Source organism: Ctenopharyngodon idella, chromosome 21 (genome assembly GCF_019924925.1).
Source record: "Ctenopharyngodon idella isolate HZGC_01 chromosome 21, HZGC01, whole genome shotgun sequence".
Lineage (NCBI taxonomy): Eukaryota > Metazoa > Chordata > Actinopteri > Cypriniformes > Xenocyprididae > Ctenopharyngodon > Ctenopharyngodon idella.
In genome coordinates, this window is record NC_067240.1 from 27,815,818 (window position 1) to 28,065,763 (window position 249,946).

The 249,946-nt window shown below is 37.9% G+C and overlaps 10 protein-coding genes and 2 long non-coding RNA genes across 18 annotated transcripts; 4 read left to right on the top strand and 8 right to left on the bottom strand.

The window, feature by feature from the left end:
* Window positions 1-1,534: 1,534 nt before the first annotated feature.
* On the bottom strand, window positions 1,535-10,767 carry arsib (arylsulfatase family, member Ib). Of its 2 annotated transcripts, none has more exons than XM_051878320.1 (2): window positions 10,005-10,767; window positions 1,535-5,455 (listed from the first exon to the last, which is right to left on the bottom strand). In XM_051878320.1, exons 1-2 carry the CDS (start codon window positions 10,349-10,351, stop codon window positions 4,054-4,056), a joined length of 1,749 nt encoding a protein of 582 aa, XP_051734280.1. In that variant the 5' UTR covers window positions 10,352-10,767; the 3' UTR covers window positions 1,535-4,053. The 2 variants fall into 2 exon arrangements, with proteins under 2 accessions (XP_051734280.1, XP_051734281.1); XM_051878321.1 differs by lacking the exon at window positions 10,005-10,767 and having other exon boundaries at window positions 1,535-5,055; window positions 5,181-5,326.
* Window positions 10,768-13,396: 2,629 nt separating this feature from the next.
* ndufa2 (NADH:ubiquinone oxidoreductase subunit A2) lies at window positions 13,397-16,839 on the bottom strand. The gene is made up of 3 exons (XM_051877562.1): window positions 16,673-16,839; window positions 13,639-13,745; window positions 13,397-13,562 (listed from the first exon to the last, which is right to left on the bottom strand). The coding sequence occupies exons 1-3, from the start codon at window positions 16,777-16,779 to the stop codon at window positions 13,471-13,473; spliced, it is 306 nt and encodes a 101-aa protein (XP_051733522.1). The 5' UTR covers window positions 16,780-16,839; the 3' UTR covers window positions 13,397-13,470.
* Window positions 16,840-17,166: 327 nt separating this feature from the next.
* Window positions 17,167-31,708, top strand: ik (IK cytokine). Its single transcript, XM_051877561.1, has 20 exons — window positions 17,167-17,304; window positions 18,662-18,728; window positions 19,139-19,231; window positions 19,337-19,396; window positions 19,990-20,157; window positions 22,162-22,276; window positions 22,358-22,428; window positions 22,981-23,027; window positions 23,110-23,273; window positions 25,014-25,122; window positions 25,393-25,432; window positions 25,516-25,723; window positions 25,848-25,866; window positions 26,051-26,128; window positions 28,095-28,176; window positions 28,279-28,336; window positions 28,414-28,502; window positions 28,581-28,689; window positions 28,850-28,884; window positions 31,209-31,708. Exons 1-20 carry the CDS (start codon window positions 17,289-17,291, stop codon window positions 31,234-31,236), a joined length of 1,656 nt encoding a protein of 551 aa, XP_051733521.1. The 5' UTR covers window positions 17,167-17,288; the 3' UTR covers window positions 31,237-31,708.
* On the bottom strand, window positions 31,625-54,787 carry LOC127503580 (arf-GAP with Rho-GAP domain, ANK repeat and PH domain-containing protein 1). Of its 5 annotated transcripts, none has more exons than XM_051877557.1 (23): window positions 54,641-54,787; window positions 53,647-53,744; window positions 53,358-53,419; window positions 48,247-48,511; window positions 48,014-48,127; window positions 47,689-47,802; window positions 45,740-45,800; window positions 45,519-45,639; window positions 45,195-45,352; window positions 44,246-44,352; window positions 43,861-44,146; window positions 41,228-41,410; window positions 40,965-41,139; window positions 40,292-40,336; window positions 40,029-40,146; window positions 37,976-38,075; window positions 37,663-37,855; window positions 37,542-37,587; window positions 35,758-35,909; window positions 33,104-33,313; window positions 32,582-32,687; window positions 31,877-32,024; window positions 31,625-31,803 (listed from the first exon to the last, which is right to left on the bottom strand). In XM_051877557.1, the coding sequence occupies exons 1-23, from the start codon at window positions 54,656-54,658 to the stop codon at window positions 31,762-31,764; spliced, it is 2,922 nt and encodes a 973-aa protein (XP_051733517.1). In that variant the 5' UTR covers window positions 54,659-54,787; the 3' UTR covers window positions 31,625-31,761. The 5 variants fall into 5 exon arrangements, with proteins under 5 accessions (XP_051733517.1, XP_051733515.1, XP_051733518.1 ...); XM_051877555.1 differs by having other exon boundaries at window positions 48,247-48,514; XM_051877558.1 differs by having other exon boundaries at window positions 31,625-31,834; window positions 48,247-48,514.
* Window positions 54,788-59,982: 5,195 nt separating this feature from the next.
* oatx (organic anion transporter X) lies at window positions 59,983-81,294 on the bottom strand. The gene is made up of 10 exons (XM_051878769.1): window positions 80,700-81,294; window positions 78,403-78,506; window positions 77,857-78,011; window positions 74,462-74,630; window positions 69,699-69,822; window positions 69,084-69,199; window positions 68,742-68,956; window positions 64,432-64,540; window positions 60,806-61,012; window positions 59,983-60,703 (listed from the first exon to the last, which is right to left on the bottom strand). Exons 1-10 carry the CDS (start codon window positions 81,078-81,080, stop codon window positions 60,559-60,561), a joined length of 1,725 nt encoding a protein of 574 aa, XP_051734729.1. The 5' UTR covers window positions 81,081-81,294; the 3' UTR covers window positions 59,983-60,558.
* Window positions 81,295-93,499: 12,205 nt separating this feature from the next.
* LOC127504257 (uncharacterized) lies at window positions 93,500-101,938 on the bottom strand. 2 transcript variants are annotated; one of them, XR_007927319.1, is made up of 4 exons: window positions 101,552-101,938; window positions 95,415-95,455; window positions 95,022-95,336; window positions 93,500-94,869 (listed from the first exon to the last, which is right to left on the bottom strand). It is a non-coding gene; the product is annotated as an uncharacterized LOC127504257 (long non-coding RNA). The 2 variants fall into 2 exon arrangements; XR_007927320.1 differs by lacking the exon at window positions 101,552-101,938 and adding an exon at window positions 100,650-101,471.
* Window positions 101,939-103,944: 2,006 nt separating this feature from the next.
* LOC127504210 (uncharacterized) lies at window positions 103,945-142,064 on the bottom strand. Its single transcript, XM_051878748.1, has 23 exons — window positions 141,898-142,064; window positions 134,678-134,824; window positions 132,203-132,265; window positions 131,291-131,412; window positions 131,038-131,198; window positions 129,368-129,452; window positions 127,566-127,628; window positions 126,075-126,727; window positions 125,830-125,933; window positions 122,652-122,795; window positions 120,763-120,924; window positions 120,597-120,677; window positions 120,306-120,455; window positions 119,713-119,846; window positions 117,509-117,702; window positions 114,063-114,307; window positions 112,124-112,195; window positions 111,717-111,988; window positions 111,106-111,227; window positions 106,331-106,557; window positions 106,036-106,193; window positions 104,615-104,718; window positions 103,945-104,488 (listed from the first exon to the last, which is right to left on the bottom strand). Exons 1-23 carry the CDS (start codon window positions 141,964-141,966, stop codon window positions 104,196-104,198), a joined length of 3,825 nt encoding a protein of 1,274 aa, XP_051734708.1. The 5' UTR covers window positions 141,967-142,064; the 3' UTR covers window positions 103,945-104,195.
* Window positions 142,065-142,604: 540 nt separating this feature from the next.
* Window positions 142,605-145,550, bottom strand: LOC127504355 (cyclic nucleotide-gated cation channel subunit A-like). The gene is made up of 5 exons (XM_051878894.1): window positions 145,536-145,550; window positions 145,267-145,409; window positions 145,063-145,172; window positions 143,399-143,531; window positions 142,605-143,002 (listed from the first exon to the last, which is right to left on the bottom strand). Exons 1-5 carry the CDS (start codon window positions 145,548-145,550, stop codon window positions 142,816-142,818), a joined length of 588 nt encoding a protein of 195 aa, XP_051734854.1. The 3' UTR covers window positions 142,605-142,815.
* On the bottom strand, window positions 145,253-149,248 carry LOC127504211 (uncharacterized). Its single transcript, XM_051878749.1, has 9 exons — window positions 149,121-149,248; window positions 148,857-149,003; window positions 148,712-148,774; window positions 148,299-148,413; window positions 148,055-148,185; window positions 147,205-147,270; window positions 146,995-147,130; window positions 146,627-146,740; window positions 145,253-145,789 (listed from the first exon to the last, which is right to left on the bottom strand). The coding sequence occupies exons 2-9, from the start codon at window positions 148,995-148,997 to the stop codon at window positions 145,617-145,619; spliced, it is 939 nt and encodes a 312-aa protein (XP_051734709.1). The 5' UTR covers window positions 148,998-149,003; window positions 149,121-149,248; the 3' UTR covers window positions 145,253-145,616.
* An 18,432-nt stretch (window positions 149,249-167,680) lies between these two features.
* Window positions 167,681-188,260, top strand: p4ha2 (procollagen-proline, 2-oxoglutarate 4-dioxygenase (proline 4-hydroxylase), alpha polypeptide 2). The gene is given in 17 exon segments (XM_051876963.1): window positions 167,681-168,125; window positions 170,924-171,018; window positions 171,675-171,771; window positions 171,870-172,021; window positions 175,344-175,376; window positions 175,379-175,480; window positions 177,289-177,528; window positions 177,742-177,941; window positions 179,666-179,842; window positions 181,354-181,424; window positions 181,683-181,782; window positions 182,133-182,186; window positions 184,516-184,575; window positions 184,661-184,726; window positions 187,151-187,219; window positions 187,568-187,664; window positions 187,866-188,260. Coding segments are annotated over 17 exon segments (1,902 nt in total). The 5' UTR covers window positions 167,681-167,907; the 3' UTR covers window positions 187,937-188,260.
* Window positions 188,261-191,450: 3,190 nt separating this feature from the next.
* Window positions 191,451-194,390, top strand: LOC127503319 (uncharacterized). The gene is made up of 3 exons (XR_007927069.1): window positions 191,451-191,646; window positions 192,178-192,335; window positions 193,502-194,390. It is a non-coding gene; the product is annotated as an uncharacterized LOC127503319 (long non-coding RNA).
* Window positions 194,391-204,563: 10,173 nt separating this feature from the next.
* On the top strand, window positions 204,564-243,441 carry jakmip2 (janus kinase and microtubule interacting protein 2). The gene is made up of 22 exons (XM_051876962.1): window positions 204,564-204,742; window positions 218,025-218,259; window positions 218,749-219,246; window positions 219,427-219,636; window positions 222,783-222,881; window positions 223,117-223,263; window positions 223,937-224,077; window positions 224,170-224,223; window positions 224,359-224,481; window positions 224,603-224,731; window positions 225,919-226,002; window positions 226,190-226,252; window positions 230,842-230,940; window positions 231,248-231,346; window positions 231,433-231,486; window positions 231,606-231,671; window positions 233,440-233,508; window positions 233,883-233,960; window positions 235,004-235,207; window positions 237,264-237,329; window positions 237,536-237,609; window positions 239,535-243,441. The coding sequence occupies exons 2-21, from the start codon at window positions 218,131-218,133 to the stop codon at window positions 237,584-237,586; spliced, it is 2,463 nt and encodes an 820-aa protein (XP_051732922.1). The 5' UTR covers window positions 204,564-204,742; window positions 218,025-218,130; the 3' UTR covers window positions 237,587-237,609; window positions 239,535-243,441.
* The last annotated feature ends 6,505 nt before the right edge of the window (window positions 243,442-249,946 follow it).

The window sequence follows — 249,946 nt, forward strand, 5'->3', positions numbered from 1 at the left end:
AATGTAATTTGACTTGACTTTCTCCAATGTTTACCTAGGCCTACAGTATTGCGCCATTGCCAGCTCTTGCATCACAGAGGTAACATTTTAATGAAGAGAACCATTTGGTTTGATGGAAAAAAAAATGTCTTAATGCATCATCAATCCAGTCATGTTGATGACAATAATGTGGGCCGTTACCGTTAGTTATTACAAAGCATTTAACACTGCATTCATTTGAGCTTTTAATTTCTCAAAACAAAAGAAAATCCATCTGTAATTGGAGTAAGTTGCTTTAAATATCTAGAACTCTTGTAAACAGTATGTGTCTAAACAATTCTTGTATAATTATTATACATGCAGTTTTTATAAGCTCAAACAAATTGAAAAATATTTATATTTTTAGACTTGTTATACCACAGAACCACTGAAGCCAACTTGGGGGGAAAAAACAAGAAATGGTGACCAAGTGAAGAGCTGTTGAGCTATGTCTATTGCAGGAACTGAAAACTGCTCTGTCTCAACAGTAATAAACACATCTAAGAACAAAGCCAAAGTCATAATATCAACTTCCATGAGTGCAGTTGCTCACTGCTGCTCTCGTGCTCACCAGAGACAGTTCTCACACCGACAACTGGTTGGCTAGATTTATTATTACATTTATTATAACATCTGCAACAATACTCAGTCCATGAAAGGGCAACAAGCTTCTGTTTCTGTAATATGTAGGGTTGTCGTTATCGATTATCTTGGTAGCTGAGTAATCTGGCAGTTATTTTGACGATTAATTGAATAAACAAATGTTCGCAATAAAAATAGACTTATGCCCAAGTGTGAGAGATCACATAAATCTCATCTGTGTGTATTTGTGAGGTACTGTATGAATAAAACTGTGTGTATGTGTGTGTTTCTGTGCAGAAGGAGAAACAGATACTGTGACTGAAATGGCACTAAACTTGCAGAATAGACCCACTGTGTCTGTGAGAGAATAAAACTGTGTGAAGGAGAAAAGTGAGAACTTCTTTCTCTGAAAGAACTTAAAAACAACTACATTAGTCACGTCCAAATTCATGTACTTGTGCACTATTCTATGACATTTTTAAGTATAAATATTGCAAGTAGTGTGTTCACACTGAGAATTCCAAAAAGAAAAAATGCACTTTAAATACCTGGGTAATGCACTAAAGTAAAAACAAACAAATAAAAAACGTGTGGAATGTTGGACACTTCATGTACTCAACTGTCGCAGCTTTAAAGAGCAGATATTATGCCCCTTTCTACAAGATCTAAAATAAGTTTTTTTTAGTTTTTTTTTATAGCATGCTAAAATTGCCACTTTTTGGGTGTGAGCAAAAACACACCATTTTTGTGTGTGTCCCTTTAAATGCAAATGAGCTGCTGCTCCCCGCCCCCTTTCAAGAAGTGGGCGGAGTTTCAAGAGCACATGCGACAAACAAACAGGACATCTCATGTTGTCATCTTGCTTTATCCACTATTAGTACATACAAGCCTGTTGTAGTGGACCCCGTCTGAATGATGGCCAAAACTTTACTGATGAGTTTTATGAAGTTTATTGTGCATCACACAAAAGATGAAGTGTCTGTTTTCACTCCAGAATATCACAGTAAGAGCTGAATAAAACACAGTACAAGTTACATTAAAGTCTTTTATCTATAAACTCTCTCTCCCTTGCATTATCATCAACATACACAGAGAATTACACAAAAACACTCGTTACAACTAACAGTAAACAAATATATACAGACCTTATGCCTTTTCGGGGGGTGCTTAATAAACCGGTATACTTTTTATCTGTAAAACAACTCCGATGAAATGTTATAAAGTGTGTGCTCTCCCTTTCATTTACTGCCGTATCCAGTATCGCTCTGGTGCCGTATTCACAAAACATTTTATCCTACCACTAAGAGTTCTCCTAAATGGCAGAAAAAGTTCTAAGTTAAGAGTTTTCTCTTAAAACCTATTCACAAAGCTGCTGAGACAAACTTTTACTAAGGAATAGACAGAAGTCTTAACCTAAGAGAAAGGGCGGGGTTGACCTTGTTGCTCTGGATGATGTCAACACACTTACTAACTATGCCCTCAGTGATTGGCTGATGTCAGCGATTTAATCATAGAAATATTGTAGAATGAGGTATCATGTTGCCATATACAAATAAAGGTTTTAAAATACGAATGTTGCCATATTCAAATAAAAATGTAGGCTAAGCGTCACTAATAAAACTAGTATATGTTCAGCTGTCAGCATCTTACATGTATGTGTCTCGAGAGAATGCAGAATTCAAGCGACAAATTATATTTTATAAACCAAGTTTGGGAGGAGCGCGTTCAAGCGCTCTATCTAATCAGCTCGAGAGGAGGTATATATTAACAGCCGAGAGCCAAATCACCTATAGTTACCTCGACAGTTTTCTGCATCCCTCAGCCACCCTGCTCCTCACTCTCAGCTACGGGGGAGAACTCTGGGTTTGGCCTAAATTCCAAGCTTGGAGCCCTTGATCCCCTTGGACAGCACACCAAATACGCTTATTATATATTTTTTTTACTCTGTTCAATCATTTGTAAGTGTGAACTCGTGAAAACAACTGCCACAGGTAATCGGACATTGTTTATTTATGTATTAAAGATTTATTTTTTATGTTTTATTGTAGCTTCAAATCTATAAATCAAAATATTTATTGAATTTATAAAGAAAAGCTTCAGCACCCAAGGCTCTATCGCTATTGCCTCAATGATGTACAGTGTCTTTGGGCGGATTTCTGAGGCGGATTGGCAGCAATGGCCATTAGGATTGTTTGTGATTTGGTCTTAGTGACTTAGGAGTCCTCTTGACTACTTCTAACATTTCACAGATTTAGGAGCTAGTTTTAGTGCTAAAATGTGAAATCCGAAAATAGAGTCCTAAAATTACGACTGACACGCCCATTATTTTTAAGAGTTTCTCCTAAATCGGTAAGTTAGGAGCTACTTTTAGCCTTAAGATGTTTTGTGAATACGGCCCCTGGAGACTATAAGCTGGATCACAAACAGTTGGTACCGATCCATATTTGACTAACAATGTTTTAGCAAAACCTATTTTGTATTGTCCCTTTGTATTGACCCTCGTTCACAAAGCAGTCTGGTGTAAAATGATTCGTGCAGACATAAACAAATTTAAGTATATGGGGGCGCATTCTCTTCAAAAACAAAACTAATCCACTGCGTCTTCAGCGGCTCTGATGTCAGGAGCACATGGAGACTGTTATGTTCACTTTTACATCCAACAACAAAACACCTCAATCACTTTCGAGACACTGTTGTCGCTACAGCTGCTCCAGCCTGGAGAAAATGGCGGACTGTGTACAACTCGCTCAGGGCTGGGTCTATGCTAATATGGCAGAGTCTGTCAGCAGTCATGGGCGGGGCTTGTGCAAACTGATGTCACTTTGCCCAGAATCTGCAAACGGCTTGTTCTGAGACACTGCTTATGATTTATGGGGATTAAAAAAAAGAGGATATATCGTTATAGGGTGGTTGTGTACACACTCCCAACAATTTATGTTCAAATACCATGTACAAGTGAATTTTGCATAATTGGTGCCCTTTAATTACGTAGCAGAGGGGGAGGGGCTAACAAACTCTGATGTTGAATGACAAAATAACCTTATAAAATTCATACACTACACGGTTGAGTACACAAGTACATAGAGTATAAGTGCATACTGTATAGTGCGTCATTTGGGATGCAACTATTGTCTTGCCAATCTAAAGACAAGTTCTCCTATACAGCTGACTCTATTATTTTACCATGAAATTGAGCAATTTGCCTTCATTCTTCAATACAAAGTTGACATCTGGCAACAACTGGTCGACCATTCAAAAAAAAAAAAAAAAAAAGATTTCTCAGGCAAATTTAACACTCATGTCTTGATGACATAAGTTTGCTAATGAGCTTAGCTTATGTCTTAAACAAAAGCATGATCTACACATCTCGTTTAAAATAAGTGGGGTTTTATACACGGTCAACATTTAAGTTAGGTTAAATTATTGTAAGTGATGTTAAATAACAGAAGAATCTTATATCTGTTTTGACATGACCTTTAAATTAAACTTCTTGAAGAAAGATTGTAACTTGCAGAGCCTACATTTCCTTTTGCGATTCTTTCCTCTCTTATAATAAATTCCATCCCAGTTTTCCTCCTCTTCATCTTCACCTATCCAAGGTCTCCATGCACCTCCGTTCAAACTAGGGTTAGCACGGGCATCGTCTGGCGGGTAGCGAACAGGTATTGCTGTGCGATTGTATAATGCTAGCCGTGCGAGTAGCTCCTTGACAACGTCAGGCCTTTGCACTGCAAGGTCGTGGCGTTCACAAGGGTCACCTGTAATGTTGAAGAGCCAAACTGATTTCCTTTTTTCTCCAGTATATCGCTCCAGGTGCCACCAGCTGCTAGGGAAGTTTGTAAGAACCTGGGGCGGCACCCAATCCCCATGGCCAGGGTCGCCCGTCAACAGCTTCCAGTCACCCACTCTAATGGCCGCTTGCACGGCTGTGTCCCACAGTCCATGGCCCTCCTTGACTGAGCTCCGACTGCGCCGGTTTAGAGGGTCGATGTTGTGAAGAATTTCCATTCGTGGGGATTCTTTCCCTTCACTAATGGTAGGCCAAATATCAAACCCATCTAATCCCTGATGCTGTGACACATTCCCCCCAGCAAGTCCAACAAGGGTTGGATACCAGTCTGTAATGTGTATAAGGGCTCTGCTGACCCTTCTTCGTTGGCGTATCAAGGGACTGTGCACGAAACCCACTGCTCTAATACCACCTTCCCAATACGTTCCCTTGCACCCTCGTAGGGGCCAGTTGCTGCCCCCCGTGAGTGGCTGGGCTCCATTGTCAGTGGAGAAGATGACAACGCTATTGCGGTAGAAGCCATACTTGCGCAGCGCATAAGTTATGTTCCGGACTGCCTCGTCAACAATAGAAACCATGGCTGAGTATTTCCTGCGGGGAACGTTGCCCATGCGGCGGTATGGATAGATGTATTCTTTGGGTGGCTTTAGAGGTGTATGCACTGCCTGAAGGGAAAGCAAGATAAAAAGAGGCTGACTGCTTGAGTCGTGCGTTGCTAAGATTTTGCGCACTCTCTGGGTGTAGAGGTGAGTTAAGTACTTCCCCCCTCTCCCCCATGCCACTGACTCACCTTCGTGTAGGTCAAAGCCACACAATGACTTGCCGTCACATGAGCCATATGTATAATAGTCCACGCTGCCAGTCAATGAACCGAAGTAGGTGTGAAATCCACGACGTGTGGGCAAACAATCTTTCCGATAGAAGCCCAAATGCCACTTCCCCACCATGTGAGTGGAGTAGCCAGCTTCCTGTAAGCGTTGAGGGAGAGTGACCGCATCCAGAGGGAGGCAGTTGGGTTGACGGGGTCTGATGATGGAATGCTGGAGGCCAGTGTGAATTTGATATCTAAAGAAAAGCATAAATACATTCCTAATGCTCAGACAGAGATAAAAGAACAAGAATTGAAACAATAAGGCTTTTACAGTAAGGTATTAAAGTCGACATGAACTCAAAACTGACCCTATTTACTATCTTTATCAAATGTGTGTCACATAATCGTCCTCCCTTTTTGACCCATCCCCCCATTTTACAATGTCAAATAATGGAAGTTAAATGGGTTGTGAACACTGTGTCATGTTGACTTTAAAAAAATTTTGAGGTCAACGATAACAAACTTGTGGACTTCACTAAATATAATTGTAAACAGGTTAAATGTTTTGTGATCAGATCACTCATACCACATTCAAAAGTTATTTACGTTTAAAGATCCAATTAAATTTTGGGGTGTGTTCCAAAATGACTATGGTGCTTTCATACTAGCATTTTATATGAACTGTACAGCTTGATACTGATATGAATGCAGTCATACTGAATTGTGTAAGTAAAAATGCTATTGATGAATTAGTATGAGGTAAAACCAAGGTTCAAAAATCAAGGTATGAAAATAAGGTGAGCAACACTTGCATTTTGCAGCTTTCTCCTATGTCGTCATTACCCATCAATAGGGGTAAACAGCTCCTGCTTTAATGATGCAAATCTACCCGTTTCAAACCCAAAAAATACAGTGTGAACACAATCTAGCTGGGGCAGGGGGAGGGGTGGAATCGAAATCTGGTTCAGACCAAGCAACTGAAGTGTGAAAGCACCCTAACTGACCTCTATCCATTCATGCATTTTCCAAACCACCTGTCCTATGTAGATCACTGGGTAACTAGCCACTTTTCCATTATCAGGCCAGTGCAAGCCAGTGCTAATGACATGCTGGTTGGGGCCAATGGCCTCGGACCTTGAGCACAGAGACCATTGTCCATTGTCGGGCCAGTAGACCCATAGCGCTATGCTAAAACCAGGCTTTAACATGCCTTTGTAGAACAACTTTACACAACCCCACATCACCAGCTGACTTGAAAACTAGCTAGATTGTAAAATTAACACGACATTTGGTCTTTACTTAAAGACTTAATACTCTTGCATTGATATTTGACCAATGATTTATGCTATAAAATTTTTTTACAGTGGCAGTAATTTATTAATTTGTGTCAGGAGTACACATCAACCATGCTGAATCAAACCGTTATTTATCATTACTTCAAAATAACACTCATACTTGTTCAGTCAGTTTTTATTTCAGCCAAAGCAAAAGAGGAAGCTCACAGACAACAAACAGGAGTTATATGAGTTAACTTGAGTATATGTAATATGCAGAGCAGCGGATCTATAAACCAAATAAATAAATGATTATAATCATATATGATTTGTTTAAGCTCTTCAAACAGACCCTGGTATTTTCCATAACCATTTATTATGGCAATTGTTAGCATAAGTAGCCTTTAGCATCGCATGAATACATTTCTGTCTCATACGGTGACCAGAATTCCCATCGGATCCCAATTGGAAGTTATTTCAAACATTCACTGGTGTCTGAAAGTGAGTTTTGAGCTGAAAATTGTTTTAAATGTCTTAAATGTTGAAGTTAGCTGGTAGCCTGGTATGATAACATGAGATATTAGCAGCGATGTTGACCCTCTCCTGACTCAGATAAACTCTGCCTTTGTTCATGACCACTGCAGCAGGTCCCTTCATGCAGGTGATCGGGAACCCTAAGCATCTTTCTTCTGTTGTTTTTCAATCAGTAGAAAGGTCTCTTTATTGTCCTAAGTTATTGTAACCGTGACCTTAATTGTCTACCACCTGTAAACTGTTAGTGTCTTAAAGGGATAGTTCACCCAAAAATGAAAATTCTGTCATTAATTACTCATCCTTATGTCGATCCAAACCCGTAAGACTTTCATTCATCTTCGAAACACAAATGAAGATCTTTTGATGAAATCTGAGTGATTTCTGTCTCTCCATTAACAGTCCAGACAACTACCACTTTGATGGTTCAAAAAGTTCATAAAGAGATTATAAAACTAATCCATATGAATTGAGTGGTTTAGTCCAAATTTTCTGAAGAGACAATCGCTTTATATGATGAACAGATTTAAATTAGACTTTTATTTACATATAAACATTAATCAGCAAACATAAACAGCAAGCTCAAACGTGCTGCGTAACGTGAGAATGAACCTCATTGGTTCTTGAGGAAATTCAAACGTGCTGCATAACCCTCGAGAATGAATCTAATTGGTTCTTGCGTAAGCTCAAACGTGCTGCGTAACACGAGAATTAACCTCACTTGTTCTTGCGGAAGCTCGAACGTTCCGCGTAACATGAGAATGAACTTCATTGGTTCTTGTGGAAGCTCGTAACACACTAGAATGAACCTCATTGGTTCTTGCAAAAGTTCAAACGTGCTACGTAACATGCGAGAATGAACCTCATTGGTTCTTGCAGAGGCTCAAACGTGCTGCGTAACATGAGAATGAACCTCATTGGTTCTTGTGGAAGCTCAAACGTTCCGCGTAACATGAGAATGAACCTCATTGGTTCTTGCGGAAACTCGAACGTGCTGCGTAACATGAGAATGAATCTCATTGGTTCTTGCAGAAGCTCAAATGTGCTGTGTAACACGAGAATGAACCTTATTGGTTCTTGTGGAAGCTCAAACGTTCCGCGTAACATGAGAATGAACCTCATTGGTTCTTGCGGAAACTCGAACGTGCTGCGTAACATGAGAATGAATCTCATTGGTTCTTGCAGAAGCTCAAATGTGCTGTGTAACACGAGAATGAACCTCATTGGTTCTTGCAGAGGCTCAAACGTGCTGAGTAACACAAGAATGAACCTCATTGGTTCTTGCAGAAGCTCAAACGTGCTGTGTAACACGAGAATGAACCTCATTGGTTCTTGCAGAAGCTCGAACGTTCTGCGTAACATACTAGAATGAACCTCATTGGTTCTTGCTGAAGCTCAAATGTGCTGAGTAACACGAGAATGAACCTCATTGGTTCTTGTAGAGGCTCAAACGTGCTGCGTAACATGAGAATGAACCTCATTGGTTCTTGCAGAGGCTCAAACGTGCTGCGTAACATGAGAATGAACCTCATTGGTTCTTGCAGAGGCTCAAACGTGCTGCGTAACACACTAGAATGAACCTCACTTGTTCTTGCAGAAGCTCGAACGTTCCGCATAACATGAGAATGAACCTCATTGGTTCTTGCTGAAGCTCAAACGTGCTGCGTAACACACTAGAATAAACCTCATTGGTTCTTGTGGAAGCTCAAACGTTCCGCGTAACACGAGAATGAACCTCATTGGTTCTTGTAGAAGCTCAAACGTGCTGCGTAACATGCGGGAATGAACCTCATTGGTTCTTGCAGAGGCTCAAACGTGCTGCGTAACACACTAGAATGAACCTCACTGGTTCTTGCGGAAGCTCGAACGTTCCGCGTAACACGAGAATGAACCTCATTGGTTCTTGTGGAAGCTCAAACGTGCTGCGTAACACGAGAATGAACCTCATTGGTTCTTGCAGAAGTTCAAACGTGCCTCGTAACACACCAGAATGAACCTCATTGGTTCTTGCGGGAGCTCGAACGTTCCGCGTAACACGAGAATGAACCTCATTGGTTCTTGTGGAAGCTCAAACGTGCTGCGTAACATGAGAATGAACCTCATTGGTTCTTGCAGAAGTTCAAACGTGCTTCGTAACACACCAGAATGAACCTCATTGGTTCTTGCAGAAGCTCAAACGTGCTGCGTAACACTAGAATGAACCTCACTGGTTCTTGCGGAAGCTCGAACGTTCCGCGTAACATGAGAATGACCCTCATTGGTTCTTGTGGAAGCTCAAATGTGCTGCGTAACACGAGAATGAACCTCATTGGTTCTTGTGGAAGCTCAAACGTGCTGCGTAACACACTAGAATGAACCGCATTGGTTCTCACACATCAAGTGAACATGCTTGAACTTCCTTTTACCATAACTGATGTGTGAGTTGATGAGGGTTTATATGTGAATAACAGCCTAAATTCAATCTGTTCATCATATAAAGCATTCGTGTCTCTTCAGAAAATTTGGACTAAACCGCTCAATCATATGGATTAGTTTTACGATCTCTTTATGAACTTTCTGAAGCGTCAAATTGGCAGTTGAATAGACTGTCAAAAGAGGAACAAAAAGATCTTAATTTTTGTTCCAAATAATGAATGAAAGTCTGACGGTTTTGGAACGACATAATGGTGAATAATTATTGACAGAATTTTCATTTTTGGGTAAACTATTCCTGAGGGTGAAGGACTGGTCCACATGTGCATGTGCAATAATTGTTCAAGGCTCTTTAAACAAGCATTACAAAAAAATCGTTGTTCAAACCCTTTCCAAAAAGATCCTTAAAGCTTATTTGGATTTTACAAAACTATCTTTAAAAAAAGGGACGTTTCTTTTTGCTGAGTTATTATCCTAACCGTTTTATATTCCCATTTCAGTGAACCTCTTTCATTTTAAGAAAAAGTGTAATTTCTTCAGACTGACGTAGTGAATACAGTGTGAATAAGGTGATGAGGTGAATGACCTGCCTGTGATGAGCTGGCTGCGGGACGGGGTGCACAGCGGCTGGACATAATAATTCTCCAACCGCACTCCCTCTGAAGCCAGCTTATCCAGCGTTGGGCTGCGGATCTCCCTACTGTGATAACCGATGTCATTGAAACCCTGGTCATCTGTCAGTATGAAGATGATATGTGGAGGTTTCTTCGGTCTGAAAGCTGCGGCTTGTTCAACCCGAAAGCGCTCGTCGTCCTCTCGACTCGATCTCGAGCCACTGCAAGACGCAGAAATTTGTAGACTGAGGAAGAGTCCGAAGAGCACGAATAATGCCATCCACCTCAAAAAGAGTCGCAACCCGATCAGCGTGCTCATCAGTTTTTTTTTTTTTTTTTGCAAGTTCAATGAGAAGGCGAACTAAACCTTTAATGACAGCAGAATCTTCGGGCTTTGCTCAGAGCCTGGCTGATATCAACGCGACGTGGCGTTAGAGATCTGAGTGGATTCCTCCATAACAGCGTGCGGTGAGAACTCAGTGCCAAAGCCCAGCAAACCGACTGACCAGCAAACAGACCTACAGTCCAATCGACCGTCTCACCTATGGAACGGCAAATAGGTCACATTGTGCTATACGGACACAATAATTTGGCTAAATGCGGCGCTTTTGATTCAATCCAAAAGTCGTTTACAGCGTACCGTAATACGCACACCGCGATTTAAAGCGTCTTAAACTAACAAAGAGCAAAAAAGTGGAGTTGATATTAAAATCAGCCCCTCCTTTTTCTTACACAGTCCAACCCCACCATGACGAAGGCGGTAAGAACTAAATAGTCGATTGTCTATCTGTTATTGCCTCATGGGCTGTGAAAGTGTTCAGACTGAGATTTCATTTTTGGGTTGTATTTACGCCTTTTATATATATATATATATATATCCACAAAAAATGACAGTTAAGCAATGGGGTAGGCCTATGAGACGATGCTCATGAACCCTGCCCACGAATAATGTGTTTAACATTTCAAACTATCACATTATTAGGAGAAGAACTGGTTTAATGCTTGCAAAAGCTAAATAATGTTCTATTCGTTCCATGTCAGTCTCCCCTCCATCAGTTCTGTGCATGCACCAGCCCGTTTCATTCCAAAATAGCAGATAATTCAGCAATAAACAGATAAAAACCTGCTGTTGCAAGGCCATCCAGCATACATTTGGTTGTGCCTCATAAACAGAAATATAAAACTTCTATTTGTTTTATAAAACAGTATTATCTATATCAGTGGTTCTCAACATTTTGTCATTCATTCAGCTTAAAGTCATAAAACTAATCTAAAAAGTGGAAGATGTTCAAAGTTTAATGACTATTATAAAAATGCCCCTCAAATTAAACTACATAGAGACCGTAAATTACATAATTTTAGCTATTGCAGTGGCTAAAATAGCAAAATACGAAAATTGGGCAGCCAAAAAAACAAACCAAAACAGACTATATGGATTCAAATTCTACTCCTGTTGAAGTATTATGTCAGAATGAAACTTAAAGGGATAGTTCACCCAAAAATGAAAATTATTCCATGATTTACTCACCGTCAAGGCATCCTAAGTGTATGTGACTATCTTCTTTCAGATGAACACAATCAGAGATATTTAAAAATATCCTGGCTCTTCCAAGCTTTATAATGGGAGTGATTGGTGCTTACGATTTTGAAGCCCAAGAAAGCACATCTATCCATCATAAAATATATCCATCCATCTCCAGGGGGTTAATAAAGGCTTTCTGAAGTGAAGTGTTAGAGTAAGAAAAATATCTATATTTAAAACCTTATAAACTATAATAGCCTACCTGGCATCCAGCAACGGCTGTATGCGAGTCGAGTTCCAGCAGAAGAGTGACTTCTGACATGAAACATGATGAACGTGTAGAGGATAGAGCAAAACAAAACACCAGTCACGAATTAGAAGTCTAAAACGAGAATTTTTAAAGACAAATGTTGGAGGATTTCGCTATAAAAGGAGCTTGAGTTTGTTGCTCAGACTTATTTGTTTGAACCACAAGAAGCGTCTACTCTCATCTAAGTTTACGCTACTCCTCCATACGTCAGGTCAGAGGTCACTCTTCCGCCAGGACTAGACTCATGTACTGCCATTACCGGAAGCTAGTGATTGTAGTTTATAAAGTTTTAAATATGGATATTTTTCTTACAAAAACCCATCGCTTCACTTCATAAGGCCTTTTTTAACCCCCTGGAGTCGTATGGATTACTTTTATGATGGATGGATGTGCTTTCTTGGGCTTCAAAATCTCAAACCCCATTCACTCCCATTATAAAGCTTGGAAGAGCCAGGATATTTTTTAATATAACTCTAATTGTGTTCGTCTGAAAGAAGTCATATACACCTAGGATGGCTTGAGGGTGAGTAAATCATGGGATAATTTTCATTTTTGGGTGAGCTAATCGCTTTAAAGGGTTAGTTCACCCAAAAATAAGAATTCTGTCATTGATTACTCACCCTCATGCCGTTCCACACCCGTAAGACCTTCATTAATCTTCGGAACACAAATTAAGATATTTTAGTTGAAATCCAATGGCTCAGTGAGGCCTCCATAGCCAGCAATGACATTTCCTCTCTCAAGATCCATAAAGGTACTAAAAACATATTTAAATCAGTTCATGTGAGTACAGTGGCTCAATATTAACATTATAAAGTGACGAGAATATTTTTGGTGCACCAAAAAACCCAAAATAATGACTTATTTAGTGATGGCCGATTTCAAAACACTGCTTTACATAACTAACCCTTTAATATCACAAATACTGCTCATAGAGTACAGTCAACAAGTTATATGAGGATGGAAGTACTTTCAAATATGGAGTTGTATAATGTCTAATTTTTAAAATGCACTTCATCATAGATTGTCCCGCACACAGGAGGCCTCAAACAATGGCTAATTCTCTTGGGAGCAGCGATTCTGGAAATGTAAGACTGATATGACAGAGGTGCCTTGGTGAAGAACTTGATTCTGATAAATGAACAGTAAATATGGGTGCAGGAAATATGTAAAAGAAACAAAGGGGACGTTCATACAATATATCGCACTCCATCAAGACTGTTTTAGGATGAAACCAATGATAATTTATGTTGAATATGCTAGGTGCATATAGGTACTACTTTCCTACACTGTATTTGGGAATGTAGTCACAATCAACCGTTCAGAGTACAGGATATTAAAATATCCTTATGCATATGGTTGTATTGTTGTATACATGCCTGATACCAGGCTAGCATGAACAATGAATTCTCATTTATGATTACTGGAAATATCTGTATTGGGTATATAAGAAAATCTACACATTTATCTGCAGCAGAGTCATATGGTGGAAGCATCAATATGATTGTCCATCGGAAAAAGAAAAATTAAAGGACTTTAGAATATACATTTATTTTCCATTTGTGACACAAATAACATTTACAACATTTTACATTTGGAGGCTTATTTAGGGTTTTGCATTTACTACTGTTTCAAGAGCTTTGGCCACTTGGTCGACGTTCATGTTGTCCAGTGAAACACTGTGTTCTTTACCAAAACCTAAAGGCAGAGAGATGTATTGTTACGTATATATGGCCATTTGTATGAATATGATTTAGTTATGTTGTTTTCTTACCATATCGTCCCCACAGCATGGGCTGAACTCCAGAGCACTCTCGGATCAGGATGGGAAACTCAGGGTTTGCCTTCTTTAATGTCACATAATGCTGCTCAATAAAATCCCTAAAATAACAACAACAACAAATAATAATAATTAGCAAAACATTAGAATGAGACTGGGAACTAGGTCCAATGTTGAAAGGGGACCTATTATTGTTATTTCAAGATGTGCCTGCGAATGTGGTTCGGGTCAATCAGCTTGTTCTTCTTGACTGTCATGATTGGACATACAGCAAAACTGACCTAACCTCCTTACAGTAATATTTACAGTAGGGCTGTTTAACAATTAATCACATCCAGAATAAAAGTTTGTGTTTACATAATGTATGTGTGTGTGCTATGTATATTTATTTTGTATTTCTAAAAAAAAAAATAGAAAAATCAAATATTTGTAAATAATTTAAATTATATATAAATATAAACATATGCATGTAAATATTTCTTAAATATATACATGTATGTAATTGTGTATATAAATACAAAAATAAATATGTAAAGATATATTATTAAAAGATATATATACACACACATATTATGTGTAAAAAAAAAAAAAAAAAAAAAACTAAAATAAATTACAGTGCCTCAATGAAGCCTTGTGAGCTGATATTCACCAGGTATGGTAAGGGGAATTACTTTTCCCACACGCAGTAAGTGGTAGACCAATCACAAGAGAGGGCCATCTGACCAATCAGAGCAGACTAACTTACACTTTTCAGAAGGCAGGTTTTAAAGAAAACTGAAACTAAAACAGCATTCAGACAGAAGAGGTGCTGCAACAATGTGAGTTATAAGAAAAATTTTTTTAACATTTTTAATCTTGTAAACTTATGCTAGTAAACCCCCTAAACAAAATTATAACCCTGTAAATGAGCATACAGTATAACAGGGTCCCTTTAAACAGAGCTGTAAGATCCAGTGAGAAGTGCTTGAATTTCTCTGTGATTAAACTTGTTTTGAGACTGTAAAAGGCTTTGATCAGTTGTAGAGTTCAGGAGATGTTTCCCTCCAGCAGCAGAGAGTCGACACTACAGGGGAAAATGTTAAAAAAGTAGAACTGATTGGACCTTTGTGAATTATGAGCTGAGATATCGGTTTACCTTGTTTGTAAAATCTGTTCTTTTTAATGGCTTTTGTAGGAAAACTATTTTTCAGAATATCATAGATGAAGAATCTGAGTTAAGAGAATATTTTCATTAAAAATGAGGTGTTATTTGTGGAATACAAAATGTATGTCCTTAATTTTTTGCAACCAATTCAGGTGCTGCCAGTCTGGAGCCCTGACACACCACATAAAATAATGTGCAAAAGTCATTTACTCTTGGTGCAGAAGGAACATTTTTCAGCAATTCGTTTAGATTTTCCTCATCATCTTTGTTGTGTAAGAGCTTTTTAAAACATTATTATGCTCTAAATAGGGTTGCAAAGGGGCGGAAAGTTTCTGGTAAATTTCCGGAAACTTTCCACGGGAACTTAACCTGGGGAATTTTGGAAATATTCCAATTTGGAAACTTAACAGGAATTTATGGGAATTAATTGGAATATTTATATAAAATGTATCATATACAAACATAAATATAAACATTTTGTTTGGTCATAACATAAAATAAGTTATTTTTCGCATTCATTTCATTCTAATTTAGTAAATACATAAAATAAATATATTTTTATTGCAGCAATTATGTGTTATTTATTTCAGTGTCATATGATCCTTCAGAAATCATTCTAATATGCTGATTTGATACTCAGTTATTGTCAATGTTGATGACAGTTGAGCTGCTTAATATTTTTTTGGAACCTGTGATACTTTTTCCAGGATTCATTGATGAATAAAAAGTTAAAAAGAACAGCATTTATTTAAAATATAAATATTTTCTAACAATATCACTTTAATATCACTTTTTAATCAATTTCACACATCCTTTCCGAATAAAAGTATTAATTTCTTTCAAAAAAAATACTGACCCCAAAATTTTGATCGCTAGTGTATATTGTTACAAAAGATTTCTATTTTAAATAAATGCTGTTCTTTAAATTTTTATTCATCAAAGAATCCTGAAAAAAATTATCACAGGTTATAAAAAAACATTAAGCAGCACAACTGTTTCCAACAATGATAATTGAGTATCAGTTTAGCATATTAGAATGACTTCTGAAGGATCATGTGACACTGAAGACTGGAGTAATGATGCTGAAAATTCAGCTTTGCATCACAGGAATAAATTATATTTTAACGTATATTAAAATAGAAATGGTTATATTTCACAATATTACTGTTTTTTCTGTATTTTTGATCAAATGTGCATGTTATGGACTGGGGGAATGCACAGTGCATGCAGGAGGTGTGGCTTCAACAGCCCTGCAGTATGTAGTGTGCTGTGTGAATGTGACTGAGGAATTTGCAGGGTAAAAGTTTAACTGAAAATGCATTAAAACTGGTTGTTTTAATCAAAATTATGCTGCAAGATGTTTTTTTTTTTTTTTTTTTTTCAACTACATTTAAGTACCCTGTTATAGGCTAACCTGTAATTTTGCAAATTCCCTGTTTATTCCCATTAATTCCCATATATTCCAATTAATTCCCATGGAAAATTTCCAGCTTTGAAAATTTCTGGAATTTTGCAACCCTAGCTCTAAATGTTTTACAATTGTTTTATTTCTTTAACTTCGTAAATCTACCAGTGTTATATATATATGTTAGTACACAATACTTTTTTCTCTCTCTCTTTTGCACTTGGATCAAATGGGAACAAGCACAATGCAGGAAAAGTGCTTGAATTTCACTCTGAAAAATATGTACGACCCCTGTATAATTTAACTGTGACTACTAACAGTGGATGACTAAAAGCTAATCGGTTTGACATGTAACTACCAATCATTTCAGACAGTATTTATAATGTACATGAATACTACTGTGCAAGTGATACACGCTGCTTTTAAGAGGGCAGTCACTCTCTAAACAAATCAAATAGTAAAATCCGGCAGTACTGCACCTGGTTCCCTGACTGGCAGCTGATATCTGGCATAACTGCAGGCGAACCTCACGCAGATTCTTCGACAAATTTGAGCCGATTCCACGAACTACCGCAGCCGCCGCCATGACAGTCACCTTCAATGACAGGAAGTGTTCTTCTTCTGTTGTTTATCGGCTGCAAACAGGCTTCATCTGTGTTACCGCCACCTACAGAACTGGATGGTGTCAGTTCCTTTTGATTTTCATTTAAATAATAATTTTCTATTTTAATATTTTGTGTCGTAGTAGATTTTCCAGTCATATTCTTTATCTGATTTTCTCGCACTTTTACAGTATTTGTCTTTCTCTGTCATATGCCCTGCCTACAATAACCTATTTCTTCCTTTATACCATAAAGCCCTATAATCCAAACAGTGATGTTGTCTTTTCATGAAGTCATGATTTCATTATGAAGTCTTTTCATATCCTATTTTATTTCATTTTATTCTATCACAGTTTTCATTTCAGCTCTCCTCCGGTTCACCAGGCGGCGCTGCTGCGACTGGAGGCAAATAAGCGGAAGTGACGTCAGTAGACCTACTATCAACATTGAAGTACGTCGAGTCGCGGTTTAGGGTGATTCGTTTAATATCATCATGCCTGAACGCGAAAGTAAGTATTACATACCATTTAATAAACGTTTATGTTGTGTACGGATGAAAAATCATATATATATTCTTAGTGTATGAAAACATATACGCTGTTATATTCTCTGAACATGCCTGTGCCGTTTGCACAACGCGATGTAGTGATTCTGTGTAGACTTCAAAGATAATGTGTAGATTTTGTAAGTTATAGAAATACGTGAGCTATACAAGAAGATTGTGTATGTGCAAATAGAAAACGTATTAACACAAAAACAGCAAAGCTCCTGCAGCCAAACCCTTATTATTTACAACACTGCACAGTCGAGTAACGTTAGTAGTAATGGGAAAGCTGCTTCATGTTTCAGTGGCTTTGACACAAATTTCATGATCTGATTTCGATTCACAAGCTTGCGGTTCAATTCGATATCGATTTGGATATAGATGTGATACAGTTACAGTACATGCCAGTTTATCTTATGGAAAAAAACCTCTCAACTAATGCTGTAAACTATACAGGGAATACTGTCAGTTGGTATATTACTATAATATTAAAGGTTACAATTAACAGCTGATTTGTATACAAACATTTAAATTTAAAAAAATAAAATATTTTTTATAATAATAATATTTTAAAGACATAATTATGTTTGAACTCCAATTAGTTCATTTGAAATGCAAACGTTTAAACGTTGGCTATAACTTGTTTTTATGACAGAATTATTCAAACATGAAATACATTGAAGAACAGATTAAGTAAAAATATAATGAAAATGTAATACAGTGTTTAGCAAAATGATTTTTCTAGGTAACTCGAGCTGGTCATTGAATGGCTTTTCTGAGGTAAATGTAACGTTACGTAACTTTGTTCTCAAGCTGTTTTATTGGCGTCTTTCTGCGGTTGAAAAACTGAATGATCGATTACATGAGACATGATACATTTCAGTAAGTTGTACTGTATCTGTCAACATACCTTCTGATGTTCATTCATGCTTATTTGGTGCTATAACTAGTAGTAAAGAGAAAAATATGACCATTTTACATGCCATTTAATGATTACTAGGGCTCTACAAATAAAGTTTAGTGTAGTTTTGTTCACGCATCAACTGAAAACAGCATAGTGTAAAAGATCAATTCTTGGGATTTAAGAATCAGTATCAGTTCATCACAATGAGAATCGATTAAAATGGAGAAATCAATAGTTTCTACCCAAGCCTTGTTCACATGTATCTTTGCGGCGATGAATGAATCTCCCATCACATCTAATACTCACTACAGTGTGATGATGACATGACATTTGTCTTTTTGATTTTACTCGTCGTAATTGTTTTTTACTTTCTTCTCTCTGATGTGTAAACTAACCCTCAGGTGTTTGTCTCTTTCAGCTGATGTGTACTCCAATCCTCTGGCTCCTGATGGCCATGAGGTGGAAGATCATCGGTCGGCGCTACAGTAAGTGCCCTTCACCATCACTTAGTTCATGTAAATAATCTGCTGATGTCCATCATATATGTGTTTGGTGGGTAAATACAGTGACTTGTTTTCTGCAGTGAACATTCTTTTGTTAAATCTTTAGCGTTCCCTCTGTATATTTGTAAATAACTTCGTGTTTTTTTGTCCTCTAATGTGATTAAATGAGTGAAGCATCAGCAGTGATCATATTCCAATCACATTTACACCATTTACACTATATCAAATGCATAGCATCTTGTTTCTCTAATTATAATTATAATAATGATTATTATTATGGTTTTTGTGGCAGTCCATGAAATATATGTTCTTGAAGGTTCAGTGATGATCCTATCTTCACTCTTGGTCTCACCTGTTCTTGTGGCTCAGTGAAATTTGTTTGTGATACTCAGATCCAAGCTGACCAATGATGACTTCAGGAAGCTTCTGATGACCCCGAGAGCCACCCCGTCCTCAGCTCCACCCTCCAAAACACGGCACCATGAGTACTTTGACTTTGATATCTGTCTTTGCTCATATGTATGCTGCATGTCTCCATGATAACAGTCTTATTAAATCAGTTGATATTTTTGTTGCAATGATTTTCCCAGGATGCCACGAGAATATAACGAGGATGAGGATCCTGCAGCTCGCAGGCGTAAGAAAAAAAGGTAAGTTGGCGAACAGTGAATGAATCATCCTACATTACTACTGCTTCAGAAACTAATTTTACTGTTGCTTCTGTCTCTTCTGCACACTGTCTTACGTTTCACTCTGCATCAGTGACTAAAATAAAAAAATGTCAAAAGAGTAGAAAATGAAATTAGTGGCTCCACTTGTGAAGCTGTTTCATGGGAATCCAGAGAGGACTTATTCACTGCAGATCAAATGACATTTAACTTTTTATAAGGTCAGAAAATTAAATGAACTATGCTATGATTTCAGTCAGTTTACTGTATAACGCAGAATGTCACAGAATTGATCACATTTTTGATGAATAAATAAAAAGTAGGTCAGTACACTTAAATCATGATATAGACTTTTCTGTGAATATTAAACTGTTCACATACCAGGCAGAATTGGGACTGTTTTTCAACACTGAATTTTTAAATATTTCCTATTTAATATACATTTTCCCCCCATTCATTATTGCTTAAATTAAGTACTAAAATGCTTGTAAAATGTGTCTTGTAAAAATTCAACAGTGTTCTGAGGTTATGAGATTATTTTTCCCTGTTCTTGCGCTTCTCGGTTCTGTTTGAAGTTACTACGCTAAACTGCGGCAGCAGGAGATGGAGAGAGAGCGTGAGCTGGCGGAGAAGTACCGTGACCGTGCTCGAGAACGACGTGATGGTGTTAATAAAGACTACGAGGAGACTGAGCTCATCAGCACCACAGCCAACTATCGAGCCGTGGGACCCACCGCAGAGGCGTGAGTTTCCTCTGTCATTTGTGCCTTTTATTTCATTTTTACTGTATGTTATAATAATCAGAATTATATTTCTTTAGCTGTATTTTGTTATAGGACCATCTTCTGAAGATGTGTAGGCACCTGTTGTTCCTGTTGGTTTTTCTTATTAGGGGTTCTTTCTTTTTGTTCTTTTATTTGCATAATTTGTACCAGATTTGGCATGTATGTTGTAGTGCATTTGTGAAATAATCATCATTTTGAAGTTTGTATAACATGGCTGCCAGAGACTAGAAATGCTGGCCATTTTAGTAAAATGACTATTATTCCCTAAAGGAACAACAGGGCTTGACATTAGGATTTTTTGAAGAGGCAAGTGAAAATATTTTACTTGCCCGACCAGACAATAGCCTGATTGAAACGTCAAATAACAAAAAATAACTAGGGAATCGTCAAAACACGAGAATGACTCTGATTTTATTACATTTAGTGTAAATGGCTATCGATAGTAGATAATATATAATGTAAAATGTACTGACGGTAACAAGGTTGCACGAACCTGTCGAGGAGACAAATAAGCGCAGCACAAACAAAGAAACTTAACACTGCAGAAAAAATTCAAAATGTGGAGTTTTTATATTCATAACACATGATACAGTTAAGCAACATCACACGACCAAGAGTGCTGTTTTCCTGAATACCATCACGATTGAAAATGTGACACTGATTTCAACAGTTCATTAAACAAGTAGTTAAAAATAAAGTCACTTACATTTTAGACACAATATTGACCGTTTTTGTTCCATTTCAGCAGTAAAAATAGTTCCAAACAAAGATCACAGCAGAACCATAGTGCATCTCACAGCAACACTCTGCCGTGTTTTCATTACTGAATGATTCAGCATTTTGAACGAATCGGTTGAGTCAAAGATTCAATGACTCATTCATAAACAACTGCCTCATACTTGAATGAATCAGCCGTTAAAAACGAATCGTTTGAATGAATGACTCACTCATTAAGATGCCGCCACCTACTGGCGGTTTAGTTTCATGTTTAAAAGTATCATTTTTTTCCCCCAACATTTCTTATTTGTATTTTAAAAAGAAAATTTAAAACAATCTCATAACATTATTTAATGCAGTTATAATTTGTGTAAGTGATTTAATTTGACTGGTAACAGCCCTATAGTGTCTTATTCTATTATTCTAATAGAATTTATTGATCAAATTTAAGAATTTGAAATGAAAGATGGAGCATACATTTAATAAGATTAGGGGAAAAAAGCCCTTTATAAATGTAAAAAAAAAAAAAAAAAAAGCCCTTGGGGTAAAGTCACATGTATGCAGAATTAGATAGGTCAAAGCTGATAGGACACTGAGAATATTGCTTCAGAATAAATTATTTTTGCAACACAAAATTCCTATTTTTTTCTGGACAAGCAGCTTTTTTACTCAGACAAGTGAATGACCGATTTACTTGTCTGAAGGACAAGCACATGACAAGACTTAATGTTGAGCCCTGAAACGAGATATTTTGAAATTTGGTGAATGTTTGTAGACCACTGCGCTAAATGCACTTGAACATTGCTGTTATTTAGATTTAACCCAGCAGTCCATTTAACAGAAGTTCCTTTGCCGCCCACACAGGCTGTACTCCACTCCAAAAATCACCTGCCCCATGACCAGAATAATGCTGATTTATTTAAGCTTAACTTACCTGACATGCAGTTACTTCTACTTCTGTCTTTAGATTTGTGCCTTTGCAAATGAAGTAATTTATTTGTTCATTTTTTTTATTTGCATTACTCCCAAAATCGCACAACATAGTGGACATAGTGACACTGTTGTGTCTAGCAGCTGTAAACAAGAATGCCAACAGTTTAACCTGTATGCTATTTTGACAACAGTAATATTAGCAATTGAATACTTATAGGACTTATTATTACTTATAAATTATTAGTAAGAAGTGCTTTGTGTTATTTGTTTGGATTTAAATGTGCATTTTTTGCCTGCACTGTTGTTGAACAGGGACAAATCAGCAGCAGAGAAAAGGCGTCAGCTGATCCAGGAGTCCAAGTTCTTGGGTGGTGATATGGAGCACACTCACTTGGTGAAGGGTTTGGATTTTGCCCTGCTACAGAAGGTACAACCGCTTATTCCCCTGTATGATAATCATACCACTGCCACAGATTTGCTTTTGCTTATGGTGCTGTTTTAATTTCAGGTCAGAGCTGAGATCACTAGTAAGGAGCGGGAAGAGGAGGACATGATTGAGAAAGTGCAAAAGGAAGTCAAGTACGTTTCATAATTCCTTTTTTGTGACCCTGAAGTCAAATATAAATATACCTGTCATAAGTCGCACAGGTATATTTGTAGCAATAGCCAACAATACATTGTATGGGTCAAAATTATCGATCTTTCTTTTATGCCAAAAATCATTAGGATATTAAGTAAAGATCATGTTCCATGAAGATGTTTTGTAAATTTCCTACTGTAAATATATCAAGTTTTTAATTTTTTAAAAAAAAATTTTGTAAGTAATATGCATTGCTAAGGACTTCATTTGGACAATTTTAAAGGTGACTTTCTCAATATTTTTATTTTTTTATTTATTTTTTTTTTTTTTACACCCTCAGATTTCAGATTTTCAAATAGTTGTATCTCGGCCAAATATTGTCCTATCCTAACAAACCATACGTCAGTGGAAAGATTATTTATTCAACTTGCAGATGATGTATAAATCTCAATTTCAAAAAATTGACCCTTATGACTGGTTTTGTGGTCCAGGGTAACATTTGTTCACTTAACCCAGTTGCGATTGTCTTTTAACATGTTTGTGTTTGACAGGAGAGATGAAGATCCAGAGCAGAAGATTGAGTTCAAGACTCGTCTGGGTGAGTTCAGTCTGTGTTTAATCTCATGGTCGGTAATAAGACTGTACTACATGTGAGTTCTGTGTATTCTTCTGCTCTTTAGGACGGAACATCTATCGTATCCTGTTCAAGGGCCGTCAGATGGAGCGTAACGAGCTTTTCCTGCCAGGCCGTATGGCTTATGTGGTGGACCTGGAAGACGAGTATGCAGACACCGACATCCCAACCACCCTCATCCGCAGCAAAGCCGACTGCCCCACCATGGAGGTACAGACCCCAAACACATGATTACACACCTTGACATTACTTAAAGGGATAGCTCACCCAAAAATAAAAATTATCCCATGATTCCCTCATACTCAAGCCATCCTAGGTGTATATGACTATCCTCTTTCAGACGAACACAATCTGAGTTATATTAAAAAATATCCTGGCTCCTCCAAGCTTTATAATAGGAGTGAATGGCACTCTAAATTTTGAAACCGTTATTTTGAAACCATACGGCACCGGTTACATCACTTCCCAACCACTGCCCCCCACTGTTGTTTAGATTTTTTTTTTATAATAATAAAAATCATGGAGTTCAGTTAGAGAACAGACACTACAATTAAAAACTGAATGCATCTGCTCACTGCAGCATGAGCCGAATGAGAGCCGCAGCACAGATCAGCAGCAGGAGTCAGATCTCATTTATCATGAGAGTGAGGAGCTGACTGACAAGATGATGGCGGAAGATTTGGTTTCAAAGCAAAATGTAAAAGTGCTTATTTGGCAATATTTTGGATTTAAACCCAATGCTAATTAGGGAACCTGCAAAGGATTAGTTGTGTTTTTCTAGTAGTTGTGTTTTTCATTAAGAATAATAATGAACCCACAATTTAAGCAATTGCCGCCCCCCAAATTGGCGCTAATTCAAATGCGCACAGGCATTCATAACAGTGCATGTTCACTGGCACGGAGCAGAGCGAGTGTTTTCAGTTCATTAATTGAAAATGCTCGCTCTGCTCCGCACCGTTATGAATGGCTGTGCGGCCGAATTAGCATTTAAAAGCGAGGTGCAAAAGAGGGAAAATCCAACGTCGTTCCACCTGGTATTAAGAAGTGATTTGGTCAGTCGTATCACAAGTGGATGACGCTAAATACTGGTGTAAACGGGGTCTAAAACGTTTTGAGCTTGTCCACTTTCGACCACTTCCAGAGGTAGTTGAAAATGCATTCGACCGGTTTGCGTTCATGGTGTACATGCTCAAATGGTCGAAAGTGTTCGAACAGCTGCTAAAGACCGCCTACTCTCCGCCTACTGACACAAACATTATGGAAAGCATGTTAGTCAGACTAGATTTAAAGTTTGGTTTGAAGATGAAAAACGTACTAAGCACAATGTTCTCTAAACATTTCTGTTTTCTTACATGAACTTATCGTGTTCAGTGTGGTTTCACGGGTGTCAGAGCAGAAAAAAACAAAAGCTGATGCTCTCTGTATGTTTTCCTGTTGTATCCGGTCACGTTTGGTTGCCAAATCAAGTGTCAGTACTGCTATTGCTAATAATAAAGTAGTAGAGTTGCGAATAGCTGAACCTACACTGCTACTCCAGTGTTGAATGACAAAATAAACTTATAAAAGTCATACACTACATGGCTGATTGCATAGTGCGTCATTTGGGACGCAACTAAGGCCTGTCAACTATAGTTACATGTTATTCAAGTTTGCAACCTGGAAAAAAAGGGGCTTGAATTGAAAAGATGCCCTCCCTCCCTGGAACCTGTTGTGTGAGCAGGACAATTTGTGAATCACGCCTGTTAGTAAATATGGTTGTCGGTTCCAAACAGAGTTGAAGATCGGCTCCTTTGACCTCCCAGAGCGCTAAAAAGACTCACAAAGCCTTAGCTACCACATGGCAACACCTTAGCATTGTGGCAGTCGGTTAGGATTGCACAGGCAGACTCCACTCCTGTTTTCTTCAGCTTGTTTTAAATGTGTAGTCAAACTGCTGTTTTTGTTCCTCAGGCTCAGACGACACTCACCACCAATGACATAGTCATCAGCAAACTGACGCAGATCCTGTCGTACCTGAGGCAGGGCACACGCAACAAGAAAATCAAGAAGAAGGACAAAGGTAGTTTCCTGCACGGCTGATGTCCAGTGCTGTATGTTCATTAGAGATCAGTTTTTTTGAGTCTGTTTTGTACTCAAGTACTCTAACACAGTGGTTCTCAAAGTTTATTAAGTCACAATCCCTGGCAAGTTATTACCTGCAGCCCTAGACATCACTGAAAGAATCTGAGGCATAAAAGAGTGAAAAGTATCGAGCGATTGATTATGGTGTTCAGATGACCTCAAATTTGCTTGTGTATGTGTAAAAGTTGAGTGTTTTCTCTGTTTTCAGGGCGTCTGGATGAGAAGAAACCACCTGAGGCTGACTTGAGGTGAGTTTACATGCAGTCGAATGTTTTAGGTTTATGATCTGATCGTTAGCTTCTTAACCGTCTGTGTGTGTTTGTGTGTGCAGCATCTTTGACGATATCGGTGACTACATACCCTCCACCTCCAAGAGCATCAGAGACAAAGAGAAAGAACGCTACCGTGAGAGGGAGAGGGAGAGGGAGAAAGATCGAGAGCGCGAGAGGGAGAGAGAGAGAGAGAGGGAGAGAGAGAGAGATCGGGACGAGGAGAAAAGACGACACAGTTACTTTGAGAAGCCTCGAGCTGACGAGGAGGTCAGCTGATCATTGTCGTTTGAAGAAAATGACCTCAATGCATCAGAATATTTGTGCAGACCTTATATCACTATCATAAGTAAGCAATCACTGTAATAATTGTGTAATATTTCTCTCTCTTCAGGTCATAGACATCGATAAAGGTAAACTTTCACAATCTTCATATTCCTCATACACTTTATGGAACCGTGGAGTTTACATATAAAAGTAGTTAAATGAAGGAATAGTTCACTGGAAAAATGATCAAAGTTAAAAAAAATGCATTTGAATGATAAAGTCCAGTGCTGTTGAGTACTTCAATGCTGTAGTTGTGATGTTCTCTTGCAGGTCCAGCCTCTGTGAAGGACCAGATCAAGCTAATCAATGAGAAGTTTGCTGGAGCTGCTCATTTGCAGGGCCCGGAAGCATATCCTTCATGTGACTGCTGATGTGAACAGAATGAATGAAATTCAGACGCAGCTGTTGCACTTTGTATCAAAGATACTAGACGTAAATGATGAAACACCTACTTGAAATCCGGTCTGAAATAAACAGGATTTTTTGAGACATAAAGCCAAAAAAAATTAATTTCATAAAGAATAGGATGCCTTACAGACATCACTCATTACGGTACCTTATTACATTAGTTAGTCAAACTGCAGCAGTTGCTGTAAGGATGGCCAGTGTCAGTTACATGGTTCTAATGAGATAAACTCTTCTTGCATCAAAAGTTTCAACTCACAACTGTTGCGTCTCAGTTCGCGTCGTATTCTAAATTAGAATTAGTGTGTCCCAAATCATAGTATGTTGAAATGAGTGTTCCAAAAGATACCCGGATGGTCCACTGTTTCTGGTTAGAATCTGAAGTGCAGATCCATGCAACGTCTAACGGCTAATATTGCCCACAAACCATTGCGTGTTGGACGAGAATTCGATTAGAACTACAAACACGAATAAAAAGTGTTAAAATACTACAAACATGGTGGGTGTGCGAGTGCGACGGTTAAAGGCGGGTGCACACTGTGCGATTTTGGCCATGATTTGGTCGTCTGAGACAAATTTTGAGAATCCTAAAGATTCCTATAATCCCAGGCTAAAATCTGTAGTCTTTGATCGCTAGTTTGACGTGTTCACTGACAGCTGATTAATGACCGTTGGGATCAGATTTTACCTCTGATGAAATTCTGGCAGTGTCAGAAGATTTGGCGCACAGTCCTGCAATGTGACTTCTCCTACAACGAATGTCAAATTTTCTTTGTTTGTCAAGACAAGCCATGATCAAAATTAATGCTAGAGATGTCTTTGTTAGCCACCATTTCAGTCCCGCGTGTAATGCAGCTCACAGTCACCGAATGTGTGTTGGTTAATGTAAAACTCCGAACAAGTGTTTATGCGCGCATCCGTTTTTAACGCGTTTTGACTGTCGTACAGTCTGACATAAATGACAGCTGAGATCCCACGTGTGACATGAACGTACAGTCTGACAAGCAACAATCGTAAAGGACTATTATAAATCGCACAGTGTGCACCCGGCTTTAGTCTAACTTTTAACTTTTTTTGCTCATCAGTCACTGTGGCTAGTGGTTTTCCAAAGTTTCAAGCCACTCAGCATTTTCATTGGCCACAATTTTGACATTGATACCATGGAAGCAAACTGCTATATTGATATTTCTAATATTATCTCATAATTTGGCAGCAGGTTTATTAGGCTGACCTGACACACAGATCCATTATACTGTTACACATGCGTTTTCTTTCTCAACTGTTTACGTTCACTTAAAACATAACTGACTGTGTTTATGTGAATACTCACCAAGACCGGCATTATGACATTATTTTGTGTGTATTTGACTGTTTAAGTGCAATATGCAGCGAAAAAGAACTCAATTTAGAAGTGAGCGGCTTTATGTGGCACACTTTGGGTGTGAGCACAAAATCTGCGGGAAAGAGTAAAATTATGCGCAATACGTGCAATCCTACGCCGAAATTCAAGCCCTGTAACACTGGAGCAGATGAAACGAGTATTGGAGGGGAGTAGGGTTTGTGTGTCGACTCGCTGTCAGAGAGATGTATCAAAATGTATATTTTTGACAGCACTACTTTGCACTTAGTTTATTATTTCAGATGCTTTTTTTAAAGGACTACAATTGAAAATTGTATATATTACATATAAAATTCAACCTGCAAAAGTGGCTAGTAGGAATGACTGCGTCACACGCCACTGCTGAAATACACCCCCATTTGGTGGGTCGGCGGGTGTAAATGTCAAGCACTGGCTGCAGACATTAAAATCGTATATAATTTCTGTATTAATGTGTATGATTTTAAAGCGTTCTCCTGTAACATGATGCATCACACTGCAGTGTTGAGTTTGTTTCTTTAACTGTGAGCACTGGAAGCAGACGTGAAGAGAAGAAGCATCTGGGAGATTTCTTTGGGATGTCAAACAGTTACGCTGAATGCTACCCTGCCACGTGAGTTATCTCTTCTCTCATGTACAGTTAAAGATGATGATGTTGAGATTTTGAAGTAAAATTAAGAGCAAAAAAGCTAATATTTGCTCCTTTGTCTCGTAGAATGGATGATCTGGCTGTGGACAGCGATGAAGAAGTGGACTACAGCAAGATGGACCAGGCATGAATGAGTTTGATGAGTTGTAATTTCTCCAAGTGTCTCTGGTCAGGCATATTCATGAGTGTGTCTGTTTGTAGGGTAATAAGAAGGGTCCTTTGGGCCGCTGGGACTTTGACACTCAAGAAGAGTACAGCGACTACATGAACAACAAGGAGGCGCTGCCAAAGTAACACAGGCTCTATTTTCTGAGTTTGTCAGTGTGATGTTGTGTTCACTTTAATGATGATGATGCTGGTGTTTATAGGGCCGCCTTCCAGTACGGCATCAAAATGTCAGAGGGCCGAAAGACTCGTCGCTTTAAAGAAACCAACGAGAAGGCCGAGTTAGACCGACAGTGGAAGAAAATCAGTGCTGTGAGTTTACCCGGTTCATCAACAACATTCTGTGTAATGTATAAGAAATTGGAATTAAACGCTGTGTAAGAAATGACCACAAGCTGCAAACAGGTGTTAAGTGATGTTCAGTGTGTCACATTCAGTCCTGCAGCATGCTCATACTGTCTGGTTATTTCAGATAATTGAGAAGAGAAAGAAAATGGAGGCAGATGGGTGAGTGTCGTTGTTTCTTTTCTCTTTTCTTTTTTTTCAGTTACTCCTGAGTATCTAAAAATGAAATGTGAACTGCAAAAATATTGACATTTTCATAATCTGGGCCACTCATATGTGAAATGAAAGCAGATATGTATATATTTGCAACATTAGCCATGTTTTGTTTCCATCCACCTATTTTTGTGAATTTTGGGATATAACATAAAAAAGTGCTAGACGGAAATGCAGTGAATTCTAAAAATGCACTCGATTGAGTCATTTTTTTTTTTCATCCGATAAGACGTGCATTAACTACGATGGAAATGCATTTACCGAATAAAGCCCAAAGTATACTTCACTTTTTACGTGTACACGAGGGTCAGCGTACAGCGCGCAATGCAAATTTCGTCATCAGAAGAGTACGCGCACTGCCGTTTTTTTTTTTTTTTTTTTTGTAACCGTATGTACTTGTACGCACAGGTCACAAATGCGTATTTTTTTTTTTGGCAGTAATTAGTTTATCCACAAGGTGGCAGTCGTGCCCTGGGGGCGTAAATTCACAAGGTAGTCGAAAAAAAAAAATGCATAAACAGAACAGACCGGAACGCATGCAAGCTACAGCGACAATGGAGGCCTACATAGACGAGAGATTGTGTGAAGAGGTTAGAAAGTACCCTCTTTTGTACAACTCTAGCATGAAACAATACAGTTTTCACAGATTCGCGTTTTTCCAGTTTACAAGATGACAATGGTATCGTTTTCAAAAACGTACACTTTGAAAAACGTTTTCAAAAGTTTGTGTTTTCAGGCCACCAAAACGCCATTGTCATGTAAATGAACCGCTAAAAACGGAAAACTTTTCATGCATTTTGGCCGTGTTGTGTAAACAGCCCCTTACATGGGTTATAACTCGTGGCGAGAGATCAAAACTGCACATGCGTTGAACACCCGTGTACGCGTACCAGTCAACTGAAGTATACTTTGCAAGGCTGTGTGTTCAACTGTGCGTGTAAAAAAAAAAAAAAAAGAAAAAAAAAAAAAAAATTAAGTATACCCAGGGCTTAAATCCCTCAATGCGCAACAAAAATCTCACATGACTGCCTCAACAGAGAATGTGATTGGATAATTGGACTAACCAGTGGACCAATCACATCGCAGCATCTCAAATGTTGGTTTGGTGGTTCTTGAAACGCCAGAGTCAAAGTCTGTCATCGGAATGATATGATTTAGTTTAATTCCCTCCAGAGGCGTCTCACAAGATTGCATTCCCAAACACCAGCTTCCGAATGCAAGAGAACATGACAGCGTTTGAGTTTCATCTGCCGCTCTTATGATGGATGAAAAAAGAGCCACAATTTCATCACTGATTGCAGAAATTTCCATTTTTATTAGATATTTTGTGCCAGTTTTCCGGTTTTGTTCTTTTGAACACATAGGATGGAAATTTATAGCAAAAACACTGGCATTAATTCTATCTCAACAGATTAATTAAAAAAGTTATTACTCCACCACTTGCGTGACGTCATTCACCAATGTTTTTGAACAACAAATTTGCGACAATATGCTTTTTCGTGACTAGCTAGTTGATTTCTTCAATGATTTATCATACTATGGTAGTTAAGTATCGAGTTATGTCGCTGTACGGGAAACGCACCCCTGGATCATGTCAAATCGCCAACAGTAAAATCCAGATAACTGAGTAATCCATGTATGAAGAACAGGCTGAACTGCATCTGATCAGTAAGAATGCATTTAGTGTAAATAACCCCGAGACGGGGCATATGTGAGCACACCTTTTTAAGAAGTATTGCTCTGCGTTAGGGCTTTCCTATTCATTTTCCATGTTCGGTTAAATTATTATATATATATAATATATATATATATATATATATAACCACTTAGATTCATCAAATGAAGTCTATATTTTTTATTCAGATTGATCTAAAAAAAAAAAAAACTAGGTTTTGAACCACTTATATTGAGAGAACCATATTTCTATAAAAAAAAAAAAAAAAAAAATGAAATCAGTCCAAACACGGTTGGTTAAATTAACTCCTGATGTTTTAAGCTTGTGACCATTCTTTGGGGTGGTGGGGAAAAAAACCCTGACACTGTGTTTAACATAGGCAGGTCTGTTTCAGAAGTGTCATTAGAGTTTGATATGGGCTGCTTTGAAAAGCTCTTGTAAATGACCTCAAAAAAGAAATGAGATTTGGGCAGATAATTGGAGTTGGGCAGTTTGTCGTCTAGTGTGATGTAGCCATTTTATGATCAGATTAAAATGTTATTTTGCAGTGAAATGCCTGTAGTCATGCTCATGATCCGTTTCCTCTTCTCTCGTACAGGGTGGACGTAAAACGGCCCAAATATTAAAGCTTCAACAGTGTGAAGAAATCTTTCCAGCTGCATGTATTTGATGCACATGTATAAACCGTAAATGAGTTGTCCATTTGTGTTGTTTTTGTTTATTTTCACTATACAATTACATTGGTAGAGAAATGATGTTAAAATATTTCAAATTTTTACTGTTTTACTGTTCATTCCAAGTGTTGTTTTGTTAAAGTTTTAAGGAAGAGTGTTTAAGAAGTAGATGCAGTGTTAAAAATTGTGACGCAAGAGCTTATAGAAACTAAATGCTTATCCTTATCCCATCATATGAGACTTGAATGTTGACAGTTTTATTCCCAACATTCATGTGGACAAATCTGTGTATATCTAAAGGTTCTGTTTTGCCCCTATGGAAACAAACACACCTTGTGACTTTTTTTGTTGAGCGCATTTATTTACTAATACAAATGCATTGTCATCTAATGCTGAATTACAATAAATCATAAAACACTCTCTAGATCAGACTCCTATACTGAGTTGAACTCCATCCATCCAAGGAGAACCGGCTCTTCAAAACACAGTGATGTATTCTCCATCTGTCTCCATGTGGTCCTGCACACAATGTCAGATGACACACTCATTTCTAATGACACAATGAGATGCTCTATCGTGTGTGCGTGCTCACCGTGAAGATCTCCTTGTGGCGCATGATCAGCTCTCTGGTGAGTTGTACGATGCTTGTGTTCATGGCGAGCTCCTGGAACAGCGTGACCACAAATATCACTGCCAGATTATGAGCCGTCATGCGGTTCACCTGACTGTGCATCTGCACCCTGAGAGCAGATAGAGACGTATGATTCATGAGAATGCTATACAGTCAAAAAAAATACACTTACAATGTATGAAAGTCACTGATACTTCATCCTCTCTAAGGTCCACTCTAATCAAATGGTGTTAAATCTTTCCATCAACCTCATGTGATTTTTAGCAAATATGATATCAGTTCCTCTTAAGTGGACACAGGTGTAGATAATCATATTATTAAAAGTTAAGATCTCTCCTAGGTTTTGCTTTACATTAATGACAAAGTTATCAAACCAGGTTTTTGCTTTTCACAAAAAAAGTTGAAAGCATTTTAGCAAAATGAAACATGAAAATTATATAAAAATGAATATATAAATGAAGCATAATTAATGTTTTAATGAGAAATAGAAAACAAGTCTGTTAATCAAAATGCCCAAGCTGAGCGCACAGTAAGTTTTGGACATTCAAGCTTATGTTCATATATTCAGATTTATAAATGTTTACATTTACAAATACATATTCAGTATTGATAACTCTATATCAATTTATAGTTATAAATCCAAATATATAGAGTTTGATATCATACATGTGTAGGTGTCCAAACAGAGCTGCCAGTGTTGCATGGTTGTCAGGAGGAAGCTGTTTAAGCAGTTTGCGGTACGTCTGCAGTCTGCGTACTTCATCTGACAGAGCTGTGGATCAATACATAACACATACCGTATTTATTTACATACTATTAACAGTGGGCTCCACAAATATGAGCAAAACTGACTGAAAATTTGTGTTTGCAATTTCGCCTCAGTCTTTCATTTAAAATATTCACAAAAATCTAACCTTAATTAAAGTCCAATAGTTGAAAGAAAAAAAATCTTACAAGATTATAAAACAAATACGAATACACACACACACACACACATATATATATATATATCTCTCTTCTGTGGAGCTGAATCAAATTCATTTCATAATTGACCAACTGAATTGAATCAACACTGACTCGAGCTGAATAATGACATTATTGCTTCCTGTAGAGCTGCTTTACATTGATGTCCGTGATGAAAGCTGTGTTTGTTAGGATTAGGATAATGACAGCTGAGAACCGACGTACCTGCAGCTTTCAGCCAGTGCGGTTTTTGTGTTTGTGGTATGAGCTCAACATCCTGCCGTAGGATCTGTTTTAGTGCTCCTGAAACATCTAGGATAGAGAGCTCATCTGTTTCCAGAACAGTTCCTTTTGGAGAAACACGCAGGGCATCGACCAGTTTACTGATCTGAGGAGCGATACCACAGCGCCGATACAAACCCTCGACCTTCAACCCTGAAACAAACAAAACATCTCTTTTTTTACAATTGGTTAAAAAACTCGTTTTGAAAGATACTTTCATTTGATGTTTTTTTTTTTAAATGAAACCTTTTAGGATATATTTCAAGTTTTAAAATGTGGTCCTGGATGCTGATTGGTCAATCCAGCATACCAGCCAGGCTAAAACACAATACAGTACCACCTATATTCATCAGCTTCCATATATTCTGACCTTCTATCTAGAGGAAAGATTTAATTAATGAATTTACTTAATGTTTTAATGAAATGAGTCATAAATATTTTTGTTATGCAATCCCTTGTTGAAGAAGTACATTTTAGAACACTTTTACAAAGAGTGCTTATTAAGTGTATATATATATATATATATATACACAGTGCCACTTGAAAGTTTGTGAACCCCTTGCAGAAAATGTGAAAAATTTTAACAAAATAAGAGAGATCATACAAAATGCATGTTATTTTTTATTTAGTACTGTCCTGAGTAAGATATTTTACATAAATGATGTTTACATATAATTCACAAGACAAAAAAAAAAATGAATTTATTAAAATGACCCCATTCATAAGAATGTGAACCATTGATTCTTAATACTGTGTGTGGTTACCTGTTTTTTTGTTGTGTGATGGTTGTTCATAAGTCCCTTGTTTATTCTGAGCAGTTAAATTTCCCAGCGTTCTTCAGAAAAAACACGATGCATTAAGAGTCGGGGGGTGAAAACTTTTTGAATTTGAAGATCAAGGTAAATTGTACTTAATTTGTCTCCGGGAAACATGTAGGTATCTTCTGTTGCTTCCAAAGGGCAGTACTAAATGAAAAAAACTGATCCTGTTCAAAAGCTTTCACCCCTGACTCTTAATGCATCGTGTTTCCATCTGGAGCATCAGTGAATGTTTGAACCTTTTTTAATAGTTGTGTTTGAGTCCCTCAGTTGTCCTCAGTGTGAAAAGACGGATCTCAAAATCATACAGTCACTGCTGGAAAGGGTTCAAATATGCAAAAGATGCTGGAAATCTGAAGAATCTGCAGGACCTGGAGATTTTTCTGAAGAACAGAGCTCAGTTTAACTGCTCAGAACAAACAAGAGACTCATGAACAACCATCACACAACAAAAAAACAGTCGTAGATCATCCAGGTAACCACACACAGTATTAAGAATTAGTGGTTCACATACTTATGAATGGGGTTATTTTAATAAATTCAGCTATTTTTTGTCTTGTGAATTGTATGTAAACATCTTTTATGTAAAATATCTTACTCAGGACAGTACTAAATAAAAAATAACATGCATTTTGTATGATCTCTCTTATTTTGTTAATTTTTCACAGATTCTGCAAGGGGTTCACAAACTTTCAAGTGGCACTGTATATATATATATATATATATATATATATATATATATAATAAAGGGCTTGCTCATCAGCCACTGTGACTAGTGGTTTTCCAAAGTTACTAGCCACTCAGCATTTCCACAATTTTGACATCAATACCATGGGGAAAAAATGCCATATAGATATTTTTAATATTATCTCATAATTTGGCAGCATGTTTATTAGGCTGCTGTCACTTTAAGACCTGACGCACAGATCCATTATACTGTTACACATGCGTTTTCTTTCTTAACTGTTTATGTTCACTTAAAACATGACTGTTTATGTGAATACTCACCAAGACCGGCATTTTGACATTATTTTGTGTGTATTTGACTTTTTAAGTGCAATAAGCAGTAAAAAAAAAAAACTTAATTTAGTGCTGAGAGACGGCTTTATGTGGCACACTTTGGGTGTGAGCACAAAATCTGCAGGAATGAGTAAAATTATGCGCAATACGTGCAATCCCACACCAAAATTCAAGCCCTGTAACACCAACAATATTCATCCAGAGCAAATGAAGTGAGCGAGTGAGGGTTTGTGTGTCACTCGCTGTCAAAGAAATGAGAGAGAGAGAAAGAGCAGATGGTATTGTGTATCTATTCTGCAGAAAATGAGTAATGGAAGCTTTTTAGATATTTCAGTATCGGTATCGAAAAATTTATATTTTTGACAACACTACACTGCACTTAGTTTATTAATTCATGCCTTTTTAAAATACTACAATTTAAAAATGTATATATTACATACATTTAATTATTAATGTGTTAATGTCAAGCCTTATATATGTAATATATAAATATACATATATATATATATATATATATATATATTTATTTATTTACATTTATTTATAAGAATTTAAGTACACTAAAAGTACATATTCAATACAATTAAGCACACTTATTTTTCACAAGAGCTAACCAATAAAGCACCTGAGGTTTTACTATATTGTTAAATTAGCTAAACTGAAGCTGCATGCATTCCATGCTGTTCTAGCACCTTCATTTACATTTGCATCTTTTCATCTTGAAACTCATAACCTGTATAACTCCAGGCAGCCACTCACCGTACTGTGTGATGTGAGATATACACCTGTCTATAGAACACGGCACAGAGCCTGCCCGCTGCGGTCCGTCCGTCGTCGAGCACACCGCCCTCTGCACGAGCTCATACCACTTCAGACAGCTGTGCTCCAGCTCAAACTGCATATGTAATGTCCTGCAGGAAACAGACTGAGGTATACTGATATACATCAAACCCAAAAATCCTGTACACAGTATAATGGCCAAATGTTCAGCTGTTCATTGTAGAATTGTTATGCATTAAACACTGCCGGTGTCATAATGGTCACACGAAGATGTACTTTTAATTTCATCAAGCTCTCTAAAAACTGCCTCACTTACAGATCCTCAATGATCAAAATAACGATCAAGTCCTTTCAGGTTAATTTCGGTTCTGCCACAAAAGAATGCAGGGCTTCATGAACGGGTGAGTTGTTTACTTTGTATTTACCCTCACAAAAGTTTGTTTTATTAAGTAAACTAATGTATATATCAAGTTCATGTATATTTTCCAAGTATAGGCTACTAAGTAGTATTTATTATGTAATAAGTATAATAAAATCAATTTACAAGTATAGTATACTTATGTGTCAGTATATCTTGATACAAAACTGCACAATTTCTAGTTTATTAAAGTGTAAGTGTAACAGTAGTAGACGCTTTTTCTATTGCAACTATAAGTAGACTATAATATAAACTATAACTTTTAGGTATACTGTTAGTTTACTAGCCATACTTCTAGCCCACTTTCTAATTTATGAAAGTACATTTTGAAGAATATACTATGTACTAGCAGTTTTTATTCTGAAGTATACTAAGTTTTCTTTAAGTGAACTTATCATATTTATAGTTTACTCGCATTGTGAATGAAATCCCAAAGCTGACTTGTTACATTAAAAGATTTTCCTCCATTGATTGAAAACAACTGAAGTCATTTTCTCAGTTATTCTTTTTTTTTTTTTTTGGTAATATTGTAGTGCACATTAATAATTTGAATTTATTTTCCCTTTTTTGCAAACTCAAGTTTGAATTTTATTTACCAAAAACTGTTTTTTTTTTTCACTATTAGTTTTCATGTTCATAATCTTCATAAGGTTATCATAAAACTTTTTGTGTAGAATAATAACACTGATTCACACGCCTATTATGATCAAAAATTTAAATCTGGGTTGCATTTTATTTTACAGTACGTGGACTTGCGTGTACTTACCTAAGAAATAAATATAAGGTAACTACATGAGTTAAGGTTAGGTTTAGGGGTAGGTTCAGGTTTAGTACCTAGTTATTACCCAGTTATTGTAATTACTATAATAAATACATAGTATGAACATGGGGAACAGGACTGTAAAATAAAATGCTACCAAAATTTGCATGTGCCTTCCAGGATTCTCATCCATGGTACACAAACAACAAGAACAACAAAAAAGGTATTTGTTTACATTTAGCCACCTTAATTAAAACTTTGTCCTAATGTAAACTGGACAAAGTAATAAAGTACGGAAGATAGACATAACTTCTCATCAGGTCTTTGCTGAAACCTGCAGACTAGCAGACACCTAGAGGCCGGAACAGGTACTGTTCAACAGAAGGCTATATGTGTTTAGGTTTTGTTCTTGCATTAAGTTGCTAGACTATCATCTTTGATAATTTCTTTTTTTTAGCCGAAATGCTGGTGATGTCAGGGTACGCAGTGTGTGTACTTAGTGTACAGGCAGGGGTGCTACTGGTGTCTACAACAGGTCTTAAGACCCAGTCCATGAGTGCACAAATGCCTGTCAGAGACACTGACCTTTCAGCAAACTCCAGCAGGATGCAGTTATCTGAGTGCTGCAGATCTACAAAGAAGAAACATTTTTTAATGACATTATTATGACAGTAGTTGATAAACTGATGGGAGGTGTGATACTTACGGCAACGTGTTTGAGCGTCCAGAAACACTGTGTCTCTGGAGCCATGCTGCTTTGTGTGTATGGTCATCTCTCCTTCCTGAAGGGTGCACCACACTTCAGCACACTGCAGAGCAGCACCCTCCCGTATAGACGCTCTGGACACGGCACAAACTCCCAACAGATCATCATCCACCACTGCACCCGCAAGCACAACCTACACACAGGACATTCTCTTCAGTCACTGCTGTACTGGTATTTACACATTTACTAGCAAAAAGTGCTAATATGTATCTACTAGGAAAGAAATGTTGTTTGAGGTTGTTAACCACATTACCTTCATGATATGCAACATGTGACCAAGGAGGGTGTTTCGTTCATCTGCGGAGCAAGTCAGTCTGTCTGTCAAAGTTAACACCTCAAACACATGGGTTTGCCTATAAACGGAATGGTAAATGTTAATAAATTTGTATTTCACAAATTACTCTTCTCCATGGAATAAAAAAAAATGTTTTGCACAACAAAATATATGTAAGAGAAACTCCAAAGAATGATTCTGGATTATTAACAATTCATTATCAGCAAAATATAACACAGTATATTTAAGCAATATAATCCATGGAAGTGGGCTGTTGTTCTGAATATCAGAACAGCTGTGAATCAGCATTTAAATAGTTTAAAGTACAGCTAGCCATGGACGATCTCTTAATTATTATATGGTCTTTTGCTATTCCAGCCTCTACTATATGAGTATACGAGTACTATACGAGTGATCCAAGGCATGCCTGCCCAGTGATGGTCATCGGGGGAATTTTGCCACATTTGTGGAGTGGGTGTTGGTGAACTGCAGGTCTCCGTTCACCATCTTCCCCGCTGAGGAGGACATCACCAGCCCAACTCCAGACCCAGAGCCCAGCCAGCAGCCTCCAATGCCTTTATACAGATGAATTATGAGGAAGTGGAAGAGGATATTTCCCTGAGTCTCCCATCGCCCTGGTCCTGCCCAGCTCCAAGTCTCCTGCATCTCTGCTGGTCCCGTCCAGCTCCAAGTCTCCTGCATCTCCGCTGGTCCTGTCCAGCTCCAAGTTTCCTTCGTCTCCGATGGTCCCACCCAGCCTCCCTCTCCCACCTCCTCTACCCAAAAAGCTAGCCCTTTGGCCCCACCTCTGCTGGTTCCCTATAGTCCCTCGGCCCCCCATTCTGTTGACTCCACTCTGCTGCGTGGTTCTGCCTCGGGTCTTCCGGTCTCCATCTCCACCTTGGCAAGGGGATCCCCTGGCTCTGCTTCCAGCTGCCGAGCCCGTCACTCCACCTTGGCTCGTCGACCAGCCAGCTCAACCTTGGCTTCTCCCTCCCTCAGCTCCACCTAGGGGCGTCGTCCTTATGGCTCCGCCGGGCTCCCTCATCCCTCCAGCTCTGCCTTGGTCAGTCATCGCTCTTCCTGGGCCACAGACTTCCGGGCCTTCAGTTGCGCTTCGTCACTCCACCCCTTCAGCTCCATCAGGCTCTACCTTCCCTCTGGCTCGGCCTTGGTCCTCAGTCCCACTGGCTCCACCTCAGTCCTCTGGCACCCTGGCTTCACCTTTGACACTCGTCATTGCTGCTCCTCGGCCTCCAGATCCATCGGTATCGCTTGGTCTCATTGACTCTTCGGCTCTCCCTGGGTCTCCACCTCCATCGGCTCAGTCTCAGTCTGTCGTCTCCCTGGTTCCGCCTGCCAAGTCTCCACCATGGCTCGTCCCTCCCTCGACTCCGCCATGGGCCTTTGTCCTGGCTGTGCTCTGGGGTCCCACCTGGCTCCTCCCACCACCGCCCTGGTTTCTCCCACAGTCATATCCGTCTGTGTCTTACCCTTCTCTAGCCCCTCATAAGCCCCCTCCCTCCCTCCTTAGTTGGCACGAGGACGTGCCTTCAAGTAGAGGGGACTAATGTCAGGAGTATGTTTAGTTTCATTGTGTTTTGGTTTTGTTTTCCCTGTTCCTGATTTACTTGTGTTTCGTGGTCATTATTAGTTTCCACGGTTTCTAATTTATCACGGACCCGTTTCTGTTCCAGTTGATCATCTCAATCTGTGTATTTAAGCCCTTAGTTCCTTTCAGTTCTTTGAGTCATGTTTATGTTAATGTGTAGTTTCCTTGTTGGTTTTCTTATGTGTATTCTCCTTGTTTATTAAAAGACCTTTAACTCTATTCAGATTTGTGCTTGTTTATCTACATGTCACATCCACACAAATTAAAAGCCCTAAAATACACAATGTGTCTAAACACAGGTTTATTCATATGATGATATCTGTAATGCACGGCTATCAAGCACACCTGAATTAATGCTGTCCTAACTTGCAGATAGTAAATATTTGTTAAACACTAACAAATATTGTGGCATGAGCTTACCCTGCAGAGCAGTCAAACACTGAGATGACCTCTGTTAAATCCAGCACATCACAGGCAGCAGACTCATTCCCCTGAGAGAATAAGAAACGTTCCTCATCCAGCTTTCCGTGGAGTTCTTCTACACATGTGGAAATGAGAGAAAAACCACAAATTATGTAGAAACGTCATTATTTTAATCAAAGTAGCTTGATAAAACTAATTCTGCATTGGTAAAATGTATTTCACTCTCAATACAATAATCTAAAAGTGTACTGCATCCTTACCCATCTGTTCCTCTGAATGTCTTGTTTGCTCAAAGTCTGGTGCCTCTGTAAAACAGAGCAACAGGAATTAAAAACATCTTCAATTCATAGAAAAACAAATATGAGAATATTACACTTATGTTAGATAATGAACAAAAGAGTTAGTTGACTAAAACATGTCCAGGTTACACTTCAAGATCAAGACAAAAATGTATATTTTGCAAAGACATTCATTCTAAGGATCAGTTTTGTATTGTGACATTATTTTTAAGGAACAGCACCATTATTAGCACCCCTAGAGATTCTTAACAGTAACAATCCAACTAAAGTAATACCCATTAATTTAAGCTGAGCGAATAGAAACATTTAAGTGCTAAATCATGACTCCCTGTTTCACGGTATATAAATGAGTTGACATATACAATAACTTTTTTTCTTTCAATTATTTGAATTTTATGAAAGGTAAATTTTTTATTAAAATTTTTGAATTCCACAGCCTGTTTTGCTCCTGTTTATCAAGGGTACATAGATATTGTACTTAATTGTCATGAAATAATGTCACAATGCAAATTGTCTGAATGGTTTTAAAATAGACTTAAAAAGGGGTTAAAATGTGCCATGGAAAACTGTTAGATGGTAAATAAACACTTGATACACTAGGAATTAAATTTGCCCTCATCAGGACTCAACTAACCCACAAACTCATTATGTCGGAGTAGTTCTGTCTGTAGTGCCTGTCCATAACTCTCTGCCACGCTGATGGCGGAGTGAAGCTCTGGATCTGTGGTGCTGAACGAAACTTTTGCCCCAGAACACAGCAGAGAAAGAGTCTCTTCCACATTGGGACCACACACCACCTCACGCAACCTCTGAAGAGCACCAGAACATAATGCAGTGATCAACATGGGATAGGTCTGAAACCAAAAAGATGGCAGGGTGCTTTGATCACTTCCAGACCTGGTCAAGCAGTTTTTGGCTTGCGGCGAGCGGGTGAGCTTTGTGGTAAAGTCCTTTGCGGTACTTGGCTAGAATAAATTCCGTCCTCTGATCTGGTGAGACATCAGGTCTGATCTGCTCTGCTGGAGGGATGTTGTGACCCCACACACTCTTGGCAGCTTTATTGCCATACAGCACAAACAACTGAAAAACAAAAACATCTGTTGTTAAAAGACTATTAAACACCCATGACACCCTAAAACACTTTTTTTATGTCACTGTTAAACAAAATATAAAAATAAAAAACAATATCATACATTATTTTGAACATTTGCAAAAAAAAATAATTACTTGGGCATAAATTCAGGTTGATTGGGACACTTTTTGCCACTGAGACGACTATGGAAAAAGTATACCACTCAATCTGAATTTACAGATTTTTAAAAACAGCATAGAAACCTTGCTAGGCAGACCTACTACGAGCTTCAAGATTGTTAAATTAATTATATATGCTAGAATTAGAAGTGCAAATTAGTAGAAGGTCATTAAAGAAAACGGCCACACCTTCTATAAACCTCAATCATCCATAATGTCAAAAATCAAAAGAGCTGCCAAATCTACTGAGAAAAGAAGGTTTGACAGTCTGCTCTAATTGAGCTATCCCACCAAATTCAACCCAAGAGCAGAGCACAAGATGCCTTAAGGGTTATTCACAAACAGACCAAAGCTAACAACCATCAGATTATAGCATGTCATTTCTCAGACATAACCTGACAAATTCCTATTGAAGATGTTCAAACAGTGAAAACAATAGCCAACCAAAGGCAACCCATGTTGACGGGGTATCGCACTGTTCTGACAAAACATATTGGATACATATGAAAGATTTAATCCCTGAATAGGGAACGAGAAACTGGTGTGGCGCACCTTTTGATGTGACAATTGTCTGAAGTCATGCCATCTCAATGGCAGATGGCGTAAGCACCGCTGAGTCACTGATGCTTCATAAAGGAGCGATCATGCCATCACAATTCAGAGTTTCCCACAAAGGAAGCATAGAGGAACTGAGGAGTATGGCTGGCCACACAGTGTCTTGTTCCCTATGCAGGGAACCAAGGTAGCCGATACATTCCCTTTCATAGGCTTACTTAATGCTGTGTCAGTATCTGATGCCGTACTACGAAGAGGCCATTCATTTACCAGCCTGTGAAACAGACAGCACAGACTGACAAGGATAAAATTTGATTGAAACAGTTAAAACCTGGGAACATCAACATTATAAAACTTTATAGAAGTGTGAGGAGAGGCCCAGTGTGCGACAACACACATATCCTCCAGAGACATCCCTCTAGTCAAAGCCATAGAGGAAGCAACACCTCTAGTTGAAAGCGGCCGAAGTCAAAGAGGGGAAGTAAGCCTACGTGCCTTACAGGCCTTCAAGATTGATTACATTATTCAATGTGACATCCTTTGCTTTGTAGCCACAGAACCCCTGCTGTGACCACCAAAACAAACAAACAGTTAATCATATTTTCAGATTTATGCAGTCAGCATAAATCTTCAACACCCTTACAGGGAAAAGACTTTCCTGCAACACACTGCAGCACAATAACCTAAGATCGAAATGAAGTCGAAGCACACTTGGGTAGATAACCAAACCTTGACCTAAGCAAGGCTTTGACCATGCCGGGATCGAAGTCCAGACAAGCAGGACTGTCTGACGGTGCCTGCAAATCTTCAATCCTTTTAAGGGAAGACAAGTCCAAAGCAAGACCAACTTAAGAGTCAGAATCTCATCTAAGGCACCAACGAGGACCTGTCAAAGCCTTCAAAACCACGGACAAGTCCCAAGAAGAAATGCGTTTCACATCTCTGGCCAGGGATGCCAAATCCTTTCCCAAGCCAGAAAAAGCAGGTCCCTTCTGAGACAGAACTTCCCAAAGAGGTTCCTCCAGAAGTGACATGAGAGCCGAGATCCAAACTTGATATTGCGAAATGGAGCCATCAGCAGAAGGTGCACTCTATCCTGCTGAAGTAGAACTTCCAGAAGCAGGTGCACCGGCAGAAAGGCATAAAACTTGGCCCTGGACCAGTACTCCTTTTGAAACTCCACAAACTGGATGCCCTTCATACACTAGCCCCAGCCTATTAACAACATGTCACATGTTGTTGTTTCTAAATCCCGATATCAGACCAACAACTCTTCCAACTGTGCTAGAGTCAGCCAATCGTTGAAAGGAAATAGGAACCTCGACAGAGCCAGCACTACTTAAAATACCTTTTAAAAATTCGAGGAGCCAAAGCCAGACCAAGACAGAATGTTTCTGGGTGGACACATTACGAGTGGCCCAACATGCACTATGAGGGGCAGAGTCTGTTATAACCAAAACGTAGTAGGGTAAAGGAAGCAAAACAACACAGGGGTTTGGAGTCAAAATCCAGATCCTAATCCAACTGAAATACTGAAGCGAGAATTGAAGTGGGTTGCAAGAAACCCACCCAATATCACAGTTTAAAGGATTTCTGCATGGAGGTATGGGAAAAAACACAACTTTTCAGAGCATTGTAAAATGAGTAGAAAACAAAACTGGTCATTTAACATCATAAAGACATGCTGACAGGATGACACGTTTTGTTGTCATGACAAAACTCACCTGAATTAAAGGCTCTGTCCAAACCTTATTATCTAGTTTCAGACCTCGTACTTTGGACCTGTTACTGCTCATGGATCGATGTGCACCTGCACAGGCCTCACAGATGACCACCAGCAGATTCACTGATGCCCACTCTGGGTTAGCAGCACCACAGTCAGCGCAAACTTTATTACTCGGATTTGACCACAGTCGATGTGCCACCTCACTGTAGGACAGCGCACTGCGAATCACGTCATTCAGATTCTCCAGCCACATGGTCGCCTCCTTAGCAGAGTCTGCAGAGAAACTGAACAAGCCACCCAACAGTAAACAAAGAATGTAGAGCATAGAAAAGTGGTAATATAAAATTCTTCTTGCTTGCTAAAGGTGAGAATAGAAGACTCACTTAAAGGTCCTGTACGGAGTGATGAGACTGAAGCTGTGACGTCCTGTCGACTTCACAGATGCTATATTCATGGACACAAACATCATGCCGAGACCTATATTGAAGTCCTGTTAATTCAAACAAGTTCAATTTGTAAACTTTACTTGTCAACAACTATAAGTTACAGTCTGGCTGAAAAAACAGTCATTTGTTTAGGTTTGACATACAGTATGGAGGTAAGTTTTAAAGTCTTTACTTTGCTCATAGTCTCAACACACTTTTAACCAGGCAGTTGTTGCTCCATGCTATTAAACAAACAATGTAGACATTTTTTGAAATGATATCCAATCATTATTTCATCAGTTTATGATGAATGGTTTGTCTTACTTTTGTTATCCGGATTCAGCTACACAGTAATATGTAATGAGGTTACGCTATAAATAAACATAAATGTTATTTTAAAAGACTGAGCCTGTATATTATGTGCTCAGCCAATTAATTTAACAATATCCAATATTTTCTCAAATTATTTAATGAGATTACATCTTGTTTTTCGAAATCTGTATTATTACGCTCCATTTACTAGTCTCAAAACTAAAAGAAAACACAAGAAATGACAAAAAGCATTTTTGAATGATCTGCCAATTCTTTTATAATTTGTAAATGACAGAAATTTTTAGTTTATGCAAACTCTCAAGTAATATGTAAGTGGTGATTTGCATTTTATAAGTGTGATCGGCTGTCTTTCCCACGGCAATGGAGACGCGTTGGAATGAAGGTGTAAACACTATCCGGCTAAACAATATCTGGTTTCATATCTGGATTATACTATCCAGATATGGAACGCATGTTGATGCCAGGTGTAAAGATGTAAACACTCTGGCTAACTAGCAGCTGTAAAACCAAGTTTTCAACTCTAATCTCTTGAATTCTTCTGGAAAGTTTCACATTAGTAAGCAATTATCCACACCTCTTTGCTGCTGTAAATCCAAAGGGAGTATCCATAGATAGCAGTGTACACCTTTTTCCTTGGGTCTTTCATGACCAGCGGCCCGTGTAGTTTGGGTGCAGTGACCGGTTCCTTCCCACGAGTGGCGTAGAGAGACACTAACCACCCTTCCTGCACAGCTACGACAAAACACATTCACAGGATAGAGCTGAAAGTAATGACCTTCAGAAACTACAGAGTGCTAATATTAACACAGTGAACCAAACACTGACTCTCAGATTTAAGAAATGACATGGTTTCACTGCACTATGTCCAGAGTTTCCAGTTCCCCATTATACAGCTTACCCTCACTATGAGCCATGAATTCAAGGTGCTTCTTATGTAAAGAGATGGAGAAATGCCCGTGATCCTGCTTCCTTATGTTGGTGATGCTTGTTACATGAAACACATATTCTGTGAACTTGTCCTGGAGCACATTGAACATGTGGTTAAATTGACAAATGGGTAGTGGCATTAAATTATTTATTCAGTATCAAAATATCATGCAATTATGAAACACAACTCACTGTGCGTTTTTTCCACAATGACATGAGATTCCCATCTAGAGTGGTCCACAGAACATTGTGCCTGCAAAACAAAGTTGCCATTTGGTAAATTTACCACAAATCAAAATTCATTTCATTTCTTTGCGCTTCTTTAGGGTTGTCTTACTGTTTCTTAACTGCAGCCTTATAATCAGTGGGTGTCCAAAAAGCACTTTCACAACAAATGCGAATGTTGAGCACTAAGATTTTAAATAGAAACAATGAATTCCTATAGAACTATTCACACCAGGTTCAAACATTGGCCCAGTGATACCCCATGATTAGCAAGTCGTTTGTATAATACACACTTTTTCACAAAGTGTTTGGTGTGAAAGGTACGGTGGCCGAGAGAGTTTAACACGCTGCAACTGAAGAAAACACATGCGAATAGAAAAAACACCAGCAATTTAAGAAAACATTTTCATCAGTTTGACAACACATCTGCTGCAAATACTCACAACACAACCAAATACAGAAACGCACTACAAATACTCACAATGCAACCAAACACAAAAACACTCTGCAAATAGCACAGACCACAATGGAAATGTTTCAAAGGGACCCCAACAAGTGAAGAACCTGGGTATTGTTCTATGTCTACTCATCAGTGGTGTTGTCGTTGACCTGAAAGCTGAGTTTTTTTGTGTATTTTGGTCGTAACATTTCTGTATTTAGTTTCCATTGTGAGTATTTGCAGTGCGTTTCTGTATTTAGTTTGTGTTGTGAGTATTTGCAGTGTGTTTCTGTATTTAATTTGGGTTGTGAGTATTTGCACTGTTTCTGTAATTAGTTTGCATTGTGAGTATTTGGAGTGCATTTCTGTATTTGGTTGTGTTGTGAGTATTTGCAGTCCACTTCTGTACTTAGTTTGCATTGTGAGTATTTGCAATGTTTCTGTACTTAGTTTGCATTGTGAGTATTTGCAATGCGTTTCTGTATTTACTTTGCATTGTGAGTATTTGGAGTGTGTTTCTGTATTTGGTTGCATTGTGAGTATTTGGAGTGTGTTTCTGTATTTAGTTTGTGTTGTGAGTATTTGCAGTGTGTTTCTGTATTTGGTTGCATTGTGAGTATTTGGTTGCGTTGTGAGTATTTGCTGTACGTTTCTGTATTTACTTTGCGTTGTGAGTATTTGCAGTGCGTTTCTGTATTTGGTTGTGTTGTGAGTATTTGCAGTGCGTTTCTGTATTTAATTTGGGTTGTGAGTATTTGCAGTGCGTTTCTGTATTTGGTTGCGTTGTGAGTATTTGCAGTGCGTTTCTGTATTTGGTTGTGTTGGGAGTATTTGCAATGCATTTTTGTATTTACTTTGCATTGTGAGTATTTGCAGTGTGTTTCTGTATTTAGTTTGCATTGTGAGACTTTGCAATGCATTTTTGTATTTACTTTGCATTGTGAGTATTTGCAGTGTGTTTCTGTATTTAGTTTGCATTGTGAGTATTTGCAGTGCGTTTCTGTATTTAGTTGTGTTGGGAGTATTTGCAATGCATTTTTGTATTTACTTTGCGTTGTGAGTATTTGCAGTGTGTTTCTGTATTTAGTTTGCATTGTGAGTGTTTGCAGTGTGTTTCTGTGTTTAGTTGTGCTGTGAGTATTTGCAGCACATGTGTTGTCAAACTGATGAATGTGTTTTCTTAATTTGCTGGTATTTTTTTTTTATTTGCATGTGTTTTTTTTTTTTTTTTCCATTTGCAGTGAGTTGAGCTCTCTCAGCCACTGTAGAAAAGGCACTTTTTTGTTTTGAGTTTTTGTTTTGCAAAGATGTTTGATTATTTAGTATTAATATTTTTAAATGAATTATTTAATTTAGCTGTTGAATAGCTGGATATTTTGAAATGTTTAAAATGGATAAAGATTACCTAGATTACAGGAAGTTCACTTTTCTTTCTTATCTTTTCATGTGATTTCAGAGATTGTATAGAGCTAGTTACCTGCGTCCCTTCCATACGTCGAGCCAGCTGGATTGTGCCACCGCACACTCACTGGTTCTCTGCTGTGGCCTTGTTAAACTCTGTGTCTTCCTGCTCACACGAATGGTTGCAGCCCTGCAGACCAAGAATTCAAGATATTTTAAGATCTTGCAAATTAATAACATGTCAAGTTTGTTTTTACATTGGAGTTGGAAATTTGCTTAATGTCACAATGTCAAAATGTAATTTCTTATTTGATTAGGGGTTAAATATGACCTTGGCACATGACATTCAGTCATGAGACATAATCAGGAAACTTATTTTCTGAGGAGTAATCATACTGTACCTTGGTTTCTTGGGATTGTCAAGTTTGATATGAATGTTCTGTGATTTGGGAACTTGATGGATCACTTCAGTGGTGACAAGTCCCGTTTCAGCATCCATCAACTCATCAGTGAGGCTACAAGAAAGAATATAAAAACAGAACTAATCAAAGACAAATAGGTTTTGTCAAGAAACATGCCATTTTATAAACAAAATAAAAACACAGTTGAGGGGGAAACAGTAATGATACATTACCTTGGCTTGTCTGAATTGTGGTGATCCTTATTGAGGTCATCATGTGATTTTGAGGAGTTTAGAGTCACAGTGGAATCATCAGAAGAAGTAGAGTCAGCGGTTCTCTCTGCATCCGGAACTGAACTGGGACTGATGTCGTGTGATGCTGACCATAGAAACGTTTCATTGCAGTTGGTTTCAACAGCTTGAAGATCAGAGGGTTCAGTGGTGGAATCCAACTGACTAGATGAATCATCCACATTATCCTCATTTTTGATACATGTTTCTACTGAGAGAAAAAAATCATCAGCCCATCACCTTTTGCACACTTTGTCTTGTTTGTGGCTGTGAGCAGTAGATGTAATTTTAAGCCATGGTGTCAAAGACCCAAAATATTATAAATATGAAAATTCTGTCATCTCACACATTTATATCATTCTAAAGCCAAAAGAAGTAATGTTCAACCATTTTCACACAGCTCTTTTCTATACAACAGTTCACAGTAACCATGTCTGTCACGTTGCAAAAAGAAAAAAATGAAAGTAGAAAAATCACCACGAATCTAATCATATGAATCATGCTCTATATTCCAAGTCTTCTCAAGTCAATACAACAGATTTGTGTGACGTCATTATTCACTGATATTAATGCTCTGAAATTTCTACTTCTACATATTCAAACTAGCCGTGTTGGCTAACAAGACATGCAAGAACTGACAAGATTTTGTAACGTTTGGTCCGGGTTTGTGTTTTGCTTGAGTAGGGCTTTGTGTTTATTGCAATGTTTCCTGTGTTTAGTCATGTTTCATTTGTCCCAGTTCATCTGTTGCAATGGTTTTTGATTTGCCCTCATGTGTTGCACCTGTGTCTATTTAATTATCTTGTTTAGTCCCTAGTGTTTGCATGTATTTATAGCCCTCAGTTTCAGTTGTTCCTTGTCAGTTATTGCCTACATTTGTTGGTTGTTTTGTTCTTTTGATATCTGACATTTATTAGAATCCTGAGTATTTTGGTTATTTTTGAATTTTGGATTAATAGAAGACTGCTGCTCATAGATCCTGCTGCTTTTTCATTCCTGCTGCAACCAGTGCTGATAGATGCATCTCGAAGCACAATGATGACTTCATAATGACATTTCTGTCTGTTCCTCACATAAAGCTACTGCATGAGATGAGTCAAATTACAAACCCGATTCCAAAAAAGTTGGGACACTGTACAAATTGTGAATAAAAAAGGAATGCAATAGTTTACAAATCTCATAAACTTATATTTTATTCACAATAGAATATAGATAACATATCAAATGTTGAAAGTGAGACATTTTGAAATGTCATGCCAAATATTGGCTCATTTTGGATTTCATGAGAGCTACACATTCCAAATAAGTTGGGACAGGTAGCAATAAGAGGCCGGAAAGGTTAATTATACATATAAGGAACAGCTGGAGGACCAATTTGCAACTTATTAGGTCATTTGGCAACATGATTGGGTATAAAAAGAGCCTCTCAGAGTGGCAGTGTCTCTCAGAAGTCAAGATGGACAGAGGATCACCAATTCCCCCAATGCTGCGGCGAAAAATAGTGGAGCAATATCAGAAAGGAGTTTCTCAGAGAAAAATTGCAAAGAGTTTGAAGTTATCATCATCTACAGTGCATATCATCCAAAGATTCAGAGAATCTGGAACAATCTCTGTGCGTAAGGGTCAAGGCCAGAAAACCATACTGGATGCCCGTGATCTTCGGGCCCTTAGACGGCACTGCATCACATTACAGGAATGCTACTGTAATGGAAATCACAACATGGGCTCAGGAATACTTCCAGAAAACATTGTCGGTGAACACAATCCACCGTGCCATTCGCCGTTGCCGGCTAAAGCTCTATAGGTCAAAAAAGAAGCCATATCTAAACATGATCCAGAAGCGCAGGCGTTTTCTCTGGGCCAAGGCTCATTTAAAATGGACTGTGACAAAGTGGAAAACTGTTCTGTGGTCAGACGAATCAAAATTTGAAGTTCTTTTTGGAAAACTGGGACGCCATGTCATCCGGACTAAAGAGGACAAGGACAACCCAAGTTGTTATCAGCGCTCAGTTCAGAAGCCTGCATCTCTGATGGTATGGGGTTGCATGAGTGCGTGTGGCATGGGCAGCTTACACATCTGGAAAGGCACCATCAATGCTGAAAGGTATATCCAAGTTCTAGAACAACATATGCTCCCATCCAGACGTCGTCTCTTTCAGGGAAGACCTTGCATTTTCCAACATGACAATGCCAGACCACATACTGCATCAATTACAACATCATGGCTGCGTAGAAGAAGGATCCGGGTACTGAAATGGCCAGCCTGCAGTCCAGATCTTTCACCCATAGAAAACATTTGGCGCATCATAAAGAGGAAGATGCGACAAAGAAGACCTAAGACAGTTGAGCAACTAGAAGCCTGTATTAGACAAGAATGGGACAACATTCCTATTCCTAAACTTGAGCAACTTGTCTCCTCAGTCCCCAGACGTTTGCAGACTGTTATAAAAAGAAGAGGGGATGCCACACAGTGGTAAACATGGCCTTGTCCCAACTTTTTTGAGATGTGTTGATGCCATGAAATTTAAAATCAACTTATTTTTCCCTTAAAATGATACATTTTCTCAGTTTAAACATTTGATATGTCATCTATGTTGTATTCTGAATGAAATATTGAAATTCGAAGCTTCCACATCATTGCATTCCTTTTTTATTCACAATTTGTACAGTGTCCCAACTTTTTTGGAATCGGGTTTGTAATGACTTTCACACATTTCAAAGGTATTTTCATTTCTTTATATTTTTTCGTCCTTTTTGGAGCTTCACAGCAGCTGGTCAACTACACTGAATGTAATCAATAGAGTATTGTCAACATTTGTCTTTATTGGTGTTCCAAAAAAGTAATATGGGTTTCAAACAAAGTGACCCATGTGAAAAAGTGTGTTTAATTGTATTGAATGTGCATGTGTAATGTACTTAATACATATACGTGCATATAATAGAATACCAATTAAAAGGCACTTAAGTGTATAAACAGAGTACGATTTCATGACTATGCATCTTAACACACTTAAGTACATTTAAAAAAAAACAAAAAAAAAAACAATAATATAAAAATTACATTGTATATTAATGTTTTAAGATTAACATACTAAAGCACTACTTTAACTGTTTTGTGGTATTTGATATTACATTTAAAGTTAGCGTTTTAAACTAAAGTGCAATTTCATCATTACAAATGTGTAATTAAAACAACATTTTATTAAATACATGACATACAAGTTTCAATAGAAATGACATAAGTATATTTTAGTTTACCATTAATAATTGTCAGTACTCCCGACTGTGTGGCTGTAGTAAGAACACGACGCAGGAGATTTAGAGAAATAATAAATCCAGAAAGAATTCAGGAAAACACAACCACGTTAAACCATAGACAATACCAGACAAAGAACTAAGGATACTAAAGACTTAAATACACAGGGAGACTTAATTAACCAGAACAAAAACAGGTGCGGGATTAATCAGAAACTAATGACCAAGTTACACAGGCAAAACGGCAGCAGGGAAAACAAAACCAGACAGAATGCAATGGTTTGACCAAAAATTTTTTGTCCTGAGTCTTCCACAGAGGATATATGTACCTTTTTCTTTTTTTTTTTTAATATTTAGACCACTTCTATTATTGATTGCTATCAGGATGTAAATAGAATTTCAACAAGTATTTATGAAAAATATTGCCTACCTTACCTTTAAAATGGTTGACTCCCTGATCAGTGCCCTGACTACTGAACACGGCAGCTGACTGATACGCACCCATGATGTAGCCATTTGAAACACAATTGTCAAAGCAGTGGTTTTCAGTCCTGGGGACCCACCGCTCTGAGCTTTTTGTCTATCTCTCTTATTTAACACATCTGATTCAGATCATCAGCTCGTTAGCAGAGAGCTTCATGAATTACTAATTACGTGTGTTACTAAATCAGGTGTTCCCTATGTTTTTGGTGCCCATGAGAAAAACAGCTTATAAATCATACTAAATAATGTTTTTTTTTTTTGAAAATGTAAAAACGCAGAAAGTTTTCTGTGATGGGTAGGTTTAAGAGTAAGGTTAGGATGGAAAATACAATTTGTACAGTATAAAAAATCATTATGTCTAAATCTTTGCATTATGTGTATTCTCCAGCCGTTGAGCGTAGGGGAGAGCGGGGCACAACCTAACGCTTTTTGACTTTCTCATTTTGTGTAAATCTGCTTTGGGTTATCTTTTGTTCCACATTAATTTCACACATGTCTGCTACAAATATGTGGCTTTGTTTCATTAATACAGTGTATACTTTTTTCTTTATTTCCCCCAAAAATCGAAGTGGGGCACATTGTAACATGACCATATGACAGCTAAAAATGTTATCTGATTTAATTAAAAAAAAAATATACATGACAAACTAAAATATTTTGTCAATAAAAGACAATAATTATTTTTTTAATTATTATTTATAAAATGGTAGCATTTTTTTTAGAAATTCACATTTAAATAATTTTGTAGTTTGACAATGAGCACTCTGCAGCTATACAGCACTGGTCAAAACAATACACCAAAACAGATGAAGAAACATATCCAGACATTCAGAAAAACAGATCCACTCACAGCTCTCACAGAACACGAGACAAATAGACGAGACAGTACAAATGCTGAACATTTCTCAAAAAATATTTTCTGGATTTTCAGGTTCTTCCTCTCAGTCTTTATTCCCCTTTTTTTCCATGGTTTCTCAACAGAAATTCATTAAAGTTGATTATGCCATTTGTATCGTAACTGTATAGAATAGTATAGTTCTGATAGCGGGGCACACTGTAACGCAGTGTTACAACGAACCCTATCTGAGCAACTGGATTTTAAACCTGGTTAGTGTCTTCTGCTAGTTAGCGAAGCATTAAAGAACTACCCTTTCTGTACCCACTTTACATAATAAATTATGTTTTCATTTTCAATTTAAGGAATAATTGATATTTTAAGTATAATGTATTCTGGGTCTACACGGAGGACGATTAACACTAGGATAAACATATTACTGATATCTTGTTGCAAAAAAGCAAAATAAAAAGTAGCCTACCTTCAGAGTTTATCTGTGTATCAACCTGAACATCTGGACAAGGCAACGGATCAACACCATTTCTGTAAGATATTCAAGTATAGTAAGTGTATTGACTTGTATTGACTTGTATTGTATATGAAGTGTATTGAGTGAAATTGACAAAAATTTCAAGTCCTTCGTTTCTTTAAAATGCCTTTCTTTATAGTATCAAAAAAGGCATAGATCTGCTTCCTACAGTAAGCTTGTTTTATGATAAAGTCAATACTTTACAGACAATAACTGAACACCATATATTCCATCTGCTCACCTGTCACTAGATGGTGCCTGTTTTACACTTGTGCCAATGAAATATCTGGATCGTGGCTTTGGCACAGGTATGAAATCAGGTGGATCAGACACAGACATCTGCAGAACATAAGTACAATGCATAACTTATGTAACTATGTTATACATGTCAAGAATGTAAACATCAAGATGAACAAGAATTCACTGTCTTTGAACTGTTAAGAAACATGACGCATTTAGCAGAGAATTATTTCCACTCATCAACAGAAAGTACCCTTTTAGGTCAAAGGGGAAAATCATCCAGACATATTCATTAAAAGTTCATAGCCGAATCGTTTGGGAACAATTTAGCTGATAATCTCAAAAATTACCACTCATAACTGGTAAATGTCCCCCATCAGTGGACAAATCCAAGCACAAATCATCCATTTAGTCTTTAAGTTCATAAGTTTATCATTTATGAAACAATAACTGTTCTCTTTTTACCAGTATTTCTTGTACCTTCCAAGGACAAAAATGAGATTGTCGTTTGTCTCTGTTATAGCGCCCCCATCTGTTTAAACGACAATTTTCCTCGTAAATACAGTATAAATCCCTAAGCGGAAATAACATCGTGGTGATATTACGGGATCTCTAGAGCATAAATTAAGGAATTTAGGGATATAAAACACTTGTTTATACACGACACCTAAAACGAGTTTATAGAATATAACCTAAATACATTTTATTAGCGCCACCAATAGTCTAATTCAACTGGACTTTTTCATGTCGAAATTTCATATTTTATTATTGTTCTACTACCACGACGACGACTAGTACTAAAATCTGCTGTATTTCCAGCACATTTGATGCTTATTGGATCCTAATAATCCTTACAAATCCTGTAGGCTTTGTTATGAATCTTGGCAGCTAATTTTACTGTTTGTAAACATTCTTCAGTGTATGAAAAACAGTTCTAATGAAATAAAACATCGGCTAACATATATAGCATATCTATATGAGAGACTGTAACTTACCGTCGTGATGTGCTTCATGAAGAATGCAGACGTAAGACACCGTGCTTGTAACTTGACGTTTTGAGTCTTACCGGTTTCTCCACTCGCGCGCTCAGTGGGTTGGGTTATAATCAGGTGAACTTAAACCTACCAGACATGAAGTGAATGAATGACAGATGACGCGATGGCCAGCTGTAAAATAAAAGCTGAACTGCTCGTATGGGAAAAAAAAATGGTCATTTTTTACCTCATTTAAAGGCCGCATTAAGAAGAAAGTGTGTTTTTGACTTTCAGTCCATAGTCTCTCAATTAAATTATGCAAGCTTTTTTATAACTATTGTTTTTTTTTTGTTTTGTTTTTCTTGCGCTATATTACTATATATTGAAATCTACAACGTATACAAAATATGTCATGTCATGTGCAAAGAGTGAGTGGTATTACAACTTAAAACATGGACATCAGTTTGATTTTTTTTTTTTTTTTTTTTTTTTTTTTTTTGAAACTTGAATGCAATGTGCTCGTATCGTAATCACGATTTATCAAATTTCCGATAGCACGTGAAGGCAGCATAAATCCTTCTACATGACGTAACCAATTTGGAAGACCAGCTTTATTTAATTCAAACTGGCAAATCATGCGTCAACTATTTTCCACAACACCCATTGCTTTACGTGCACGCACAGATAAGAGTGTTTAATAAGATCGTAAAGATAGGAAACAAGATCACTTTGTCTCACTTTCTCCCATCATAGTTGCACTGATTCAAAGTGAAGACTGATTCAAGAAATATTAATATTTCTTGTAAATAAAGTCTCTGATTCATAAGGGACAAAAATATGTTTAAGATAAAAAAGCATGATATCTAAGCAGTCATCAATTATGTAACAATAGTGTTCAGTAAAGGAGCTAAGTGAAAGAAAAAAAAATGTCTTGGGTTAGGGTTATTATGAACAATCCTAAATTCCTCAATTCCCTAACCTCCTTTTTAATATTAAACATACATAACTAATGTTCTTAGGTAAATCTGATATGATATTATGTAGTTCAGTTGATATTTTAACACAATAAATTGAAAAAAAGAACAAGATATTTCTTCCAAAATTAACAAAAACATTCACCTTATGTTGTTAAATACTGACAGAGTTGACAAAAACTGACAAAAAACTGATGGAGTTGACAAGAACTGATGGAGTTGACGAATACTGACGGAGTTGACGAATACTGATAGAGTTGACATACTGATGGAGCTGAAGAATACTGATGGAGTTGAGAAATACTGATGGTGTTGACATACTGACGGAGTTGACAAATACTGACGGAGTTGACAAAAACTGATGGAATTGACAAGAACTGATGGAGTTGACATACTGATGGAGTTGACGAATACTGACGGACTTGACAAATACTGACGGAGTTGACGAAACCTGATGGAGTTGATAAAAACTGATGGAGCTTGACAAATACTGATGGAGTTGACGAAACCTGATAGAGTTGACGAAAACTGATGGAGTTGACGAAAACTGATGGAGTTCACAAAAACTGATGGAGTTCACAAAAACTGATAAAGTTGACAAATACTGATGGAGGTGACAAATACTGACGGAGCTGATGAAAACTGATGGAGTTGATAAGAACTGATGGAGTTGACATACTGACGGAGTTGACGAATACTGATGGAGTTGACAAAAACTGACGGAGTTGACAAAAACTGACAAAAACTGATGGAGTTGACAAATACTGATGGAGTTGACATACTGACGGAGCTGACAAAAACTGATGGAGTTGACAAGAACTGATGGAATTGACATACTGATGGAGTTGACAAATACTGACGGACTTGACGAATACTGATGGAGTTGACAAATACTGATAAAGTTGACAAATACGGATGGAGGTGACAAATACTGACGGAGCTGATGAAAACTGACGGAGTTGACAAATATTGATGGAGTTGACGAAAACTGATGTTGACAAAGGTCCAGTTAAAAGAATTTCCCATATGCAAAAAATATATTAAATCACATTTTATGACTTTTTGAGAGCACTTGTCAACCATCAGACATAAAACCTGACGGAGTTGATGTCTGACGGAGTTGACAAAATTGAATATTTTTCCACCTTAACCACGTGTTGTACAATGGAGCAATTTTGTTTTCTTTCTCAGTTGTATCTGCCTTAATAAACATATCAAAAATGCCAAGATTTATCCCACAACTATTTACAGAAACTATTACACCGGGATGACGGAGTTGACATGTTAAAGCTGTGACCACAGAGACTTCAACATTGTTTGTATAAAATATAAAACAATATAAAACTTCTAGGACTATGTGTCCTACTGTGAGATCATAAATGAGCAGGAAAAAGGAAAGGGGTCCTCATAGTTGATGATGACCATGACATTTCCTGATTTATTCAGAATTATAAAAAAAAAAAAAAAATAAATAAAATCCAACAGAGTTGATGCAAAGTGAGGCACAACTTTGATAGGCATTTTTTGTGGAAAATATAATTCAAGACTTACTTTTTTATTGTTTGATACATTACACATCCCTGCCTTTCAATTTAAATGTATATTTTTGAGTTTGTTGCATTTTTAAACACTTTGTTTGGCAATTTTACATCGTGACCTCATGCTCAGGACAGGTTAAATTACATGTTTCCAAGTAAAGAGCATGTACTGTATTTAAAATAATACTAACACAATTATTTAAAAATAAAAGCAATGAATGTCCAGATTTCCTTTAGATGTAACTTTTTAAGTATTTTTTTTTTGATTAGTTTATTTATTTTTAACATAAAGAGGACTTTTGTGTGTAGGACATGCTTTGTCCCTTATCTCAAGAATCTTTACTTAACGGAACACTGCTAAATGAGTTGTGATTTAATGCTCTGAATGTTGAGTAACTAGAAAACCTTAACAACGAGCAATACTTCTTGCATCATATTTACATTATATTTACTAATACATTTTAACATAAATTAATACTAGTTAATGTATTATGAATGAACATAAATTAATAATAAACAATGGTATAAATTAGCAATAAGCTGTAGGGGGCAGTGTTGTAACACAGTTGTAAAACTGTCAAGTTTAACAAATCAGAGAAGAGCTATGGTGATGATGTCATCAATATCATACACCCGCATCACCTTTTTGAGCTGACAGGAGAAATGACATGTGACTGTGAGCAACATCGTTGATTTTATGACAAAAAAAAAAAAAAAAAGATTTTCAGTAGTCAATTTTTTTATATAAAAGTTATTTTTGCCAGTGTATTGGAGACACAATTATTTGACTTACAACCTAAAGTAGCAGTTTCTCTAGTTTAATTTGATGCTTTACGTTACTTCAAACCCACATGCTAAAAGAGTTAGCTATGTTATGGCTGTTTGGGGTGGGTATAGTTGTAACAGGTCAAAAATGTTACAAACAACCCCTTATGATGATTCCAATGAGTCCAGTTATCAATCACATCCTCTGTTAAGGTAGTCATCTTTTTTTTTTTTTTTTTTTTTTTTGCAGATCAAGGGATTTATGTGTTAAATGTGTTTTCATCGTAGTTTTCTTATCAGATATATATTTTTTTTCCTCCAGGTAGTTTGTAACGAAACTCTTTGTATTTGACATTAACTCACGTAATCTGTGATTGTGTAGTACACGTCCATGCAGTGGTGCAACTTTTTTAAAAGTAAAAGTTGCTCAAAATAAAAATACTCGAGTAAAGTAGTAAAGTACAGATACTTGAAAAATGTACTTAAGTAGGCTACGAACGCGGGTGTATGAATATAATGGACAGTAACGAAGTATTATTTACTTAAGTACATTTTTCAAGTATCTGTACTTTACTACTTTACTCGAGTATTTTTATTTTGAGCAACTTTTACTTTTACTTTACTACATTCCAAAGCATAAGATCGTAGGCCTACTTTTTACTCCACTACATTTCATAAAACATATCCTTATTTTAAATGAAGAAATCGTCACATGCTCAGAGACGCAAAAGCGGTGTCCGATTCGTGCACGAACTGATTCTTTTCAATCATATCCTGTTAAATCGGTTCACAAATCACATCAACTGATCGTATTGCAGCTGTTCTCGAGTCAACAAATCACTGATTCAATGATTCGTTCAGAGCGACTCTCCAGTGAATGAATTTCACTGTCTGACTGAAAATTAGCCAAGAACTGGCGGATCCTCGAGTGCGCGCGCGACTGATGGCGAAAAGTAAGTCAGCCTACTAATGTTGAATTTTAGGATGAATTATTGTAACTGAAAATCACATTTAGGTGAGTTGTTTTTAACTAAATCTGCTGTAAAGAGCGATCTGTTTAAGCCCACTGAAATGCTTTAATGCGACACGTCCACATCAATGTGTCTACAGATCGCGATCTCGATTCAATCAGATCAAATCACATTTTAAAACTTGCCGCTTCAAATAACGGTTGTATCGATTACATCGTTACGTCACTAGTAGGCGACAAGTGACTGTTAAAATGTATTTGTTCAAAAACATTGATTCATCCAGTAATGAAACAAGTGAAATAGTTATGAGTGAGTCATTGAATCATTCATTCAAACCCATTTTATTAAATTAATTAATTAAATATTTTTAAATAGACTGCTGCAATTAATATTTTGTCCTGTAGTAATTAATTATACGCAATTTTGTTTAGTTGTCTATTCAGAATCATGGGAGAATCATGATTTCTATTTGAAAGAAACAAATAAAAATCTTGATTCTCATTTTATCCAGAATTAAAACACAAATTAAAATAACACATGCACGTTCATCTTCCCCGCTGCTGCAGCAATTTTTTTAAAATGTTATGTATTTAGCCCTATATGTTTTGTCTGTTTTTGTATTGTTTGTCAACACACATTGCATATTATGTATCTGCATCCACTAATCTTCCATCCATACTGACTAGTGCTGGATATTTGACAATTCATAATCATTCATAATTATTTTGAGCAATAGGATTATATAAAATATATAATATAAAATTAAATTATATAAGTGGCCTATATAAAATTACAAAACATTCATCAATCAGTACTTACTTAAGTACATTAAAAATCAAGTACTTTTGTACTTTCACTCAAGTAAAATTGAAAAGGAGCACTAAATACTTTCACTTGAGTAATATTTTATGATACGTATCTGTACTTTTACTCAAGTTCTTGATTTCTGTACTTCGTCCACCACTGCGTCCATGTGAGTTTTATTTGTAGTAGACTAATGTGGCTACTGTGTATCAAAGTTTGAGAGATCTATATAGCTTAAACAAGCGCTGAGTTACTGATGCTCAAACAAAATCCCGGGTCTCCCCTACTTTAGCTCATGAAAAGGCATTAGCTAATGAATTGAGCTTTATTGTAAACAGTTACCAACATTTATTTATTACAATAAAAGCAGAATCATTCTGCGTTATAAGTTTTACATGATGAAATGCCGGCAGATTCTTCATTACTTGCATTTTAAATAACCGTCCACAAGGTTTTACTGAGCATAACTGCCGTACTGTATAATAACATAAAAGACATCTCACTTAGCTGTGCCTTTAAAAATCAATCCCTGCAATCTCGCATTAATTTAAACGTCTCATGCCTAGTGATTTTTCAACAATGTCATGAAAGGAAAAAAAGAAAACAATTCAAGATTATCAGGTGAATAATGACTCAAATTTCAGTCTGTTTGTCACGCAATATACAGCTTGTGTCATATAAACTACTTATACACTTTTGGAGATTAACAATGAGTGCATTATGTATACATCACTTCACTTTTAAAGCAATCAGCTGCTTGAAATCAGAAATCCTGTCTTATTTTACTTCACGAATAAAAAAAAAAAATGATGTCCAGTTTTATTTGTCTAGATTGAGACAGCCAGCATCAACAGTCTCTGAATGTTTGTCTCAGTGTGTAATAACTATTACTTTATTTCAGCTGGACTCTCCGACAGTGGACGGAGGTGAGCAGACTTGTTCTCTTCATATGTTCCTCCACCTTGTTTGATATCCTGTAAGACCAGCGATTCACTCTGCGTCTGTTCCTGAAGACTTTGTTTTTTCATTTTCCTGTACAAGTGAAATGTAGAGTACAGTGTTATATGAAATTGTGAAACCAATGCTGAGCGGAAAGCTAGTAATCACGTGGCGTGATTTATTATCAAGAATTACCATTTCTCCTCTACATCCTCAATGGTATCAGGCAGAGGAACGTTGAGGGTTTCTGGAAGCAAAAAGGCTATTAAACCAGCAACTACAGCGGATCCTCCATATACAATGCTAGGCAGAGCTGGCAGGATCTCATCCAAGATCAGGACTGCAGGGGCGGCCATGGAACCTATTCTGGCCATGGTAGAGACAAAGCCCATGCCAGTCTGCCTGTGGAACAAACACGAAAACTATGAAAACTAATAATGAAGAGGCTGCATGAGCTTTGGTGGTTGGTTGCTCAACTTACACTATGGAGTAAAATTCATGTAAAAGTGAGCATCACTATTCTCCACTTACTCTGCAGGTGCAAAGTACAAGCTCTCTAATGGATGGTGCCCCTTGGTGACTTGTGATTTTTGTATTATTTTTTTTTTATCATGTCTTGCTTTCTCTCATTCAGCTTGTACCTGAGTTTATGTTCTCCTTCTGGTACCACTTTAAGTGATATAAGCGGTTGCATAGTGCCCCCATGGCCACCAGAGGGCCCCATACCAGGGGTTCAGACAGTAATGCTTGGTAATAATAACTTTGATAAAGTTTGCTTGTGTCAGTCGTGTGTTAATGTTTGAAAATGAAGAGGCAGCACTATAAATCTGGTGAAGAGAAGAAGAAAAATAGAAAGTGAGCAAGATAAGGGTAAGTGATGCATTTTAAAAAGATACTGTAGAAATGGCGGTTGCTGCATTGTGTCTTATCAATTTAATTCAGAAGACGCTGTGCCAAACAACAGTGTCAGTGTCGTGCACGGTGTTATCGTAGGCAATCCAAAATACGTGAATAATTCTAAATACCTTATTATCAGAATTGTTTTGATTTTTAGAATGCACATTAGGTTCTTTTCCATTTACCAGTTAAATCTGACAACACTGCGTGTTTCCTGCGTAAAAATTCGGTCTGATTTTCACATTGATCTGAACAAAAGTAGCAGATGGGCTGAATAAAAATGCAAGTTCACTCTCTGACTGTAGGTGGCGCTTTTGGAACAGCAGAAATACAGCAGTTACCATGGTTACACCATACACAAAGCAATGCTGTGCAAGCTCAACTTTGTTTTTTTGTTTTTTTCTTACTTTTTTTTGCAATTTGCAATTTTATTACAGTTTGGTGCATTTCTCAGATCACAACTGAAATTCTCAAAACTACTTGCTCAACCTCCACATCATCTAATCTCTTGTGCATAAAAGCAAATGACCAGGAACACAGTTTACAAGCCCTCGTCCAGACACAACAGGAGGACCCAAAGCTGTTCCAGAGCTGGGTAAACTGGGAAGTTTGGGTCACAGGAACTCCATACAACCCCGCCACCCCCACCTATGACCAAGATGGGTCCACAAAATGATCTGGAGGCTTTTGTGGATTTTTTTTAAAAGACTGCCGAGGCATGTGAGTGTCCTACGAGCCCACTGGCCGGTGCGCCTCACCCCACTGCTCTCAGGGGAAGTGCAAGTGGCAGCCCAACAACTTCCAGTACAGAACCATCTGGTCTACGATGACCTGAAATGAGCCATCCTGCAACGGGTCGGCCTCAGTCGAGAGTTGCTGGATCTTCATTATTTGCTCAGCAGCTCCAGGACACCTTCCACAGCTGTTGGCCAGGGGAAGCGGCGTAGAGCAGATCGTTGACCTGGTGGGGCAATTCATTACACGACTCCCAAAGAAAACAGCGGAGTGGGTCCAGTACTACCATCCGACTTCTCTGGACCGGGGCCATTCAAATGGCGAGAGGACCAGATGGTGGCATGCCTACCTGCTATCTCTTTCTCACCCCTCCCCTTCAGTATGTCTCTCTCTCGAACTGTCCCTTTCCCTAGGTCTTGGGTGAACATTCCTCACTGAGCCGCACCACGGGGGCGGGGTGGCCTGACACCAGAACTTCCAGCGGCCCAGAGACTCCGCTCTCTCCACATCAATTCCTTGACCCACTTCCTCCTACTAGGCGGCCGGGAAGTATGGGCCGGCCTGTTGCCGTTGCGGGGAGCCGGGGCATTTTGTTGACAAGTGTCCAATAATGGAGGTGGGGACCCTGATTCGGGTCCCGGACTCTCCACATGCTGCCCCTGATCAAGCTAGTTTCTACTAGATACCTGTCAGTATTAAGGGGGGTACTTATCAGGCTTTGGTGGATTCAGGATGTAACCAAACCTCGAACTATTAAAGCCTGATTTAGCCAAAAAAGCTGTTTCATAAATTCTCCCAAGTAGGAATCCCAAAAGAGATTCTCACTCATCAGGGCATGGCGTTCATGTCACATACATTAAATGAACTTTAAGAATCATTGGGCATTAAATCGGTTTGCACCAGCATTTATCACCCACAAACAGATGGTCTGGTGGAATGATTTAATCGCACATTGAAAACCATGATTCGGAAGTTCTTTCACAAAGACAGAAATTGGGATAAATGGCTGGAGACCCTCTTGTTTACTGTGTCCCGCAAGCCTCCATGGGGTTTTTCCCCTTTGAGCTTCTCTATAGACGTCGGCCCCGTGGGGTCCTGGATGTGCTGAAAGTAGCTTTGCGAGGACCGACCTTTGAGGTCACACAGCGAGTCAGGGATGTTGATTATGAGGTTAATCGGACAGACAGGAGAGGGGCACGTCAGGTAGGGTGAAATGAGATAACTGGGAAAAGGTGTCCCAATCAACCTGAATTCACCCTATACCACCTCTACCTCCTTAAAAATGGAGTGTGGTGGAGTCAGTGAAGCACCACATCGAGACCAGGGGCTGATTCTGGTGAGGGGGACGTGGTTCAGCGGAGTCAGCAGAGGGAGAGAGAGACAAGCAGGCTGTAAGTAGGTCAAGTGCAGCTTGAGAAACACCTGTGTTTCGTTGCAGTAATTGGTGTGGAGAGACCGGATAAAGCCGCTGGGAAACTGGAAGAGAATGTGAGAGAGTGGACAGAGGACTCGTGTGCTGTGTGCCTGTTTCCAGCTGTGAAGCTGAGCTGCTGTTATTTTGACCAACGCAAAGAGAATGTTTATAGAAGTGCTGAAAGCGCGAGTTTGAGTTATTGACTTGGGAAAAATTAATAAACGCACAAGCCTTAGTCAGCCAACCCTGTCTTCTTCCTTCCTTATCACAAAACTTGCTACAGCTATGTACAATCATACCTAGCTGCACCATAGAGCCTGTCCACCATTTTTAATTTTTTGCTCCTAAATCATTCATGTGTGCCTCAATACTGTATCAATTGATCAAAAGTAGAAAGATATTTTATAACATTAGAAATGATTTTTAAACCACCTCGCCTAAATCATCATCAGAATGCTATATTTAGTCAAACATTTTGCCAATAGTGTGCTTGGCACTGTAATTGATGCTTGCAGTTATATATTTTACTATACTGTGGCACTTATATTTAGTACTATAAAATCCATGTACTGTACAGTCCATTGTACACTGATGGTAAAAGATAACAATACCATGATCCTGAATGAATAGCCCACTATGTTCATATACAATGGTATTATGGTGCAAGATTTCATGGTACTATATTGTACATAATTGCCTAATAGCTTAATGGTTTAAACAGAACTATAACATTTGGCTGCTTTAGACAGATTCTATAGTTTATGTTTATTCTTACCTGATTACAGTAGGGTAAAGCTCTCCAGTAAATAGGTAGACACAAGTAAAGGACGCTGACGTGAAGCCCTTCCCAATTACGGCAAGCGCTGTCCTTGTGAACTGCATATCTGCAATGACAAACAGCTTCATTCGTCAGTATAAATTATTAAGACAAGACACACCTTTGTGCGATATTGTAGTGAGGCTTGTGTTGTCATATGACATAAAACTTTGTCAAATCTTGTTACTTGGGAAAGAATAAAAAGACTTGATTTTATCTGGATTTGCTCATTCTGAATATTTGCATAGATTCAACATAGATTTTTGTGAGGGCATATTTGCTCTATTGCCTGATCAGCTTAATTTTTGTAATTAATCGGGTGCTAAACCAGAACAGACAGCATGTGTACTGTACATTCAAAGGTACTCAACAACCAGTTACGCCTCTGATAAATTTCAGAACCAAATAGTATAAATAAAGACTGAATTTGTCTATTGTTTAAAAAAATAGTGTATTTCTTTACTATAGGTTGACAATACACTGATTAGCCACAACATTAAATAACCTAATAACCTGTACCCCTCGTGCTGCCAAAACAGCTCTGATGTGTTGAGGCATGGACTCTACAAGACCTCTGAAGGTGTTCTGTGGTATCTGATACCAAGACATTAGCAGCAGATCCTATCATTCTTGGAAGCTGTGAAGTGGGCACTTCATGGATCAGATTTGTTAGTCTAGCACATCCCATAGATGCTCAATAAGATCTGGGGGATTTGGAGGCCAAGACAACACCTTTATCTCTCTGTCATGTTCTTCAAACCATTCCTGAACACTTTTTGCAGAGTTAGCAGCAGAATGGAATTTAATACCTGCTCATATTAGAGAATTTACAACATTTAGTATTTTTAAAACTACACTTAACTCTGGCACAACAACCATGTTGCGCATGGACCCTGTTAAAGAAAAAAAAAAAAAGTGTGGCAGGGTGCATTTGCCTGCTGAAAGTGGCCACTGCCATCAGGGAACACCATTGCCATAAAGAGGTGTACACGGTCTGCAACAATAGGTGGTATGTGTCAAAGTAACATCCACATGAATGCCAGGACCCAACAGAACATTGTCCAGAACATTTTTCCATAGTCCATCCTGCTGCCATCTCTTCACTATGCACACAAACAGCCATCTGCCTGATCTAAAAGAAAACGTGGTTCAGACCAGGAAAACTTTTTATGCACTGTGTGTTGTAACACTTTTATATCATAGGCAACATTATGTTTTTCAGCAATTTGAGCTACAGTAACTCTTCTGTGTGATCAGATGAGACGAGTCTTCATGCATCAATGAGCCTTGGGCACCCATAACCCTGATGCCGTTACACCGGTTGTCCTTGCACCAGTTTTGGTAAGTACTAACCACTGCATACTGGGTACATCCCACAAGACTTCTTGGAGTTGCTCTGACCCAGTTGACTTAGCATCACTATTGCCTCTTTTCCACCAAAGCAGTGTGAGCGCTGGTTTAGAGCCAGAGCCTAGTTTCAAATCAGTTCTTTGTCTTTCTACACCCAAAGTGTCAGCTCTGAACCAGGAAAAGTGGTTCGTAAGTAGCATCAAAACTTTGCTGGTCTAAACCACTTGCGTCAGGGGCTGGGGCTGGGGTTACTGTGACCATCAAGACGAATAGAAATTCGTGACTGCCATTTTTGAAATAGCAGCTAAAAAGGATGCATGCGATTAAGCCAAAACAACAGTGATCTGTGGAGGGTTAGTGTTATTCTCAATTGTAATCTCTGTCTATACAAATTACAGCGAGCTGTGCGAACACATTGGATTCGGCGTGTTTGGATGCTGATGTAGGTTTGCAAAGCATTGAGCATCAGTAGTAATGCTACGTCCGCTATTGTTGATGGTGGGTTTTTGTCTGGCGCTGCCACACTAGTATCGCTGGAAAAGATGAGACGTATACAGTGACGTAAGACCTGGCTCTGTGGTGGCTCTCTAGCCCATGGAAAGGCAAACCAGTTCTTAGAAGAACCAACTCCGAACCGGCAATAGCACTAACTTTGAACTAGCACCCGGTTCATGCTGGTGGAAAAGGGGTATATTTGGTCCTTGTCAAAGCTACTCAGATCTTTTTGCTTGGCCATTTTTCCTGCTTCCAACACAAATTCAAGACAGGTGCCACTGTAATGATATGTTATTCACTTCACTGGTCAGTGGTTGTAATGTTGTGGCTGACAAGTGTAGGTATCACTGTATAATAACTTTTATTAATAATTAGGAAACATTACATTAAAAATCCATTATAAACATCCATCCTGCAGAGTTTAGCTCCAACCATAATCAGACACAATTGAACCACCTAATTAACCCTCTGGTGCTCCTCGCATGGCGGTCAAAAATTACAGATTTTTTAAAATCTTTTTACAGAAGGCACTTGGCAGATTATTGCTGAAATAAAAAGTTAAAGTTTATTGTTATGAAAAATGCACAAAAATACTATTTTCAATTTTTATATGAAATATATTTTCCAAAACACAATAAATCTAAACAAGTTGTGTTCCAAATTTGAGGTTGATATCTTAAAGGGAACCCCTGGTATTAAGACTTGTATGGCTTAATATAATGTAAATGATGTCTCTTACTGAAATACGTAGTAGAAAACCCATGAAAGATTTACGTTATTTAAAAAATCCACATCGTTTTATACATATTTTGGACAATGGGCGGCACCATTTTGTTTAGGTGCACAGTGCGTTCTATGTCGATGACGTCAAATGGTTGCTCTCGGTGAGCTACTGACACTACCCTGCTGTTATTTTTACCGCAACACAGCTCAGAATATAATATATGATGCCACATTGTGCAGCTTTTTGTTGTAATTTTCAGTCGAAGGGCAACAAGAGAAGCGATGTAAGTCTTCACTGCTTTACTAGCGATAAGAGGAAAAAAGAATAGGAAGTTGTGAAGAATGTGGACAAGAATAAAACTTCCTAAAGAACCACGTCTTTGTAGCCCTGATGCCTGATACTTTTTCATCTGTATGTTTTGGTGCAACGGTAATCTAGTAACGCATACAAGTCTTAATACCCGCGGGGTTCCTTTTAAAACACAGTCAGCCTTTTCAATTTGAGCCAGAGCGCAACATTAGTGAGGATGAAAACGTCGAAGCTGTGCAATGTCTCTGTGGCTATTCGAAAGACTGATGTATGATTGACGTATTAAAATCGTCTGATCGCCTGAATGCATTACACACAGTTAAACGTGCTGAGAAGATGCTACTGTTTTATGCGATCACATATATTCCGTGCATCACGGCACACACAAGCTTTGAGGCAGTCTGTCTCAATTGAGATGTGTTATATAGACTGCCCTCGTCAGTCTCCACGACAGGGGCGGCAATTGGTTGAAGCACACACTTATATCCATCAGCAACTGTAAGCTCTTTCAGCTGTGGTCTACTAAAAGCCTCAGTCATCAGGTCTAAAGTGAAGAGAACAAAGACACGGGTCTTTAGGAAGATTTATTCTTGTCCACATTCTTCACAACGTACCATTCTTTTCTCCTCTTCTTGTCGCTAGTAAAGCAGTGAAGACTTGCATCACTTCTCTTGTTGCCCTTCGACTGAAAATTACAACCAAAAGCCGCACAATGTGGCATCATATATTATATTTCGAGTTGTGTTGGGGTAAAAATAGCAGCAGAATAGTGTCAGTAGCTCACCAAGAGCAACCATTTGACGTCATTGAAGTAGAACGCACTGTGCACCTAAACAAAATGGTGCCGCCCATTGTCCAAAATATGTATAAAATGATGTGCATTTTTTAAATAACGTAAATCTTTCATGGGTTTTCTACTACATATTTCAGTAAGAGACATCATTTACATTATATTAAGCCATACAAGTCTTAATACCAGGGGTTCCCTTTAAAAAATTAGCTTTCAGTAAGATTTTGTTTGGGTACAGTACCAAACACTTCCACTAGATGAAATTCGCTTCCCATTCATTTCCAATGTGGTCATTTTTGACCACGAGGAGGACAAGTGTGACTATTTTTTTTTTCAGGATGATTTAATCTTTTCGAATCATGTTGAATTGAAAAATTCTAAAAAAACAAAACTTAAATTTTTTATTCAAAAATGACGAGGGTTGAGGTGCTTAGGATTACTTCATAACCACAGGTTGGAACTAAAGCCTTTAGGAAGGTAGCCCTCCAGGTGCAGGGTTATTACATTTTTATAATTATCATTTATAAAATCCGTGTCATCACATTAGATGATTAGCTGTTGCATTAGGTGAATAATAGAGAGACAGAGTTATTGTCTTACCTTTAGGAACAAAAATGTTGGCAAATATTACAGATGCTGACATAAGGAGACACATGCCTTGGGTCAAACGTCGGCCTAGAAAGCTCAACATCAGAAGAGCAACCAATTTAGCGGGAAAATCTACCGCCCCAAAGATGACCTGCATAAGATAGATGTTCACTCCAAACTTCTGCAGGTCCATGGCCAGTCCATAATATGCAAAACTAGTGGAAAACCTGTTAGGAAGAACAGCAGACATTTTATTTATTGATTGATTTTTTTATATAATTAATGTATATTTATGTATACATATTTATACATAATAGAAGAGAACCACCATCCAGATTTCAAATTGATTCTTACCAGACGACCATAAGGCACATGGATATCTTCCTCATGGTTGGTGTTCTCAGGAGATCAAGCGCAGTATGAGTGCTCTTACTAGACTGAACTTCTTTTTGCATGTGTGACTCCAGCACCTAAACATAAGCGCATACGTGAAGCACATACACTACTGTTAAAAAGTCTGGGTTCAGTTTTTATTTATTTATTTATTTTTATTTATTTATTTAACATAATTAAACATCTTTAGCAAGGATACATTAAACTGATCAAAAGTGACAGTAAATACTTATATTATAACAAATATATTATTTTAAGTAAATTTGAACTTTATATTCATCAGACTTTTGAAGTTTATATTTATCGTAGAATTCTGAAAATAAAATGTATCACGATTTCCACAGAAATTCTAAGCAGCACAACCTTTTTCAACTGTAATAATGATAATATAATTATAATAAAATAATAAAAGCACCATGATAGAATGATTTCTGAAAGATTATGTGACACTTAAGACTGGTAATGATGCTGAAAAATTAACTTTGCCATCACATTAAATGTCAATTAATGAAATAATGACCCCAAACTTTCGAAAAGTAGTGTATATGACACAGATATGAAAGGCTGATATGAAACCTCTAATGTGATCTTCTCTGTCATCTCGGGCTTGCCGTTGATTTTAGCTACATGGTGGAGATGCTTCAGTGCCTCCTCAGAACGGCCATTCAGCACCAGCCAGCGAGCAGATTCAGAGAACCACCTTTGAAGAGTTAGAGGAAGATATGTCTATGGCACTGTCACAGGGGAAAGACGTCACTAAGCTGTGGATGGAAATCCACACAGTAACGGATCATATTCTGCGTTCTTCACACTGTCTGGCTCAATCCACAGGCAGAACACTGGGGCTGGCAGTGGTGGGCCAGAGAGGTCTTGAATTTGCCCACAATGGTTGAAAGAGATAAAGCACACTTTCTTGTCCAGCCAGTGGACTCTAAGGACCTATTGCTGTGATGTAACATTGGTTCGAGGCAAAAAGGAAAGATAATGAATGACTGGGAATAAGGCATTTAAATATAACGCTTTACTATGTACTACTGTACACCCAAAGCACTTTTTAATCATATCAGTGGGTCTCTCCTCAACCACCACCAATGTGCAGCATCCACTTGGATGATGCAATGGCAGCTACAGTGCACACCAACTATAGGTGGAGATGAGAGAGAGTGAAAGAGCCAATTCAGTGGATGGGGATTGTTAGGAGGCCATGATTAATAATAGCCAATGGAGTGAATTTGGCTAGGACACCGGGGTTACACCCCTACTCTTTCATGAGTAGTACCATGGGATTTTTAATGACCACAGAGAGTCAAGACCTCAGTTTAGTCTCATCTGAAGGAAGGTGCTTGTTATAGTATAGTGTCCATGTCTCTATACTGGGGCATTAAGACCCACACAGACCACAGGGTGAGCACCCCCTGCTGATCTCACTAAAACCACTTCCAACAGCAACCTAGTTTTCCCAGGAGGTCTCCCATCCAGGTACTGACCAGGCTCAAACCTGCTTAGCTTCAGTGGGCAAGCAGTCTTGGGCTACACGGTGATATGGCTGTGGCATGAGCGAGAGGCTTTTAGTATGTTTGTGCCCCATAGATCTCCTGTGCTGACACAACAGCAATAACACGCCATCCAGTTTTTACAGAAGCAGGAGAGATGTCACTATGAGCAAGAGAAACATCTTTCTTTGTTTCACCCTGGTCTTCGCCCTGGTCTTCGCCACGTCATCTTACCCGGCTTTCCAGTCTGTCATCTTCTTGGGGCTGGGACTTAGCTCTCACTGTATCATGTGCCCTTTCCGTATTGTTGGGGATTATTTAGAGTCATGACTACCTACCTGTGTCCTATCAGTTGTGTCATTAATAAAATCCACCCTATCTTGGACCTCAGATCTTTGAGCAAATATACAGTAGTATATGAGTAAATACAGGTTCAGAATGTTGACACACAAATCCCTGCTTCATTCTGTACAGAGGGTTCACTTCAATCAGCCTAAAGGATGTTTATTTTTAACATCCAGATCTATCCCCAACACAGACAATTTCTAAGGATTGCATTCGAGGACACAACTCACAAATTCAAAGGTATTTGGTCTTTCTCTAGCACCCCACGTTTACAAAACATGTAGAGGCAGCATTAATACCACTAAGGCAACAGGGCATGAGAATAATAATCTTTATGACTGTTTGATTTGTGCCAGGACAAGGGAGATGGGGGAGGAACAGTGACAGTAGTAGCACATTTGAAAACTCTGGGGTTTGTAGGGAATCAGAGGAAGAGCCTGCTAACCTCAACACAAGCTGTGGTATTTCTAGGGTTGATTCTGAACTAATCAATTTGTGGAATTGTGTGAACCAGTATCAGCTGAAAAAAACAACATCTTTAGAGCCCTGCCTAAGACTACTTGTCACAGTACTTGTCATGTGTTCATGGACTTTTAGTTTGTATTTCATTGTTTGCCTGTTTCCTTCCTGTTTGTCTGTGTACTAGTTTGTTGCCATAGCAACTGATTATTTTGTTCACCTGTGTCTCTTTTAGTTCTTCATTATCTTGTGTATTTATTGCCCTCTGTTTCCTGAGTTTGCAGTCCATTATTGTCTTTGCTGTTGTGTGAAGTTGTCATGTTGATACTCTTCAGTTGGATTGCCTTCTTTGTTTTGTTTAATATAGTAAAAGGCTGCGCTTAGATTCTCTGTTCCTCTCCTTGTGTTTTCCTGCCAAGCTGTGACACTTTTAGGTCTCATGATATCAGTCATAGCGGTCATGTTAAAGGAATTATGCTCTGGCAAAGAGACTGATGCTACGGAGCAGGAAACACCTGCTGTCCCTCAGAGTGACACATATTCCAGGATTTTTGAATACTGGGGCAGATCTGTCAAAGAGAAACCCTCACCCAGGGGAATGGAGGCTCCACCCAGAGGTGGTTCATCAGATATGGGACAGGTATGGCTAGGCAGATGTGGATCTGTTTGCCTCAAAGGAGAATGCACATTGCATGTGCCAATGCATCTCCTACCCAAAGGGCAGGTTAGTATGTGGGGAAAACATCACATAGACACCTGTGGAGTACCACACATGATAAAAAAAAGTCCCTGCAATAGTTCGAACCCGAAAAGGGGGGAACTACTACAAACACAGCAACTGGGAGATGGGGCTCTGCCTAGGGGTATACATGGGTTTACCGTCAGGGAAACCGTATCGTGAACAACAGATCATATGGGATTACCATCAGGGAATCACTACACATGAGCACCTAGCTCCAGTATATAGGCTGACCAAAAGGGCATGCATCACAAGTACTGGGCCTGGCGTCAAATTCCTCCACTGAATTCGACTGCTGCAGGGTGCTGAAAAGTAAGATGCATCCAGAGTTCGCCGGACTCAGGGACAAAAAGCACATGTTATCACCTCAGGGGAGGAGAAAGGCGCTGTGTGCAAGCAGGGCACCCAGCAGGTTGCCCACAGTTTACCTGCTCATACCTGCCAACACACGGGATAAAACTGGCTCAACCCGGAGATGTTGCCTAGCCCGCCACTCTGCAGATGTCTGTTAGAGAGGTGCCATTGGCTAGTGCCCAGGAGGATGCAACACTCCTTGCGGAGTTTGCTTGGGCACGTTTCCCTGTGCCTGATATGCCAAGGAAATAGCATCCATGATCCTGTTGGTCAACCTCTGTTTGAAGACAGCCTTCCCCTTCTGTCGTCCCCCAAAACAGATAAAGAGCTGCTCAGAGTCTCTGAAGCTTTGTGTGCGTCCAAGTAAATATGCAGGCCACGTACAGGACCAGGCATCAGAGGCATCACGATTAAGAGTGGTAAATGATATTAACGAATATTAATCATGATGCCTCTGACATGATAGCCATGATAGCCAATGAGAGCAAGCAAGCTTCACCAACCGGATTTTTGGGATTGTGCAGGTTCTGACGCAATCGGGATCATAATAATCGTAATGACACCAACACCCGCCAGATTGTTGTGGGTTGCAAATCGGGCCCAAGATCAGTCTTAAAAACTTCAAGTGTGTGGCCAGCCTTAAATAACAGGGAGAACTGATGAGTTAACTAATAGAACCACAGGTGAACTAAATCAGTAATTAAGGGAACAAACTGGCATACAGTAGAAAACTAGGCCAGGGACAGGGAGACAGAACAGAACAAAAACAAAACATAATCCTGACAGATACCTATTTACCTATATTTTTGCAAAACTCCAAAAATGTACCAATACATATAATTCACTGCAGTTTGTATTTTTTTTCCTCAAGTTTGCATTTGTTAACCCCTTAACTGTTTTGAGCATAGATGTGAAAATGCACTATCCAAACTTGTTGTAATACAAGAATGCTTTGGTCTTGTTTTAAAGAAGACACTCAGCAGATTTTTGCTGAAGTGAAAGCACTTAAAAAACTGAATTTAATTTACTCAATTTACTCTAAAATTTATATAAAATCAAAGCCATATGTCTAACCAAGTTCCACATGTGTTCCAAATGCGAAGCTGACATCACAAAAATTGAAGTTCCCATAAGATTTTGTTTAGGCGTTGTACCAAAAAAAAAAGCCACCAGGTGTCACCCACATTCCATTGATTTTTTTTTTTTGATGCATTCTCCTGTAACAAATTAATACATTTATGTCCAAATATCCTTTCTATCACAAAACAGACGCCAAATATGGTAGATTGAGATTCAGACCTTTCCGACGATATGTGTTTTGTCAAGATTAGAAAAGTTTTGACTCTAAAGTACTTTAAAAAAATTTTGAAATATGAAACATGACAACGCCCACTCAGGGGAGGAGCCTGCTAAAAGGAATTAAAGTACCATTTCCATGGTAACGCAATGTCCAATTTTAAAATGCTTTTCACAGGATCAATTCTGAGTTTTTAAGGCAATAAATAAAAACAGCGCCAAGTGTCCCACTGGCGGGATGGTGATAGTTAAAGAGGTCATGACATGGATTTTCAAAAAAATTTTCCTTAAGGTTCATTTATAATGTTAAAGGGGTCATGACATGGGAAATCAAATTTTCCTTTATCATTTGACATCTTGCAAGTTATATGTTGGTGGTACTTCATTTTCAAACGCGATAGAGCATTATCCTTTTAGTGCCACTCACTGGACATAACATTTCCAAACTGCTGCAATACATGAAACAACCAGTATAATAAAATATGCCAAAAGCAACTTATCATTTTGCAGAAATATCACCACAGGCAGGTTTTTTCAATGAGCATGGGTTGTTCTAATAATTCCAGTTAGTCACAAACTGTACATCAGTAATATAGAATGGCATGATTAATCAAGTTATTCAGAACCAAAAAGTCATTTGAATAATCTCTCACCAGCTGTATAAAAAGAAGATTAAGAAAGGGAGACAGACGGCCACGTGTATTTTACGCCAGTCCTTCAAACTGTATGCCACTCCAGCTAGAATCATCTGACCAAACGTGAAGAAGAAAGATGATATGGTGCCCACCAGAGTCCGAGTCTTAGTGGGAATCCACTCCACCTCTGAGAACACAAACATTTCAAGTCAAGTCACTTTTATTTGTATAGAGCTTTATACAATGTATACAGTTTTCAATACTAATCTTGAGGACCCACCGCTCTGTGCGTTTTCTATTTCTCTCTTGCCTGACACACTCATTTCAGTTCATGGATCTCTCACCTAATGAGCTGATGATCTGAATCAGGTATGTTAAATAAGTGAGATATGCACAGTGTACAGAGCGGTGGGTTCCCAGGACCAGGACTGAAAACAAACGTATGTTAACACGGTTCCCTGAGAAGAGAATGAGATGCTGCATCAAGGTGTTGACACTATGGGAACACCTCCATCATGACTGATGTCTGAGGCACATGTGAAAACACCAATTCTATTGGATAACGGAGATCATGTGATGTAGACATGCCCGAAGTATGGCAATGTGACAGCATCTAGTTCCCTTCTCTGGGAACCGGGTTACACCGCTATACTGACTAAAGGCAATCATATCATATCTTTGGCCGGGGGTGGCGGGTTTTTTTTTTTTTCTAAAAAGAGAGATAGTGGTTGCAAAAACATCATGGGCCTTGAAGAAAAGACATGTGATGGTTTTGCAATGACTTGGCCCTTCGCTTGCATTACTTATAACTACCTGTCCCAACTAAGCTGTGAAAGGCGATGACAGACTTAGTGAGCAAGAGTTATTAACCCAGAAGGCAAAAGCATAAGTATTTAGAAGCATGCAGACAGGTCTACTTGGTCACAACACTAAAAAGAGCTGAATGACCTAATGACCTCAGTCAATTAAGGAGACCATGGCTGAAAGGCTCTTAAAAAGCCCATTTAACCAAGCTGTGAAAAGCAATCACAAATTTGGCGAGCAAAAGTTATTAACCCAAATGTATCTAATACTAGGGTTAATACCATGCCTGAGCATGGGATTTTGGAAGTGTGCAGAAAGGCCTAGGCCTGACACAGCACTGAATAGAACAGAACAATCTATTGGCCTTAGGGTGTACTCACACTAGGCGCTCTGAACCGTGCCTGAGTGCGTTTGACCCCCAAAGCCTGGTTCGTTTGACAAGTGTGATCGCTCCGTTCCGTGCCCGGGCGCGGTTCGTTTAGCCAGCCCTGGCCCGCTTGGAAGAGGTGGGCCAGAGCGCGGTTCGGTTGGGCTCGAGCGCGGTTCGCATGCAGTGTGAGTGCTAACCGTGCCAGAGCACGGAACAGTTACTACTTTTGTGTGCACTACTGTCATCATTATGACGGCATTATGACAGACAATCGCGTTCGGGCTCGTTCAAGGCAACTGTGCCTAGTGTGAGTACACCCTTAGTCAGTATACCAGGTTCTAGCGGAAGGCTCCTTAAAGCCTACCCAACCAAGCTGTGAGAAGCAATCACAGACTTTGTTAGCATAATTATTAACTCAAATAAGATCTAAGCCTAGGGTTAACACCATGCCTAAGCATGTGCAGAAAAGTCTAGCCCGCCACAGCACTGAATCACTGACAGGGAGAGCTCTAGTAAGCTGAGTGTCTAATCACGTGAGTCACTAGACCAGGTACCAATTGAAAGCTCTTTAAAGTGCTTCCAATAAACCAGACCCATAAGATGGATTTGCACCCCGAGCCGGGGTGGCAGAACCCAGCCCTGTGCCTATAGATTTTTTTCAAAATTAGAGAGATTAAGTCACACCATCTTGGGGCTTAAGGAAAGTAGGGCCATAGGCTTCCCACTTTGTATATAAAAATGTCTGCCCGACTAAGCTGTAAAATGCAATCACAGACAAAGTTATAAACCCAAAGGGACCTAAGCCTGGGGTTAATACCATGCCTAAGCATGGGATTTTAGAAGTGTGTGGAAAGGTCTAGCCCACCACAGCACTGAACAGAGCAGAGTAATCTAATGACTCTAATCTAATGACAGTCAATAGAGCCAGGTTTAATTTGAAAGGTCCTAAAATGCCTACCCAAGCAGGCTGTGAAAAATCAAACACAGACTTGGTGAACAAAAGTTATTCACCTAAAGGGTCTAAGCCTAGAGTTAAGCATAGAGCGGACATTGGGCGGAAGCACCAAAGGTTGTTGCCGGCTTAAAGCCTTGAGCCCTCAGACACCTTTATACTTTCATTTTCCCCAGTCCGTATGACCCAGTCATCTAGGACTGCTATGGAGGAAGTCTCCATCGCAACAATGATGGCAATACATCACAAGTGTGGGACCCAAGGATGAAGCCAGGGTCAGTCCACATAGTTTGGGAAGTAATGCAACTGTGTGTAACCATGTGACTCATAAGGGGTAGCCCCTTAGGGCTAGACAGTTCTAATTAGATGGTCAACTAGGACTGCTATGAGGGAGGTGTCCATCGCAACAATGATGGCAACACACCTCACGTGTGGGACCCTAGGACTCAGACGGGATCTATCCATAGTTAGGGGAGTGTTAAGACTGACAGAAGAACCAACATGTGAAGCAGCCTGGGGAACTTTCCCATGTTCGGGCAGATAAATGTATCTTCTAGTCTTGATCAATTGTGACACACCAGTCCTCAAACTGGGACACAATATTCAGCTAGAATTGGACATGTCCCTCAACACAAGGAGCAGGACCTGCTCAGTACTCATTACTGCAAGTAACACACCATTGAGATGAGGTGGATGAGAAATAAACTGATCCTATAACCTCTATCTGTGGTCCATAGGACCTAGGTAGACATTATGCTTCGCTGCAAACGGATGCCTCAACCACATATTGAGGGGGTTTGGTCCCCTCCACTTTGAAAATGTCTCCTGCGCGCATGCATACAAGAACACTTAGAAAGGGGTCGTATATCTTTTTCAGGAGAGCGGTTTGGTACACTTGCACTTTGGTACACATAACGTTTGTAATGCGGCGTAGCTATACACCCAACACTTAGGCAATAGACTGAGTGTGTGGAAACAATTAACATATCATATACTGAACGTCTAACTCAGAGCCAGATGCCTATTCAACATTTAACGCTGGAGGTGTTCCCATAGCGTCAAAACCATGACGCAGCACCAAGTTCCCTCAAAAGAGAACCACTGTTTTAAACATTTACCTTTATAGTTTTTTTTGCTTTAAAATAAATAAAGTAAAATACCATATGCAAACACATTTAAATAAGTAAATGACATTTCATTTATAGAGAGATTATTTTTATTGTATTTTTACTTTGTAAATCATTTTTGTATATTGTATGTTGGATGACAGTGAAGAGAGACACTCACTGAGTGAGACGCCATTGAGAATGACTCCGGACACAGACATTCCTGTCAGGAATCTGAAGATGCAGTACACCACGTACGACGGAGAGAGAGCTGTGAATGCACCTAAGACAGCGAGCTGAAAATATGACCAAATCAGAATGGCCTTTCGCCCAAACCTACACGAGAATATAAAACAATGAGAATATAAACAATTTTGGAATGGGGTGCAGATAAGCATAGGTAGAAATCCAGAGGATTTCATGCTGTAATAACAGTAAATGTGTTTTGTGTGTGTGTGTGTGTGTGTGTGTGTGTGTGTGTGTTTTCTATCAGCTGTTTAATCGGAACTATCGAGTTGCGAATGAATCACTCTTTTGAATCAGTTCTTTTCTATCTAATTGGTCAAATGAGTTTAAATGCACTTGCACATCATTGATTAGTAACCTTACGTGCATACTATAATGTGTATTATTTACTGAATCATGTTACTTTCCAAAAAGGCATCATATGTGAATATGTTTTGTCCAAAGGTGTGACCGTGTAAACAGGAAGTCACAGATGCTTTACCTGTCTGATAACCCTCCAAATATAATGGCACCTGTCAGTACTCCTCCCATGTAAATGGTCTGGCTCATCTGTTTGAGTGGACGTAGGGTACAAACTAAATCCCACTGTGACAAATGAGAGAAAAGAGTTACTGCAAAACATTACAAGTGCCTTTTACTCTTTGTGCTTGACAAAAATGGTGGTCCTGTCTCACTCACTTGATTCCTATGGGGCATCAAGTGTAACCTGACTAATTTTGTTGCCTAAATGAATTACATGACATGAAAAGCAGTATTGTTGTTATTGCAGAAAATGAAAAATATTGTACAAGAATACTGTAGAGAATAAAAAATGTTGGTCATTAACTATACTTCTACACATTTTTTAAGTGTACATTTGCAGTTTTTCTCCTGCATATTTGAGTTGTGCACAAATAGAAAACCCATGTGTGATTATAGCTTGTGGTCAGTCACTACAGATAACTGTGCGAACACCACAACCAGCTTGTTTGGCAGTATAAGACTTGAGCTGCGTTTAACTCCACTTTTAGACATACGCTCGTGAACTTCCCAAAGCACTTCCCCTCGGGGGAATCCCAACCACCATTTTGAAGTGCGCTCAACTTCGTCAAGTGAGCAAGGGAAGTTTATTTGGACAGACCCTCGACCCCTCGATTTTGACAGAGGGAGCAAGTCAACTTGATATGTACACTTCAGGCAGATCCATAGACCAAAATGCACCATGATTCTGACGTCTCAGCAGATCACGCTTAATTTATCCCCACCCCATGCAACTGTAGTGTAGCTACCTTAAGCTGTTTTTACGCAGTTATAGTTTATTGTATTGTTAGAATTTTCGTTTGGTATGTTTTAATATTTTATATTTAATATAAATATATTAATATTTAATAATTGTTTATATTTAATTTGTTAACACCCCAAGCATACATATGAAAAACACCTCAATGGCAGTCAATGTGCTGTATCAATGTAGGGAGAGATTGGGTGTGTGTATTAAATCCTATCGCTAATTTCCCCTTTTGGAATTAATAAAGTTTCTAAACTAAAATAAACTAAACTAAAATGCACAAACTAAAATTTTGTGGAGGACATGTTTATAGAAAGGATGTGTGTCTTCCACATAATGAACATTTTGTGAATTAAATGCATATTGTGAATTGCTGAATCACAAAATCGAATGTACAAAAAACATTTGGTAACACTTTACAATAAGGTTAATTTGTTAACATTAGTTAATGTATTAACTAACATGAACTAACCATGAACAGTACATTTGCTACTGTATTTGTTAGTCTTTGTTAATGTTAGTTAATAAAAATACAGCTGTTCATTGTTTGTTCATGTTAGTTTACAGTGCATTAACTAATGTTAACAAATACAACTCATGATTTTAATAATGTATTATTAAATGTTGAAATTAACATTAATAAATATTAAAAAATGCTGTAGAAGTGCAGTTCATTAGTTCATGTTAACTAACGTAGTTAAATACACTTTTCTTATACACTGTGGGATCCCAAAAATTGAGACTACTAGTAATACTTCTATTTTTCTAATTTAATATTATTTTATTAATATATTTATTAAAATTTCAAAATCGATTATCAAAAAGTTGGTAACACTTTAGTATGGGGAACACATATTCACTATTAACTATGACTTTTGCCTTAATAAACTCTAATTTATTGCTTATTAAAAGTTAGTAAGGTAATTGTTGTAGCATTTAAGTTTAGATATTGGGTAGGATTAAGAATGTAGAATAAGGTCATGCAGAATAAGGCATTAATATGTGCTTTATAAGTACTAATAAACAGCCAATATTCTAGTAATATGCAAGCTAATAAGCAACTAGTCAAAAGTGAGAATTGTTCCCCATACTAAAGTGTTACCAAAAAGTTTAACTGTAAATTCTTGTGTATTTGAGAATGTTTTGGTATTTGATCTGTTTTACTTTTGCTTTAAGCGTGGATTAAACCTAGTGATCCATGTTAACCAGCATGTTTTGAAAAGAGTGTCCAAAAGAGCATCTTCTGCTGCAATAGAAAAGACTTAAATCTGACCTTGCTCAAATTTGTTAACGTATCTCAATGCCACTAATTTGTATATAAATGCAGAATCTGCAATATTTAGCCTCTCACTCCATTCTCCATTCACTCTCATGTCATAACTTTGTTTTGTTTTTTTATTATGCTAAAACATGTGGACACTACTATACAAGTTTTGAGCTAAAATGTTCAGAAAGAGGCATATTTTGCTACATACTACATATTTTGTGTCAAAGCTGATGACGTGACTTACTTCTGATACTATAGATGAGATGAATTCAGTCTTGTCATATGTCCAGCCATCTGCACAACCCTCTGTCTGCAGTTCAGTTGCATTTCTGTAACTCAGTTGTTCTGTGATTAAATGCCACTGAGTATCAGTGTACCGAGAGCATTTGGACAGTGTCAGTGATGAATCCAGTGGGATAAACGCACGCAGGAGTGCCGCTGTGCTCTCATTCAGTGCAGCCGTTATATTTGGTATGCGACAGTGATGTTCCGGTACACCAGCAGTAAAGTTATTTAGTAAATTCTGGCTAGCCATCAGAAGGCCCGGGATGGACAGAAGAGCGACATGAATCAGCTGAAAGCGTCCAAACCCGCCAACTTCATTCAGAAGATCCGCAAAGCCCATACTGATCCGAGACTCCCGTAATATTTCTAGATCTGAGGAGTTTTCCTCAGCAGATTGACACAACTCACCACGACTAAACTCTTAATCTTAGATGAAAAACAAGCAAAAAAGCTATTTAAAACTTTGAATGATTAATTTTGGGGTTAATGGTTGCCAAAGGACTTTCTGATTCTGAAAACTAAGCATTCTTCTAAACACAATCACACAAACACAGAGCTGAACTGAATTAAAAGTCACCCCCTCCATGACACACACACACACACACACACACACACACACACGGATAATGAATAGTGCAATAATGAAGTTTTAATCTGATTAAAATGCACTGGAATTTTCATAAAGAGCTTGTGCAGGACAAGTGACCTTGTAGAAACCCATTGACAAAAGAAGCAAAGTCTCTTTCTTTACTTTTGTGTCTTTTTTTTTTTTATAAGAATAAGAAAATAATGTTTTTGTAAAGTGCACTTTAAAAAATATTTGTTAAACTTAAACGAGCTTCAGGTGATAACTAACCAAAAATACTATAAATAAAGTAAGCTAACAGGGAATGTTCTCAGAACTTTGGCCAATTGATTGGCAATGTTCTCTCAAAGTAATGAACAAACATTATTCCAGTAATGAATGTTCATTCGACTTAAAATAATGTTCTCAAAACGTTAGTACAAAAACATTATTTATACATCGTTCATGGATTTTTTTTTTTTTTTTTCTGAAACGTTTTAGTTGGATGTTCGCTTAACATTTTTTAAATGTTACCTCTTGTTTCAGAATGTTTAGAACATTCAACAGTAACATTCTCATAATGTTTTCAAAATTATAAAATGGAATGTTCCCTTAACATTCAGTCTTTAAAGTCTTCAATCCCTGGTTTCACAGACAAGGCTTAAAGGGATAGTTCACCCAAAAATAAAAATTCTGTCATAATTTACTTACACTCATGTTGTTCCAAACCTTCTTTGTTCTGTTGAACACAAAGGAAGATTTTTTGAAGAATGTGTTTGTGACAGTTCTGGAGCACCATTGACTTCCATAGTATTTTTTTCCCCTACTATGTAGGTCAACAGTGCCCCAAAGCAGCCTGGTTACAAACTTTCTTCAAAATATCTTCCATTTTGTTCAACACAACAAAGAAATGTATACAGGTTTGGAACAACTTGAGGGTGAGTAAATGACAGAATTTTCATTTTTGGGTGAACTATCCCTTTAAGCCTAATCCCAGACTAAAATGCATGTTTAAGCTGTTTTAACTGAAAGCAACCTGTACTGACATATCTTAAAATATGTCAGGGCCATTGTTTTGTCTCAAGATGCACATTTTCATAACTTAATGGGAACGTAAGCAAAATTTAAACAGTTTTGTTAGCTAGGAATCTAACTACATAAAGATACACCAGTTAAAGGTGCAATATGTAAGAATTTTGCAGTAAAATATCCAAAAACCACTAGACCAGTGTTATATATTTTGTTCACGTGAGTACTTACAATATCCCAAATGTTTACAGCTATTTGTAAATTATGAGAAAATTGCTATTTTAACCAAGGCTCCGGGACGTGTGAGGAGTCGCCTGTCAATTGCGTCATACCCGCGTTACACTCGGTTTTATTTTGTAGAAACCATAGAAACACCAAAGATGCTTTAATATTTACATGTTTTAATAGACAATGGAACAACTGTTTTGATATATTTGTAGACAGAAAACTAATTATTGTTATATAGCTCAACACATTTAGTCTTATTGTTTAGATCTAATTTTCTTGATTTTTTGCAAGTACCATGCTTTACCATGCCTCAGAGAAAAACACTATTTTGTGAAGTAGCTAACACAGCATAATCAGATGCAGCTTTATTTTTAGTAACAGTAATACAGCATTTTCTCCATCATACAATATGTTTTAAAATTAATTGCATGTCATTTATCAACACAAGCCATCCAGCATTTAATATGACAATCTAAAATCGATCTATCTTACTGCAGTGTGCAACAGTGTCTCACAGCAGCCGCCGAGCGAACGCACAGAGTATCGTTATAACATTTTCAACACACTCAGATGTACCTAATATGATAAACAGAGCTGCGTTACCTCATACTCATGACCGGAAAAGCGGAAGCAGCGCCGGCGACTGTGGCATAATAAAAGTTCCGCTGCTCGCGGCATGTGTTGTGCAATTGCTCCAGCGTCCTCGTTCAGCTCCACAACACTCAACCTGCTCTGCTTCATACTACAGTAACGTTAATAATCGCATCCATGAACATGATTTCTTCCCGACTCCTATCCTGATTATTTCCACCAGCTGTGATGTGAAGACTACATGTCCCAAGATTCCGCGCTCAAACTTGCCGTCATCAAGCTACGCCTTTGTTTTGAATAGGCCTCTAGTGACCTCTAGCGGACAGAAAATATACATATTGCACCTTTACTAGAATGTTCATTCAACTTAAAATAATGTTCTCAAAACGTTAGTACAAAAACATTATTTATACATCGTTCATGGAATTTTTTTTTTTTTCTGAAACATTTTAGTTGGATGTTCGCTTAACAAGATTCTTCGCTCAAACTTGGCGTCATCAAGCTATGCCTTTGTTTTGAATAGTCCTATAGCGGACAGAAAATATTACATATTGCACCTTTAATGTCATTTCTATGAGTTAGATTAGGCAGATATACTGTAGCTCTTAATAGGTAACAACTGTGTTTTCATATTTTACAAAATATGAAAGGACCATGTACATCTTAAACTGGACCTGCAATAACAAACATTTTAAATGGGTCATGAATTGAGAAATCTCCTTGATCTTTTCACATAAGAGGTCATTGTACTATAAAAATATCCTATAAGTTTCAGAATTCAAAACTTCATTGTTAGTCTAAGTTTCAAGCTCGTATTCTGCATTTAGGTGGTCTGGTCTACTGTCGCAAACAGAAGAGGACAGATGAGATGAGTTATAACACAGTGGGAATTCAGCAGGTAAGAATAATGGCAGATGGATAGTTTGTCAGTTGACTTAGCTAGTGGTAACTCAAGTGTCTCTTGTGCAGGTGACAAAGTGACGATGCAGGCAGATGAACAGGAGATCCAGGACAAAAACAAAGGGGAACAGAAGACAGAAGACTTGGATACAGGTTCGGGAACAGCAGGTAAGCACTCAGGTGAGTGATAGGAGTCTGTTGTCATGCAACGAGACCAGACAGTGAAGTGAGGGGAACGGTGGCTTAAGAAGGGTGTGTTGATGAGGGTGCACAGGTGCAGGTGATTCGAATTCTGGCGGTTGTGAACAAGTGGGCGGATCTGGTGCTGATGGCTGGAGAGATGTTGTTGTTGAATCTGTGACAATTACATGATCTATTGCAGTGTTAAGTTATGGAAAAACACAGTCTTTGCATTGCCATCCTTGTGATCCTAACATTAAGAAAGCGTAGACGAACTTTATAGCAAGTGATAATTGGTCGGGAAGCAAAATGTAGTCTGACATGTTTTTTATTCGTGACACGACAAGAATTTAGGTGTCAAAATCGCATAATCTGACACAGAGTATATTGTAACAGACAAAAATATTGTGTAGTCTGAAACCGGCATTAGTGAACGCTTCTCATATTGTAAATTGTTTAATGGATTATTTCAAAAAGGTAATGAAGTTTCACATTTTCAAAACAATGCATAGTCTGAGCTGTTTTACCTGATTGATTACAGGCATTCCAATAAATACCCTAGGTAAAGACACAGCAGAGCAAACAATGAGTGGGTAACCTATGCTTGTAATGATGGGTCGGCAGAGCGGGGATCCATTTGCAAGCTTTATTAAGAACAGTATTTACACAGGTAGACAGGGGCAAAGGCAGGAACAAAAACAAGGACAGGCAATGGTCGAGGCAGGCGGCAGACGAACAGTATCGGGTCACAGGCAGAGATCAGGGCAGGCGGCAAACAAACACAGTCCAGTACACAGGCAAGGTTCAGGGCAGGCAGCAGAGAATCACAAAGAATAAACAATCCGAACGGAAACCAGGAAACAGTCCACAAGAAAACGCTTAGTAATGATCACCACAGCAAATCAAGACTTCGCCAAGGGTGTGTGTGTGTGTCTTAAATAGTCCAGGTAATGATCTGCAGGTGTGTGTGTTTGATGTGTTTAGCCTTTTTATTTAATTTGTAAGGCTTTAAATTTTATTTGAATAGTTTGATTAGTAGCCTATAGTTGTCATACGATGACTAGCACTGCAGTGTGTTGACAACAATGCCTGAAATAAACCTCTACAAATGTATCTGTGCCCTAATAAAATATATGCTAGCCTGGTGTAAGTATTCTGACATCCTTAATTTCTTGTTTATTTTGTTTATAGCCAGTGATTCTCAGTAAGGCTCATGTTCCTTTTATCAACACCAAATTACACTATATTGCCAAAAGTTTTGGGACGCCTGCCTTTACGTGCACATGAACTTTAATGACATCCCATTCTTAATCTGTAGGGTTTAATATGGAGTTGGCCCACCCTTTGCAGCTATAACAGCCTCAACTCTTCTGGGAGGGCTTTCCACAAGGTTTAGGAGTGTGTTTATGGGAATTTTTGACCATTCTTCTAGAAGTGCATTTGTGAGGTCAGGCAGTGATGTTGGCGATAAGGCCTGGCTCACAGTCTCCGCTCTAATTCATCCCAAAGGTGATCTGTCGGGTTGAGGTCAGGACTCTGTGCAGGCCAGTCAAGTTCCTCCACACCAAACTCGCTCATCCATGTCTTTATGGATCTTGCTTTGTGCACTGGTGTGCAGTCATGTTGGAACAGGAAGGGGCAATCCCCAAACTGTTCCCACAAAGTTGGAAGCATGAAATTGTCCAAAATGTCTTGGTATGCTGAAGCATTAAGAGTTCCTTTCACTGGAACTAAGGGTCCAAGCCCAACCCCTGAAAAACAACCCCACACCATAATCCCCCTCCACCAAACTTTACACTTGGCACAATGCAGTCAGGCAAGTACCTTCTCCTGGCAACTGCCAAACCCAGACTCGTCCATCGGATTGCCAGACAGAGAAGCGTGATTGGTCACTCCAGAGAACACGTCCAGTGGCGGCGTGCTTTACACCACTGCATCCAACGCTTTGCATTGCACTTGGTGATGTAAGGCTTGGATGCAGCTGCTCGGCCATGGAAACCCATTCATGAAGCTCTCTACGCACTGTTCTTGAGCTAATCTGAAGGCCACACGAAGTTTGGAGGTCTGTAGCTATTGACTCTGCAGAAAGTTGGCGACTTCTGCGCACTATGCGCCTCAGGATGCGCTGACCCCGCTCTGTGCCTAGGTGCTTGATTTTATACACCTGTGGCCATGAAAGTGATTGGAACACCTGAATTCAGTGATTTGGAGGGGTGTCCCAATACTTTTGGCAATATAGTGTATATTCTTATATTATAAAGAATATTGTGTAGAATTATCATTAAAATCACGCAAGTAAATGCACATTTACTTGTATCTATCACATATTTTTGTTTATTTTTAAAGCTTTAACAAAGCAGCATCAAAATCTTTCCACATACACCTGTTTGGGAATAACTTGCCTCCAAGTATTAATAGATTATAATAGATTAAAAGTAAAGTCCATCCAAAACTGAAAACTCTGTCATTTACTCACCCCTTTCAAAACGACTTTTTTCTTCTGTCGAGCACAAAAGAAGATATTCTGAAGAATGCTGCGAACCATTAGAACCAATATTGGTGCCCACTGACTTCCACTGTATGTAAAAACAAACAAACAAACAAAAAAACATTGATACATTTTTCAAAATATCTTACACAGTCATACAACTGACTGTGAAACAACAAGAGGGTGACAGAATCTTTTTAAAATGGACCCACACAAGCATACATCATGTTCTTCTTTATTCTCCATACTCATGGCCTTGCAGAGAGAGTGAATGGGACAATCCAGAAGGTATCATCTAGCTATGTCACATTGTTCATAGTTGCATTTATTAATTCATTACATTTATATAGTGATTTTCTTGCCCCCCAAAACGTTTTACATATAGAAGGGGGGAATCAACCATCACCAATGTGCATCATACACCCGCATGATACGACGGCAGCCATAGTGCGCCAGAACGCTCACCACACATCAGATTATCTGTGGAGAGGAGACAGAGTAATCAAGCCAATTAGAATATATGGGGATGATTAGGAGGTCATGATGATGAACAGAGGCCAATGGGCAAGTTTGGCCAGGATGGAGTGGTTACACCCCTACACTTTTCGAAGGACATCCTGGGAATTTTTAATGACCACAGAGAGTCAGGACCTCGGTTTAAAATCTCATCCCATAAGGACGGTGCTTTTTGACAGTATAGTGTCCCCATCACTAGAAACCACAGGTTGAGCTCCCCCTGTTGGCCTCACTAGCACCTCTTACAGCAACAACCATCCAGGTGTAAATGTAAAGCATCAAATACGCTGAAGATTTTGGTTTTGTTTTCTACATTTTCTTTTTGGTGTTTAGTTTAGAGGGTTTGGGTTATCAGTCATGGGAATCTCTTGTTTTTTTTAATTTTTGTATTCTATTTTATTTATTGTTTTGTAATTTGTTCACACTGCGTTTTTTCTAATAAATTGTACACAGTACTACACGTTATTCCATTTCATTGGTTGTTTCTGTCATTTTCACATGCTGTAACAATTATATCTCACTTAAATGTAACACAATCATCCCTCTATAACATCAAGCACATAATAAAGAGGAAGACTCAAAGGGGGTAAGAGAGCAAGTTTGAAGTGAAGGACAAGGTACACCAATATCCACGAAAGGGGGAAAAAATGGAAAATGGAAACTTTCACCATTGTAAAGATTGAAGGAAAAACTTGCTGACAAAAGAACAGTTCATACAAAAGGTAAACCTGGACCGCTTAACACTACACATACACTCTGGGGGAAAAAAGGGCAAAAATAGCAAAACATTAAGCTTTTAGTCTTAACCACAAATCATTGGCTTCAAACAGTTAATGAGTAGTTTAAAAAAAAAAAGTATTCCGGTTAGTTTGAGTTTAATGTGAGACCATGGGCCTGTCCCAATACACACACCTGTGGTACCTCTTGAAATCATGTGCATGTGACAGGAAGTAGCTGCACAATACTGTCCCAGATCTTAAATGCCAAAACTCAATGCTCTTAATCTCACTTCAGAATGGTATCTGAGGCTGAGTGTATCCCATCATTCATTTCCAGCAACTCATGTGCCCTGAAAATGTGAGTATTTGAGAAAATCTTTCCAGTGTTAGTAAAATTTATGAGATATTACATAGAATTTGGTAGTAAAACATTAAGTGCTGCACATATCATTGTTGTAGAGATTGTGTATTTTGTAAAACATTTGCAACGCTTTTTACAGTATCACAATTGTAAAACTGAGAAATCAAAAAGAGACCTAATAATGTTTTTAATCTTCTTATTATCTGGAAAATAAATATTTTAAGAGATTAAACCTGGAAGGGCTACAACTGATGTCTGTTTTTCACCATTGTAGTTATTCTGCAGCATTAATGAGCAAAAGTCATTAATGAACAAAGTCATCAAACATGTCTTCTAGCTAAAGGTGCTCCAATCAGGATTTTTGGGGTCAAACACCGATTACGATCAGTAGTATTGCTCGATACCGATACAAGTGTATACTTGTTTGTGTTCAACACAGTTGCCAAAAGCAGTTTTTTGGCTGTGGATTTCGGAAACATTTGGACAATAGTCATGTTCCTAGTTCAGTTTTTGAAAAGTTTCCATCATCACCCATGATAACTTTCTAAATGCATGTTTACTTGCTTCCAATTAAAGAGACTTTTGTGTATATCCCCATTTTGTGTATATCCCATCAGTCTGAACATGGAAGCCCAATCTGCAGCCTCTTCCAATCTGGCTAATGGTTAATGGCATGATGTTGGCCAGATGTAGCTCTGAAGAGATAGATATGGGGGGAGTTAAGGGGGATGTTGCATCTACTGCCTCCTCCCGTGGCCCTGTTTATCAGGAATTATTGAAAGTGATGACCTGGGCCATATGGCTAGACTCCATCTTGACTTGTTGCTGGATGAGATCAGGCGTGCTGAGAGAGGGATGGCCGTAAGACTGTTTGGGTGGATTGGGCCACATAATAACACCGGAACCAGACTAACTCCCTAATGAACGGACTCCCCCCTCAGGGTTTGGGAGAGGTTTTAAAGGAGACCATGTAATGAGCAGCTCTCCCCGGGAGGGTAAGAGAGTGAACCGCAAACCAAATCCAAATACATACTAGTCTCAGTCTTTGTCACATCCTTGCATTAATATCTTTTTTTTCTCCAAGTCTTTCTCTTTTACTTTCACTTTCCTAGTCTTTTCCTATTGGCCCACGCCGCCCACCTGGTCCCTGTGTTCCTGTGATGTCATTGACCAACTCTCCAATCCGATTGGTGCCCCCGTGGCATAGAAGTGGAGAGTAGATGCCATTTGTGTTTAGTGATTGCATGTACCCGGCTTGTATACCGTCTCATCTCCATTCATTCTACCTCTGTTATTGCACACTGGTCATATCCGAGGTTGGAGAAAGGGACAGGTAAGAAAGTTGTGCGATGCACACATAGGCATTTCACTTTGTATTAGATGCACTAGTTTAGGGGTGAGCTCCACCTGCTGTAATTTTGCGTTTGGGTAGTTAGCGTAGGTCAGGTAGTGCATCAGGGAAGAGAAGATTCTTTTCATTTCATTCATTGCTTTTGGCAGTTAGGTTAGAGATTTGGGCCGCAATTTTGTTTTTTGTTTTTATTTATTTCTTTGATTTGGAAGCCGTTCACGTCCCTTCTCCAATTCTCCCCCATTTTTCTCACTTTTTTGGTTCCCATTTGCCATCTGTTTTTTTACCCATACTTTGTATATAGCTGTATATAGTACATATTTTCTTGTTTTCTTGTTCTGTTTCCTCATTGTAAATATTTTTCCTTTATCCATTAATACAGTTTATTCACTATAGTTTAAAATAATGATAAAATATGAGTTAAACTGTGTCAGAAAAAATTAATCTTAATTATGTCAGAATACATGTAAGCAAAACACGGTCAGGTCAAAGTGTCTGAATAATTTTTGGATCCAAATTTTTATCGATTTTACTGTTAGTCCACTGTATGGAGAATTTTGGCATCAAGGCTAAAGTGAAGAGAACAAAGACGCAGTTCTTTAGGAAGTTTTATTCATCCACAGACATCTTCCCATTCTTTTCTCCTCTTATCCCTTTGAGGGATAAATTTATTGACTACAGGCGGACTTTATTTTCAGAAACTCCTCAGTGAATGTTTCAGTTCTGTTCTTGTATTCTGGGTGCTGTTTTATATCACTGGTGGGAATTACAGTATATCACACAGTCCCGCTGAAATTGTGTCTCCAATTCACATCAATGTGTTGAAGTTTAAGATCATCTTCAGTGGAAGAACATGGTAGGACAACAGAACCACCAATAACAGCTTTTACTGTGACCTGCAGAGACACTGAAATGACAGAAACTAGTCATTACAGTGCCCCAAAACATGAATTCCACTTCATCAGATTTCATTTATTTATCATAGAGAAGAACAAATGTCCACACATTTCAGGGTAATCACATCCTGATCAAATATAGAATGGGCAGCTCAAAGAATGAGAGCATCTCAGAGAATGGACTACCTGAGCTTCATTAACATTACGGGCAGTAAACTGTTTTACAAACTGCATAAAATAGAGTTTAGGATGTTCTGGGTTCAGTCCAACATTGAACCCAATGTGCTTTATATGAACTGTGTGTCACTGCAACCCAGCAGTAAACTTTTCACTTAGACCTCCATCCTGTTTTTTACCTACATTGGCAAACCACCCAGCTAGGGATTCCCGAAGGGAAAAAAAGCTGGGGAAATTCAGAAAGATGGAGGAAAGAAAGTTTAAGTGTAACGTACGTAGGCCAGTAAGAGCTGTGCGTGTAAACCTCACTCCCCTGATCTCAAGAGGTGCCCTAGCGGCTGGTGCTAGAGACTGCAGTCTTTAGCCTCCGAGCGCCCGACTCCCATGTCGGCAGACCGGAGTTCAAGTCCCGCTTAGAGCAGGCGGTTTGAACAGGAGGGGTTACATAAGAATAGGAAGAACCTTATTTATTTGAGGAAGAAGGAAGAACCTCATTTATTCAGAATTAGCAGGATATAAAGTTATAAAGTTTAAGCCTAATATTACAACTCTGTGAGAATTCTGAAGGAAATGAATCCGGCAGAGTCGGCAGATGCAGTTGTGGCTTTGTTGTTTCTGTAACCTAAACAAAGTGCTTAAGTTTCAAACATAACTGAAACCGGCCGTAGAGTTGCTAAAATTCTCTTAAGATTCTCAGTTAACCAAATATACTTTACAATATACCAAATATACCAAAAATAACTATGAACTTTTGGCGTTTGGTGGCAGAATTATATTGGAACTGTTGTTTCTACAGTAATTGAAACTTGTTAGTGTAGTAAGTTGTTCTGTTAAGTTGAAAACTGAAGCAAAGTGGTTTTAGTCCAACGTCTGTGACAGATGTTTTAACCTGAATAAATATAGTTTGAAGCCTGTGCTTAACTGTCTTAAAGTATAACAAAAACTGATGTGCACTGTTAAAAAAGAAAAAAATAGGCTAATATAATATATAGGCTAATATAGTGCATAATTATATTTAGCGAAAGAGTTCATTTCTCTGGCGAACGAACACACTGGACTCGCCTGAGGTAAATGTCACGTGACAGTGTTTACAAGCTGTTTTATTGACTTCTTTCCACCGTTGAAACACTGATTGAGCGATTACAGTGTTTCATATGATACATTTCAGTAAGTTTTACTGCATCTTTCAACATACCTTCAGATGTTTATTCATGCTTATTCTGTAACTAGTAGTAAATGATCGCGTTCACTCACACTCCGCGCTCCGTCACGCCACATCAAAGAGAATCAAAATGGCATTTCCTGTTTGAATTTCGTAGTGAAATGGACAGAATTTGAAATATGACACTTTGTTTCTTATCGAAAGTAACAAAAACTGGAGCTTACCGTGGTTTGTACCGTGGGCAGTGTATCGCGTTTTTTTGGTTTGGTTTGTATATCGTTGCACCCCTACATTTTACCTTTTACTACCAAATTATATGTAATATCAAATTTATTGAACTTACACTGGAAAGTTTTCCTGGACATATCGTGATTTCAGGTCACATGAGTTCCTGAACGTGATGAATGATGGGATACGCTTAGGGCCCTCATATACTTGAAGTGAAATCGAAGAAAGAACTAGCGACTCCGTTGAATCAAATTGTATAACTTGTTGTTTGATCCAATTAATTTTAAATGTATAATTAATAGGAGACATTTGAGAAAATTAAGACAGCTTTTTTCATAATTACAGATTTTGTAATGTAAGGTGTCTTATTTTTAAAACAAAAAACAAAAAAACATAACCATAAAACACTGGCCAATAGCTTTGAAAGCCTGAACATCAACATAAAGAGAAGTAGAACAAGCCAGACAAGAGTCTGAGCTTTTGAAAGCAAATTCTGCCCTTGAGAGAATTTTCTATACGACCACTGAATTAGTTCCTGTTCTTTCCATAACAGCAGGAAAGTTGTCAAAACATCTCATATTCTTAGAAAAGACAATATCCAGATAAGTGACTTTATCCTTTACTTGGAATCCAAAAAAGAAAGAAAGAAAGAAAGAAAGAAAGCCTCAAAAGAATCAAATGTTTTATAAATATTTAAAACCAAAATAAATCTCTCATCTGAAATCAAATCTGACAAAGTAAAAATGTCTATCAATATTGTTATTAGAAATGCAGACAGACTGGGATCGATTATAGTGTCTCATACATTATCAAGACACTAAAAACTTATAAGGGTTAAATTGTATAATTATTAAGAAGACATGCTGGGTTTGAAAGCACTGTAACGAGGCCTTGAGCAAGTGCAGGGGAAGAGAAGCTTTCATGGTGACACTTCAGTAGAGGAGAAACACTCACTATTAACTACAACTTTTGCCTCAATAAACCCCCAATTACTGCTTATTAATAGTTAGTAAGGTAGTTTAGGTAAGTTAAGTTTAGGTATTGGGTAGGATTAAGAGATGTAGAATGTTAAAAGTTAGAATTTAACCCTAAAATAAAGTGTTACCACTTTCATAATACTTTAACTTGCAAAAGAAAAGGATTTCGTTGTTCAGCAAAGTTGTCACGGTTATGGATTTTTATATTCTGTTTTGTTTAGTTCCTATTTCTCGGTTTCAGTTTTGGTTTCTCTTTGTTACTGATTATCTCTTTGTTTGTTTCTATTATCACAATATCAGCAATATATTAACGTAACTGACAGAAAAAAAAGTTCCTGTTTCAGTGTTTCAAGATCTCATTCTGTTATACAATAAGAACAAGCAGTGCACATTATTTTCTGTCAATTTATTATAGAACAGCAATATAACACTAAACTGTGTAATGCTTGGTTCACTGTAACGACTCAGAAGTGTGTTGATCCATTTGCAGTTTATTCAACAACAAGGGCAATACAGGAATCATGAACCAGGTAACAGGCAGTGGGTCGAGGCAGGCGGCAAACAGGGATAAATAATGGCAGGCAGTAAAGAGGCAGGCAGCAAGAATCACAGTCCAGAATAACAGTCCAGTCGATAACAGGCAAACAATCAGAAATAATCGCTCAGAAATGATAACCGTGGCTGATCAATACTTCGCAAAGTGCGGAGTGTGAGCGTGTGCTTTATAGTGCATGGATAATGAGAAGATAGCCGTCAGGTGTGCGCGCGATCAGTCCCAGGTATGTCAGTGTGGGAAATGTAGTCCAGATGGAAACTAGTACTCGGGGGAGGGCTCCCTCTGGCGGCCCGGGAGATCCGGTGCAGGAGCTTGTATCGTAACATTCACACTGCAAGCAAGAGTGAGGCATGATCAGCGGCAGAAAATGCGATTAATCATGACGTTCTGCTTGTGATTCCGATGTGAACACTCTCACTTGTTAAAGGGAGGATAGTTCACCCAAAAATGAAAATTATCCCATGATTTACTCACCCTCAAGCCATCCTAGGCAGTTTTTGAAGCCCCAAAAAATTCATCCATCCATTATAAAAATAATCCTTAATGCGTTTTTGTAAGAAAAATAACCATATTTAAAACATTATAAATTCAAATAACTAGCTTCCGCCCGACGACCGTACGTATACTGCGCAAATCGACTTGCACCAAATGAGTAACCCGTGACGAGATGTATGACGCAGGATGTAGGAGTATCGTAAGCTTAGAAATGGCTCTTATATCGAAATCACATTTTAGACTTCTAATTCGTGACTGGTGTTTTGTTTTTCTCTATCCTCTGCGCTTCCGCGTTCGTCATTGCGTCATGGGCTAGGTCAGAGGTCACTCTTCCACTGCAAATCGATGCATATGGGCGTCTGCTGAAAGCTAATTATTACAGTTAATAGTTTTAAATATGGATATTTTTCTTACAAAAACCCATCGCTTCACTTCAGAAGGCCTTTATTAACCCCCTGGAGCCGTGTGGATTAATTTTTATGATGGATGGATGCATTTTTTTTTTTGCTTTAAAATGAAATAAATCATTGGATCATCATGGGATGAATTTTTTATCTTTCATATTGCCACTCTTTGTTACATAAAGGAAACGATCCAGCGACATATGAAACAGATTATTATAAGCATGACGATTAATACAGGTACAAAGAGCAGTATATGGTGTCTTCCTTGGTTTTCTTGTTCAGTGGGTTTGATTTCTTCTGTTGATTCTGCAACAAAACAAGTTCAGAAAAAAATATTACAGCACTGTGATAAAGAAAACAGATCTATCTTTTATAATCTATTTTCCAGTTCAGACTGGAAATCAGGCTTTTTTTATTTTATTTAAAACATCAAACATGAATGAACTATTTTTACACACCCTTAATGCTCAGCTGTACTTTGTGAACTTCATCTGAGGGTGTGATGTGGCAGTCGAACTTTCCTGCATCAGTGTATTGGAGATTGACGAGTTTGATGGAGAAGTTTCCTCTCAGATGCTCATCAGGGAAGCTTTCAGCTCTGTTCTTGTACCGAGGGCCCTGTGACTCATTACCATTGACTATATCATACACAATCTCACTGTTGTGTCTCCAGTGCACATTAATATCTTGAAGTTTATGATCAGGTTCAGTGGAAGAACATGGCAGGACAACTGAACCACCAATAACAGCTTCTACTGTGACCTGCAGACACACTGAAATCACAGAAACATTAACTGTAAACGCAATGCGTTGCATGAATTTATATTTCAAAATACAATTCAGATGCTCACCTTTGTTTGTCAGCACTGCAAATACACAGATGAAACAGAAACTGCAGAGACACAGAAAACAGGTTAATTTAACTTTTTTTAATCTCACAGTACAGCATGACATTGGTAACAGGCTGGTTTGAGATGAGCAGATAAGTGCAGTTTATGTTTACCAGCTGCACAAACAAAGCAAGAAGTTTGGTTTTGTCAAACATGTTAGTCTTTTAACTCCAATTTTCCTGCTTGTCCACATTCAAGGCAAGTGTTTGGGAATTCAAGAGAGCTGAATGCAATGTCATGGGTTTGATTCTCACGTAATATAATTAAGATGCCTCCACCCACCCTCCAGTGTGATTGTTTGATTGTTGTGACTCTTTTTATATTCAGTGTGGACACATTGTTTGTCAAAGAAATTACATTCTTATTTTAAAGTAACGGCTCCCTGCATAGACTTCAATAAATCTAGAAACATTTATCAAATGATTATCCCCTTATTAATCTTGACTTTAGGCCAATATAGATATATGAATCCCACAGATGCTCCATTGGATTGAGATCTGGGGAATTCGGAGGCCAAGTCAACACCTCAAACTCCTTGTTGTGCTCCTTAAACCATTCCTGAACCATTTTTGCTTCGTGGCAGGAGCATTATCCTGCTGAAAGAGGCCACAGCCACCAGGGAATACCGTTTCCATGAAAGGGTGTACATGGTCTGCAGCAATGCTTAGGTAGGTGGTACGTGTCAAAGTAACATCCACATGGATGGCAGGACCCAAGGTTTCCCAGCAGAACATTGCCCAAAGCATCACACTGCCTCCGCCGGCTTGCTTTCTTCCCATAGTGCATCCTGGTGCCATGTGTTCCCCAGGTAAGCGACGCACACGCACCCGGCCATCCACGTGATGTAAAAGAAAACATGATTCATCAGACCAGGCCACCTTCTTCCATTGCTCCGTGGTCCAGTTCTGATACTCACGTGCCCACTGTTGGCTCTTTCGGCGGTGGACAGGGGTCAGCATGGGCACCCTGACTGGTCTGTGTCTATGCAGCTGACTGTGTCTGTGTCTATGTGTGTGTGTATATATTATATATATATATATATATATATATATATATATACAACCCGAATTACAGAAAAGTTGGGACATTTTTTAAATTTGAATAAAATGAAAACTAAAAGACTTTCAAATCATATACATAAGCCAATATTTAATTCACAATAAAACACAAATGTTTAAACTGAGAAATTTTATAATTTTATGCACAAAATGAGCTCATTTCAAATTTGATGCCTGCTACAGGTAATGAGCCTTGGCCCACAGGACACGACGGCGCTTCTGAACCATGTTCACATATGGCTTCCTTTTTGCATGATAGAGCTTTAGTTGGCATCTGCAGATGGCACGGTGGATTGTGTTTCCCGAAAATGGTTTCTGGAAGTATTCCTGGGCCCATTTAGTAATGTCATTGACACAATCATGCCGATGAGTGATGCAGTGTCGTCTGAGGGCCTGAAGACCACGGGCATCCGATAAAGGTCTTCAGCCTTGTCCCTTACACACAGAGATTTCTCCAGTTTCTCTGAATCTTTTCATTATGTTATGCACTGTAGATGATGAGATTTGCAAAGCCTTTGCAATTTCACGTTGAGGAACATTGTTTTCCAATCTTTTTATTGACTCTTTCACAGCTCTGCCCATCTTTACTTCTGAGAGACTCTGCCTCTCTAAGACATCCCTTTTATAGCTAATCATGTTACAGACCTGATATAAAATTTGTTGCCCCCGTGCCAACTATTTTGAGACCTGTAGCAGGCATCAAACTTGAAACGAGCTCATTTTGTGCATACAATTATAAAATTTCTCAGTTTAAACATTTGTTATGTTATCTATGTTCTATTGTGAATAAAATATTGGATCATGTGATTGGAAAGTCTTTTAGTTTTCATTTTATTCAAATTTCATTTGCTTCAAAACATCCCAACTTTTCCAGAATTCAATCCATCAATGCATCCCTATTCTCTCTCCAACAATTCAAATTTCAGAAATTGATTCTGAGCTTATTTTTTAACCGAACACCAGTATTTTGCTTACTTCCAATGCCTCACACACATACACCACTCGAACCTTCCATAAATAATCTTTTAGAAAGTACGGAAAGGTTGAAGCGGGCTTCATTGCACAGGATGCGCTGAGAGATGCACACTTTTTCTGATGTAACACATTCAGTACGCGATCTCGCCCGTCAGTAATTTCCTTACAAATGCTCTACGAAGTCATCATTTATGTCCTTTGGAATGCATTGGACTTATATATTTAAAATGTAAAACTCATTAACAGAAGGCTGCTTTCAATTTCAAAAGCTGACACGTGCTTTGTTTGTGAAGAGTGCTCGCGCATGCGGCTGTCCTCCGTGTAGTGCCCAAAGAACACTTCGGCTGTCTGGGTTCGTGCCCTGTCTGCATGATGTAATTTTTGTCATCCGGAGGGCTCGCAGACGTGCGCACACCCCGTCCCCAAATTCGAGATGGTGCGGACGGTGCGCATGCAACAGAAGATTCCTCTAGGTGGCAATATGCACAGTACTGAGGGCAGTGTGTAGTCGTCGAAGAAGAGTGTGGAAAGATGTCTTCAGGGATTAAACAGACAGGACAAACCACATCACTTCTTATATTTCAAAAGAGATCTGTGTGTGAATGCAGCTTATTAGAGCTCCCGCCGTCTGTGATGTCATTGTAACAATCAAACGACAGTAAAGATGAAGAAAAATCACTCACAGTTCTTGAATGGAAAATGTTCAGATAATCTTAAAAACTGAAAGCACTCTTTTGTTTATTGCTTGTAATATGTTTCTTTGCTCCTCTTTATTATTTGCTGCTTGTTTGTATGTTTTGAAGTTATATTAGTTTAAAATTCTTAACATACAATTGTTTTAATTCCATTTTTTCAATTTGTAATTACTTTAAAAAGTACTTATAATTACTTATGTAAGGAAATGTAAATGTAAGGATTTTAAGATTTTCAAGTCGGTAAACTAATTAATTAATAAGAAAAAAAGTAGATCAAGAATCGTTTTGGTATCAGATCGTGAGGTGACTAAAGATTCCCACTCCTAATATATATATATAATTTTTTATTTTGATGTGGAAAGTTTTAAAATGAGATCGTTGGGGAAAGATGTTCTCCTCACAATTGTGGCATGACGTTGCCGGTATTTTTGTATACTTTAGTAATTATTAAAATTCATGGAGTTATTATTTAATAACATATTAATTATCCATCATAACATAAAGACCAATTAAGTGAAATCATTCAGAAATACAAATATATTTATAAAGTAAACTTTAAATGGGATTCAGGTAGGGCTGCACCATTTGGAGAAAAAATCTAATTGCGATTTTTCTGGTTAAAATTGTGATTTAAAATGCGATTTTATAAAACAAATGAAAAAAAGATAAACAATACCAGGCTTGTTTTACTTGTTTTTAGGGCTGCAGAATTTGGCCCGAAATTTTGTGCTAATACATTATTTTGACTAATTATTTTTATTATTATCATTATTGCTAAATAAAAATATTAAACCAAATAAGAAATATTACTGTTGTAATAACTTTCATTATTAAAGTATTTAGCATTAGTATTTAATTATAAATATAACTATAATAATTAGAAAATAATATTTAAAACTTACCTGTTACCTGTTAACATGCAAGCAGTATGTCTATAAATCATTAGAAAGGTCTAAGGATTTATTATCAAATATTATATTATGATAAAAATCTGTCTCAGTAATTTCTTTATTTTTGTCAGGAGGTATGCAAAATCAAAAATGGAGTCCATGTATTTAATATGAACTACGTGCCTCTTATGCATCCACTGTGGAAAAAAACCCTGTACACTTATGCACGCTGGAGAAAAACATATTGATTATATGTTCCCCTCGAGAGAGGAATTATTTTTCCTATTTTTACCCTGAATAGGATTGAGTGAGCTTTACTTGGCGCTAAACATGTCAGTTTCACACTGGACGCCGGAGGGCGCCCTTGAGCAGATACTCCAAATATACGCAATGTAACAAACGCTGTTCCAGGAAATCCCCAATGGGCATCATGCTGTCGCTGTGACTGAATAAAAAGAAGGTAGAAACGCTTTGATTGATTAAACATGAATAAAATAAACACACGACTACAACAATACATGGTTTATATGTTTTCTTCAAGCCTTCTCAGGTATTTCCGTAATAATAAAGTATATTCATAATCCAATGCTAATCAAAATGCTATTTCAAACACTTAACTGACGTTATGAAGTGAGTTTGGAGTAAAAACACATTAAATGTTGTCTTTTGTTAGAAAAGAAGTTCATAAAGGCTTCTCATGTTTGGAAAGTTTGTATATTTGACGTCTTTTGCTTTTTCTAATGCAGTGCTCTCAGATGGAGCGTCATTTACTACTGATCACAGATCAGCTCTTCACTAACACGCTGTGTACATATAAAAATCGCAGCCTTTGCGATGTCATAATCGCACTAAGCCAAATCGCGATTCGATTCGATTACGATTAATCGTGCAGCCCTAGATTCAGGTCAACTGGATTTAATTTGCTAGTTGTCAACTATCAACTAAACTGTCAAAATGCATCAGTTGACATCTAAATGAACAAATGTTTCAATCAAATCAAATTACTATCAAATAAAAATAACAGCACATGCACCTGGACACAAAAAGGCAATACAACATGCTAATGGCTGAATCAAAATAATAGTTACAACTATTAACCTGTAACTCGTTAATTAATCAAACCACTTTTTCAACATGTCAAATTAATCAAAATGATTAATGCATTAATGAAAGGTTATGTCTGGTTTAATTCAGGACCAAAACAAACCAGGCCAAATACAAATGCGAGTCGTGCAAACTTCATCCCTTTTTGCACGTGTCACAGCACATGCGGCCCTATCTTGAATACATTATAAGACTAGGCCAAATTACTCTCAAATAAAAATTATGCACACGCACTGGGTCACAAAAAGGCAACACAGCTATTGTTAGTGTTAACCTGAAACTCGTTAATTAATGACGTTGAAATGGTTTTTGTTAATTTTAGTTTAAATTAGGATCAAAACAAACCAGGCCAAATACATATGTGATCACGCAAACATCATCACTTTTTGCACGTGTCATGGCAGATCTTAAGTGAAACGTGTGGGAAGTAAGTTTTGTGAAAACAGAATTTCATTAAAAAAATCATAAACATACCCGATGATCATGGTGCACCAAAATAAATAATGTATATAGCACAAAAAAATCCTGAGATAGCCGCCTTCTTTGTCAGAAATCCGAAAGTATCATGGCTCGGAACTTCTTCCACGTTTCAGGGTTCTCAAGCGGAAGTCGTCACATAACCTTCTTCTTCTTCTTCTGTGTTTATTATTGACTGATCGCAAACTATTTAGCGCATTACCACAGAACCATGGTGAACGGGAGAATTTGCTTCAAACAACAGCAGAAAAAAATCACGATTGTATTTTCACAATTTTCCAAAAGAGGTACAAAGATAAATTTACATAGAAAAAATATAGAGATTTCTATATCTGAGTGAAACGGCTTCTCGAACAATGCCAAGTGAGAAGTACGACACACGTTTGTCCAAATAGCATTTGATTCAGAATTCATCAAACGTACCTGATCATCATAGTGGCCCAATATTATCTATTAATGTTTGCATATAAATATTTCTGAAATGCAACTTTTCCAAACAGATTTTTTCATAACCAGGTGAACTGATCAGAAATACTCACAAGATGTTAATACATTCAAGACTCCTGAGCGACAAGTTGACTTTTCGCATGTACTCTCGACTTGAATTTCTAATGAATTTTCCTAACATCATAATGTTTCTGATCTCATTGGATCTCTAATCATCTGTTTATCTTTATTTCATCACTAAAAGACATGACCAAAAGCTCAGCTTTATTTCTCATCTTCCTTGGTTAGAATACAAAATATTTTGCTAGTTTCACTCAAAAATAATTATGTTTATATTATAGTAAAAATATGCTGGTCTTTTCAGCAGTTAGTTATAGTGGTCCTCCTGTCTGATGTGACATTTGATCTTATTATAAGCTATAAATTAAATGAGTAAATGTACTCAGACTTACATGAATATGAGATTGAAGCTCCCCTTTGTAAACTCCTCTGGGAAAACGCTGTTTTCTGGATCCTGATTCTCAGTGAAACATTTCTGTGAATGTCTTAATATCGTGAATATATTCCCGCTGTGAGTCTGTAATACACTGTCAAATCTTGACTTCAGTTCAACATTGTAAAAGCAGGACAAGATAGCAGAATTTCCAGTCCTCATTCTGACCTACAGAGAAAAATGAGAGAAAGAATTATATACAACAGGGAAACAAAGCCTGGTATTTTCATGAATTTGCCTTTCAAATGGGTTTTAAAAATTAATTAACACTTGACATTTTTCTACAATAAGTAACTTCCTTTTTTTTATACGGGCTCAATCCAGAAAGATCTTCCTCATAGTTCCTCTCTCTCGTTTTCATCCTGACAGACTACTGTACTGAGAGACTCGGTTTATATTCTGGTGGGAGGAGTAACTCAGATGTTTTAGTGGTTTTGTTTATTCTGACTTACAGTGAAACTGAAAGATAAAGATAAAGGTAAAGTCTCAAACACACATCCTTGTCATGAATTTGCCTTTCAAACTTTGCTTGTTAATAGGCATATAGTATCAGCATGTAGGTTTCATTGTGTGTTGCTTGTTTTAATTCAGTTAAACATTTTGAATTAATTGGAGGATATACATTGTTTTTCTTTTAATGTCTATTCTTTTTCAATGTTATAATGTTAATTCAAGATTCAATTAGATTCCATTAAAGCCCCCATGGACCCTCAAAGAGCCCCAGTGCACACCTCCATGTCTGGCTTTATTGTTCTCCACCAACCAAACCAGTTGAACATCTCAGAGGCTGTTCAAAATGAACTTTTAAATAAACGGTAGTGGGAGTTGATTATGATGAAGGGACACTTATTTGGAGTTCAAACACTGATTCTTTTCAAAGAATCTTTTCCATGTGTGCAGACCAATTAAAACTTGTATTACTAGAGGATTGTTGTTGGTGGTGCTGGTGTTTTTTTTAGTAGAAAAATGTAAGAGGATGTGTTCCTAATGGGTTTGTTGTTGTTGGTTGTGAGAAAACATTTAGTTTTAGCAAAATTTATAACAGAAATATCAAAAAAAAAAAAAAAAAACACTTCAACAGATGAACTATTTTTCGCAGTTTTTTATTTAAACTGAAAACTTGACACACAAATAGTTCAATTTCACACATCATTGATGATCAGTTGTACAGTCTAAAGCTCAGATGAGTTTGTGATGAAGCAGATGTATTTTCCTGCGTTAGCTTATTAAAGTTTTTGAGTTTGATGGAGTTTCCTCTTAGATAATCACCAGGGAATCTTTCAGTTCTCTTCTCATACGCTGGATCCTGTTTCTCTAGTAAATGACTGCTGGGAAATATATCATGCATGCTCTCTTCATCCTTATTGTTAACCTTTGTGGTTGGTCACAAACATCAAACTCAAAAACCTAACTTTCACAACTGTTGCTTAGTCATATTATCTTATAACAAACAAAGGAAGTATTGCAGTTACTTAATTTCATAATCATTCAAGCTTTCAAGCATATATTGCCTTAACTTAAAAGCAAGCAAATAATAACATTGAAACAGGTAAATAGCAATATCAATATCAATTTCCAAAACACCCCCTTCTTGCTATTTTATGGTTTAATCGATAACATTTATCAGTCTTTTATTTTGATCCTAAAGTTTTCCCTTTTTTGGCTTAAACACATCTTTTTATCACTTTATCCCTTAACATTTCATTTTGGGACCAATTTTCTGTACTCTGCTTGACAAAGTACTGTAAAAAAAAAAAAAGAAAGAAAAAGTGCCGCAGTAGCGATGCATCAATTTCATACTGGCATGCTCCTATGTGCTCTCTCTAAATGATAACTTCATTTTCATTTTTGGGTGAGCGTTCAGTGCGTCACGTTATCAACTTGTAAAATGAAATCTGCGTTCGTGCTTTGGCTGGCACTGAACCAGAGACGGACGTGCCTAGTGCTCGTCATTTATCACAACTGTTCAGTGTTTTCAACCATATAATAACCATGTTTATTTTATGTTTTTGACATTTAAATACAGATAAGCACTAGAAAAAAAACAATTATATTTTGTAAAATACACGAATTCTTTTAATTCTTAGTTGATGACGTTTTACTGATATCCGATATTATACACATTTCGTAGGTAACTAAAGTTTACTTTAATCTTAGAATGAATAGTGCCCCAAAGTTGTCATCTTTTGGTAAATTTCTTAGTTTTGAGGCTAACATATGTCAGACAGCCTATAGGTGATTCATGCAGAACCATCGATTTTCATGTGCGAGAGGTTGAATCCAAATAATTAAATATTTGTATTTCCCTGGAGTAATACTGTTGAGGATAAATTGTCAGCACAAAGTAATATGTAATTTTGAAGATTTTTATTTTATGTGGAAATTTTGTTATTTAGTCAAATAGAACATGACAAATTAACAACTATTGCTTTTATCAGCAGCATCACTCTATACATTAACATTACATTACAAAATCTACCATAGCAGATAAACAAAATATCCTAAAATAATATGAACTTGCAGTCGCACTTATACCTACCACACAGCTATCTATTTGATCAACTAACTACTATCAGTCACAGTAAAGAAGCGTTACAAGTATACTACAGCTGTAGAATATCAGATGCTTTCTTTAGCACATGGCTCACAGCAGCTGGATATAAGAGACGCAGCTTGTCCAAAGAGTCTTTGGAGAGTATGGCAATATCCACATAGTTTGCGGCTACAGCAGTCTCACGGTGTGTAGATTCCAGTACAGCGTGATCACCAAAAGCTGCTCCAGCAGAGAGACGCTGAAAAGCATTTTTACCCTTTGTGTCCAGGCACAGATTAACCTTGCCAATTATTATCACATACATTCCAGTGCAAATGTCTCCCTTTCTGTAAATATATTCCCCTTAAAAACAAAGAAAATTTTTTTTATATGCAACAATAGTTCTTCAGTAATGCTGTAAAGTTGTAAGCTTGAGACCCAGTTGTAAGCTTCCAGTTATACACAATCAAAGATTTATCAAATGCTCACCAGCAGGGAAACATCGGAAGTGAATTTTCGTGGAAAGTTCCCTCAGGACAGGTTCAGTAAAGTGGGAGAAAAACTGATGCCTCTTGAAATGCTGTATGCAGATTCTAAATCAGAAACAAAATAGTATTAATAACCAAATTCAAAAACATTTTAATGAAACTTTGAATAGAGTATGTTATTAAAGGGTTAGTTCACCCAAAAATTAAAATTCTGTCATTAATTACTTACCCTCATGTTGTTCCACCTTCGTTCATCTTAGGAACACAAATTAAGATATTTTTGAAAAAATCCAATGGCTCTGAATTTATTCAACAATATCTAGTGATGGGCGATTTCAAAACACTGCTTCATGAAGCTTCGAAGCTTTACAAATCTTTTGTTTCGAATCAGTGGTTCAGAGCATTTATCAAACTGCCAAAGTCATGTGATTTCAGTAAACGAGGCTTTGTTACGCCATAAGTGTTTCAAAATTTCAATGGTTCACCACTGGGGGGCGTGACTTTGGCAGTTTGATACACGCTCCGAACCACTGATTCGAAACAAAAGATTTGTAAAACTTCGAAGCTTCATGAAGCAGTGTTCTGAAATTGCCCATCACTAGATATTGTTGAATAAAGTCGTTATTTTGTTTGGGATTTTATCAAATATATCTTAATATGTTTTCCGAAGATGAACGAAGGTCTTACGGGTGTGGAACGACACAAGGGTGAGTAATTAATGACAGAATTTTCATTTTTGGGTGAACTAACCCTTTAAATTGGAAGAAAAAGTCAGATACGATCATAACCGTTGATACATTGTGCAGCCCTATTATTTTCAATCTTAATGTCTGTTAGCAATGGTATTCTGTTGATCACCTCAGACAATAATTTTTACTCATCTCGCACTCTGTAAAACAAATGCTGCCCAAAAAACTAGTTAGACAATGTGTCCCACTTTTTTTCCCCCTGAGGCTAGCATATTTTTCCAATTGAGTGCCATTTTAAAATGCCAGCAGCTTGGCGTTTTTTACTGGTTGCCGAGAGTTGAAGAATGTTCGACTTTGGGTAAAATGCAGCGCTCATCACCGTCACTTTTTACCCAGCCATCCAATCACAGTGGATCAGAGGCAGGACAAATACAACACCGACCAACTGCCAAATTCTGCTTGTACAACAGCAACAGATGACAACAACATAACAAGCGTAACAACAGAACAAAATATTTTAAAACAAGAGCCAGAGCAAATACTTTACATTGTATCGACATTTTCATATAGAAACAATACAGAAATAAACTATCTTCCAGTTGTGCAAAGTGTCTCAACTGGAAAAAATAAAATAAATTGCTGCCCTGCAGAAGCGCTCTTAAGCTCCCACAGCAAGGCGTTTTCAGGTGGTTAAAATGCTTTGGTGGACACACTGCCTTATAGGCTTGTTTACCTTGACACAATCTCAATTTTCAAAGAGCGAGGGATGCCTTTGAATAAAACCTCTGCGCATGTCCCTCTGGTGCGATTCCACTGATAACTGTAGAACCTCGTCACCCGATTTTGTAATGTAGATGGGATTCTCTCATGCATCATGTACCCCTGAATAGTCTGGAACAGATTGCAAGGTTATTCGGAAATAAATCATAACTAGAGTTAAAATGACTTGCAAATGACCAAACACTTTACAATGTCATACACACTTTAAATAAGACTGTTGTTCTCCAAGATGCAATGTTTACAATTACCTGCAGTTTTTCCTCAAAGGCTTCCTGCTGTGTTATCTTGTTTGTTTGTGTAGCGATGAGAAGTCCAATTTTATAAATCACTTGAATTTTAGACAGAATCATTAGCAAAACACATGCCATCACTTCTCCAAGGTTTGTTGCCTTTATATCACCATATCCTGTTGTTGTGTAAATTTGTAATAACCAGTACGTAGCATATCTATACATTTCAGTGAAGTCATAGATCTCTGCAAAGGAGAAAACAGAATGAAAAATCCTGCATAAACCAGCATGAATTCCATGTTGGTCCAGGCTGGTTTGAGCTAGTTAAGAGGAGATATATTGCTTTTTCCTGAATTAAAAATATTTTGGCATCCACCAAAATGAATCTTTGTCCCGCCAAAGATTTACTTGATCATTTAATGTGACGATATCTGCCATTCTGCTGTTAGCCGGCTGCTTTAAAACACTCCTGTGAGTGTTTGTGTAAGCGCTCTGTGAAGAGAGGTTTCTATTCACGTTTTTTCAGCGTTGAGCTTTGTAGCCAATCACAGACAAATCTGTTGCGCACGTAAACACAATGGCCAATCAGATGTGTTTAAGTTAGTCAGAATACGCTCCACACCACTGAGTTTGTTCAGCGTGAGTTCTGTATAACCAACAAAGTATAAACAAAATGTAAATAAGAGATGTAGATGGCTTCATTGATTATAACAGGAGTTTTCGCAAGAGTGCAGCTTTGTGTGCCTTGTGTTGTAATTGACAGCTTCTAATTTTAAAAATTCACATTTTTTTAAATATAAAATAGCTCTAAACACTGTTTTTGTCACGTTTAGTCTGTTTTGGTTTAGTTTTCAAAGACTTTTATGTTGTTGTTCTTTGTGTCCTGGGTTCCCGCTCATCATTTGTTGTCATGTTTATCATTACGTTATTAATTAGTGCACACCTGTTTTCATTTGAGTTTGTTACCTGGTGTTTTTAAGACCTTCAGTTTTCTGTGTTCATTGTCTTGTGCTGGTTGTGTTACATGGACATCTCTTTTGTTCTGAGTAATTAAAGCTTCACTATTATTTGAACTGCCGTCCTTTTCCTCGTCTTCTTCAAGGACCCAAATTGTGACAGTTTTATGATCTGTCCTGACAGTGATTGTTTTTTATTTCATAAATAAATAGGATAAGTTAATATTACAAACAGTTTCTTTGCATTTATTCTGTATTTATTGTCAGTAGTACGGGGCTCGCCGTTCACATGGGTAGGGTACTTTGTACCTTGTGTGGATGACCGTGTTTGTCCGCCACCACCGGAGACCATTTTTGACCCAGGAAAAACCATATGCACCCAATAACAACTTTAAAGGGTGACACCGAATCTCTATCTTACTGTGTGTGAAACGTCCTACAGTTGTGATATAGGTATAATTTGACGAAAATAAAACACTTAAAATAAAAATACACACCTGTATTCAAACATTGTAGACAAAAAAGCACCCAGTAATGATGTGAAATGTGGATGTTTTACATGTGTAGAGCATATAAAGTGAATAAACTAGTCTTAATCAACTCACCTTTTTAAATAAACCATTAGAAACTATAAAGAAATTTACATTTCACCCCCTCATTCAAGTCAACTGCTCAGTTTGTTCCATCAGTGCAGTGTACTGGTGACTCAACACCTGTTGTAACCATTAACCAACTCTTTTTAGTTGTGACTGTCAGGCATGTCCGAAAGTGAGTTTTGATTAAGTAACTTGCAGATCTCTGCTGACTTGAGTCACAGTGCAGTCCGATTTGGTGAACTGGTTCATCCAGTTCACTGAAAAGAATTTGCGAACCGGACATCACTAGTGGACCAGGATAGTAGTGCAAAACTGAGCAGGTGCAGCTGGCCCACAAGAACATTCACTGCAGACACTTAAAGGGTGAAATGAAAAGGGTGAAATGTTGTCCCAAACTCGTAAGACCTTTGTTCATCTTCAGAACACAAATTAAAATATTTTTTGATGAAATCCGAAGGTATCTGAACCACACATAATCAGCGACGTCACTGCACCTTTTGAGGTCCAGAAAGGTTTTAAAGACATCTTTAAAATAGTCAACGTGACTACAGTGGTTCACCCTTAATGTTATGAATAGTAATCGACCGATATTGATTTTTTAGAACCGATACCGGTAATTTGTGCATTTATGTGCCCAATAACTGATATGCAGAACCGATATTTATTTACTGTTATGCTTCTGTTTTTGACACGATTACAACATCACTGAACTGAACAAACCATTTTATTTATAACAATCACTTCCTCCTGCATAGAAAACAAAACAAATCTTATTCATACACCAATAAATAGAGGGGTCTGAAAGCTAAAAATAAAAATAAAAAAGTGCACTGTTACTAAACTGTTTTTGTTGAAAAAAAAAAACTGTTTTTGTTGTTTTTTGTTAGTAGTCTTTCATGTCAATTTTAATCTTCATATTACAAAAATAATTTTATTTATAAAAAGCATCAGCAGCAACACTAATGTTAACAATAAGCAAAATAAATGTAGAATGTCTGTTTTCAAATGGAGAAAATAAATTAAAGACAGGAGTCATTATCAAATGTAATACTTCATTTTAAACTACAGTTTTAGTAGATTTATAAGCTGTTTAATAGGCTAAAGAGTGAAGAATAATGTTAAATAACTGAATAATATTCTCTGGAATATTGGAATATAACAAACAAAACATCGTATTTTATTGCATTTCTCAACTGGTATGTTATATCAGAATAATTAATAATGTTTTTGTCATTCTAGATTATGAAATATCTGCTGACAAAGCGCTGTTTATCTACGCATTTACACAGAACTATACTCAAACTGCAATCTCTCGTGGAGATAATAAATAATTAATTTCCGTAGAGTTGTGTTTACTTGGATGTTTATTAGCGAATTAATGGTTATATGGTCATATAAATGTTTATATAATTACGGTGTTTTAAACAAGTGAATCTTGTTAAAAGTTACATGTGGTGGCGGTGGAGCATTTCCTGAGCATCAACCCACTGAGTGAACAGCAAAATGCAGACGACTTCACGAGACTAATGATGAGCACAGACAACAGAGAAAGAATTCAATTCAGCGCTTTTATTTCCAACATGTGCTCATTCATGGCTGTATTATTTAATTCATGCAAAGTTACATCTTTATTGGGACAGGACTTGACGGCAACGAGAATACAGCATCTTCCAATACGTTGACTCAGTAAACTGAGGACATATGGACATAAACATGGAAGCCTGCACTGCGTTCACTATGTCAACTGTGTATGACAACAGTTCAAATTGTTAAATCCAGCGTTAGCGTCAGTTCTGGCAGGTCACATCAGTCAAGCTCGCATCAGCTGACTCCCATGTGACTTACATCTACCTATAGGAATACGACGCCTATCACGGCATCCATATATAAGCTCCTCAGTATTATCAGCAGCTATCGCATTTCTCAGGAGCTAATTATCCTCCTCCATCCCCAGCTCCTCCTCTCGTCAGTCAGGATTTGGCCTTATGATTCCCCTGAATCAGACTAATTCTTGAAATATGTGTACATTAAATTATTGACATTAATGATATCTGCATATGTTGGTTCTGTTCTGTTTACCCTAGGGGGGTTATTGCTGCTCTCCCTGCTCTTATCCATTCTAGGCTGCATGGATGCACAGAGAGTTCTTGCCCAGAACAGAACCATACCGCCAATACAAACTCTATGCATTATCAATCATATTTGACGATATAGGTCCTGACAGAATTAAAGTCATTATTTTTGTTTTGGCACACAAAATGTATTCTCGTCACTTCATAAAATTAGGGTTGAACCACTGTAGTCACACAGACTATTTTAACGATACTGGGCCTTTTTCTGGACCTCAAAAAGGTGCAATGACGTTGCTGCCTATGTGTGGTTCAGATACTCTCGGATTTCATAAAAAAATATCTTAATTTGTGCTCCGAAGATGAACGAAGGTCTTACTAATTTTGGGACGTCATGAGGGTGAGTATGTATGAAAGTCCATGTTAAACTGTGAATATACTGAAAACTAAAAGGACAACAAATCATTCTCACTACCAAGGCGTCCATGTTCTGCTACTTGCTCACACATTTTAGAAATTGCAAAAAGCCAGAAGTGCCTTTAGCGTCTTATAGTATAGTGATTTAGAGACATATGCCGACACCATAAATATGGAAATCCAGAGCCGTTACATGTACAGACAAGATACATCTGCACAAGTAACACATTATGTACAGACATCGATATTTAAGCCATTAAGCAAACTAGTTTGAATGCAATGCAAGTTGCATGTGCATCTGCCAAATGCATAAATCTAAATTGATCCACATTTTATCTTGCTGACATTTTGTCTTTCAGTGCACAAAAAAAACAACAAAAAAACAAGGCATATGATAATAAAAAAATTAAATATAAGTGGGAAGAACTTAGGGACTGTTTATGTTTATGATGTTGATACCAGCTGCCTCAGTTCACATGGTACATTTTTTCATCCTTTTATTTATTTATTTATTTATCTGACTGGTGTCTGCTTATGATGTTAGTCAATGTTTTAATAATTAAATGCCGTAATTTAGTTTTTTTTTAATGCTTCACAAACTAGTAAGATAAGACTGAAATAAAATAAACAGACTTTCTGAAAGTTACAGTATATTCTTATAACATTATTTCAAATATCATTTTAAAAGATCAAGGGGATTTTGATGTCTCATGCTCTGACTCCTTTAAATTGTCCTACAATTTTAATTTCCTTACCTGTTTTGGTAATCCATGACATTACTCCATGACTTTCAACAAATGAAATGCAGAGCACTGTCGCACAGTGGACAAAAAGGATTGAGTGTACGAAGTACTTGATCATCCTAATGTACAGAACACTGAAAACAAAAACAAGGGGGGGGAAAAAATGCTAATGTGACTTTGTTTTGCAAATGAAAATCTAGACATACAATAATAAAATAAGTTAAATACATAGACTGGTCACACTTTATATTAGTTGTCTTTAAATACTATGTACTTGCATCAAATAAATAATAGGTGCACTGTACTTATTGTGTCATGTTGTTTGTGAAACACTTGTGCTGCTATTGAGGTGGATACGAGTGAGGTTTGGGACAGGTTTGGTGGTACAGTATGGTTAGGTTTAAGGGTGGGTGAAGTTGTAAGTGAAAGGACCTGTACTTACATGCAGGTATTTTTTTAAATATAAGTACAACATAAAAACATGTATGTACACAATAAGTGCATTGTATCAAATTAATAATTTAAAAGTTACACAGTAGTAAAAGACACAATATAAAGTAGGACCAATGGATTTTAGGGAAATGCAAGTAATATTAAATGTAAATCAAGTTTAAAAGACATACTTGGATGTTATTGATTGTTCTTCTTTCCACATAAACACTAATAGTGAAATAATGCGTGGCAAGTGACCAATCCGGACATAAATAATCATAGGCAGGAAATCTGCGGGCTCCTTTTTCATATGGTGCATAACTAGAAGGCCATATGGAAATGAACAGACCATATCAAAGACATATCCCAATTTTCTCTTCATGTAGTTACGGGACGCTGATCTGTAATCTGAAATACATGTTCCTTTGTTATCATAATAAGAAAAGTGAAACTTCAGGAAGACCTGGAAAAAAAGGTGGGAAGAATTACACTTAATAAGTTCTACATCTTTATAGTATATCAGCTATAATGTAGTTTTGTGTTATGTTTTGGGAATAATCTTGAGTTGAATGTAAATCCGTGATAATCTTTCGCTCACCTCACATATCTGAAGGAACTCAACAATTCGTGTGAGCAATAACAGATACCAGTTAACATCAAACACAGCAGGCTGAGAGAGAGAGAGAACAGAGGAGAGCCTTTTTAGATTTAGTTTTTGTGCCAATATTTGATGTTTAAAGGTGCTCTAAGCGATGTCACGCGTTTTTAGGCCAAAACATTTTTTGTCACATACAGCAAACATCTCCTCACTATCCGCTAGCTGCCTGTCCCCTGAACACACTGTAAAAAAAACGTGGTCTCTGTAGTCGCCACAAGCTCCAAAAACGGCAACAAAAACAAACTGGTGCAGTCTGAACCATGAAATATAATAAACAGTGCTCCAGCCAATAACTGACAAGAATGATTTGGGGGTGGAGTTTTGGGGTTAAAGAATGCGTTACTATCAACAAACTATTTTATCATTTATCTAGACTTCTAATTAAAACATACTTTTTTATTTAAAAGTACATCAATTTACTCACAATGAGCGTGAAGCTAGCCTCTGTTTTGTTTGACAACACTTCGAACGTCAACAGGAAGTTACTCCACCCAGGATCGCTTAGAGCACCTTTAACTAAAAGAATCCTTTGCAGTAAGGGATAGTGCGACAGACAGCATGTCTTTAAATAATATATTTGAAATAAACACAAATTCAAAAATATCTTAAGAGTTTTGAATAAGGTTTCCTCTTTTAGTTTAAAGGTTTAGTTCACCCCAAAATGAAAATTCTGTCATTAATTACTCACACTCATGTAGTTCCAAACCTATAAGACTTTCATTCATCTTCGGAACACAAATAAAGATCTTTTTGATCAAATCTGAGAGCTTTTTTTAAAATATTAATCTCCACGAGAGCACCATGATGCATGCATGTTGTGTTGACGCGAGAACAGATGTTGTTGCGTGAACGCGAATTGGAGATTAATATCTCCAAAAATAAAGTGGTAAATTATGTTTTTTTTTTTATTTATTTTTTTGGCGCAAACAAAACACTTGCGTCACTTCATAAAAATTGAGGTTAAACCACTGGAGTAACATGGATTACTTTAATTTAGTCTTTACTACTATTCTGCGGCTTGAAAGTGTCAGTTGCATAGGCTGTCAATGAAGGGACAGAAAGCCCTCAAATTTGATCAAAAAGATCTTTATTTGTGTTCCGAAGATGAACGAAAGTTTTACAGGTTTGGAACAACATGAGTTTGAGTAATTAATGACAGAATCGTCATTTTTGGGTGAACTAACCCTTTAAGTCTATAGGATTTATTGCAGCAATTTCAGCCACCAGGTGAACATTTACAGTCAAAAGTCTATTCAGACTACCACAACAAACCATGGAAAACCATCAATGAACCATTAAAACTCAAGTAGGTATGATTACTTCTTAGTATTGAATGAAATACTTCTTAGTAAAGTTTTAGTCAAAATAGTGTCGACTTGTATTGTTCTCGCGTGCAAGAATTCAAAGAGTAAATGTTTAGCGGGATTGAGATACTTTTGGTTTCCAGTGAAGGATCCAGCGAGTTGTAGGCAGTGTGGTTAAAAGCTGCAAAGAATCAAATAAATACGGAGAGAACGCCGCAACGGAAAATCTGAAAAACCTCTGTGTCTGTAGTCAACATTTCAAACTTGACCACAAACACAGTGTTTTAGGCCAAACGGAGGGGAAAAACTAAAAGAAACTGACGTTCTGTCAGTTCCGCTCAACCTCCCCGAAGCAAAATGTTGTCATGTAGAGGTAAGAAAGCTGTTTTGCTGACAAATAAACATGAATATTTTGGCCCAGGTGATGCAGAGAATAAGTGAACATTGTTCATTTACATATTCTACTGACATTGTAACAATCCAAAGCGGGTTGAAAACTGCAAAGTTACACATTTTTTTAAAATGTATTAATTTCATTGCAAGAGAACTGCTAAATTGCACAAAAAGATACACACCATGAATGTTATTGCCCAGAAAAGAATTGTGATCAGCAGACAGGATGTGTACTGATAGACCACTCGAAAACTGCTCTCAGGAACAATGGTTTTGTTGTGAACACTTCTCATGTTGTTGAAAATCTTCAGGAAAAATCGGATGAGCATTGATGAGATTGATGTGCACAGTCTTATGACCAAAGGATGTGAACGGAGTTTAGCTCTGTGCTCCTCTTCAGCCATTTTATCCCTATAGAGTTTTGCACCTGTAAGAGATACAAACATCATATTACATATTGTGTTCATAAGATGAAAATGCATTTAAGAGAAACGTGGCAGATGAATAAGAATTATAGGTGTGTTAACAGTACACTGTACAATTTTTTTGCTATGATTTTGCCATCTGAGACCAATTTCAGGAATTGTTAATATTTTATCTTAAATTCACCATAAAATCAAAATTGATAATTCTTATTTTTTACGGAATGTTGCTGTTTATTATAAATGATTTATCTGTGCACAAAATAATCATATATCCTTGTAATTTTAAGTTAAATACGTTAACCTCCCCTCTAAACAAAATTTGTTCCCTTCATCACATATGTCCCAGCGGAGGGTAGGACTAAATATTCTCCACAACTGACTACAAACTGGCATTGAGATCTGCCTCTGTTTAGTTAGCAATGGCCAACTTACTACAATAATTCCCAAGGATGAAATCCAGTCTTGCCATACATTTTTCTCATTCCAGAAGCTGTTTCACTTGGATATATGTCACAATAGGGAAGAAAAGTCTCAAATCTCAACTTCTGTTTCATGCTCTTTTTACAGCAATTGATAACGTGGTGTGTTTATGTAAGAGACAGACAGGGCCAGATAAACCATATGTACAATTTGACAACACGATGCGTTCCTTGGATTTTGTTAATACTATTCTGCAATGATTAGAGCAAAGAGATCGACCTCCTTCTTGTGTTTACTCAGAAATTTTTACCATGGCACCATAGAGAGTATTCTCTCCTACTGCGCCACAGTGTGGTACACCAGCTGCACTGCTGCTGACCAGAGAGGTTTACAGCATGTGGTAAAAGCAGCTTAATGGTTCATCAGATCTCGAATCTGCAAAGAGCTAAAAGCATCACCAGTGATGTAACTCAGCCTGGACACTTCCTGTTCAACCCTCTCCCATCCTGTACAAACAGATTGAGAAACAGCTTCTTTCCAAGAGCCTCCATTATTGCTATACAGGATCATTAAATCTAGACTGTTGGAGCATCCCCTTATTGGATATCACATACACACAATGATTTGGTAGTATTTTTGTGTGTGTGTGTGTGTGTGTGTTTCCATATTTATGGGTTTATATTATTGGATTTAAATTACTGAAATTTGTTGCTTTTATTCTTTATAACCTGCAGACTAGATTAAGCCATACTATCTACAGCGCTCAGGCCGTATGTTTGACACCCCTGGGGCCGGATTCATGAAAATCTTCAGAAAGAAGTTAAGAAAATTCTTAAGATAAATTCTAAGAAGTTCATAAGAATTTTCCTAAGTGCAATTCTTGCAAAATTCATAAGTTCTCAAATATTTTCTTAAGAAGAAAATGACAGGCTTTGGTGTAATTTGATTGGAAGGCGGTGTAAGATTCTAAGAACACCCTGTGCCTGTTTTTCTCTCTCTGTGTCTCTGTCTAGGCATTGCGTCATGCTTAGAGAACATGTTTCTTTTCTTAGAGTAGCATACAGCCCCTACTTAATGTATTAATGCTGAGTTGTCATTTTCACTTCCTATATTTTCAATATATATTGACCCTCTGGACAAATAAACTTTGTATCTTGGTTGAACTGCACTTTCTGTGTCTGAGTCTTCCATTTGATACCCGGGTACCTGCTTTTCTGTGCTAGATCGCTCAACTTGAACAGATCTTCTTGAATTGTATTATTAAGTTGAATTATTAGATTCTAACAGGCGTGTATTGCTGAAGACTCGCTGCATGAAAAACACCTCAAAGCTTGTCTTTTTGCACTGCCTGCATCATAATAAGACCTCAGACTATTTTCGTCACGACTGGCTTAACGGGAGTTAATCAGTCAGCGGCATGTTTTTAATGAGACGTGTCAAGTTAAAATAGTTATTTTATAAAAAAACTGTCTCAAGATAGAAGATGCCGCAGATTTTTCCTATTCATTTGCGCCCCGTCTTTTTGCACGCTCTCTAGAGTGAATGTATCCTGTATCTGTAGCTAGAGAGAGCACATCATACGGGTAAATGATCGATCGGTGTCACTTCAGAGTACTCGTCCACATTCATGTTACTAGTAGTAATATTATGCGGATGCACAACCCACATAAAGATGATAATTCTGCAAATAACTGCATTTGCAGGTTTCAAACAGAGATGGCGACATAGAGGCAAAACTTACAGACTGCAGCTTTAAGATTTTTCTTAAGATACAATTTAAGAAGTATTCATATTCCCAAAAAGAATGTTCTTAAAAATATTAATAATAATAATAGCTGTATATTTATTACAGAAATTTCCACAACTTTTCCAGTCTTTCAGGTTTACAGGAGAAATTCTTTGATATTTTCAAGTTTTCAATGTATATAATGTATTCAATGTATATGTTACCGGCAATGTGTGAAAAGCAGGTATTGTATAGAATGCCTAGGGAATATATAGAATGCGTGAAGTTTGTAGGCAAAGTATGAAATGTCTGTTTTTTGTGATTACGTTGCATACTTTTCCTAGCCATTCTATACATTACCTAGGTATTATACAGAATGACAAGCCGGCTGGCCCTTTGGCATTGTACAGAATGCCTAGGAAATGTGTGAAATATAAACCATTTCATACTTTGCCTACAAACTTCACGCATTCTATATATTCCCTAGGCATTCTATACAATGCCGGATTTCACACATTGCTGGTAACATATAACGTGAAGTACACCTCTGCTCTCTTTTATTGTGCATATCAAGATCGTAGTATTTAATTGTTTTTTTAACTAAATATATGTTTTTATCTTGGCATATTTTCTTTTTCTACAAAAATGAGTACACAAACAACTTGGGAAGCCAGTTGCTTGTGAAGCTCCATTTCTTTATTTCACATGTATAAGAGTTTAACTGTTGGTTTGTCTAAGACAAATGATCCTAAAAATGAGATGAAGAAAGGTGAACACTGTGTTATTTCATGTGAGCAGTAAACATTTTTTGGTAGTTTGAAAGTCATGTATTGTGTTTCTGTGACCAGTTGCATAAACTGCTCAGACTAGTCTTACAAGTTACTGATCTAAATTTTTTCTTCAAAACGGGTCATAATTTTTTAAAAAGTCAGACTAACTAGTAGTCAGACTAGTTCTGAAGACAATCTTAACTTAGCAGCTATGTTTATGCAACTGGCCCATCGTACATAGATTATACCCGATAGTTCAACATTAAAAGGGATTTCAAATAACTTACATCCAGCTCGAAGTAAAGTCTCTGCTGCAGAATCAGGCTTTGTAAATTTCTTTCTCGGATGATCTTCTTTTGGTAACAGTTGTTTTATCGTTTCAGCTGTGCTTTTCACTTCCTCGTAAATGTTAGGATAATGCTTCAATATCTCATCAAGGCTTGCCTTTGATAACACATACAAGTCACAGTTTGTCTCAGCCCTGAAAAACAAATAGGGAAAATCAATAAGCTACACATACAGCAAATTGGTAAAGTATTTTATTACATTTCTATTATATATGTCACCGCTGAATTTATGGAGCAGATAAAATGTTTATAATTTACTATTTTGACATCCTTTTCATAAAAATAATTTAAAGGCTGAAATGTGAAGTTCATCATTTTATAAAACTTTCTTTGTGTCAAAACTTTTTTTAAACATGTAATACATTTTAGTAGATAACATGTTATGTTGTAAGACACCTGTTTAAAAATCCAGCTATTGTTTTTATAAAAGGGTTATTATTTTAATGTTTATGCAAACAAAAACTGCATAATTCTACTAATTTTATTTGATGTTTTCATACCATTTCATCTCTAGTTCTGATGCACTATAAAAACAACTATAGTTATGTATAGACAACCACAGTACAATATGCAAAGTACTGTTTTCCATAAAATCTGTATTTTCTGATTCTGTTCTTTTCACTGAAATTAAAGGGTGATGTGTATACAAAAACGCTTTCAGGTGTATATTAATTTGGATTATTGATTTGAGAGGTATGATACATTATTTACTAGATTTAAGAATTGTATAACATGAGTAGCTCTCAGCCACTTTCATTGTTAAAAAGTAGCTCTTAAATTCAATAAGGTTGGAGACCCCTGTATTACATGTATCTATTATACTGTAGTAATTGAAAGCAAGTAACGTTAAACCAAACCCTATAACCATAACCCTACAGTATGTACATGTAGATAATTAATATTACTCAGTACTTATTAGTGTAATTACACTGTTACAAAGTCAATAAAGTGTAACCTAAGTGACTAATAAAGAGCAGAGGCTAAACTGTCTGTTAATTGCATGTAAACTATTCATTTGTTTATTCTGTAACCCTTTTACCATTTTATCCGGTGAGAAGGACAGACCTAAGACAGAAGAGGATGATATTTCGACAAAACCGATTACAGGGTGTTTTTGTGTTGGCTAATGGGATGCTGCTTTAACACAAGCAATACATATAATGTATTCAGTTTAACTATGAATAATGGCATTAACCAGATCTACAGTCATGTTAGAAATACATAGCCTATTGTTAAAGATATTAACAAGTTATTTTACCTGACGATGCTAATCAAGTGCTTTCCACCATCGGGCTGAACGGTTCTGCAGCACGGTAAGTAACGGTACTAGCTAGTGGAACAGCTTTAGTGACTCAATGTGTTACATTATGTACATTCTAATCCTGATTTTGCAGCATCACAATTGAAAAAGAAACCTCAACCATAATAAAGGCCCAAACGGTACAGAACAAGATATATCAGCAACCAGCGTTGGGGGTAACGCATTACAAGTAACTTGAGTTACGTAATCAGATTACTTTTTCAAGTAACTAGTAAAGTAATGCATTACGTTTTCAATTTACAACGAAATATCTAAGTTACTTTTTTTTAGCTCTCCTGTCCCCATGTTGAGAGAAATAAAGGTCAGAGGTGTTGTGTCGCTGTGTGAACATGATGCTTATTGTAGTTCTAGACTAAATATGAACATGCATTTACTCATCTCATTTGCACAAAAACATTCAGTATTCCTCAAAATGAATAAAAAAATAGTAAAATGCAATCTCACAATTTTATGCAAACCAGTAACAATTAACTATATTAAATTACACAAATATACTTTATCTCACTTTATTAACCAATGTCTTTGCTGCTGACCTTCAATGATCTAATTCAACCATTCTAATAAGCAGAATTTTTAAAAGTAACTTTCACCAACAGTCAGCAACTAGCTGTTTATAAAAAAAAAATTATAAAAAAGCAGTAAAATTTAGAGAAATGTGTCTAACTGCATGTAAATCTGGCCAAAATCGATTTTTAGAATACATCATTGTTCATATGTCAAATATATGGGAGGACACTATAAACCCACCTCATTAATCCTAACATACAAGCATACTCAATGTACCACTAACTAGCTAAATAAATAAAATAAAAGCAATACTAACCTTACTGTGGTAGGTCTTGGTTCTCCCAACAGGAAACTTCTCTCACCAAAATACTGTCCAGGGTTTAGTTTGAAAAGAACTGCTGATTCATTATTTGATAAAACCGCCACCTCTCCCTTATCGATGAAATACATCTAGGAAAACAAAGTGCAATTTTTAAACAATCATAAGCATGCTCTTCAGGCTCATATTATGGACGTTCAAAATTTGCAGATGCACAACATGTTTCCAATGCTCTTGATCTTAATGAGTTCAGCTTGACACTATGAATATGACAGCAATCAGAGGTAAACGTCTAACAGTGTTCTTCACCTTGGTGTAATGGTGAGAGTCACCCACAGAAAATATCAAAAGTCTAATTCCAATTCCAGTCCTTAAATTTCCTTAATCTTTTCATAATGCTTGCAAAAAAGTAATTAAAAAAGACCTACTGTAACATTTCTAATGATATTAAAACATTAGGAAAAAAGTTAATAATTTAAATTTATATTTATACATAAAAATCAAAGTTTTGTGGCTCTATACATCTAACTACCAACCTATCTGCATTCACGCCCTTCATAAATAGTAATATTAATAATAATAATAATAACCTCTGATGCAATGTCATCTTTCATAAATATGAGATCACCGGCTCTGTACAGGCATTGCGAAATACTTCTGGCTAATAAGCGAATGAAGCATCCATCATTTTTTAATTGCTCCAGAGACTCCTTTGTTAAGATCTTCTCAAAAAATGGCCCCTGCAAACAATACCTTGTAAGTCAGAGTGTTTTAGCTTATTGAAATCAGCCATTTTAACATGTATTTAATTCTAAACAAAAAGTAAAAATAGCGAAACATGCACAAGATCAAACAAATTAAGTTGTCATTCATGTTATTACATTGAGTTTCCCTGCTTTGGTGATCGCCACAGGAGACAAATGACATGTCTCAGACTTCCTATGGATATTAAGACCAAACACCTAGAAAAAGAGATCATGCATTTACATAATTAATGTGTCATTCTTCAGTCATTGTTACATTAGTAATTGCCATGAAAATAATTACCTTTGCTATAAAATCAGAATAAAGAACTGTTGAAATATCACTGACTAGTGAAGAGGGCAAATACTCAGACAGTTTATCCTGATCAAATCCTTTTGTGCGCATCCATCGGAATGTATAAAATCCAATTACTCTGTCATATAAAGGCCCAGTTATTTTGTGGCTCTTAAAAAAAGGGGGAAAAATAAGTTAATACAACACATATAGTACACTAACATTCAAATATGTCGTTTTTAAGAATTTTATTCACCTACAATAAATTACATTGATCAAAAGTTACTGCAAAGACATTTACACCGACCAGGCATTATGACCTAATATTGTTTTGGTCCCCCTTTTGCTGCCAAAACAGCCCTGACCCTTCAAGGCATGGACTCCACTAGACCCCTGAAGGTGTGCTGTGGTATCTGCACCAAGATGTTAGCAGCAGATCCTTTAAGTCCTGTAAGTTGTGAGGTGGAGCCTCCATGGGTCAGACTGGCATCACACTGCCGCCACCGGCTTGCCTTCTTCCCATAGTGCATCCTGGTGCCATGTGTTCCCCAGGTAAGCAACGCACACGCACCCGGCCATCCACGTGATGTGAAAAAAAACGTTATTCATCAGTCCAGGACACCTTCTTCCATTGCTCCGTGGTCCAGTTCTGATGCACACTGTTGGCTCTTTCAGCGGTGGACAGGGGTCAGCATGGGCACCCTGACTGGTCTGCGGCTGTGCAGCTCCATATGCAACAAACTGTGATGCACTGTGTATTCTGACACCTTTCTATCAGAACCAGCATTAACTTCTTGAGCAATTTGAGCTACAGTAGCTCGTCTGTTGGATCGGACCACACAGGCCAGCCTTCGTTCCCCATGTGCATCAATGAGCCTTGGCTGCCCATGACCCTGTCGCTGGTTCACCACTGTTCCTTCCTTGGACCACTTTTGATAGATACTGACCACTGCAGACCGGGAACACCCCGCAAGAGCTGCAGTTTTGGAGATGCTCTGACCCAGTCGTCTAGCCATCACAATTTGGCTCTTGTCAAACTCACTCAAATCCTTACGCTTGCCCATTTTTCCTGCTTCTAACACGTCAACTTTGAGGATAAAATGATCACTTGCTGCCTAATATATCCACCCACTAACAGGTGCCGTGATGAAGAGATAATCAGTGTTATTCACTTCAGCCATTAGTGTTCATAATGTTATGCCTGATCGGTGTATAATTTATACTATTTAAACTATTTCCATTTCAAATTAGTTGTCAAAAGTAACAACTTCAAAACCAAGTCGATACTGAAATTTTAAAAATGTGACGCTTTGAGCGCTGTATTCTGCGTTTGAAAGCAGCCATCTATCAGCGGATGGTCTGCGATAGAGGCCTGCTTTCAAATGCTACCTAGTGTGTAAGCGCTTGGTGAAGAGCGTCATTGATGTCTATTTACAACGTGTTTTTGAAGCATTGATCATTGTAGCCAATCACAGACATATCTTATGAGCGTGTGAACACAATGGCTAATCAGAGGTGTTTACAATTCTGCTTACAGCACTCAAAGCATCACATTTTTAAAATTTCAGTACCGACTTGGTATCGAAGTTGGTACTTTTGACAACACTATTTCAAATAAATACAGAATCTCTGTTCATCAAAGAATCCCATGCAGCATGGATGTGTTTCTGTTTAGCCATTTTAGAACCATTACAACCACTATTTTGCCATTACAGCTAAAAAACAGAAAAAAGACTTCCAAACAGTATTTATTATAACGTTAATTTACAGTATTATTTTATTTGATTGTATTTTAATTAAATGATACATGTTATTAATAAAAGGAATTTCTTTTATACATATTTCAAAACATTTTAATGTGTATCTCTAATAAACAGACTCTGAGTGAAAATGAATACCTTCAAGAATAGTTTCATGCTCTCAGTTCTCTCTGTATAAGCAGCTCTCATAGCATCTGTGTTCGCCAGCAAAGCAGTAATAGTGCCTGATAGCCAGCCACAAAACAGTGTCCCAGAAATCATGATGAAAACCATGATAACTTTCTGAAAATTTTGTTTATGCACAAAGAAAAGTCAGTAGTTTGAGATGCATAAAGTCTCTAAACATGCATATGACATAAAAACATTGTGTGAAATATGAAAAAAAATGGGGCTTTGATTTGTTGGTTAAAAATAAAGAGGTTTAAAGGTGCAATGTGTACATTTTAAGAGGATCTATTGACAGAAATGCAATACAATATACATAACTATGTTTTCAGTGGTGTATAAAGACCTTAAATAATGAACCGTTATGTTTTTATTACTTTAGATAGGGTTTCTACAGGTTTCATCAAATCTAATTTAATGCTTTTTAATGCTAATTTTTTCATTTTTAATGCCATATATATGTCGCTAAATGTTGATAGATGATGTGATACGGCAATTAGAATATTCATCATGTCATTGTTGCATTCGCATTCTGCCAAGTGTCAGCCCTTTACCTTTGTTTGCTTCTCTGGTGCTACTCTTTGTGCTCACATAATTTTAGCATAAAGGTCTTCAACCCTGATCCTGGGGACCCACAGCCCTGTTTAGATCAGTTCCATCCCTAATCAAACACACCTGAAGCAGCTGATCAAGCTCTTCAGCATGTTTGAAAATACCCAAGCAAGTGAGCTGAAGCAGGTTGGAAATAAACTTTGCAGGACAGTGGGTCCCCAGGAACAGGGTTGAAGACCTCTGGTTCTACTGTGATCCTTGTTTGAAAATATTTGCACTGCTAAAATTGACAACATAAGTGACTTATACAGCCTATTATTATCCACTATCGATCACCACTTACACTAAATGTAATAAAATCAGTCATTCTCACGTTTTGGTGATTCCCAAGGTTTTTTTTTTTTTTTTTTTGGTATTGACATTTTAATCAGGCTCCTTGTCCGGCCGGGCAAGTAAAATTCTCTTTCACTTGCCCCTTCAAAAAAGCCACTTATCCCGGACTAATTGAGTGTTAATGTCGAGCCCTGACATGTTAAAGCAGCACTATAATCCTGAATTATAATTGAGACGTTATCTGACAAAATCACCATACACATAAGATAAATACATTTGCTGTGATTTTGGCTAATGTTATATCAGACCTGCAAACTCACAAGAGGTGACACACTAAATAGTTTTAGGGGGGTGTGGGGGCATTAGATTTGGATTAGATTTCGATTCAGGAGCTTGCGACTTGATTTTAATTTGATTAACTTCAATTCAATTCTGATTAATTTGGGGCCTATCAGGTACAGTACATGGCAAATTTCCTCAAAGAAAAAAATATCTCTCAAATAATGCTGTAAACTATACAGGGAACCACAGCTGGTACATCATTATAATATTAAAGGTTAAAATTAATCGATTTGTATGCTACTTACATATAAATTACCCATAAAGAAGTTTTTATAATAACGTTATAATAAATTTTTTTATGACATAATTATGTTTCTACTCGTTTTTTAGGCTATATAAACACTTAAATGCTGTCATAAAATGGATTTATTCAAACATGCATTCAATACTGAAGCACATGTTAAGTACAATTACAAGGGATATGCAACAGCCTATAGTGCATATATGTAGCAAAATGCTCCTCTCTAAGTTCATTTTTGTAGCTAACTAACAAGTTTCTGAGGTAAATGGGACGGTAAATGTGACATTTTTTTACAATCTGTTTTATTGACGTCTTTCCGAGGTTGAAACACTCATTGAGTTAAGTTGTACTGTGTCTTTCAACATACCTTCAGAGGTTGTTGTAACTAGTAAAGTGGAAGAGATTATCGGTTCACGTGCGAATGCCAAGAAAGATCGCGACAGAGACGTGATGTCTATGATCTCACTCCAGTCTATGTGAAAGTAGCCCATTTGTTGATAAAATGATCACTCAATAGTATCTATTTTATTTGTTCTCTGACAGAGCGCACAGCCTCAACTGAATGCGCTGCGCCTCTTAGCCGCTCACTGAACAGAACAGACACAGAGAGAGGTGCGCCGGCGGCAGGAAAGCAAGATCTCGTGCGGCAGCTAGATAAGGTTTCAACAAGTTGCTAGATTTGTGACAATGCGCTTTCTTGGAAAAAAGTCGCTAAGCTGGCCCTTCCGTCTGAGAAGCACCCGATTTTACTCATCCAGGTCCAAGCCCGCTGCTGTCCAAAACGGAGATACGGCATTTTGCACCGGACGGAGACAATTACAAAACTGGTTCCGTGTGTGTATCACGCGAGTATACATATTTTGCGACAGCAAATCAATTATTAATTATGAAGCCTATATTCAAAATAAGCTGGTATTATTATTTTTTTATTCAAAACTATCTAAAAAATTTAATGCCTGTAGGAATAAAATTTAATGATTTTTAATGCCATTTAACGCCTTAATTTTCGCAAAATCCATTTAATGGCTTTTAATGCTTTTTAATGCCCCGCGGAAACCCTGCTTAGAATGAGCCATTTCTATCTACATACACTGCAGGCCCCCTTACAACAAAGTCGCCATTTTGAGGCGGCATGTTTCTACAGTAGCCCTAAACAGACTGTCTACTCTCTGCTGTCTCAGATGACGACATCTTTGTCCGGTGTTGGCCACCTTAGCTTCTCTATATTGCAATTCACAACCTCATGCTGCTAAAATTTACACACGGCATCTTTAAATTTCAAAAAGAGTGAATTCAAGTCTGACAGTTTACTTTTAGCATATTATCTAAATCTCTTATTTCAATCTACTATAAGGCAGAAAATTACAAAACCTGGCTCTATTTCATCTCAAAATGAAAAATAGCAAAACAAAGCTTATGATTGTTTTTAAACATCTCTCATTCCAATTATCATTACGTAAAAAAGAAAGAAAGAAAAAGTTCCGGGGGAGGGATTTATTTTTCATTAAAAAAAAAAAAAAAAAAAAACTATAAATGTATTTCTTTTTAAAGCAAAATTATTATTTATTTACTATTTATCTATACATGTATTGATTGATTGATTGAATGATTGCTTTTACTTTTGGGGTGAAATGTCACCTACATGTTTTTATTCATCTAATATTTGACTGCTATGATACTTACCGATGAAGTTATGTATGGATGGATGTCCCCAAATCCAACACTACATACTGTTGCAGTGACAAAGTACAAGCTCATTAAATACAGCTGCTGGAAAGTAACAGTATCTGAAAGAACAAAAATCAAAAAAATTTTTGAACACATGATTAAATAAACAGATTTATTTTAATTTACTAGACATATGAAAAACATGATGAATAAAATATGTATTAGTTTCAATTGTTAAAGGTCTGAAGAACAACACTTACCAAAATCAACATCAAATGAGGTGTCCAAGTGTGTCACCCAGGACAATGGTGTACAGTTGTGCTTTATCACTGGTAATAAATAATCACTCGTGTTTCCATAAAAGTCTGCTAAAGGGCATGCACTTGCAAAGACAATACAAGTGCTGAAGTGCACAAAAAGAGTAAAATATAAGAACAACTTCAAAAAACAAATGATGTTTGTTTCTGACGCAATGTTAGCCTGCAAGAATGAAAATACAAAGAGAATGCGATATAACTGAAAAATATGTGGAATCCTTAAGCATGCATAAAGATGCAGTGCTTCATTACTGCCATAAAATCCATTCTCACTAAATGGTGAAATCATAATCCAACCCACAAGTTCCCAAGGAAAGCAGGTTATGAAATCCATAAGGAACCCGGTTTTGATATAATGATATGCTGTTTCCACAGTGTCAACTTTGAGATCATTGCCTTCATAGAAAGCAAAATGCATGCGGAGATAGATGTCCACCCAACAAAACAATCCAAGTATGTAACAAACAATCCACAGCTCCATTCTGAAGTGTAGAAATGTAAAAAGCAACGAGGAAATGATGCTGACGGTGACAGCTAACATGCTCCGGAAAAACTCCCATCTGACATAAAATTCGCTGCTGGGCAGAATGGATCTCCTGCAACAAAATGAATGAAGACGGGAAATACTGTGATGCTTACTAAATTAGGCTACGTTCACACTTGAAAGCCTTCCGCTTTTTGCTTAGATCAGATTTTTTTTGTATAGCTGTTCACATTGTTGTTTTAAATGTGGCCAATATCAGATTTCCAGTGTGAACAGATCATGGTTCTGAACTGACCTGCATGCGCAAAAGAACGCTACAAATGGGGTTGCCAGGTTTTTACCACAAAATCCACTCAATTACTTCTCAAAACTAGTCCAAAACTAGCCTAATCACATTCCGTGGGGTATCCCAGTAAAAATCGTGTTCCGGGGGTTAGATATCACAGTAACGTGGTCGCTTCAACCCACGGAGTTGCAAAACAACCTGCGGCAACAGTGAAACAGTGAAAACTTGGCAACACACACAGCGCACTGTCATACAGAAGTAAACACGGAGGGCATTTATTTATAGTGTGATCTACCGCGGAAGCCAGCGAAATTATGTTCAGGCAATATGTAAAATAAAGACAATAACGTGACATTACAAAACATTTGACCTGTATCGGATTTAGTATCACATATGGAAATGGCACTAATTGGAAATGAAAAAATCAGATTCCAGATTTGGGCCACATTTACCTGCAGTGTGAACATAGCCTTAGGGTGCTCAAAATCACTGTAGTCGTTGAGTTAAAATAAAGTAACAAAAATGTTTTACATTTTCAATCATTTTAAGAAAAATACTAAAGCTTCCAAGTTTGAGGTTTCTTCCTGATGTGAGGTCATTATTTTTTAGAGAACATTTTAACTGTATCAGTATAATTAAAACATCACAGTAGCACTGCATTTACCTCATTAAGAAAATGGATGGGCATGTCCTCAAGAAGAAATATATAATGTGTTCCATTAAAGTGCTGTAGAGACAAAAACAAGAATAGTTCGCCCACACCATTTACTCACACTCATGACAGAATTTTCATTTTCATGTTCAATGCAATGAAATATATATATGTGTGTGTGTGTGTGTGTGTGTTTGTGGACTTCCTGTCATGTGTTTTGCTTTGTAATTCATGTTGATTAAGTTTCCCCGGTGTTTCCCATTTTACCACGCCCCCTTGTCCCTTTCGTCCTTAACCCCTTGACTAAGGGTGGGTTGCACCAATAAAGATTAAATTAAGCAAAGTTTAGAGCTAATCCAGGATTTGTTGATCTGGGTTTTATTATAAATCAAGTTGTGTTGCAAAACAACAAATTAACAAATCAGGGATTAGAATTCTAACCTGTGATTAAGGCCCTGTTTACACTAGTGCGTTTTTGTTTTAAAATGAAAACGATCCTCGTCTACACTGGAGTTTCCACAGCATTTAGGAAATATAGGAAATATACTGTCTTTATAAACTGCTACGTAGAGAGACCATTAGAATAAAGGGCTGATCAAGCAGGCAATGAAAACATTGTGGCAATGCGTATGGATTTCATAAGACTGTAAATATATTTATAGTATCAATTAATGGAGTAATATGGCAGCATAACATGATAAAACAACTGAGATAAGAAAAAACAACTGGCATGATTTGTGGAGTGACTATCTCCGCTCTTGACAGTGCTGCACTATCCGTTTGATCGCCGCCCAGCAGCCACGCGTGGAGTGGGCATAAGAATTTTAATTGTAGGTGCACTTTATTTTATTTAAACCTTCTCACCTGTAAATTTAAAGTTAATCCCTAATTGAGATTTAGATCTGAGTTTAAAGTTATGGAGCAACAGGATTAAAGTTAATCTGTCTTAAATATAAATTAAATCCAGGATGAAAATAGTGGTTTAAATGTAAACATGCTTATTTTTAAACAAGTTTTAAGTTTGGTGCAACAGAATTATTAGATAAACCTTGATTTAATCTAGATTAAATCTTAATCCTTACAGCTTTTAGCTGTTGCGGTGCGATGTGACAACGGTCGCGTCTGGTGTAGACATGGTCTAGAGATTAGGTCGTAACAGGTGAAAGAATGTGAGATAAAAACTATTTAATATTTGACTTCTGTTATGTCAATAGAAATGTTAAATGGCCAACAACAGTGATGCAAACTATTCCTTTTTTTTTTTTTTTTTTCATTTTAAAATGAAAATAGCTTATATTTAAGTGATTCGTGTAATATAATTAAAATGGACGAAACAAGAAACAGAGCCATTTTCAGCATGTTACACATACGATTAAGCATGAATGTGCTTATTTTAACATAAAAACATTATCCACAAGTAGTTAAAATGCATTCATGTAAATTCTAGTTCTGTCATGACAACTCTCAGAGTGTTTGGCATGGTAATGGATATGACAATGTTAATATGTTCCATCCTGGCGGAATAGATCTACTACGCTGCTGCTGCTGCAGAGCAAGTACGGGACTTGATACTGCCAATACATACACAACACACTGCTGTGAAACTATCAGCTTTTGCCATTTGGAGTTCCATGATAGAACTTTGTTTTTCTTTCTTCCCTTTAAATACCTTAATTCTTTAGTTCCTTTAAATGAAAAGGATAGTTACATTACATTTTATGAACTATATCATTTACATAAAAAGCAAGTTATTAACAGTTGTACATGATGGCACTGTATACATTTTCACATCACCAAAATAACTTTCTGCTTACTTTGGCCTCTCTTTGAATTGTTTCATTTCAATGGTCTCCACCTCTGATCCAGCATACATTGGAATGTTTCCAAAGTCCTCCACATCTAAAATATATATATATGTAAATTCTCAGTAGGTAAAATAAGATAAGGGTTCGGCATTGGCTGGTTCCAAATCCTTACAGCCTTTTCACACCAAAATTTTTTTTTTTTTTTTAATAACCATGGGTTATGTCACGATCGTGGATTATGTCACGATTGCCCTGGTTGTCCACTAGAGGGCACTCCACCCCAGACTACTGCTACTCAGCAATGGACTTCATTTCCCATCATCCTCTGCCTGGATTCATTATCACTGATTGTCCACAGCTGTTTCACATTAGCTCATTAGCTCTGTCTATAAAAGCCTGGTTCACTCAGGGTGCGTTCACAGTTGTCATGTTTGGTTCGATTAAAACTAACCCTGGTGCGATTGCTCTGTTAGTGCGGTTCATTTGAGCATGTGTGAACGCTGCCATCCGAACCCTGGTGCGCACCAAACAAGCGGACCGAGACCGCTGAAAAGATGGGTCTCGGTCCGCTTCCAAACGAACTCTGGTGCGGTTCGAATGATATATGAACGCAACACGGACCAAAGACATGTAAACGAACCAAAAACAGGAAGATGATACCCTAAAAAAGACAGAATCCTCACGCATATGGGATTTTCGTCATAGTCGCGAGTTTGCCCATCACAGGCATCAGACGCGCGTCTCCTCACAGCAGATCGTTTGTGTGTGACGGATGGATTCCCGCCGCTGTTTTGACTCCTTTACACATTTTATAAGCTCTTCACATGTTCCCAGCTGGCCAAAATACCATCATGTGCAGGCTACACACAAACAACAAGCTCATCTACCTCAGCACACAGCTTGTTTTGGATGTTCGGTAAGTTCCGTCTCAGAATTGGCAATACGTCATAAGATCCGACCAATCAGGTTGTTAACGTATCCCTATGCCTTTAGGTTCGGTATCTTTTGGTTTGGTAATAAAATTGCCAATCTGAACGCTAATCGGACCAGGACTAAATTTTTTTTTTCTTCTTTGGTCTGGACCAAACGAACCGAACTACAAGTGTGAACGCACCAAGTCTTGTTTTTGATTCTCTGCCTGGTCTTTACATCTGCCCTTATCTCAGTTATTGTTTGGATTGCTCTCCTGTGTTTGACCTTTGCCTGTTTTGACTCTGTTTTTAGATTACCCTCTAAATAAAGACTGAAATTGGTTCCTCAACTATTAGTGTATCGGCGCAGTGTATGACAGGTTATTTTTTCCATGGTTGGGTAGTTTTTGTGTTACCCAGCTTTTGGATTAGTGGCTGGGGCAATCTCACTGACAGTTTAAAAACAATATACCCTTTCCCCACCCACCATCCGACACAACAACCCAGCGGCGACATTACTACAACTTGACAGCTTTTGGTCAGCTGTGTTTGCAAGCATTAGTCAGAAATCAAAAAGTATCTAAATCCATTAGCTACAGTGAAGCCCAAATGAATATTATGAAGATTAGTTTAGTCAGATTCACTGATTCATAACAATAGGAAAGAGTTCAGATTCAGAAGATATATACTTTATGGTAATTAGTTACTGAAGTAAAATAATAAAGCAAAAAAGCAAAACATAAGAGTTATGTCTCTCAAAATACTCACAGCATTTTGACTTCTTGGAATATCTACGGCCATGAAATGTCAATGGGTCTTTTTGATTCTCTACAGCATCAGATTCTTGGTCTTTGAATTGCCTTTTCTGTACTTTCGCTACAGTCTCCGTTAATGTCTTGCAGCATTTTGACTGGAATTCTTCAATTTGCCTAAAGGATTGACAATTTCCTCATAAAATATTCTTTAATGTAAACAGAGATTTTACTCTAATATTTCAATTGTTTGAGTTTATAAAACATACCTTTTAAAAAGGGGATGTTTCTCAAGAAGTACTCTGACCTTGTCAAAATCAATTACTACAATTTCACAGCATGTCATAGCCTGTACTGTCAATGTGGATTGTTTTCCAAACAAAAAACCTGCCTGCAGAAAAAAAGTAAAGAAAATTTGATAATAACCAAGGTTCTCTAAGCAAGAGAACAAGACACTCTTAAGGCCCCTTCACACCATGAACGATAACTATAATGATAACTATATTTGCGTCCACACCAAGGAACAATAACGGTCTGTTTATTCTAAGCTAATGCGCTGCAGTTTCAAAGTGTGTACAACATGTTTTTGCTGTTCTTGTTGCATTTACACGGCTTTAACCAGCAGATATCCTCAGCATGCTATGTTTCGAGTGAATAGCTAGTGTAATCGATCTAATCTAACAGTGAATTTAGCTGACAAAGTCAATATAGTGGAATAAAAACAACGCCTAGTCTTTTTCGCTGCAACTTCAAAGGAAGCAAGACAATGTTGTCGAAACTAGCGATGGATACCTGAGGTAATTTTATGTTACACTGTTTGCTAGCCTGGCATAATGATCTCGTCATTAATACTTCTCACCATTTATTCCTAGGGTATGACCAATTGTTTTCCATATATCCAATTGCTTATTGGATATATGAAAAATTTCTTAAACCAAGCTTATGCCAGTTCCCTTTCATATCAGACACTTTTTACTGCATCAGCTGTGGGAATATCACACAAATGTATACAGTATACTGTATGTATGTTGAGACACACCTCAAAAAGCAGGACATAAGAGTTATTTGCCAATAAACTGGCATGATTTTATCTAGGATTTTATTCAGTTCACATTGCATCAGAAACTGATGCAGTGTCAAAAAGACTGATATTAAACTAAACCAAAATTTTTAAGTATTACCTCTCCAAAATACATTCCTTTGTGATAATGTCCAACAACTTCTGAAAGGTCATCATTTAAACACTATAAAATACATATAAAAATGTAAATTATTACTCAACAACGATTAAATCAAATTATGAGCTGTATTTTAAAACAAAGTTATTTTTTCTTATGAGTGTTACAGAGTTTTACTGTCTATTGCAGTAGTCAACCAAAATGCCTATTACCGCCACGGGTACCGCTGCTGCAATGCCACACCGTTAAATAAAACCCTGTCACATGTGACATTTGTTTATGAGGGACAGTTTGCAACATTGCTCAGTAAGGCTGTAATTCTTACATTTTTACTTGTAAAAGAATATAAAATTAAATAATTTACTGGTAGTAATAATAATACCAATAATAATATAGCATTGCAATATTTAATCTTGGATAATTATTTATCATATAAATGCTTAATGTTCCAGCTATTTGACTTCTGTTGCAGTGAAATATTACAGTGACAGCAGTGCATGAAGTGTGCTTACTTTTAAGTCTGCTTACTGTATAGTACCAGCCAGATAAGGTGTGCATTATAAATTAAACGATAGAAAAGGTGGATTACTCTGAATGGGAGTAATATAGCCAAGTTTTCTAACACATGATTTACTTTGTCAATATTGTGACCAAATTACTGTGACCAAATAATTTGAAAATAAAATGTTTGAAACTACATTTAAAAATTCACTCAGGTCACGCATATTCATTATCTGTCCTTTTTGACACGTTGATTCCCATACAACACAGAGCTAACATGCAGAAAATTATAGTGTTCATGAATTAAGAAATTGTTGATCACATTTTATTAAATTGTTCCTTTGTAAATGAATTAAGAAATTGTTGATCTTTTTTTTTTTTTAAATCATTCCTATAGCCTATTAGTTAAAACGTAAGAACATAGTACCAATTAATTCGTTCTTATGATTTGAAAAATTAAGAAACAAATAAGTAGGCTAAAAGGCAGCCACAATTTAACTAAAGCAATGAAATTAAAACTCAGGAATAATTAGTCCAATAAAATGTCCTCATGTTTCAACAAAAGTGAATGATTAAAAGAGTGGTGCAGGTATGACGTCAGAACCTGAAAGACTAATTCGCTGCAGGTTTCTTTGAGATTTTCTTATGAGGTTTATAATGGGGTTTTCAAGTTAAAATTTAGGTCTGTGGTAAACACACACCCATACCGAAGACATGAATTTCGAAGCAGTTGTGTTTATTTTTGGAAACGTATGTTTCTAATAAGTAACTGGATAAGAACATTTGGGGTGTGAGTCAAGTTATATTTCCCCCAGACCTCCAAGGCTCCCTTGGGGTTTAGAGTCGGAGTGATGAGAGTTACTGGGCACACTGAGTTATACCCTGCTCTCATTTTACTCCCTTTGGAGCGGCAACATCGAAAGTTGTAGCCTGAAGGGCTAATTACTGAGGTTTTAATGCCTTGCATGCTCCCTTTGGTAAGCTGCTCTTTAGGATACCCCTTTGGGTTTAGTAAAGTGAACTGAAGGCACTAGTCCTGGGCATGAGCTGTTTTTGATTTTCTGATCTCAATGTCTGAAAGGGTTATATGAAGTCAGTAAATTTGCAAAATGAGGGGCAGCCTGATTATTTAAAGACATGTATACAAGTCAAATTTGTCATTTTAATTCTAAAATGGACTGGCAGCCAAGAGCAGAAAAGCATTTCCCTCCCATGGTACCCGTGATGTAGAAATAATTTGACACATTTCATCCCAAGCCTCTGTTGCTATTTCCAAAGTGTAATTTTAGAGCTAGTTAACGTCATATAAGAGCTAGAGCTAGAGAGATTAAGAGTAATTGGCAGAATCTCTACTACTAGCGAAACTATGTTTAACTGAATCAAAAACAGCAATATTACCTCCTCACTAGTAAGAAATGTCACATAGCTTTTTTTCATGTAGCTAATACCAATGTATTATTTTGCTTGTCAAAAGAGCAACCAGTGTTTCTCAAACCTGTCCAGGGAACCTCCCACCACTGCACATTTAGATGTTTACCTCATCTAACACAACCTCAACTCATAAGCTCATTAGTAGAGAGTACAAGACATAAACTGGGTGTGACCAATGAGGGAGACATCCAGAATGTGTAGTGGTGGGCGGTTCCCTGAACAGGTTTCAGAAGAACTCATAATGGATGCTATTGTTGCACAGATTATAATAATAGATTAGTTTTGTACTTCTTAAATAACATTTTACATTACATTTACATACACCTGATATATTGTTATTCTTATCAATTATCAGCACAAATCAATGGTTTATGAAATTTAGTGTTCAAAACTGTTGATTTCTCAGCCAGATATGATGCCAACTTTACCAAAATGTGTGTTTTGGTAAAACAAAGAGGTTTAGTTTGTGTTAGATTTAATTTCAAAACCTACCAACATAAAACTAAGATATACATTTTTATAAAGAAATCAACTTTAAATGCTCACCTGACATGATCCTCTCAGAATGCAAAATAGTTCTCTTGTGAGAGTATTAGTGTACTGGATGATTTCCCCTTTAGGAAAAAAGTACAAAACTGAAGTTAAAGCAAGGTCCAGCATAAATGACTGTCCAGCTTCTGCGAAGTAAGGAATCTGTAAAGAGGAAAAAAATGGAATTAATGAACCAACCCTTCCTGATCAAATATTCTTTGGCAAAAGAGTAAAATAATTCTTGCCCCTCAATTATCCAGATTGAAATTCAAGGCTGTTTCTATACTTGTGTTTAAATTAGGGTATGATCACTATTATAATTAAAACGTCTCGGTTACGTATGTAACCCTCGTTCCCTGAAGGAGGGAACGGAGACGTACGTCAGTAGTGACCGACGAATTGGGATATCGCTAGAGAGCCCTATCAGCTTCGAGTGAACTACAACAGGCCAATGAAGTTGGCGTGCGATATTTGCATAATGCGCACCGCCCCCGCCAGGTGGTATAAATAGGGGAGCAGATGCAATCGCACTCTGTTTTTCGCTGAGGAGACAACCTAGTCTGCACTACAGCGAGGGTACAGCAACTGTGGCGACGGGACGTACGTCTCCGTTCCCTCCTTCAGGGAACGAGGGTTACATACGTAACCGAGACGTTCCCTTTCAGTCGGTCACGTTCGACGTACGTCAGTAGTGACCGACGAATTGGGATCCCAAATAAAGCGCCACAGTATGAACCCCTTCCAGTGCCCAGCGCAAGCTCTAGCCACCCGGCGCACCAGTGGGACGGGGAAGGGGGCGAGCTTACGCCGAGAGAGTCTACTGCTGTTCCGATATACCCACTAAGTAAACTAGACTACACTGGGGAAGCAAACCCGTAGGGGACGCTGCGGAGACCACTACCCACCTGTAGGGGAGGAATTTACGTGGAGAGTACACATATGGACTGGCCGTGGGCAGTACGCATATGGAGTCCCTGGGATGGCTCCACCTGGGTAGGGGGGAGACTCATCTGACAGGTGACAGCAGAGCTGGCTCTGCTAGGGAAAGACACGGGCTCGCCATAGGGAGTTGACCGTGGACAAATACACACATGGGACCGCTCACGTGGAGGGGTCACGACATGTGGAACCCAGCCAAACGTCAACGTCGGTGACGGAGGTTTGGCCTGGCATCAGACACTCCGCAATGTCCGAGCCGAAGGGGGAGGCGGAGGAACTCGACAGGGTTCGCCAAGCGGGGAACTCGACTGGAGTAAAAAGGATGCACGTATCCGGCCCAGGGGGCGGGAGTGGCATTGCAAGCCGACACTAGAACGGGCTCTTCGCGTCTACCGGCTGGTGGAAGCGAGTACACGGGAAGATACCGGTTCTACACGAAGGCTATAGAATCTAGCGAACGTGTTAGGTGTCGCCCAGCCCGCAGCTCTACAGATATCTGTCAGCGAGGAGCCGTGCGCCAGCGCCCAGGAAGAGGCCACTCCTCTGGTGTAGTGGGCTCTCAACCTGAGCGGGCAAGGCACGCCCTGGGACTCACACGCCAGGGCGATGGCGTCCACTATCCAGTGGGCCATCCTCTGCTTGGAGACAGCCTTTCCCTTCTGCTGGCCTCCGTAACAGACAAAGAGCTGATCTGAGGTCCTAAAGCTTCGCGTTCTGTCCACGTACAGGCGCAGAGCGTGGACGGGAGAGAGCAAAGCTAGGGCTGGGTCTGCCTCCTCCGAAGGCAGCGCTTGCAGGTTCACAACCTGATCTCGAAAGGGAGTGGTAGGAACCTTGGGCACATATCCAGGCCGGGGTCACAGGATAACGTGAGAGTCACCGGGCCCGAATTCCAGGCACGATTCGTCAACCGAAAATGCGTGCAGGTCCCCTACCCTCTTGAGCGAGGCCAATGCAACCAGGAGGACGGTCTTTAGGACAGTACTTTTAACTCGACTGATTGCAAAGGCTCGAAGGGACGACCCCGGAGAGATGTAAGAACCAGGGTCAGATCCCAAGAGGGTACAGAGGGGGGCCGGGGAGGATTAGTCTCCTCGCCCCCCTCAAGAACCTGACGATCAGATCGTGCTTCCCTAGCGATTTACCATCAACTGCATAGTGATGTGCGGCGACAGCGGCAACATACACCTTGAGGGTGGAGGGAGACAGCCTTCGCTCCAGGCCCTCTTGCAGAAAGGAAAGCACGGTTCTGACCGAACATGATCGGGGGTCCTCTCGCTCTGGTTGAGAGGAACACCATTCGACGAATAGGTTCCACTTCAGCGCATAGAGGTTCCTCGTAGAAGGAGCTCTAGCGGAAGTGATGGTGTCTGCGACCGCTTGCGGGAGATCACTCAGAACCTCCGCGTCCCGTCCAGGGACCACACATGGAGTTTCCACAGGTGGGGACGCGGGTGCCAGAGGGTGCCCCGTCTCTGAGTCAGGAGGTCCTTCCTCAGAGGAATGGGCCAGGGAGGTGCTGTCGCGAGGAGCGTGAGGTCCGAGAACCAGGTCCGAGTGGGCCAGTATGGAGCCACTAACAAGACCTGCTCCTCGTCCTCCCTGACTTTGCACAGGAGCTGTGCGAGAAGGCTCACTGGGGGAAAACGCATATTTGCGTAGGCCCCGGGGCCAGCTGATTGCCAGGGCATCCATGCCGAGCGTGCCGCCGGTCAGGGAATAGAACTGGCAGTGGGCAGTCTCCGGGAGGCGAACAGATCTATCTGTGCCTCGCCAAAGCGCTGCCAGATCAGCTGGACCACCTGGGGATGGAGTCGCCATTCGCCCGGAAGCGGAGGCTGCCGTGAGAGCTCGTCGGCTGCACGGTTGAGCACGCCTGGGGCGTGAATGGCACGAAGCGACCTCAGATGCTTCTGACTCCATAGCAAGAGATGGCGGGCGAGTTGCGACATACGGCGGGAGCGTAGACCACCCTGATGGTTGGTGTACGCAACGGCCGCAGTGTTGTCCGAGCGGACCAGTACGTGCTTGTCTGTCAACAGCTCCTGGAAGCGGCCCAGTGCAAGACGTACTGCTAGCAACTCGAGGCAATTGATATGCCAATGCAGTTGGGGCCCCGTCCACAGACCCGATGCTGCATGCCCGTTGTACGTGGCCCCCCACACCGTGGCAGAGGCATCTGTGTGGACCACAGCATGCCTGGACACTTGTTCGAGGGGAACTCCAGCCCGCAGGAACGAAGAGTCTGACCACTTGGTGAGGGTGCGACGGCAGTTCGGTGTCACGGGGACACGGAACGTACCGCGCTGCCACGCCCATCTCGGGACCCGGCCGCGGAGCCAGTGTTGAAGCGGCCTCATATGAAGCAATCCGAGCGGCATGACTGCGGCTGCGGATGCCATATGCCCCAGGAGCCTCTGAAAGAGTTTCAGTGGGGCCGCCGTCCTGCGCTTGAGCGTACTCAGGCAGGTCAACACTGACTGGACGCGCTCCTCAGAGAGGCGCGCGGTCCAGGCGACCGAATCCAGTTCCCTACTGAGATAAGAGATCCTCTGCCCGGGGGAGAGTTTGCTCTTGTCCCAGTTGACCCGAAGACCCAACCGACTGAGGTGAGCTAACACCATGTCCCTGTGTTCGCACAACTGCTCCCACGAGCTGGCCAGGATGAGCCAGTCGTCGAGGTAGTTGAGATGCGAACGCCCTGTTCCTTGAGCGGAACAATGGCCGCCTCCGCAACCTTCGTAAAGACGCGGGGCGACAGGGCCAGCCCGAAGGGTAGGACTTTGTACTGATATGCCCGACCCTCGAACGCAAACCGTAGGAGTCTGTGACGAGGCAGAATCGAGACATGAAAGTACGCGTCCTTCAGGTCGATCGCTGCAAACCAATCCTGGGGACGGATGCATTTGAAAATGCACTTCTGCATAAGCATCTTGAACGGCAGCCTGAGAAGGGACCAATTCAGGACACGCAGATCCAGGATTGGCCGTAGCCCACCGCCCTTCTTGGGTACAATGAAGTAGGGGCTGGAGAACCCTGACTTCAAATCGGCTGGAGGGACCGGCTCGACTGCATCCTTCGCCAGGAGGACAGCAATCTCCGCCCAGAGAACAGGTGCATTGTCCAGGGACACACGAGTGTAATGGACACCCCTGAACACCGGGGGACGCCGGGCGAACTGAATCGCATAGCCGAGTCTGATGGTACAAATGAGCCAGCGGGACGGGCTGGAAAGCGCTAGCCAGGCTTCCAGACACCGAACCAGCGGGACCAAATGGACCAGACGTACCGGGCGTGGGGCAGCGAGGTAGAGTGCTGGACCCGACTCGGACGGCATAGCGGCCCGTAGTGTGGTCAGACTCTGCAAGGTGGCAGTGTGAATGGGAGACGGCACATGGGAGGCGGCCTCGACCAACACACTGGAACCTGCTGGCGAAGTGAGAGGGGGCTGAGAGTGGCGAGGTGGGGCCTCGCGCACTGCCAGCCGCGCCCTCTTGGGACCTGGAGGGTCAGAAAACAGTTCTACTCCGTGGGCACCGCTGGTCTCCGGAGAGCCAGCGGCGGAACAAACCAAAATTCTCCACCCGGCCCTCCTCCGGGGAGGGAGCGATGCGGGCATCGTCTCCCGAAGAACTGTTTACCTCAGCTCCAGGTCACCAGTTTCTCCAGGACCGCTTCTCGCTAGCCAAGTGGCTTGGCTGCGGGCTGAGCGGGCTGGATTTTAGGCCAGCTTGTGAGATGAGAGCATTGAGAAAGCGTACTTAGACGATGACACACCTCTGCAAGGCTAGCCAGGGGTGTTTCCGGACCACCATGGTAGACATTGTCTGGCCAGGGGCCTGCGCTATGACTTGCATCATGCGTAGCTCAACCCCGACTCAGAACTACCCATATGCAATGAGTGCTTTGGCCTTCCACAGACTTGCCGGGGGCCAAGACCCATGCAGGGCAGAGGTGGTGTGCCCGTAGCACTGCCACCCCACCACAGAGGGTAGTGAGAGAGAAAAAACTTTTAATGCAGATATGACCCTTTTGGTGTTCCATATTTGGCACCAAAAAAGGCTTCCAAACTGCCAAGTTTTTCATGCACGTCCAGGCTAAGACAGGGGGCGGGGCAAGGCGAGTACGCGTCACACCACGCCCCCAGGGGCCCGGGAAAGCATGGTCGTTAACTCTGAATCTGATTCAGCATGAGCACATCACAACCGTGGGACGCTCAGCCTCATCTTCATGTCCAGAGCCCAACAACCCTCTCTCCAATGTAGCAGTCGACATCTGATCCTCTGCTGGAGCCCTGACTAAGATGCTAGGTCCCCCATGAGAAGGACCAGCAATCCACCCAGAAGCTACCAGCCATGTGAGAGAGTGAACGTGGTCGTCTAACTGAACGACACACGGCGCTGAGCGCCGACGTGGCCATGTTTTTACCAAACATAAACCACCCACGAACACAGTCACAGCATGTTTGCGATGCGCTAGAGGAGTGGGGGGCCCACGGAGATTGGCTCGGCAGGTAATGCCCCACTGTGATCCTCTGGTCACCCTGGCTTATTCACCAAAAGTAGTACTTTTCTGATTCAGAAAGAGAAACTAGATCGGGGAATAGGTGAGGGGACTCCACCTCGTTTGAGGCACTCGAGTCTCGACCACGCATCTAGAGCGCCGAACAACGCGCTGGGTTGCCATGGCAACGCGCGCTGTCAGCCGGCAGCTCGACGGCACACGGCGCGCTGAGCGCTCAAGCCCTTACGAGAAAGGCAAGACGAACAACGCGCCGACGTGGGCATGCTCTCTTTTTTTACAAGAGAATATGAACCACCCACAAACACAGTCTCAGCACGCTAAGCAGACATGAGAGAAAGTGATTGTGGCCGTCAGTGAGGATAGGAAACGACCGCCTCCAGAAACGCACAGACAGAATGACGTCTTGAAAAAGACGCAGTGTCTGTCTGTGAAGCTCTTTTAGAAGCTCTTGTTCTTTGTGCCGAAGCACACAGGGAACAGCCGCGATGTGACTGCAGGTACACTTTTCACTCCCTGAGTCACACACACAGAGGAACCGGCCCAAATCGCAAACCAACGGGGCAAATAATGCTGTGAAAACAGCAGTTGAGAGCTGTATAACAGCTCGAGAAGCTCACTCTGGGAAAGCTCGCGGCCTCGCTGTAAGGTGCCATAAAGCCAGCACTGTAGAACAAAAGCTCTTCAAAGGCTTGCGAAGTCACTCTCAGACTAACAGCAGGAACACACAGGTTGGCTCCGAAGCGAAAGACAGAGTGCGATTGCATCTGCTCCCCTATTTATACCACCTGGCGGGGGCGGTGCGCATTATGCAAATATCGCACGCCAACTTCATTGGCCTGTTGTAGTTCACTCGAAGCTGATAGGGCTCTCTAGCGATATCCCAATTCGTCGGTCACTACTGACGTACGTCGAACGTGACCGACTGAAAGGGAACACACAACATCTTGTGGTTAAAAGGTGGAAAGCTGCCTTTGCGTCCCATGCGACCCAGCCATTTTTTGATTGTTTCATATAATAAATAATTTTGTGCTATGAAACACATAAAGGCAATAAAAAAATAATTAGGATACATAAATACTCCATACGTGTCACGGTTAAGCAGTGTATGAATAAATGAGTCTGTGAATGAATTTCACAAATCAACTTGTGTGCTGTAGTGTTGTACTGTAGCAATTTTTATGAATCTGCTTTGATCAACACATGCAGCCTTATTCACAAAAGCCTTAGTACTAAACCTGAGTTCACAGGCAAGCTAGGCATGTATGATCAAAATAAATGAAGATTATAGTGGAATGGTCAGTTGAAGTGCTTGTGAACTGAGGATTATTACAAATTGAATAAGCCCAAAAACTACACATGTAAATATTTATTCGAATTATGATTTATTCTTATCAAAGAAGTGAATGACACTTAAAACCTGTGCAAGGGGTTACAAAGCAGTCACGTGGTTGTGTGTGAAAATGGAGCTTCGGATGTCACAGATCACGTGGTTATGGCAAAACAAATCAAGTTCCAGTACAGTGCTTCACTGTGAGATGTTTTTTTTTTTTTTATACAAGCTTCAAAGCCTCGGTGTCAAACGTAACATCACTACATTAAAGGACATACAGTACATTTCATATATTTCATCAACTATGTTTGTTTGACGTGCTATGCATATATATAACCCATACAATGTTTTTTTATATATATTATTTTTAAAAATAGAGACAGTTAATGGTTTTAAAAAACAAAAACAGGGTACTTTTTGAAATCATTTAAAAAATACCGACCTGTGAAAGAAGCTCCCCTCTCTCTGCCATTACGATACTCTGTTTAAGTTCATCTGGCAAGTCATACATTAAAAATTTTCCTCCTGGGAAAGCTTCACCTCTGAAGAAAAATAAATAAACAAGGCTTTAAAAAAAAAAAAATCTAGTCATATCCAGGCATAAGACAATTGTTTGTAAGTAGCAATGACCTTTGACACAGCACACACTGAAAGTCACTTATTTGTCAAAGTTGTGTTCCTAAAATCATCTACTTAAATTAAAAGTACAGATATTCTATTAAAATATCACTTCAGTAAAAGTGATAAGTACTCTAATGTAGGGCTGCACGATTTGGAGAAAAAAATCTAATTGCGATTTTTCTGGTTAAAATTGCGATTTAAAATGCGATTTTATAAAACAAATGAAAAAAAAAAAAGATAAACAATACCAGGCTTGTTTTGCTTGTTTGTAGGGCTGCACAACTTGGCTCGAAATTTTGTGCTAATATATCATTTTGACTAATTATTTTTATTATTATTATCATTATTGCTAAATAAAAATATTAAACCAAATAAGAAATATTACTGTTGTAATAACTTTCATTATTAAAGTATTTAGCATTAGTATTTAATTATAAATATAACTATAATAATTAGAAAATAATATTTAAAACTTACCTGTTACCTGTTAACATGCAAGCAGTATGTCTATAAATCATTAGAAAGGTCTAAGGATTTATTATCAAATATTATATTATTATGATAAAAATCTGTCTCAATAATTTCTTTATTTTTGTCAGGAGGTATGCAAAATCAAAAATGGAGTCCATGTATTTAATATGAACTACGTGCCTCTTATGCATCCACTGTGGAAAAAAACCCTGTACACTTATGTACGCTGGAGAAAAACATATTGATTATATGTTCCCCTCAAAGTTCTTTAGAGAGAGTTTTTGCTCAAGTTGCTCACAGTTTTAATGTTTGTGTTATAAAACAAATTAGAGGCATACTGATATTTGGACCACAGGAGATTCATATAATTCATGACTCTGATCTGTAGGGAAGCTTTGAGTTTATGTCGCTCCATGAAGTGACGCATTTCTGAAAAAAGATTCTGGAAATTCACCCTAAGCAAAAAGAAGAAAAAGAAAAAAAGCATCAATATGTGCATAAATTGAGCTATATTACTGAATCTTGTTATCAGAAAATGTATCTGTAAAAATTAAACATTTTGCAGTGAGACCCGGTGAAGAATATTATTGCTGTACAAAGGCAAAATGCAACTGTGGTACTGAAGGTTCAAAGTTTTGAGTGATTTAAATATTTCATTTTCTCAGAATTTCAGCATAGTGATCCAAACTGTCTGTCACAGGACAGACCATAGTCCAATTTCAGTCATTCAATAAATTTCAATAAATTGCCCTTGTACTACAGTATACTTTACTATGCTAAATGAACTTTTGCTCCACAAAAAAGCATTTTGAACTAGATTAAAAATAGCATATGTAATCAAAAACATTTACCTGTTAGCATTTTCACCAGATAATGTTGCAGACATTTGGCTAACAATATAGTTAAGAATCAGCAAGCCAAAAAGACCAACAGCTGCTGCCAGACATTGTTCAACCAAAGAGCCAGGAACGATGTCTCCATATCCTGAAAAATAAAAATTGTGTCTTAATGCTTTTGTTAACTTTGGTTTCATATTTACTGGTTCATAACAATGTAAGCATCATTTGTCTTGGTGACAAGAACTTAAAAGTACTTGGAAATTCAAATTGTGGCTATTTCATATATGTTATGAATATGATGTGTTATCTGCTTAAATCAAAACATTAATTGGGATATAATAATACGCTAAATATATTCAAAATCATAATTTATAGAGTACCTGTTATTTCTTTCAGGAAGTCACTGTCATAAAGTTTTTAAGTTTTTAACTTTAATATAATTTTCTCAGTGCAAATAGTGATAGATGCTATCCCCACTATAGGGCATTTCACACTGTTTAACCCTGTTTTATCATGGATCTAAACTCCGCTTTTATTCCCAGGTAAAAGAACATTTCACACGTGTAATTTAGAAGCAGGGTTAGCACCGCTTTTAAGATGTTAACCCCGCATTGTGATGCCAAGCATGTACAGCGTGAAATGATGCAGTGTTAGAAAGTTACAGCTATATGCTTAGCAACAAACACCTAATCGCGTGCCTCATTTTCACAGTCATAGAAATACTGTGTGTTGTATAAACAGTAGGCTGTTTGAGCATTTGAGGGGAAATGCTTATGAATAGCCAGGATTAATTGTTGAACCCAGGTAAATTATGAGAAATGTAAAGCAAGATAACCGGATTTCGTTTACTGAGTGTGAAAAGCCCTTACGTGTACATGGCAAATAAAAAGTATTTTCCTTGCAATAAATCCATCCATTAATCCATCCTTTATACCACTTGACCACTGTTACTGCTACGAGAACATGCAAACTCCATACAATAATGTTACTAGATATGTGTACCTAAAATGTAGTCAAAAATGTTCCTAACTTTGAGTTTGAAGCAATTCAAAAGAATGGCACATTTATACACACAAAGGGCCAGATTTGCTAAACGGGGCAATTTAGCGTGAGAGCGCAATTCCACAAATACGCCGATGGGAGTGGCAAGTTTTGCACATGATCTACTGCTGACGCGCTAATTAAACAACACAGACACAGTCAAATCATTTACATAATGACCAACGCAATCTAACAAGAGCAGCGCAAATTAGCGTTGGGCCGAGTGGAAAATATTTTTTTCTCTTCTACCATGCGCTTTCTGTTCTCTGCGGTTTCTCCTCCTAGCAGCAACAAATGCAGTCATGTCGCAAAATGGGTTAAGACTTTTTTGGGGGGCGTTAAATAATGGCCAAATACCAATAAATTGACGAGCACAAACATTACTAACATTACTAAATCGCATTGCGTGATTAATTTCTATACTCTCCTCCCATAAATTTTGCGCCTGAAAGGGAAACTCCTACAAGTGCATATGCAAAAAATAAATAACTCAGTCCACACCTTTTGAGCACTAATTTTGCACTGTGTGTCTTTAGTAAATCCTGACAGTAGATTTTTAACACCAAATGAGGGTTTGCGCTGGTGCAAGCTGTTAGTAAATCTGGCCCAAAGACACATAGATATATGGTACTTACCAACACTTGTGATAGTTGTAGTTGTCCAATATGCTGCATATATATACTGATCAAATTTGGACTGAGTAGATTTAAGTCCAGCATTCCATGCCCATGATTCCTCATTACAACTTAAAAGTAAATAAAAAGCTTTATTAAAACTGTTCTTTAAAATAATTCTATCACTTTTTTTTCTAGGTTAGCGCTTTAATAAAACACACTTACCTTTCTTCATGGCATGCTGACAGGTACAATAAGCCAGCACAAAAATGCACATAGAAAATCAAGATGAAGAGGCATTTTGCTATTCTTTGTTCAAATATGTTCTTATAGATGTCACATTCATTTTGAGAGAAATGCTTATAAATCTGAAACCACAATAACAATGATGAAGTATCAGGGTATCAACTCAACTACCTAACTGAACCCCAATTAATCCATACACTGGTTTTACTATCCCCACCACAAAGATAAAGTCAACTTCAAGGCTCTGCAATTATACTTTTCATTATTAGTATTACAACATATTACCAAAAAAAGAAAGAAAGAAAAAAAATTACTGTGCATAAAAATATTTAAAATACCTTGTGAATCAGAATCAGCTTGACTAGGCCAAAAATTCTCAAGTGTTCTGTACCGCCGAAAGCAAAATATATAAATTCCAAGGGTAAAACTGCAAGGACATCATAATACAAGTCCCAAGACCTTCGATACGCTTGAAATATTACTGCAAAATCTGTTACAAGTCCTGGAGAACAAAAAAGAACAAAAAAGTTTTAGGCATCAAACAATAACACTGCAACTAATTAGTATAGTAAATTTGGTAACGCTTTGGTATGGGGAACACTTAATTCACTATTAACTGTGACTTTTGCCTCAATAAATTCCTAATTTACTGCTTATTAATAGTTAGTAAGGTAGTTGTTGTAGCGTTTAAGTTTAGGTGTGCAGTAGGATTTAGGGATGTAGAATAAGGTCATGCAGAATAAGGGATTAATATGTGCTTTATAAGTACTAATAAACAGCCAATATGCAAGCTAATAAGCAACTAGTTAAAAGTGAGAATTGTTCCCCATACTAAAGTCTTACACCGTCTACACTGGACGCGAGCGGCGCGACATGTCAAAGACAACAGAATCCATTATAATCAGTGATATTATCTACACTGGATGCGGAGCGACGCAACACAACAAATTCCCGAATAATAATAAACTGTTGTTTTTATGAATTCAATTAATTTGACATGCTTTTTGATTATTAAAATTTAATGAAACAGAATCTCTTTAAAAATGGTATGAATCCAAAAAAACGAATTTGGTAAAATAAAACAGAATTTGAGAAAAAAAAAAATCATAAGGTCCTAACAATGTCATTTTTGTCAAAAAAATAAAACAAAATTTGGGGGAAAATAAAACAGATTTCATAGGGCCCTAAATATGCAATGGGTCCAGTTGAGATCAATTGATAGTCTTGATGTAGTATTTACAGAACACATGTTATTAAACAACATTTTTAAATAAATAATTTACCAAGATATTTTAAATTTGCCTTCATTACGAAAATGAACATGTAAATTAAACAGTACCATCTTCTGTAAACACACTAGTGCGGAGATTCACCAGGATGTCAAATACAGCAGCAATGTTAACCAGGCCATCAACTGAAAGGTAATAGACAGACCAGCCTCCACTGAAGAGCCCTTAACAAGCAACAACAACATTTGGTATCTGATATTAGACAAAACATTTCAAACCTTAAAAAGCCATTAAATGTACCACAGTATTTATTGAAATATTTTGATTTTACCATCTCTACTGAAACAAATTAAGTTTGTTCTACATTTCTACAATTTTGTTTTTATAAATAATGTTTTGTTATTTTTTTTCAACATGAAATATAATTATGTAAACCTCTCAACGAAAAATCAGTGCTCTAAATCAAACAGAAACATACCCTTTAGGTCTGCACTGTTGGTGAAAAAAAACACCCAAGTCTTCAGGAAAACTGAAACAGTGATGCACCAGAAAAAAAAGACCTTCCAGGACTTTACAAAAGCACTGTCAGGCTGGAAAGTTCTCTTCCAAAATATCTAGAGAAATGGACATGGCAATTAAATATTAAACGGCATAACAATTCAAATACATTTAAATCCACCAAACTCACCTCAACTTGAGGAGGCTGGTTTGAAACATGTTCCAAGGACGCGGCAAAAATCCTCCTATCCCTTGTCTATAACAAAAGTTTTGCATTCATTTAGGACATCTGTACAAATATTGGGATAATACCCTTTTACCCTAAAACAAAACTTAAATCCATTTCAAAAATAGCCAAAAGCAGTCATTGACAATGTCTGCATGCACCCTTATAATGTGATTATAATGAGATTTAGGCAATATAGTGATTAAATTTCACCTTATGTACACAATACCTTGATCAAATTGATGCGATTAAGCTCATAATCGTAGTAAAATATGTGACGTATTCTGATTTTAAATCACACCAAACATGCATGTAAACACTTACAAACACATTGCATCTCACTCCACTCTAATCAATGTGTGCATGTGCAACCGACGTACACGGATGACATTGTCATGCGCAGATTCGTAAAGATAGCGGTAAAGAAAGGCATCACATTTTTGGAGTTCATGTTGACAACGTTGTGCGACATTAATATAATGCAGTATACTGATGGTTGAAAACATTGAAAAGAAGACATTTAAGGAGCGTCACTGGGGAAAAAAAGTCCAAGACGTCCATAGAAATGTGTTTTGCATTTGATGAAGTAGATTAAAAAAGTGGCCAGTATGTGAATTCATCATTTATGCTGTGCATATGTGAATACTAGCAGTAAAAATAACCACAATTCTTAGCTAATAATCAGAATAATGAAAATTGCCTGTAAACTGGAATGAAGAGGTTTGCGTGTGTCATGTAAACATCTTACTGTGATTGCTTATGATAATAATCACATTATTGGTGCACATATAAACGTAGTCCTTCAGTCACTAACCTTAAGTTTCATGCCCTCCTTCTTTTCAAATGCAACATTTTTGGGGAGGCAGGCAACTCCACATGCTTCTCGTAGAGGACGCTTGAAATTTTGAATACGTGTCTTGGGAGTTCTGACAATCTTAGCACCAGCTTTAGAAAAAGATATGAAACTCTATTAGTGTGCCATCATTGAGAATTCTTATAGTAAAAACAAACCATCATAAATCAGCAAAAAAAAAAAAAAAAATGCTAAATGTTATTACCTTCAGGGTAGTCAGCAAAGAGTGAAAGCAATTCCTTATGTTTCAAAACGGTAATTTCACACAATGTTAGTGTTCGCACTGTAACATTTCTAGGGATATTGTACACCAAATGGGTCTGGGGGAAAAAAAACAGATAAAAAACAAATGTGTTTACAGAATATACAACTGAATTAGGTTTTCTAAAATCCTCAAAAAAAAAACAAAAAAAAAAACATACTACTTTTAATGAAAAGTGTTCACCATCTTAACAAAAAGAGATTATTATTTTTCAAATTATATATTTTCAGTTTGAAAACAAGCATTTTAGACTAAAATATTTTTAGGATATAATAATTTAGGATAGTTTTACCTATTATATTTTAGCAAATCATTTATAGATGTTAATATTGAGAACATAGATCTGAGCATTATACCTCTCCAAACAATGTGCCTGGTAGTAATTTTGCAATCTCATTCCCAGAATCCATACAAAGAACCTGAAAAATAGAGCAAATGAGTTCTTCAAAACTTACTAAATCATTGTCCTCAGATGTCCTCACAGACTTATGTTAGGCGTACCTGTAGAAGTCCATGCTTAATGTAATACAGATTTTGATTAATTTCTCCAGTTTTAGCCAGAACTTGTCCAGGACTGTACATGTAGGTTTTAAATCTCAGCGACAAAGCCCTTTTAAAGCCATGTTCTGTGTCTCTGAACATCTTGGCCTAGAAAGATGGATAACTTTAAAATAAACATAAAAAGTCTTTGCAATTGTATCAACAGTTAATCAAAAACGCTATTATGCGTTATTATGGCCTCAGATAATTTATTAGATGACTCACTTTTTTAAACAGAGATTTGTGACAACAACTTGAAACATCTGAATGCAGGACAAACGGGAGATCATCCAAGAGTCCTTGAATGACGCGACCCTTGTGGTGGTACCAAAGATAGTAATAATAGTCGTGCACCCACGACTGGATTTCCTCTGGCAATTCCATATGCCTCTTTGATTAAAAGGGGGGAAACAAAGATGAAATTACTAGTAGAAATGACAGACGGTAAACTAAAATCTTCTTATTACAAACCATGTAATGATGAACAGACTCCATTCTATGGTAAAATCTTCCTCTTTGAGCCATCATGTTGCTTATAACTGAGCTCAAACTAGACATGCTGATTCCAAAGGCAAGAAATCCAACCACCATCACAAGCGATGCAACTGTGGCCTCTTCCAGATTTGTGGCATGTAAATCTCCATAGCTGTTCAATATATTTAATGAGACAATATGATGAAATAATGTCTTTTGAAGAGTAAAGAATATATAAGGTACAGTATTTAAAAGGGATCCTTGATTTTGATTTCACTTTTTTAACTTTAGTTAGTGTGTAATCTTACTGTTTGAGCATAAACAACATCTGCAAAGTTACAACACTCAAAGTTCAATGCAAATTGAGATATTTTCTTTTACAGAAATCGCTTTTCTTTTACAGAAGGACTACGTACTGGTAACGACTGGTAGGGACTACAACGAGCTTCTTCCTGGGTTGGTGACATCACAAACCCTAAAGTTTAGTAGCCCCAGCCACTGATTCGAGCATGACAAGTAGTAGTAGGTAAATAACAGATGCTAGCTAACACTGGATCGAGCAACTAAGCAATAAACATGCCTTTGAAGAGTGCAAAATGATGTGCAGTGCCAGGTTGTGGAAAAACACAATAGCATCATTTGATTTGCAGAGAGTCAGAAATGTAAAAAAAAAATGATGCTGTGCCTTCTATATTGGCTCCGACAGGAACGGCGCAACACACTTGTGTGAGTAAAAACGTTTTTTACTCTGTCACTATTACTTTGTTACAGATCGTTTGATATGTACAAATTATGTGTACATGTCTAACCAAAATCACCAGTGACCAGTGATTTCTGACATGTAATGATTCATGTAGGCCTACAGTCAGATGTTTTTGTCTCAAAATTGTTTATTTTCAGTAAATCAAACCATTGAATAAACAGTCAACTTCACATTGTTTCTCTTAGTACGATGAAAATAATCTGTTATTTAAACTGTGATTAAATTTTATATATAGAAAGCGATCAAAGAACGCTTCCTTTACAATCACTAGAACTGTCAATCAAACAGCGTGAGTGTTCTGGACTCTCCCCAAAACTCCCGTTAGAATCAATGAATCTCTTATTTACATTGTGTTTGCACTGTTAGTTATGATGAAAGCAATTGTTAGTTTGCAGAAATCGAGTTACAATGACGAGATCACTGCATTCATGCACTCAACAACATGTCTGTGATCAGCTACATGCTCATCACTGCAACCTTTCATGGCACAATCTAAATATAATGCTATAATCAACACTTTTTACGAACAGTAAACAATGAGAACTGTAATAGTAAAAACGTGCTAAAAGTCTTTTAGGAGCAAATGTCCTTAATTGTCAATAATGTCACAAATGGATCAATTAAAAAAAGCTGCTGCATAAATCTTGCATATAATACTTGCATCTGAGTTTTATATCACTGTTTTGGATTTAAAGTTCATAAAGATATATAGTTTATAAAGATATATAGTTTAATTCCTTTTAAAGAGCCAAGGAAAAACAAAACAATTTTTTTAATATATACAGTATCTCACAGAAGTGGGTACACCCCTCACATTTTTGTAATTATTTTATTATATCTTTTCATGTGACAACACTGAAGAAATGACACTTTGCTACAATGTAAAGTAGTGAGTGTACAGCTTGTATAACAGTGTAAATTTGCTGTCCCTTCAAAATAACTAACACACAGCCATTAATGTCTAAACCGTTGGCCACAAAAGTGAGTACACCACTAAGTGAAAATGTCCAAATTGGGCCCAATTAGCCATTTTCTCTCCTCGGTGTCATGTGACTCGTTAGTGTCACGAGGTCTCAGGTGTGAATGGGGAGCAGGTGTGTTAAATTTGGTGTTATTGCTCTCACTCTCTCATACTGGTCACTGGAAGTTCAACATGGCACCTCATGGCAAAGAACTCTCTGAGGATCTGAAAAAAAAGAATTGTTGCTCTACATAAAGATGGCGTAGGCTATAAGAAGATTGCCAAGACCCTGAAACTGAGCTGCAGCACGGTGGCCAAGACCATACAGCGGTTTAACAGGACAGGTTCCACTCAGAACAGGCCTCGCCATGGTCGACCAAAGAAGTTGAGTGCACGTGCTCAGCGTCATATCCAGAGGTTGTGTTTGGGAAATAGATGTATGAGTGCTGCCAGCATTGCTGCAGAGGTTGAAGGGGTGGGGGGTCAGCCTGTCAGTGCTCAGACCATACGCCGCACACTGCATCAAATTGGTCTGCATGGCTGTCGTCCCAGAAGGAAGCCTCTTCTAAAGATGATGCACAAGAAAGCCCACAAACAGTTTGCTGAAGACAAACAGACTAAGGAACCATGTCCTGTGGTCTGATGAGACCAAGATAAACTTGGTTCAGATGGTGTCAAGCGTGTGTGGTGGCAACCAGGTGAGGAGTACAAAGACAAGTGTGTCTTGCCTATAGTCAAGTATGGTGGTGGGAGTGTCATGGTCTGGGGCTGCATGAGTGCTGCCGGCACTGGAGAGCTACAGTTCATTGAGGGAACCACGAATGCCAACAGAGCATGATCCCCTCCCTTCTGAGACTGGGCTGCAGGGCAGTATTTCAACATGATAATGACCCCAAACACACCTCCAAGATGACCACTGCCTTGCTAAAGAAGCTAAGGGTAAAGGTGATGGACTGGCCAAGCATGTCTCCAGACCTAAACCCTATTGAGCATCTGTGGGGCATCCTCAAACGGAAGGTGGAGGAGCGCAAGGTCTCTAACACCCACCAGCTCCGTGATGTCGTCATGGAGGAGTGGAAGAGGACTCCAGTGGCAACCTGTGAAGCTCTGGTGAACTCCATTCCCAAGAGGGTTAAGGCAGTTCTGGAAAATAATGGCCACACAAAATATTGACACTTTGGGCCCAATTTGGACATTTTCACTTAGTGGTGTACTCACTTTTGTGGCCAGCGGTTTAGACATTAATGGCTGTGTGTTAGTTATTTTGAGGGGACAGCAAATTTACACTGTTGTACAAGCTGTACACTCACTACTTTACATTTTAGCAAAGTGTCATTTCTTTAGTGTTGTCACATGAAAAGATATAATAAAATAATTACAAAAATGTGAGGGGTGTACTCACTTCTGTGAGATACTGTAAGATAATTTAAAAAAAAAACACTCATGTAACATACTGTGCATAGCATATAACAATGACAGTTCTCACCCTATGGAGCATAGTGTGATGGTTGACCAGTAAAGCGAGGTAGCATAGAACTCCATGTCTTTTACTCCTGTCGAATTAGTTGAAACTGTAGAAGAAAAAAAAAACATGGCATATAAATATCACCATGCATGTATCTTTAAATGCAATTAGCATAGACCCCGCCCTGAGTGAGCTGTGCACAATCCGCCATGTTTATCTCCTCACCAGAGCAATTAACAGCAGCATTCAAATAATTTATTCTTATTAAAGCTACAAAAGTTATTCAATCAAGAGCAGTGAGTGATTTTCTGTTTTTCTTTTGTTTGATTCATATTACTGGGCTCAACGCTAAGCATTTGTTCAAATTTTTACTTGCCCTGCCAAACTTTTCACTGGCCCCACCACAAAAAAGTAATAAATAAAAAAATAAAATAGGCCTAGTTATTCTTTTAATAATCAATTACGAGCAATAGCACAAATAAATACAACACAACAATCATATACAAATTAAATAAACTTTTTTTTTTTTTGAGGTTTTTTTAATGTAGGTCTAAACTAGATTTTCAGGATCAGAAATAGTCATCAAAAATGTAAAATATCATAGTCTTCACTGTATAAAACCAAATAAAAGGTCAAATGTTCCACAGTGCTCTTTGTATTGTTATAAAATAGATTGATGAATAACAAATATTTATATGTACTAGGCTATAAAACGAAAAGACATTTATTTTAAATGCAGTAAATTTTTAATGAGGCAACAACATATCATAGATAGGACAGAACAAGATAGGCTGTTAATAATCTTTTATTGCGCTAAAGTAATATGAAAGCCTCAAATATAGAGCGGCAAAACGCTTATGCGCATTCTTTTACAGGCTCCACCCTCTTAAGAAAAGGGGGTGGGGAGAAGCAGCTTATTTGCATTTAAAGACACATGCACGAAAACAGCATGTTTTTGCTTCCACTCAAAAATGGGCATTAACAACATGGTATAATTAATGATCTGTGGGGTATTTTGAACTAAAACTTCACAGACACATACGGGGACACCTAAGACTTCTTGTATTTTTACAATATATTATTATATTATTACAAGATATTCTTGTAAAAAGGGGCATTATAGGTAATTCTGATTATGCTATGTTAGCACCTTGACAAAATAGCGTCGTCTCTGAGGCATGGTACAAACATGTTACTCGCTGTAAATACACAAATATGCTGTTCACACAATGGCATTCTGGCTTTTTACCAGTGAGATGTGATGCAACGGTCAAAGCATATATATCTAGCACATATTTACAAAGAAAAAAGCAGTGGAGCTTACTGTAAACAGCGAGGAGTGATGACGTCCTCTCCATAAGAACTTTATGATTGTCCCAAAGCAGACTTCTTACGTCAGCATGTTCTAACTTCGTATGTGTTCATATTGGTAATCTTTATTCCTCATTCACACACAGCATCATACCAGTAATTTACCGGTAATGTTACAACTTCCCTTACTGTTAAATTGCCAGAACCGATTTACCAGTATTTTTGAAAAGGTCCTGTTCACAAATGATCTCTTACCAGTAATTTAATGGTAATTTACCAGCAAATACTCTGTGTGTGAAAGGGGCTAATGATTCGTTTTCTGTTGATAAAGGTATCCAAAGAGTTGCTCACTTGTCTTGAGGGTAACGCGGATTTGATGTCATTAGCTATGTTTCCATCCACCTATTTTTATGCGTGTTAATGAATGGAATTAATTTTTTCAGTTTAACACGTTAAAATATTTAATGCAATTAAAGCAGCATCTGTTTTTCCATCATAATTTGGCTAGCGTTACATTATATGATCACGGTCTTATTCACGCAAATGCTTTTAAACCATTCACACCACAAGACAAACGAGCACCACAAGACAAACAAGAACGCCCTGCCTGTGAATGTCATGTCTGTGTGACGCTTAAAGACGCGTGCCAGTATCGAGTTCTCTTTTGCACTTAAACAAACAATTACACACAGAATTATGCCAAAATGCGAGTTTGTTGAGTATCCTCATAAGAGCGGTCTTAAATGAGTTAAATTACATTTTAAATTAACTTAAAGAGTTGTGAGAAAATGAGATGTGCATCAGATCGTCATCTTAAAGAAGCCTTCCAGTCCGCTCCGATCCTGGTACACCATAATCCTGATCTCCCCTTTGTCGTCGAGGTGGATGCCTCCACCACCAGGTTCGGAGCGGTCTTATCACAACAGCAGGATGATCCTCCACGCCCCCATCCACGTGCCTTCTTCTCTAAAAAGGTATCCTCTGCGGAGCAGAACTATGACATTGGTAATTGTGAGCTCCTGGCCATCAAGCTAGCCCTGGAAGAATGAAGAGACATTGGCTGGAAGGAGCAAATCACCGCTTCGAAGTTATCATGGATCATTGGAACCTCAAAACATCTGCGTGAAGCCAAACGCCTTAACCCACGTCAAGCTAGATGGGCCCTATTCTTCACCAAATTTGACTTCACTGTCACTTATCATCCTGGCAATAAGAATGGCAGCGCTGTCACAACTTTATCAGCCCAATCCTGAATCCAGCTCTCCAGAACCCATTCTCCCTCCAGCCATGATCATCAGTCCCATCCAGTGGTCCATCGACGATCAGATCGTACGGGCTGCACGCTCAGAACATGCTCCGCCAGGAGGTCCTCACTACAAAATCTCATCTTCATTTCACGTATAACTCCTAAAACCAAACACTGAACCTTGTCTTCTCCTCTCACAGGATCTGGTGGCGATGAGGTACCTCATCCTCTCGAATTGGTTGATGAGGAGGTCATCTACCAGGTCCGCTCTATCATCGACTCGTGGTGGCAGGGCAATCGTATTGAATACCTCATTGACTGGGAGGGTTACGACCCTGGGTTGCTTGCTTGCTCGCTTCTCACCCAGTTCCACTCTGACCATCCAAATCGTCCAACACCTAGAGGTCGAGGAAGGCCTCATCGTCACACCATCTGGACGTCAGGAGCCCATCATCACCACATAAGCACGCTCTGCCTACTCGTTCTCTCTCCACGGAATTCTGATTCACTACACCTGCACCTCCTCAACGCACCCCATAAACACCATCTCAATCTGTACTCCTTTGTCTGGTCTCGTCATTTCCACACAAACAGACTCCTTACCTGCTACTCACCTGTCTACTTACCTGCCACCAAGGATCCAGTCTTCTGTCATCTGTCACCTGCCCATTGTGTGTTCCGTCCAGCTCTCAGCCTGCATCTGCCAAAGATACATTCTATTACCATTCAGCTAAATCTTCATATGATTCATTGAACTGCCATACTCACCGTTGCTGCATCACGTTCCTGTTTTGTACGCAGTCGTTCAAAAAACTCTGTTTATATTTCGCTCACCTGCCTGTCCTCTTCTGTTGTGTGACACGGCCCTGATCATTGGCTGTTTTTAAACAATTGGCCAATGGCGATAGTGATAATAACAAGTGGCAACCTCCTCAAGTTTCTCTTGAACCCAATACGGAAGTGACTTAAACTGCAATTCATTGACTGGCCGCTAGGGACAGGCTCCAAAAGAGAGCAGAATCTCATTGACCCCCATGTTAAAATGCCCAACTTTACAGCAGAAAAAAAAAACATTTTTACAGCTGTCACTTTACCTCAGCTAATTCCAGCCGCTGAATTTGACATCTCTGCCGTGTTTGTGCTTTTTTTCAGGATTATTTTATACAGTTATAAAATAATATGGCTTGCTGCGTTAATGGTTGAGACTCGAAACAGATTTGCATCTGTGTAGATGTGCACGCATGCGGAAGACACGTACACGTACACACGATATAACTTTTTCATCTTTATTAATATTTAAGATAGTATCTAAGATAGATAAATAGCTCCTTTGCCTACTAACATGATCACGTCGAGCTAGGCAGTCGTGGTTTCAGCAACCAGGCACTTCACCACGTCCCGCCTCTTTGCCCATTTTCAGTTATCCGGGAGTGACGCGAGGTGATGCAGTGCTAAGATGGCAGCGGCCTCATTTTCACTTCAAAAATACTCCTCCGAAATCTACGGGCGACGTCACGGACACTACGTCCATATTTTTTTACAGTCTATGGATAATAATAGCTTTTACTGGCCGATACCGATTGTTGGTCGATACATCTGTGCATCTCTAAAATATACTGTCTTTAAGTTGTTTGTACATTAACTTTTTATATGTTACTGGGAATGGAATGGAAAAAAAAAAACTTACAATCTGGTAGCAGCTGCAACCAGTTCTCCTCTTTGGGGCAATACCTGTCATGACCATCATAAGTTGCATCACATGCCTGATGAAACCTGAAGGAACAAGCCATTACTTTTTTACCATTGCCATTGTTCTGTTCTAACATTAAAAAAAAGAGAGAGAATGCTGCATTACTGTTAAAGAAAAGTAATACAGTTCTATGTCAATTTCTTTTGAAAAATCAAATAACGATGAAAAGGACCCTTTCAAGAGTAGAATATTTGATCATTTATCAGGCTTACCAAATGCATGCTGAGGTGTGTATACACAGAACCATAATGGAAAACGCATTGAAAACCGCCAGATGAAGTTTGTTAGTGTCTGGTTCCTTACTGAACGTGGCTAGAAACAAACAAAAACATTAACAGGTGAATATATCTGAATTGTATAATAAATTGTATAAAGTATATAAATAAATAACTTACATATTATGCCAAACAGTCTGAACACTCTCAGACATCTATTTGCAAGCATAAACCTCAGCTCCGAGATAGACGTTTTTATTGTTTCAAGGGGTAAAACAGACAAGAGATCCAATAAAAACCAAGTCCTGAGGTATTTTTTCCGGGCACTTTTAGGGTCTGTTATAACCACTCCATGGGTTTCATATCCAATGTAAAAGCGTGAAATGATGTTCAAGATGAAGATCAAATCAAGAGAGTATCTCACGAAGATGAGTGCTGGGACAGTAGAGTTGAAAAACAGCTGAAAAATAGAATTAGTTGTGTTATTTCATATACATTGGAAATGGCTGTCGCGCCAAAAGCTCGTTATTTTACTTTATAAAGTTTTAAAATAGGATATTTGTCTTACACAAACGCATTGATTCGCTTCAGAAGGCCTTTATTAACCCCCTGGAGCCGTAATTTATTCATTTTTTTATGGATGGATGCATTTGTTTTGTTTTCAAAATCTGTGCAGTCATTCACAACCATTATAAACCTTGGAGGACTAAGGATATTTTTAAATATATCTCTGATTGTGTTTGTCTAAAAGAAGATTATATACACCTATGATTGTTTGAGGCTGAGTAAATCATGGGATAATTTTCATTTTTGGGCGAACTATCCCTTTAATATCAAAAATAAAATAAAATTGCCTGTCTTGCTTAATTACAGAAGACTGCCAGTCATGTGTGTAAAGCCGAGCTCAGACTACAAGAGTTTTTAAATCCTAACCGATTATGAAATCTGGTTCCAGCACACACATAAGGAGACACACACAAATTCACTGACAGGATATTATTAAGATCATCATACCCAGAGGAGCACCTCACGTGATCTCAAGGGGAAGCGGATGTAAACATATATACGTAGCAGATCATCGCTGACATCTAAACAGGTAATGTTTACATTTGCTAGCAGCTTTCTACACTCACCCAGTATGTTCAAAACCATAGCGATTTCTCCCCAGCTTTTCTCTTTATCTGTACGGTTGTCATGTTTTTGAAGACACGTTATTCAAGTAGTCGTATTGTTGCAACACTTTCACACACCGTTCCGCCATCTCCGCTGTCCAACGGACCCATACAGCAGCTGGTTTCGTGGCTCATTCACTCCTCTTATTGGCTGTTGTTAAAGAACTGACATAATCTTCCCAATTTATAGGGATAGTTCACCCGAAAAATTAAAATTCTGTCATCATTTACTCACCCTCAAGTTGTTCCAAATCTGTATAAATTTCTTTATTCTGCTGAACACAAAGGAAGATATTTGGAAGAATGTTTGTAACCAAGCAGATCTCGCCCCCCCCATTGACTACCATAGTAGGAAAAAAAATTAGGGATGTCAAAATAACGCGTTAATTTCGATGAATTAATCTGAGAAAAAATAACGCCGATTAATCCATTCTATTGACCTTTGAACCTGGAGCCGTTCTAGCCACCATTCGACTGTAAAATGAAGGAGGGAGACGAGAACGCGCTGGCGCTGCCTAGATCATTGATTGGAACATTTACTTATAAAAAGCGGCCTGATGGAAGTGTTGATAAAAATAAAGTCATCTGCAATGTCTGCAGCAAGGAATTTGCATATTACCGGAGTTCGTCCACTCTAAAGTACCACATCAATGCAAAGCATCCAGGAGTTAACGTTAATCCGGAGGTACGACCTAGCACGTCCCGTGATACCAACTCTAGCAGTCAACGTCATCTTCAAACCACACTGGAGCAAACACTGAAACACAAACTTAGCAAATCTGTATGTGACCGACTGACCAATTCCCTTGCTAAGTGGATCGCAAAGTCCTGCAGACCAGTTTCGGTGATAGAAGACAGAGGGTTAGCAGAGGTTTTGCAAATAGCCTCTTCAGACATAACATATAAACCGTCATCGCGAAACACCATTATGTTAAAAATCCAGCAGCTGTACGACACTGAAAAAAAAAAAAAAGATGTATTGGTGGGAGCGGAATACATCGCACTGACAGGGGCTCACTGGACGTCAGTTAGCAATCACAATTACCTTGGTGTTACGGCACACATCATTGACTGTGAGTGGAAACTCCAGTCATTTGCGTTAGCAATGCTAAAAACGGACACCAGGCATTACGCCGATGCCTGCGCCCAGCAGTTTTTGTCTGTGGCGGAGGCATGGGGAGTTCAACAAAAGATCACCACAGTCGGCACAGACAGCGCCCGAAACATGATTGCTGCGGCGAGAAAGCTTCCATATGAGCACATGCCGTGTGTTGCTCATATGATGCAGAGAAGCATCACTGTTTGTCTCGCAGACAGTGGGTTTTGTGACACGTTGGCAAAGTGTCGTAAGATAGTGAGACATTTTAAACATAGCCCTGCCAATACAGAGGAGCTCCACCAGCAGCAACTGATAAAAAGTCTGATTCAGGACGTTCCCACAAGATGGAACTCGTCACTCGCCATGATCTCTCGTCTCCTAAAGAACCAGGAGGCTATCAAGGCTACACTGAGCAGACAGAAGCACAAGCTGACTATGTTGACTACATCTGAGTGGGACAAACTTCAGAGGCTGGAAACCATCCTTGAACCATGCAGGTAAAAGCTTACACACATGCACGGTGCGCAGCACACACACACACACACCTTTTTTTTTATTATTATTGTGAAGAAATTTATTTTTCAAATTGTTGAAGTAGGCTAGGCTACTACTATGACACTGATATAATAAATGTACTGTGTGCATCTCTTATTATCCACTGCAGATATGTGACTGAGCTCCTTGGAGGTGAGACTTATGTTTCTTGCTCTGTGGTGTTGCCTGCTCTCTGCCACCTGTACCGCACAATGGAAGTTACAGAGGAGGACCCAGCCTACATAGGAAAATTCAAGACTGCCTTTAAAAAGGACCTGTCTGAACGGCAAGCAAACCTCAACAATGGATGGCTCAACATAGCTTCAGCACTGGACCCACGCTTCAAGGACTTGAAGTTTCTTCAAAGAGGAGACAGAGAAGAGGTGTGGACCAGCCTTGAGGTACTGCTGCAAAATAAACCCAGTACGGCTACCCCAGAGCCTGCAGAAGAGCCACCAAAAAAGAGAACCCTCTGATTCAGACACAGACTCTGATGATGATGACACGGTAGAAACATGCAGGGCTCTGAACCGCTACAAAGCAGAGCCCAGCATCAGCATGGAGGAATGTCCGCTGCAGTGGTGGACAACTCATGCAGGAGCCCATCAACAGCTCTCTGTCCTGGCTCGCAAATATCTGGCTGCCCCTGCCAGTTCTGTCCCTTGTGAGAGACTTTTTTCACTTGCAGGTAACATAGTCCAAAAAAAGAGGGCAGCCTTGAGCTCTGAGAATGTAGAGAAGCTGCTTTGTCTGAGTGACTGGCTGAAGGAGAAGTAGAAGTGAGGCAGATGTGTCTGAAAATGAGAAATTGTTGCTGTGTTGATTTTTTTTTTTTTTTTTTTGTGTGAAATGTGGTAAAAGGGGCTGATTTATTTTTATTTAAGGTTTATGTTCAATTACACAAAAAAAGCCCTGCAATTGATATTGCACTGTTAAACTTTTGGTCTCTGTTGCCTGAGTTTATTTATGGCACATACAAGAGAAATAGTGTTCACATTGAGGGGAATGTTCATTTATTTATTGTGTCCCCTAGGTTATAAATGTGGCCTGAGATGCCTTGTTTGTACAGTGAACAAAAAAATCTTCTTCCTGAAGCACTTTTGAATTTATTTCCTTAGCATATTAGGTCATATTGTTGATTGTTATGGCCATTATTTGAACAGTGAAAATAATAATAAAAGAGTTTTTGAACTTTAATGTCACTAATGTTGATTATTCATTGATTCATTTGAATTGAAATATTTAATACTTTCACAGCAAAAATTATGTATGCGATTAATTTAGATTAATTAATCACAGAGTATGTAATTAATTAGATTAAATTTTTTAATCGATTGACAGCCCTAAAAAAAATACTATGGTAGTCATTGTGGGGGCGAGATCTGCTTGGGTGCAAACATTCTTCCAAATATCTTCCTAAATATCAAACATGTTTGATATGATCGGGGCGGCCCTGATTTGTGTGAGAGCAGATCGGGAGGTGCAAGATTCGATCTGTGAATGCCTCACATTACCAGATAATCTGTGCCGAACATCGGAAACGATCAAGGTCCTCGACAAGATTTTTTCTCAGATTCTCGGGAGGGGAAAATCAGGGATAAATCAGCCTAAAACTCCTGTAGTGTGACCCCAGCTTAAAGACTGCAGTCAGCTTAAATGACATTTGTTTTATAATATTGGGTTGACTAAATTGAGGTTCAAGGTTCACATTTAATTCATTGGGATTTTTTTCTTCAAGACCTATTAAACTGTCTAGCACAGTCAAATAGGAAAAGTAACACAAAGCAGTAAACTAGAATCAAATCAATGCATATTTAAAATCGAGAATTGATTTTTATTATAATCGAGACCTCAAGAATAGATTTGAATCGAATTGTGAGGTAACAAAAGATTCCCACCACTAGATTTTTTCCACCTCGTTTTTGGAAATAACATCTGGAACGCTACTCAAAGTCGTAAATTCGACCTGTGGACTCGGGGTAAGTCAATCAACCCCAGCCTCATTTGACGTCACTTCTAAGATGTCGGCAAGTCATGCTTTCAATCAGCATACACGTAATAATAACTACATAAATTTTGCTTTTCGTCAGCTGTTTTCAAAGCGATTTTGTGTTATTTTTACTTCGCCATAATTAACACAAAAACATGATGACATCATGTGGTCAACATGTGAATGTCTGAAGTGGGACATTTAATTTGGTATATTCCCACGTCCAGCCTATGAATAGAGGGTATGCCGGAGTGACTGCGGTTACACCCAGTAAGTGGCAAAAAGACTGAGTGGCAGCATTGGTTTTCAGTGCTGTGAATGGCACGAAAAACACACAAAACACATCTAAAACGGGAAAGAGTTTTGCAATTGACTACAAGTAGATTTGACAAGAAATCTGAGGTATAGTTTTACAAACAGCTGAAAGCTACAGAAAATAAAAGCTAACTGATCTCTGCAATTCACAGAAACAACTGGACTCCAGGCAGGCAGCCAAACGTGGATTTGCAGTTATCATTTTGCGTCAATATGTTGAATTTTGAGGTAAAATCATACCCTATATATTGTTATATACTGTATTGACAACTCATCAATTAGATATGTACCATCTCATATTCTGTATAATTCAATTTTTTTTAATAAATACTGACAAAAACTATACAAGTTTTAGGGCTGGACAACATGACGATTTAACATTGATATAAGTGATCACCCGTATTAGACCTACCTATACTGTATTTATATAAAGAGTTCACAGACAAATTTGCTTCATGTATTTCACCGGCATAGAAATCAGGCACATATGTCAGCAAACACGATTCCTGGCTGCATGTCAATATCTATGGATCACTGGATCTTTGGTAAGTTGTAAGGAACACTACATCGAGTCCAACCTTTAGTTTAAACTGATAATCGTTCGCAGTTTCCCCTATTACAACAGGCTCTTTTGCCACTCAATCCAGCTGAGGGCGCGTTTTCCGGAGGGAAAGTGACGTCAATGCATACCCTCTCTGTGCTGAGACTGAACTATAATGGTTTAATGGCCTTTTCGGGGGGTGCTTAATAAACGGACAAACTTTAAATCTGCAAAATAACTCTGAAGAACTGCTTGCTCTCTTTTTGTCAGTCCGTAGACTAGAACACCCGTCAAAATAAGAGTCCCGCCTTAGTAAAGGAGATCTCATGCATATTTAAACTTACAAAAAAATATTAAAATGTATACAAAAACAAATTAGAAGATTAATCACAATAAAGTCTGTTACAATAAAGAAGGATTAATATGTATTTAATTTATACAGTGAAGAATATGCAGTGCTATTTTACATTTGTTTACTTTATTTCTGTACCTGAAAACTTTTAAACCTACCTAAAAAGCACTGTTTATTTCATATGTATCTTTGTTCTGTTGTCTTTATGTAGGACTGCTGAATGTTAAATGGATCCAATCCATGTTCATTAAAAATTATTTGATGATGCAGCAATGAACCTGCTAGTATATTTTAATGCAGGTATTTTTGACCTTTGCTTTTTAAAAACATGATCAAAATACTATCTATTCTGATGACAAAATTTCAAATAAGAGAGGAAATGACAATTATCGGTATCGGCCAATAATTGTTTGTTAAAATCGGTATCGGCCCCAAAAAATCATATCGGTGCATCCCTAATATTTTGGAAGTGAAACCTGAAAGGTGAATATGGATTATTGAATTTTTAACAATGAAAATGTGTGTGAACTGTTTTGAATTGAAATATTCACAGCTTAAATATACAACCAAGTTGAATTTCAGCCCATAAAAATGCAAGCCCTAAAAATACAGTGCATTAAAATACATGCAATATATATATTTTTCAATTAGTGCAATTCAATATGCTTTTTGTTTCAAAAACATATGGCATTATTTTACTTCCATAGTTTCGACACTCAAAGAAAATTGTGTAAAGTCATTAAAGTACATGAAAAGCATTATCTTTTCACTACAACCTCAAAGAATTGACTCAAAATAAGACAAAGGTCTGATGGAAACATCTTACCTCATACAGAGCCACTATTACTGCTGCCAGGCAAGTCATGGAAATGAACACGGTCCACATACGAACATTATGCTCCTTTGGAGAATGAACAGACTCCTCATCCTCCAGCTCCTTTGTGTCCTGCATCTGCAACAAGATCCGAGCCATTATCTCTGACACACCCTAAGTAGCTACACTAATAATGCAGATATCATTTTAGAGCAGTAAAAAGCGATCGCTAACTGAACAAGTCGACCGTCAGGCCTCCGTTACTGAATTCAGGAAGCGAGTGACCGCTTAAAACCCTTCCGAATCAAGTAAAAACAACAAAAATGTATTTGGATAAGACTGTTATGATAACTTTAATGCTTTTTACTAACTTTACTTACATTGTACGCTTGAAAACCCTCGACTCCTCACATTTCGATCGGTAGTTTCCGTTGAATCCGTTGGAAGTTTGATGAACGTCACCGCTTACGTCAAACTCGGGAGCGCGCCCGAAGAATGCAAAAATGCAAAAAATACTTTTTTATTATTATTATTTAGGATTTATTTATATAGAAAAATAGTAAGTGTGATATTATAAAAATGTTTGAAACGTTAAACATAACATATTTAAAATGAAATAATTGGCATTTATCTTGTCATCTTACTAATTAAAATAATATCTGGAATATACTACTACTCATTTTAAATAATTATTAATAATTCTAATTTATTTAATCTTTCTCAAATATTAGTGCAAAGCAACTTTTTTTCGATTAAATTTTCTGTGAACCCCCTAAAGCTCCCTTGCGACCCCTGGAGTCCAATGGGAAAAATGTATTTGAAATGAAATTGAATTAGTGTATTGTTCTGATATGTTATACAGGTGCTGGTCATATAATTAGAATATCGTGAAAAAGTTCATTTTTTTATTGTAAATTATTTTAAAAAATGAAACTTTCATATATTCTAGATTCCCTACATGTAAAGTAAAACATTTCAAAAGTTTTTTTTTGTAAATTTGTTGATTAGAGCGTACAGCTAATGAAAGTCCAAAATCCAGTATCTCAAAATATTAGAATATTTACATTTGAGTTTCATTAAATGACCATCCCTACAGTATAAAATCCGGGTATCTTTTGTTTTTTGAAACCACACTAATGGGGAAGACTGCTGACTTGGCAATGGTCCAGGAGACAATCATTGACACCCTCCACAAAGAGAGTAAGTCACAGAAGGTCATTACTGAATGGGGTGGCTGTTTACAGAGTGAAATATCAAAGCATATTAAATGCAAAGTTGACTGGAAGGAAGAAATTGGGTAGGCAAAGGTGCACAAGCAACAGGGATGACCGCAAGCTTGAGAATACTGTCAAGTAAAGCCGATTCAAACACTTGGGAGAGCTTCACAATGAGTAGAATGAAGCCGGAGTCAGCACATCAAGAGTCACCACACTCAGACATCTTCAGGAAAAGGACTACCAAGCCACTTCTGAACCAGAGACAATGTCAGAAGCATCTTACCTGGGCTAAGGAGAAAAAGAACTGGACAGTGAACAGTGGTCGAAAGTCCTCTTTTCAGATAAAAGTCAATTTTGCATTTCATGTTGAAATCATGGTCCCAGAGTCTGAAGGAAGACTGGAGAGGCACAGAATCCAAACTGCTTGAAGTCTAGTGTGAAGTTTCTGAAGTCAATAATGATTTGGGGGGGGCGTGACGTCTGCTGGTGTTGGTCCATTGTGTTTTATCAAGTGCAAAGTCAATGCAGCCATCTTCCAGGAGATTTTGAAGCACTTTATGCTTCCATCTGCTGACAAGCTTTATGGAGATGCTGATTTCCTTTTCCAGCAGGACTTTAGCACCTGCCCACAGTGCAAAAACCACTTCCAAGTGGTTTGCTGACCATGATATTACTGTGCTTTATTGGCCAGCCAATATGCCTGACCTGAATCTATGGGATATTTTCAAGAGAAAGATGAGAAACAGTCGATCCAACAATATACAGATGATCTGAAGGCTCAATAGTGCCTCAGCAGTGCCACAGGCTGATCACTTCCATGCCACACTTCACTGATGCAGTAATTTGGGCTAGGAGCAAGTCATTTGCTGTAATATGTCCTGCCGATCAAGTATTGAGTGCACAAAAGAACATACTTTAAAGAACTTGAACTTTTCTGTTTTGCAAATCCATTTTTTGATTGATTTTAGGAAATATTCTAATATTTTGAAATACTGGATTTTGGACTTTCATGAGCTGTACGCTCTAATCATCAAAATTTAAAAAAAAAACTTTTGAAATGTTTTACTTTACATGTAGGGAATCTAGAATACATGAAAGTTTCATTTTTAAAAATAATTTATAATAAAAAAATGAACTTTTTGATGATATTCTAATTATATGACCAGCACCTGTATATGTATAACCCCCAACTAGGGTCCCTGCAGTGATTATATCCTGTCCCAAAAGCCATTATCAGTCAGAAGTCATTAATCAATGAACCCTTGTCCTTCCTGTTGACCAGAACTACATAGGCTATTTAAGAACTCATATTTGCATAGTGCATCTTTGTAGAAATATGAACTGCATTTAAAAATTCTGATAATCTGAAGAGTGAAGTAAACATTTTTTTTTTTTTTTTTAATAGCAATGATGTATCAATAAAGAATCAAAGTAAATTTCACTTGTAAACAGTATATTTTTGTTGAGTATTATTCTCAGTCAAGCTGTACTTTTGTCAAATTAGACAAGTTATTCATAACATGTTATTTAAAACTGTGTATTTAAGATGCAAAAATGCTGGAATAATGGAATAAGCCTTAAAGGTGTTTGCTGTGTTGATTTCCACCACTGATCCATCTATCTTCCAAACCCACTTATCCCGGTCATGAGGAGAACCGGAGCCTATCCCAGCATGCCTCAGCCCCAGTGCAGGGTAACCAGCCAAATCTTATTACCTTGATTTAAACAAACATAGACCTGATTGTGCAGTGTGTGGAGAAGTGTGTGTGTGTTGTAGAACAAAAAAATAAATAAAAAAAACATTATAAAAACCCATAGGAAAATCTCGAAGGAACCAGTGGCAAATTCCAGGTCTAACATCATACCTGCAACTCTCTACACTATATAAATACATTATCTACAATGTGCCATCACCCTTTTCACGGATTCACATTTTTGTAGTTTACACGGAGACGATAAAGGTATCGTTTTCAAAAACTTGCACTTTAATTTTCAAAAGTTTGCATTTTCAGGCCCCCAAAATGAAACGTAAACGAACGGCCAAAAGACAAAAAGTTTTCTGTTTTTAGTTGAAAATGGTGTCTATTTGTGGATGTGTCTGCACTGCTTGACACTAAAATTGTTTCGAAAATGTGTGGCAATCCACAAAGAAAGCGATTCACAAATGAATGCCAGTCAGAGTTGTGTTTGTGACATAAAAACATATTTGTGAAGTGGTTTTTCATTGGCAAATATCATTATAATAATTCAGTTTTGTACATTTTCTGGATCTCATTCTATTTATTTGTGAATATGTTTAATTTTTGTTTATCTCTACATTTATTTGTGGATCATAGTATATTTATATGAAACAAATGAACTATTCTACTCCACAGTTAATGTCACACATTATAATAAGTGCTGAATGATTCACCAGAGCCCAAAGTCAAAAAGAGAACGTGCAGTCCAGCATGACTCGTTTTTACCGTAAACCACCGTATATACCCTGATCTTTTTTTGTCTCGTCTCAGATGTTGGTAAGCTTTAGGGGCTGTTAAACTCTAATCTAATTCAGTCCGTCGATTAACATCCAGCAACCTGCATTTCATTTGGACATAAGAGGATCAAAACAGTAATTTCTGCCGAAATGTTGTTCTCGTTCAAACTATCAAGGCTATAATGGCGACGCAGAGACGGGTCAAGAGTTTATACGTTGTCCTTTGATGCCATTAGAGATTAGTCGACTTTTAATATGTAGTTGAGTTGTAGTCAAGTACGGATCAGATGATAAAATGTTGTATTTCACGCCATTAAATGCTGTTTGTTAAATGTTTTCCTGATATAGCGGATCGTCATGTGGTTTGGGAATGCGGGTGCGCATGTATTAGAAGGATTTGTGAGTGCGTGTGGAAAGTGTTGGATATTCTGTACGTGGCAGCGACTAAAATCACTGCAAAACGCAGCGGAGGAGTGTTTATAAAACTCTTTGACTGGGTTTGCCCCATCACACTTCAGTTTCAGCTCAAAACGAGGTAAGCCTTCATACATTCTTAACTGTTTTCAGACTGAAATAAGTCGATTGTTGGATATGCAACAAATCCGCATGTCAACAGAAACATAGTGACTTAAACCTCTAACATTTCACCTTTATATAACTCCTATTTACAATGTTTCTTATCCTAACGTTATCATTTGTATTCAGAGCAGGCTATTGCAATCCATTGCATGCATGTTTTGAAAATGCAGCCTATCAGCAGATGGTGAAATGTTGTTTTACTACAAATACCATGGTTAAACTGTGGTTAGTGTAGAAAACCATGGTTAATTTGTGGTTACTACAATGGTTTAACTACAATAACTATGTACAAGGTATTTGTTTAAGGTTAATTTCTGATTTTTTGTTTTTTCTTTCCTGCAGGTGTTAAATCAGATGTTTGACATAAGTGTATAACAGTTGGATGAAATACTGTATTTTTTAAAATTATTTTATTCCACATTTCTTTTCACTTATTGAATTCAAGAGTCATGGTTAGCTTCTGTGATGAGGCTTATTAATATGAATAAATATTATTTATAGTTTTATTAAGTGTTTTGCTGATGTTCTGCAGCGGCTGAAAACTCATGGCACATGCTGCTGTAAGCAGCAAATCCTCATGGGGTGGACAGGAAATTTTCTAGAAGATGTCGTCATCGCTCTTGTGCACTGACTGACTTCAGAAACATTTGGGAGTTTAGAGGAATTGTTGGTTTGCTCTTAAAGTATAATCAGTCTTCTAACAGTACATTAACATTATTTGCCTTAAAGTAAATTCTTTGATGAACATTGCTTTACTCTGGTGATTCGTCTGAATTCCTAACTCTGTTCAGATGGAACAGGCAGATCATTGTTAGGGTGGGAATTGTGTCCTGTTTTCACACATGAACTGTCACCATACAAAACCTTTAAGTAAGACCATTAGCGCAAGCACAGCTGAGTTTACATGACAGAGAATTCAAAGTAGGTGCAAAGACAGTCAATCTGAACTCCAGATGTTTAAGAAGTAGATTGAATCTGACTGTGTATTTCTGTTTAATGAGTTCTTTGAAGTCTCAGACAACAGTGGATTGATCCATAAATGCCACAAACAGATTTTAGTAGGAGTTTTATACATAATCTTTACACAAATGTTGGCACAGCCAGCATAATTCACTGAGGTTTTCACCCCTGCACTGTTGCAAATGCATCAAAGTTGTGTTGGAATTGGATTGTGACGTCCTGAATCTAAAAACGAATGTAATTGTGAGGTTTTTTTTATGGTGAACTTTTTAAAGACACTTGTGGATGCTTTCTGTGGTGTCCATTTTGAGGTCAACCAATTTCACCCACGCCCAGTTAAACTGTTCGCTCTGTATGATTTGAAAGTGATGAGTGGTCATTAGATAAAAGATTAGTTAGTTCTCAACCTCACATTTGTACCAAAAAGTTTGCAGTTTGTGACTAATTCCACTTATAAAAATCATAAAGTTGTGTATATATATAATCCATTCAGTGGTTATCTATATAACATCATATTTTAAGCATGAATAATTTGTAATAAATAAGCTACTTTACATATTAACTGTATTCTGGTGAATGCATAGTAGTTTACTTTTTCAGGTCTACCAATGTCTCGTGTCTATGAAGTCTGGTCCCTAGATATAAGTCCGCATCTTCGATTCAGCTCAGTTTCATCAGTTCTGAGTGATGAATATGACATGTTTAGAAACTTTTTGAGTTAAGCCGAATATATTGGTCTCAGATTTTATTCAGTTTCTTACCTCTAAGCAAACTGAATTGGTTGCTGTATAAAAATATACTGTTGTGTAGTCGCTTAGTTACATGGCAAGTTTTCCAATCTACAGTACACAAGCACAACTGTCTCTAATGGTCTCTTCTTTTTTTCATACTCTTCTTCAAGAAAAACTCTGCAGCTGTTTCTTGACCCAATTATGGTTCAACACCAAAGAGCTTTCTGTAGACTATGCCCTGACTTGGCTTAGTATTTAATGTCTGTCCGCAATAGTAAAAAATACAAGTTTGGAAACATTAAATGTTTTTTATGTGACTATAAAGTAAAGTGTAATTTATTCCTGTGATCAAAGCTGAATTTTCAGCATCATTACTCCAGTCTTCAGTGTCACGTGATCCTTCAGAAATCATTCTAATATGATGATTTGCTGCTCAAGAAACATTTATGATTATTATCTGTGTTGAAAACAGTTGTGCTGCGTCATACTTTTGTGGAAATGATGATACTTTTTTTTTTTCAGGATTCTTTAAAAAACAGAAAGTTCAATGAACAGAATTTATTTGCATTTATTAAAATTTTGTAAAGCATTTATTAAATAGAAATCTTTTGTAACATTATAAAGGTCTTCACTGTCACTTTTGATCATTTCTAATGCATACTTGATGAATAAAAGTATTAATTTCTTTCTCTTTTTTTTTTTTTCAATCTTACCACAAATTGTTTCCAGAAAAATGTTAAAGGGATAGTTCACACTAAAATCAGAATGATTTCTGAAGGATCATGTGACACTGAAGACTGGAGTAATGATGCTGAAAATTCAGCTTTGATCACAGAAATAAATTACAGTTTTAATTTTATTTTAAATTGTAATATTTTATGCAATTATTTAAATAAATGCATCCTTGGTGAGCAGAAGAGACTCCTTTCAAAAACATAAAAAATGTTAATGTTTCCAAAATGTATTTTAACAATCTCAGCAATTTTCAGTTAAAGACTTTAAGTCCAAAGCGATATACGGTACATCTGCCCATTTCTAAAGTGGATGTTTGTTTTTCTTGCAGGTTTTGCTCGACAATGGCAACATTTCTGGCGCTAACGCTGTTGACTCTGTTGATCTTCTCTTCACCCACGCAAGCAGAAATCTTCACTTCAATCGGTAAATTTCTAAATAAAGTCATTCTGTTTAGCAATTGAACTTGCAGAGACAACTGTATTGTAAGTGAACCATTGGAAGTTTGATTTCCCCAAACCGTGTAGATACTGTGGCATTATAGTGCTATAACAATGTATCTGTTTGTTTGAGCTTCTTGTCCAGCCCAGCGCAGCTGTTTGTCTGGCAGATGAGGGGAGTGTTTGGCAAACATTATTTTTGCAATTCCATTTGGCGATACTAATCTTGCAGAAATTACACACTGATGCTTTAATGATTAAAAACATTCTTTTGGGTCTTTTTAGGTCATGTATTGCAAAATCTTTTTTTTTTTTCCTGATCCTTTGACAATAAACTGTCATTATGCTATAAAACATACTGTATTGTAAGTTTCAGAACTCAAAACTTCATTAGTCCAAAAACAGCTTCTATTGAAACAAAATAGTCAAAATTACTAGTTCTTGCCAAGCCAGTGACTAATGGCCAACTTCATACTGAAATGGTAAAAGCGTAGTAAAAGTTTGTAATACTTTCACATACTAAGATATTGCCCAGTCATAACTGGCTTTGCTGAAGGATGGTAAACCTTGAATAAATGTGCCGAATCATCTTTTAATGCCTTTTTGGTCTTGTGGTAATTTCTTTGCCCCCTCCTTTCATAGGCCAAATGACAGACCTGATATTTACAGAGAGGGAGCTCGTCAAATCGCTGAAGGAATACATTGCGGCAGAAGAGTTGAAACTTGAAGCTGTGAAGAGGTGAATCTTTAACTAAAATAATTTTTTGTATGACTCACATAAAGCCATGACTCATTTATGTGTGTGTGTGTGTGTGTGTGTCCATCTGCTGGCTTCAGCTGGGCTAATAAACTAGATACACTGACACATGCATCCACATTGGACCCCGAAGGCTTCCTGGCTCACCCGGTGAACGCCTACAAGCTGATGAAGAGACTCAACACGGAGTGGTCTGAATTAGAGAGCCTGGTGCTGCAAGACCCATCAGATGGTACAGTCTGTCCACCTTTTCCTACACCCCATGATGCTTTGCGCAAATTGTGGGAGTAACTTCTGTTAAACTGTAAACAGTCAGTGAAAGGTTCACTTTGTGAACAAAATAAGCATTTTCAAAAACTGGGTACAATGAGATGACCTTATTCTACTCGCCCTTCAACCACTGAAAAATAAAAGGAAATTGAAGTGTGAAAGCATTAACAAATTACTACAACAGACCCCAAAATAATACATGAATAACCCCAAATGCTTGATTATTTCCACAGCAATATTACAGACATGTTAAATATCACTGTAGTAATATATGTCTGTATTATGTAACATCTTGACTAAATCAAAAATGATCATTTTGACAGACAATAAATGTGCTGAAACATTCCAGTAATCACAGCTAATAGGGATTAGAAGTGAAAAGGGGAGAAAGTTCGATCTTAAAGCATTCGTGTGAAAACAAACCTGGAAAAAGACGTGAGGATTGGGGGAGAAAAGGAGAGATTCTTGGTGAATTCCAGTGAATTATTCATAGGAAATATCATGAAAATGAGAAATAATCATGAGGAAAAGAATGCAGCGACTGAAAAGAGCTGTTGCCACAGATAATCTTGTGATATCACGTCACATTAAAATACCAAGTGTTACATTATTCTCTTAAAGTCTAAAAATAGAACATTTTACAGCTCATTCAGTCAAACTGACAGATAAGGATTATTTGTAGCGCAACTGTATGATTTGAAATGATTTCAATCTTTTTGAGTGGAATTTTCCCAAATAGGAACAAAGAAGTCATGGTGCCTTTAACTTTGAGAAAGTTGTATTGAAGAATGATATAATCAAAGAAAATGGACTGGAAGACACTGCAGCTTTATGAAAGTTTTATGTTTTTTTTGACACACCATGATTTTGTGGTATGGTTGTTATTATACAGTTTTATCTTTTGGCATCTTTATGTTTCTTTTTGAGATACCAGATTTATGCTGAAGTGAAATGTTTAACATGTTTGAACTGGTGTAATGTAGAGATCCGAGACCAGGTCAAATATAATTTAATACCATTTAAAATGCTTAAAAGAAGATAAACAGTCATATTAAAAAATACTGAATTATTATTATTTATTTTATTTATTTATTTTGATGGCCGATGGCAATATTTTACAGAGCAAGATGGCCAGTATAAGCCGATATATTTATAATTTATATTTATTTGACTTAATAGTAATAAATAATTTGAAAATCAATTAAAAATAAATCTTTTAGATGGCAACATCTTGATTCTGAAATCCTATTACAGTATTTATCACAAATAAAGAACTTCTTCAAAATATATGAATAAAAGGGAAGTAAACTGTAGCCAACAGGGCACTATGTAATCTGGCAAGTTTGTGCACACTGGGAATCATATATATATATATATTTTTTTTTTTTAATAAAGTCAAGTTAACACTCATATTACATAAAGCACACAGTGAAATGACATGAATGACATAGTGGGCAACTGGATATAGCGTAACATTGTTTGAAATCAAGGATTTAAAGTTGGTCAATCGTGCGTCTTCGGTGACAGCTCAACTCTCCTCCTTTCCACATCAGATTCGCACTGACTGACCTCTTTATTACTAATAATATAAAGGCAAATGCTATTCTACTTTTTCCTACGCCCCATAAAGCTGGCTCTATGAACGCAATAATAGTTTTTTTTAAACTGGATACAATGAGATGACATTATTCTACTCACCCTTCAACCAACGAACATTAAAAGGACATTTAAAAGAGTAAAAGCATCAACAAGGTACTTTCAGCAGACCATGAATAACCCCAAAAGCGTGATTCTTTCCACAGCAATAATGGACGGGTTAAATACCTCTCTAGTAATATATATCTGTATTATGTAACAAATGTTGCCTTAATCAAAAATGTTCATTAACTTTAATGCGTGATACTATTTCAAAGTGACTTCTGTCATTTTGACAGATAATAAATTGTATTTATTTACCTGTGAAAACAAAACCTGGAAAGAGATATGAGGATTTAAGGAGAGATTCTTTGTGCATTCCTGTGAATTATTAATGGGATATGTCATAAATGAAATCGGGAGAACAGACCACAAATGTGCAGTATATGTTGTCCTTTTTCATAGTGTTACAGTGGAATGCAAAGGAGAAAAAAGAAAATAATCGTGAGGCGACTGAAAAGAGCTCTTGCCATAGATATTCATGTTATAACATGTCACGTTAAAATACCAAGCGTTATGTTATTCTCATGATGTCTGAAAATAAAACATGAAGGAAAATTGACAGCTCATTCAGTCAAACTGACGGATGAGTTTTTTTTGTAGGGCAGCCAATGCCGAAAAAAAAAAAGTAAGGCTTTATATTTTTGCACACTGGTTTGAACAATGTAAGGCTGAACACCGTTACTGACAATCCTCATTTTGGCTGCGTGAGATTCTCCAGCTTTGTTGTTGTTGAGCAACCGAAGCGTGAGCTGTTAAAGCTCCGCCCTCTTCTGGAAAGGGGGCCGGGAGCAGCAGCTCATTTGCATTTAAAGGGGCACACACTATTTAAAGGGGCGTGTTTTTGCTCACCCCCAAATGGGGCAAATTTGACAAGTTATAATAAATGATCTGTGTGGTATTTTGAGCTAAAACTTCAGACACATTCTGGGGACACCAGAGACTTATATTACATCTTGTAAAACGGGGCAAAAGTGCTATTCAAATAAAATTGACTTGACTCTGTGTATAATAAAATCAGTGTCAGGGTTTGTGTGTGTGAATAGAGTCAGTCATTGCAGCTGCTTATTTATTTTCACTCTCACCCTAATATGAACTTGTGTGAGCATGTGTTGCAACATGTTGCCAGAGTTCTTGAGAATGTTTTCACTTAAAATGAAAGTCAAATAAAGGATAATGTACAGTCAGCCAGTCGCCATCACAGGAAGTAACCCTGACAGGGGGATTAGGACCCCAACGTGAAGCAGATGATTTAGTAATGTAAATAAATGTTTATGATATACAGAGAGTATTTGAGTTAAAATCATTTTCTAATGTGAGAAGAAAGATCACCAAGTGACATGTAACTGCCACAGCTGTATAGAGTAGTAAATCGGTCAGTTATACAGTTAAAATCTCATTATTTAAGAATATTTGATCACATAATGCTGCCATTGGTGTATTTTATTCTCATTGTGTCATTGAAAGTAATCAATTATTCTCAAATCTTTTTTCTTTTTTTTTTTCTTCAGCAAACACCAGATACCTTCAGGTCATGTCTAATTAAAAAACCTTCCACAAAGCTCTTTTTTTCTCTTTTCCTCCTGAAGGCTTCATATCAAACATGTCTGTGCACAGACAGTATTTCCTGATGAGGAGGATGAAAAGGGAGCAGCCAAAGCGCTCATGCGTCTGCAGGACACGTATAAACTGGACTCAGAAAGTTTCTCCAAAGGCAAACTGCCAGGTCAGAGGCAGCACTCTGGTAACTCCAACTCTTGTTTTCAGATCTCTTTGTTTTCATGTCGTACAGGGCTCTGAGTAGCTGCAGTAGTAGTTTAAAGGATTAGTTCACTTCAGAATTAAAATTTCCTGATAATTTACTCACCCCCATGTCTTTCAAGATGTTAATGTCTTTCTTTCTTCAGTGGAAAAGAAATGAAGGTTTTTGAGGAAAACATTCCAGGATTTTTCTCCATATAGTGGACTTCACTGGGGTTCAACGGGATGAAGGTCCAAATGTTAGTTTCAGTGCAGCTTCAAAGATCTCTACATGATCCCAGATAAGGGTCTTATCTAGCCAAACAAATCTGTCACTTTGTAAAAAATAAATAAATAAATAAATAATAATAATTATGTACTTTTTAACCACAAATGCTCATCTTGCACTGCTCTGCGATGCGCCACGCATTACGTAATCATGTTGGAAAGGTCACACATGACGTAAGCGGAAGTACTGCGGTAAGGCGGAAAAAAACTCCCAACTCATTTTTTCCTTTAACTTCAAAATCGTCCAGCATCGTTTTACCTTATTTTTGTATGGCCGTTTGACTTGGTCTTTGCCTACGTCACACATGACCTTTCCAACGTGATGCGTGGCGCATCGCAGCGCAGTGCAAGACGAGCATTTGTGGTTAAAAGTATATAAATTTTTATCTTTTTTAGAAAATGACCAATGGTTTCTCTAGATAAGACTCTTATTCCTCGTCTGGGATCGTGTAGAGCTCTTTGAAGCTGCACTGAAACTGACATTTGGACCTTCAACCCGTTGAACCCCAGTGAAGTCCACTATATGGAGAAAAATCCTGGAATGATTTCCTCAAAAACCTTCATTTCTTTTCAACTGAAGAAAGAAAGACATAAACATCTTGGATGACATGGGGGTGAGTAAATTATCAGGACATTAATTCTGAAGTGAACTAATCCTTTAAGAGATGGTGGTTAAATGAAACCCATCACTGCAACACTTTAGAGGGGGAACAAATCAAATACACCCTCACTACCAGTGCAATAGCTTTCTTAGACTTAAAGGGTTAATTCACCCAAAAATGAAAATTATGTCATTAATTACTCACCCTTGTGTTGTTCCACATCCATAAGACCTTTGTTCATCTTCCAAACACATATTAAGATATTATTAATGAAAACCGAGAGGTTTCTGTCCCTCCATAGAGATCCAACACAACTACAACTTTCAAGGTCCAGAAAGGCAGTAAAGACATCATTAAAGTACTCCATGTGACTCCAGTGGTTTAACCTCAATTTTATAAAGCAACAAAAAAACATAATTTTATCACTTTATCAATGAAAATATTGATCTGCAACGCACGTTCACAAGAGCACCATGACACACGCTTCTTGTGTTCATGCGAGAGCTGGCATTGTTGCGTGAACACGCTTTGAATAATATTATTTTGTAAATTTAGTCTTTACTACCTTTCCGGGGCTTGAAAGTGGTAGTTGTGTAGGATCTCTATGGAGGAACAGAAACCTCTCATACAGTATTTCATTAAAAATATCTTAATTTGTGTTCTGAAGATGAACAAAGGTCTTACGGACTTGGAACGACACAAGGGTGAGTAATTAATGACAGAATTTTAATTTTTAGTCTGAACTTTTAGTCTGTCGGTGAATAACTGCTGTTAAGTGTAATTTTATTCATAACTATGTGCTTTATGTGAATTATCCTGTTGGAAATTCACATAAATAAGCAAGATTTCTAATATAAAATCCTTACTTGGTCCTGTGTTAAATTATGTACTGTTCTGTCCACAGGGGTGCGCTACAACGCTCTGTTGACAGTGGATGATTGCTTTGACATGGGGAAACTGGCCTACAATGAGAACGACTACTATCATGCAGTGCTGTGGATGCAGCAGGCGCTGAGACAGATGGACTCTGGGGAAGAAGCCAAGACGCCCAAGGCTGATATTTTAGATTATCTTAGTTACTCTGTCTATCAGATGGGTGATCTGCCACGAGCCATCGAACTCACCCGACGCTTGGTGGCCATTGGTAGGCCATTGTCTCTCTCTCTCTTGGAAATGTAATGGCCAAATAAAAAGCACATTAAGAGATTTTATAATGCAATATCTTATATCATAATATATTGAAATATTATATAGATATAAATAATATCTGATACATTTCTTGGCTACAGTGCATCATATTTATAAAGTATACCAACCATTTCAAATAGTGTATCCTTTGCTGTGTGCGTACTTGCAGATCCCAGCCACCAGAGGGCAGGAGGAAATCTGCGCTACTTTGAGCGGATGCTCTCTAAGGAGCTGAGGGACATGGGTCGGAGCCAACAGGAGCTCACGGACGAGAGGCCCATTCAGCTTGACACTTATGAGCGGCCCAGAGACTACCTGCCTGAGAGAGAGGTCTATGAGGCCCTCTGCAGGGGAGAGGGCATCAAAATGGTGAGCCCTAATATACCATGAGGACTTTATTTACCTTTATAAACATCACATTTTTGCTTTTGTAAGCAGTTGTTATGAGTTATTTACAGTGTCTCATGTTCCAAAACTCTGTTTATGGTAAATATATATATATATATATATATAATTGTGAAAATATTAATATGTATATATTATGCAGAAAATATGAACTGGACCAAGAGTTATAGATTCTCATGTTACCTCTAGATGCACACCAGTAATGTTTTCTTCTAAGGCACATTTTTAAATGTCCTGATTGAACTAAGGCCTAATCCTGGCTTAATCTAAGCCCTGTCTGTGAAACCGGGTCTAAATGTCTGGGCATTTTAGTCTAGTTTGCGCTACTTAATTGCGCTGCATAATGCTTATTATAATAACAAAAATGATAATAATGATTATTTTGCTCAAAATTATAATCACAACGATTGTTGTCATTTGAGCACAAATCAGGAGAATGTCAGCTTATACACATGGTTTATTTGACCTCATCTAGTTTCCTGATTTATTATAGGCAATTTATCATATAAATTAACAGTCTGTCTACATTATGAAAACTGGTAAAATAAGAAACGTAGTGTTTTAAAAACGAAAACAGTGAAATTCTTTATAGTAATTCCAAATTACATTAAAGGCGGGGTATCACACACAGTTTCTGCCAGTCTCATGTTAATCTTGAGTACCTATAGAGTAGTAGTGCATCCTTCATATCTCCAAAAAGTCTTTAGTTTTATCATATTTATAAAAGATACATGTGCTGTACCGAGTCTTTCCGAAAACAGCCGAGCACCTGGGGGCGTGCCGTGTGAGCGAAACTAAAAAGTGATGAGCACGTGCAGCCAGCTTTTGTGTAGCGATCGTCTGCAACCTATCATGGTCAGCTAAACAACTGTATTTAAACACACACAACACACCATCACATTATCCCTGGATAACTTTTGCCAGATTGCAAAGATTAAGTAAAACACAGGGTAGAAAATGTATACTATTAAAAGAAAAACTTTGATTGGGGGATTTAAACTCTTGACATCTGGCAACTGCAAACATGAACGCTCGTAGTCGAGGCTTGTAATATTTTGTCTCCTCTTTTTATATTGATATTGCATGTTGATATAGTCAGTTATCATTTAATGACCTTGGTGTGATGAACAAGGAAAAAATGTAGGGCAGGGCTTAATTTTGTAGATAACGAATTGATTGGATGGTTGGATTGTTGTGGTTTGCTATTGGTGGATCTCATGTGAGTGACAGGTTGCCCTGCTCTCACGCCAGTAAACACATCATCAGAGAAGAAAAGAAATGTCGCTGCAAGAGGGAGGGGAAGTTATTTCAATTGAAGATTACGAGTGAACATGAATTTAAAAACATAATCATGTGCACAGATAAATCATTTATAATGAATACTGCTATATTCCATACAAATAAAAATTGTCAGTTTTGATTTCGTGGTGACTTTTAGTCGTGTGACTGTAGTTTCAAATCACTGTGTAATTTTAAGTTTTTTTTTTTGTTTTTGTTTTTTTCCAGTTTAATGTCTTGCCCCATAGAATTCCATTTATCTAAACTTAAATTTAAAAAGATTTAAATTTGTATGAACACATTTGGATGAATCAAAATCATCCTAAATAAGCTGTAGGTTCTTATAAAATATCTCATAATCTTAAAATGTCAGGAAGTTTTTCTTAAATTTAATCTTAATTTTCCAACAGACTCTGAAGAGACGTAGCAGACTGTTCTGCCGTTACCAGGATGGCAACAGGAACCCGCGTCTGCTGCTGAAGCCGATGAAGGAGGAGGATGAGTGGGACAGTCCTCATATTGTCCGCTTTCTGGAGGCCCTGTCTGATGAAGAGATTGAGAAGATCAAGGAGTTAGCCAAACCCAAGGTGAGTGCGCAGTAGACCGTATGTAAACCGTTAGACCAATTTAAAGGAATAGTTCATCCAAAAATCACACATACTATATGAGCCCATTTGTGTGTTTATTTTGAAATGTGAAAAAGACAGAAAGCTCTAGAATTTTTTTTTTGTTTTACATCAAATTGTGATTGACAATCTTGACAGTCACTGCTTCCAGTTTGAAGAAACTGGCTCAACATTGATAAGAATTTTAGAATTAAGAGAAATGTAAAGTAAAAGATATCATTTATGTTTATTGAATAGAGGATGCTGTAAAACAGCAAAACTCTGAGAACAGTTGATAACCATAATAAATGAAAACAATTTAAAAGCCTTTTAACAGATTTAATGTAATTATGATCCATAAATATTTTTTTTTGGTCAATAGAATGTAAAGGTAACTGCACCATCTCCTCAATAAACCCACTAAGCTAAGAACTTCATACAAAAAGCATTAGCTGATTTACTGCTGAACTTTACCCACATTATTTCCATTGTGGAGACAAACTGGGCAAGCTGAGAACAATTAATATCCAGGATTTTTCTCCATATAGTGGACTTCACAGAGCTCTACACGATCCCAAACGAGGAATAAGGGTCTTATCTAGAGAAACCATCGTCATTTTCTAAAAAAAAAAAAAAAAAATTTATAACCACAAATGCTCGTCTTGCTCTGTGATGCGCCACGCATTACGTAATCATGTTGGAAAGGTCACACGTGACGTAGGCGGAAGTACCGAGCAAGTGTTAACAAAGCAAAGTCAAACGACCTTTACAAAAAAAGGTAAAACAACGATGTCGGACGATTTTGAAGTTGGAGGAGAAAATGAGATGGAGTTTTTCGCCCTACCACGGTACTTCCGCCTAAGTCACGCGTGACCTTTCCAACATGATTACATTATGCGTGGAGCATCACAGAGCAGTGCAAGATGAGCATTTGTGGTTAAAAAGTATATAATTTTTTATTTTTTTAGAAAATGACAGATGGTTTCTCTAGATAAGACCCTTATTCCTCGTCTGGGATCATGTAGAGTTCTTTGAAGCTGCACTGAAACTGACATTTGGACCTTCAACCCGTTGAACCCCAGTGAAGTCCACTATATGGAGAAAAATTCTGGAATGTTTTCCTCAAAAACCTTCATTTCTTTTCAACTGAAGAAAGAAAGACATAAACATCTTGGATGACATGGGGGTGAGTAAATTATCAGAAAATTTGAATTCTGAAGTGAACTAATCCTTTAAGATGATCAGTGAATAACTGCTGAAGTTTTGGTCTGATCATGACACAAGAGAATAAAAAAATATCATAATACTGGTTTGAAATGACACAAGGGTGAGTAAATAATGACAGAATTTTTGGATGAACTATCCTTTTAAAGTTTTGTAATCTAGTTCCCAGTGCTCAGTCATTGTGAAATGTGAAGAACTGAAATGTTATGCATGTTATTTTACTTTATTTTGGTTGTGTCTCAAAGCTAATTCTGTGTTATTCTCTGTAGCTTGCGAGGGCCACCGTGAGGGATCCTAAAACAGGCGTTCTGACGGTTGCCAATTATAGAGTTTCCAAAAGGTGAGCACATCTCGTATACATCAAATCATTTAATTATTCATGTCTGGCTTGATCAGAACATAAGGTGAGATAACCGGGTGATATGATGACAGAACTGTTAACTGATTTTGCCATATACCCTGGCCAAACTATAACAGGCAAACCATCTAGGGCTTGTTTAAATAGCAGAGAGAAAATAATAAATGTACTTGTTTGTGTTGAGATACAGCTGTTCAACAGAATTGTCTATTACCTGATTGTGTTCTCGTGTGTCTACAGCGCGTGGCTAGAAGGAGAAGATGATCCAGTGATCGCGCGGGTCAATCAGAGAATAGAGGACATCACTGGGTTAACTGTGGACACTGCAGAACTGCTACAGGTGATTCATCCAAAATACTCCATTGGCTTCAGTCTCACACCAAATAATATAATATAATATGATATAATATACAGTAATAAAGAGTTACAGAATAAAAAAATTTAAACAATAAAATTGTACAATTATGTACAAAATAATTCTTGATAAACAGTTTTAATTAGTAGTATACAGCCTCTAGATATTTAAACAAATGTTTAGGGAATGATGCATTGCATTGTGGTGAATTGAACACTAGTACAAGGGACATGATTTAATTTGATGTTTGCTTATGTGAATAATAAATTGTCTCTTTGTGACAGAATTTTTGTGATAAGGGTGCCAGTGTTCTTATGAATTCTGTTTCATCTTAGGTTGCTAACTATGGCGTTGGAGGTCAATATGAACCACATTATGATTTCTCAAGGGTAAGACAATTGTGCAAGAACTGCATTGCTTTCAATTATGTAGCATGATATTTCATCAAAACAATCATTGGCATGTGCACGAAGAAATATATTAGTAATAATGTTTATCTGACAATAAATGAATTCTATATCAGTGGGGTTTTATTTTACTGTCAATTGACACACAATATCCATTTCTCATCTTCATCCATATAACATTTGTTTAGGCCTGTTCCAGTCTTGGTTGGAGGAAGTAACATTGCATTAGAAATAACTAAAGAATTAACAAAGTGAAATTAAATCAGGTGTATGTTAGATTATTTAGCTTTAATGTTTACCATCAGTCACGAAAAAAAGGTTAAATATTAAGAAGGTTTATTATATTACAATATATTATATATATTACAAAAAAATAACAGAAGCACAGAAGTGTCTCCGTCTTTACTTAAAAAAAACAGGAGAAAATTGTATAGCATTAAAAAGTAAATGGCACCCAATACCCTACGACTTCCGAGAGCTACTATTTACTATACTTATAAGAAAAAAAGATCCACTTTCCAACAATTAAATTGAAATTAGGGGTTCAAGCTCGTAGCGCTGAAACCCTAATGTAATTGTTAAAATTTCCAAGGATCAGCATTCTCCCCTAAAAGTGATCAGGCAGAGCAAACCGTAAGTCGTAGAAACTTTGAGAGCTGGTAGTACTCACACAGTCTACAATGTCACCAAGGCTCGCCCTGATCGGCCTAACGGGGGCGCTACAGCCGTGAAAAATACGAAAACGCTCATAACTCCTAAACCATCCTCAAGTGTCTTCGGCACCAAACCAGTGCAGCAAGATTCTCTGGAGTCTGATTGTCAATAATTATCAAAACAAAAGTTAAAATTTGATTCACGGGCTCTAAGCGCCACCAAAACGTTCAAAGTGGGCGGAGCCACTTTTACTAAAATAACTTGTGAACAGAATAAGATATTTTCACCAAACTTGGAACACTTGTGTATAAGCTCAATCTTTGGTCATGTGAAAAAAATTGCGGCGATTGGCCACTTGGTGGCGCTATAGCAGGGGGAAAAATACATGAAAATGGCTATAACTACTTAACTGTTAGTCCAATTGACTTAAAAATTGGCATGCAGTGTCTTTGTTCAAGGTGCCATGATTGTATATGAGGACGTTGGCGTATCTCAAAAACCATGGCCGCCATCGGCCAATGAAGTTTGAGCACCTATAAGACAAGGTTAACGGAGGCCGATCAGAACAAAACTTGGTGGGCCTGTTTAACTCAGGGCCATAGAGGTCTGTGTGAATTTTGAAAGAAATCAGCCACTAGGTGGTGCTAAAGAGTTTTATGCCTCTGTAATCACGTGGTGTTTCACACATACACACAATATTCATATCATTTGATAGATCACCTCATACTGAACAAATTTGCCTTAAAAATAATTGCTGTCAATCAAATCATTTATTAAATAATCACAATTTTGTAAAACATCTACTTTTGCAAACTAGTCCTAGGTTTTTTCATTCTCTGGACTCTCTAGCTCAATAATTAAAAAAAAAAAAAAGTTGAACTTTACCCTTTGGGTAACTGTGACAGGGTCATTTAGAAAATGGGCGTGGCCAAGTGCATGAAAAAGCCTATAACTCCTAAACAAAAACTCAGAACTTCAAGAAAATAGGTGATCACATGTGACATGATTGTAAACAAGCATGCAAACTGTTATGGAGATTAGACAATAGATGGCGCTATAACTGTTAAAGCTTTATTTCACGTATTTCCTTAGTAAATTGCCTGTATTGGCTGTAAATGGTCTATGATCTAAGTGGTTACATGCTTTCTAAATAAAACACGGTACCTATCGATAACACGATTTACACATGTGCTTAAAGGCCTTAAAGCACGTGAACCCCGATAATTGCTGGTCACAGCTTTATTTATTATATTTAATATGTTTATGTGGGGGTATAGTGTGTCACTTGATGGCAAAAAAGAAGAGTTTAAAATGTGTCTTTAACTTAAGGTTGGAATAGAAGCTTGTACATAGTTTATTGCTGGTGGTAATAAGTTTCCTGATAATTTAATTATTATTATATATTAATAAACTTGAATGCATTAGTGATTTTGATTTTGACAAAAGTACCTGCAACTCTCATAGAAAACACTGGAGCTTAAGTATTTTCATATTGTTTTAGATTGAGTACATGTTTGTAAATTGATTTGACACCCAACACTCAGCTTTTTTGTTGTCAGCATAAGCATATCAAGTGTAAAGTAATGTTGCCTCAGAGGCGGAGATATTCCACTGCTGCACTTCAGTCTGGTTTAAAAGTTACAAACGTCTGTTGCAGCGTCCTTTTGACAGCAACCTCAAGGTTGATGGAAATAGACTTGCCACCTATCTGAACTACGTAAGTACATGTGTGTGCGCTCGGAGACGAGCGTTTCTTGCCTCTCTGCCTGTCTTTACTCTACTCTAAAATTTTATTTTCATAGAAAGATGAACCTGATGCTTTCAAAACATTAGGCACTGGAAATCGTGTGGCTACTTATTTAAATTATGTAAGTATGTGTATCTTGTGGTGCCTGGTTCCAGAACTCATGTGTATTTGATTGCTCTTGACTTGGCATCAGGTCTTGTGTCATCGGCTTCTACCCTGTCATCAACACCACTGGGTCTCAGCCAGGGACAATAACACAAAACAATAGGGGTGTAAACGGTACACAGAAGTCACGGTTCGGTGCATACCTCGGTTTTGGGGTCACGGTTCGATGCAAGTTCGGTACAACAGGAAAAAGCAACAAATCCCCAATGCTAGGTTTCTTTTCATTTATTTTGAACAGACAGTAGTGCAAATTTCAGTTTGTTGCACCTAGCGGCATTTAGTCTCCCTGAGGTACTTAGTACAGTACAGCCTCCTATAGTGTATTGAGCACTAAGCAGTAAACAGAAAGCACTCTTGCATAGGTCATAATTTTTGTAGGTCTGATAAAAACAAAAGGTATTTGGTCACAATCAGCTGCAAAACTGAAAAGCACCTTTTGTGTTATAAAAGTACAAAATAATGAAAAATAAAAGAGATTAGTTTTCTTTGCGCGTGAGTTCATTAACATGCAGTGATATTGGCGGATGCACAAAATTCAGTATTATGCTTTTTCAAGAAATCACGGAAAGATGAGCGAGAAGGAGACCTTTCCATGAGGAGACAGCGAGTGAAGCGGCACCTGAGGTTTCCCATTTTAAGGACACACATATTTCATCACTGGACTGTAGAGAGACTTCCACCACACAAATCGGCACAATGCCAAATGATTTTGTCTCATTATAACAGTGGAAACGACTTAAAGTACTCCGTCATGTATCGTCATACAGATAAGAGTAAGACATCATTCGAAACTGTAAAGTTTTTGTTTTGATTTGTGTTCACTCACAATAAAAACTAAACATTGTGCTTTTGAAAAATAAAGAAAACACACAGATGACACTTTCTGCCGTCCCGGTTTCGTTTCCATGAAGTTTGTGGAGCGCGTCACAAAAATTAATTGAAACTCAGCGTATAGGCCACTAGCAAGCTCTTGCATGCCAACACTTGTTTTGGGTTGGTGCATAGATCATCTCTTCTTTTTCTGCTCTTTTTCCTGTTGTGGCGGTTAGCAAACAGCGTTGCATTACCACACGTGCCCCCTTCTGGATTGGAGTGTGGATTGCATGTGACTGACTGTATTCATCGTCTGACTGTATGCACCATACTGTGACGGTTTGGGACGAATACATGTACCGCTACACCCCTACAAATCAAGTATTAAAATAAAATAAGCCAAACAACAACAAAAAAATTTATATTTCTTTGTTACACTTTATTTCGTTGGTCCACATTAGACATTTTACTTACTAAAAGTTGTCAACTAACTCTCATTAGAGTAGTTGCAAAGTTACTTATAGTCAGTAGAACGTCTGTTTTCCTTAAAGGGTTAGTTCACCCAAAAATGAAATTTCTGTCATTAATTACTCGCCCTTGTGTCATTCCAAACCCGTAAGACCTTCTTTCATCAAGATATTTTTGATGAAATCCGAGAGGTTTTTTTTATCCCCCATAGAAAGCAACGTAATAAATGTCATTTAAGGTCCAGAAAGACATTGTTAAAATAGTCAACCTGACTGCAGTGGTTCAACCTTAATGTTATGAAGTGACAAGAATACTTTTTGTGCGTAAAAACAAAACAAAAATAACGACTTTATTCAACAATTTCTTCTCTACTCTGTCAGTCTCGTACGCATTGAATGCAGTGCAGCACTTCCGTGTTTAAGGCCGAACGCCGGCTCAGTATTGGCCGACGCTGTTCACGTGTAGTCACATTGACTATTTTAACAATGTCTTTACTACTTTTTTAGACTTTGAATGATGGTAATTACATTGCTTTCTATTCTATATAAACCTTGGATCTTATCAAAAATATCTTAATCTGTGTTCTGAAGATGAACAAAGGTCTTACGGGTGTGGAATGACATGAGGGTGAGTAATGACAGAATTTTCATTTTTGGGTGAACCCTTTAATCCTCATCCAGTAAATTGCAAACAATTGGAAAAGTCATGGGGCCTTTGAATATTGTTGTGGACAGCGGGGGTCTTAGAGTCAAAAAGCTTGAGAACCACTGCACTATATTTTTCAAAGCTCTTTTGTTCATATTTTGTTACATTGAATAGCTCTAATCACAAGTTGTCATATAGCAGATACATTTCATTCAGAGCACTTCATGGAAGTCCAATACAATGATGTGAATTAAGGGTCCTAGTACTTCTCCAGTTCCTAACATAGCTTTACTTTGGGCTGAACTTGTATCCTTTGCAGATCTTCAAAAATTAGACCCTTCCGATATAAGTCATATTCTGGACTGTGTAGTAAATCTTACAACTTTTCTACAATAAAAATGTGAAACACTGATGACATATCATGTTGATGTTAATAATCTCTCTACATTTACAGATGAGTGATGTTGAGGCCGGTGGGGCGACGGTTTTCCCTGATTTTGGTGCTGCTATTTGGCCTAGAAAGGTGCGGACACCTTTTAAAATATTTTATAAACCTTAAATGAAACATGTATGAAATCATTACATCAATGATGATGGTACTGCCAATGTCATCTTCCCCAAACTGTTACCTTCCCCTTGTGTCAGTTTCAAAATCTACCAACAGCCTTGCCAATCAATGTATAATAAAGGTTTTGTGATTAAAATTTTTTTTTAAAGTAAATTAGTTTAATTTCAGCCATCTCATTTTCTGTCATTACATTGTATTTAATATATTGGAATAATATCGACCATCTGCCAATCTGATCTGACATCAGCTTTTAGTTTTTTACATTTCACAGATGTAGCATTTAAACTCCTACTCTTTCTCTAGGGAACAGCGGTGTTCTGGTACAACCTCTTTAAAAGTGGAGAAGGAGACTACAGAACGAGACATGCAGCCTGTCCTGTTCTAGTAGGCAGTAAATGGGGTAAGTGGTCTAAATACAGTCTTTAAAGAATATCAGCAATGCTCATGAATAGGCTAGAGATTGGTGTTCAATTGCTTTTTAAATGTAAAAATCAATATATTTTTTTTTTTAAATTTAACATGGCATGAAAAGTAGTTTGATTTAAATCCATCAAATGTCCAAGCCACCAATTCGCATTTACAAGTTCCTCTCGTTTGGCAGTTTCAAACAAATGGATCCATGAGAGAGGTCAAGAGTTCAGACGACCATGTGGCCTGACTGAAGTGGACTGATCCAGTGATGTCAGCGTTTGGACTCAGTACTACCATCAGTGCCTTGACTACACAATCAGACACTCCAGACTCCTCGAGAACATTCATCAGCTCCAGTCAGGACTTACTGCTACGAGACGTGAGCAGGCTGGGATTGTCAGCTATTCTGTCTGTGAGGGATTTCTCTTTTATTTTGAATGTTTTTACTGTTGCTTAACCTTTCTTGGCAGATTAAACTGGAGTATCACATCATAACAGAACTCATTGTGTTCATGTAATGCATAAATTATTGTTCTTCAGTGTTTTATTTTATATTCGTTTGCAATAAAAATGTCTAAATTTGAAGTCATGTTTCTTTGTTTGCCTTTTGATGACTGTGAGCTGTTAACATTGTTCCGAAAGTCTGGAATATTTTCACCGACTGACGAGAACAGAATCCATCTGTTCATTCACACACACACACACACACACACACACACACACACACACACACACACACACTGTGCATATATTTGATTTGTTTTATATTGATTGTTTGCATTGTGATGTGTTCAATACATTATTATATTCACTAGAATTCAAGTAAACATAAACCAGGAATAACAATAAGACTATGAAACTGTAAAAAATGACCCACCATAAGCATAAACAGCCTCTGTAATGACCTGTTTCTCAATTAGATTTGATTTTGTAATGTTTTTACTGTAAACACATCTTTGTTGAGACCACAGTTCTCTTTTCAGCATGAAAACCTCAGTGTCTGGGCATGTTACCTGCTGTAATCACCGAGACTTCTAACCTGTCATGGTTGTAAGCGTGTCTAATCATAGCAGATTATTCAGTCAGACAAAAACACAATTAGCTGTAATCTGTTTTCTTGAAAGGTGTGACTTAACTCACCACATTGCATCAGAACATAGAGACTAGTTCCTTGCTGAACAGAATGAGACTGAACATTCAGCTCAACTAACGGCTCGAAATGGAAGCAAAGTGGATTGTATTGTTATCAACATGCTGGATTTCCTGTGTTGCTGTAAATGAATTCTACTCTTCAACAGGTTGGTCTTTTGCAATAAGATGATAAAACAGTATATTTATGAAATCTCTGTCAAAAACACTTCTCTCTTTAACCATGTGCAAGTGCCAACGGTTGTGATATGCTATCTGCAGATCATATGATTCAACTTATAGGCATCAAAAAAACATTTGCCACATGCCTTCATGAATATATCAAAGCACTGGAGCACCAATCAGACCTTCTGAAAAGGTAAGTGTTACTTTGTTATGGGGGTGATGGTGTATAAAGATATAGAGAAGAGCAGAGCATAAAAAGAGCCACAAAGAACTTTATTTTGGAATTGCGAAGAAAAAGTTTCAAGAATAAAAGAAAGTTTAAAATCTTAAACCCAGTTGAGACTGGAGAATATTATGTTAGCTGAGTTCAATATTAATAAAATGCATAAAGCAATAAAGGTTATATTATGTTAATTATGGTGCATTTTAATTAAATAATGTGACTAAGTTTACTGTCTGTTTTATGGGGACACACACAGAGCACAAATGGTGTGTTTTGTGTTTATTTATTTTACCACAGTCTGTAACACATCTTAAAATATTATTTATTTATCAGGACTCTGAATGCATTTGAGAATGACTTTGATGACGCTCCCAAAGATCCAGAGAAATTCATCAGCAACCCTCTTGCAGCGTACCAGCTTGTGAGAAAGCTAAGTCAAGTCTGGCCCGCTACACTGGACCTTATAGAGGGAAGACATGCCAAAGGTTTAAGGAGACACTGTAGACATTCAGAATATATCATTCAGAAACTGGACTTTCTCATAACTTTTGATTATAATATGATTAGACTATTAACTTCAATGTTATGCCTGTGCTGTTGTTGAGGCAACTGAGAGGTTTCTGAGAGAGTTTTCTGATAAATATGATGGAAAACTAAACTGAACAGGTCTTAAAGATTGAGGTCATTGTCAGTAACATTTCTAATTTCTCACAGATGCTTTGGAAAACCTGAGATCTACAGCTCAGACGCTCCCCAGTGCAGAAGATGTAGAAGGTGTAGTGATGGCTTTGGTTAGACTGCAAGAAATGTACAGATTAGATCCGAGGAACATCACATTGTTTTCTGGTGCGTTTCATGGAGGTTTTAGTTGTTCTTTATCACTCTTCTTGATTGATAAGGTTTGCTTAGTGATTTGAACAACCCCCTAACCATGAGTATTAGTGTAACACTATAAAGCAAAACTCAACTGCATGATTTTTTTTAAATTTCATCACAAAATGTAACTTTTTTATCACCCAGAGTTGGATATATAAGTATGTCATACTTTATCTGCATACATATACTGTGTAGAGCTCTGTATCCCAACTGTTTGATTGCTTCTATCAATGCAAAATGTAAACTATATTTTCCCCCAGCACTAATCTACTAAATGTGACCATAAGGCCTGACATTAACATTTTAACAATATAAACATTAACATTATGATTTTCACTAAAGGGGAGACACTACAGGCAAAAACGCTGTTTTTTCAGGCACCTGTCAATTTTGAGATTTTGCACTTTTTGGCTTTTCATAAAGTGTTTTTTCAGACTGGTGGAAAGAAAACATCCAAAATACATTTTTAAGTTTATATCTTACAGCACTTTATCTATTTGTATCTATAGATTTCAATTACAGTAAATATCTTTAAAGGCCGTTTTCTCAAAATGAGTTTTTTCTCCTGCTCTGAGTCAGAAATCTCCACTTCAGCAGAACTTATATACACCAAACTTTACAGTTTTATTCCTATCTATATTCTGAAGGCTTTTACAGAGGGATTTGTTGATATATCATTCCTATCCTGAGCTATAGGTCCTTTTACTCAAAAAAACATGGCGAAAATAGATTTTTTAAGGCTATTGTCAGTATTCTCTAATTTACTAAAGCACAAAATAAGATATCCAGAATCCCCTCTGTAAAAGCCCTTTCATCTAATATGTCAACAAATAGAACCAAGAATTTTAAACCTGGACCTTTCCAATTTCCAGATTTTGTTTTTGGAAATGTATGCAAATGAGCGTATATTTAAGTATATACGGCCTCATTTGCATATTAAAACATACATTTACACAAAACTTGTAATACATTTTTTTCTTATGTTTATGCAAGTAATAAACTGGAGAAGTTTCACAGTGATATCTTCTAATTTAAAAAAAAATCCTTATTCACCTGTAGTGTCTCGCCTAAAGCTGCTTTTAAACAATGTGTATTGTGAAATAGCGCTCTACAAATAAATTTGACTTGTCGATGATAAAACAGGTGAAAAATCCCATAGAATTACATTAGACAGAGTCATATGTAGAGTTCAGAAAAGAGATTTGGGGTGGGTACTTTCATCTGGGAATAGTAACAAACCACCGAGCAATGCCTTGTCAACCACACACAAGGCCAAGCAGCACTCTACATGAAAAGTCTTGAGGGTCTGAGGGTTTTATTGACGTCAACTTGATGTGTGGCTTTTCAGAAACGAACCACAACTTAAGACTGGATCCAGATGAAACTTTCCATATCGCCGTGATCTCTTATCTCAATCAACGCTTTCAGTATGCCCTCCTCTGGATGGAAGAAACCTTCAGGAAACTCAATAAGGGAGAGGAAGCCGTTGTTACTAAAGAGGAGGTTCTTTACCAGCTTGCTTCATTTTCCCATCAGATTCAGCTGTCATCTGGACAGGGTAAGAGAGTTTACAAGAACCGCAATTAATTCAGAGATTTTTCCAGTATATTCACCTCCCATGTATTCGTCTACCTCTTACCTAAGAAAAGATATGAGGAAATAAAACAAACACTTTCTTTGAAAAACTAAAATCTGAATGTTTATTTTACTGAAATCCTACTGATATGTCAGTTGCATAATAATTTGGAACACTGGGGGGAATATTAAAAAATAATCCCTCATCCAAATGTCTCCTCAAGTTTGAGTTCACAGTATCAATGACAAACTAGCTTATTTAATTACTTTCTTTGTTTTAAAGATTTTCCAGGTTTAAATGGATAAATAATTCCAAGATTTTTAAAATAGTCTTACACATTAGCTCCACACTCTATGTTGACTTCTAAAGCATTATGATTAATGATTCAAACCAAAACAATGCTAATGTTAGCAGTGTGCTTTAACAATAACCAACAAAGGTTAAATGAAGATCACCTGAAACAAAACTAATTCGCACTCATTTATAATGCATATAATTTGCGACTGTTCTTAGACCTCACTGAGGGAGATCTGCTTCAGCCTGCACTTTACAAAAGCCTAATAGAGAACATTAAGACCTGGACTGCAAAATACATCCCTCACTTTGACTTACCTGTTCACTCCATGGACGAAGCATATGAGGCTCTATGCACGGGCAAGAAGGTTATGATGGTGAGTTGTAGCCTAATACACATACACGTATCGGTCCCCAATTCTCTTGATAGAAGTGAGCGCAGTCAGGAGGGCTGTCTTCAAAGAGAGGGCACTGAGCCCGACTGACTCCAAGCGCTCAAATGGAGCTCTCTAGAGAGGCCACCTTGGGAGATGGGAGTGTCAAGAAAGCTCACTTTCTCAGCATCTCTCATCTTTGCAAGGTTAAAGGGTTAAAAAAAATGAAATTTCTGTCATTAAGTACTCACCCTCATGTCATTCCACACCTGTATTCATTCATCTTCGGAACACAAATTAAGATATTTTTGATGAAATCCGAGGGTATCTGATATGAGGGTAACATCAATGATGTTGCTGCCTATGTGTGGATCAGATACCCTCGGATTTCATCAAAAATATCTTAATTTGTTTTCCAAACATGAACAAAGGTCTTACAGGTGTGGAACGACATGAGGGTGAGTAATTAATGACAGAAATTTCATTTTTGGGTGAACTAAACCTTTAAGACACAGATGGCACTCCTGAACCACCAGAGTGGACATCACCTGACCCAGAGTTCGCGCCGTGACCTTCGTGGGCTGTAGGGCAACGTCAGTTGCCCGCGCCCTGATATTCGCCGTGTGTAAGGCAAAGTTGGTTGCCGAGCGCAGCTCCTGCATCAGCCCTGGGTCAGGACTGCCCTCGTGCAGATCTTTAAGTGCCTTGGTCTGATGGATATGGCATGCAGGGCAGAGGCAGCCTGTACAGTGGCACTGTAAGTCTTTGCCTTCATTGACAAGGTCAACCTACAGGCCCTGGACAGGAGCCTCGGACAGTTCATCCAGGTGGCGGCGTTCTGCACCACAATCGCACGCTTGACCTGTGCGGACCTCCGAGTACCCCCTGGCCTCCAGACTTTTTTTTAAGTCTGCCTGCAAACAAAGTTATTTTAATAAGTTTCCAGTGTGATACAACAAGTGCTTTTGAGAACTAAATATTCACTGGAATTACTAAAGTTTGCTAGGTTAGCTACTGGGATAATCTGGGTTTAATAAAACAAATATTACATATCAAAATTAAAGTTTTACACAAAACAAGAATATTGGAAAATGATATTATACTGTATAATCTAAAGAAGATTAGACTGAATGTGTTAATTTGGAGTAATATTGCATTATGGCTTATAGATGCCGCAGAGAGAGAGAAAACTGGTGTGCAGGTACAGAACAGGAAGAAGAAACCCGCTGGTGCTATTCAAAGAGGAAGTGGAGTGGGATCAGCCTACAATACTACGATACCATGACTTTCTTTCTGAAGGAGAGATAGACACCATCAAAACACTGGCCAGGCCAAAGGTGTGCAAATTTAATTTAAAAGGTACATTAAATGCCATTTATGTTTAAGTAGCGCTACATCATGCTAATCAACTCTTTATATAAAATAATTATAACAGGTTACAATTACATATTTTAAACTGCTCTTTTAAAATATTATTTCAGTGTAGACACGTTAACTCTTTCCTGGCAACTGTTTTTTTTTTTTTTTTTTTTTTTTTAAAAAACGCTGCTGGGGAAAAAGTTAATATTTGAGGAAGAATTATTCCCTGAAGCATTCAGTGTGTGTGTTTGTATAGAGAATTAAAAAAAAATTGTAATTGATAATTTTCTGTAACATTTTTTAAATATCAAATAATGTATTATTAGTAATTAACAATATTCATCTAATGCAACACAAAACTCTGTTTATATTTAGCTTTCCAGAGCTAAAGTCATAGATCCAGTCTCTGGAAAAAAAGTTTCTGCTGCATCCCGTGTGTCAAAAAGGTATGAAAACAAAATGAAAACTCATTTACTCACGCTCCTGTCTTTCCAAAACTGTATTATTCTCCTTCCACTGTGGAACATAAAAAAGATATTCAGAGAAATATCTCAATGTTTTTTTAATGAACGTCATTGTTGTTTGGTTCCCAATATTCTTCAAAATATCTTCTTTTGTGTTCTGAAGAAATGTTTACAGGTTTGGAACCACATGTAAATGCTAATTTTTTGTTGTTGTTATTTATTTATTTTAGATGGAGTATCCCTTTAAAAATGCATGTGATTCTCAGATAACCTCACAAATATAGCGAAACCAGTGATAGTCATTGAACTTTTTTTTTCTTCTTTACACTTTCACCTATTCAGGGAACCAGGGTTACATGCGTAACTGAGAACTTCCCTTTTGTAGGTAACTCTATGCTGCATTATAAGCTGACACTATATAACAAACATGCCATATTGCAAAATTCTTGTCCAACAAAACTGTTAAAAGATAAGCTTGCAAGTTTTTGAGCAAATGAAATAAATTAACCCAAAAGGACCTAAGCCTTGGGTTGAATCCATATCCGATAAAATCTGATAAATGTTTGCAGTGAAGCCCAGCCTGCCACAGGACAAATATCTTGTAAAGGTGAGCCCATGGCTAGTGCCTTAGAAGAGGCCACACTCCTAGTGGAGTGGGCCTTAAAGGATTAGTCCACTTTCAAATAAAAATTTGAAATGGTCATCCAAGATGTCCATGTCCTTCTTTCTTCAGTCGAAAAGAAATTAAGGTTTTTGATGAAAACATTCCAGGATTATTCTCCTTATAGTGGACTTCAGTGGCCTCCAAATGGTTGAAGGTCAAAATTACAGTTTCAGTGCAGCTTCAAATGGCTTTAAATGATCCCAGACGAGGAATAAGGGTCTTATCTAGAGAAACGATCAGTCATTTTCTAAAAAAAAAATCAAAATGTATATGCTTTATAGGCACAAATGATCGCATCACAAGTGCTTCCACCAGAACGCGATTCTGTATTCTTCAAAAAGCTTACGCTGAATGTCCTACGCCTTCCCTATTCAACTTATGGAACGAATGCAGCGCCACTTCCGTTTTTTCCATAAGTTGAATAGGGAAGGCTTAGGACATTTAGCGTAAGCTTTTTGAAGAATACGGAATCGCGTTCTGGTGGAAGCACTTGTGATATGATCATTTGTGCCTATAAAGCATATACATTTTGATTTTTTTTTTAGAAAATGACCGATCGTTTCGCTAGATAAGACCCTTATTCCTCGTCTGGTATCGTTTAAAGCCCTTTGAAGCTGCACTGAAACTGTAATTTTGACCTTCAACCATTTGGAGACCATTGAAGTCCACTATAAGGAGAATAATCCTGGAATGTTTTCATTAAAAACCTTAATTTCTTTTCGACTGAAGAAAGAAGGACATGGACATCTTGGATGACATGGGGGTGAGTAAATTATCAGGAAATTTCTATTTGAAAGTGAACTATTCCTTTAACTCGTAGGGACGAAGGAAACTCTCAAGCCCCATATGCTAGAGTAATCGCATCCCTGATCCAATGCGACATGCGTTTGCTTTGTTGCTGTAGAAACCTTGCTGCAACCACCACAGGACACCAGTAATTGAGTAAATTTACGCCACTGAGCTGAGCAGTCCACGTAAATCTTAAGGGACAGAACTTGGCACAATAAGCCTTTCTTGCTCCGGTGACTGGAATGGCAGAGGGAAGAAGACACGGTTACACTTTATTTTAAGATGTCCTTGTTACAGTGTAACTATACATTTAAATACTGAGTAATATTAATTAACAACATGTACTTACTATAGGATTAGGGTTTGGTTTAAGGTTAGTTGCATGTAATTATGCATAATTTACTGTTATTGCTATAGTAAGTACATGCAATGTGTAACAAAGACAATGTAAAATAAAGCGTTATCAAAGACTTGAAGCATGACTGACTGAGCAGTACAAGATGGCACCTTCAGAACGCAATCTGGCCTAGGGTGCAATAATACTTTGACCGGATCAGGGGAAAATTCTAAGCAGGATGAAGCAACTGAAAGGGCCTGCAAATCTCATTCTCTTTTAAGGTACATTAAGGCTTGTAAAAGAATCACCTTAAGGATCAAAAGTTTCTCAGAGACAGAGTTCAAATAGAACACCTGATAACCTATCCAGGACTATAGAAAGATCCTAGGAAGGAACTATTGATATGCAGATAGTCCTCAGCTGTCTGTCTCCACATAAAAAGCCAGATATTATGGAATGTCTCACTAATGAAATGCCATAAAACGGCACATGCATCGCAGGGGCAATCCCTGCCAAAATCAGCTCTTGGAGGATCTCCAGTACTGAACCAACCATGCAGTAGACTGGATTCAAATGCTGCTGTTCACACCACTATGCAAAAAGCTGCCACTTAGAATGTACAGTTTCCCTGTGGAGGGAGTTCTAGCATTCAAGATGGTCTCGACAACATCAGTCAAGAGACCATAATCTAGCCCTCAGGGACAAAACCCATATCTTACGACAAGGGCACCATATTGAACCTTGTACATGAGACAGAAGGTCGCTCCTGTTTGGAATCTCCTAAGGAGAGCCTCCCAGGAGAGCTACTAGGTCCAAGAACCATATTCAGGCTTGCCAAACAGAGTTACAAACAAGGGATGCACTCTGTCTTGCCATACTCTTGCCAGAACCAGAAGCACTGCTATTGGAGAAAGCATACAGATGTGCCCTCAGCCTGTGCCATTTTTCTATATTGCCTCAGCCCCTACCTTGACAGGAAGTCTGCTCTCACATTCAGACATCCCAGGATATAGACTGCTCTCAGTGAGAGTAGCCTACCCTGAGCTTAAAGCAAGGTATGTTGCGCCAATCTGAACAGTGGCTGCGAACTCAACCTGCCTTGGTGATTTATATATGACACTACTGACGTGTTGTATATTCAGCCCCTCAGGTCTGGAAGAAAGTACAAACCCTATTCCAAAAAAGTTGGGACACTGTACAAATTGTGAATAAAAAAAGGAATGCAATGATGTGGAAGTTTCAAATTTCAATATTTTATTCAGAATACAACATAGATGACATATCAAATGTTTAAACTGAGAAAATGTATCATTTTAAGGGAAAAATAAGTTGATTTTAAATTTCATGGCATCAACACATCTCAAAAAAGTTGGGACAAGGCCATGTTTACCACTGTGTGGCATCCCCTCTTCTTTTTATAACAGTCTCCAAACGTCTGGGGACTGAGGAGACAAGTTGCTCAAGTTTAGGAATAGGAATGTTGTCCCATTCTTGTCTAATACAGGCTTCTAGTTGCTCAACTGTCTTAGGTCTTCTTTGTCGCATCTTCCTCTTTATGATGCGCCAAATGTTTTCTATGGGTGAAAGATCTGGACTGCAGGCTGGCCATTTCAGTACCCGGATCCTTCTTCTACGCAGCCATGATGTTGTAATTGATGCAGTATGTGGTCTGGCATTGTCATGTTGGAAAATGCAAGGTCTTCCCTGAAAGAGACGACGTCTGGATGGGAGCATATGTTGTTCTAGAACTTGGATATACCTTTCAGCATTGATGGTGCCTTTCCAGATGTGTAAGCTGCCCATGCCACACGCACTCATGCAACCCCATACCATCAGAGATGCAGGCTTCTGAACTGAGCGCTGATAACAACTTGGGTTGTCCTTGTCCTCTTTAGTCCGGATGACATGGCGTCCCAGTTTTCCAAAAAGAACTTCAAATTTTGATTCGTCTGACCACAGAAGAGTTTTCCACTTTGCCACAGTCCATTTTAAATGAGCCTTGGCCCAGAGAAAACGCCTGCGCTTCTGGATCATGTTTAGATATGGCTTCTTTTTTGACCTATAGAGTTTTAGTCGGCAACGGTGAATGGCACGGTGGATTGTGTTCACCGACAATGTTTTCTGGAAGTATTCCTGAGCCCATGTTGTGATTTCCATTACAGTAGCATTCCTGTATGTGATGCAGTGCCGTCTAAGGGCCCGAAGATCACGGCATCCAGTATGGTTTTCTGGCCTTGACCCTTACGCACAGAGATTGTTCCAGATTCTCTGAATCTTTGGATGATATTATGCACTGTAGATGATGATAACTTCAAACTCTTTGCAATTTTTCTCTGAGAAACTCCTTTCTGATATTGCTCCACTATTTTTCGGAATTGGTGATCCTCTGCCCATCTTGACTTCTGAGAGACACTGCCACTCTGAGAGGCTCTTTTTATACCCAATCATGTTGCCAATTGACCTAATAAGTTGCAAATTGGTCCTTCAGCTGTTCCTTATATGTACATTTAACTTTTCCGGCCTCTTATTGCTACCTGTCCCAACTTTTTTGGAATGTGTAGCTCTCATGAAATCCAAAATGAGCCAATATTTGGCATGACATTTCAAAATGTCTCACTTTCAACATTTGATATGTTATCTATATTCTATTGTGAATAAAATATAAGTTTATGAGATTTGTAAATTATTGCATTCCTTTTTTATTCACAATTTGTACAGTGTCCCAACTTTTTTGGAATCGGGTTTGTACTTCAATGCCAGAAGCACTGCCATCATCTACAAGCAATTTATGTGCCAAGTGAGATGACGGCTTTCCCAGAGTCCGGCCTTCCAGGACCACATCCCAGCCCGTAAAGAAGGCTTCAGTCTAAATAATTTTCATGCGACCCATAAGCCTTTAAAACAGACTGACCTAGGCACCTTAAGTGAGCTAGAACAACATCTTGATATTAAACTGCTAAAGCCTCAGTCTGAGCTAGGATTAGGCCAGTCATCGAGGTAATTCAGTATATGGGTGCCCTGGAGTCACAGTGGAGCCAGGGCTGCACCCATGCAGGGTTTCCCGAACAGTGGGGGGGCACACCGTTAAAGTGCAACGAATACCTCTAGAACTGGACTTTGTGTTTACCTTTTTCCGGATCCACGATGACACATTTGGCAGAAGTTGCCACACTGCCAAATGTTCTGAAAAAGGTATCAAGTGTCTGTACTTGTCTACCCAATTGACTTGGGGCAGAGCCTGAAATAAGGTGGGGGAATTGTTCCGTTCGGCGGCCTGATATGTCACTGCAGGGAACAGCCAAACTTCTGGACCAAGGGACTTTCTGAAAAGGCAGTGCCAGTATTCTCTAGGGGCAAACTGTTCCAATAACCTCATATGTCCTGAAACCTTCCAAATTATGGGAGGGTACCATGTTTCGGCAGCCGTGATGTGCGGAAAATGGCTGAACGACCTGCTGGAAACTGCCACTTGCTGAATCCCAGATTGTGGCAGGTTTAGCCAGACAGCCCCTTGAGGGTATCAAGGAAGAATGGGCACACAAGGTTGTGATGTGACACCTTTTCCCCCACATTTTGCCCATTTAACCCCTTAGCATTCCTGTAAAATTTGCCTAAAACGCCTAAAAAAGGCATACCCAAAGCATACCCTGCATGCTGTTCTTGAACCATTTGAAGTTTATATCCCCTTAGCATTCCACTGTACCACCCGTGGTACAAATACCATTCAAAAAGAGACCTTAGCAATGCTAAGTATGCATGGTTTTGGTCTCTTTTGAAAGGTATGTGTGGAACGCTAACAGGTTAATATGCAGTAAATAATAGTCAATGGCATGACAAATAATTGCACATTTGTATAATATGCAGCTTAGCTGTGTACAGTGAGTTATGTTATTAGTGTCAAGGTTGAGGTCTCATGTGCAGTGTGTGTACTAGTATGAGCTTGTAATTAAAAAACAAAACAAAACACGAACAGAAAACTACTCCGTAAGGGAATATTTATAGTCCAGGGCAGTTTGCAGTTGAGAAGACACAGGACATTTAGTTCTCAATGTGACCGTCCTCTTTATGCCTCTCAGTGCATGGCTCTCTGAAGATGAAGATCCTGTGATCACACAGATCAACCAAAGAATCGCTGATGTCACTGGTCTAGAATTGGGGACAGCAGAGGAGCTCCAGGTATTCACAGTCCTGAACGAATCACAATAGGGGCTTTCGCACTGCTCAGCTAGTGACATTGGACATCAACCACACGGCAAATGCTAATACTTTTTCATATACTGTCTTCTTTCTTTGTATAACAGTTCTGTCTAATAACATATTAGACAGGATGTTAAACAAATCATAAACTAATGAAGATGGAGAATGTGAGCGATGTGTACTCAGGCTCTGGCATTCTCAGCACCGTTAGAATAAAGGTCCGACCGCGCCGTCAAAATAAAGGTCACAACAACAAGCGTAGCTTACGTCACTACTTGCGGTGCAAATGCAACCAGGAAAACGACCCTAGGGGAACTATTAGTTCTCGGGGAACCATCCTGGCGGCTAGTTCCTAGAACTACCCGCTGCGAAAGCCCCTAATGCTAGGTTGAATTTCAATCATAAACTAGTTTAACGGATTGATCTGTATAGCATGATAATTTTAAATAGTTAACTTTTAGACTTTCAGTCCATGAATATTACAGAACTGGATCAGGGCCTCAAGATGTAACTTTGGGATTTATTAGCTATGTGCATTACCAAAACTTATGTAACACAAACAGAAGTGATAATAATAGTCATGCGAAGTCACTTTTATTTATATAGCACTTTATACAGTACAGATTGTTTCTGTTCATGTAATTGCTGATCATGTAATTAATTGTTCTTAATTACTGTAATATGATTTTCTTTAATAGCATTGTCAGATTTCTTGTAGGTCTATGTATGTAGAGTTCTGAATCAACATGTAGGTCACATTTCCCATTTTTGGGAAAGTGTCTGACAAGAAAACGTACAGTACACCCTGTTTGGTTCCTTCAACATTCAAACAGAGGCCAGAATTGACTGTTCATATGAGAATTGAGTCTATCTCTTATGGTTAACTAAAATTTCACTTTTTTTGACAGATTGCAAATTATGGAATTGGAGGCCAGTATGAGCCACATTATGACTCAAAGGTAGAATATTATATGAAGGTGTTAACATTTTTAAATACAGTGGTGGTCAGAATTATTGGCACCCTTGGTAAATATGATCAAAGATGACTGTAAAAATAAATCTGCATTGTTTATCCTTTTGATCTTTAATTCATAAAATTAGCAAAATTCTAACCTTTCATTGAAGGAAAAGAATTGAAAGTGGGGGGAAATCACATTATGAAATAAATGTTTTTCTCCAAAACACGTTGGCCACAATTATTGGCACCCCTAGAATTTTTTATGAGTAAAATATCTCTGAAGTATTCCCAGACAGCAACATAATGTGCCCCAGATCCGGCCCACATCTGATACATGTGGATTACACACAAACCAGATGTGGGCCGACATTATGTTGCTGTCAGGGTATTCTCATTCATATTTACATTTTTTTTTTTTTTTTTTTTTGCACACCAGGGTGTTCATGTACATGAAATTGTCCAGCCATGTCTTCCATGAGGAAATACAAAGGCCAAATTCCCTTAATCATTCATCACAATGAGTAAAACCAAAGAATATAGTTCTGATGTGCAGCAAAAGATTGTTGAGCTTCACAAAATAGAAAGTGGCTGTAAGAAAATAGCTAAAGCATTGAATATCCCCATTTCCACAATCAGGGCAATAATTAAGAATCCAATCCACTAAAGATGTTACAAATCTGCCTGGAAGAGGATGTGTGTCTAAATTGTCCTAATGCACGGTGAGGAGGAGAGTTTGAGTGGAAAAAGACTCTCCAAGGATCACAGCTGGAGAATTGCAGAGATTAGTTGAGTCTTGAGTCTCAGAAAGCCTAAAAAAAATTATAAAACAGCACCTACATCCCCACAAGTTGTTCGGAAGGGTTTCAAGAAAAATCCTCTGCTTTCATCCAGAAACAATCTCCAGCATATTCAGTTGTCAGACACGACTGGAACTTCAAACGGGACCGGCTTCTATGGTCAGATGAAACTAAAAAAAAGAGCTTTTTGGCAGCAAACCCACCAGATGGCTTTAGTGCAAACAGGGATAAAAAGTACCCCATGCCCACGGTTAAATATACTGCTGGATCTTTAATGTTGTGGGCCTGTTTTTCTGCTGGAGGTCCTGGACATCTTGTTCAGATACATGGTATCATGGATTCTATCAAATACCAACAGATAAAAAATCAAAACCTGACCGCTTCTGCTAGATATCCAATAATGGGCCGTGGTTGGATCTTCCATCGGGACAATGATCCAAAACAAACATCAAAACCAACACAAAAATGTGTCAATGAGCACAAAATGAAGCTTCTGCCATGGCTGTCCCAGTCCCCTGACCTGAACCCTAAAGAAAATGAGTGGAGTGAACTGAAGAGGAGAAGCACCAACATGGAGCTGGGAATCTGAAGGATCTGGAGAGATTCTGTATGAAGGAATGATCTCTGATCTCTTGTCAGGTGTTCTCCAAACTCATCAGGCATTATAGAAGAAGACTCAGAGCAAAAGGAGGTTGCAAAAAGTATTGAATAAAAGGGTGCCAATAATTGTAGCAACGTGTTTTGGAGAAAAACATTTATTTCATAATGTGAATTTTCCCCCACTTTCAATTCTTTTCCTTCAATGAAAGTTTAGATTTTTGCTAATTTTATGAATTAAAGATCAAAAGGATAAACAATGCAGATTTATTTTTACAGTCATCTTTGATCAAATTTACCAAGGGTGCCAATAATTCTGACCACCACTGTATGTGTTATTGTTATTCCTCTGGGCCTGTTTGAAGATATGTACCTGTAATAGAGAAGAAACATACTCTGTGTTTTATTTCATTTCTTTGTTCCAAAATCTCTCCACAGTTGACAAATGACTCAGACTTTCAACTCAGAGGAGGCCGGATTTCTACTGTCCTAATATATGTGAGGGTGTAATCTATGGAGTATAATATAACCAATTATTTAATTTATTTTAAATAATTCCCACTTTCCAGATTATTGACAGTTAACGACTTTATTGTAGATGAGTGATGTGGACATTGGTGGGGCAACAGTGTTCCCTGTCATTGGTGCAGCTCTTCAGCCAAAGAGGGTTAGTTGAAGCACCTTTATTTACCACAATGAGAAATTGTATTGTCGAAATAACTTACTTACTTAAAATTATGCTCACATGTTTATGATTCTATTCCATAAGGGTACAGCAGTGTTGTGGTTTAACCTGCTAAGAAATGGAAATGAAGATGCCAGAACTTTACATGCAGCGTGTCCTGTGTTTGTAGGCAATAAATGGGGTAAGTGTTCTGTGAGGCTTGTATTATATTAGTGAAAAAGAGTTTCTCTTATGGTGAAAATTAAGAAAACATGACCAGGTCACATTTCATCCCCAAATCAAAGGAATAATATAAATGTGACTCACGTGCAGTGTGCACTAGACATTCTTACACAATTTAAAACTTCTTCCTTTGAATTCCTCATTCTAGTTGCCAATAAGTGGATTCGTACTCATGGGCAAGAGTTCAGAAGAAAGTGCTCTACGATCAAATCTGATTAAAAGACCCAAAGAAGACTGCACAGAAGAGACAAAGTGACGCCATTAAGAGACAATGTGACGTCATGGCAAAATGTACACATATTTTATTTTTTATTTTTCGCTTTTAACATCTGTTACTGCAGTGTTTTTTTTTCTTCCTACATGTATCTGCTTCAAATTAAATATGTGGTGGATTATAACATTACAAGATAGACATGAAGACAATGAAAACAAGGACATCAAGGTTTTTACAAGAATTTATCATTTATTTTGTTAATGAACAAAAATTACTTGTTCAAAATTATTTTTATACTATAAACACTCTAAAAAAATGCTTGATTAAAAACAACCCAAGTTGGGTTAAATATGGACAAACCCAGCGATGTGGGGCAGTTGGGTAAACATTTAAACACTGCTTTAAAAATTGTTTAAAAATGACTATATGTCTGGCTTAAAATGAACCCAAAATAGGTTGGAAATTAAAAATCAGACACATAATTACTGGAGGCAACAATAATAATCAAAAGGTGAACATTTATCAATATGCAATTTAATAAATGTTTATGGTTTAATTAGTATTCATTAAACTTATTAATAATTGTTCATTTATTAAACATTAATAAATGTCGATTTCCAACATATTTTGTGTTCATTTTAAGCAAGCAACACAATAATTTTTAAACAATAGTTGAGTTAAATAAAACTACCCAGCAGGTTGAGCAAACATTTAACCCAACCACTGGGTTAAAACCACCCAGTCGCTGGGTTTGTCCATTTTCAACCCAACTTGGGTTGTTTTTAACCCAGCATAACATCTATCTATCTATCTATCTAGAGGACTGCAGTGAGTAAACTGAATGTGATGAGGTCATTTTGATAGTCCAAGGGGGCGGAGTTACGCAGTATCATTCTGACAGCGAGAGTGGGCGGGGTTACGCAGCATCATTCAACAGCAGAAGGGGGCGGAGTTACGCAGCATCACTCTGACAGCAGGAGGAGGGCGGTGTTACGCAGCATCATCGGAGCTTGTCGTTTTATTGTACGGCTGCTGATGCTGAGAGGTCTCGCTGAGAAAGATGTAGGACCATGATTGTGGATTTGTGGTATGCGGACTGTGGCACATCGTGGCGGATTGTTTTCTAGGTAAGCGTAGCTTTATTCTGGGCGTATTTGAGTCGCTGCTGTATGTGAGCGCCGTCGCTGAGATGTGCTTCAGAGAGCCACCGGACAGAATCACTGTAGCCTATTACCGCAAGGCTTAGAGAAATGCAGATGGGCGGAAAACGACTAAAATTAGGGCATGCAAGAAAGCAGGCAGCACTTGGTGTTTATGATTTGGTTCTCGTGTGATATGTTATTTTTGTATGGATATGTGAATGGGGAATGGGCGAGCTCGGCCTGCGCATCGGGACGCGTGTGATTCAGCCCTGCAGGCCGTGAGGAGACACTGATGCGGTACATTACAGGTTATGCAGTCACATACATGTCTTCACTGATGCTACTCACATTTAATAGCATCCAGTTCTCATCACAGAAGGATCATTTGACAGGCCTAAGGCAGTCTGTCACATGACATTACTGCTGTGTCAAAATAACGAAACCTCCTGTATGCTACTGAGAAGACTAGGAAAAAATGCATGTTGATATTTCAAATATTTAGAATTCCTTTGAGAATTGTGTATAGGATTCCTATATGAATTTTCATTATTTAGGGTATAATTTGTGACCCATACTACTTATGAAGTCAAATAAGAATCACTTAAGATGGATGAACGGAAGATTCTTAGAATCCTGTTGAATATTGCGTAATCTTCATCAGAACTCTGCTTGTGTTGTTATAAAATGTCTTGCTTAAAGTTAAAGAAAATCGCTCGGGAAGATGAGTTTTAAAATCCCACAAGATTTTCATTACATTCCTTTTGATGTCTTCCCCCTTTTGGGAATCATGAAAGTCCTATTAAAACTTAGTTAAAAAGGTCATTTCCATTAGGGATTTTTTTAGGATTGGTTCCAAATTATGAATCCTTTAAACATTTTTAATAGGGACCCAAATATGAGTATCCATTGATGCAGGGAGTCCTTGTCAAAAGTGAAAAAGGAGTACAGTGGCTGATTATGTAATTTATTTTTATATTAAAAAATGCCTATTGTTATTAAATTACATGTTTTTTACTCTATAGATTAACTGTTTCATAGTCTTCAATATATTCAATATATTATAAAGCAAAAACAAAGTCATTTTACAGTTATTGTTTTTTTTTTAGCATCTTATTAGTACCTGTTCAACATATTGAACAATTCAAAACATATTGATATAATTATATATGAATCTGAATATATCTGTTTAATTGGAACTCTGAAAGAACAACCATCCAAAGTGTTGTAAAACAGAGGCATTATCCCAAAAATCTGTTTTACAGAAAGGAAATGACATACGGGTCTATTAACTGGAGAAACTGTAAACATTAATTGTATGTATTTAATCTTAGGTTCTATGAAATTGAATGGAAATATCTTTAGCGGTTAACTAGCTTTTGTGATATTTTCTTTTAAAACAAAAACAACTGAAAACAATTTGAATAAATATTGTGCACTGGCTTAACTTAAATTTAACTGAATTGCATGACTGTTTTTGAAATGGAGTTTTATTTTGTGTTATTGCACTGGCCTCCATTTAGGATTTTTTTCTATTGCGTGGGTTAAACTGACCCATGGATGGTGAACTGTTCTGTAACCCTCTGTGACTGTGTTTGTGGTGTCTGGAGTTTAGTGTCAGTGGATGCAAAACTGGGTCATGATGCCAGTGTGTTTGTACTTTTGCCTCATGCTAACAGGAAATGTGCCAGTGCAGCTGGACGACTGTAACATCCCATTAACATCCCAGTACCTCCAAGAATCTTCAGCTCTTTCAAAGTGTCAGCCAGGTTACTACTTCAGAGAAAATGTCTTTACTCATTACTTTTACCTCATATTACTAAATTTCAGTCTACTGATTCGTCACGTGCAGATTTATTAATGATGTTTTCTAAGGCAAGCATCACTGTTACGCATACTTGGAGTTAAGGATTTTACAAACTTTACAGTACAGGGCGTAAGAATGATTTGAAAAGTGGAGGGAAAACACACCAAACCTCTGTTTCTATGTATTTGTTTATTATTTTACTTTTATTTATCTTTAGTTGCTTTAAAAAATTGGGCCCATTTCATTTAAGTGCCCCGACACCAGTGCTGCCAATTTAGCGATTTTGTTGCTAGATTTAGCTACTTCCTCACCCCCTTTGAGACTTTTTTCAAAAGCCTAGCGACAAATCTAGCATATTTATTGTCTGGGACATCACCAATATGTTTATGAAATAAGATGTTGAATATGGAAGACGGTCTGGCGGAAGCTAGATATTTTACTTTATAATTTTTTAAATATGTTTTTTTTTTTTTACACAAACGTATCGCATCGCTTCAGAAGGTATTTATTATCCCCTCGCCGTGTAGAGTATGTTTTGCTTTGGATGGATGCACTATCATCAGCTCATACTTGTTGATCCCGTTCATCGCGTCAGGATATTTATTACTATAACTCTGATTGTGTTCATCAGAAAGAAGAAAGTCATATACACCTAGGATGGCTTGAGGGTGAGTGAAGCATGGGGTAATTTTTATTTTAAAGTGAACTAATCCTTTAATGTGCATATTTGAGCTGATGAGGCTGCTGGCTTGCTTATATAATATTGAATAAAAGATATAAAGTGAAAAAACAAATAGCAAATTGTTAATCAATTGCAGAATACCATGTAGATACCCATATATGACTCATATAGCTTGACAATAGGAATTAATTGAAAGTCTTGTGCCTTTATGGTGACACAGTCATTATAGAGACAAAGCTACATGACAAGTTTGCATATAGAAGTTGAGCAACCACACTGTAAAAAAGAATTGTTGGTTTAACTTAAAAAAGTAAGTTACCTGGTTGCCTTCAAATTTTGAGTTCATTGAAATTAAAAATTTGAGTTAATACAATGAAGGTGATTGATTTAATCAACAGAAATTCAAAGTATTATGTTATCTGGACCACATTAATTATCTAAGTTGATCTGACAAAAGAAAAATGTTGTGATAACAATTCATGAAAAAAAAAAAAAAAAAAAATTCATCCCACACCTGGCACATTGGCAGCTACCCCATCAACTCTAACATCGTGGCAGCAAATTTTTCACTGGCAAGCGCCACTTAAAAAATATACCCAGATAGCAATTTGTGTTGGGCCGAATCCAGTTGAATTTCGGATGAGAGTTTAGCCCACATACCGCATGGAATCACGGTCCAAGATTGGCCCAAAAGCTACTTACCGAAAGTGAGCCAGACCCATGCCGGAAGCAGACCAAAACTTACCCACAACTTCTTCCATGTCCCAAAAATCAGCCATAACTAGCCCACAACCGCTCCGTAATCCCCAGATGTCAGCCAAAACTCAACCACAACTTATCCAGAAGTCCCAAAATACACCCGTAACTGGACCGATATTATGCCAGAATCCCCAAAACTGAGCCAGAAATAATATTCATATAGTGAAATGTATAAATACAAAAGAAAACTACAGAAACCAAATTAATGCAAAGTATAAAGTGTTTTATTGATGCTCAAATCTCCAGATAACAGCAAGAATAAAAACAATATGAAAATGTCAATACTTAAAATATTAAATGACAATGAAAAATAAAATGTATATTTATATATGTGTAAATGCAAAGTGTAAAGTGTTTTGATACCATTGAGCAAAAACCTCAAAAAACAGAATATGAAAAGATGTGCCAGATAATACGGAGCCCCGGACATATCATGCAGGAAAAAAATAGTAGGCTAAATCGTGCGCACGATTTATTAATTCGTTCCCTCCATTTACTAAAACGTGTGCACGATGTACTATTTCGTTCCCTCGATTTATAAATCATGCGCATTTAGTAAATCGAGGGAACGAATTAGTAAATTGTGCACACGATTTCATGTGCGGGGCTTCGTAAGATAAACCAATAACACTGGAATAAGACAGAACATCAACAAAACTCACAAGACAATAATAACTTAAGAGACAGTAGAAACCAAACAGATATTTCTGTCGCCTCTGGCTTGCTTAGTTGGAGACACTTAAAATTCAACAATATTATTGATCTGACTGCACCGACACTATTGGATGAGAACTGGACGAAGACATCACTGTTTTCTGCAGAGCTGCTTTATAGATGAAATTAACTCTGTTTGCATCATTTAATAATTGATGATCTTTACAATGGAACTGAATCAACATTAAACTGACTTCAGCTGAACAATGACACAATTTTCTTTTAGAGCTGCTGTACAGCTGAAATTAACTCTGTTTGCATCATTTAATCAATTTCCTGACAATCTGTATTGTAAAAAGGTGAATTGACTTGACAAATATAGTTATTTTTTTATATAATAAGCCTTATAATATTACTGTACTTTTACCTTTTCTGTATGTATCTATAATAAGTAACATGTGAAAATAAGAGTGAACTAAATGTGTGAATGCGAAAATTCACAAAACATATAGAGCAGCTAATGTAATTTTATGCATCCATCAGAATCTGTGCAGATGTGTTAGATGTGTTAGCAGATTTACAGTAAATGTTGCACTTGCTAGAATGCAAAGCTCCTTTAAAAAAAGATGTTTCCCCCTTGAAATATCATTTGTGATAGTGTGTGTCCTATACTTAGCACACATAAACACTGGAAACAGACACATTCAGAGAGATTTATGGACCCAAACCCTATGATAGACAGCTAAATCAGGCCGGATGACCCTGGAGTAGCTAATTTGGTAGACAGATGGAAGAGGAGAAATCAGATTATTGCCCCACACAAATATATATTTTTTAAATTTAGCATCCAGTGGCTACAGTGTGCTCTTTTGTGATTCAGCCGTTTCTGGGTTAATATGGTATTAGTGATAGTGGTTTATAGTGTGGTACAGTGTGGCGTCAAGATGCATTCTGTCTTGAACTGTTTTTCTGAATAGTAAATTACTGTCTTTCACTCATGTGTACAAAGATTAACGAGAATAATCGCCTCTATGCATTATTAAAGTTAGCATAATGTGCTAAAAGCAGAATTTGGTATACAAATAAACTCATTTGATGTCCAGAGAGGAAATTCGATATTATTACTACATATTAACTACATGTAATGAGAAACAGGTAGATTCCTTTTGATGAGGATATGAAAGAAAGGTATTCTTGGTTTTACAGTGTTGGGATGGTGCAGTATGTTTGGGATGAACTGAACTTCTTCTTGGGACAGAGCATCAGTAATCTAATGGATTTTGCTGTCAGACATGCACAGTATAATCAAAATATCTGCCCAACATCTAAAGCTGTTAAATCTCAGATTCTGGTGGGCAGCAAGATTAACCACTCTATCAGCTCGTACAAATTACATAACCAAGATCATTATCCTCTGCCAACATGGTAGTAGTAAGCAAATATGCAGTAAATGTACCAGTTTCCCCGTTGATGGTCAGGATATATGGTCATATTACCGCAGGAACGTGATACAGAAAATCATTTTGGCGGCAGAGTGAAGGATCTGTCAAAATCAATCAGTGGAGGATCTCCACTAGATGTGCTTTTTAGTAAATGTACTGCAAATACAGGTGCTGGTCATATAATTAGAATATCATCAAAAAGTTGATTTATTTCACTAATTCCATTCAAAAAGTGAAACTTGTATATTATATTCATTCATTACACACAGACTGATATATTTCAAATGTTTATTTCTTTTAATTTTGATGATTATAACTGACAACTAAGGAAAATCCCAAATTCAGTATCTCAGAAAATTAGAATATTGTGAAAAGGTTCAATATTGAAGACACCTGGTGCCACACTCTAATCAGCTAATTAACTCAAAACACCTGCAAAGGCCTTTAAATGGTCTCTCAGTCTAGTTCTGTAGGCTACACAATCATGGGGAAGACTGCTGACTTGACAGTTGTCCAAAAGACAACCACTGACACCTTGCACAAGGAGGGCAAGACACAAAAGGTCATTGCAAAAGAGGCTGGCTGTTCACAGAGCTCTGTGTCCAAGCACATTAATAGAGAGGCGAAGGGAAGGAAAAGATGTGGTAGAAAAAAAGTGTAAAAGCAATATGGATAACCGCACCCTGGAGAGGATTGTGAAACAAAACCCATTAAAAAATGTGGGGGAGATTCACAAAGAGTGGACTGCAGCTGGAGTCAGTGCTTCAAGAACCACTACACACAGACGTATGCAAGACATGGGTTTCAGCTGTCGCATTCCTTGTGTCAAGCCACTCTTGAACAACAGACAGCGTCAGAAGCGTCTCGCCTGGGCTAAAGACAAAAAGGACTGGACTGCTGCTGAGTGGTCCAAAGTTATGTTCGCTGATGAAAGTAAATTTTGCATTTCCTTTGGAAATCAGGGTCCCAGAGTCTGGAGGAAGAGAGGAGAGGCATCCCTGGTATCCCTGTTCTTAATTGGCCAGCAAACTCGCCTGACCTTAACCCCATATAAAATCTATGGGGTATTGTGAAGAGGAAGATGCGATATGCCAGACCCAACAATGCAGAAGAGCTGAAGGCCACTATCAGAGCAACCTGGGCTCTTCTAACACCTGAGCAGTGCCACAGACTGATCGACTCCATGCCACGCCGCATTGCTGCAGTAATTCAGGCAAAAGGAGCCCCAACTAAGTATTGATTTCTAAAAATCCTTTCTTTGTATTGGTCTTAAGTAATATTCTAATTTTCTGAGATACTGAATTTGGGATTTTCCTTAGTTGTCAGTTATAATCATCAAAATTAAAAGAAATAAACATTTGAAATATATCAGTCTGTGTGTAATGAATGAATATAATATACAAGTTTCACTTTTTGAATGGAATTAGTGAAATAAATCAACTTTTTGATGATATTCTAATTATATGACCAGCACCTGTATTGAACAGCAACTGCAACAATGGTGAGCTCATCAGGTCTAACTGTTTTAATGTAAGAACACGCATTGTCTAAAAGATTGCATTTAGGTTTTATCCTTTATAAATAGGTTTATTATTTTGTTATTGTTGTGATCTAAACATCCTCCAGTTGTGTTTAGTTGTCAGTTGTCCCTTCAGTTGAGAAGTGCTGATACACACATTATGTATTAAAGTGATGAGTGTGCTAAAACATGACAGAGTAACCCTTCATTTAAAATATTCACACTACTCCCTTGGTTTGAGCTCAGTATATGTTTTCACATGATCAAGAGAGAGTGAAAATCTCTAACACAATCTGTCCCATCTCACTGCGCTTGATGGTTTCAGTAAGTACTTTGGTGATATGGAAAATGGCTACAGATCAATTTTAGATCTGTTATAATCAATGGAGCTGTCTACACTGGCACTGTCTGCTAAGGCCGCTGTGGCAACATTCCTATTTTGGGTGCACTGCAGTTACCCCAGCCAATTTATTTTGGATTCTAGAAATAAAATGATTTACAAATACTGTATGTGTGAATTACCTGCTGTGTATTCTGGTTAAGGGTTAGTTAACCCAAAAATGAAAAGTCATTAATTACTCACCCTCATGTCGTTCCGCACCTGTAAGACTTTCGTTCATCTTCGAAACAGAAATTAAGATCTTTTTGATGAAATCCGAGAGATTCCTGTCCCTCCATTGACAGCCTATGCAATTGAAACTTTGATGCTTCAAAAAGTTCATAAAGAGATTGTAAAACGAATCCATATGAATCGAGCGGTTTAGTCCAAATTTTCTGAAGACACATGATCGCTTTATATGATGAACAGATTTAATTTAGGCTTTTATTCACATATAAACATTAGCTGTGTCTCATTTCGAAGGCTGCGTCCTCCGGAGGTCGCATTCGAAGGTTGCATACGTCATTGAGGCTGTATCGTTTCAGAAAAGTAAGTAGGACACTCCGAACGCGACCTTCGAACGCGTCCTTTCACAGGAATTCGGAGGATGCATGAGGTGTATCCTTCGCTGCTGCAGATAGCCCACAATTCTTTGCGTCGCTGTTAACAACCATCATTTATTTGAAAATAAATAAATAAATAAATAAATAGTGGCGTCGGCAAATGTACATACAAGCGAAGATGTGTTGAAATAAGTAGTTTCATGCTTGTTTTTGTTTTAAACTTTGTTCTTCTTAATATCCTCCTCCTTTGTCTCTGTAACAGATATCTGTTGTACATAAGCCAGCATAAGCCTACATTTTCTTTTCAAATTACTTTACAAATTTATCAATCATTTTCATTCATTTGCTGAGAGCGCAACGAGGCTGCCATGAACGCGTTGGCATAGCAACGATATACGGTTTCCTTTCCTGCCTGTGTGTCCTACGAAGGACGTCTTGTTTAATTCAGGTTAAGGACACTCCATATACCGCATCCTTCACAGGATTCGTCCTCTTGAGGATGCAGCCTTCGAAATTAAATGAAATGAGACACAGCTATTGATAAGTGAACATAAACAGAAGCTCAACCAAACCTGCTTGACGCACGAGAACAAACCTCCTGTTGAAGCTCAAACGTGCTGCGTAACACGAGAATGAACCTCATTGGCTCTCGCTAGTGGTGGGACGGTTCGCTCTAAAAAATCGAACCGTTCAGTTCTCCACCCACGATTCAGCACGCGCTTGCACCGCGGTTCATCCCAAATCTGACAACGCATCTATAATATGGTTTGTTGAAAACAACGTGCAAAACAGACGGATTCGGATAATGTATGTTTCAGTCGATGGATATGCATTCTGGTTTCCCAATACGTTAAAACAGCGATGATCAAAAGAACATATACAGAACAGTCACTCATTGTAAACAAATGTTCAATGACATGCCGAAAGCTCTATGAGCAGTCAGTCATTTACGCCGTCATCACCCGGGTGTTGAGACCTGAACATCTCACGTTGCTATCTGTGTTTAGACTAAACTCATTTAAACCTTGCCAATTTAAACATTCATCCTTAAGATGCGAAAGAGAACTTGTGCGTGCTGTGAGGAGATTTGTGTGTGTGTGTGTGTGTGTGTGTGTGTACTCATCCGAAGCGCGTACATGGAGAGCCGCGTCACAGTGCGCAAATACTCTCACGCAAATTCTCTTTCAAGTCTTGCACCTAAACGGACAAATTCACACAAAAATTATGTCAACATGTCCATCTTAACGAGTGTCCTACAAACATAGAAGGTTACGTCTTAGGAGAAAAACGAGACAGACAGTGCATGTGAATCAGTATCAGTGTACTGGATCTTTGAATTATGTCTTAAAGGGACAGCAGTCTAATATTCCTGCTCTCTGTTTTTTAATGTTAATCGAATGACAAAGCACGAAGAAATCACTCTTGACTGAATAGCTTTTATACCTCAATAATGTTTCATCTTTATTTAACTATTCAAAGAAGTTTATATGCAGTGTTATTTTATATTTGATTACTTTATTCAATTTCTGTACCTGAAAGCTGTTAGATACCTGAAAAACCTGTAAAGCATTGTTTATTTTATTTGTATCTTAGCTCTTTATTTGTGCTGTTTCTTGTAGTTAGATTATTAGGGCCCGAGCACCGATGGTGTGAGGACCCTATTGTAATTGCTCGGCCAATTATTCTTCTTCTCCAAAATAAATCACATTTTTGAGGGCCTAAACATGCTCGAAAACTCACTAAACTTTGCACACGCGTCAGAAGTGGTGAAAATTTACGTCTGATATGGGTTTCAGAATTAGGTGTGGCAAAATGACTCAATAGCGCCACCTAAAAAAGTTCAATTAAGTGCCCTTCGTGCTACGTTTCACGTACAGGAATGAAATTCGGTAGACACATCTAACAGCCCAGTACCTACAAAAAAGCCCCTGGGTGCAAAATCTGTAAACCAACAGGAAGTGAGATATTTTTAATTTTCTCTGCAAAACTTTGGCAGTTTTTGCTATTTCCAGACGTTGTACTTTAACGAACTCCTAGAGATTTAATCAGATCAGCATCATATTTGGTCAGTCTAATCTAAATCCTTTGCGACGTTAAATTGCGAAGATCTCTTCAGAAAAGTTGGACTAAATCACTCGATTCATATGGATTAGTTTTACGATCTCTTTATGGACTTTTTGAAGCGTCAGAGTGTCAGTTGCGTAGCTCTCAATGGAGTGACAGAAATCTCTCAGATTTGATCAAGATCTTCATTTGTGTTCTGAAGATGAACGAAAGTCTTACAGGTGTGGAACGACATGAGGGTGAGTACTTAATGACAGAATTTTCATTTTTGGGTGAACTACAATCTTAGCTGTCATTAGTCCACTTAACATACAGTATTGTTGTTGCAAAAATATTTATAAAAAAATTTATATTGTAACTGCCCTCTGATGGAGAACACAGTTTAAGTAGTGGCTTCTAAACAATCTGACTGTGAAACCCTTGCATACAGTAAAAGCAAATTAATTTTACAACAAAATTTTTCCAGATTTGTCACTACTACCCTAATTGATTAATGTGCACTTGTAGTGTACTTCAAATAAAAGTATATTTAAAAAAAAAAAAAACTTTGTAATGATGTCGGTTTAAAAGTTTTACCTTAAAGTGCATTTTAAATCACTATGTTTTAATAATATTTTGCCATGCTTTAAGTTTTACAGTCGGCATTTTTACATGTCATGCACCAATTTTTTGTCAAAAGCAATTCAGTTCCATCTGAAAGTTCTGTTTATATGAACCCTAAATGTTGCAATCCAGTTCACATATTCGTTACATTTGGATTCCGAACAGAACCTCAGTGAATGTGTCCGGAGCTACCATGACTATAATTGTTGTTTTTGCCTTGATAAAGCTGAAATTTGCCACAAAAGAAGACTTTTCAGTCTGACTGAGCCATAATAACAGACTATTACAGACTATTAGGGTACATATAAACATAGCTAATGAAAGAGGAATGCAAGTCATATTCAGAGACCAGAATATCATAGAGATGTGGAGGTGGATTTTTTTTTTTTTTTTTTGGACTTATGCCAGAAAGCAACCACCTAATACCACCATAAGGATCAAAATAATTTGAAGCAACCCTTTCATTTTTTTTTTTTTTTGGCCATTTAGGTGTTGTTAGGTGCTCTTATTTTCAGTGCACACTGCTTTGTCGAATGCTTCATGCTGTCTTGTACCACCAGAACATCTTATTTTCCCTTCTAACTGTGCCTTATTTGTAGTCTTTTCAGGTGGCTAGTGTGTTGTACTGTTAGATCAGCTCCAGAAACTGAACCTGGAGAGACGAGTGTCACAGTCTTCATCTCTTAATCACCCTTATGCCTCTTCATCATCATAATCATTCACAATCTCTTAATCATCATAATGCCTCTACATAGTCTGTTTATGTAATGAAGGTCTTCTTGAGCTTGTCTCACTGGAGAAGTAGACTCTCTTGCAGTGTGCTTGGCAGTGAAGCGTGGTCGACACTAGCAACATCCCCTGTTGTTTAGTGTAGTCAGCAGCCTAGATTTAGTATCTAACTGCTTGTGTGACACAGCATGTGTGCGTGGGAGACTGGTTTACTGCACGTGTTGTCAAGGCAACTCTTGGCTATGCTGTCAATAGCTTCTGCGGTTTACAGTTGTCTCCTCAAAAATATATAAATAATTGCTATAGGACAAAGAAAATCTGTTTATTATTAATAGTACTACTGTAGATAGATTCCTATTCAAGTATTTCTTGCTATGAAACCGTTTGTTGCAAATTTCCGTGGATATTTTTTTTTGCACTTTTCACATTTTTACTAGTTCTTTTAATTTGTCTACTATCAGTGTTTTCATTTCATATTGTTCATTTGGGGGTCACACTTGTGTTGTTCCAAAGTGACCGAACACCTGAAATGTAGCTTTTTTTTATTTTCAGTTAAATCAATGTAATATATTTTTGTTTAAGAATATTTTTTATTTTATTTTTTTTTATTACTTTTCAATTAAAGCAGTATTTCATGTTAAAATAGAGATTTTAAAATGCTTTTAAATCCAATTTTTGAAGGCAGATTAGTGCCCTCTGGTGGGAGTAAAACAAGAAAAACATCTGTAATGCCATGGTGTAACCACTAGAGTCCTATATAGCTCTATATAAAAAGGCTTATAAATTCTCTAGTTGTTTTTAGACAAATACTTATTTTTTTACATGAATACTTATTTTTAGCAAGTTGTGGATTTGGATATATATTTAGACATTCTCAAAGACAACTTTTTGTAAAGGTTTAGTTGTAAATGTGTAAAATGTTGATTTGAAGTGTCAGTTTTTGCATTAATTTTACTACAACACAGAGAAAGACTATTTTTATATTTTTTTATAGACTATTTGCGTCTATTTTGCACTCTTGATATTTTAGGGTGTCACCCCTTCATTGCTGTGCACTTTCTTCTGCATCGCGGATGATTTGTAGACACAAAAAAATTCTCTGTATTTTCATGTTTTTGCATATTTCCCATTCATTTCCAATGCCAGTCATTTTTGACCATGAACAACACAAGTGGGACTATTTTTTTACTACCTTTTAGCTTTTTCGAAAAGTCCATGATTTTCTTTTTTTTTGTGGTCACATAGTGACTTCCATAAAAGTCATAGAGTTTCATACCATTCCGATGAAGTAGCACATTTTAAAATTTTAGGGTTAAATATATCACAAGGAAATTCTGTTCACTTTTGTATTTTTTCCCCACCACATCTCAAATTAATGCTGACAAAATATTAATTGCTGCAGTCTATTTAAAAATGTTTAATTAGTTAGAATGAATTATTTAAAAAAATTGGTTGAGTGAATGATTCAATGACAAACTCATAAAGACTTCACTTGTTTCATTATTGGATGAATCAGCATTTTTGAACTAAATCTTTTGAATCAATGATACAATAACCAATACATTTTTATCAGTCACTTGTTGCCACCTACTGGTGTAACGATGTAATTGACACAATCTTTATTTGAAGCACCAAGTTACTTTCAAAAGGGGATTTGCTCTATTTTGATCGCTACCATAGACATCAGTGTTTATATCTAAACTATAAACTTTTATCCCAGTACTTCTGTAATTTGAATTATTTTAAGACAGAAATAATGATAATGTGTGGTTGAAAAGACCGTCTGTGAAGCCATTTCATATCTATACATGACAACGGTTCTCTCTGGCTCAGCGGCAGCGCCAATACAGATCTGAATGTTCCGGTGTGATTTTTTCAAAGGTTTAATAGACACAAGCAAATCATTGTCATTCAGGAATAAGATTGTGTGGGTGTTTGAATCGTTATCGCAATCTTTTAATGATTAATCGTGCAGCTCTAGTCTACAGTGTGCATGCTTAGTTGAGCCTCTGTTATTACCGTTACTGTAAAACCATAATAGAAATTTGTGTTACCATTTACACCCACAGGTATTCTGACTGCAAGGATAATGAGGAAAAGACGGAACTGGAAATGACAGTGTAACTTGAAGTGATGGACAATAAGAGTGTTTGAGGAACCCCTACATCTGACCTAATGGCAAAGAAAGGCCGCGCCAAGGGCGAGAAGCCTGAAGCGCTCATCTCTGCCTTACAGGCAGCCAATGAAGATCTCAGGTCTAAATTAACCGATATTCAAATTGAACTGCATCAAGAAAAATGCAAGGTAGGCAAACAACTTGTACAAATTTACATATGGTAGTTGTGAATCTGAAAGTGTAGCATTCACAATGAATGAACCTTCATAGGTACTGATTTCTGGAGTAGCAAACTAAATAATTAAATCTGCTTTACCATATTTGTCCACCTGGAACATATATTGGCTAAATGCAATATTACCAAAAGCACTACCACTTGTGGCATCCCAGATAGCACACGTACATCTGCAAGATGTCTGTTATAGATCACTTCATCTGGAAAGCATCTGCTGTTTACAAACATCTGATAGACGTCTTTAAGATGTCAGTTTACATACATTCTAAATCATAAATATCTTAAAGACATTTTCTATTTGACATCTGACATATAGATGTATCGCAGATGAGCAAACACTCTAAAAAATATGTCTTCCAGATGTAAACACGCACATTAAATAGATGTCTCTGAGATGTACTTGTGGTATCAGGTATAGCTATTCATGAACTCATTTCTGCAGGTGACCAAACTGGAGCGAGAAAAGGTGCAGGAAGGCAAGCGCATTCGTGAGCAGGAGCAGCATCGGCACACTGCGGCGCTGACAGAGCAGCGGGCCCGCTGGCACGAAGAAAAGTTAAAGGAACTCGCTACGCTGAGGGAATCGCTAACACGGCAGCATGAACAGGAATTAGCCCGCACAGCTAAGATTAAAGAAGGCGAGATCCAGCGCTTACGGACTGCACTTAGTGCGCTGCGCGATGGCAGTGGCGAGAAAGTACGTACTGCGCTAACGCTAGAGGCCAGAGAGGAAGCCCGTCGATTCTTTGACCAGGAGCGCGTAAAGCTGCTGCAAGAAATAGCTGAGCTGAAGTCTTCTAAACGGCAGACGGATGAAGCGCTTAGTACTATGATTATAGCCGACAAGATGAAGGCAGGTGACTTGCGCACTGAACATCAAGCGCACCAGGAACAAATTACCAAGATCAAGTGGGACTGTGAGCGAGATATTCGGCGATTGGTAAGCTATCATTCTTATTCTAAAGGTAGAAATGTCTAATAACTTCTGTGGTCACATGAGGGATTTCATATTATGTACTTCCTGCATGATATTGTAGTGGTAGGTGCTAACTACCGAAGCGGACAGGCCAAACCCTGACCCCTTGGACTAACCCAGTGCGACCTTTGTTAAACTGTCCAGGTGGATGAGATCAAGGCAAAAGACAGAACGATCTTTTCGCTGGAGAAAGAGCTGGAAACAGCGACGGGCTTCGTGCAGAAGTTGCAGCTACAGAAGGATGCACTTGATGAGCAGCTGTTTCTGGTCAAAGAGGCAGAATGCAACCTGGGTAGCCCAAAAAGAGAAATCCCCGGCCGCGCTGGTGATGGAGCAGAGCATTGTGGGAGTCCGGTAAAGAAACTAGATTTGTACATTTGTTGAATCTACAAATGCACATGCGCATATGGAAATGTACGTTTGAATACGCAGATGCACATGTTCTTGTAGTATAAGTCATTGTAGTCTTAAACATGTAGTCTGCAACTTGAAAATTCACCGAAATTACCCAGAACAATTTGACCTAGGAACTTTTCCTCCCAGACTTGTTGCTGTCTGCGTTTCCATCATGGTCTAAAGTACCGTGAAGATTAGTCCGGTGACGTAGGACTGCGCACAACTTTCCAGTTCCCGCTGGATTTTGTCCTCCACATATAAGCTTAATAAAGCCTGAACCTCGTTGTCGGTCCATCAGTTGTAATTTTTAAACTCCATTGGTGGTTAAAATAAAATGCTGCGTGGAGTCAACCAATCAAAATGCAGTGTGAACTCAACCAATCAGCATGTTCAGCGCCCAAACCCCACCCCCGAATGTTCCGGAACTTTGAAAAAGTAGTACCTCGTGAGCAGGGACTTTCTGAGGGGGGAATTTTTACCCGGAACTTTATTTAGACCCTGGTTCCTGCGGTCGAAACACACCGAGTACCACCCCAAAGTTCCTAGTTCCTGGGGAAAGTTCCTGCGGTGGAAACATGTCTCAAGTAAAAGACATAAATGATGCACCTTTTTTCGATAGGCCACTTTAGACACTCTACTAACTATATGTAACTGTGCAACTACATGTCAACTAACTCTAGAGTATTAGTAGACTGTTAGGTTAGGGTTAGTAGAATAAGATGACTTGCAATAGGTTACTTATAAGCCCCTTTCACACAGTAATCCCAGTAAACTACCATAAAATTAGAATGACTTTACCGGTAAATACACAAATATGCTGTTCACACAAGCAACGGCATTCTGGGTTTTTACTGTTAAGAGACCGTTCACACATCAGCTGAAAAATACAAGTAAATTCTGTGATGTCAGTCATCGGAAATTATCTTTAAACGCTGCGCCGTTATCTTCATCTGCCCACATGAGGAGAAACGCTTTAGTTTTCACTGTCTGTTCAACATTGATTGACGTCTGAGTGACAGGCATAAGGGGATGATCAAACAGAATGCGTTTTTTGCTCTTAAAAACATGAGACTCACATAATAGTTTCCAACTGCAGAGCCGCAGCGCTGATGAATGGAAAAGAAGTCTGGGTTTGAGTGCGACACGCTGAAAAAGCTTTGACACGTGGCGCAACGGTCAAAGATGTCCATCTAGTGCATAATTACTAAAACTATTAAAAAGCAGTGGAGTTTACTGTAAACAGCACGGAGTAATCACGTCATCTCCATAAGAACTTTATGATTGGCCCAAAGCAGACTTCTTACGTCAGTGCGTTCAGTAATTTACTAGTAATGTTAAAACTTCTCATATCGGTAAATTGGTAAATTATTTTTTTAAAAGGTCCTGTTCACACATGATCTCTTAACGGTAATTTACTAGTAAAGTGCTATGTGTGAATTTTCTAGTAATACTATGTGTGAAAGGGGCTATAGTCAGTAGAATGTCTGTTGGGGAGCATCAAAATAAAGAGTTAGTAGTATTACTATCAATCGATTAAAAATAATTAATTAATCACGCATTTTTTTCTGTGATTAATCGTGATCAAAAACACTGGAGTTTTTAATATTTTTATATTGTAATAATTTCAGTTACTCTCCAAATGAATGTAGAAACAACTTAAAGACAGTGTATTTTAAATATTTGTTTAATGGCATCTTTTAATGAATGAAGGCCAGAATACTGGTACTCATGTCTCTATGAAACTGATTTTTTTAAACATTAATTATAGACATTCAACATTACAGTATAACTGAAATCTATCAATTTCAACATTTATTAGGCTTTAAAAAATGACAACTTTTAATTTAAGTGAACTTAAAACAATCTGCACATAAGCCCATTATAATAAATGTCATATTTACCTGTGTAACAGGTTGGAAATATACAGAAAGTTATTAAACACTACAGTCTTTACTGCATAAATTATAATTAAATTATAGATTAATCCTTATTAAAGCTACAATTTTCTCTGTTTTTTGATTAACATTAATGACAGACATCACAGAAACTGGTTTATTAGGCTGCTGTCACTTTAAGAGCTGCCGCTGCCGAACATGACGCGGATCTGACGTGCATCTCATTTTCTCACAACTCTTTAAGTTCATTTAAGACGTTATTTAACTCATTTAAGACTGCTCTTATGAGGATACTTGACAAAACAGGCATTTTGGCATAATTCTGTGTGTTATTGTTTGTTCAAGTGCGAAAGAGAATTCGATTCTGGCGTGCGTCTTTCTGTGCACACAAGTCGTGTGTGTCACACAGATTATCGAAGGCCAAAAGGTTCAAAAACATCTGAACACGTCAGCAAACACATACGTGTATTTCACGTGTATTTAATGCTTGTAAATATGCGCGAAATACACATATTTTACGTGTTGTTGACATGTTAATATTCATGTTTTTGAACCTTTTGGCCTTCCATATCACAGGCAGCGCGTTCTTGTTTGTCTTGTGCTGCTTGAATGGTTTAAAAGCATTTGCGTGAATAAGAGCGTGATCATATAATGTAACGCTAGCCAAATTATGACAGAAAAAATGGATGCCGTGTAATTTTGCGTTAAATATTTTTAACGTGTTAAACTGAAAAAATTAATCGCATTCATTAATGCGTTAATTTTGACAGCCCTAGTAAGCAGATATTAAGCAGACAGTCTTCTAATACTCTAATAACTACTAGTTAACATGTAGTTGGAAAGTTACTTATACTGTAGTTAGTAGAATGTCTAAAGTGGAACATTGAAGTAAAGTGTTACTGACTGAAAGTTGAGGGCTAATCCAAATGGCTATGTCAGTTCTTGTAATGTGTCGTTTTAAGTTAAGATTAATTAAGTGTTACTGTTGGTAAGACAGCCAGTTGAATGACTGTCTTAAAAGCAAGTGCTCTTTCTCAGTAACAGCCACACACACAAACACTAATGCTTTTGAGCGGTACTGTGCCAGCTTTGTTCCCAGTATATTGGTTATCACTGTAAACATTTTACGTTGCTGCATACATTTTCCTTTATTGTGTCAAGCTTGAAAATGTGAAACATGTGCAGATATAACTTTTGAATGTCTTTTAGGACATGAGAAGAAACCAGAAACGTATGAGTGAACTTAAGGCCACCATTCGTAAGCTGGAGGACCGCAATTCAATCCTAGTGGATGAAAGAAATGAGCTGGTATGTTTTGATGGATCTGTCACTTATTGTTCTTTGCATATTGTTTTCCTGTCGCAGTGAAGGATCATTGTTATTATTTATTATTATTTTTAAAGCTGTGCCAACTGTGGAATTATTGTTGGGTTGTACAGGATTATAAAAACAGTATGCATCTTCTTTTATGTGTGGTCTTGGAAACATTTCTCTTTTTATGTCTTTTGTTTATGAATAATTCACCCTGATTTGCTCCTCTCAGTTGAAGCGTGTTCGGGAAACAGAGAAACAGTGCAAGCCGTTACTGGAGAGGAACAAATTATTACATAAGAAAAATGACGAACTGAGCCAGTCCCTCCAGAGGATGGAGGATAAACTGAAATCCATAACCAAGGAGAACATGGAGATGGTGAGTTCCTATTCTATTTACTATCACGGTTTCACAAACATATTAAGCATATTAAATATCAAATAAATAAAACATAGTAAATAATAAAAACTGTTTTCAACATTGGTAAAAAATAAGAAATGATTCCTGAGCACCAGATCAGCATATTAGAATGTATAATATTTGACAATGTTACTATTTTTATTGTATTATTCATCTAATAAATGCAGAAGAGACTTAATTATTCCAAAATTTGATCGGTTGCGTACTTAATTATTATTGTTATAAAAAAAGGGCTTCTCTCTATAATTTGATAATCATCGGGTGATCACTTTTTGAACCTTTTGGCCTTCCTTATCACAGACAGCTCATTCTCATTTGTCTTGTAGGGCTTATGATCACGCTCTTATTCATGCAAATGCTTTTAAATCATTCAAGCGGCACAAGACAAATGAGAACAGTCTGTGATATGGAAGGCCAAAAGGTTCAAAAAGTGATCGCAATGATTATCAAATTATGAAGAAATTATGGCTTTTCTCTGTAATTAGATAATCATTGGGTGATCACTACAAAATCTTTAGAAACATCTCTTGTAAACTATAAATAAAGCGTTTACTGCTTTGTTGCAGTTTTTGGAATTCTGAGTGGACAATGCATGTATTCTCTTGTATTATTATTGTTTTGTTGTGTTTAGAAGGAAAAGATTACATCCCATCCTCCACTGAAGAAACTCAAGTCTCTGAATGATCTGGATCAGGCCAACGATGATCAAGAGATTGAGTTCCTCAAGCTGCAGGTTCTTGAGCAACAGAGTATGATCGATGATCTGACAAGAGTGAGTGTTTCCTGTGAACATGAGATAGAAGTCATAGAAGTGAGCACTGAACACCCTTTCTGAACACATCTTTCTTCTGCTCCATGTTTCAGGATAGAGAAAAACTCTTGAGAAAGAAGAGGCATAAACGAAGCAGACCTATAAAGGTGAAGTGTAACTTTCTCAGTCCTGCTTTCAAAACATTGCAGTCTGTCTTTTAACTTTTGGCACAACCAGTGATACTGAAATTCCATGATAAAGTCCATATTTACCCGAAATTCATCTTGTCGTTTCCCATGCAGAGGCATATTGTTGTAGATACATTCTATGGGTATGATGAAGAGTCTATGGATTCGGAAACTTCCTCAGTGGCTTCTCTGCGCATGGATCGAACCCCAGCCACACCAGATGAAGATTTAGATGAGGTGAGCATTTAGGAACATTAATATTAATTTCGGTTCCTGCGTTTATGCCCAACTTCCTCTGTACGCTGTGTGTTAGGCATTATTTCTCATGTTCATTATTTCTCATGCTCTTTTTATTAAGGGTCTGGCGGCTGAAGAGTCCGAATTGCGGTTTAAGCAGTTGACGCGGGAATATCAGGCCCTTCAAAGAGCCTACGCTCTGCTACAGGAGCAGAAGGGAGGCATGCTGGATGCTGAAATGGAGGCTAAGGTATTCCTGAACTGTTGTCTGTGCTGTAGATAATTAACATTAAACAGCTACAGAGCTTGGTAAAACACATGACACTGATTTTATTTGTTTTGGTTTGTTTTGTCTATAATTTCTGTTTTTAGCCAATCGAAATTTCATAATATTTTTGAAAAGAAAACCTTATTATGTAGTTATTTCTTAGAGCAAATAAGCAGTGAAGCAGTTTTGTTAAAATACTATAAATATTTAAAATAAACTTTAACAAGTCATGTGTAACCACCATATATATATATATATATATATATACACACAAACACACACACACTGTGTCATACAGGACTCCTGAAGACCCTTATGATTATGTGTCAAGATCAGTTAAATCAGATAATTTTGTATGATACGACAAGATTAGTTCCAGTTGTTAAATGTCATATGCTACAAACCCCCCAAAACATTAATTTATGAATTAATAATCAGTGATATTTGGAAAAAAAAAAAGCTTTTAAAACTTTTTCCATACCATATAAAATCAAAATGAATTATGGAAGCTCGTTTCCGCCACTAAATAAAAAAAGTAAAAAAGGTAATGGTGACTTTTTATCTCACAATTCTGACTTTATTTATGACTTTATGACTATTTTTATGACTTTATCAGAATTGTAAGATTTAAACTCGCAATTGCGAGTTATAAAGTCAGAATTGCGACTTTATATCTTGCAATTCTGCCTTTTTCTCGCAATATTCATGTTTTTATCACATAATTCTTTTTTTTTCCCCATTTGTGAGTTTATATCATGCAATTCTGACTTTTTTTCTCAGAATTGCGAGATATAAACTCACAACTGCAAGTTATAAAGACAGAATTGCAAGATATACACTTGCAATTCTGAGAAAAAACGTCAGTTTTTTTCCTCACAATTGCACATTATAACACTATTACAAGTTTATATCTCACAATTCTGACTTTATAACTCACAATTGTGAGTCAGAGTAAAAAAAAAAACTCATGGGGAAACCCTAAAAAAAAAATCCAGCAATTTTTTTGTGCTTGAAATTTTAAGAAACATACAGTAAATACAGCTGTGAATGAGCTTCTGAAAGGTAATGTACTCAGAAGAACACATTGCTGTTACATTAAACCCACAGGCCTATATAGTTCATAGTCAGGTAAATCACTGTTGTATTTCATAGTGATTTCATGTTTGTAGGCTCATGAGCAGCTCCAGGCAGACACTCAGAGGTATAAGGCTAAAATCGAAGACCTGGAAAAAGAGCTTGCTGTAAAAGGACAGGTAAAAGTCTTTCACTACTATTGGTATTAGTGATGCAAAATTCACACACACTTATAATTTAGAGTCCAATATCTAGTGTGGTATTTATCTTGCTGAGTGTTTCTCCATACTTACAAACTGATTTTTACTGAGTATCAGTATGGCACAGGTATGGCTAATTCCCATGTAATTCCTCTCTTCCTCACAGGACTCCAGATGGGTGGAGGAGAAGCAACTGTTCCTCAGGCGCAATCAAGAGCTGCTGGATAAGGTGTGTGTACATGCAGTCTTCTCAACACTGTGAGGAGGAACAAAGCAATGATAAACTAGAGATCATTCCCTTAATGTGGTGCTTTCATGAGCCTCTGCAGGAAAAGGGCAACAATAACTGGAGTTGACTCATAATGTACAGTCATTATTGTAAAATAAACCTTGACAGGATTATTGGAACTATGAGACGAAGCAGAGACAAACACTGCAAGCACTCCCCCTTTACTGTACAGTACCAATTACAAACAAGTCACTAAATGCCATCATTTTCCATCATAAGTCTGGGTCTCACTGTATATTACATGTATGTAGGGTAGATTTAGGTGCAAGTTTAGGTTTAGGATCAAGAGTGTAATTATAAATCTAGTTACATTCAGGTACTTGTAAGTACAATGTAATAACGTATGTTAAAATATTTGTATCATGCTTATGAATTGTATCAAATTCACAAGTTTGGGAAGATTTGATATTTAAAAGGAGTATTTGGAATATTTAAAAGTATTTGAAATTATTTTAAAAGTATTTTATGCTCACCAAGGCTGCATTTATTCGATCAAAAATACAGTGTAATAACATCAGGGAACAATACAAACTGTAATTTATTCCTGTGATCAAAGCTGAATTTTCAGCATCATTACTCCAGTCTTCAGTGTCACATGATCCTTCAGAAATCATTCTAATAGTATGATTTGCTGCTGAAGAAACATTTCTTGTTATTATCAGTATTAAAACAATTGCTGCTTAATACTATTGTGGGTACACTGCTGTTTGGAGGAAGTAGGATTTTTTTAATTACTTTTAATCAGCAAAAATGCATTACATTGATCAAAGGTGACAGTAAAGACATTTATAATGGTAAAAAATATTTCTATTTCAAGTCAATTCTGTTCTTTTGATCTTTCTATTCAACAGTTCTTTTCATTGTAGTAATATTTCAATATTTTACTGTTTTTATTGTATTTTTCTTTTTAAATAAACGCTGCCTTTGTGAGCATATGGCACACTTGGTAAATATTAACAAAGAAGCCTGTGAAAATAAATCTGTATTTTTTATCCTTTTGAACTTTTATTAAAAAAAACCCCCACAAATCTAACCTTTCATTGAAGTAAAAGAATTGAAAACTGGGGGAAAATCTTTATGAAATAAATGTTTTTCTCTAGTTCACGTTGGCCACGATTAATGGCAGCCTTTTATTCAATCTTTTTGTAACCTCCTTTTGCCAAGATAACAGCTGTGAGTCTTCTCCTGTAATGCCTGATGAGTTTGGAGATCAGAGATCATTCCTCCATACAGAATCTCTCCAGATCCATGTTGATTCACTCTTCAGTTTTCTATAATGTTCAGGACTGGGATGGCCATGGCAGAAGCTTCATTTTGTGCTCATTGACACATTTTTGTGTTGGTTTTGATGTTTGTTTTGGATCATTGTCCCGATGGAAGATCCAACCACGGCCCATTATTGGATTTCTAGCAGAAGCGGTCAGGTTTTGATTTTTTATCTGTTGGTATTAGATAGAATCCATGATACCATGTATCTGAACAAGATGTCCAGGACCTCCAGCAGAAAAACAGGCCCAAAACATTAAAGATCCAGCAGTATATTTAATCGTACACATGGGACACTTTTTATCCCTGTTTGCACTAAAGCCATCTGGTGGGTTTGCTGCCAAAAAGCTCTTTTTTTTTTTTGTTTCATCTGACCACAGAAGCCGGTCCCGTTTGAAGTTCCATTCGTGTCTGACAACTGAATATGCTGGAGATTGTTTTTGGATGAGCGAGGAGGATTTTTCTTGAAACCCTCAAAAACAGCATGTGGTGATGTAGGTGCTGCTTGATTTTTTTTTTTTTTTTTTTTTGATGCTGTCTGACCCCAAGACTCAACTAATCTCTGCAATTCTCCAGCTGTGATCCTTAGAGAGTCTTTTTCCACTCAAACTCTCCTCCTCGCTACACATTAAGACAACATAGACACATGTCCTCTTCCAGGCAGATTTGTAACATCTTTAGTTGATTGGATCTTCTTAATTATTGTCCTGATGGTGGAAATGGGGATATTCAATGCTTTAGCTATTTTCTTACAGCCACTTTCTATTTTGTGAAGCTCAACAATCTTTTGCTGCACATCAGAACTATATTCTTTGGTTTTGCTGATTGTGCTGAATGATTAAGGGAATTTGGCCTTTGTGTTTCCTCATGTTTATACTCCTGTAAAACTAGAACCATGGCTGGACAATTTCACGTTCCTAGTCCCCCTGGTGTGCTAAAAATTGTAAATATGAATGGGACTATACCCTCACTTTCATTTGTTTTACTTGTTGAAAGGTGATTTTCTTGAATGAAAGATCAAAAGGATGAACAATGCAGATTCATTTTCACAGCCTTTTTAATCATATTTACAAAGGGGGCCAATAATTCTGACCATAATGATGGATGAATGGTTCGGTGGGTGGGTGGGTGGATGGGTGTATGGATGGGTGGGTGGGTCTATGGATGGATTTGGATGGTTGGATGGATGGGTGGGTGAACTGATGGATGGATGGGTGGGTCTATGGATGGATTTGGATGGATGGATTGGTGGGTGAATGGATGGATGGGTGGGTCTATGGATGGATGGATGGATGGATGGATGGATGGGTGAATGGATGGATAGGTGGGTGAATGGATGGATGGGTGGGTCTATGGATGGATGGGTGGATGGATGGATGGATGGATGGATGGATTGATAGATGGGTGGGTGGGTCTATGGATGGATGGGTGGGTCTATGGATGGATTTGGATGGATGGATTGGTGGGTGAATGGATGGATGGGTGGGTCTATGGATGGATGGATGGGTGGGTGAATGGATGGATGGGTGGGTCTATGGATGGATGGGTGGATGGATGGATGGATGGATGGATGGATGGATGGATTGATAGATGGGTGGGTGGGTCTATGGATGGATGGGTGGGTCTATGGATGGATTTGGATGGATGGATTGGTGGGTGAATGGATGGATGGGTGGGTCTATGGATGGATGGGTGGGTGAATGGATGGATGGGTGGGTCTATGGGTGGATGGATGGATAGATTGATAGATGGGTGGGTGGGTCTATGGATGGATTTGGATGGATGGATTGGTGGGTGAATTGATGGATTGATGGGTGGGTCTATGGATGGATGGATTGATGGGTGGGTCTATGGATGGATCGGTGGTTAGATGGATGGATGGGTGGTTTGGGTGGGTCTATGGATGGGTGGATGGATGGATGGATGGGTGGGTGGGTCTATGGATGGATTTGGATGGATGGATTGGTGGGTGAATGGATGGATGGGTGGGTCTATGGATGGATGGATGGATGGATGGGTGGGTGAATGGATGGATGGGTGGGTCTATGGATGGATGGGTGGATGGATGGATAGATGGGTGGGTGGATGTATGGATGGGTGGGTGGATGGGTGGATGGATGTATGGGTGGGTGGATGGATGGATTGATAGGTGGTTGGGTGGATGGGTGGATGGATGTATGGGTGGGTGGATGGATGGATGATGGATCAGTGGGTGGGTGGATGGATGGATGGATGGATGGATGGTTGGGTGGATGGATGGATGGATGGATGGATGGATGGGTGGGTGGGTGAATGGATGGGTGGGTCTATGGATGGATGGGTGGATGGATGGATGGATGGATAGATGGGTGGGTGGATGTATGGATGGATGGATGGGTGGATGGATGTATGGGTGGGTGGATGGATGGATTGACAGGTGAATGGTTGGGTGGGTGGATGGATGGATGGGTGGGTGGATGAATGGATGGATGATGGATCAGTGGGTGGGTGGATGGATGGATGGATGGATGGATGGATGGATGGATGGATGGTTGGGTGGATGGATGGATGGATGGATGGATGGTTGGGTGGGTAGGTGAATGGATGGATGATGGATCAGTGGGTGGGTGGATGGATGGATGGTTGGGTGGGTGGATGGATGGGTGGGTGGATGGATGGATGGATGGGTGGATGGATGAATGGGTGGTTGGGTGGATGGATGGATGGATGGATGGATGGATGGATGGTTGGGTGGGTGGATGAATAGATGGATCGGTGGTTGGGTGGATGGATGGATGGATGGATGGGTGGGTTCGTAGGAGACTAGGTTGAATATCAAAGCATAGATTTATTGAGTGTAATCCATGATCATAATCCATAAAACAAGCATAAGGTCAAAACCATGGGCAAACAATCCAAACATAAAACAACGTCCAAGACACAGGCAAACAGGGAAATCCAGGGAGACAAGCAGAAGACAAGACACAGAGAACTGTGATAACTCTCAGAAATGCAGTAGTGACACATACAAGACTCAGCGAAGAATGACTGAATTGACCAGGCTTATATAAGGTGAGCTAATGAGACACAGCTGAAAACCATCATGGAAGATGAGGCTGGGCAATGGATTATGGGGAACGTAGTCCTTGATGGAATGGCAATGAACAAGAGGGGAGTGCCCTCTGGTGGACAACCAGGGCACTCCAGCTGGTTATCGTGATAAAATGAAAGTCTTTCATATACTCCATTAGTCACTTGACAGTGTTTTGATGTTTCTTTGACAGGTTGAAAAGTTGGAGAATGAAAACGGAAAGCTGCAGCAGGAACTACAGGACTCTAAAGATCAGAATGAACTGCTGGAGTTTCGCATACTTGAGCTGGAGGTTTGGGCTCTATCTCTGTCCACAAATCAGTTGCACCAGCAGTTCATATGCCCTTACTTAAATTGTGACAAAGTTCATACTTGTAACTACAAGTCTGTTGGTAACTCAGATTTTAATTTTGTTGCTTCAATTGTTCTTAATGCATTTGTAGCAAGGAGGTCATAAGAAACTCAGTCAGTAACTCAGTTCAGTCAGTCTGCACTTTGTCCTATTATTGGAGGCTTCTGTAAATATCTAGTTTACTCATGGGGTTGGGTTTGGGGGTAATGGTGTAAGTGTGTAACGTGTGTTTGATGTGATCTGTCAGGAGCGTGAGAGGAGATCGCCTCCGTTTAACCTTCAAATCCATCCTTTCTCCGAGGGAGTGAGTGCACTACAGATCTACTGTATAAAGGAGGGAGTGAAGGTAAATATGAAGTCATAAACTGGCGCTTTGCTTTCAATAACAGTAAGAACACATGACCCAGTTCTGCTGTCATCTGCTCTCAACAGGACGTGTGTATACCAGACCTCATCAAGCTGTTGGATATCCTCGGGGATAATGGGGTACGTCACAGAACACAATCCATTCAACATTTTTCTTACTATCATGGGCTAGATTATTAGCAGAAGTAAAGTTGGTGTTGTAGTGTAAATGCACAGTATGTGTTTATGGTTTTATGCAGAACTTGAGGAATGAGGAGCAGGTGGCCATTATTCAAGCGAGCACTGTGCTGTCTCTCGCTGAGAAGGTACGTGGTTGCCTCAACAGCATGTTTCAGGTTATATAAGTATACTATAGAGTAGGGTTGTGCGTCATTTTCGATTTCAATTTTGGCTTCCAATTATTATGAAAACAAGATAATCGAGGTAAAAAGATTATAGCGCAGCTGTACCGCATACCGTCCAGTGCACCATCCTTACCTTCACAGCAGTGCGCTTTCATTCCTCCCTAAAACCCCAAACTTAACATCCAAATCAGCCAAATAAGTGAGTGTTGTAAAATGCAGTCTACTGTTGATAAACTGTGGGACGTGCTTGATGTTAAACAGTGTTATTAAAAGCGCATTAAGCCACAAAAGAGACATTTCGGAGACGAGTCAGAGCCGAACGTGGAAAAGCAAATGGGCTTGAGATACGCGCCTAAATGCGTACACAAAAATGTCAAAATGCCTTTTTTGGGAGTGTTCATATAAACACAGTGCGTTATATCTTAAGTAAACGTACACAGTTGAGAAAGAAACCGCATGTGTAACAGTATATTGGATCCGTGCAGCTCTTAAAGTGACAGCAGCCTAATAAACCTGCTGCGGTCTGTCATTAATGATAATCAAACAACAAAAAACAAAGGAAAATCACTCGCTGATCTTGACTGAATAACTTAAGTAGCTTTAAAAAGGATTAATCTATATTTAATGTGTACAGAAAAAGTATGCAGTGGTTTTTCACATTTGATTGTTCATTTTTTTGTTGTAGGCTATTACTTAATTCAGAATACCAATGTTAGTACATCTTCCTGAAAAACTTAAAACACTGTTGGAGCCTCTTGGAATTGCTCTGTTTATTATTATTCCACTTCTTCTTCTTCAAAATTAATCACATTTTTGAGGACCTAAACATGCTCGAAAACTCATGAAACTTTGCACACGCATCAGAACTGGCGAAAATTTACATGATATGGGTTTCAGAATTAGGTGTGGCAAAATGGCTTGATAGCGCCACCTATAAAATTTCAACGAAGAGCCCCTTTCCTCTACGTTTCATGTACTAGTACGAAATTCGGTATATACATGTAGCAATACCTACAAAATAGTCTCTTGGAGCGAAGGAAGTCAGCAGCCAAAATGCTTCTGAAATAAATGTAGTCAAACGTTACTAACTCTGGGTCACTGAGAAGATATGCTATTGGTCAGTATATACGAATCTTGACTTAGAAATGGTGAGGATGAGTGAGTTATAAAGGGAACGGATTTCAGTTTAAACCAGAGATGACTAAAATACATCTTTGATTGGATTAGTGAATAAATCTATGACTGGGTTTAGTACTTGCTTTTTAGGCAAAACAATGAAAGATGAAATCTGAAGCTATTGTGTCATACATGATATGAAATGCATTATGATATTCCTAGAAGTCATTTAGGATGAAATCATAATGAAGCTTACATCACTTTGCTGAACAAATTGCTTTATATGAACTCTAGTAATCATACGCTGAACAGCACTAAACTGTGTTCATAATAGTTTTTTGCTTTTTGTTTCATAATAAATGTCATTTATATAACCCTTTTTGCTGATTCTTAAAGTGTTACATAAACAGGACAGGTGACAGGTACGATCTACACGATATACATAGACGTAAAAAGTAGCCAGTCAGTTTTAATTGTCAAATTTGAAATTAGCCCATCAAAATACATAATACATAGCACATTTTATTTCTGAAGCTTCTAAAAATTGTAGACCAGTGTAATTATTTGCAACGAAGAAATCACAGAATGTGTGTTTTTGTCTGTTGTGATGTAGTGGATTCAGCAGATTGAAGGCACAGAAGCAGCTCTGCATCAGAAGATGATGGACCTGGAGCTCGAGATGGTACAAACAACAAGTCTTATCTTTACACATTATTTGTATTACGTACAGTACCGGTTAAAAGTTTGGACACATTTTAGAATTATAGTAAAGCCATCAAAAATAACCAATAAAGTCATTAAATAACAACAAAATCTTAAATATCACTCAGCTTCCCTCATTTCTAGCTCTCAACAATCAGTTTGATATATTTCAATCTGGTTTCCGCTTACATCACAGCACTGAAACTGCTCTAGTAAAGGTTGTCAATGACCTTTTACTCTCTGGTGACTCGGGAAAACTCTCTATTCTCTTATTAATTGACCTCAGCTCAGCTTTTGATACTTTCTAGAGGCATCAAAGTGATGCTTATAAAAGCACTGACTGTTGACTTACAGGAGATGTTCTGCAAACAAAAGGGATATCTGGAGGAGGAACTGGACTACAGGAAGCAGGCGCTGGACCAGGCTTATATGGTACAATATTGCTCCATTTTCAGCCGTTTCTTCCTTTTATGAACTTCAGCAAAACAATTACTGATGTTCTGTTTTAGAAAGTGGTATATGTTGTAGTAATTCTGTAGTAATACTTTTTTGGGTCTGTTGTAAAGACAGTGGTAAAATCTTCATCTGCTAATGATGTACCATTTTTAGTGTTTTTGTATGATCTTTAATTTGGAAGTCCAATGGATTTTCATTATAGTGCCACGAAAGTCTTGTCAAACTTCACATGGACCAGTTCATTTCTACAACAGTAGCCTCTAATGTGTTCCTTGTTCCAGAAACCATTTTGGTGATACATTTTCTGCATTGGTGCTCTAAACCATGAACCAAACCAACCATCTCCAACCATTATTTGATTTTAAACAAAAAAGTAAAAATACAAAAAATGATATGGTCCGTTCAATGAGGTTTGTCCTCGCAGGTCAAGCAGGTTTGGTTGAGCTTCTGTTTATGTTCGCTTATCAATGTGTAATACGTGAATAAAAGCCTAAATTCAATCTGTTCATCATATGAAGTGATCGAGTCTCTTCAGAAAATATGGACTAAACCGCTCGATTCATATGGATTAGTTTTACCATCTCTTTATGAACGTCAAAGTGGTAGTTGCGTAGCTGTCAATGGAGGGACAGAAATCTCTCAGATTTCATTTAGAATATCTTCATTTGTGTTCTGAAGATGAACAAAAGTCTTACAGGTTTGGAAGTAAATGATGCCTTTTTTTTGTGTGTGTGTGAACTAACTCTTTAAACCTACCCACACCACCAAACCTGTCCCTAAACCTGTATCTTCCTCAATAGCAGCAAAAGTGTTTTGCAATACGATATGAATACAATAAGTACCAGACATTTTTTTCGTTGATGTAATTACATAGTAGTTAAAGACACCTAATATAAAGCGTGTATATATATATATATATATATATATATATATATATATATATATATATATATATATATTGTGTGTGTATATATGCAAGAGAACCTGTCTCAATCTGTAACTATGTGTGTGTGCAACAGCAAATCCAGGAGTTGGAGGCTACCCTGTACAACGCATTGCAGCAGGATAAAGTGATCAAATACGGAGAACCTCTGGACGAGCTGCAGAAGGATGAGTTACGCTCGGCCGTGGAGAAACTCCGCAGACAGATGCTGCGTAAGAGCCGAGAGTATGACTGTCAAGTGCTGCAGGAGAGGATGGAGCTGCTCCATCAAGCCCATCAGGTACTATTCAAACAATAGAACAACTCACACCAGTTTCATTTTTAAAATTCTATTTTTAATTAAATAATTTAATACATTTATGTGTATGTGTCATACTTTCAAGAAGACAGGCCACAGAATCCTATTATTATAAAGTTGTTGTTTTTTTTTTTTCTTAAAATTTGTTGATGTGTTTATATGTAAGGACGGGAGGAAAATCTAGGAGATCCAGTTTCTCTGTGATGTGGTTGAGGGCATTTTCTGGCATGGCTAAATGTATGTATCAAATGTGATACATCAGGCTTTTGAGGAATGTTTATTTGCACATCCCTCAATCATCATTGTATTGATCATCAGCTTATTCATATGTGGGACACAAATGACACCTGTTTTGTACAATGACCCATTAATTAATTAATTATACCAAATTCAAGAAGAAGAGTGCAGACAACATGAAAGTCATGAAGTAATCCACTTTCAGTAACCTAAATCTGCCACAGTAGACATTATATGCTTAACATAATAGTCAGTAATAGTTGGAAACATATCTGGTAACTGTAATGCAAACACTATAAAAGATAGTTAAAATGCTCGTGCAAGGTGCTTAAAGTGCCTAAAGTACTTGAATTTGACTTTTTGAATTTTAAGTCCTGGAAAACCCTTGAAAACAGACATATTTATGAAAAGGTACTTAAAAAGTGCTTGAAATATTAAAAGACAATATATAAATATGAAATTGTTGTTACATTTTTTTGATAAAACACAAACGTACTGTTTTTCACACAAAAGTAACGCTGCACCCAATCTGATATATAGATCCATTTCGCATGGCTATGCGTGTTATATTACTCATTTATTTCTGAGTATATGATACAGCTTTCATTCTTCAGATCAATTATATATTCAGTTTAAATGACTAAAGCGATATCTTTGTCATAATATTCTTTCAATGGTTAAGGGGATTTCCCATGACTGACAGCGCTGGTCAGTGGATTGATCTCTTTGAAGTGAAGCGTCAGATTCAGCTTCACCCGGAGCCGCTTGTCGGTTGAGCCTTATCAAGAGTTGTTCAAAGATAAAATAATTTCCTTGTTTACAACCTTGTTTTATTTCAGAACACTCTAAAAAATGCTGGGTTGTTTCAACCCAAAATTGGGTAAAATATGGACAAACCATACTGAGTTAAAATTTAACTCAGTGGATGGGTTTGTCCAGCATTGTTTTTAGAGTGAATGAATCAGTGTTTTTTTTAATGAATGGTCTACTAACTCACTCTTAAAGTCAGTCCCTTGCCTGCCACCTGTTGGCGTAACTATGTAACCTCCACTGAAGTTGTTGATAAAACCCCATCAGACCAATCCTTAATACCAAGTACACTAACATTATAATATAAAATATTATTTATTGAACAATAGTAGCCATTATAAGCTTTGTATTTATCCCATACTTAAAGTTTCCACAGTCATTGCTTACTTTGCATGTGCTGCACTTTATTTGTACCATTTTGTTTTATGAGTATATTTCTATTTATTTGTTTACCTTTTTTATAATTTAAAAGATAATAAAGATATTGTTTGATACATTAAGTGAGATCTCTGATTGTAGTGCTTGAAAACCAAAGAAAGTAGTGCATGAAAAGTCCTAGAAAATAATTTTACAGTATCAGTAGGAACCCTGTACTAACCACTCATACTTTAAATGTGTTGGTTCTGTGTGATGGATACTGGATGGTGACCTGATGCAATAGCTCTTATATACAGCAGAGGGCAGCAGATTATCAGGAAATACCAAATACTAAGACTATTGTAAAACCCATGCATTTTTTTTTCCAGTTGTGCATTCAACTAGTGGTCTAGTAGACTTTTGGACGCCACTGTATTTATATATGAAGTTATTGAGCACTGTGGTAATTGTACTGTAGCGCAGTAATCACTGACCTCAGCTTTCTCTAACCTGTTTGCAGTGAAATTACTTAGCAAACAATAACATATTGAACATAATCGCACTGCAGAGGATGTTTGAAATTGGCCCACAGTGGCCTCATGCAGTGTCTGTGATAGTGTTTCTCTCCATACAGAGGATCAGAGACCTGGAAGATAAGACTGACATTCAGAGGAGACAGATTAAAGATCTAGAGGAGAAGGTAAGACAGATTTATAACATCTCAGTCGCTGTTGTTACTAGCTGTCGGCCAGGTGATTTACTGAAGATGTTCTGTCAGAATGATTGTGTCTCCTATTGTTTGTTCTAATATTGATGTTGCTCTTTTTCCCATCCTGGCTGTAACCTTAATTAACACTCTCTTTCTTTCTTTCTTTCTTTCTTCCCTTCTTTCTTTCTTTCTTTCAGTTTTTATTTCTCTTTTTATTCTTCTCTCTTGCCTTTATTCTTTGGCCTTGATGTCTGTGACATCTCCTGCAGAGGTGAGTGTAGAATCCTTTTGGCTTCCTTGTATTCATTCTGTTCTCGTGCCAAGAAGTTTTTTTGACGAACGGTACATGTATTCATCCCGAACCGTACAGACGTCACGGTTCGGTGCATACAGTCAGACGACGAATACAGTCAGTCAAAGGCGATCAACACTCCAATCCAGAAGGGGGCGCATGCGGTAATGCAAACTAGTTGCTTATTAGCATGAATATTATTGACTAGGATATTGGTTGTTTAATAGTACTTATAAAGCACATATTAATGCCTTATTCTGCATGACTGTAATCTACATCCTGTAATTCTCCCTAAACTTAACAACCTTAATCCACAGTAATTAGGGCTTTATTGAGGCAGAAGTTAATAGTTAATAGTGAGAATTGGACCCTAAAACTAAAATGTGACCATTTTTCCTACTGTACTGAAGTCATACCGAACCGTGACCCCAGAACCAAGATACGTGCCAAACCATGACTTCTGTGTACCGTTACACCCCTATGAGTCACTAGATGATACTGCTGAGTACATTAGTAGCATTACATGAATCATAACATTTATTGAGTGTATATTGAAAGAGAACTATTGCAGTTTTATCAGTTTACTTATTTGCCGTCTCTCCAGCAGTTACTTGCACATAAGTAATTCAGTATCTATACTTCCTTTAAATGATTTCCCTGTTATCCTGTTGGATCCTATTTGGGTTTATTTGAAATTATAAAACACAATTAAATATAACATCGGAGTAATAATAGGTGAGTTACATGACCACAAAGCAAATAATGCCTTCTTCAATCTTGTATCACACTACTTGACTACATTTTTCAATACATTTTTTAAACAATTTATAATTTACATTTATAAAATGACTGAAACAAACATGTTAAATTTATTTTTTCATAATATCTTTAGAATTTACAACTTGAACCAAGTAATATTGTTCATTATCCTAATTGTAGGATTTTAATGGTTCCAGCGTGGCAACTTGATATATGTTTAAAGGATTAGTTCACTTCAGAATTAAAATTTCCTGATAATTTACTCACCCCCATGTCATCCAAGATGTTCATGCCTTTCTTTCTTCAGTCGAAAAGAAATAATGTTTTTTGAGGAAAACATGCCAGGATTTTTCTCCATATAGTGGACTTCACTGGGGTTCAACGGGTTGAAGGTCCAAATGTCAGTTTCAGTGCAGCTTCAAAGAGCTCTACATGATCCCAGACGAGGAATAAGGGTCTTATCTAAACCATTGGTCATTTTCTAAAAATAAATAAAAATGTATATACTTTTTAACCACAAATGCTCGTCTTGCACTGCTCTGCGCCACGCATGACGTAATCATGTTGGAAAGGCCACGCGTGATGTAGTCAGAAGTACTGATGTAGTGTCTACAAAGCGAACGTGCAAAGACTAAGTCAAACGGCCTTTACAAAAAAAGGTAAAACAACGATGTTGGACGATTTTGAAGTTGGAGGAGAAAATGAGATGGAGTTTTTCGCCCTACCGCAGTACTTCCTCATACGTGACGCGTGACCTTTCCAACGTGATTACGTAATGCGTGGAGCATCACAGAGCAGTGCAAGACGAGCATTTGTGGTTAAAAAGTATATAATTTTTAATTTTTTTAGAAAATGGCCGATGTTTTCTCTAGATAAGACTCTTATTCCTCGTCTGGGATCATGTAGAGCTCTTTGAAGCTGCACTGAAACTGACATTTGGACCTTCAATCCGTTGAACCCCAGTGAAGTCCACTATATGGAGAAAAATCCTGTTTTCCTCAAAAACTTTAATTTCTTTTCGACTGAAGAAAGAAAGACATAAACATCTTGAATGACATGAGGGTGAGTAAATTATGAGGAAACTTGAATTCTGAAGTGAACTAATCCTTTAACTGATCTCAGTTTTTGTCTTTGTGTGTACACAGGATTTGAAGCAACCCGGAGCTGTCGCATGCAACTGCAGTCGTCCGGTTGTAACGACTCAAGGTGTATTACTGGCTGTTTTGTTTTGCTTGTGTGGAAGTGGGAAATACAAAGTTGATGGTGGATTTTATTGGGATCATCTGCACTGGATTTGATTAAACCTCTGTGGAGTACCAGGACAGAATGTTTGAAATCACACTTACAGATCAATACAAGTGTGACGAAAACATAATCATCAACCCAACTAGAGGATTATGGATTATCTCTGCCATGCAGGGACCCGCCATGACCACGTCTTTACTGCATCTACTGCGACTACTACCAACCAGAACACACAAACCACTTTCTTTCTCACTCTGTCTCTCTGTCTCTCCTCCCACATACTTTGGGAAATTGAAAGCGAAATGGACGCCTTTGCAGACACACATCCTCTCGCAGGAGTTTTGGGTGCTGACTCAGGGCCTGTTAGTGAGGTGACTGTCGCATCTCTGTTGTCAGGATCCCTTAGGAGAGGTGTCTTCCTCACTGCCTGAACACAGAAACGACAAAGAGACAGATTGAGAGAGAAAGCGAGACCGTCCACACTAGCAGTTTTTGTTTACCCCTAGAAAGTTGAGTAGACTACTGCAACCAACCTGCTGTTAAAGGGATAGTTCACCCAAAAATGAAAATTCTGTCATCATTTACTCACCCTCAAGTTGTTCCAAACCTGTATGAGTTTCTTTCTTCTGTTGAACACAAAAGAAGACATTTTAAAGAATGTTGGTAACCAGACAGTTGAAGGCACCCATTGACACACCCCTGTCCTGGTTTATATCATATCAACTTTCGATCGAGATCATCTACAGTTACTACTGGTGTCCCTCAGGGTTCTGTTTTGGGCCTGCTTCTATTCATTATCTACTCACTCCCTCTTGGTCACATTTTCAGGAAATATGGTATTCACTTTCACTGCTACACCAGTGACACCCAGCTCTACCTGTCTTCCAAACCCTCTGGCTCTTTTCCTCCACTTTTTTGTCCAACTTTTTAGCTGAAATTAAAGACTGGCTTTCAGCTAACTTTTTAAAACTCAATAGCGATAAAACCGAGGTCCTACTTGTAGGCACAAGATCTACTCTGACCAAATCTGTGGATATTGATCAACACACAATTGGTCCTTCCCTGCAGGTTAAGAGTCTGGGTGTTACTCTGGATAGCACACTTTCCTTTGAAGCTCATATTAATAATATTACGCGTACTGCATACTTTCACCTGCGTAATATTAATCGCCTCCGTCCTTCCCTCACAATGAACAACACTGCAATTCTTATCCATGCACTGGTTACTTCACATATCGATTATTGTAATGCTCTTCTTACTGGTCTTCCTTCAAAACTTCTCTATAAACTACTAGAACTCCTTCTACTGTGCACATTTCACCAACTCTTTATCGATTACACTGGCTTTCAGTGAAGTATCGGATTGATATTCTGCTTCTCGCATTCAAGGCACTTCACAATCTCGCTCCTCACTGATCTTCTTTATATTTATACCCCTCCACGCACTCGAAGATCTTCACTCTCTCTTGTGTCACCACGAATACGCTTTACTACAATGGGAGCTAAAACTTTTAGCTATGCAGCTCCTCGCCTATGGAACTCTCTCCTTCTCGATATTCGTAATAGTGACAGTCTGCATACTTTCAAATCCCGTCTTAAGACCTACCCTTTTTTATGACCTGCTTTTATTAGCCTGTACTGTAATCTACTGTATTTATGATGAGTGTGTGCTGTTAAGTTGTTGTATTCTGTGACGCTAATGGGATTTGTTTATTGTTATTCATCTATTTGTGACCCTGGACCACAAAACCAGTCATAAGTCAATTTTTGACTAAATAAGCTTTCCACTGATTTATGGTTTGTTAGGATAGGACAATATATGGCTGAGATACAACTATTTGAAAATCTGGAGTCTGAGTGTGCAAAAAAATATTGAGAAGATCACCTTTAAAGTTGTCCAAATGAAGTCCTTAGCAATGCCTGTCCACTCACAAAAATACATTTTTGACATATTTACGGTAGGAAATTTACAAAATATCTTCATGAAAAAAACGATGTTGAATTAATATCCTAATGATTTTTAGCATAAAAGAAAAATCGATAATTTTGACCCATACAATGTATTGTTGGCTATTGCTACAAATATACCCGTGTGACTTATGACTGGTTTTGTGGTCCAGGGTCACATTTATCTACAGTATTTTTAATTATTTTTTTATAATATTGTTTGTTTGCTTGTAAGGTGACCTTGGGTGTTATGAAAGGCACCGTTAAATAAAATATGCATTATTATTATTATTTTTATTATAGTAGGGGAAAAAAAACTATGGAAGTCAATGGGTGCCATCAACTGTCTTTAAAATATCTTCTTTTGTGTTCAACAGAAGAAATAAACTCATACAGGTTTAGAACAACATGAGGGTGAGTAAATGATGACACAATTTTCATTTTTGGGTGAACTAACCCTTTAAGTTGAAAAACTAATACTGAGCAGCCTGATTTTTAATATATTTCTTTTTTAAATAATTCCTCGTATTGGGCCTCATTCCTCCATCACAAGCAACATTTTTATGTAAATGATTCTTAAAAACATTCATATGTAAAGGTTTACTGAACAAAGCTATTTTTTTCGTAAGTTGTTGCAAAATGTGACAGTTTTTTAATGTAAATTGTCGCACCATGCAAGTTTACACAAGTAACCATTCATAAATTAAATAGTAACATGCAACAGTTTATGAAAGTTTAGATGAAATGTGCTGAAATCGATGTTTTCTTCCATATCGTGATGTATTGTGACCCGAATTATAGAAAATCATTGCAAAAATGTAGGGCAGGGAATTTTAGGATTTTAGGATGTGTGATGAATGAGCTTGCAATGGATTGTACCATGGTTTAAGTGGACTAAATGTTTGGAGAAGTCCTGCGTACATAACCAGAGATCCAAAGATCCAACTATGACATTTGAATAAAAAATTACGAGTTCAAAAAAAATGTTTTTAATTGAACCTTGTACAGTACAGGATTAATCCTTCACAATCAAATATTTCACATGCATTTAGAAAACAGATTTTTCATTTCATGCCGAGTTTAAACTTTCATTGTGTAAATTATTGTACCATTTGACAGTTTTAAGACTTGTTTTTTTAAACTAAAAACTTCTATAAATTTTCGCACCATGTGAATGTAAGTAAATTGTACCACATTACAAAAAACAAAACAAAAAATCGTAAAATATTGCACCGTGCGAAAATTTACGCAAGTAAAATTATTCTGTAGTTCTGTAGCTGTTTTTGCAAATTAAACCGTTCCTGTGTAAATTGTCACATAATGGCAGTATACATAAAAATGCTTTTATGAATGATTTGCACAGAAACTCATTCTGCTTGTGGTTGATGAATGAGGCCTGTTGTCCAATAATATTCCATGTCTATGATGATCAGCAGTACCTCTTTCTGACTGCAGTGTAATATATATGTTTGTTGATATGTACATGTGTCTCTATATCCTCCTGATGTGAATACATTTCTCCTTCTGCAGCTTGAGCAGTAGAGTCACTTTGCAGTTTAGAATTTATTCATGACTATAAATTGCGATGTGTATTGTGGTGACGGCTGCAGATGCGGCTGAAAATGTTTCCGCCTTCCTCGATTGTCCCTGTATTTAATCATCTCTTCCCCGAGTCTAGTTCTTTTCTACTCTTTCAAATGGACAGCTGTAGCGTACCAGCAGGACTTTCACTAACTGGTTTGTACTGAATGATCTTTCTAACTCCCTTTAATTGGCTCTGTCTCTGGCTTGTAAATATGTTTTTGGGGCATTCTGTATACTAGGTTTGGCTTCATTTCATTAAAGTCTAAATACCTCCTCATATGATAATCTCTGTTTTTTCACCTTTGGACACACTGAGAACATGCTGCTTTCAGACACAGATGGAATATTAAAGGGCACCAATTATGCCCCTTTCACAAGATGTAATATAAGTCTCTGGTGTCTCCAGAATGTGTCTGTGAAGTTTCAGCTCAAAATACCCCACAGATCATTTATTATAGCTTGTCAAATTTGCCCCTGTTTGGGTGTGAGCAAAAACACGCCGTTTTTGTGTGTGTCCCTTTAAATGCAAATGAGCTGCTGCTCCCGGCCCCCTTTCCAGAAGAGGGCGGAGCTTTAACAGCTCGCGCTTCGGTTGCTCAACAACAACAAAGCTGGAGAATCTCACGCAGCCAAAATGAGGATTGTCAGTAACGGTGTTCAGCCTTACATTGTTCAAACCGGAGTCAATTTTGAAATCTCCTACCCAGAATAACTTGACCTAGAGCAGGTTAGCCGTGGAGCATACCGTGGCACAAACTAAACTGAAACATACCTAGCTATCCATTTAAACCAGCTTCATGGCCCCGGATCTGTCACTGCTCAGGCCACTCATTCATCCAGCCACAGGAGGGATGTCATGTTGAGGTACTTTGTACATCGACATGACAATAACAAGTACAAGGGGCAGTCATAGCCTAATGGTAAGAGAGTCAGACTGGTAACCCGAAGGTTGTGTTTTTTTGGGTTTTTTTTTGACTCTGTAGGAAATTACTGAGTCATCGCTCCCCAAGAGCCACAGCAAAAATGGCTGCCCACTGCTCTGTGTGTGTGTGTGTCCACGGTTTGCAGTGTGTGTGTGTTCACTACTCGCTAATGTTTTCTTTTGGATATATGCCTAGTAGGATGTGCTTGAAAGTGACATGTGAAGGGCAAGTATGGTGACCCACACCATTTGTCCTCTGGATTTAACCCATCCAAGTTAGTGCACACACATTAGGAGTTTGAACTAATTGTTATATACTTGCACTAGCATATTGTATATGACAATTTAGTTCAAACTTTGACCTGTGGAGCTCAGTAATATACTTAGCAGCGTCTACACTGCCGGAATTCTAATAGAGAAGAAGAAGAAGAGAGCTAGTTCAAGACGGGCGTCTATGGTTAAAACGTATATCATTTTTTTTTTTTTTTTTTAGAAAATGACCGATCGTTTCGCTACATAAGACCCTCATTCCTCGTCTGGTATCATGTAGAGCTCTTTGAAGCTGCACTGAAACTGTAATTTTGACCTTCAACCATTTGGGGCCAATAAGGAGAATAATCCTGGAATGTTTTCATCAAAAACCTTAATTTCTTTTCGACTGAAGAAAGAAGGACATCTTGGATGACATGGGGGTGAGTAAATTATCAGGAAATTTTTATTTGAAAATGGACTAAACCTTTAAAGGCACAATACGTACATTTTCGCCACTAGAGGTCACTTATTCAAAACAAAGGCGTAGCTTGATGACGCCTTGATTTCATGGAATCATGGGAGGTGTTGTCTTCACGTATACAGCCGGTGGAAAAGAATCGGGACGGGACTCGGGCAGAAATCATGGACACACTCTGTGTCCTGGTTAAAATTGCTTATTTCTCTGGATTTAAACATTCTTGGAAACATTTGGGATAATGTAAGTACAGAAGTCAACAAAATATATAACACTGTTCTAGCGGTTTTTGGATATTTTAATCCAAAAAATCTTACATATTGTGCCTTTATATCTTACATGCCTTTAATTGGAGACTCCCAGATTTCCCAGAAAACTTCCAACATAATGGCAGACAAAGTTATTAGCCAAATACATTGTTTTATACCATGCAAGTGATATTTTTTGGCAGCATTTGATAACTCGCTGCAGTGGAGATGCATTGTGTGTCTTTGAACAGTAAATTCATTGTACAGAAATTTGAGCTTGATATAGATGAAAGGTAGTGAAGGATGGTTAACCAATTTAGTATGGCCTGATGAGAAACAGAGTGCACTACAGCCATGAGAAGTATTTGTTGTAACCTCTCTGTAACCAGAGAAAGTTAGTGCAACCTACACCTGTTGTACTTCCCTTCCCCTCTCTCTGACACTAATGCAATATTAACAACTTCTCTGCTTCCTCTAACAAGTGTAACTTCAGCCTCCACTGAGTGTAAAGTATCTCTGGAATATGCTGGAATATTATGAGTTAGGGTTGAGAAGGGCAAACATTAACGGCAGGTGAATGTCTTCTGACACAGAAATACAGAAACCAGAGCTACAGTGTGATAAGCCAGTCATTTCATTAAGGTTTTTATAAGTGAATTTAAACATGCAGCTGAGAGCTCTGAGCGCTCCAGACGGATGTAGCTGCTCGGAAATCATTGGATGCCTACTTATCAGTCAACAATGATTACAAACCAGTAGACGGTTTGTTATGTGGCAGGTGGAGAAGAGTCCAAAACATGATCTATTTGTGATAAGTCTCGACTTCAGCCATGGATTAATATAGATTAATGTATAGTTGAACAGCACTTCAATGCATCATACTGATAAATGATTTATTAAGCAGGTAATGCTTGTTTAGGGACTGGATCCTTGTGGATAGCCTTGTGAGAAGATCTCTCATGCATTTTTAATTCTAAAATGTCCAACTGTCTCCCTGTTGTATTGTGCAGCAGGAAACACCGGCCCTGGTTGAAAGCCTTATCGTAAAAAAGGGAGTCTCAGAATACGAGACCATTTACTCAAATTAACAGGGCAATACTAAAACAAACATCCAAGGAAACTAGAAACAAGCACAAAGACTATAAACAAAAGGACAATTATACATAATTTGTGACACTTATATAGATATATGAGATGATCAATAAAATCACACATATATTCTGTATCTCAAAAATATATATTTTGGAATACAGGAAGTAAAAAACTTATTACAACTAGAAAGTTAAAAGTCCTACTTAGAAGTAAGGAAATGGGCTGCCATGAACAGAAGAGAAACAAATGCAAGTTTATCTTCAATGCTTTGTAATTATAACACTCATATGACCGAAACGTTTAGTCAAGATGTAATTATTTTTTCCTTTGATGTTTAAAACATGTGATTCATCTTTGTAGTCTCTAATAGATTTGAAACATTTTGGAAATGTTTAACTGGTCATACAAAGCAAATTTAAGAGGATCTGTGTTTGAACTTTGAAATTCACAATTATTATTCCTAATCAAGATGTTACATTAATTACAAGGCAGAGATCTGAAACCATTAAGCTGCACACAATTTAAAGATCATTTGCGATTTATAAACTTCACATTTGGAAAAGAGGCGTACGCACGTTTTTTATGCATAGGCCTATGTTCATTCTCTAAATCACACATACGCACATTTGAGAAATGATCGTAAGATCAAACGTAGGACACTTTCTATGCAACATTTTATAAATGAGGCCCCATATTTGGTGATAATTTGTGACATACGGAGTCCCGCGCACGCTAAATCATGCGCACGATTTAGCAAATCGAGGGAACGAAATAGTAAATCGTGCGCACGATTTAGCAAATCGAGGGAACGAAATAGTAAATCTTGTGCACGATTTAGTAAATCAAGGGAACGAAATAGTAAATCGTGCGCACGATTTAGTAAATCAAGGGAACGAAATAGTAAATCATGCGCACGATTTAGTAAATCGAGGGAACGAAATAGTAAATCTTGCGCACGATTTAGTAAATCAAGGGAACGAAATAGTAAATCGTGCGCGCGATTTAGTAAATCAAGGGAACGAAATAGTAAATCTTGCGCACGATTTAGCCAATCAAGGGAACGAAATCGTAAATTGTGCGCACGATTTAGCAAATTGAAGGAAGGAAATCGTACGCCGTGCACGCGATTTAGCACATTGAGGGAACAAAATTGTAAATTGTGCGCACGATTTAGCAAATCGAGGGAAAGAAATAGTAAATCATTCGCACGATTTAGCAAATCGAGGAAACGAAATAGTAAATTGTGCGCACGATTTAGCAAATCGAGGGAAGGAAATCGTAAACCGTGCGCACGATTTAGCAAATCGAGGGAACGAAATCATAAATCGTGCGCACGATTTAGCACATCGAGGGAACGAAATCGTAAATCGTGTGCACGATTTAGCAAATCGAGGGAAGGAAATCGTAAATTGTGCGCACGATTTAGCAAATCGAGGGAACAAAATCGTAAACCGTGTGCACGAATTAGCAAATCGAGGGAACGAAATAGTAAATCATGCGTACGATTTAGCAAATCGAGGGGACCAAATCGTAAATTGTGCGCACGATTTAGCAAATTGAAGGAAGGAAATCGTACGCCGTGCCCGCGATTTAGCAAATTGAGGGAACAAAATCGTAAATTGTGCGTACGATTTAGCAAATCGAGGGAAAGAAATAGTAAATCATTCGCACGATTTAGCAAATCGAGGAAACGAAATAGTAAATTGTGCGCACGATTTAGCAAATCGAGGGAAGGAAATCGTAAACCGTGCGCATGATTTAGCAAATCGAGGGAACGAAATCGTAAATCGTGCGCACAATTTAGCAAATCGAGGGAACGAAATCGTAAATCGTGCGCACGATTTAGCAAATCGAGGGAAGGAAATCGTATGCCGTGTGCACGATTTCCTTTTTTTTTTCCTTCTTTTCTTTGCATGTGTGGGGATTCGTAGTGACAGGAGAACGCATCCAAAAAAAATAAATAAATACAATTTTAAAAAATCATTGGAATGTGGATGACACGCAGTGGCTATTTTTGGTATAGCGCCTAAACAAAATCTCATAGGAACCACAATTTTTGTAACAACTTCAAATTTGGAACACAACTGAGTTAGACGTGGCTTTGATTTTACAGCCCAAATTGTTTTGTAAAGTATATATTTTGTGTAAAATAAAAAAATGTTTAGTACAGTACATTTGCTTTACAGTACATATAAACTTCTATAATGTCTTTCATTTTTTGAAGTGCTTTCACTTCAGCAATAATCTGCTGAGTGTCGTCTTTAAAAAGAGATCCTGTATTCCAAAGCATTCATGAATTACGTGACATTTTCACGTCTATGTTCAAAAAGAGTGTAAAAATGGCAGTTAAGAGGATAACATTGCATTATTTTCTGAAGATTAGTAATCGCTGGAAGAGATTTACAATAAGAGGATGGGAATATTCAATGCCAAATTTTCCTAGCTAAGTGAGCAAACATATTCCTTGGATAACCAAATGAATTAAACAAATCTTTTCCAAAGAAAGGTTAGTTAGAGTGCTTATTCCTCAGTCACAGCTGTAAACAGTGGGAAACTACAGGATCTATAATTGCTCAGTTGGTTAATAAAAACCAACAGAAAGCTGGCAAACTATAAATTATTTTACAGTTTATTAAATATGTTACAGTTTCTTTAACATATTTGAAAACTTTTGATCATAAATGTTACAGTGAATAAATGTGCTGCTTATGATTTTATAATCGTTCTCTCCCACTGTCATCTTTGTTTTGACCCTCCTGTGTCTGTGCCTCTGGCTAGAACGATATGTCATGCTCAATACAGTCTCCTACATCACCCCTCCAACGGGACACAGTCCACACGACCCCTCCACCAGGACACATACTGACAACCACCTGTGTGTTGAGTTGTGAGTGAACTGAACCATGATGATACCATTGATTTTGATACAATGTCGATAGCTTTCTGATTGTTCTTGTGTCATTTTTAAAGCTGAGTAAAAAGTGTCTGGTACTTTACAGTAAGATCAAATTAGTTAGTTAAAGCATTAACTAACAGTGAGCAACACATTATTCATCTTTGTTAACATCAGCTAATAAAATACTGTTTGTTCATGTTAGCTTATAGGTCCATTATATGATTTCAATAATGTATTAATAAATGTTAAACATCATTAATGCTTTATAAGTATTTTTCATCATTAGCTCATGTTAACTAATGTAGTTACACTAAGGTTAACAAATGGAACCTTATATTGTAAAGCGTCACCACTCTAGTCCTCATGTTGTCATCAGTATTCTCTCCATCAGCGTTCAGAATCTTGTCATTGTGCTGACGTGAGCAATAGCTGAATCATCAGTGGCACAGACTCTCAGCACAGCACAGCAAGAGCTCTTAAAGGTACAGTACATTAACAGAGACAGGGTCCTGCACCAGCCAGACAACTGCCATAAAATGGAAATGCTTACATATAGCTTTCTTAGAACAGATAGTTATTTCGGTACCTCCATGACTTCATAACTGAAATAAAATGACTTAAAAACAAGTATTTTTTTAAACAATTAGCAAGTGAAGACCAGTTGTTAGGAGATAAATAGAAGGAATAACTGCATATATATATATAAATATATATATGTGTGTTGGGAGTAACACATTACAAGTAACGCGAATTACGTAATCAGATTACTTTTTTCAAGTAACTATTAAAGTAATGCATTACTTTTAAATTTACAACAAAATATCTGAGTTACTTTTCAAATAAGTAAAAAAAAGTCTTTTTTTTTTTTTTTTTTTTACTTTTGGTGTAAAAGGGCCT

Coding starts and splice junctions, on each gene's coding strand:
- arsib (XM_051878320.1), bottom strand. CDS start 10,351: ATGAGCACGCTGATCGGGTTGCGACTCTTTTTGAGGTGGATGGCATTA. Junction 5,456..10,004: donor AGCCAGCTCATCACAGGCAG/GTCATTCACCTC, acceptor GCTTTTCTTTAG/ATATCAAATTCACACTGGCC.
- ndufa2 (XM_051877562.1), bottom strand. CDS start 16,779: ATGGCGGCGGCTGCGGTAGTTCGTGGAATCGGCTCAAATTTGTCGAAG. Junction 13,746..16,672: donor GCTGCCAGTCAGGGAACCAG/GTGCAGTACTGC, acceptor TTGTTATTTTAG/GGATTTTATTGAGCAGCATT. Junction 13,563..13,638: donor CATGCTGTGGGGACGATATG/GTAAGAAAACAA, acceptor CTCTGCCTTTAG/GTTTTGGTAAAGAACACAGT.
- ik (XM_051877561.1), top strand. Junction 25,433..25,515: donor CCACCTGAGGCTGACTTGAG/GTGAGTTTACAT, acceptor TTGTGTGTGCAG/CATCTTTGACGATATCGGTG. Junction 28,885..31,208: donor AAGAAAATGGAGGCAGATGG/GTGAGTGTCGTT, acceptor TCTCTCGTACAG/GGTGGACGTAAAACGGCCCA.
- LOC127503580 (XM_051877555.1), bottom strand. Junction 45,640..45,739: donor CATTGTGGAAAAAACGCACA/GTGAGTTGTGTT, acceptor AATGTGCTCCAG/GACAAGTTCACAGAATATGT. Junction 45,353..45,518: donor ATTCATGGCTCATAGTGAGG/GTAAGCTGTATA, acceptor GTTTTGTCGTAG/CTGTGCAGGAAGGGTGGTTA.
- oatx (XM_051878769.1), bottom strand. CDS start 81,080: ATGGGCTTTGCGGATCTTCTGAATGAAGTTGGCGGGTTTGGACGCTTT. Junction 61,013..64,431: donor CTTTACCCTACTGTAATCAG/GTAAGAATAAAC, acceptor TTTGTTCCACAG/GCAGACTGGCATGGGCTTTG. Junction 60,704..60,805: donor GAGGATGTAGAGGAGAAATG/GTAATTCTTGAT, acceptor TCACTTGTACAG/GAAAATGAAAAAACAAAGTC.
- LOC127504210 (XM_051878748.1), bottom strand. CDS start 141,966: ATGTATGACTTGCCAGATGAACTTAAACAGAGTATCGTAATGGCAGAG. Junction 126,728..127,565: donor CCATCCATTTTCTTAATGAG/GTAAATGCAGTG, acceptor ATTTTGTTGCAG/GAGATCCATTCTGCCCAGCA. Junction 114,308..117,508: donor GACTTTACTTCGAGCTGGAT/GTAAGTTATTTG, acceptor TATCTCTTACAG/GTGCAAAACTCTATAGGGAT.
- LOC127504355 (XM_051878894.1), bottom strand. Junction 145,173..145,266: donor TCAGCATGCCATGAAGAAAG/GTAAGTGTGTTT, acceptor TTTACTTTTAAG/TTGTAATGAGGAATCATGGG. Junction 143,532..145,062: donor TACAACTATCACAAGTGTTG/GTAAGTACCATA, acceptor TTTATTTTTCAG/GATATGGAGACATCGTTCCT.
- LOC127504211 (XM_051878749.1), bottom strand. CDS start 148,997: ATGTTCAGAGACACAGAACATGGCTTTAAAAGGGCTTTGTCGCTGAGA. Junction 148,414..148,711: donor CAGGCACATTGTTTGGAGAG/GTATAATGCTCA, acceptor TTTTTCCCCCAG/ACCCATTTGGTGTACAATAT. Junction 147,131..147,204: donor ACCAGCCTCCTCAAGTTGAG/GTGAGTTTGGTG, acceptor CCATTTCTCTAG/ATATTTTGGAAGAGAACTTT.
- jakmip2 (XM_051876962.1), top strand. CDS start 218,131: ATGGCAAAGAAAGGCCGCGCCAAGGGCGAGAAGCCTGAAGCGCTCATC. Junction 231,487..231,605: donor ATATCCTCGGGGATAATGGG/GTACGTCACAGA, acceptor GGTTTTATGCAG/AACTTGAGGAATGAGGAGCA. Junction 231,672..233,439: donor TGCTGTCTCTCGCTGAGAAG/GTACGTGGTTGC, acceptor GTTGTGATGTAG/TGGATTCAGCAGATTGAAGG.